At 39.3% G+C, this 276641-nt stretch overlaps 4 protein-coding genes across 14 annotated transcripts; 1 reads left to right on the top strand and 3 right to left on the bottom strand.

The window, feature by feature from the left end:
• Window positions 1-4532: 4532 nt before the first annotated feature.
• LOC131591596 (YY1-associated factor 2) lies at window positions 4533-35959 on the bottom strand. Its single transcript, XM_058862436.1, has 4 exons — window positions 35696-35959; window positions 35431-35556; window positions 16281-16433; window positions 4533-13748 (listed from the first exon to the last, which is right to left on the bottom strand). Exons 1-4 carry the CDS (start codon window positions 35719-35721, stop codon window positions 13511-13513), a joined length of 543 nt encoding a protein of 180 aa, XP_058718419.1. The 5' UTR covers window positions 35722-35959; the 3' UTR covers window positions 4533-13510.
• A 31320-nt stretch (window positions 35960-67279) lies between these two features.
• Window positions 67280-77620, bottom strand: LOC131592139 (zinc finger CCHC-type and RNA-binding motif-containing protein 1). Of its 2 annotated transcripts, XM_058863439.1 has the most exons (8): window positions 77487-77612; window positions 72789-72876; window positions 72611-72639; window positions 70473-70584; window positions 70283-70390; window positions 69429-69538; window positions 69253-69328; window positions 67280-67935 (listed from the first exon to the last, which is right to left on the bottom strand). In XM_058863439.1, the coding sequence occupies exons 2-8, from the start codon at window positions 72870-72872 to the stop codon at window positions 67804-67806; spliced, it is 651 nt and encodes a 216-aa protein (XP_058719422.1). In that variant the 5' UTR covers window positions 72873-72876; window positions 77487-77612; the 3' UTR covers window positions 67280-67803. The 2 variants fall into 2 exon arrangements, with proteins under 2 accessions (XP_058719422.1, XP_058719423.1); XM_058863440.1 differs by lacking the exon at window positions 72789-72876 and having other exon boundaries at window positions 77487-77620.
• A 99-nt stretch (window positions 77621-77719) lies between these two features.
• On the top strand, window positions 77720-142854 carry LOC131592206 (periphilin-1-like). 8 transcript variants are annotated; one of them, XR_009280535.1, is made up of 13 exons: window positions 77720-77780; window positions 80439-80486; window positions 81578-81669; window positions 84350-84529; window positions 84980-85035; window positions 101344-101594; window positions 105167-105246; window positions 108257-108376; window positions 110885-111025; window positions 136530-136644; window positions 139954-140052; window positions 141186-141501; window positions 142725-142813. XR_009280535.1 is itself a non-coding variant. In XM_058863569.1 (12 exons), coding segments are annotated over exons 2-11 (1125 nt in total). In that variant the 5' UTR covers window positions 77720-77780; window positions 80439-80485; the 3' UTR covers window positions 140043-140052; window positions 141186-141955. The 8 variants fall into 8 exon arrangements, 7 of the variants coding, with proteins under 7 accessions (XP_058719552.1, XP_058719554.1, XP_058719550.1 ...); XM_058863569.1 differs by lacking the exon at window positions 142725-142813 and having other exon boundaries at window positions 141186-141955; XM_058863571.1 differs by lacking the exons at window positions 139954-140052; window positions 141186-141501 and having other exon boundaries at window positions 142725-142854.
• Window positions 142855-144832: 1978 nt separating this feature from the next.
• On the bottom strand, window positions 144833-211768 carry LOC131592190 (prickle-like protein 1). 3 transcript variants are annotated; one of them, XM_058863527.1, is made up of 8 exons: window positions 211539-211768; window positions 152732-152910; window positions 150493-150606; window positions 149515-149652; window positions 148829-149032; window positions 148155-148341; window positions 147152-148015; window positions 144833-145809 (listed from the first exon to the last, which is right to left on the bottom strand). In XM_058863527.1, the coding sequence occupies exons 2-8, from the start codon at window positions 152861-152863 to the stop codon at window positions 144953-144955; spliced, it is 2496 nt and encodes an 831-aa protein (XP_058719510.1). In that variant the 5' UTR covers window positions 152864-152910; window positions 211539-211768; the 3' UTR covers window positions 144833-144952. The 3 variants fall into 3 exon arrangements, with proteins under 3 accessions (XP_058719510.1, XP_058719511.1, XP_058719512.1); XM_058863528.1 differs by lacking the exon at window positions 211539-211768 and adding an exon at window positions 158694-159146; XM_058863529.1 differs by lacking the exon at window positions 211539-211768 and adding an exon at window positions 158316-158656.
• Window positions 211769-276641: the final 64873 nt, after the last annotated feature.

Here is a 276641-nt window from a genome sequence, read left to right as displayed (position 1 = left end):
GAAGAAATTATATTCTTAGAGGAGCAAAGAATAAATAGGGAGTGCTAAAGAGAGGTGACATAGGGAGAATTTTTTTATTATTATTATCAAACATGTCATTACCCAAATATGAATTTAAGAAATTCTCTTCAGTGTTGTTCAATAATATGTGAATAATTAATGAATGAGAATGTATCCGCAGTGGTCTAAGAATATAACTAAGTCAAGGTCAAAGAGAAAGCATCTTTGTTAAGCTCTCTGTTGCTATTGGGGAGAAAAAACCAGCTAAACTTACACACACATAAGGCTTTTTTTCACACTGCAAAATCTGTCCATTTAATCTAACTACCAGTTGGTGTGATAGAAAGTAAAATGCTTCTTACTACAAACTTGGCCTTGTGAGTAAGGAAGATAAGCAAAAGTTACTGAAATACCATACCTAAATTGTATCACTGAAAAAAAAAAAACCAACATTATTCAGGTGGTATAAACCTTATCAGGTGGTATAACAACCCAATACAGTTTATAAACTCTTTAAACATTAATAATTATGTATCTTTATTACTAATCATGAATAGTTTATGAACAATATGTAACATTTTATGCTACAATGTCTGCTACTCTTTAATGTACTTAAAACATAAAGAGTTACAATTGGATGCAAGATTACCTCCTTTTATTAACTTTTATAAATCTTTAAATCATTTTCTTGACTAGAATTTAGTTATTTAGCCATGGTAACTTTTGTATCTTTAGAATTCAATTCTATTTACTATGCCCAGAGAATAGTTTAAATCCAGAAAAAAAGCTATCTTAATAAACTACAGGTGTTAAATAAATTGCCATGGACCTTGTGAGAGAGTCCAGAGGAGGGCTATGAAGTTGACCAGAGGTCCTATGAAGACTGGCTGAGAGAGCTGGGCTTGTTCACCCTGGAGAAGAGAAGGCTCTGGGGAGATCTAGCTGCAGCCTCCCAGTACCTAAAGGGCAACAAGAGAGCTGGAGAGGGACTTCTTACAAGGGCATGTTATTGGTAAAACAAGGGGGAATGGCCTAAATCTGAAAGAAGGTAGATTTAGGTTAGACATAAGAAAGAAAAAATTCACTATGAAGATGTAGAACACCAGAACAAGTTGCCCAGAAAAGCTGTGGACGTCCCATCCCTAGAAGTTTTCAAAGCCAGGTTGGATGGGGCTTTGAGCAACCTGGTCTAGTGGAAGGTGTCCCTGCCCATGGCAGGGGGGCTGGAACTAGATGAGCTTTAAGATCCTTTACAACCCAAACCATTCTGTGATTCTGTGACTTTTGTTTAAAGTACTTTTGGAAATAGTCAAAACAAACTTACTTATGTAAATATGTACCTTATACAAAAAATACAGAAATAAGGCAAGCAGGGCTGGTTTTTACTTGTTTGCTCAATTATACATAACTATACTGAAGTTTAAAAGTCCTTATTGTGTCCTGCTGTTGTTTGCTAGAGCAACAGGTGTTTTGAGTCCTGATACCCAGATCAGGGTTTTTTAATTTCTACAATATATTCTTTTATCTCTAATAGAAAAAATATTTACCAGCAGTAACTATGCGCAACGGTAACCCCAAATTCTGCTTTGAAAGTTGAATTTTTAAGATGAAATGTCTGAAAGTAGTTACCTATGGTATTTTTTACCTTTTCCATTTCACAGTAACAGTGAAGATTCCACACTGTGAATTTATACTACTTGTACTAAGTATGTTATCCCACTCACTTTTTTGAAGATCCTTAAAATTAATGCATTAGCCCAGGAAATATTCAGGCCATAAACAGAAAAAAACACTCCTTTTATTTTAGGTTTTGGTGGGTTTTTTCATATTTGATATAAAATTTCATGTATCTTATTATTTGCAATCAAAAAAAGGCTGTATGTCTTGGAAAGTGAAACTCTAAAACTCCATCTAGCAAACAGCTAAAATTAAAAAAAATATTACATGACAACTGCCAGCTGTTCTTATAAGTGGAAACAGAGGTATAGGAGAGCTGTCAAGTCTCTAAGAGCTATTCAGCAATGCAAGCCAGATGATACACTGGAGCCAGTAGCTCCTATTTCAAATGGAAAAGACAACAGATGGTCATTCAGTAAGGAGGTGTTTAGGAAAGTGGTCAGTCAGTCAAACCAGGTAAAGTGTTGACTGATTTTTTTACGTTTTTATTTTGTTCATCTGTACCCTGGTTTTACTCCCCCTTCAAGTAGAATTTTGCATGTAAACCGATGTAGAGACAATGTCAGAGATTGAGAAATAAAATCCTACTATTTGTCTCTCCACATCTTTTTCCCTAAGGGTTGCTCAATTTTGATAAATACAAATTCAAAATCATATCTACTTCAAATGCAGTTTAAAGCATTTAGTACTTGAATTATCAGGAAGAAGAGATGAGATGCTAATATTGCCCTTTTTACTGACTGCTTAACACTGAATACAACAGCCACATGACAGCCAAGTGCCTAAGGTACCCAGCACCCTCACACTTGGTGACAGCCTTGGTGATGCCCGAAGCTCACAGAAGTAAAGGCTGTGAGCAGTCAGCCTGCCCTGCGTTGCCCTGTGCACGCCCTAGAGTGTGCAGACATTACACTGCCTTATCTATGGTGTCAATTGGATTGTTCTCAGACGATTCTGCTGCACAAGTGGCAGCAGAGCCAGCGAGTAGTTGGGATATTGTGTAGCGTTGATCTTTGAGCCTGAAACACCCAAAATAATTTAAAGTTCTACTAACTCAGGATTGTACTTACGCATAACTTAGCCTTCCTCTGCCCATCTTTAATCTGAAACTTTACAAATTTAGTTTTTAGGGTTTTTTTGGGTTTTTTTCCTCAGGACAAGAAAGGGTAAAATAAAGTTGGACACTGTCCTAAACTATCTCCAGGCACCAGGCCCATATCTGCAGGGGAATGCTGTGATCTCCCATGGCTGCCAAAACATTTGTGTGGAATTTAAGAAATTTGTTTTGATCTTCAGACTCATAATTGTGTAGCAGTCTTGCCGAACAGTCAATAGCGGAAAGAAATGAATAAAAGGGTGATAGAAGGGCTTAACAATTTGCTCTCCTCTTTTGAATCCCTTCTGTTCTTGAAAAAATATATGAGTAAGACCAAATTAGACCCCTTTAATTAGTGACAATAGGCCTATTCTGGTATCTGATGCCAATTCAGTCAGTATTTCTGCTAGTACCAAATTTGGTAGTTACGTCAACAGTTTCCCAACACTTGCTGCCTGCACTTGGGGATCTATGCCCAATAATGACAGGGTGGCATTTAATGCATTCTGCATCCAAGGAGGTATCAGCCTCACATGCTGCCTCCTTGGAGCAGGGATGAAGTCCCATACTCATGGCTGACACTTCAGTTACCTGCTACACAAATAGGAAACTGATGGTCTTTACAAGAGAATCACCTTCTTTCAAGAATGCCTTGTAGGACCTTTGCCTCACACTGCAAAGCAACACAAATGACAATTCAGTGAGCAGAACAGAAGAACTGAAGATGAAGGAATCCACACAGACCACTGTTTTATAATCTGCTTCAGTAGCAAAGTACAGCTTTTATATACAGTGAGATGAAGCCTTAGACAAAGCCCCCTTCTCAAGTTTCTTACCTCATTTATTACTTTAATTTGCAAGCATGGATGCTTTCATAGTTTCTTGCTTCAGAAGCGGTACTCCCAGGAATATTGCAACTTCTATCATAACCAAAAGTGGTAATGAATAAATTAGCAGAGGCTTCTTGGTATTTTGAGATCAAATTCCCAAAGTCTGCTGTTTATCCCCAAATTGCCCACTTGTATTTCTTGCACTTTCTCCTAGACAGTACAAATAATACATTCAGAAAGGGGTTCTGAACAATTTAGTAATTTTATTTACCATTTTATCATAACAGACCCTGAACATCACCAATGCCAGCCAAGATTTTAGTCCACTTACATTAGTTTTCACCAAAAATACCTCCTTTTCAGATTGTTTAGGCAAGTATTAATTTATTCCTGGGAAAGGCATGTGCATCACTATTCTATTTAGCATCTATTTATGCTCATCTGAAATCAAGAGTATGTCATCAATATGAAATAACTATAGGGATGTAAATTTTTAAACAATTTTGTTATCATAAATTGTTTAATGTTTATCATAGGGAAAAAAAAAAAAGTCTTTGCACTGTGATTCCTTCTGTTTCTTTCTTTCCAGACACTTCCCCTCAGCTTTCCTGCCAAGCTTTCAGAATTTTAAATTGTTTAATATAGTCTTTGAACTGAGGTCAGGAAGAGGTCAGTTGGAGGCAGTATCCCAATGGGTTACTATACGCTTGTCTAAATGCAATTTATGGTCATTTTAAAGGAGCGCTAAGCTGGAATTGAACATAGTTTATCAGACAGAAAAATTGCAGCATCTCATGATGCAAATTGTACTTTCTGACTGCTACACAAAGACCTTTTACATAGATCAATATACTATCTTTTTCTTAGAGGACCTTTAGATTTTTTTAATTAAATTTGTGTACATTAAAAAATTACAACCACACAAGATCTTTCATTCACAGAGATGTTTATTTTTGTCTTCAATGTTTGTAGGGAATACGATTTCACTACAAAAGTGTCTCAGAGAAACTCCATTCAAAGTCTAGGCTTAAGAATGAAGGGAAAATATACTTTCAGCTGTACCAGTCCTGAGCAAAGTTTAAAAAAAAAAATTAAAAAAAAAATCCACTAGAGATAGGAAGCAGCACCAATTAAACCAGAGGGCCTCTTACTGATATCTGCTCATGCTTTCTTTTCTGCTTGAAAATCGGTAAAAACTTAGGTAGGAAAAATTACTTCATTAGAATTTGGACATAAGATTCACAGTCCCAATCTCTCAGCAAATACTACCCTTTTTTTAATAGTTAAGAGTACAGGGCCTCAGTTTTACTTTCCATTATGTAGTCAGGACTGCTAACAGCAAGACTGTTGCCCCCATGGTGTAACATTTTCTCTTACTCAAATTGGTAAATAAATATTTATTTAATATACTTCTTTTAATAAATATTTATTTCCTATACCAAGTTCCTGAAAAGTTACATTGTTCTTAGAAGTATACTACTCGTAGCAGTTATAAAACTTCCGATAACATCAGGTCTCAAAACAATTCAAGTGGCTTACAATCTGTCTCTTGTTGTTTCAGTGAAAGGATTTCAAGCCATTGGTAACACTTGGTACTTAACAGTTGGTTTATCCAGGACATTCAGTTTCAATCTGACAAAGTAAATACTTCTAAGAGTCAGAACAGAAAAGGCACTTACTCATTTTGGGGAAGACACCTGGCAGGTAAGATTTTTATTTTCAAAATAACAAGCCCTTTTTCTAATAATAAAACACTTAAAAAACTAGTTGGATAAACATAATCCTTATGAACAAAACCAACTTAGGTATCCCTTCCCAAGAAAGGTAATATTGTCCTTGACTGAGAAACTGAGAAATGTGAAAGCATCCAGAAATACAAGTTTTATTCACTTCCGTGATATTCCAGTAGACCATCACAATTGGCTAGAAGAAAACATCTCTTCCTAAGAATGGATGTTTTACAAATTGAAAGCCTCAAAATTTTCTGTACTGTTTTTTATTAGGTACTTATATCAGCAATAAAATGTAAGATTCTAATGTGTATAACCAGGAACATCACCTTGGTTACAACTGACAACCTGTGACTTCAACCAGAGGAGTAAATCTTTTATCAAACTTCCTTGCAATTGAATCATTGCCTCAGTGATGCTCCATGTAAGGCACTTAGTAAATTTTAAGAGCATCTGACAGTACAGTTGGTAGTTTAGATTTGTTTGTGAGGATGCTCTAACAATGCTTCAAGGTTAACAGGTTAAGGTGTGGAATAACCACTGAAAACAGCCATATGAATTACTGGCCACAAAACTCTTCAGAAGCCACATCCATTCTAGTCTCGGCTCATATCACCCTTGCAACATAAAGCTATCCTTTTCTTAGCAGTCCAGGAATTAGACCCTTTAAAAATGTGTTGTAGCTAATTGTAAGAGAGGAATTAATTTTGTTCCTAACTCTTTCATCAAAACTTCCGCCCTTTCAATAAATAACTTGTATGCAAGAGTGAAATATTCACGGTACTTACTATTTAATTCACAAAACCCTACATCTTTAGACCAAAGGTTACTCAACCAACAGCCATGAAGAATTATAAAGCAAGACACACACGTAAGAAGCCTGCGTGTTGCCTACTTCCAATACAGTACACAGAGAAGGGAACACTAAACAGACAAAAAAGACAAAGAAGCCATTATATGGCTCTTCTAGGGATTATTCTGAAAATACATTTTTTGTTCTTCCTTCCCCTCTCATTACTGTCTCTTTTTGTTAGACTGAGGCTTTTTGAAGGTGTTTTGACATTTTAGAAACAGAAGCTTCCTGCTTGGAATTTCTGTAGGAAAGCAGAGAATGCACTCAGTATCTGTGCATGCTCCTCAGCTCTCCTCCAGTAGGGACTAAAAGCATTTTACTTGGCAACATTTGCCTCCATCAGCTGGAAAGAAATTTGCTTATTTTGCCACATTTGGAAGCCTCACGCCATAGAATAATACTATTTACAGAGACACAGATAATTGGCATCCCAGAATACCAGGTACCTCAGAGTGCTTGAAAGGTACAGGATCAGTGTAACTAAGTTTGCTCAGCAAGAATCTGTTCAGGTAGTTAATTATATAGAAATAAAGACAACAGTGACAAAATTTATATTGACCTCTAAGCTCCCACATACTATTATTCTGTATGACCATGTTGATCTTAAAGGAACCAAAATACAGTTGAAGAATTGGGAACAACAGTCAAATTCCCCACTGAAAAAAGCAGGCCTAATAAATGATTTTAAACTCCCTGCATCCACTTATACTATAGATGTACCTAAGAGAAACTAAAGGAAAGGGAGAAGAAGGAATCGGGAATCAGAATGTGTTTCCTTCAGAGATGGGAGTAATGATAATACATGTAACCTGAAGAGATTTCCCTTGCCTAGATTAATTCATAGCTGAAGGCTGTTACAGAAAGAGATGATCAGTCAGATGCCAGATTTTCCTGCTCAGAGATCTGTGCCATCAGGAACTGGGCTTGACATTGAAGCATTTTTATTTATTCTGTACAAAGAAGAATCAGCTTGAAATAGATTATTCATGGATGACAGTTATATATTAGATGCATATAAATGGCAAATTAGATCTGTGTTCCCAAAGTGGGTATTCAGAAAGCAGAACTGGTCTGACCCTTCACTTGTCTTAACAGATGCAAAGGGATTGAATAACTCCATTCTTCTTTAGTGACAAATACCTGGGACTATCTTTGAACCAAACAGAATTTGCAGTTTGGAGACTCTAGTGATCTTGGGAAGAGGGTAAAGAGCCACATTTCATTAGCCTGGGTTACATTTCCTTTTTCGGCATCCTTTTGCTTCTTCATACAGAAGTGGAAAATTACATGCATGTGGTTAGCAGGTTATCAAAAAATACATTAACAGTCTCTGTTCCTCAGCTATCTTCTCAGTAACCCCACTGTAAATTAGAGCTCCATTGGTCTACAGCTACATGTCTTTAAAGCCTGAGGAAGCACATTCATTTTGCTTTGACCAAGATCAGTATTTATACACAGATGTGCTGGTTTTGGCTGGGATAGTTAATTTTCTTCACAGCAGCTGGCATGGGGCTGTGTTTTACATTTGTGCTGGAAACAGTGTTGATAACAGAGATGGTTCAGCTGTTGCTGAGCAGAGGTTACAGAGTCAAGGCCATTTCTGCTTCTTCTACTGTCTCACCAGTGAGGAGGCTGGGGGTGCACAAGGAGCTGTGAGGGGACACAGCCAGGACACCTGAGCCCAAGTGACCACAGGGATAGCCCAGAGCATGTGGTGCTGTGCCCTGCATACAGAGCTGGGGGAAGGAGGAGGGGGATGTTTGGAGGGATGGTGTTTGTCTTTCCCAGTCACAGTTACCCACGATGGGGCTCTGCTTCCCTGGGGATGGCTGAACACCTGCCTGCCCATGGGAAGTCATGGATGTTTTGCTCTGCTTGCATGTGCAGCTTTTGCTTTACCTGTTAAATTGTCTTCATCCCAATGCATGAGTTTTCTGACTCTTACTCTTTGATTTTCTTGCCCACCACTCAGAGGGAGAATGCACAAAGGACTGTGTGGTACTTACTTGCCAACTGGGGTTAAACCATGGCAGAAAACAATGTAATCAAAGACTATACTTTTCCAGGTGGCCTAGATCGTGAAAACAGTCCTGCTCAAATAGTCCTCCCTCTGCTGAGATATGCCATACTTTCTACAAAATAATTAACATTTTGGAACTACTTTTTAGAATATTGTTACTGAACAATATTTTTTCTGGTGGTAATTTTCTTTTTAAACATATGAGACAAAGAGCGATTCAGCAAGGTTACAATTTTGTCTTTTACAAAACGTCAAATGGGACAGCAATCTCTTGTAATCATTGTTAATAATAATCATTAAGAGCTATGGAAAATGCTTTTGCCGTTCATCATCCATGTTTAACTTCTTAAAAGTACACCTAAAACTTCTTGTGTCCATTAAACTGTCTGTTCTTAAAATCTGCCATCAGCAGACAGAGCAAGTTCATTCTGATGACTTTTATCTGTCTCCCATAATAAAAGGGGCAAGATTAGGATTTAATACATCAGAGTAATTCAGTGGTGGTTTGTTTTTAATAATTTTCACCAACCAAGTTAAACAGTGGCTGTAATCAGCTCCTGCATTACTAAGACACTAGGATCTGAAATTACTATGTTTTTTCACTCCATTTTCTTTCACTGAATTTAATGGTACAGTTTAGGTAGGGGGAGACAGACACACCTGGATTCCTAGGCCACGTCCACAGACATAACACAGTCTTTTAGCATAATGTCTTAAAGTCATACAAACATCACTTGCTGTTGGATAATAGTATTTTCCAGCAAGTATGCAGTTTTCCACTGCTGTTGTACCATTTACTCTATTCTAGACAGGAAGTTACAATAATTTCTATAGAGCACTGATTCGTAGTTAACTGACAAAGTACTTTTCCAAGTTTAATTAATGGTCAAATTCTGTTAATTCTTGTTAAAACGTGGGTTCTTTAGATGTCAAGCTAAGCTCAATACCTGATTGTTGTCTTAGTCAAGTCTTCTAAATCTCTTTTAATAGTTTCTCCTCTTTTTAAAAGTTTGACAGCACAAAAGAAAACTATCTGAGCTTCTACAGTTTGACTGATTTTACTGTACAGTTTTTGCTAGTTTGAAGTTATAACCTTTCAAGCTGAGACTGCTCTGACATAAGTTGGGGCTTAATTTCAGGTTAGGAAAACCTCTGAAAGCTCAAACTGTGTTTCCAGCACACCCAAATCTTAACATTGAGACAGAAGCATGCATTTGCAAAATGCCATATTAGACTGACTGGTCCACTAGCCAAAACCAGGACTAACTTTTTATCTTATCTATCTTATTCCTGAGTAAGCACAGGCTAAATTTATTACAGGTATAGCACTTGCTGTTGCCTTTGGAGAAATTAAATGTAAATGCCTTTCTATTTCCCTACAGTTTCTGATTTTAAATGAAGTATACCCAGACTCCCTAGCAGGGAGGAGAGCCAAATAAAGGCATGTCACAGAAAAAAAAACCCAAACAGATACAGTTAAAGAACCCTGGTTAAAAAGTACACAATAGACGGTTCCATGCCAAATCAATCCTGTTAACAAAGTAAAATCAATCAGCAAAATGTAGGAAACTGCCAGACTTTTGAGACAGGAGAAGAAAAAAGAATTTAAGATGCAAGATGTGAAGTTTAGAAGACCTGCCTAAACAGTACAGTGAACCAACACAAATTCCAGAAAGAACTGTCTCACATGGCTACTTGAAAATGTGCTGTTCATAATACTAAAAAAAGTAAAGTGCACAAATTATAAAATCAAACCATTTTTGAGATTTTACAATCTATGCCTCAAAACATCAAATATCTAGATAAACACATAATAGGTTAAAACTTCAGTCATATTCCTAATTAGTGACTCTTACTGTCAAGAATTTTAAATTTTTAACATTTATTACTACCGCCTTTGTTGGAATCAAGATTTTATATGGCATAATTCAACCTGCTACTGAGTAGAAAATTTTTTGTTTATCTCCAATATGTAGATTTAAATTAATGAAAAAAAGAGATCAGTCAACTGTATATTTGTTCTTTTTCTTATATCACCTATAATCAATGGCAAAGTTAGGAAGGTAAGAGACTGAATTACTGTACACTTTATCAATGAACTATTCATACTTAATTTTCCCCCATTTCTCTCCCCTTTTCCTTTCTGAAACCAGACAATCAACCAGCACATAAAGGAACTCATTTACATGGAACACTATCACACTTGTCTTTGTGGGGCCACCATTTCATGAACATCCCAGGGTGTATGGCTGTTGAAGACTGGTGCATATATAGATTTAACAAATAACAGTTCTTATGCAGAGAGCAATCACAGAGAAAAATTACCTAATCAGAACACATTACAACATTAAATTTTCACTTTTTATAAATGGGGTAAAGATGCTTTTAAATATATTTACAGTTAGAAAAAAATACTTAGGATTACTACAAGTCAAAATTATTTAGAAATTATGAAAGTGAAGTTCATTTAAATTATATTATGAACGGAGTCAAATGCAGTATTTTGCTTAGAATTTGTCTACTCTGCTGTCAGTATTGTCATATCCCTTTAATCACCAACAGACAAAAACTTAACTCTGCTTAATGCTAAAACAAGCGTCACTGCAATGAAACTCTGGCAACCTAATAACGCAGTTAAAACCACCACAGCTTTTAAAATCCTAGCTGACTTCCACAGCACCTGTAGTAGAAATTGCTCTTCAATGTCTTGTTTCATAGAGAACAGTAAGACTTTTTGCATTCCTTTTGATAACCAGACTTGTACCACATTTTGAGATTGTTCTCTAGAGACAGTTGAATCATAGTAAAATCTACTCCATCCTTCCTTTCAAACCAATTGGCTACTTAATTCTGAAGATAGAGTCCTTTTGTTTGCAGTGCTGGGTGGTTTATTCACACAAATAAAAATACATTTTCCATTTATTGAATTACTGGTAATAGATTATTATTTCTTTGCAAGGAATTCTGAAATGTGTTAGCATTCATTACATTTCAAATTAGAAACACATTTCATAAAACTTCTTGCAATGATATTTACTATCTTTAAACTGCTTACTTTAAAGAGTTTCAGCTCTTTTGTAATCCATTACATCAGTATATTCTGAAAATAGTCCCACCTAAAAATAAAATATAAAAAAATAAAGTTGAGAAGCATGTATTTTTCTTTTAAAAACTAGTGTATGTTATTCTGAACACTAGCCCAGCCCCAAAAACATTTAAGAACCTTAAAAAGCATTGTTTTACAGATACTAAATTTGGCCAGGTAACAGCAATGAACAGACATTCTATTTAGTAAGATAAAGCAGAATACATAATAAACAGGTCAGTAGTTATCCATCTGAAATAGCCTATAATTAACATTTGATGTCTAAAAATTTTAAACAGCAACACCAAGGAATGAGGTATGTATGTTCTCAGATATCACATCAGACTCTCATTTTATGCAACTAACTGTATTTAACAACTAGCATCTTACAAAATAGAACAGTACCATTGTGCCTGTAAAAGTACTGCATTAAAAACAGAAAAATACATTACTACAAGAAACCACCAAACATCACAATTGTCAGGGGCTACAAAAATCCATTGTTTTCAAGCCTTTAAGAAGACATATCATACGTGGGTAATAATTTGGGGCTGGATTCACTACCAAGAAGGTCCATCTTTTCACATAGGCTTAAAAATATATTTACTTTGAATGAAAAAGAAAAGGCTCACAGGAGTGTAAGTGCCCTGCCTCACTAAAAGGAGCTAAATGGACTTTTGTACTGAACCAGAGTATATAATTTAAAATCTATACATGAATTGTATGTATATATCAAAACACTTATTGGTTGTAAACAAAAATGCAAAATTTGTATTCACAAAAATATTTTATTGGTAATTTTACATAATACCGGATGGTATTGTAAATAGCTCTGCTCTTTATCAGTATATTGCTAAGTGCGTAAATGTTGTCAGTTTATGCCATAAAGTAGGATAGTGAGTCTTTTTCAAATTATTTATGACATAATATATTCTAATAGGCCAATTCAATATTAAAGAAACTGATTCAGGACCAAAAAAAATAATAGCATTGTTATTTCCTTATCTTTGTGCAACATCTGATATTCCTGTACTGAAATGATAAGTGACTATGTGACACTAGAAAAATCTGGGGCAAGGAAACAGCACTAAGCAGAAATGAGAACTGTAGTTCTGTTCTTTTTAAAGCTTTTCCAAACTTTCATATTTTCAAATAGTTTTTGCCAAATGCATCACCATCTGAGGTTCAGTATTCATTACACAACACAAAATACCAGTGTACAGCGACAAAGCAGTACTTTACCTGAATTGCAAGGTTAACTAATCAATGCTTAGAATGTGTTTTCTATTTTGCTTGTAAACATTACAATAAGTGTTTTAAGTGTCAAAAAATATTGGTAAAACCATCAACATAATTCAGTAACAGTAATCTAGTAAAATGTGTCAAACATTGGCAAAAATCCATACAAATGTTTCTTTAATAACATTTTTCCTATTTAACCACACCAAGTACCAGCAGGTGTTTTTAAGAAGATAATTATTATTATGAAAATTCTGTTGCAGCAATAATTGATTAAGTTGATCTCTGACTTGCATACATATAACTATGTTTCACAATTCTCAAATAATACATATTTAGGCAGCTTGAACTATGTTATAAAAATTTAAATTCAGTACATGCCAATAGTAGAGACTCCAAGAGTTGTGTTAGAATTCACTAAACTAAAAAGTGAAAACGGACATACCAATAACACTGCATAATGAACATTCAAACCACATTTTCATGGCACCCTTACACATGTAGATTAAAAAGCTGAAGATGCTTCATAAGCATTTGTAGATAGCATTTAAATTATTACAGAATCACACAATAAGCTGAGTTGGAAGGGACCCAAAAGGATCATCAATTCCAAATTCTGGCCCTGCACAAGAGAGCCCCAAGAGTCACACCACGAGCCTGAGAGCATTGTCCAAATACTTCCTGAACAGTCAGGCTGGTGCTGTGACCACTTACCTGGGGAGCCTCTGTTCCAGTGCCCAACTACCCTCTGGGTGAGAAACCTTTTGTGGTATTTAACCTAAACCTCCCCTGACTCAGCTTCATGCTGTTATTGTTTCTACCACTGCACTTTTTTTCTTTCTTTTTTTAAACTGCATTATATGTTCCAGTCAACAGATCAATTATGCATGACTAATCTGTCATGAAAATGTGGTAACAAGTGACAGAACTTATGTATTTGCATGTTTTGAAGAGACTAAAGAAACAGGAGGAAATAAACTTTAATGAGATTCCCCATTCAGTGATGACGCTTCTCCTCTGGGTGAAGATGACCTGGACATTCCCCTCTCTGTGTTGTCAGAGCTAGAACCACTCTGACTGTGTTGATCTGCAGAAGCAGCACTGGAAGCAGGTGGTGACTTAGTTTTCTCCTTAAAGTCTGTAATAATGACTGTCAGATCTCCAACGGTAACTTCCAAATGCTGAGCACTACTTCGATCCACATTTTTCAACCTTGGCCTAAATAAAGCAAATAATTATATTAAAAGCACACAAATCATCTTATTATCTTGTCTCCCTCCTACTTTTTAGGAGCTCTGGAGAACAAATGTGTATATATGACTTCTTTTTGCAACCTGTAATATGTAGGAAAACAATGTACCAGAAGTATTAATGGTGGAGTGTTTCCTAGTATGTTTTACATTGAAAGAGTTGAATATAACACATTACCATCTCCTAAAACTATTTAGAAGTTGACATTTTTTAATGTCACTGTGCAGCAGTATGTATGTGCTGCGCATGTGAAAGTTTTTACTTTCAAAACCCAAGTCTGCCTTTATTGTGACTATGCAAAGTTATAAATTTGATCCAGGGAAATGTCCATCTCTGCAACAGCCTGAAGCAACAATTCTAAGTAGAAAATTATGTTCTATAATGAAGATGTTGGTGTCTGTCTTTTGAATTCAACAGCACAGACGTGTTAACTTGCAGCAGGTGTCACCTAATTTCAGAACCTCGCTAGGACCACTCGTATACTATTTGAACTGGATTTTGTGTTTACAGTGTTGACAGATAAGTCTCTTCATTCAATCTTTTAATTGTTTGATTTTTCACAACAAAAAGAACTAAAGAACAATTTGACTTCTATTTTGCCTTCATATTTTTTCTAGTGACATGCATAAAGTACTTTCAATTTAGTCCTTTCCTATAATCACCATGAAAAACTGGTACCAGACCGTTGAATTCATACAAGCGTCATGAACAGCACAGTTTGTGCATTTAACTGTCTCCACAGCTACCACTGGCACAAACTGCGATAAAATAATGACATCACATGCTTGCAGGTGTGATAATAGCAAAGTTCTAAACTTTACCCTATCATCAACTTTGTTTGATGTAGAATTGGTTCCCATTCACTTCAGCTGAAATAAGTCATGCCTTTTCTCCGCTAGAACTGAGATAGGCTTTGACATCATGCTCCCCCTGAGGCTGAAGCAGCATGACTGAAGCACCTCAGAAAAAGAATGAGGATCTCCTGATCTGCATCATGGGAATAGAGAGAAAACTTGAGAATTATCAACTTGTGCAAGTGCTATGTACCTGGAGCTTATTAATTATGGTGAGTGTGCATGAAAATTTTTATAGTTGTTTCCAGCAGTAATATACATATTTTAAAGCAAAAAGAAGAGGATATCCTTTTCTCAAAGAATGCTGAAGAAGTATGTCTAAACTAATCAAGCATTCTTAACTTACCATCCCACCTAGTGAAATAATTTTTGGAAAAAAATTAACTTTGAATGTTTGAAGCATTTAAAAAAAAAAAAAAGAAGAGCAAGTCTTAATGGAAGGTAATACTGGTATTTCAGCCCAAGATTTTATTTTAGTTATTTTTCAAATTTTCTTACTCTTTCCCTATCTCGCTTTTTGCATTTTTACTGTATTATTGCAATTTATCCATTTATTTCAATTTATAATTTTAATTGGCATAACTAAAGCTCACTATGCTAACATCAAATGCTTCATAACTGAAGTACTTCAGCTGTATGAGGTAAGCTTGTAAATTTGACTATTTAAAAAACAAAAAAGGAAAAGAAATAACACTTCAGTGTCCTTAATCCTAACTATGACTTTCTTAATGACTGCTCTCTACTGACTCTCAGTCCCTCCCTTGTTCTGATCCTAATGATCCTATTTCAGGCACAACAGAAGCATATGCTACTTCTATGCATAACTAATCCCAAAGGATATTTCTTGGCTGGGCTATTTTGGCAGGCTTCCAAAAAAAAAAAGTTCCTCCCACATTTGCTTAGACTACATGTCTTGTACACTTTCAGCTTTTTTGACACAGCATTCTTGCCACAATAACTTTATGTTTAGATTATGATGAATTAGGGGTTAAACCTGCTGCTTTTGTTTAGCAATTTGCACCATCCCTCCTTACAACAAGACCAAGGATTTTACAACTGCTTGTCTGTACTGCAGTATTTCATGTCTTCAGTTTTAAGAGTCCTTCAGCATCCCAGATGCGGCAAAGAGATTTCTATCACTAGGTAATACACATACTTTATCCTGTCACATTAATTTATGTGCTAGCTCAGCCCTTCAAAGCTGAAGGGTTCTACAAGGCTATCAATAACCAAGTTATTTTCCCTCCTCATCTGCAGTCTGGTACTGGTTCTCTCTCCTCCCACTACTGTTTTGCATAGAAACTAATCACACCCATCCCCTCTTTTTCCCAGAGATTAATATCATCAATTTGCCTATCAACAGTTCTGTATGGTATGAAAAATACTTGTCTGAACCCTTAAAACAATATCCTAAATAACCCTTAAACAGTCTGTCTTTCTCTGTTCAGCTCATCTCCATCTTCTGGCCACAACTACACACTGCGGGTCTTCATATTTTATAGACAGCCTGAACCAATAAAACTTCACACCAATATATAACCTGTTTGCCACAGTACTTGGAAAGCAGTAAAATCAAAGAACATTTTCTTAGTTTTATTTGTAAATTACATTTTACCACTACTGAAAAAGTTTCTAAAGTTTTTACCTGGTTTTCTTATGACTGTTCTTTTTGCTTGTTGTTTCCTTTTCACTTTTTTCCTTTTCTACTTTGTCTTTTTTCTCTTTCTTTGATTGTGTAGGGGGCACAAATTGCTGAGGAACCTGTTGTGCAACCAGCTGAGAGACAGGTCGAGGTTTCCTGTGTGCACATATATATAGACATGCATAATGCTTAGACTTTGCAAGTCTCAAACTGTCTACACTTCAGTTATCAACATTAACCATCATTGTAAGAAGAAATATTGTTTAAACATATCTTGATGCTAATACTTCATTAAGATAGCATATAAAATTTAAACCCATTATAGCCTTGAGTTTCACTTACTTGCATTATCAACAAATGAGATTCCTTTTTTTTTATTTTACAGGGATTTAGAGACCACGTTTGCAATGTGCCCTCTTCTCGCAGTTGTCATATCCAGACAGAGACCTCAGAGTAAGCTCCAAATGACAATTTTTCCAGAAACAACTTTACCACCCACTCCCAGCCCCTTCAAATGCTGAAATGGTCTGATTTGACTCTAATATAGAAGCAGACAATCCATATCACAAAAAGGAAAAAGCTGACCTTTGAGATATCAGAGCTAGAACTATCATTTGGCTTATAGAATTGAACTTAAGCATTTTCAGCTCAAAAAATTTATTGGAGGCAATAATAAATCCTGCTGTGTATCATTTTTATCATGCTGTCCACTGGAAAAAAATACACTGCTAATTGATATTAGTATGATATAGCTGTCAGAACACATATACTTTGGAAGTTTTTGGAAGCAACAGAAACATAAAATGACATTCCATTAGTATATACACAGTGCAGGTTTCCAAGTTTTGATCCAAACTAAAAACCAGTGTGAGAAGAGCAACGGCAAGTGAAAGGATTTCAACAGTTTATTATTTTTACTTTTTCCAAAATATTATTTTGAAATTGATTAATTTTTTTATTCTGTTTTGCATTGGAATACAATGATCCTAGTCTGAAATGAAACATTTTACTCATTCCATTGCAAGTGTATTTACTTCTTCTGCAGTTCTGGAATTAAGAAATTTCAAGTCACAATATATAAACAAGTTTCTGTTATTAAGCCTTTGAAGATCTAAATTTCTTCTCCACAAGAATGCTTACCCTGCCAAGCTCTTGGGTTTTGTTAATTGGATTGTGATGTTAAGCTTTTTAAACTAGAAAAAGCACAAATTATATGCATTGTGATACTCCGAAAATACAAAACCATTATTAAAGCAACAGAAGCTATCAGTTCACACGCATACTTATTTATCCCAGCCCACAGGATCACACTACTGGCACTTCTTACTTGGGTGAGGAGATGAGAAAAATAACAAATGCAGAAAATCAAGGCAGCTACCATTAACAAGTTATATTTTCAGTAATGATTGCAACAGTTCAAGTTACAGAGTGGCAGCCAAATTAAAAGAATTCATAAAGTGTGGGAAAGACAGTTAATATAAATCAGCTGATATTTCATGAGTCTTCACAGTATGTCCTTAATGAATTAAAATAAATTAAAAGACAGACTATTAATAAATTGTCAACACAATAATAGTTTGGGATAAAAACCAGACTACCCCTTACCCACTCATGAACTGAGCCTACATTGACTCATGGAGGGACTAAGAACAGGAACAAATCACTTTAGTGAAAACTACCCAGCTTATAGCAATAGGACCTTGCAAAGCACACCCTGTATTAAGCCCACAGTGAACAACTCAAATGGACTGAATGGACTACAGACGTCTAGGTTAACACAGTACTTAAGACATTTTTAAGAAAACTTATCTCAGAATTTTTTCAACCTTTTGTCACCTATGTAGCTCATAACAGAGCAAGAACCACCAAGGTGCAATTGATGCACAAGCTTGTAATTTCAGGTGGAAAACAGCTGTGATGTATAAAGAAACCTGATGATCTGTCTTGAGTTGGAAGATTGCTCTGGGATAGGAGATACAGTTTGTCATGACAGTCAAGTGACAATCCCATCATTACTACACAGTGACCTGAGAGTATGATTGGACATGTTACTTATGAACTAGGACACTAGTGAACTTGACACACAATTGTTTCCCAGGAGTGTGGACAACACCATGATTATGGAAAATTGTTAAATAGGGTTAGTAGAGAGGGGAAAAAACAATCTTAGACAAGTAAATTCTCAATTTATAACAATTTCGGTTCCTGAGGGCAAACTAGATAATTTCTGTTAGAGTACAGCTGGGAAATTAAGCTTAATTCTAAATCCTGGGCTTAGAACTTTTTTCTTAATGCCATAAAACAAATGAAGCTGAAAAAATATCCTTGCAACAAGGAACAGAAGTCAGTAAAGAGAAAAAAACCACAGAAATCATGTTTTGGAAGATGCACTAAAAATTAATCAAGAGGTTCTATGTGGCTTTGCTGTGACAAGAGATTCCCTCTATTAAATCCATCTATTAGCCATCCTTTTTGTTGTCACTTTTTTCTATAGCTATCAGTTATATCTCCATTCTAAATTTTATTATCTGCTTTCTCATGTCCCAATTTATTAAATGAGGCATTCAAGGTTCCTATGTTAAAAACATCGAGAAAAAAAGTAATTCATCTCTCAACACTAGGAATGCCTATCAAGTGCTCATTTTTTTTCCCCATGTATTCAAAAGGGACTAATGAACTGCAACCAAGCACTTCACAAGCCATGCAGGTGTCAGGAGATAACTCTACTGTGTCCATGAAGCTTGAACCTGATAGAATTGTTCCTGATAAGTGGTAGCTGAATCATGTCATTCAAGCATGAATAAATTCATAGAGAAAAGGCTATTTCAGAGAAGATAAAAGTTAGAGAAACTATCCCTGTAACAGGAAATTGATTGTGATGATTTGCCAAAATACATTTTAAATTACTTGTTTTCAAAACTAGTTAAACATCTCTTGTAATACGCTGCTACAGATTAAGTAGACATGATGTTAACACTGCCGTTTGTTGATATTTATAGTAATTTAATCTTTAAGAATATTCAAGAGCACCTGAGTTAACTGATGTTTAGAAAGAAGCTCTATAATCTTCTGCATTAAGATTACAAGCATTTTTTTCTCTATCACTTGACCACTGTTGGACCACCACAACTGAACAATCCAGAACTACAAGCAGAAATGTTCGTAAAAACAAGACCTATTATTTAGCCAGCCCCTAAAAGCTTTGTATTTTTACCTTGTAATTCCACTTTAGTCATCTGAAGGAGAACACTAAGAAAGGCATACGCTATTACAGAAGAGCTAGCAATTCTTTCCAAAGGTGAACTTTACAGTTTAAGCACTCTAGCCATACTAAAAGACTGATTTACTGAGCTTCCAAGAGATCTCTATACATCACATCTCTGAATATTGCACGTCCCCTTCTCTACTACCTAGTTTTCCTTTTCAGAAGAAGTTACCTTTCTTCTAAGTTGATATCAGCCATACTTCTACCAACACTTCTATTCCAATCTCATTCATTACAGTTTTGTTTATTACCTAATTCCGATGTTGTTTACAAGGTCCTACTTGATATGCACTTCATAGACTCCTTTAAAAAATTAGGAAAACTAACGCTTTCAATCTTTAAACAGCCAACAGCCATTAAGACAAACATACATGGATAAAGTCTTTGTCTTCCCTAAAATTCACATAAATGCTCAAAAACAAGGATGCCATCATTTTAACACTAATCTTCTTGTTGGAGGATGTAACTACATTTTATCTTATCAGGTTTGATCTAGCTGCTGGCTTATGAAGCATATTTATAGAGGCTGCAGAAACTTGTCTTTGCTTTAGCAATTGTTGTGCAGACACTCATTCAGTACTGATACTCTCAAAGGAAGAAAGCACTTAATACTGCGAAGGATGGACTGGCTTTCATTGTTGACATCCTTTAAAGAAAAAAAAATTATAGCACAGCAATTTAAAAGCCTAGAGATAAAAAATACTCGAGACCACATGGTATCTGGAACTGTTGCCCTGAATTATTCCCATGACCCAGAGATCAACACAATACCTTCCTGCACATAAATAATTTTGGACATCTCACATGCTTCCTTGATTTCCCTCACCTACTATTCACCAATAACCTATGTTAACAGTATTTTGACTAATTTGATACAATAAATAACTTGGTCTCCTTACAGCAAAACAGATCCATTTTGAGAACCAAAATAAACAAAAAATATCTATACAATACTGATGAGCAACACATACACCAGAAGTACAGTAACTACATATGCACAGTGCTGCTTCTGCTTCATCACAAGTCCATAAAGCATCTAACGTCTTCTGCACTTCTCAGAGTATAAGCTCCAATGCTGACAGACCTGAACTTTAGGGTTCATCTGCTACAGTCTGGAAACAAGGAACATGACGGGGCCAACTGTGACAGTTTTTCCATAAACCAACCCCAAACATACCTATTTCTGAAGAGAGTCTACGTTAGCATGAGGTACCCTGCATGTAAAGTTAGGAGTAAGATTTGTCCATTGGTGCCACATATCCTGCATGGCCAGAGCCAGCAAATAAGACTGCCAAGTAGCACACAGTGCTGCCAAGCCAGTGAAACTGCTGAAAGCACAGTGCTTTTTCTAACCTGTTGAGGGAAGTGTATTGGCATCTATAATGTGCAGTTCAGAGGCTTCAGACATCCTGATGAATTGGCAACTTAAAGGCACATTCTTTCCTGAAGTTCTATCTCCTGTTTTGTCTATTTTAATACTGCAGAAGTACTAAAATTACAATTTCCCAATTGAAACACAATGGGTCTAGATTAAGGAAATGCTGTCTCCTCAGCATTCAATCAGAAAGATGCTCTTCAACAGAAAAGCTAGACCCAGAATATCAGTCAAGCAGAGCTTCCATTTTAATGCAGTCTTTTCCTTCCTGTTCCTCTTCTCAAGTCCAACCACCTCCTGGCTTCAATTCAGGCCAACAGCTCTTGCCAGAGACTTATCCTGTCTGAAGTCGTGAATTATCTGTTTCCTAAAGCTATGGACACACTCAACTTATCTAAAACTTTTAAAATAGCACATTAGGCCTCATACTTAGGTCTGCTACTGAGCTCTGGTCAACTTACCTGCCAAAGTTTTCCTCCAATAACTAGAGAATAATCTAGTCCAGTTCTACTTAGCTATCAAAAAGCTGATACAGAAGGGTATGTCCTAGCTGCCCAAGATGGTGTTGATTTATTTTGGGTTCATGGACTCAAGTTTCTACAGCAAATACTAATCACTACCTTTGGAATGACAGCAGGATTCAATGAGAGAAGTAATATCATGGAATCAAAGCATCATTTAGATTGGAAAAAACCTCTATGATCATGATGATACTATCAAACAGAAGAGGCAACTATTACATAGCTGGAATTGTCAATCAAACAGAACAGTTCAAGACTGATCAGCGACATCTTATTTCCTACCATGTTTTCCTTCCCAGAAAATAAAAAAAACAGCTCCCAAGAAAAACAAAGCCTGTGCTATTTCTTCATAATTTTTCACCTTTTTTAATGTAAAATCTCTACATGGTCTATCATACATTTAAAAATTTCAAGTTTTCAAATTAATTTCATCCTTTTTTCCACTTCTTAGGAAAAAAACCCCACTACTAAACCAAATCAGGCTTCAGAGATTTAAAGAGGTTTTATTCAAAGGTACCCCTAATCCTTAAGCAGTACCATCTATCTACACTTCACTTCCCTGAAGAGAGACATTGACTTTTTGTTCAAGACAGCAGATTTATTCCACAAGAAAAAGAAGAAATATCTGGAACAGAAACCTGACTGATTTCATCTTACCCTTGGTCATAGAATCCTTTCCTTAAAAAAGAAAAATCTTTATATTTGAAGTATTCTTCCCTTTCAGGTGATTCAGAAGGACAGAATAAATGCTTCCAAGCTAATGCAAGTTCCCACATCTTCTATCAACTTCTTGCTGCTTTTAGGCCCTCACTGCACAGGGCTTAGGCAATGAGTTCAGCATGTTTCTGAACATCAGCTTCTTTCTGTTCCACCAGCATGGCATGACAGGACTCATTCCTTGGAAACCCATAGCCTAATCAACTAGCACCCTGAATTTTATTCTCCAGGGTTTTACAGGAATTAGCAAAATTGCTATAGTCAAAAGGTCTCATGAGTAGTAAATCTATTTATATAAGTCACCTATAGTCAAACTTGTGAAGCTGGCTGCTATAGAATAGAATCAGTACAAAAAAGAAATGCTTTTGCCTTTACAGTTTCCACATGACTTTTTTTATGGTGTCTTCTTGGGAAAGTCTTGAAGATTATTCCAAAAGCTGCACTGTAAACAAAGGGTATGCTGATGTATTATGGATTAAATTTAGAACACGTGTTACAGTTCTGATTAATGTAACAAAGTCTAAAATCAAAGTGTCAGGCATTCCCAATTAGGCATCTTTGTGCAAAGCATAAAATAACAAGGTCAAACAGCTTGTAGGAAAAAATACCTAGAACTACTCACTGGGCTTCAGAGAAAGTCAATCAGGTCCTCCAACTAACCATTCAAGTTTTCCTGAATCCCACCTTCCTCTTCATTTACTGCCTATGAAGGACAGTTGCTTAAAAAGCAACCTTCTGTAAATAGAAGAGATGATCGTATCCCTCTCTCATTCATGCCCTGCAGACTTGTCTATCTCCTTTCCATCTGCTCCTGCATTTCTAACTGAGCTAACTCAGCTATAATTTTTTTCCAAATGGAATTCCAGCATCATTCATATACTAGTATTCCTCCTCCAGCAGCTTTTGCTACTCCCTCATCTAGTAATGATTTCAGAAATGCCTTGAAAACACTCCAAACCTTGATAAAAATCCTGATTTGTTGACGTTTGTTTCATACATGTCTTTCTAAAATTGAAACAGAATACAGTTAAAGGCATTAAAATCTTGTTGGGAATGAAGTTGAATCATTCAAATTCTACTCTGTTCTCTCATTACTACACTGGGTCATCTCACAGTACAAATGTACAGGCTTTAAATATCTTATAATTTATTTGAAGATCATTTTCCACTCACATCTATCCTAAATATTAATGTCTCAAGAAGCTAATAGAAATCTGATATCCACATTAATACTCTAATGTCCATTTTTCCAGTCATTACTGGAATCTCAAGAAATTATCTTCACATACTTTCTACTTCATAATGAATATGATGATATTCTAGCTAGTCTCTACTCAAATCTCCACCACGTCCTCATTTCTCCAAGGTCCACATTCTCAAGTATCTCTTAATACAGTAACTAGAGCAATTAATTTAAAAATAAAAGGTTGTTCCTAATCTTGAAAGCAAGCAGATATATACAGGGAGAAAAATAGAAAAAGGCATGATTTTACAATAAGCAGCTTTTTAAACAAATTGAAGGATGTGAAGAAGTGGTTTTAAGTAGATGATTTTCTAAGGAATGAATATGTGAATGAATAACACATTAATTAGAATACCTTCAAACAGATATGAATTGTTTGAGCAATTCTTACAGCATTTACTTCAGTAACTTTTACAAGGCACATCTGTAGTTGAGTATTGTAGCAATATTAGCGTATAAAAAGTAAACTTCCTGTGCATTTTCAAAAAGACATTAATTATGCAAAGATCTAACTAACTTCATAATAGAGCTTAGACAGCTTTTCACTCAGCAGATCACAGAACAGGCTGCAACCAGCAGCTTTGGAATGTGACTTTCCATGATGGATGGATGACGTAGATTTAGATGTCAGAACATCTAAATGTGGCTTCAGAATGAAAGAAAGATATTTCAAGTTTAGCTTCTGCAATAAGTAACACGTTACCTTGAAGTAAAACTTACTAAGCAGTCAATAAACTTTCCTCCCACCCTTTAGCCAGGTTTTTTTGAAGGTTACCTCCCTTCTCCCACCCCCACATACTGATAACAAGTTACTATATCAAGCAAGTAATTAACATTCCCAATTCCTCAGGCATGTTTTTATTTTTTCAGAATTCTTTCTGCAAAACAGTTAACACTGACACCAGTGATTTTTATATCTATGTCCCTTTCAGAGTCTCTTTTCCCTCCCAGCGTAGCTGGTTTTAAGGACAAAAAAAAATGTAAGCAATTTCACCTAAATATTCACCTAAAAATTAAGCACATCCATAGCTACCTGACTCTTCCTTCCTTTGAGCTAAGAAGAACTTAACTTCAAAAAGATTGTTTTTCAGGACTAGGAACTCACAAAAAATGTAGGAAGGTTGAGGCCTACATTTATATAATGTTGAAATAGTACTGACAGTGTTAAATAAAATAAATAGGACCAAATTAAATTTTGCATCATAATTTTATCAAGTCTTAAAATGCAAAACAATTTCCTACAAGTCAAGAAATTGTTACCTGAATTCTTTATAATACAGAAAGAAATAACTACAACCAAGACACACATACATGTATTAAGGCACTGCAGCAGCTGTCCTAATGTAATAATGCTGGCAGTCAACACCCAATTTGACATATAGAGAGTGGCAGAGTCTTATTAAACTTCCAAGTAAGAATGCAAAAGCTTAACTGTTACATTTTAGGCTGTTCATTCAAGTTCATGCTTAAATCTGTACTATTAAGGTGTAAGCATAGGCAATCTGGCTGCACAGAAACCAAGCAAAAAAATTCCCTACCTTTTTACTAATCTTTCTTTGTACTTCAAGGCAATGAAATTTTCAAGTGTTAGCTTGACAGTAAACACTTAAAAGCATGCAGTATTTTTAAAAATTCAATCGTAAAGACAATATTTTTGTCAAATATAAAACATTAATTCCCAAATAATTAGAGAATTGTTAAGCATTTATATGCACAAAATACACAACAGCTTTTAATATATCCTTGCATATATTTGCAGACTAGTAGCTACATTTTCAGATTTTATTTTCTTCTATCGGGCAATTTTTCAACTAGCTTAACACTTTCTTCTAGATTTGAAACATAAGAAAATTTGCTTTTTAAAATTACATTTAACTTTTCATTGACTATCATATCTACTCCACAATCCCTTTCTGCAGCACCTTATACAAGAGCTTTCAGGTTCTGCCAAGCGACATTCCGTAACAAAGGAAGTTGTTTTTTCAACTTCACTTTAAACCCAGCACAAACCTTTGTTCCATTATTATTGCTGGTTTTTGAGATCAAGTTCCAGTTAGCCACAGCTTACCTCCTACTAAAAAAAATAAAAAATAAAAAAAATGTTCACATCAGTGATTATTAAAATATCACATCAGTGATAATATTTAAAGTGAACAGGAAATAATCAGGGACACTGTGTATACTAAGTAGTATTGCAAATGGTGTGGCCAGTTAGATCTTGCAAACTTTCTCATACACAGAAGCAAGCAGCTCACCAAATGATGCCACTCCAGATTTTTAACAGTTTAAGTCCTATGAAAAGTAAAAAATATTTCTTACTGCCAGTTCTTGTAATGCAAGTATAAGTTGCTAGCAATTAAATTAAATCACTAGCAGCAGAAGCAGTCTTTGGGCTCTGACACAGATCAGCTTACTCTCCCTCAGTCATCAGCACTCTATTAAGCTATTCACCGAATAAAAACTATCAGATTAAACTATGTTTAGCTTTCCATGTCACATGAATATGCCCTCACTAATCACCACACAAAGCTATTTTGTGAAAAACTAGTTTATTGCTACATTGAAGCAGTTCATGATTATATGCATCTTCAACACTTTGCTATCCAAAACTATTTTTTCTCATTATCATTACTTCTGTCATAACCTAGAGTGTTTACCGGCCATTTCACTGTCTCTGCAAATAATGCAACTGAATAATTACCACAGTGCAAACAATGGAGCTAGTGGTCTGTATGAGAAAACATTATATAGATCCATCTGCATATAGCAGAGTAGCAATGCAATTTCTACACATCCTATTTATATTTGAATTCTAACTTTCAGACAGCTCTGATTTCTGCTTTCATATTTTTAGCTGTTTTACAGCATGAATCATTTACTTGGAATTCATCCATTCAGTGCATTTCTAGCAATTCTATCTTTCAATCAAAGCTGATTCAATTAGAATAGACTCATATGACCCATATGGTTTTATCAGTCAGTGTAAAAATGTGCAGAAAACTACCCCTTGAGGCAGTGTCCCTATTTAATCATTCCCTTAAAGGGAATGCCCTATTTTCCAGATGACATTTAACAGCTGAGGCCAGCAAGTCTCCTGAAGACAACTGGTACAGTGCACAACAGCCTGCTCTAAGAAATATCTGTATCAGGACTTTTAGAAAGACAAAGTTCATCTCCATGGATAGTTTTCAAAGCAGCCATCAAACATTACTTCTCCAACAACCAGTTAAAAAGCTCCAACTTCTTGCATAGTGTTGTTAGAATTCTTCCCCATATGCCACAGGCTGTGGTGCACCGATGCTCAGTGTGAAAGCTATATTGAAAATATTCATCTTGAGAAACATATTGCTATCAACTAATTTATGCTTCCTAGATGACGATGAGCTACATATGAGCAGGGGTCAGGAAGCTCAATTTCCTCTAAGGAGGCAGTGTTTGGGAAAGTATTTACAGAAAGAGGAGTGGTTAGTCTCCTAGACCCCTAGATCCTTAGGATTCATGGGGAAGTGACCTCTTCCAAATGCCAATCCCACAATCCTTCACACTGCTCCTCTGTCTCTTTCCTGCAGAAACTGAAACCCTCTTGCACCTGTGCAAAAAAACAGGTAAAATATGAGGATCACACTAATGCAGCAGCACAGTCATTGTTGCACTGCATACAGCCAACATTTGGTACAGCTGGTTTTGTGATCAAACTGTTTGCTGAAGGAGCTTGCTTCTGACCCATCTTATTTTCTCTGCACTGCAGGTACCATCTTCCCAAAAGCTGGCAGCAATCTAGAAACTTCTTCCATTCAGAGTCAGCCCCACAAAGATGTCCATCTTAAGTAGGAGAAAAGGCTACACACTTTCCCTAAAAAAATCAAATCTCCATAATGTCCTCCATTAAGATGTATATTAACCTAAAAAGATGCTACAGAATGAGTCCCCACATTCTCTTTTATCCTTCTTATTCAATTACAGAGTTTCTAGTGCATGACCCTAAACACAGATTTCAATGATAGCCATAAAAAATAACTTTCCTTTCACAGCATGTGCCAAACCAACATTCTTCAGCTTTTAGAGTTGGGAACTCCATTTCCATAGTGAATTTTCAAACCCCTACTGATTCACACATTTTGTTTTTTCTACTAGGCACAGTCATAAAAGCTATATAGTACAAAGAAAGTATGTTCAAACATTTTGGAAAAGTTTAAAGATAGGTTTCAAATCTTCAGTAAGTTAGAATGGGAAAACTTTCAATTGCTTGTTTCCTCCCCACCCCTCAACTCCTAAGAAAACAAGAAAAAACTTGTAGCAGATGTCAAGGTCATATCTTCTAGTCTTCAGTCTGACTTTTGATGGAAAGTTTGCCAGCCAAAAGCGTCCCAACAACATTCTGCAGCTGAACTCTCCAAGTTCAAGCCTGCTCTACATCAGTGTACCACATACCAGTGGAATGCACTTCAGAGAACAGACAATCCTCAGGATCTCTCTGTCCTACTTAAACCAGGATAAGCTACTGTGTAAAAGTATAAAAATTGAACACTTAGTTATTTTGTTCTAACTAGCCTACTTCAAAAGTATCTTGTAGCTAGACTGTATGAGGCAAGACGACATCATTTGATACTCAGAGGAAATGTTCTGCAAAGCATACTGTCCTAACCTGACTTTTCAAGATGAAATGTGCAGATATTTCTATCAAGTTTTAAACAGGAACAGGCATAGTGGGCTGTCACAGCAATCAAGGGAAAATTGGATAAAAAATTAGGGGCAGAAAATGCAAATTCTCATCACTTTACAAGTGATACAAGAGCTTTCTTTTTAGCAGCTAATCTTCTCTTAACATACTTCATCTTATTTTAGGTGTTTATTCACATCCTGGTAGATTTTAGTCTAGGACAGACAATTTTCCCTAGAAAAGATGCATAGAATAAGAATTTAGAACACTGGTGGCACTAAAAAAACAAAGATAGCATTTCCACCCAAAAAAAAAAAAACCAAAAAACTGCACAGAAAACCACAAAACAAAAAAACAAACAAAAACTCCCAAACAAACCCCAGAAAACAACCCCCACTACTTATGCCCCAAAGGAAAGTACTTAATCATGGAAAGAAAGCAAATACTGGACAGCATAAAGTCTCCTTTGCTTCAGTACCCACACAACAGTTTAATTCCATATAACCAAATTAAACAAGGGAGTATGAGATCAAGTTAGAATAAAAAAAAATAAAAACCAGACCACTGAATGTTATTTATGGCAGTCAACAGTCTCTAATGAAATTCATCCTCAGAAAAAAATGTTTAGAGAACTACAGGAAAGGTGAAAGAAGTCATCAAGTACTTCAGAAGAAAAAAAAAAGGAAAAAAATCATAAGATGGGCAAATAAAAATCTCAATCTAACTCAAATTTCAGAAAGATACTAGAATGAAATTATTTAAGAATGGGGAGCATTAAAGCATAAGTCCAATTGGCTTGACAGTCTTCTGTGTCAAGACAGTTTCTTCCTTTAATGAACTAGTAGCCCTGCTGACTAGGAGAAAAGAAATACATGTTGCCAGTCTTGACTTGCATGCAACACAGTCAAAAATATATTCTCCCACTTAAGTTAAACTATGATGAGGACAAAGTTGCGCAGAATGAAGTTCAAAATTCAGGTTTGCTTGTTTAATAGTTCCAACCAACCAGCTGTAGACATATTTACATGTATCTGTGAGACAGCCTTTACAGTGAGATTCCACAGGCATCCTATTTAATATTTTTATTTTTCCTTTGGACAAAGGTATAAGGAATAGAATAAGAATCAATCTGAGAGGTGGTGAGAACGATCTGACAAAACAATCCTGCATGAAGGTGACTCAGAATGAAAATTATGAATTCCAAAAAAGAGTACAAAGCACAGCAGGCCCCACAACTAGATGAAAAAAAGCCCTACTTAAGTACCAAGATATAAAAGGACACCAGACTGCAGTGGATCAAGTAGATTATAATTTTTTATGAACTTCTCAGAGTAACTAATTAAAATATCTGTCAGGTTCAAAATTATGAAGATTTAATGTGAGATTTAACCTTAAAAAAAAAAGTTAACAACACTCCCCCTACTCCTTTCTAAAATACAGACTTGATTTTTCTTTTGGTTGGCTGTCCATCGCATTCTCTCTTACCCATACAAGCTACACCCATGAGGAACATCTAACAGAGCCATCCAATCAATAAAAATTCATTCGTTGTTTTATAACAACATTGAAATTGATGTGTGCAGAACTCTCAAGTTTCACTATATTTTTCAGAGAAAACAATGCCTAAATAAATTCCTAAACAATTTCAAAGATTACTTTTACAAACTCTTTTTAAAAGTAAGACTGGAAGCACAGAATGAAACGTTACTCAATGGCCATCTACAGAGCAAGAGAACTATTTATTCTTGCTCTTCTTCATAATTTAATATGAACACTAAACCATAGAATTTGTAATATGTAACCCATCTTTTATGAAGCTCTATATGACTTTTCCACTCACTTCATTCCTGCAGATATTTTTTTCTCTAAACTACCACAAGTAACAAACAAAAGCTCTTGAGTCTGTTGAGCTTGAGTCAGTCACGTATTTGTAAAATCAGCATGACAGGCAGTTCTTCCTCTTTTTCTCCTTCCCAACCTTCCCCCTGACATGCACGCGCATGTGCACACACAGAGGCTGCATTCTGGAAGGCAGAAGAGTCCTTAACAAGCTGTTGTGAAACAGATATGCTAAACCAGATATACAAGAGAAGTACCAACTCTCTGTCCTCAGCAGTATGCATTTCAACAGAAATACAAATACCAGATTTGATTAAATGTAACTGATTTGTGCTTATAAACATCCAGATGGTACATGACTAAACACATTGCCCATGTTTTCTGAAGAAAAATGACCTTGATATCCAAGTTAAAAAATTAAACATTTTATTTATGAGTCTCAAGGCACAAAACAAACTCATGGCAGTTCCAAGTAGAGACCTGTATCTCATACTTAGGAGATGATCAGATATGCTTACAAAATACATTACACAGCCAAACTCTCAGGCAGAGTCAAGGAATATAGACCAAATACCAAGGAAATGTACAGATTCTATTCCAGTTCCTTGTATCTCACACTCTTAGGTATCTGGTGGGATTTAAATTGGGCTTTTCATACCTTAGCCTGTGACAAAAGGAATGATTCAGTGATGAAGATCAATAGATCATAGAATACAGAAGCCATGCCCTCATTTGGCTGGTTATATATTATCTCTACTTCAGCAGTAAAGGACATTAAGAGGTATATATCCCAAATCCACAAAAATTCATCCTGACTAAACATTACCTTCTTATTCTGGCTATAAATTTCAGGGGCTATTTTATAAATTATAGTGCATATAAGAGCTCACTCAACATGTGTATCAAATAGGAACCATTTAAAAAACCATCCTAAATCCAAGTTAAGAAAAAAAGAAAAATCCACAAAACTTCACAGAAGTAATTTGTACCTGTCTCATTTCTTCATTCTCCCTTTCCCCCAGCCAAAAAAAAAAAAAACAAAAAAAAAAACCCAAAAAACACACACACACAAAAAATTGAACAGCATCCACTAAGAATCAGATTCACTGGCAACATTAAGTTTTTATTGAATCCAAAGCAAGTAATGAAAATAGTTCTAAAAAATAAAATAAAGCAAAACCATAACAATCATAAAATATAACTTTGTATAACAAATCTTCCCTTATTACTAGCTAAGAGAATACTGTTAGTAAAAATATCCTTTGAAATTTGGTCCTTTTTTCTAATTTAAGAATAATGGAATGTTATCAAGTCTGAAAAGGGGAAATTGACTGCATGTCCCTGCATCCTTTTTTCACTTGTTTACACAGCAGAATATCATTCCAAGCACTTCAATGTTTACAAAGCCAGTATTTGCAGCTCCTCCTGTAGCTCTCACTACACTGCCCTGGATGCTCATCATTCACACTGAAAGAAGATGTGCTTTGTAACAATGTGGAAAAAAGAACAGGATCCTGCAACTAGAGATCAGACCACATGCATAAAATCCACATGAAGGAAAGCAAAGCAACAGGTAATTTTAAATCTAGATGCTACTGCTAACTGAATAAGAAGAGCATTAACAACACTCTGAGGAAGTTAAAGCAGAGAGGTGACAACAGGGCAGTAAACACAGCCTCCTAGAAGGCAGCAGAAAGTAGGAAACACACACTCCTTTAGAGGGAATGCCAAACCTCTTGTGTACTTCTTCCCAGAAACACAAACTCTTAATCTTCAGCTTTACAACACATCTAAATTACAGTGACTAATGGTGTTAGCTGGCACAGAAAGCAAAATCCAAACATCTATTGAAGGACAGACAAACTGGGAGCAAATACTCGCTCCAATAAGGTCTGTCCAAGGATCCAGCCCAATTCTTGAAGGTCAGCCAGTATTGGTATGCTCCTGATTCAGACAGTGCCATGAAGAACAGAAGGAAAGAAAGAAATTGCCAATGGAGACAACTTTCTTTTGACAAAGCAGTAATTGTGAGAATCAAACCAAATTTAACAAGCCCATTATAACCTCTCCAGGAGCCACAAAATTCTCTTCCATGTTTTCAGCATACCATCATTGCCTCTGTTGCTTTTACACAGTTCCAGTCTGGGCTTTTTCAATGTTCTAGCAAAGACTTTTCTGTACAGCATGAGTGACAGAGGGGAAATGAACATTTTCAAGTGATTTAGTCTCAGCAAAACTGAAACAATTTCATGGGGCAAGGAAATCAAACCACTAATTTAGCCCAAGAACTTATCCTCTTGCCAAACTACAATAGCTTTTGCAAACAAGAAACCTTCTCAAAAAGGTCATACAATTTCTTTATAATGGAAACTATTAGGCAACCTAAATATATAGGTCGCCACCAGTTCCCTCTATAACAGAGTACATTAGGGTTTTATTCAGTACTCCTTACTTGTGCTTCTAATTAACTTCAGCAGGGGATTTGTTCAAGAAAGGAGTAATTATTACAGTCCTATCTATGTTCCTTACATTTATATACATCTTTCATCTTAAAAATTTTCAAGACACCTTAGAGGTCACATGTAGAAAATTACTACACACAGTGCAGTCTCCTATGAAGAGGAACATATGAATTTCTCAGTACCCAAGGAACAAAAAAAAATAACTTAGGTTAGAGAGTAAATACTAAAGTCATGTGTACAGGGTCAGTGACATTACCAAGCTAACATCTGACAATAGCTGTAGAGTAAGAGGTAGAGGGATCTCCATCTAGCAGATAGGATCTTCGTTTCACATCTGACTTGTAGCACATGTAACTGGCACCATGCTGGGGCACTGCTTTAGTACTAAACCAAAGAGTGCCACCTTGGGAATCAGTTACACATTTCCTGAAGCATCCAGGATTTCCCTCGGGACATCACCCTCCAAGGACAGCCCAGTTTAACCACTCAATGCAATACTGCCATAGACAAAAAAGTTGACTTAACTCCATAATCTAACCTGCTTTGAAAATTCAGTCTAGAAATAAAATATAATAAAGAAATTGCAAAATTTATTTGCAGTAATCTTAACAATTCTATCAGTAACTAAAGAACAAAATCCACTTCTAGCCTCTAGCACAAAAGATAACTCTTTCAGAGAGAAGAAATTATTCAACAGTGAAAACAAACTCTACCTGTATCTGAAAATACTTCTGCAGAGGTAAATGTGAATAATTAAAAAAAAAAGTTTTAATCAACTTTGCACCTGATTTCCAGAGGCCTTCAAACCTACTTAGCTTCAATACAATTTCCTGTTTTCCCACCTGCAAATCTGGTCACATTTAGTGAAGTTTAACATGTGGAATCAGGTATTACACATTTCAACACAAAGAAAGAGATTTCTCTCAATTTAAAAAAAAAATACAATGTCTTATAGACAAAGGTCTAATCAGTAAAAAAAAAATAAATAAAAAAACCCAAAAAACAGAAAAAAAAATAAAGCTTTTAAGTAAGAACTATTGCACAGCAACAACCATGCTGATGCATCAACTTAATCTAACATCAAGCTCCAAAATGGAAGACTGAAATAAATAAAAAATGCATTTTCAGTGCCATCGAAACATGGTTGTATTGCTGTCCTGCCCCACGTTGATGAAAACCATTCTGTCCTATAGGAAACAACAACAAATTCTTTAACAACGTAATAATTTAGCCACTTGGACTCCAGGTCCTTGGGAAAAAAAAACAGAAAACAACCACCCAGCTGGCCTTTTGTGTTTCTTTGGCACCCTAATGATTCTCTTCATGGACACAAAGGTCTACTTGCTAGCTCAAATCGTATATCAAAACTGCAGACAAAAGCTGCCTGGCCTAAAACCTCAACTTTTATCTACCTCATGCCATGTGTAAAACATGGATTTTGCAATCATATGAAGATGCAATCCATCTAAACCTTAGGGGAAAAAAGAGTCCCCTAAACCTACTCAGGGATACACTGTTACAGAGTTTTAAGTAGAGAAACAAAAATCAACCAATCAACTACAGTTGGCATACCAGGTTACTGTCAGGGAGAAAGTGGAAACCGAAGAAAGAAAAAAGACATTTTGTTGCAAAATTATTTAAAATATTAAATATTCAAGTAGGGAGACTAGAAGACAATGAAAATATTTGTTTCTCAGAAGTTCAATTTTTTGTTTGTTTGTTAAGTTTCAAAGCCTTTATCCAGCTGAGTTTCCAATGCAGTAAAACATAATTTTAAATTGACTTTTCTTATCAAACTGACTGGATGTTAAGGAGACCTTTTTCATTAATTCAGCAGTCTTATTTTGCTGAACATTACCAATCTGTACACATCTCTCTGTGACATAAACATAATGCCATTGTTATAACTGGTAATCGTAATATATGTGACAGATAGAATTCCCTCTCGTCACATTTACCTTACTGATTTCCTTTGTTAAAAAAAAAAAAACCAACCAAACGAACCAAAACATTCAACTAATATTCACAACTGAAGTTATGAGAAGTCCTTCTAATATCCATTCTGTTTTTCAGAAGTCAGGGAAACCAATTCCAGAAATAAAGAATAATCATTTTTGTCAAGTAATTGGACCCAACCTTGCACTTAAAATTTCAAACATGTAACATTTATTGCAAGTCATACTCAGCACTGCTTTGACCAATATCTATAATTTACTTGCAGCTTTTGATAGGATTGCAACTTGACTGCCATTTAAACTTCTCTCGTTGATGGGATTAACCCACAGGTATGGTGGCGGTAAGAAAGGATTCTTGAGCGACATTCTCCTCCTTTAGCATGCACGGCTACAAGTGCACTCAAGCTCGTTTGTAAAAAGCCTCCATTCCCCAAGCACACGTTTAGGCCACCGGCAGGCACAGGAACCAGTTAATCCACAGCAAGCTTTGCGACTGGTGTACAGAGAAAAGGTCCTCCTGGGAAGTCACAGTTACACAGGGAGGCAATTCCATAAAGTGCAATTCAGCTAACAATTCCTCCCTAAACACTGAAGGGTTATAATCCACCCCCTCTAGCCCTCGGAAACCTGCACGGTGATGTTCTGTGATGAAAAGCGAATTAAAATAATACTAATACTAATCAAACAAAGGGGATATGTATGAGGCGAAGTTAAACTCATAGAAAAAAAATAATTTAAAATAAAAAAAAAAAAAAAGGTTAAGTGTCTTAGCAGGCACACCCTAGCTTCTCCGTGAGAGGGGCACAATCTCTCCAGGGTTAGGATGTGCAGGCAATTATGCCCTTCCTGGTATTTATTATTTCTGTTTCTACACACGCCAGCGCAGCGCTGGGTCAGGTTCACCGAGGAGCCCCGGGCCGGGGGAGGCTGTATGCTCCCGCCCCCACCCCTGATAAACGAGACCCGATTCCTGTCACGGCCGCCCCTCCCTCACACCCTGGGGATACACCCTGGGGATGCACCGTGGCTCCCCCGTGGCTCCCCCGGCCCCAATTCCTGTCACGGCCGCACAGCCGCTCCCCCGCCGCCCCCGCTCCCGCTCCGCCGGCGACCCACCGTGTGGAGGTGCCCTTCCTCACGTCGCACATCAAGCACTTGAAGGCCTCGGCGCTGTTGCGGAAGGTGCAGACGCTGCAGTCCCAGTACCCCTCGTCCGAGGAGGGTTTCGGCTGCCGCTTCGGCCTGCGGAGACACACGCGCGCCAGGGGCAGCACCGGCCGCGACGCCCCCGCCGCCCCCGGGGCGCCCCCGCCGCCATCGCCGCCGGCCCCGCGCTCCCGGAGGGCCCGGGGGAACGAGAAAGCGCCGCCGCTGCCCCTACCTGGTCGGGCTCTTCTTGTCTCCCATGCCGGCTCCAGACGCGTCCCGGCCCGGCCCCGGCGCGGCCCTTTGTGCGTTTGTCAATAAGGAGGAGCGCGGGGGGTCTCTGGGCTCTAGCGGGGACCCGGGGAGGAGGAGCCGCCGCCGCAACCTCCAGCTGTCGGGGAAACTCCCGCTGCCGCCGCTGCCGCCGCCTCCCCGCTCACGTGTCCCCCCGTCGCCAACCAGCGGCGCCCGCAGGCCGCGGCGCCCGGCGGGCCGCGCACGGCGGAACCTTCGCTCCGCCGGCGGCTTGGGCGCTGCGAGCGGCGGCGGCGGGGCCGGGGCAACGCGGGGGCTGCTGGGGGCGGCGGGCGGAGCGGGGGCGGTACCGGCGCCGGGGGGCGGCCCCGGCGGGGAGGCGGTGCTGGGCAGGACGGGCAGACCGGCAGTGAGAGGGACTGCAGCCGGCCTGCGCGGCTCCTGCCTTAAAGCCGCCCATCTGTTATCTCCCGGGGTTGCTCGCGCTAGCGTCTGGATTGTCTTGTGCTTCTTGCCACAGAAATTGCTCCAGGCCGTGGTTTACAGTAAGAAACAAACGGGAATAAACTGAATACGAACTTCTGCTTAGAAGTCTTGGTCTAAAGCATCCCGTTGGCCTGAGGCCAAGGGAGAGCACCGTGGGTACCAATACAAAACCAGGAGAGAGTGGTGTTACCTTGTACCCGCGTGCAGGGCGCTACTTTTGCACTTAAAAGCTTGCAAGTACAGCATGGTTCTTATGCATCATAGCAATCTCAGAAAGGACACGGCTGTTTATCACCTCAATTATCAGAGTGCACAAGATCCCAGTCACAGACTAGGATGCCATTTTGCAGGATGCTGTGCAAACAGAACAAAGAGCACATGTCCTAAGTACATAACAAAGACAGCAGCTAGACACAGGTAGAGAGCAGAATGCAAGCGGACAATTAAATGATACCGGTCAGCATCTCACTGGCCAAAGCTATTACTGATGCACTGCCAAGAAATGATGGGATTTCGAGAACAAAATACACCCAAGGGGAGTTTTACCGAAGTGTGTGAAGACGCAGATGCGTTTAAAAATTAAGCAACTAGAAAACAGAGAAACTTTCTGATTCTAAATGCATAGTTGTCAAGACAAATTTCAGCTAGAAATATTGGGATAGAGAGGGATTAATAATTAGGGAAGCAATTAAAGACCCTTTAATTGGAACGTAACATTTATGCAAAAGAACTAACACTTTTACAATATCCCCAGTTTTCTCTGTCTCTCTAGGAATGCTGTGTGTCAACAATTGGAATCCTGTGTAGGATTTACTTGTGGCTGGCCATTTATCCTGAATTCCTTCTGCATTCACATCCACCTTCCAGTATTGCCATTTTCTTCATGTTACAGTTCTCTTTCTGTATTTGCCTGACCTCTTCCTTTCTTCCTCTATTGCAATGTCTTACTTCCTTATCTCTTTATGGTTCTTATGCAGTCTTCTATAAATTATGAATAAAATGTATGGATTGCACGTCTGAGGGCGAGGCATGCCACACACAGACAGCTGGCCTGGGTTCATTTGCATTTAGTTAGACATCTACACGAACTAGGAGCCTGGACACAGCTCTCATCAGGAGAAACAAGCTCATCCCTTCGTGATATGAAGGTGGTTGATCTGATACTAAGACAGGAATACAATTTTCTCATTTATTTCTTTAAGTGGACTATTTCTTTACATTGACTATAAAGAGTGCTTTGCACCAGTAGTCCAGAAGTGGATGTTTAAAGTGACAGAATTAAATGAGGTGTCTCATCTGTGCTTGAACCTGACAATATGCAGAAATCTCTTGATGGTAAGCAGTGAAGAAACCTATCTCCTTATGCCCTTTTCCACAGCACACTCTTTCTACTGTATAAATAAACATTATTTCCCCACTTTTGGAAAGTAATTGTTTTGAAACAACTGCTTTCTCTTGACCTTTCCCCTGTCACAGCCTATTTTCTCCATACTGATTGTGGGAAACAGAACTTCCACTGATGGTTACAAAATGCGGAGATATGTTGTAATCCCTCGGGAACCATTCTTGGAGAGGACCATTTCTAATCAGGAGAAGGAAATGCAACTGCCAGCCATAAATGTTATCTCTAACAGAAGAGGAATCTTTCTGGCTGTTTCATTCCAGACCTTCTGCTTCAAGGTCGTCACCCAACCAACCATGCCTAAAAATCATCATGCTTTCCCAGCAGCATTGGGCCTGTTTCCCCTGAGCTCCAACTAACCCTCATTTTGGGAGCTGAAATGTGATTTGGATGGTACCTTCAAAAGTTCAGGTGTATGGGTCATGGTGCAACTCATAGTGGCCATGGGTTTGTGCAAGTGTGAGTCTTATTCTTGCATAATGCTGAAAAGGAAGGAAATACTATTTTCTTTGCATCCTTGTTCTGTTCTCAAATAGGAACACAAGAGGAGACCACCTAAAGCATCAAGGCATCCCATGTCATCTCTGCAGCTGAAACAGTGATGGAAGGCATTATGTAGCAGCAATGCTGAAGAGCACGTGTAAGAGGTGTGTGTAATAGTCAGATACTGAAGAGATTCAGTGGGACTTTGATAAACTAAAAAAGTCAGGAATTCCATAGTCAGATATTTTGTCCTCCAGCGCTATTCATGTGAACCCAGAAAATTCATCTGTCTTTGCTAAATATTCCTATGGCACATGATCTAGAAAGTTTGAATGACAAAATTAATGGCATCAGTATTAGCAGTCTTGTAAAAAATATTTCTGGGAAAGAAAAGGGACAAATGAACTATAATTTTGAACACCCTTAAATTCTGACTTTGTCTAGTACAGCTGTTCCACAGCAATTATTTGTCCCCTGCTTTCATTCAGCTGAGCTAAAGTAAACACATATTTAAGGCAGAAGGAATGGGCAATATAATTGTATCTTTTTACATCAGGTATCACTCTCTAGATAGTGTTTGGTTTCTTATTATCTTAAAATTAACCTTTTTTGTAGCATTGTACAAGGGAAATGCTCATAGTATGATTATGATATTGGAAATTGTGTATGCTGGTAGCTTTGTGGAAGTTATATATTTCAATATATGGTATAAATGTTCTGGCATTCATGACTTCTCAGCTAAAAGTCTATCATAATAAAGAGGATGTGAAAGAGTAGCAATTTTTAAATACCTTTTGTGTAAAAATTCCTACTATAGAGAAAATTACAGTTGTTCCCAAAAAAAGGTGTTCACATACGAGGTTATTAAGAGCAAGCTGGTGCTGTGTAAATCTATACAAAGACTTGCCATTTAGTCAATACTTGAACCATCCCTGTGCACATCAAACCTACACCAGTTCCTGCATTATCAGCATCTTGTGCTATTAAGTAATCACTTTGTCACTGTTTGAGCTTAAAAAACTCTCCATAAAGATGATTATCATGTTGTAGATAAACCACATTTTAATCCCTATTCATGAAAAGTAATACTACGTAAGTATAAAACTGTACTAGAACAAATGCATGTTATTCCACCACAGTGTATCTGTTTTGCTTGGGTTGCACTGATGTAATAAAATTAATACAATTAAATAAATTAATGGGAATTTGACTGGCAAGGGGTTTTTTGATATGTTAGGTATAGTAAGGTCTGGATCCTGGCTGGGTTTCTATGTGATACTGGGTGTGGGAATTAAAAATCAGAGATAGTGAAAAGTGAAAGCTGCTTGCAGACTTGATAATGAAGATAATAAGATTGATGACAGCAAGCACTTCCCCTCCAGCCTATGTTTGCTCAGGCTCGGGTGCAGCCCAAGCTATCAAAAGAGGTATCAGTGTGTCCTGACAACTCATGCTCCTCTTACTAGTGTGTGGAACCAGGAGAGTGAAATTCTGCTTTAGAAGGGGCCACAACAGAGAGGGATGACACCTAGAATACTTCATAATATCAGAGAGCCTAAAAGCTATTTTAAAAGAGTTTTCATTTCTTTGCATGTACAAGCCTGACCTAAATGTATGTTTTTTAGGGAACAATAGAACTTATGAGAGTTGATTCATCACCATATCCTTCAGGTTTCACACAGTTAGAGTCGCCCTGACATCAGCAGGGATATGCTGTCATGAACCTTGAGTAACATGGTGGTAATTAAGTCCAGGAGTCTTTCTAGGGTCATCATTTGACTGCATGTTTATGCAAATTAGCCTCCAAATTCACAAGACAGAGGATTGTACACAACACTTGCAGGTTACAGCACAGCAGTAGCGGCGTATGTAAGATCAATAAAAATCTGATCATAATGGTTATTTTTTATATTTGCCCTCTGTAAACTGGAATGAAATTTTCAAACCACTTACTTTCAGGTACTTAGTAATTATCAAGTAATTATTTCAGTAACTGCTTACTTGTCATTCACTCTCTTTGTTCAGGCCTAGCCTTTTTCCTTTCAGATTTTGTAGTGAATTTTAAAGTTATTCAGCTCTATAGTTTCTTTAAATCCTCTGCTTCATCAAAGAAAACTCTTAAAGTAGAAGTTTCCCTACTTTTTCTATTTAGCCTCTCCCTGAGGTAATTCAAGATGTGAAAGATCACAGGTAGGAATGAAAGAACATTCTCAACCTTCACTCAATATTTCTGGTCCTTCTACTGGGATTTGGTGGCACACATGACAGTCTTTTAGACTGAAAAGAAATTATTTTGGATAGGTCAGACTGTTAATAAATAATACTGATACTTAATTCTATCATACCTCATACAGAAGAGCTTTGCTAAATACTGCCTGTGAATGTTAAATTGACAGTATGCCAAGCAATTGCTTCAGACACGGGAACGGTGTTCACACCCTTTGTCTGGACTTGAGGAAGCAGTGGAAGTTTTCAACCCAAGAAATGGTGAAACAATGGCTCCTCCAGGGCAAATCGTTCAAAGTGCCAGATTTTGCTTTGAACCATTTATAAAGGAAGCAGAGGAAGACAAGGCTCACTAGAATCTGTGAATTTGGATCCCCAGGGTTAAAGAAACTGGAGTGAAACTGCCCTTATCAACTATTTAAATTTGGGGCTGAATCTTTCCCTATCTGCTCCCATCAAGGTGAATTGAGATAGTGTCCCGTACACCCTGTGCCAAAGCTGGATTTATTTGGGTAAAGCCAGTTTCCTGAGGAGTAAGTATATATTGCTGAGGCTCCTTTAAACAGAAAAAATCTCTTTCTGACATCAGCGTAAGATCTAGCTGGTTACAGGTGTGAACACATAGATACCTCAATTAGCAAGTCAAGCTGTCTTGGGCCTATAGAATAGAAAAGAAAAATATCCCACTCTCAGTGCTATCTGTTCATGTCTGCTCCTTGATTTCTTCATGTGCCTTGATTCCTCCTAATCTGCTCCCTCATTCCTTTTCTGCTATTAGTCAACTTCCTGGTTGTGTTTTTTTCATCTACTCTTTATGTATTTCTTCATTCTCCTTCCTGATTTCTTTTCCTCCTTGTCTTTATGCCTGAGATTTGTCTTTCTATCTGGTCTTCTGTATTACTAATTCTGCATGGTCCATCCTTCAAGTTCCTTTTCTGTCATGTCTCACTCTTCTCTTGCTTGACTTTCACTGATGCTCTCCCTTTTAGAAATTGTTTTAAAGTGTTAAAATTTGACAGGAGGTTGAGTTTCATATTTTTGTGTCACGCAGGTGTCAGGCTTCCCATGGAATTAGTGCCAAAGGAAGAACAGCAGCCCAAAGGAGATTACACAGTTTACAGCAATATTTAAAGCATTCTGAATCTGATTAGGGAATATGGCTAAAAGTCACAAAGCTTCTTGGTCCTACATAGCATTTTTTAAAGGCTGTCAGAGAAAAAAATGAAATACTGGAACTAAAGCCTCTAAGCCTGTTCCATGCTTAGTTCAGTGTTCCAACATCGTTTCAAGACAGCACTCAAACACCTACTGCAATGGCTGGATTTACAAGTGCCATAAGCTGTCTTTGGATCAAAAGTGCTGTTCAATTTTTCTCACCGTAAATCTCTTTTATGAATTCCTTCAGATTTACTCTGAGATCAGAATTTGACTTACAGGCATTATTTCTGACTAACAATGTGAATGTGAAAAGGGTGAATGTGTTTGCATTGTGGGATCAGTAGGAAAAAAATATATTGCAGATGTACTGATTTTTTCAGATGTAACAGAAGTAATGAATGAACAAGCCAACCTTCTGTCACAAAAAACCACACAAAGATGATTATTCCTTGAGAAGTGTACCTTTTCTGTGTGTAGTAAAAATCATATTTCACTGCTTATAATTATATATACACATATACAAACACAGAGACATGGGTACTTAAACATTCAAGAGAATTGCAAATTTTTCTTGAAAGGTATTCCATATCAGCTCACTACGTTTTCATTATGAAATATTGTGAAATATTCTAAGGTAAGAGATCTCCATCCTCACAAATCCCTTTTTTCCCAATTTCCATATTATTCTAGGTGAGGAAGATAATGATGAACGCTGTCAAAATGCAGCATGCAGGAGTGCTAGTTAGGATCTCACTTTTCTTTTTTGGCTTGGAATCAATTGCTTGGTCTCAGTTTGCCAAAGCTTACACGCTCCATGACATAATCTATATCAGTATCTTCTGCCTCCAGCTCCAGTGTTACCTTTCCATTTTTTGTTGGTTTGGCAATGCCAATACCCCTAAATAGCCATGCACTGTATCTTACCACCCTTTTGTCCTTCTTCCTGTCCTTTTGCTCGGACTTGTACTGTTGCCATGTGTAGGGCTGGACTGTGTAGACTCAATATTGCATAAAACTGATTTACAGAGATTATTTTTCAAAACAAATTTGAAATATTAATTTCAAAATTAGTATACAAATGAGAGAAAGAAAGAAACAAAGATAAATGAGGTTCTTTAATTAATGTGGAGTATACACTCAGGCTTTTCCTGTAGGTTTAGAGCACTGTTTACAGTGAGCCTACTGCACTGACAGGTGATCTAGGGCTGGAAGAAATCTCCCAGAGGAACCTGTCAGTTGACACAGATCAGTGTCGATTCCTCCTGTTAAGTAATTGCTCATGTAGAGGATTCTCCAAGTTGTTCAGAATTAAAAAAATGTATCAATATAAAATTGAACCTTGTAGTGCTGCTGTTTTTAAGATGACTCAAACCTTTAAAAATGCCATGGGAAAAAAATACTGCAGTTATCAAGATGATCATCACAGATCACCATCACTGGAAGTTGAACACTGAGAGGAGATGACTTCTTCACAAAGTAGCTACTCCACAGGGTTTGACTAAGGCTGTCAAGCCAGCAAATGACCGTGATGCTGCATGGCTAATGCTGCAAAGGCACACCACTGATGCAAAAGCTCTATTCCCAAGTTAAACTGCTGCCCTCTGGCTATTATTAAAAAAAAAAAAAAAAAAAAAAAGTACACATAATTAACATAATTACACAAAAGGGAGTTTGAAAAATGACAAATTTTATTGCAAGTTGAATATGAGTCAACAGTGTGCCCTGGCAGCCAGGAGGGCCAACCATGTAGCATGGTTGATGCAGCATCATCAGCCAGGACAAAGGAGAGGATTGTCGTTCTCTGCTCTCCACTGGGGTGGCCTCACCTTGAGTTCTGGGGGCAGTTTTGGGTGCCACAGCACAAAGAAAATATAAAGCTATCTGAGAGTGTCCAAAGGAGAGCAACAAAGATGGTGAAAGGCCTTGAGGCCTTTTTTGAAGAGCGACTGTGGTCACTTGGTCTGTTCAGCCTGCAGGAGAGGAGACTGAGGGGAGACTGAGACTCATTGCAGTCTGCTCACTACAATCACTACTTCTTCATGAGGGGAAAAGGAGGGGCAGGCACTGATCTCTTCACTCTTATGACCATTGATTGGACAAGAGGGAACGGCCTGAAGGTGAGTCAGGGTAGGTTTAGGTTGGATATCAGGAAAAGGTTTCTCACCCAGAGGGTGGTTGGGCACTGGAACACCCTTCCCAGGGAAGCGGTCACAGCACCAGTCTGACAGAGTGCAAGAAATGTTTGAGCAACATTCTCAGACACCTGCTGTGATTCTTGGGTGTCCTATGCAGGGACAGGAGTTGGACTCGATCATCCTGATGGATCCCTTACAAATCCTTGTATTCTATGATTAATTGTGTATTTAGGGTTAACATCAGAGTTATCATCTTACGTAGCTGTTACACACTCTTGACTAACCGTCAGAATGCTCTCTTACAGCCCTATAAAGAAATCTTCAAAGAAACCCTGAGATCAAGGCAGTGTAAGCACAAGCTTTAAGTCAGCTTTGAGTGACAGTTTGTGATTTGGTTTCAAACATACCCACCAGATCTCTGTCTCAGCTTGTTCATTACCACTTGCAAAATAAATAAGGACATTCATTGCCTTAATGTATCTCCTCCAGAATAAAGTCTTTATACATAATCTATTAAATTACATATTTCAGAGAAGAACTGTTCTTTCCTGAAGACTGGATTTATGAAAAGACTATCTAGAATCTTATATTTTTAATTAATTTAATATTCCGTAGCATTCCAGACAACTCTAATATCCAAATTTGTTCGCACCAAATCTATACAGTTACTACCATTTTAATATAAACCTTGATAAATATTGCTAAGAGTGAAGTGTTGAATGTCCTTTTTACCATATCAGTAGAATATATAGTAAAGGCATTTCCATTATCCTTGAGGAAGTACTTAAGCAGATAAAGTAATTAATAATGTGAGATACTAGCTCATATGTTAGCAACAGAATATTTGTTAGCTGCACATGTGTCTTGGCTTGAAAAGACAGGTGTCTGCTAAGGAAGGCAGAAACCTCCCTTGGAATGGAAAAATGTAAACCCCCGGAATTATTATAATCTTGAAATCAAGGGGCTCTCAAGCAAAAGATATTGGAATAGGAACAACAGTTCTTTACTAGGAGAATTAAAATAAAAATGCTGTAGTACAGAAAAACCAACCCAGTGACAGAGTCAGAACACAGCCTGGCACCCTGTTGGTCAGGATGTTGGTAGCAGACTGATTAAATGGTGGCTGCAGTCCTCCTGGAGTGACAGATGTGGTTCTGCTGAAGCAGTGATGCTGTAGAAGGGTGTAGTTTTTCTCTGAAGGTCCAGTGGTGGTGTAGAACAGTCTGGTCTCTCATCTGGGAATCCAGTGGAGAAAGGCTGACTGTGGTGTTCCAAATCTCAGATTATATCCAGGTAGGAATTCTTGGCTCCTCCTCCTGGGTGGAGCATCCCACAATGGGATGATGTGATTTTATCAGTCATGCAGTGAGACTCAATGGCCCATTAACAGAAGATATCCCCCTGGAGGGAGGATGATCATGGAAAAGATAAAGAGCACTGCCCCACCTGGTTTTAACAGCTCGCCCATTAACAGAAGATATCCCACTGGAGTTTTGAGGGATGGGTCATGGAAGAGATGAACACTGCCTCACCAGGTTTTAACAGATGGTAATAGAATACATACTTTTGGTTACATATTGCATTGCAACCCAAGACAACATATAAGAAGATTTTAAAGAAATTCAGGCATTTTAGATGTAGTGGAATTGTTTGAAAGAAAAAAAATCCTATAATCAGGTTTATTTGTTGAAAAAAAATCTGTAGTACAGTTAAGAAGAGAGACATGTATCTGAAACTCTTTAGTCATGTCTCTCATTAATGTGCAGAACACAGTAAATACTGTGCTTGGGTTAACCATCACACCCTTATGTGAGCCGTTCAAACTGTAGATAATTCCAGGTAAGACTCTGTCCCTGTGTAACTAGAAGGTAGCTAACTGTATAGCAGACATGGGAAAGAAGCAGTTCCACAGGAAAGTGTCAGGAAAAAATGGATTGACTTTGTCTTCATGTGGTAACTTCAGGAGGTCAAACACAAGAGAAGTCGTGAAGCTTCAAAGTCTAAAAAGTGTGTGTATTCTAAGAGCTGTTTGATCTGTCTTCTTAGGAGTCTGCCTGGGACACTAGCCAGAATAGCACTACAACAGCACCTGACAGATAAAATTAAAGCATGAATCATAATCTCTCTGGTCTGCCAAACTGAGTTTTATTCAGGTTGTAGCTTCAAGATGGATTACAATTTGATGGCATGTCCTTAAGCTAACTATCCCTTAATTTCAAATGGTGTTGTGAGAAGGTTGTGTATTGGCATTGGGGTACAAACGTGGGTTTGTGTGATGAGAATTGAGTGAAGGGAGCTCAAATTGTAATGGTTTCTGTTGTGTAAATTTAAATTAAATACCAGCTGGATATTTGCCAGGATGAGATATCCTGACAGAGCAGAGCACTTAAATGTATTGAGCAAGCACTTTGGACTAATGTAAAAGAATAAAGGGCGCTGTAACACTCAAGGCAGAGAAAATGTGGAATGCTTCAAAAACAAGCATTCAAAATAGCATTGATAATAAATAATTTAAATGGAATTTGGGATATGGAATTCTTGATGTTTGGAGCCTTTTTCTTAGGTATGAGGAAGAAGGACAGCAGAATAGACATGGAAGAAAGCCCATTATAAGGGAGAAGGGTATTATTTTAGTTAATGCTAACATTATTGATAAGCCAATCTTCCAAACAAATCTACATAATCCATAATCTTTGAAGCTATAGAATTGGTTGGGTTCCACAGTAAGTATCATCCTTAAAATTTTTATTTTGGACTTTGTAACAATCAAAGGGTGATATAGCTTCAAAGAGTAATATGACATAGGCTGAAGTTCAATTTAGCATGCTGGTAATGGGCAAAGCACTGGGATTTTTCAGTTGGCTTGACTGGGACAAGGGATGGACACACAGAAGTTTTCAATCATCAGATTGCCTTGTTATGCATGACTGAATGTAGGCTTAGTTAAAATAAGCAGTTTGTAATTGCCAACAAACTGCTTGTTTTATTAAGACCAATAAAAAAGAAAAATGCAATCTAAGAGATTTTTAGATTTGTGTATCTTAACAATATTTGTAATCCATTGATCAAAGGATAGTATAGAAACAAAACAGACTATTCAGTTTACAATTCAAAGCATTCTTACATTTGAGATATCAACTCACAAAAATAAAACACCTAGTAGACTTCAGTGCAAGAATATGGGTTTACTTCTAGTCTCATTGGTAGTGTTCATTAAGGACCTGACATTCAGTTTATTGGTTGCAGATACAACCAAATCTGGGAAAAAGTGGAGCCTGATTTTGATAAGAGTAGCCATCAGTGGCTGAAATTGGTATTTTTCCAGGATTACTTTCAGTTATATTAGTGATATATATTCTTAATACTGACTCCAATTTAACATTGATTTTTGTCTGAGAATTTCTTCACAAAGTTGCACTGGCTGTTTTGTGCTGCTATGTACCAAGGCAAAGGGAGATACAAGTTAGGCCAGGTCTGCTGATCAGCTGCTTTACATTACTGGTTGAACTAACACCAGTCAAAGAGACTGATCATCATTTGACCAGCAGGCAGGCACAGACATGCTCACAAGAGTGGCCTTGGGGACCAGGTGGTTACCATGCGTGTTGTCAGGGAGAACTATTAACAGATGAGGCCAGTGTCCCCAGCTGCTTTTGCCCAGACAAGCTGATCATTCAAGTGAGGAAGCATGACACTTGACTCTTATCTCCAGGTGTAGGTGTATAGATACATCTACAGAGATGCATATATACACTAAGGGATAGATCTGCACCTGCTTATTGCTTATAGCAGCTTCCATAGCAGTTGTTAATACCATACTATCAATGTATGTCCTCCATATGAAACCTACATGCGACAATTCAGTAGATTTAACACGAAGGAAAGTTTGCATGCTCCTGCATTTTCACATTATTGAACAAAATAATGAACAAAAAAGTTGCATCCTCTGCATGCACCAGAAAGGATGTGGCAACCCAGATAGAGCTCAATCAAAACTTGCAGCCAGGTCTTAGGCTGCAGATGTTGTCTACCTAAAGTTTTACTAAAACTTTGGACACCATTTTCCACAGTGTTCTCCTGCAGAAACTGGCTTCCCATGGTGTGGATAGGTGCTGGCTAAAAATTTTCAGAAAACCCATGTGGATACAGCTTTTGAGGACATGGGTTGCTGGTGAATTTGCTGTGGTGCTAGGTGATGGTCGGACTTGATGATCTTGGAGGTCTTTTCCGGCCTTAATGGTTGTACGATTCTAGCAGAGATGTGGGATAAAAGACTGGCAAATGACAAGTTTTTGAAGTGACTGGTTTAGGTTTTTATGCTTTCTATTTTAAGTTAAAAATTAGTTAAAACATTTAATCAGTAAATTGTCAGAAAAAGTGCTGTACTAGAAGGATAGGTAATGCAGCCTATGACACATCCTTGGTGATGCATCCTACAATCCATACAAAAGGATCTTGAACTTTGATATGTACAAAGCAAAGAAGTTTTGAATCATTCTCTCAGATCTCTATATGAAGACACATACTAGAATCACACCAGTACTCTATGTTCCTTACAGTACATTGAAAGTCTGAAACTGGGAGAAAAAAAAAATCACCTGTGGTGATGATTTTACAGATTATATAAGCATTCTCTGATGTTCAAAAGTTATAAGAAAGGGTTGTCATAGTAGGCATAGTTAGGATGATCTCTAACAGCATGCAGCCATGTCGGTATGAAGTCCTCAGTAAAGAGCTTGGAAGAATTATTTCTGGACAGTTGAATCACAGTGTCTTAGATGTGCTGATGAATGGTGTTGCTATACAAAACCTGAGTTCAGAAGCAACCTTAAAATGTCTGTTTCTAGTGTTATCAAAGATGGGAAGTATTGTAAAGCTAATGTTACCCCTATAAAGTGAATAGCAGGAAAATCAGTGATCATACGAGCATGCCACAGCTGTACCTGGACAGTGGGAAATCCAGGGAATTAAAAGCAAGAGACAATAAGTTCCACAAGACGGTCTGGGTGAAACTTTACTTTTGCTGTGTGGTATGTTTCTTTTTTAATTAACAAGGAAAAAGGTTCAGAGAGCCCCAGAGCCTACAGCTCCAGGGACACTGGGCCTGAAAAAGGCATGCCAAGGAGAACACAGCATTACAGCGATATTCCTTCTTCCTGAAGGAATCATTCTTACCAGGGGCCACTCATGGAACCTGGAACCTTCATCCTAAACTCCAAGGTTTAACCTAAACAATTAGGTTTTGGGTTGGGTTCAGACAACCAGGCATACAGCTCTACAGACACTGAAGCTTGGAAAGGGATACCATGGTGAGCAGGATGTTGCACCTACACTGCTCCTTCCACATTTTCTAGTCTGGGCCACTCAAAGTACCTGGTACATTGGCTTCAACCCCAAGCTGCCATTAGGGTCAAAGGGTAGGGTTAGGGTTCAGAGAACCACAAAGAGTCCCAGGGACTCCAGGTCTCAAAAAGGTGAGACAAGGAGAACATTCACTGCACCAACATTGCTCTCTCCACATCTTTCTGGTCTGGGCTAGCCATGGCACCTGAGATCTCAGTCTGAACCAAAAGCCACAATTAGACTTAGGATAAGGGTTCACAGAACCACAAAGCCTACCACAACAGGACACTGAGGCTTGAAAAGGCATGCCAGGGAGAGCACAGGACAGCACTGTCAAACACAAACATTGACACTTAGAAGTTTCTTAACTTAGTCATCCATGGTCTGTGGGGGTCTCAGCCTATATCAAAAACCACTGTTAGGGCCAAGGGGTAGGGTTTGGGTTCAGAGAACCACAGTGTTTACAGCTCTGTGGACACGGGGGCTGTAAAAGGCACAGCAAGGGGAGCACAGCAATGCACCAACGTTGGTCTCCCCACGTCTTTCTTATGTTTGCCACCCATGGTGCTGGGACCTCAGCTTCAACCCCAAGTCTCCTGTAGGTTTAGAGTTATGGGTTGGTGCCCCCTCCAGGGACAACGGGAGTGGAAAAGGCATATCAAGGAGAGCCCAGCACTGTGCCAACATTGCCAACTTCACGTTTATAATCTTGGCCTCCTATAGTACTGGAGACCTCAGTTTCAGACCTCCTACGCATTAAGGGATTGCATGAGTCTTCCATAATCCAAGATATTTTATGTACAAAGTGTATCCGTTCAGGTTTTTATTTTCTTGGAGAAAACTACCAGCTTCTAAGTTCCTTTAGTAGATACTTCTTTTTTTTTTTTTTAAAAAAAAAAGAGCATTATGCAGAGGGTAGCAACTGTATCTTTTTTCCTGTTGCACATGAAATATTTTATACAGACATGATTTCAGAGTCATTCTTTTTGTTTGAAATCAAATAGAGGCAGAAGAATACAGTAATACACTAGGTTGTTTGAATTTTTTGTTGTCTCTCCTCACAACTTGTAAATTCCCAGAATCACAACAACATTCTCCTTTACTCCAGCCTAGTTTGCCACTCAGCTAGGAGCTGATCACCAGACCTTAGTCTGCTATATTTCTTCAGTGAGCCAGATGAGAACCCTTCTTTTGGTAGTTGACAGGGCCAAATTTACTGCTTGAATTGATTCATAGACTGTATTTCAAGACAGCATTATGTGTTTATACTGAAATAAACAGTGGGCACAAGTTCATTCTTCTTCAAACTTGCTTTGAGATTGTTTACATGTGTCCCTAACTCAGCCCTGGAGTTCTCTGAGTTCTTGTCTGCCTGACACTGTAAATCTTCAGTGACTCTACTTAAAGCCAAGCATTCACTCTGGATTTTGAAGGGATTTAAATGGATGCAGATTTGTCAGTTTTACCTTCTTCGGGTTTCCTTTGCCACCTGAAATAAAATAAGCAGATGGAATCTCAAGTCTTCTGAGAATAAGCGCAGAGAAGTTGTTTTCCGTGGGTGTGCAAAAACAGGCCAGAGGATAATTTGGAATTTATTGCTGCTTAGTCTGGAGTAATTGTGTCACCTCTGAGAAGCCTGAGGAGGCTAGGGGAAAGCACACATTAACATGAAAACTTTGCTAGTAAAAAGAGCCATGTCAAACTGGTCAGTTTCCACAAAAATTGCTGATGTGGAAATAATAAACAAATTGTTATTTTTCTGATTATTTTAAACGATGTATGGATTAAGTTGTATCAAAACCCCCCAAATTGACATCTTCTCTATTTAGAAACCTGTGTTAATGGATATGAATACATACATTAAGAATGACTTGTTTATTGACATCCAAAGCATTCTGACATAATTATAGCACTCCACAGTCTTTCTTAATGGATAGTGTTAAATTTGGAGTCTGTGTTAGAAATCACTCTCTGTATTAATAGATGCCAGCTGTGAGATAAGCCTCTGACAGCTTCTTAAAAATACTGTTATTCATTCACACTGACTTCATGTGTAGCTAATCACTGCGTTTGTTGCCAAAAGCTAAAAAGAAAATCACCACTTCACTATTGTAAATATTTAACTGATGAAATATAAAATATTCTCTGGCTTGGTTTTGTTCTCTGCCAAATGAAATAGTATTTTTAAATAATCATTCTTTCCTGTTACCTTTGTTTGATGAAGAAGTTACGAGTGTCTTACCCGCTCTGCAGCTTCACAGGAAATTTCTCAGAGAATATTTTTATATGCAAAATCACCTGAAGAAAAATTTTAATGCAAGCACTTCTGAAGAGCAAATGGTAACTAATTGTGGGGTTTCACAATCCCTTTTTGCAAGCTAGTTGTGGGTTTCCACCCAAGGGAGTGTTCCCTTTCCCTGCCCAATGGTCTGCTCCTGTCTCCCTATGCATCGGATGCCTCAGGGACAGGGCAGCGCATGGGCAGCTGGATCACCTTGCCAGGCTGACTGTAACTCCTCTGCTGGGTTTGCTGCAGATCTCATTTTCTCTGTTCTGATCTGTGAGCTAGTCCAGCTCAGCCCACAGCTGTTTGATTGGAAACAGCAGGAGCTTGCAACTGGAGGCAAGGAGGAGAGAGAGCTGGCCTGTTCTTTCTAGGCTGCGGAGGCTCAGGCTTCATTGCACACGAGTCAGCAACATAAATATAGGCAACCTCAGCAATAGGATAGAATTGGAGGTTGCACTGAAAATCAGTCAAAAACCCAAATTGTTCTAACAAAAAAAAGGATGAATCTGAGCTATGATCAAACGACAGAAAAGCCTCCAAACAGGCAACTTACTGGGAAGTGAAAAGCTCTTTGTAGTTTATCACTTATTTAACAGCAGAGATATAAGTGGTACTTCACAGAGACATGACTTGATCCCTGGCACTCACAAGCTAAGCTCTCAGCCTGTACATTGCAAGACAGAGGCACAGAGACCAGCTTACATCACAGGGTTGCAGTCCTAAAGGATCAGATGCTGTATTAAATAATTAAACATGATAATGGGAGAACTGACCCAGACAGTGAGCAGACGCATCTACATTAACTTACAAGAATAACGTGTACTCTCTCACAGCTTGCTAATGCTAGAAGCTAAGGCCCTGCTTTCGCAGGGATTTTTCCTGGCTGGGTGGCCTCACCATTTCCCATTCTTTTTGCCTTTGTCACTGTCTGATCCATGGGTGAGCCAGGTCAGCTCGTGAGGTAGTTTTCTACCAGCTCAGCCGGCAGATCCCAAAAATTGTGGGACCATGTGAACAGTTGGAAGAGCCAGAGAGACTGACAGAGTGGAAACCATCCCTCTGTGAACAACTAGGCATCCTATTGTCTCAGATGTAATGGGAACCCTCTCCAAAGTTCCCCAAAGCACTAATTATTTGTATTCAATTGATAGCATTAGTGACAGCTATAGCCAACTACAGCTGGCTATTTTTTACTTAAAAAAAAAAAAAAATCACAGGATAATTTGAGTTAGAAGGATCTCAAGAGGACTCTGGTCCAATCTCCTGATCAAAGCAGAGAATTCAGACTGATTTGCTTTGGTTTTTGTTCTTTTTTCCCTCAAAATCATTCTCTTTATTTGGGAAGATGCACAATTTATATAAAGTTTATTGTATTTCCCAGGGAAAGGCCTTTACTCTGTCACAAGAGCATCTAATATAGCTTTAGGGAAAGAACAAAGTGTCCTTCTGTTTGGGCTGCTCAGGTGTTGGCAGAAGAGCACTCTGGAAATGCCACTGCAAACAGCACACTGGCACACTTTTATCCTCCTCTCTCAGGAGGAATCAGGACATGGGCAACATTTCTCTGGGTCTGATGAGAGAGTTATGAACCCCCTGGGAAGCTCTACTTTCCTCTGACCATTTCTACCTGAATGGAGCAGCTCACCCTGTCTAACCTGGAACTATTTCATTCTAACCTTGGAGGTGGACAGCAGGCTCAGCCAGTGGGTACCAGGGAGCAGGAACATTTCCTGAGGAAGGGGTGGGTGACTATGAGCTGCAGGGAGAATAACTCTTCACCCCAGCACAGCTGGATCTGGAAAAGGGCACCTGTCCACAATGTGGGACACACATACATGGTTGTATCTTCTTTAGAATGTTTTGTTTTGTTTTTTAAAGAAGCAAGAAACCTGTTTAGAAAGTCTGTTATGTGGGTAGTGAAGTCAGCCACCCAAAAATCATGAGATGCCAGCTGACTACATGACCTTGATTCAGTCCCCTGTGCAAAGTGTATTATGCAGCATCAGCATGTATTGCTCCTCCATGGAATCTCCATCTGATTCAGTGAAGAATATAGATGAACAAAGGCTAACAAGGGGATCTTAAACTTGCTACTTTCTAATATTCAAATGCTTCATCTTAGCCCTTATATCCTTATTAATATTCCTGTAATGCAGAGGGTAACATGCAGTACACACATGATGTGTGGACACGCGTGTGTACTTTGGAGAAAGTTCTTACCTGAAAGAAAAGTAAAAATGTCTTGAAAAAGAAAAAAAAATATTAATGATGAAATTTGACTTTTTTTCTTTCTATAATTCATGTTAACTCTAGACTTACAAGGTCATGTTAAACAATTTATATAGTAAATAGTAAATCAGCTTTTCATAGCAAATATAAAACAAACACAATCAAGCTTGGATGTGACTGTGTGAACAGTCACATGGGGAGAAAATGTAGGCAGCTGCCTTCAAATAGCCATTATTGTCCCAAAGGTGAACAAGTAAGAGAATGGCCTAAGGCCACTAAGAGCCAGACCCTCTGCACTTTAGAAGATGCAACATTGAGAAAGCTGAGATGATACAAAATGCTGAGAAGAGGCCTTGCATCTTTTGGTACTAGTTCTTCCCTTTTCCCAACTTTCTTAACTCCTTCAGGGTTATTTTTTGTTTGGTTTTTGTTGTTGTTTTCCCTGATTGCTTTTTAAATTTTCCTTTGATTTTTTTCCCCTTCTTCCAGAGTCTGAAGTAAATTCCAGAAGGCACCATGTGCATAATATCAGCTGTATTAAAATTTTTAATTGTTTAGGACTCAGAGCTATTTTCAGATAAAATTTCTTATCCTCTTGTGATTCTTGTGAAAGGCCAAGAAATCACTAGAATGGACTTGAAGGTGGGAAATCTCTGCCACATACTGAGTTCAGCAATGCTCCTTGTCTAGCCTTCTGTCTCTTTACTGTTTTGTGTTGCCTTTGTGAATGAGATACAAGGACTTGATATATTGGCCTTTCTGTAGTCCCCTAATTCCTATTAAGAAGATGAGGGAATTATAACTATTTGGGAGCAACAGACATTGAACAAAGAAGTACAGTGGGAAGGTGAACAGGACATTTTCCATTGATTTTATGCTATCAATATTTCGTGCTATCAAACACTACTGTTTTTAAAAAATACATAATTAATTTCTAAACGTCCCTACAATCAAAGGCCAAAAGGTGGCTGCATTTAATCAGAAAAACACACACAAAAGATAAACACTGTAAAATATGAAAGGACTTCTGACATAAATGTCTCTAAAAATACTATTTTAATTCAGATCAGGTGTTTGTCAATTAAGAGCATTAACTAGGGACACAGTCATCCTAACTGGCATATGCATTCATCCATAGAGGTAGCCTGGAGGGGTGGTGATCAATTATTCAGCATGGCATTTCACGCTGCCTCCACCTTTCATAGCACATCATCCACCAGATTGTGATCAGTAGCAAATATCTGAACAGAAGCAAAAAACCATATTTTTTGGTTGAACCTGAATGAGATTTTAATTTCTTCAGTAAAAGCTCTCATCAGTCACTAGATAATGGAAGATGCATGAGCTTGGTTCCTTCTGTTCTTCAAAAAGAACTGAGCTGGAGGTTTCCCATTCTCCAAATATCCCATATGCTTCAGCATTTAAACCTTTCAGAATTCTGCCTCTTCCATCACATTTATTGCCACCTCCTCCTCCCAAAATCTTTACTGCTGGTCCAGCAGCATATTGATAGAGAGCAGCATATTGATAGAGAACAACTCTCCCTGTGTGCTTTTCCAGTTTTGAAGCTGCCTGAGAGTGCAGCCAAAAATGCTGCTCCAGCTAAAGCTGGTGGAAGCAATGAGGTCACCCCCACACACCCACCAGTTTCTTCCCTGTCCTCTCCACCTACCTCCAGCTCAGATCTCTTGGGCAACCCCAAAGCTAACTACCCCACTAAAGATCTGTTTATTTTCTGTTGGATCAGGCAAGCTGATTCACCCTGAAGTTGCACAATCCCTTGACGTGAGGCAAGGAGAAGAACAGGGACACACATGGGAGTGGGGACTTGAAGACAGAAAGGCTGCCACCTTTGGTGGCAGCCCACATTTGTACAAGATGAAGAGCAGCATGAACCACTCCTGGAGAAGAATGTGTTGACCACAATTTCTCTACAGAAAGAAAATATATTTTTATAAGGTAACATAAGCTACTTCCTACTCTTTTTGGGTTCTTTAATTTGCTTTTCATTTCTCAGCTGGAGACACAGCCTGTGCACTTGAGAAATGAAGTACATGTGAGAATTCCTTCAAATTAAATGTGAATTGGTTTTGGTGGGATTTTTTAAAAATTTTTTTCTTAAACTCTCACAAGCACATTCCTGAATGAAACTATGGAGGACTCCTTTTGTACTTATTCTCTTACTAAGTTACTTATACTTCATGCCCTTGCCTTTTAGCACGAGGTATCCACAATATATATATTTATATATTTTTGGTAGCAAGTAGCTTTCTTTCCCCTTACGACAGGAAAAACATGCAGAGATCATTATAGAACAATCAAGATCATTAATCCTACTCTTCTCCTGGGGGACCTGCCTTGTGTTCCTATTGCTCCAAGGCATTCATCACTCAGAAGTGCAAATTCAGCATTTCCCCCTTTTATTTCTTGTTGTCTTGGGTAATATCAGGTATGGAGCAGGACACGTGGGTGAAACTGCAGTATGTTTTAATCTTTCTCACTCTCTCTGAGGAGACTAGGGATAAAAGCAACATTACTTGGGAGGCAGCATATTAGCTGGTCTTTTTTGTGGGTAATTGTTTTCTGCATTGTTAGGTGCATTTACCTATCATCTCGAAAAGGCCTGGCAGATTCAAAACTGAGTTCAACATTTGGGAAAGAAAATGTGTTCTACCGTGAAATTAAAATGAACTGCTACCTCTCGAAGGAGCTCAGTAGCTCTGTAAGGAGTAAACTGTACGGTTTTTTTACTCTTGAGTTAATAATAAGTAACCTAAATAAGTTTCTATCTATTATGTAACTAAACTATGCTCTAGGTCAAATTAAACAAAACTAAAAGAAGTAATTCACAAGAAAACATCTTGGCCATGAAGGTGCCTCAGTATGCAAAGTTTCTACTCCAAGAGTTACCTAATTTCTGCTATCACTTAAATGTAAGAGATATTTGAAAACTGGAAAAAATGAGCAGCTAGGCTGGTCTCATGGGACCCGTCAAGAAGCACTTCATCCTTTTTTGGAGCACTTCACCTTCTGGAGGGCCCCAGAGCCAGCAGGGTGGCGGAGCTGCAGCACCGGGGGCAGCAGGCGCTGCCCTTCTGCTCCATAAACCATTCCCATTTTCTTCAGCCATGAGCTGCAGAGCTCTGTGTTTCACACTTGTGGAAGACAGCTATTAAACAAATAAAAGCTGGCGGTGAGCAGCCTGCCTTTAAGCAGGGAACTGTGTGTCGTGGAGCTTCTCGCTTGTGTCGGGGAACAGAGGAGAGAGGGAGAGGTGCTAATGCCAGCGCTGCCAGCAGCGCGGAGGGGAGGCAGCGCTGAAGGGCTGGAGAGCTCAGACTGAGGCAATGGGAGAAAAGGGATACAGGGCAGTAAAATGATCAATGTGGAAATAAGTAAAGGACAAGTAAAAGAAGAATTTACTAGAAGTGAAACCGCTGGTACTTTCAGAGCTATAAAAATGAGGAAATGAGAAAAAGCATGAAGACGTTCTCATCCGAATTTCTAAAATAGTCACAAGTTAGTGACAGTAGTCACTTAGGGAGAAAATATAACAGGGATGCTTCGCTCTTGTCTGTCTCTTTCTCTAATCGAGACAGCAGTGTGTCCATGTTCCCATGCAACGTGACTATAATTATAAGCTGTGATCTATCAAAGCAGGACCTGGAAATTTTCATCTTCTCTGCAAACATACGTGGAGGGCTGCAAAATAGTTAAATCATTGGCTCTTCTCGTCTTACTTAGCACACTGTTATTTAGCACCATGATTCTGTATATAATGGCAGTGCCTGGGTTGCCAGTGAGTAGGGCTCGCTAGTATCACACAATTAGATAAGAAATGTAATGAACATGTCCAGCACTACACCCAGGTTTACTTTCTCGTGGTATCTAATAGAAATTGCTTGCAGTTGTTTCCTCTTTAAATGACCAAACTGTCTTTCCAACTAAACAAAAGTCTTGAAATGCAAGAACATAGTTAAAGAGCTCCTTTTTTTTTTTTTTTTCCAGTTTTGTCACTTATTTGTGCTCAAGAGTCTGTTTCTCATTTTTTTCTTTCCCCCACGTGCTGATAAACTTCATGTTGACAGACTGAAGGGGCTGAAGACAAGCCCTGAAAGTATGGATTTCAGCTTTGGCATTTACTACATTGGCAACAGATGTCTCCCCCAACCACTTCTGCAGACCACCAGTGGCCTGCTGTAAAGGAGTATAAACCCAGGCAAAGATAGGGTTGTCCTCAATCTAAAAACACTGAAGTGTTTTATAAATGTGGTATTTATAGTGATGGCAAGTTATTGATACTTAGAGGCACATCACAGCTAGAGGCATAATGGAACTTTTTTGGGGTTGTGGGAAATACAGTCTATGGCCTCAGGCTTTAATGTAGCCGTGAAAAATAGAGGACAGTTATGACCTTTGAAGATCTTATAACTTGCCTCAAGGAAAAGAGAGTCTTTTTTTGCTAGACAGGAACTTTGAAGATAAAGAAACCCTACAAACAAAACACTCCCCCCAGACAACCAGCCCCCCTCCACAAACCAAAGCAACTCACCCCACCCAGCTTATTAGGCTCACTTTCTGAAATGTTAAAGTGTTCATGAACCAAACATCAGTTTTACCATTCTCTGGGAAAAAGATATGGAATCTTCTGAACACTTAGATCACACAGGAAAAAAATGGTCAGGTGCATAAAACCTGATTTAGGCGTTCCAGTCCCACTTTTATCTGGAAAACCTCTATTAAAATATTCTGTCTAGCTATCAATCATCTTGTTATTGTCCCCATAGGACAAAGACACATAAGCCTTGAGCACAGACCAGTTCAGCTGGTGCAGCCTATGCCAGCACGGAAGAAGCACGGGCTGAGCAGAAGGTACTTGCAGAGGTCATCAGAGGTAACGGATTAGCTCAGGAACAACCAGAAAAGGAAGAGCTATTCTTATGCCCATTCAATATTCAGCAGTATCAGATGAAAAGCCAAGACAGCTGGTGTCCTATGATGCTCATTATTCACAAGTTTTCACAAGCATATTTTCCATTCCACCATCCAAGGTTTTAAAGAGACTATAAAACAGTATCTCATTCATTAAAGATCTCTGCAGAGCATCCCTCAGTACATCTCATCACTTTGTCTGTGAAGTGCTAAAAGCAGTTTTCCCCCAAAATTTTCACTTGGGTTGCAGTAGTAGCATATATATTGTTACTATGTCACAATAGCACAAATCTTAATGAAGTCAAGATAAATGACATCTACCACCTCTCTTTTACATGTAAGAGCTACAGCCTTGTACAGAAAGACATTAGATTGATTTGAGTCTACATTAATCCTGTTTTTTTTTTAATCTCACGTCTTTGGTAATTTTGCTGCTGGATTATTTTTTTTTTTAAATCACGGGTCTGAAATTCCTCAGCTCCCACTTTTTAAAACCAGAATCTGAGTGTATGCTTGTAAATGCAAATTCTCAAAGACAGCTCCTAAAATTGCCTAGGTTCTCTATGTACTATGCAAGGCCCAACCTCTTTAACAACAACAACCTAACCAACTGAAGCTTTCCCTACCCCTTTCTTTCCCAGCTATAGCTTTCATTCTGATGGGTTGTTACTAGCATTGCTGTTAGCTCTGATGGTGAGGGCCCATTCTGCCAAGGATGAAACACCTCAGCCTTTCCAGCTGCTGCACTGGAAGGAGGAAGAGTCCTCCCTGTTGAAAGGTGATCAATTTGCTCCCTTGTTTTACCTTATGGACCTTGTTTTTCAATCTTTATACAACACACCAGAAAGAAGAAACATCATTGTTTCTTGTTTGATTGGCTGATGTTTTGATTTTGCCTCTGTATTCTTGTACTAATTACACTCAGCAAATTGGTCAAGGTTCCATCCCTCTTTTTTTAAACATCATTGAAGATTTTGTAATTTGGGCTCTTAGCTCACTCCTAATTTAATTCCACTTTGTAGTAGTTGGCAATAGTGCCTTTATCACTGCTTTTTTTAAGAACTACCTGTTTTGTTCTTGACCATTTCCCAGGAGCTCCAACTTCTCATTTCTTGCTGCTTCAGTTCTGTTGTGACTATTTGAAAATTAATGGTATCAAAGACAACTTTGCTAAGTGAAACATGAGCTACTGTCTCTAGATGAGGCTGGGAAACCAGTATGAATGAATGACCAGTTATCTAGCATTTCTCCTCAGCAATGCTTTCCTGTTTCTTAACAAACTACTTATGCCCTGTAAACGATAAGAGCCTACTAAGGCTGCTCTTAGTCTCTCAGTTCCCTCCTGTAACTGCAATTTAAGTTGAAATGTGGTTTCCCTAAACCACTGGTCAGCAATAGCAGTGCTAGTAAGAAATATGAACATTTGGGAAACAGCCTTACTATAGCTCTATAGAAATATAAATCAAAATATGGAATAACTATCTGCTTGTTTTTACTAGAAGGGACATTGAGCTTTTTTTTGTTTCTATGTGAATTGCAGTACAATATGCATAAGCTTATGACAGTATCTTTGAAGTTATGTACAAATATTGCAGAAATTCCTCACCACACTCCTTTTATTTTAGAAATGAAGATATGATTCTAAAGTATTTTCTGCAACATCCACAGATTCTCACAATGAACTCTGAAACCCTTAAAAAGGAGGAGGGAAAAAGAAAGGAAAAAACAATGGAACATCTAATAAGCCTTTTAAGACAGCAACATAAAAAGTATTGCCTAGCATAATACTGTGGAACAAAATACATATTTTAAAATCAGTTATGAATGAATAATGCACTTATCACTTAGACTGGAAGCATGTATGAAACTCATACTTGAGTATTCTCTAAAGGAGTCTGTCTAGACATTTGAAATATTGTTTAGCCTCTCTCATCAGCTGAAGCCCAAGTATGATATATCTGTCAACAAATGTGGCAGCAAATATTAACCTGTGTGATTTATTGCTGATTTTGCTATAATTCATTTAATAATGACCATGTATATTTTAATAATCTCAGTGAATTCAATTTAACTCATTCATATTATGTGAAGGAACTATACCAAATACATTGCAGGAAGAAAGAGAAACAGAGATTTCAGGAAAGTTCCCAGTCAGCAGATTTTGGAATTAAATTCTTTTGCCTTATTCATTATTAATACAAGTAATTTTAGAACAAAACATAAGATGAGCTTTTTTTATTAGTTGTTCACTTCAGCTTGCTAGGGTTGTTTCCATTTTTAAACATTCTATATTTTTCTGATTAATTAAAAAATAGGTGAGCTAAGTAAGACAGAAGATAACAGAACCACATTACTAGCAGCTTACTGAAGAAAAAACATGAAGAAGTAAAGCCTCCTTCAGCTGGAAATTCAGGCCTTTATTTAAACACTAAATTTAGTTGATGACAATAAAAGTGGAAAAGTAATTGGACAGAATAACTAAATGAAGGGCATAGATGGAAAGCAATGTTGTTTTTTTAAAAAAGCATCTTGCAGGTAAAATATAGTTACAATGAAACATTATGAACCTGGCCTGCAGACTGGATATCACACATAAAAAAACACAGATCAGAAATTTGTGAGTCAGAAATCTAGGGAGGAAATGTTCATTATTGGCAGAAGAACCAATAGCATGTTATGAAAAAGGAAAAAAAAAACCCTCAGCACAAATCATATCAATGGTGAAGATAGACAGGAGGGACTTTGTCATCCCAACAGCTGGAAAAACTGGAGAAAGCTCTGAATAGCTTCCCCCATGGGGGAAGAAGGGACAGGACATCAGTGAAGTGAGTTTAGGAGACACCAGTTTTCAGATACATCATTAGATCTTTTAAGTTAGTTATTGCCTAAAGCACTCTTGAACACTAACTGATGACACAAAGGATAGACTCAGAAGTCATTTGTGACCTTATTTTTCTAAAAACTGCTGGTTGCATCCATGCTTACCATATTGCTGTGAAGTCTCGCACCTGAGAAAAAAAATCACATAACTAAGTTCAGAGTTGAATGTGAAAAACAAACCTTCATTGCAATATACAAAACCACTAATCTCCTATAAAAGCCTTCTTCAAATAAAGGAGAATTAATGCTACAGGCATGTGTGTTGGTGTGTGTGCTTATTTTTTCAACCTATTTTGCTCCCTTTTGTTCCTCATTTTGATGCTGAACTCTACTATATCAAAATTCTCAGTCTCGCCTGCCATTTTTCTTATTTGCTTTCTTCTCACATTTGAGAATTCATCTCATTCCTTTCCTACCCAGAATAGATTCCCCTAATTTCCACAAATCCACTGTACTCTCTACATTCAAGTCTCTCATGTCAGAATCTACCTATGCAGAAGGTAGTACAAGTGGTTCTTCTAACACACAGGTGCCATTGTCCCCCTGGAAAAGCCAGTAAAAGCATGAAGACAACATGGAGATGTAGTGAACATCATTTGCATTAATATAATCCACATTAGACTTCTGTGTGACTGAAATGAAACCTGTGCAGTTAGACATATTACATCTATGTACTCCAGACAACCACATACATTTAATCCACATAAATTCTGATCTAAAGTACAAAGAGGAGAATCTGTAGGAGGAAACCTGAAAATGTTTAGCATAACTGATATACTTATTCTGGATGGATATTTGGCTTACTCATCTTTGCCCTGCCTGCCTTCTTCTCTTCTCCACTGGCTCCCAGCCCCTGGAAGCAGTGAAATTGCATCCAGACAGTGCTGTTATAATAATTCCTCCTGGCCCCATCATGAAAGGTGCAAAGTAATCTGTGTGCAGTGCTCCTACCACATTCAGATCAAGAGAGCTGAATACCCTCCTGTCAACAAGTCTGCCATTTCAAAGGTGTGCAATACAGTACAAAATCCACCATCCTAGCACAAACAACGCAAGAGTGAAAAAAGGGTGCAAGTTTTTCAAGGACTACTTTGTCTTGAACTTACGTACTTAATCATGGGCTTGACCTAAATTTTGCAGCGAATGAAGAGAATTCTGGACATTCTCCAGTAGCATCAGCTAAATTAGATCTGAACATGAATAAGGCCCTGGGGCCCTGCATTCTTTGGGATGCCACAGGCATGGGATTTGCAGAGAATCCACCCTTGGTGCAGAGCTGTGTTCCAGATTTTAATTAACCAGGTTTCCTCAGTTCAGCTCTTCCTGTGAAAGCCTCCCACAGTAAAAAAACTCTTTAAAAATGTTATGCTGCAGCAGATGAAAATAAACATAGCTGACAAATTTTCAAAAACTTTCTTGGAAAGAGCATAATTTCGAGGACTACAGCCATGCATTCCAGATACATGGTTCATGAACCCAAAAGCATCACGTCCAAGTACTGCATGTTCTCATCTTTCCTAACTGCCATATGCTGCTCAGGCATTTCATTTTATATGCACCCTCATGGCTCCAGGCTTCAATGGCCAGATGGCTCTTTGCCACCTAATCAAATTCACACATCAAATACATCTCAAGTGAGGTCTTTTGTAGAACTGCATCCTCCTTTAGTTTCTCTTCCATTCTTGAGCATTTGAACATCAGTACAAACTTGTACTACCAAAAGGCTCATAATTTTCAGATATAAAACACTCATTCTTCAGTTAAGCAGACAAGGTACAAGCAGTTCTATCCCACCCTAAAAATACAATTCAGTGCCTTGGAATTTCACAGTTTACCCACAGAGTCCTTAATATGTCTTTTGGTTCTATTTTGGCTGTCTCCTTCTTCTGTAGCCACATCTGTTCTTTGAACAAATCACATCTACATCCTCTGCCTTCTAACATAAGCAGTTAAAATATTGCATCTTTTCTCCTGCAACCAAGTGACAGTTTTTGCTGTATTGTACTGAGCTTGATGCAGTATCTAAATTTAGGTTCCTTCTAATTCTCTTTAACTGGATATCGATAAAACTGAATTTTCATGGATCAGCTCATCTTCATGTAGGTTCATAGTCATTGCCTTTCATGAACTTAAAACCTCAGAGTTGCTTTTGATTCTCTGGAGCATCCTATTCATCAGACAGGAAACTTCTTATATTAGTAACTGTGGTATTTCTTCAAGCCACTGTGACCTACATTCCCTAACTGGGCTGGTTAAATGTTTCACACATTTTTATCACATTCTACTGCCACAATTTCTGCAACTCTTTACTTGCTGCATTACCTGTCACATCCATTAAATGCATGCATAAGCACACATCTTGTCTGAATGCACAGCAGGGTCAGGGTTAGCCTGACAATGATGGAATGTTGTTTCTCAAACCAGTATGATTCTTAAAAAATATTGCTTTCTTTACTCGAACAATCTCCTCAGCTTATTCCTTCTAGGATATGTTTTACAGATACCAGCATAGATAGAAGGAATAAGGTCATCTACATTAAAATGATTGAATCCTCCACTTTACACCTTTTTCTGTAAAGAAGGAGCAGTATAGTGATTTTTTAATACTGCCTTCAACAGCTATGGGAAAAACCTTCACCCTGTTAAGATCTGTAAGATAAACAAATCTGCTGAGGATGAGCATTTTAAGGACACCTAAAAATGGTTTTGTAATCTATAGTAAAAAGAAGCAATCAGCTCTCTAATACCAGTTATTTTAAGATAGTACATTTGGAAGAATATTATTTGAAATATTTTTATAGAAGAGCAATAGCAGAAGAGTGATGGAATACATCATCATATTGACACTGCAGAGGCAAAATAGAATAGAAAGACTTGTAGTAGCACTTACTAAATTGCTTAGAAAAACTAGATGTAAACTGGGATATTCTAAAATGGCATTTATTATTTTTTGTCTCAGAAGACTACAGCTAAATAGCCTGCACAGCTCACCTTCCCATGCTACAGTCAGGCATCTCTGCTATCCCAGAAATCACAGTGACCCAGAAGCCAAAGATAAAGTCTTTACAATTTCTTCCAGTGATCACCTACTTAGCTACATATAGTTCTTTATATTTACAGTCCTTTCTATTGCTCTGCTGAGAGTAGTATCCTGAATGTGCCAAAAACACAGTGGGAGCCTGCTAAACATGGACTAAAATTACTCCTGTGTCTCATAGCTGCAATGGTTTTAACAAGTGGTGCACAGGCACAGTGTGAGTAATACCAGTTATAATCAAGTAAGCTAATCATCCTTATCCCACTTCCATATCCCTTCTTCCCCAAGGACAGATAAAAGACATCTCCTAGTGATTCTGTAGACTGTCTTAGCCATTTCCATAGATGAGGGGTCCTATGACACAGACCATATTTTGACAATTTTCAAGCTGCTTTTAAAATATGAAAGACAAAAATCTAGTAAGAGGGTATTTGCAGAAAGATACGAGCTTTTGACATTATTTAAAAAAACCTCTCCCACTTAGTGTAATTTTCTCTATAATCAGAGCCATATTATTTATACTCTAAAACCAGAATTCAGCTTGCAAGTCCTAAGGTAGGGCCTCAAAGTATTAAAAATAACCCCAAACAAACATACAACTTGACCATGAACCTCTCAGAACAAAAATCTGTGCTTTTTCTAACAATAACAGGAAGGTGTTCTACAAGGCGTTTTCTATTCTTCTGATAACCAGGCTACAAAGTCTCAGCTGTCTAGACCAGAGACACCATTTCCTCCTTCCACAGTTGATGCTTTGTGATACCAGTTAAAAGCACCACTGCATTGCTTGAGCTTTGCACACTAATTGCACCCTCTTGCCCTGATCTAAATTAGCAGCCTTGTTAAGACTCTGTCTTTCTCCTCAGCACTGATAGGATTCAGGTGGAAATCTGAAGCCATGCTGATTACAATAGGCGAGGGTAGGCATGAACAGGAGCAAATCACTCCGCTCAAAGTCATAAGAAGACTTTATTGACAAATTTTGGCCTTATTTTATTTTTTTTCACAGTGAGGCAGCTGCAGAAAACAATTTTGTATTTAAGCAAGCAGAACAGGTACTCATGCTGTCTGACATAATAGTTATCTAATGCTAATGCTCTGAATTTCTTACCTAGAAATGCTTTGTTATTTTGCCAATAAACAACTGAAAATGATTCAGGAAGCCAAGTACAAAAATCCTATTCCTGAAAGTCCCTTTAGACTGTGTTTTAGACATTAGGTGCATTCTTCTAAGACAAAAACTACACACATTGCCGATGAACAGAAGTTCAGAATTAAGAAAACTGTTAGATTATTTAAGGCAAAAAATACTAAATGCCACTTCTGTACAGAAGCAGGTTCATTTTTTGTTTCTTTTCCAATGTCACCTACCTCAAGTGACTTTATGCTTGGAACAAGAGAGCATGGAGGAACAACACCGGGTCAGTTGTAATAGTCTGGACTGGGCTACTGCTTCATGCTGACAAAAGCAAATCCTGCAGGGAAAGCAGTGAGGCAGAAGCAGCAGACTAGAAAGATACATCCATGTGCTTCAGCTGCTGGAACTCTGGAAAAAGTACTGTATTAAGTCAGAACAATGGTCAGTTTTGTTTTTTATTTGAGGATAATTTTGAGCAGAGTTTAACATATTATGTTAAAATATCATGTTCCACTTGTAAGTCTAATCCTTTTGACCCTAAAAAAAGTCTCAGGGCAGTGAGTTCCACTACTAAATTACATAAACGTTTGAAGCTTGCTGTCTAATCACTTCATTGAAATCTTAATTCTTACAAGCTATCAAGTATTTCCAAACTAAAGTTATGGACAAAGTCGAACTGGTCCTCTGTCACATTCAAGTTTTATTTTTTTCAAACTAGCATTGAATATGGTATTTGAGAAGAAGACAAACTTTGATTTTTTTTCTCTGATAATCTTCTTGTTTTGCTGCCATTTTGGACTGTCATTGAGCCCTAACCTAACATTTGAAGAAGAGCATGCTGGCAGCATTACTTGCTTCCTTAGTAGAGTTTAAAACCCCACATGCTTCATTATTGCACACATACATGATGTAGAGTGATTTGCATTTATTAACAAGAAGTTATGCCTGGCAGTTTAGCTCAGCTATTAAGAGATCTTCCTGAAATTCAGTGAAGGAAGCTTCAGATTTAATATGGTTCTTTCAGCAAAAAAGTCAAAGTCAGTCTTAAACACACTCCTTGGATTACTGAGTCCAAGATTTTCCTACATCTAGAGCCCAATACTCCTTCCTACTCTGCTGACTTGAGGAGCCTGCACAGAAAAAACTATTACTTCACTCTTGTTTCTGAATTCTTGTGTTTAAGGAGTAACAGAAGGCACCAGAATGACGTTCTGAATGTCACTATTTTATATTAGCTTAGAGGGTGTGTGTGCACATTTCTTTTTTGCACCCAGTTACATATTTGAATGTAAATTGGTATTACTTAAGAATACATAATGGTATATTTGGATCTACATTGGTATATTTGGATCTACATTTTCTATATTTGGAAGAAAATGCTGATGAGCAAACAAGAAGAACTGAAAACAGAAAGAGGCCAGCTTGTCTCTTCTTCTCAGTGTGAAATTGTGAATGTATTTTATATAGTGCTTCCTAAAAGTGATGAGTTTAGACTACACACCAATATAAAATAGGTACCACCATCACCATGTGTCTGTGGTACTGGGAACAATCACAGCTACAGGAGAACATGCCTAGAACCCTAGAGAGATCAAAGGGCAAAAAAAGTCTGGAAAGCTTTACGTGCAAAATATGTGGCAACACACTTTGCTAAGAGATAATGACAGTTCCAAGTACACATGAAAGCTGTTTTTTATGCATGTAGGAAACGATCCCTTTTGGATTTTGCCAGCAGGTTCAGATGGTTGTGATGCAGATTAGATCCGAGTGTATTTAAAACCCTGTGGATAACCCTAATTACTGTTAGGCACTCAAACTGCAGTCAGGAGAAACAGCGTTGATGTGACAATAATTTATTAGAGCACTGCATGAAGAGTAAAAAGACAATGTTTAATGCGGAAATTCAACCCTATGCAGAGGAACTAATGCAAGTTTCATATTCTACTTAAGCACTACTAAAACACTGCTTCCAAGCAGACCAATACATAAAGCATGAGTCGTGTTAACAGTCATCCTAAGAAGAACACCTCTTAGGAAAAAAGCCTTGGGAAATTCTCATGAAACACTTCACTGCTAGAACTTGGTCTAGACACTAACTGCAGGATGCATTCTCACAGATACTTTTCTGGATTTAAGTGTATAACCACATCATTTTCTTAAAAAGTTGCCTTGAAAGGTAAGGTTTTGAGACAGAGATATAAAAAGATGGGAGAGTAAGGGGACAGAATAAAAAAACCCCATGATTTTCAGTGTCTTCAACATCAAAACAAACCTGTATTACAGATCACTTTATAGCACTTTACAAAATGTACACTATACATATCTTATATATGCATTTAGAACAGTATTATTTCAGTCACTAAGTTCTTCCTCATCACTGAAATAAGCACTTTTCTTAATCCGTGGACGTTTTGAATCATCTGAAATTGAAGATTCCCCTGCAGTCTGTGTCCATCTTTGTTGTTCTTCCTCAATTTTGGCTTGCTATAATGAAGAAAAGAGAAGTATTAGCTGGGATTATGAAAAATTCAGGTGCACTACAAATAATAATGCCAATTATTAACATGCATTGAATTATTAAATAAGTTAAAGAATTACAAAGGTTTATTTCCAGGTAAACTGTGTGATCAAAGCATTAGGAAACATTTCTGAAAGTAGTTCTCACGTATAAGCTACCCTCTACACCACAGCAGCTGCCTGGACCATCCTGTATTCTCAAAAAGAGGAACTTTGCCCATGGCAAACTTCCAAAAATACAGAGATCTAAAGCAAAAAATCTAAGCAGATCTCTTTAGCTGAGATCTAAAGCAAAAAATGCCTCATGTTTTAAACTGATGTTATTCAATCAGCTTTGTTCCACGAGTAAATCTTCTATCCATTGTCCTTTGCAGACATTCATTCACATAATGAGTGCCTTTGGGGATTATTACTGAAGGTTATTCAACTAATAGTTTAAATAGAAGCCTCCTATTTTTACAAGTTGAAATCTTTGGATGGTATAGAAATGAAAATGTTTCCTGGCTTTATAGGTTTTATTTCCAATCATGAAGCTTTTGGGGAAAGAGAGGAACATTGTGAATATTCGAAACACTTTTTTGGACTACATCATGTAAAAGTCCTGCACTCATTACAGTCATATTCAGGACAAAGTTATTAACTCTTGATGTTTTTTTTTGGGGGAACAGGCACACAGGCAATGATGTTGACATGAGATCTAAGAAATTTGAATATCAGGTCAGGCTTGTTTTGTTTCATGAAGCAAAAGGGTGTAGAGATCAAGAAGTAATAAAGACAGTAATACAGATGTCAGATAATCTAGCTACATATAAATATGCATTCAGTATGATTTGGAAGATGAGGTCTATTAGAGAATGTGATGGTCTCTATTAGGCAAACAAGGTAACCCAGTAATATATGTTCAAGGACATTCCAGTGAGGACAGAGGATGTGTCTGGTCTCTTACACATGACTGTTTTTCTGTCTCCTCAGTTAACAAAGTAAAGAGGGATTTGTGGGCAAAAACCTAGCAAACTGCAAAGGAGCTTGAAGGGCAAAAAAAGGCTGCAAAACACAAATACAGCAATAGTGAAAGAGCATGAAACCCAAAGAAAATTCCACTCAACATGCCTGCAGTGTAAAGAAGCCAACTATAGTCACCAACTACTGCTAACAAACCTAAGCCCACTAAGTGCTATAGAGCAGACAGACCTATGCATGTATATCAGAGCTTCAGAAAAGCAGCTAAAGAAGGGAGTTGAATTTAAAAAATAATAATAAATATGCCATGCTTCAGTTTTGTACCTGAAAAGCTATGGCTTGGCTGAGGCTATCTAGAGCAGGGTCTTCTCCTTCCTCTTCACTTTCTTCTTCCTCCTCACTTCATTGTGCAGAGAGAGAAAAAAAAATATAGATCCTTAAGTGTTTAGTATGAAAAAGCTTCCTAAAAAAAGTAGTAACATATAACTCAATATACATACACTTCTTCTGGCTCCACTACTTTCTTTCTCTTCTTCTTTTCCTTTTTCTTTGGTGGTTCCCGCTCTCCTAGCATATTTTTAGGGCAAGCATAACTTAAGTGTCCTGCTTCCTTGGAGAAAAAGAAATATTGCTTAACAGAAGCCATTACAAACATCTACATGTTAAAATGTATCATGAGGGATGTTCATGGGGGAAAAAATGGAGCAATTAGTAAGATAAAGGGGATGCTGAATTAGCACACAGAAGACAAACTCTTCTCTAGGCTTGCCATGGAAATGAAGAGATTGGTGGTGATATGCATGCTTAACTGCAAACTGAGAACAAGCTACAAGCACAGTAGATTTTTTTTCTGTTGCAATAATTGAATACAGTATACATGGTTTATATTCAAGAGAAGATAGAAACCTCAGAATTAACAATTTAAGACACAGGAGTGAAGCAACATTTTTGCTGTAAGAAGTGTTACGAATAGAAATCAGGTGTGTATTGGACATTAAATACTATCCAAATATCACTGTCCTACATTACTACTCAGGAAATGCCAGGAATTAATTAAAACTTAAAACTCACTTCTATATTAAACAGTTGTTTCCTGTATTTATTTTACTGCCAACTAAATAATGAACTTCCAAAGATACAGCAAAAGCAGATATTTTGAAGCAAAGAGTAGGAGGCTGTCATTGCAATAGTTTCCATGTGCATCACTTATCTTTCTTGGGTTTTATTTCTCTTTGTTACTTTCATTACCATCTACTAAATACTAGTACTATTTAGTATTATTTTCAATTATTAAGTTGTTCTTATCTCAACCCACGACTTTTGACCATTTCTCTACATTTTTGGCTTTACTCACCCCACATTCGTAACACTTCGACTTATCAAAGTAGTTACGCCTGCGAATGAATTCTGCTGCTCTTCCATTATCAATGGCAATACTTGCTTTTATTACTCTTCCAAACAACTACAGGAAATTGGAAAGAAAAGGTAAATGTTTTGTGACTGAAAGCCCAACCCCCCTGCCAAAAAAACTTTCCGCAAATTACCTGTTTGTTATTAAGTGCCCGAGAACAGTTTTGTGCAGATTCTTTATCCAAAAACAAAATAAAGGCAACTCCTTTGCTCTTTCTGGTGTCTTTGTCTTTCATAATGGTAACTCTGGAAACATACAACCACGTTATTGATTTTAGTGAGCCACACTAAAATTACTTCAGAGATATTTTTTCCTTAAAAATCTCAGTAGGATCCTACCTTTGTCATACAGCAAAAAGGTTAAAGTATATTTAACAATAAAAATACTCATTAACAGAAACTTAAAGGAGCAGCTAACTTGGCCATGTATTTAGAAGTAGAGTGGGGATTATTTTAAAACAGTATGTAGGATCTTTCTAGGACCAGTATCACTCTTAATTCCCTTGAGTGACTTGAAGAAGAGAGAACATAATCTTTAGATTTACATGCAACCTAACTGGAGGGAACTACATATACTGGAGGTGAAAGAAAAATTCATGGGTAATTTTACCATTGCTATTATTGATGAAAAGCACAGTGTGAACTGCCTCCACAATGAGAAATCTATGTTTGTGTAGAACTGAAATCCAAAGATCATGGATGCATGTGTTATTTCACATGACATACAAAGTTAAATCTTCAGTCTAACATTGAAATCAACAGCTTCAATAGCACATTGAGAAGTTCACGAGAATCTAGAAACAGTAAAATAAAACCTGAAGATAAAAATTACAAGACAGGGCCGGGGTGTGTCTATACAAGGCCTGAATTCTTTCAATCTTAATGTTCATTGTATTTAGTCCTGAAAAAAACTAAGAAAACAACAACAGCGAGAACCAGAATGTCAGGCTGCATGTACATAGAAATCAAAGTACATGTAAAAAAGTAGGGAATATGTTCCTCCTTATGTCCACCACAGGCAGAACAAGGTTTAGCCATAGGGCAAGCCAAAATTCTCAGAAGTAAAAAAAACCAAACCCCACTTCAATACAGAAGGCCTACCATACAACCTGTATAAGTAACAGATGACCTACATGGTAAAAAGTTTATAAAATAAAAACACAGTAAGGAAAACTCAAATTTCCCCAAATATATGCACAAAAAGGTTGAGCTTAACAGTTTTACTACCAGGTCCTCTTGGACAGGATACGTACAACTGCATGCATTAAGTTCAAGTGTCAATAAAACTGACTTTAAAACAATTATATTAATTTTTCTGCCAAGCTACTCTTTGAAGAATTCCAAAAAGCCTGGTATGACTGTCAGGGTTCTAATTAGGATATTGAACATACCAGTTTGTAACACAAGAATAGAAAGAATCAAGTGTGACAAATCTTTAAAAAGCCAGGAACTTCTCGGAGCCACAGAAAATCAAATTCCTTACTGAACAAACTCAGTTGAAGTCAGGATATACTTGCTTTTCCTGCTATTTGTCACCTGAGACACACTTATGAGACTTCAAAAACTTTCAAACTCTGTATCTCACAGTTTATTGCAACAGCTACTAGAAATTAGAGAAGATACTTGCTAGTTTAGGATTAAAAACTGAAGACTTGAGTCTCCTTATTCTGACCAATTAAAAAAAAATAAACCAGTTAGTTCCTTACTGCGGCACTTCTTTCTATGATTTGAACACAGAGGCAGATATTCACATATATTGTTCATGAATACCCCACATACTAAAAGCCATTAGTACAGCCTTACATCTAACTTTAAGTAAAATACTAAGTAGTCACAATAACAAGCCCCTCTAGAATTAGAGAACTGTATGCTGCAATTATGGGAACTGTGACATCCAGTTCACGTAAGGAGAAGCTCCCACTTTCACACTTACCCACCATGCCCTACAGTGTACAAGGAAAGGGGAATAATACTACAAGAACACTGTTTCAACTATTTCAGAGAAAAGACTGATGGTATGTAACATTCTACTTGCTCTTAAGAAATGGTTAGCAAAACCTGTCCCCAACACAAATATTCTTGCATTATGTACGTAACTGCAAGGACTTCCAGTTGTTAAATTAAATTTATACTTTAAAAATGAACAGAACTTCAATACAGTTCCATATTCATACTTTAATTATGAAAAGCTCAAGACTTTCAAATGAAGGAAAGACATAAAATATTTAAAATGAGAGGTACAAAAAATAGAAGGGCATATGAGGTCACTTACTTGACAACTTTCCCATACTTTGAAAATATCTGAAATATAAAACAAAATAAAAAGATTTAACAACAGACAATTGCATTTCACTAATAATAAATTTATCATGACAAACTTAAATATTGATTTTACAGTCAAAATTGTTATCAACAAATTTAATCTAAACAATGCATCTCTTAAAACTTACCCTGTACAGATCATTGTTAGTCAAAGCAAAGGGTAAATTGGACACATACACTGTGCTTTTGCTTGGTGCCAACCCACCACTCATTTTTCTGATGAAAGGAAAAAGAGAGAAGAGTTAAACTGTATTTGACAAAAAAAGCAATTACAAAAACAGCTTCAAGACTTTCAGTTTTATTTCAAACCTAGCCCAGACAGCCATGATAAAGTTGTAGGAGACCATAGCTTTTATTTTCCTTTCATTTTCCTTGCATCACGTTAAATGAAAATTAATGTCTGCCTTCATGGTCTACAGAAGACATACATTCCTTCCTCCTCTTCAGGAAACGTATTTTTGTTCCATGTGAGTCAAACTGCAGTCAAGAAAAAACTGGCAAATTAGTGTACTTACAATAATCCTCTGCTGACCTGTGCAATTAGAAAGATCGGTGGCCAAAAGAAACAAGCAATGTCCATTATGGCAAACATGTCAAATTACTGACCTTTGTACCAGTACCAGCATGATCTGATTCTTTATACATGTATCAGTTCAGCTGCATTCAACATACAGTAAAATACAACTGGTTAAGGGGAAACAAAAAATTGTCCTAAAGCAGAGTCCAAATTATTGTGGGGAGGGAGATAAATACATTTTAAAGTCAACGTAGTAGGATGGTAAAGCGTACTCATTTCCTCTCTTAACTATTGCTCAAGTCTCTGCATTCCTCTAGAACTGCATATGTCCAGACCTAAACATAAAGCATCATTCCTTAAGGAAGCACTCCCCTTCCTCCTTCTGATTAGGCAGATTTCTCCTGGCAGGAAGCAGGAAAATTTCCAGTCTTCCATTTTAATTTCCAATCTTTTCTATGCTCTTGAACCTGAGTATGTCTGAAAACAATGAATCAATTAAAAATACTGTTATAACCACATACACACAATCTAATACTAGGTGAAGAGTAACCAAACTAACTTGAGAATGATGAGCTAATGTTTTTCTTCTCATTTGGACATTTCCCAAAAATTTTAGTGGTGTAAAGTCTGTGCAAAACACTCTCTTTGATCCATTCTGTAGCCATGATTGAGACCAAGAGCTAAGTGAGTAAAATTTAAGATCAAAAAGTACCCCTTATGAAAGGGCACACCAAATACTACAGCAAACCTGTTCCCTACACAGTACAATTTCTACCTCCTTGTCCATTTTCCTACAGCCTTATTACTGCTTCCTGGCACCTCTAGCCAATTTCCTGAGGATCAAGCCACTTCTTCAGCAAGACTAACTCATTTTACAAATGCAGACAAGAGCTGATCAAGGGATAAAAAACTAGAAGTATTAGAATCAGCATCTGCCATATTACAGTTTCTTAGGGGACTTCTTGGTAGCCAGTCTGAACAGATTGCTTGGCCAAGTGCCAACAAAGTAACTAATATCACACTCTAATCCTGCTGATACTTTCTGGCATTTCATGATTCAGTTATCTGAAGGCTTGATATTCCCAGTAGACACTGATTATCCAAGTGCTTTGCTTCTCTTTCCTGACATGCTTGCTGTATGACAATTCATTTGAGTGGCAGTTTCCAAGTGACTGAATTTCGAGGTTTTCCATGTTCAGAGACTGTTTTTTGGCATGAGCAAAAACGGCAACACAAAGGTTAAGCAAATGAAAACAGAATAAATTTGCAATAAAGGCCACACATTGCATCTGGTGTTAGGCAGACTGGGTTCATTATCCCAAATTCCTTTCTGCTTGGCATTCGTATCCATGACAAGCCCAACCAGACTGACTTGGCAATATGCCATGTGAAGAGATGGCCTGAAGTGCACTTATCCAGATGAACAGTGGATAGAAGGATTCAGCAAGAGCAGTCTCAACACTGCACTATGGTATATTGCCAGTGCTAATATATTGCAGCAGTGGATGAGAAAACACTGGAGGTGAACCCCAAGTGTCTGAATACAACAATTTCACTATGCCTAAAAGGCAAGAGAAGCTGGAGCACCTTGTAACAGACCAAGCAGTCCCCATTATAATGTGCAGGCACCAGGGAGAACAGCATGACCAGAGCAGTCAGCCTGCATATTCCACAATGCCGCTGTGCAAACCTCCACAGAGAAGGTGAGACGCCATGGGGAGATTACTACTGGCCTAACAGCTCAGTTGTTAGGAAATTATTAATGAAAGCAGCCTACAGAATCACTATTTTCAGCTGCACACTGCTTTTTCCAGAAGAAGCTAAAAGAGTTGCACACTCATAGCACTGGCTGCCAGACAGCTGAGACTGAATGTTGTTTATATTCCTCATGACAAATTTAAGCTTAAAAGTTTTGCTGCCCCAACTGCCCAAACATTCTTAGCAATTTTTATTGTTTAGGACTGTTGCGCAAGTACTTCTTATTTTTAATGTCTGACTCACTATACACACACAACTTTAATACAAGAGGGAGTACAGCAACTGTATGGTTATCATCTTTTATTATAACAATGTTTTGTTATAATTCCAGTTTTAAGATAACTCTCCAGACAAGACATGTCATCTGGAGGCTCATCATTACAAGGTTGAGAATCCTGCTACTTCTGGAATTTTCTAACTTCATAGAACTGTCCAATATAGGTTTAATATTTTCATCGTATTCTTCCTCCATGATTACCCGTCTCTGCTCATCCAGTAAGAAAAAAAAAAAAAATCCCCTTCCCTCACAAAAATCTCCGAATGAACAATAATGAAACAACATCTGAACTTTCTTCTTCCTGCAGCAGACTCACCTGAAAGTCAGGTACAGCCTAACTTCAAGGCTATATACTGCTAGAGCTTTTCAACAAGTCAAAATATTTCAATTTTATCCTGGATGCTTTTCTGGGCCTTTCTTGATCTTCAAGGTATTACCGTCATTATTTAACTTTGAAGTATTGGCTAAAAGCCTTTACAATACCTCCACAGAATTGCACACAATTCCCATTAATGTAATGGTCTCTCTGCAATATTAATGCCTTCTTCATTTATCACTTTCACATATTAACTCTGACAATAGAGTTATGTCTTATTACAATGACTCCTTGAATTCAATCTTTTTTGTATTTTCTAAGAACTCTAACTAAAAGAAGCCATTTTTTGACAAGAGCCATCTGTCAGCAATGACTAAGTCTCTTGAAGAATAGATCAAGTACACGAATATGTTTTGCTTCAGCATCTGTCATTAGCATTGGGGATAACACAAAAAGACAATGATTAATTTCAGTAATTGGCTTTTCTATTCTATCCCAGAACACATGAGGACAACACCAAAACAGTTCAGATGCCTCTGAGTCATCAAATGGAGCCTAAATTTACTGATACTTTCATGACTCAACTTTGGTATTTCAACTTAAAACCAGAAACTTGTATATTTGTTTTTAACTGCAGCGCAGCAAGGTCAGATTTATGATTTAATCAACTGAAGTGTGTACAAATGATTTGGGAGCAAGTTTCTCAAGACACTCCCACTCAAGCCAAGTAATTTGAGTTTTTCTATCTTGATCCTTAAAACACATTATTTTCTTCCTGATTTAATAGTGTCAACAGAGTTTAGACCCAAGTCAACAAACCATTAGTTGTGGCAGAAGCTTGGCTCAGGCTAATAATCAAGTGCCTGTAGTAAAGGACGAAACCAAACCCATGTTCTCCTTGGTCCCTGACAAGGATATCAATCACTCGCTACAATTCTGTCCTGCACAAGGGGATATGGAACAAGCTGTAGGAGAATAACCTGTTTTATCTCCTAGTCACTTAAATAGTACCAAGAAAATCTTAAACAGGATCAAGAGTTGGTAAATAAGGTCAGTGCTATCAGCAAAGAATACAATCTGCTCAGCCCAAAGAGGAACATAAAAAGGACATGAGGTTGGAATCAAACCACTTTTATGTATTGATCTAACTACGAAAGCTTAGGGACAGTAAGACTGGGCAACCAGACCATCAGCCAGGACTATTTATCAAATACATATAATTTATATGTATGTTCCTTTTCCAGATTACATACAGATGTCCCATCGAGCTTGACCAAAATCAGTAGAATTTTGTCCCAGACAGATATAATGATATGATTCAATTTTCATCCCTAGTACTATTCAGCATTCACTGAGACTTTATTGTGAGTGAAGATGATATAGCAGTAAGTGATTTACTCGACAACAAACGTACAATACCTACAGAAGTATGGAGTCCTCTGGAGGTCAGGGCCTGGGCTGTCTTCTTCTGCCTCCACTTGGAGAGACCCAGGGCCCTCAGAATTTCATAATTTCTATGCTACCATTTTCCCACACTCTAAAGGGAAAACCCACAAAAGCTTTTTCAACAGTGTCTTTTTAAAGGGATTCTCAGCACAGCCAAGATGGAGAAGAGCTGCTTGGTTCCATCGCACCTGGTCTCACACCCAGAACTTCACCCAGGAGGGGCAGCCCTGGTTAACTCACTTGGTGACGGCCCTTCCTCCTCGGATCACGAGACGCGTGACCTATTTCAGAGCTCAGCGCGAGCAAAGCGACATTAAAGCGACAGAACCACAGACTGCTCGGGAGCTTCCACACGCTCTATTAACACTTTCGGCTCTAACCCGACCCTGCGGCTCCTTTACCACGGCTCCGACCAGCCGCTTATTTCGTCCCTTCCTATTCCGCACAGGCCCGAAGCGAGCGAGCAGGGAACGAGCGCTCGCGCCCCCCGCGCTGCCCCCGTCCCGGCGTACCCGTCACGGCGGGGCTCAGCCCGCGCGGGCGCCCATCGTGCGGCCCGGCCCGGCCCGGAGAGGCGCAGCTGCGGTCCCGGCGGGGCGGGACAGCCCGGGACGCACGGCCCCTGCCCTCTCGCCGCCGCACCAGCCCGTCGCGCTTCCGCCGACGTGCAGTTCCCTGCCGCCAATGGGCGGCGGCCCGGGGATGGCGGGCGGGCGCTTCCGCCGACGGCTCGGGCGCGCCGGAAGCGGCGGAGGTGCGGGGCGGCCGCGGAGCTGCGACGCCGCGGGAGTGAGAGGCGAAGGCGGGTGAGTGGCGGGGCCGAGCCGAGCCGGGGGCAGGCCGCCTTCCTCCGCGGAACCGGCGGGGCCTGGGCCGCGGCCGGAGCCGATCTTCTGGCCCGCGGCGGGGCGCGCTGGGCTCTTTGCGGGGCTCCCCGGACCGCCTTCCTGCCCCCTGTGCGACCACGTGCTCGGGGGTCGCGGAGCGCCCGGCCTGGGAAGCGGCACCCTCGAGGATTGGCTTGGGGAGCGCGTCCTTCCCTGCGGAGGGGCAGCCCGAGGCGAGCCGGGAGCCCTGGGGAGCCCACGAGGTGGGTGAATTTCACTGGCGGGACAGGATCGGAGGGAAGGACGGCCTCCTCTGGCAGGGGGCTGCTGGATTAGCACCCGAGATGGCTTGTAAGCCTTATCGTTTAATCCTCTGCAAAACCCATATGGGACAGAAGACTCTCATACTCAGTTTAATTTGTATATTTGTCGTGAAGGGGAAGATCGTCCTGCTTGTGCATACATCTGAGAGTAACTTTAAACAATAATTTGTAATGGATATTTGAAAGCTATATAAATCCAGTTGTGCAGTCAGTTGACTTTTGTGATAGTGCATCTCTACCTTTTTCCAGTCAAAATACTGGTCTTAATTCTTTCTCATTTCATTGACGTCCAATACTGATAAAAAAAAGGGACTGTTTTTATCAGCCTTGCTACCTGATGATACAATGGGGTGTGTATATGAGTGTTGGCGCCTACTGCCAGTGATGTGTGTTGGGATCTTGGAGGTGGTTTGACTGATAAAGCAGCATGAGGTGTAAGTTTGTCCTCAGCTTCAGTAGCACTTATCTGAGATGGGTTGTTTTTTGAACATTGTGTTAACAGTTTCAATAACTTCTGCAGGCAAAAGGACAGAGTCACTACTGTATTTGTGAAAATAGAAAAGAAAGCAGCCCCCTTGAAAACCTTATCTGAATACAGCTGGTATTTTGCTATTTGTCTAAAAAACTGAGGGTTGCCATCAAGTATCTAAATCTCTGTTTGTGTGAGAGGTAGGTGGGCTGTGGATGAGCAGGGGAGTAGTGGGGGCTGTGGCAGTTCACGGGTGCTTCCCAGCTCTGGGCAAGTATGGACAGAAGGAATGGTCCACCTTGGGGCAAGGGCTGGCCATGAGGGACCAGCATTGAAGTGTTTCCAAGCAGAGCACGTGATGCCTTTTCAGCACAATGATTTTGTCTTGCCTAGCTAATTCTGTTCCTCCCGATACATAAAAACACAGAAATGTTCAAGTACTGTTCTGGGCACAAAGAAAAGAGAATGGAGAGGACAGTGTAAGAGCGGATAGAGCATCCTCCTGGTAACGAGGGAAGGAGGGCTTGGCCTAAGAGCTGTTGTCCTGGTTTAGGGCAAATTTGGGAGAAAACCTCTGAATGGGGTACCTTCAGAAAGCACATTCAAGCTGCCCCTCCCCCAGCTCATTCGGCAAAGATTTCCATGGAGAAAAGTGGAAAAAACTGTTCATGTAACAGAAATTGAATAATATTAAGCAATAAAATCTTTCACTGTTTGAAAAGATGGCAAATCCAGTAAAATCCTTTTGGTGGGGTGTAGCTTGGCTCACTTGGTCTCTTACCAGTCCCTCCAGCGCTGGAAAGTGCTGAGGCCCAGGCCCTGGTGGGCCATAGGTGTGAGCTCCCAGCGTTTTTCTGGGTTTTCAGTCCAGAGCGGGTTTGAACAGATCCAAGAAAAAAGGAAAAAAAAAACAGTCTGGCAGACTTCTCTGCCTCAGCTAGCTAAATAACTAAAAGGAGAGCTCTCTCTTGCTGTCTGTCTGTACTGCAGACAGCACAGTCCAGAGCAGCACGCAGGGGAGTGAATGCTGTTTCTGAACACAAACTGCGGCTTCTTCTTTCCCCCCCTTCTTTCTCGGAACCAGTCCTAAAGGTGCTAAAGGTGCAGAAATTAATATGTAACATAAATAGAACAGGTGATTTGGGATTTAAGCACCATAAAGTCACCCCAGGACAGCTGTTCATGCACATATAGCCCTGGTGTGCATTTTTAAGGCTCCAGAAAAAGTCAGTGAAGTACAAAATAAAGAGAAGTTGAGGCAGTTACTGTGAAAGTGCTAGGCAGGTGCTTCTGATGATGCACCTGACCATCCAATGCAGCAATATGAGCAGTGGTTTCAGAAATAATAACTCTTACATGGAGCTAACTGGAGATGGCCGGGGCAGTGGACACTCACTTTTGTCCTTACCAAAACTAGGATCAGCTGGTTGGTTTAGTCAGCTTTTGATTTATAATCTGTAGCTACATCAGACTAGTTCTGTGTCTTGGTTGTAGAACAAACTTAAGGTCAAGTCTGTTATAAAATGGGACTATATTTTAGGAAGATAATCTGGTTCATTTGAAGTCAAAGTCTCTGAACATAGACGTATCCTGTAGTGGATGGATGAAAGAGCTTCTTTATCAGGACTCACTCTCTTTTTCCAAAAGACAAGCCTTTGTTAAATTAAGCTTTTCATTAACCTTTATCAAGTGCAACTGAATCTTACTTTCTTTACAAAGACAGATTATAGGGTACAGGTGGTTAAAACATGTAGATTTTACTTGTCTGGTTTACTTAACAGAAAAAAAATGTACTAATGATAAATATATTTGTATTTTTTAATAACCTCGGGGTTTTTTTTGTAGATAAGTGAATGGAACTTCAGAAGGGGAGCTGCTAAAAGTGACAGAAAAGTAAGTATGTGTTTGTTATGTTTTGCAAAAGTGTATATCAGAATTAGTTCTACCTCTGTTTACAATTAGTAAACCCTCTCATTATGTTGATTCTTAACATCTGTATTAATAAATAATTTTATATAGCTTCAAAAGTCTATAGGTGTTTTTCCTTTGTGCAAGTAGGTAACATTACATCTTACTCCTTCTGAATACAGCCTGCTGTTACTTTTCCATATTAACTGTCTTTAACAGATAGAGTTACTGTTTGAGGGGAAGGTTTGAAAAATATAATTCTGGCAGTTGCATACCTATTTTCAGTGTTGTATAGTAGATGATTTGTCACCTTTATAATCAACAGAAAGGTTTGAACTCCTCAAGTCTGTGTTGTCTAGCACAGCATGACTAGAATCTCTTAGGGTGATAGTTTTTTCCACCTGTCTTTAATGACTAACTCAGCTTTGAAAGTCACTTTCCTCTGGAAAGAGGTATTTCTTCTTTGTGCTGGCTCCCTATTTAAAACAGGAAGTAACTGCATGTGAAGAATGTATTGTATCCATATAATCAAAATGTGGGGCTTTGTACTAAGAAATGATGGTCTGCATTTAGATCTCTTTCTAGATGGTTAAATTGATGAAATAATTCAAAGTTATTATATGTTATTAAAAAGTAGAAATTATTTAATCTTATAAATAGACATTGAATTACTTCTTCTAAAGTTCCAGTGTTTTTAGCAGAACAGTATTAAAATTGCTGTAAGGCATGTGTGTATGCACTTGTATGTACATCAAGTATTTGCAATATGTGTATATTTCAATAGAGCTGTTTATAATATGTCTAAGTCCTGTAATTTTCCTGATTACACTGAACTAATTTCCAGTTCCATGTTCTTGCTCATGCTGTGAGTGATTTTTGCTCCAGGTACATTACATACTTTCCATAACTAGAAAGACTTATTTTAAAGGGCTAATAATAAAAAGTGTATGTACAGGGTTTGTGCATAATACATTATATTGGGAGAAATCCTGGAACCTTTATTTTTCTGCACACTCTCCTTTTTCATAATTCATAATGAGTCTGGTTTTCACTAATGGTGTTTTTGTTGTCTTTAGTGGCATATCGAAGAGATGAAATGTGGTCTGAAGGGCGATATGACTATGAAAGAGTTCCAAGAGAACGTCTCCCTCCAAGGATTCATGGTGATGTAAGTGTGCAGTAAGCCTTGTATCTGTAGCATTATAACATTATACCTTTATACAATAACCTGTACCATAGGGGCTGGATTTATGTACCTGAGCAAGTTCCTAGTATACCCCAAGTTCTTTTTTTCATCCCATTCTTTCAAGTCAGCAACTTAGCACATGCAGATGCATAGGTATAATAGTCTGCCTAAGAATTAAGTCTTGGTTTCTTTTTCTTTAATTTTCAAATCTTTTGGAACTGTTTTAGAACATTTTTATTTTGGTAAACTGATTTTTTGGTGTAATTAAACGCAGGATTTTTAATGACTTCTGGGGAACAAAAGGCCATACTACGTTATATTTTTCCATAGTTTTATGTTAATATTTCTTTTAAGTAACTTGAGGTGGTAAAGGAACTTCTTTCATGATTGTTCTTGTCACCAACACAATTTTTTTATGAAGGTTAAAGTATAGGAGAAGATGTTTTTAACAGGTGTTGAAAGTACATCTTTGCTAAAGTTGTGCTTTGGAGTCCTGTAAGGGAAACACTTTACAAGAAGAGTGTCAACAGAAATCTACTTTGTAGGTACAGAGTCTTCTGTGGTGTGTCATGTATGTATGTTATGCTTGTAAAAGCAAATGCAGAAGCTCTGCTTGCTGTGCTATAGAGTAATTTCAGACTGTTTTTAGGAATTCTCCTTTCCACAGAGTTGGGTAATTTTTTTTCTCCCTTGTCTGAAGTCTCTAACAAAGAAATAAAACAGGTTGTAACTTTGTCTTTGGAGGTATTACACCGTAAATAGAATTTTAAGAACACATTTTGATATTTCTATTTACATCCTGTGTAATGTGATTTTGTCAAAATAAGATTTTATGTACCAGAGCCTCTTATCTGACTTCTCTTTTACTTACAGTGAATGTTGAAGTAGTAGTGTGGCTGATTTAGTGTATCTTCTGGATTCCCTTAGTTAGGTTTTGATCTTGTCTCTTTGGAAGCTTACCAATGGTAGTAACTTGGTAACTAGTTACATAGACTTCTCTATTGAGTAGTTTATTAGTGTTTGGCTTATCTGTCACATTTTTAACTCTCTTTAAAGGCACTGGCAACATTTCTGCATTTTCAGCAAGCTGGAAATCAGATTGGTTTTTCACAGGGTGTTTGGCTACCTCCTTCTCCAAAATATTTATCAAGATAGGACAGGACGAAAGCCAGAACATATTTTCACAGATTTTTTTTTAAGTCGTTTGACTAACACGTTTCCAATTTAATTTAACCATTGTGTCATTGACATTTCTAAATTCCTGTAGTCCTTCAGGCTGTTCAGGGAACAATGTGTGATTAGGCATTATGAAAGTTTACAGTCTAAAAGGTGTATGCACTCATTTTGATGCAAGAGTTAGCTAGATAGTTCAATGCTAGCTTTATATTACGTGTGTTTGGAGCTGGGATTGAAGGGAGTAGCAGAGTACACTCATCACAATTAGTATTATCCATCTGTACCAAAACAACACCCCCAATAGCTGGGCAAATCAAGATATAGTGTCTCTCTGCCACCCTGGAGTTCCTTCTCATACAACTCCACAGATTTAAGGTAATTGGAAGGTACTTTCTGTCCTTCTAAGCCTGTGCCATTGTATTTGTGTCCACATGTAGAAGTCTGACTTAATTTTGATTAGACAAATGAAATTTAATTGATTTGTTCAATCTGTTAATATGCTTAGCGTTTGCTGATAGGTTAGTATGTTGGAAATGAGATGTGGCAATGATACAGAATTAAGTTTTGTTTTTTTTAAGAGGGCAAAAGATGTGTCCTCATCTAAACTGGGTCCTAATTGTATATCAAGTATAGACTGTAGTAGAAACCAAGATACTGGTAAAGAACAATTATTAAATAAAATTGCAAGCACTTGACACAATTATGCAAGTAGGTACTTGTCAAGCTTTCATGCAACTGTTCTTCTGTGTGTCTGTATAGTTATTTGGTGGGGATTTCTGGGTGAGCTTAAAGCATGGAGCAGTTTTATTGAAACTGCACAGCACATCTTTGTAAGACACCAAACTAAAAAAAAAAAAATAATTACATGTGAAGGATGTTCAATGAGATAAGAGTAGATCAAGCAGTGTGACTGTGTATGTAGTCTCCACTTTGCACCAATCTGGCTGTAGTCTGGCTTTGGATTGCCCTCCAGTCTGTTTGTTGGGTGGTCTCTGAAATCAGAACTAACAGGTTTTTTTGCATGACAATATTTAGCAATTTGTGAATGCAGTGTATTTTTCTGCAGAAAGTAGTGCATTAGATCATGAGTTCTTACTGTTAAAAACATAGCTTGAGTGTCTTTCCCCTCCCCACCCTGCCAAACTGCACATACTAACACCAGTCTGCATTTGTAGCTTTTAAGGCCTATTAAAAATGTTTTCCTAAAGAAAGATATAAAATACAAGATCTTTTTGTATTCCTATTTTCATTTGCTTTTTATTTACAGTTGACTTATATAAAGCTTAGTTCTAGTAAAACTGAATTTGTATCTTTTGCAGCTGTGCAATTTGTACTTAATAAACAAAGAATTTCTTTAGTTGACAAATGGTATATGACATGTTATTTAAAGGAAATAAATTAATTTTGTGTTCTAGCAAAAAGCTGTTGTTTATTCATTACAGATTTTCAGCTGTTAAAAGCAATATTTGTTTGTTTTGTGGTTTAGGGTGATTACCATAGAATAGTAAACATTGTGCCCAAGAAACCTCCACTGCTTGAGAGACCTGGGGACGGGAATTACAGTCGCTATGACGATTACGGTCACGCTGAGTACAGAGACTATGAGGAGGGTCGTAGTTTTTCCCATGCCCGAAGAAGCGGCCCTCCACACCGAGGTGTACGTAAGGTGATTATTCTCACATGTTTATGATGTCTATTTTCCCATTAAGGCTTGAATGCTAGGTAATTAAAATACTGGAAAGGTCATTATTGTTGCCCCCAGCAACCCAGCTGTTTAGAAATCAGTAATTTCAAGGTGTTGACGGTAATTTGTATTTTGAAGAGGAAATTCTTCTTTAAGTCAGAGTACGTATATGTACTTTGGAAACTTCTGTAGTTTTTTTGTTTTGTATGGCATTGCAAAGTTGCTCTCTTTAATACTGACAGAGGAAGAAAATAAAAAGTAAAGGGATACAGGGAATAAATTGAGAAGGTACTTGCTGTGGGGGTTAATATTTTTTTAGCTCATTAAATGCTTTGGTTTTGCCGTAATTAAATACGATTTGGCGACTAACTGTACTTGACATCTGACACTGAGATACATGTCATGCAGTCGTTTTGCATGTATGTTTTGCAGGATGAATCAGGATACAGATGGGCAAGGGATGATCATCCTACAAGACCTGAATACAGGTATTTTTTGATTCTAGTAGTGCCATGCATAAGCTGTGAATATTTAGGGCATTTTACTTGGTTATCAAAACAACTTGTAGAGCAGGCCAGTGAAATAACAGGGAGAAGACATCTATTAAATAAATGACAATAGTGGAAAAATAGGTCTTAGTTGTATTGAAAGAGAAATAAAAGAAATTATATGACATGAAAGTCTCTATTTTAGTATTTGTTTAGTAAGGATAGGAGGCATAATGCTAACATCTTTAGGATGGTAACCTGCAAGTGTAAGTAATTTAATGCATTAGTCACACTAATGATCAGTCACTCTTCTTACATGATTTAAGAGAGTTCTTTGGTCTGTTATTTGATTCTGTGGCTGCAGTACATTGGGGCTACACTATAATGATGCCTGTGCCATTTTAAAGGTTGGTGGGATAGATAATGGGATTATGAAGTTCACCACAGACTTCTGAGCTCCCTATTTTCTCGGATGAACTGATGAATATATATTTCCATCATACATTACATTAATTTCTATGAATCCTTTTTGGTCTGTACTTCAGGTTCCCGTTTATGAAATTTAAGGACCAGTAGTAAATCATAGGGCTGTAATATACATATGCCTGCAATGATGTTTGATATGGATTGTTTGAGTTAGAAAATAAAGTGCACAGGATAGTGTTACATTCAAAAATTTACGGACAAGGATGAAAATCACCATAAATATTTAGACAAGAATTGATTGTTACTATAGGTGCAATATTAGCAGTCTGATCTAAGAATGTCATTTGATGGTTGTGCCACATCCTGCATTTCCACTTCTCAAAATGTCTGTTATACCAGACCTGTATCTGTAGATACTGCATCGTGGTGTTAGTCATAATATCATAGAATAACTCCTTGTTACTGCTATGCATTTAAAACTGTGGTTGTACCATACAAAGATCAACAGAAATAAACCAAATTAGCTATAGATGACTGGCCAGTTGGAAAAATTGCTGTTAAATTAGCAGCAAGTTAAAAAAAAAAGATTGCAAGCAGCTCAGAAAAAGCTCAGACAGGGCAAACCTGACAGTCTTACGGCGGTGCAAACTCAATATGAAGCTGTTAGTAGTAATATCCATATAGGGCCACACAGTTGCAGCAGATATCTATTCCATTAAATGGAATGATTTAGACATAGCATGGATGGGTTATTCTATAACCTCACCATAAAGGAAGTTCTTCATATATCATAGGGTCTGTGTGCAATAGACTTCTTTCAGAATTGCCTTCTTGGGGCTAGAGGCAGTAATAAAGGATTTTGAAAAGGAGTGCTTAATAAAAACTTGTGTAAAAGCTTTTCCGTCTTTTCCTCTCAATTTAGAAGAATCAGAGCTGTTTAATGCTGAGGAAAAAACTAAAAAGGCTGAGAAGACTAAGTTAGTGTCAGGCAGCTTATTGTACACGGGACAAGAGTGGCACCCAGTGGTCAAAAAGATTGTCTTAAATGCATCCTGATTTCTTCCTTTCAAAATGTAGGGTTAAAATGTCAGCTCGTTCCGTTGAAAGCTTTATAAGAGTGTTGTGTGGTATATGATAGTCTCATCTGAGTATTTATTATGTACTTCAGACTATATAACTGTTACACAACTACAATAATTCTATGGAAGAACTTCATAAAGATCTGTGGTTCAAATATATTTACAATTGAATGAAATCCTACTGATTCATTATATAAATATAGTAAATTATCTTGAAATTAAAGTCCTTTCATCAGACTGCTAAACATTTGTAGAGTTGCATTTTTGTAATAAGCTTAATTGCGATTTTTTGCATATTGCTCACTGTTGAGCAATGTAGTAGATCTCAAGGAGGCAATCAAGGTGCATTTCATGGTATATGTTGTCTCCTGTGGTGAAAATGCTAATTACTTTCTATTTCAAAGACATTTACTCCACAAAACATGGTATTAAGAAGTTATTTTATGCAAAATGCCTTCTCTTTGGATATGCTTAAAATTGTTTTAGGTAAGTTCTTTGGAGTACATACAGCTTTTTTTCTTTGAGGAAGTAGGAGGGGGTTTAAGATTATTTTAACCAAAAGGATTTTTTAAAAAAATTTCATGGAACATGGCTAAAGTATAGTGAGAAGCTAGACAATCAGGAGACTTGTATGGTTGATGGGTTTTCATAGTTAGTACAGTGAGTATAAATTCTTAAAAATAATAACTCATTTATTGACAGAAATAATGGCTTTCTTGACTTTTTTTAAAAATCATAATCAGCAGCTAAAAATGTGCTGTAAGAAGTTGTCAATATGATGTCAGCATTTCCTTTTGGGTGTTCATCATTTACATTTTCCAGTTTTGGTTTTCAAGAACTTACCACTCAGAAAGTACTTTCTGATCTCTTACTCTTTGCATTTTTCTTCCCCCTATTTGGATTTAAAGTGCTCAAAAACATTACTTGAGATTCTTCTGAAGTAAAATGCTGCTTATCTGCAATATCAAATGTCCTTAAGTGAGTCCTGTGTGCAGATTTGGGCACCACAATATGAGAAAAATATTAATCTATTATGAAGTGCTCAAAGGAGGGCAACAAAGATGGTGAAGGGCCTTGCAAAGAAGCAATATGTGGAGCAGCTGAGGTCACTTGGTCTGTTCAGCCTGAATGCAGGGGGGCCTCATTGTAGTCTGCAACTTCCTTGTGAGAGGAAGAGGAGGGGCAGGCACTGATCTCTGCTCTGTGGTTACCAGTGGCAGGACCTGAAGCTGATTCAGGGTAGGTTTAGGTTGGATATCAGGAAAAGGTTTCTCACCCAGAGGGTGGTTGGGCACTGGAACAGGCTCCCTGGGGAAGTGGTCACACCATCAGCCTGACAGAGCTCAGGAAGTGCTTGGACAATGCTCTCAGGCACTGGTGTGACTCTTGGGGATGTCCTGTGCAGGGCCAGGAGCTGGACTTCAGTGATCCTTGTGGGTCCCTTCCAACTCCTTATCTTCTGTCATTCTGTAATTGTCTTAAACTTTGCTGTTGAAGAAACCAGCAGTTAGGGATATTTTGTATTTTTTTTCCTATTGTTTCTTTGGTGGTATTTTGTTGGGTTTTTTTTTAAGCTTCTTGCCTTTTTCTTAAAAATAGGACATGCTTGCGTAGCATTTGTAGAGCTGTGGCTTCAGCTGTGATGTGTCTGATGACCAGCAGCAGCTCTCCATGAGTTACAAGAGGATTGCTTATGTTCTAGCACTTGGATTACAATCTTTTTGGGGTTTTTTTTTGCCTTCCTCCATATAGGGTTATGCTCCAGTTTCCAAGCAGCTGTCGTTTACATGGTAGACATTCTCATGTCTAGTGCTGGGTGGAGCATTACTATTCCTTCTGCTATTTTCTGGACCACATGCTTTTTGAGAGTTGTTAGGCCTGTTTTATATTATGTTTAGTGAACAGCTGGCATCCTGACCATGACTTTTTTATGGCAAAGATATATATTTTATGTATAAAAATAAAGTATATCAGAGGATGTGCATGGCATAGATTTCAAAATTAATTCTTTCTCTCCTGTTGTCACCTAAGTAATTCTGAACTCTAGAAACCAATGTGAATATTGTTTTAACTTGATTTGAGGTGCCTTTTGGTTCATGTGTAGTTGGCAGATGTGAAGAATTGTACATCATAGTTCGGAGAAAATTTTCTGAAAATTAAGGCAGTTTTAATGTCTTAAAATGGTTGCTGATGCTATGAGAATTGTGAGACTTAGCAATTGAAAAGAGTAGATATCAAGAGTAGACAAGATGTGACTTCTTTGTATATTTATCTTGTACTGATGTTGATTGTTTCTGGAGCTGTGTTACTACTTGTCTTCAGTAATATATTATTATATTATTAATATATTATTATTTATGCAAAGCATTCATGCGTGTCAGATTTTTAAAAAAAATTCAGGGAACTATGCTATTATATGTTGAAGGATTCTAGTTTTGCAGTACTTCCCTATGGGCCTCATAGCAATGGATTTTGCATCCAAGTTCATTTTTATAAGGTCAGATGAACTTTCCAGTGTGAAATGCTTTAGAAGATTGTTAGCTGCTGTTCACTTTAGTCATGCCAAATTTTAATCCTTTTGAGTGCACAGAGCATTACTTCATTCCTTTTTTTTTACCAACCAAACTGAGTTCACAAGATGTGAAATATACGAAACTTGGCAACTTAAGATGGGTAAGACTCATCTTCAAAGAGAAATTACAAAATGACGCACTTGTAAATCCCAGCTACATATGCATTAAATTTGATCCTTAGAATTCTCTGAGGCCCAGATTTTTGTAAAACAAGGATTGCCATATTTGTAGAATTAGTAAAACATAGACTCCTGAGAAGTGCCTTACATAAGACATTTTTAATATCTCTTCTTCAACTGTATATATGAATATTTTTTCCTTGTTAATGAAGGAAATATGTTGCTACTATGTGTGTTGTTTTGTTTGTTGGTAGGGATTTTCTCCTATGATCTAAGTGAAATTAGGAGGTAGTCTTAGTAGTCCAGTCTTTAATACTAATGCATTTGTCCATAAAAACCAGATCTGCTTATTTCCTGGAGTGCTTACGAAGTACTTGGTAATAAATGGAAATACTGAAGTAATTTTGGTGCTAGAAATGAAAGAAGACTGTCTGGCAAAATATAGAAACTTAATTGTAAACAATTGTGATCAGTGAACAACTGATATTCATCAGTCAGTTCTATGTTTTGTTCTGGAAGTATTTTAAATCAATGGCTTATTGTCTTTCCTCTGAAAAATTTATATGGATGTCTGAACATTAAACTTGCAGTTACCACTTAAGTATTGTAAAGCATAATAGATTTTGAGTTTTCTAGATGCATGCAGCTTCACAGTGAGACTGTATTTACATAAGGCCATTGAGTAAATTGTTTGCAAAGTGGGGGTAGAAATCCAACAATCCTGGCTTTTTGATTTCTGCTTGAATTACCCTTCCATTTAGTGATTAACCCCTTGTAAGTGCACAAAGTGTTGACAGGATGTTGTAGAGTTGTGGTCTGAAGACTGTACATTGAGAAGAACATTCTTCTTTGGTAAGAATAGTTATTTTAAATGAAAACCTTTGATGAGTGAGTCTCCAGGTGGAAGTAAGAGGCACTGACTCTTCTCTCAATAAAGCCACATTTAATATTGAGAGTCCAGATGTGTCATAGGCCAAGGCAGTTACCTTTACATTGCCACCATGCAATCACCTTTGAATTACAGGGAGTAGGTTGTTTCTTGGGTTTTTTTTTTCCTCCTCCCCATATGTATTCTTCAATTACTGAAATAGTGAAGATGTTTAAATAGTATAATATTCTGAAGCAGTGTATTATATTGTGGGAGGCCATAAGGCTTTGGATTTAAACTTCCTTGTAATGTAAACTGATCTGTGTCTTCCTTATAGAAGATAAACTTAGCCAAAGGGATTTATGAGATGGTGCTGTAAATGCACATAAGTCTGCTGGTTTTTTGCAATATTTGACAGCTCTTAAGGGACGCCATACAAGAACCTAATTCTTTATTAAAAAATATGTGTGGATGAAAATAAATATGGCAGTCACCCAAAGAAAATGGTCTTGCTTTTGACAGAGATTGATAAGCAGAGTTGTAATCATACTCATTAACACATGCCTTTTTCTTTTAATAAATAAATAGAATCTCTGTCAGAACATTGAACCTCTCATGTATTCATATGGCTGAGTAGCTTGTTTATTCATACACAAAATTACAGTTTCCTTATAATAGATCATTGTGGTAGATTCGTTATACCTGTCTACAACTCCAGGCAAGGACTTGTCTGTTGAAATCTTTTGCTCAGAAAACCCATTGTGTTAAGCTGCTAGCTAAATTAGTTTATCTTGGCTTGTGATATTTTGGATGGTGGAGGGGGAAAATTAGAACCTTTTGGAACAAGATAATAGGTAGTACACAACTTAAAAGTTGATTCTGGTTTACACTAAATATTTAATGACTTCATATTCAGTTTGTGTTTTATGTAGCAGTCTTACTGATTCAGTAGTTGCTATGTTTTCTTGAAGAACTGTTTTCTGCTCTGCTGGCTGTAGCTCTTTTGTGCTTAGGACAACCAATTTGTTTGCAAACTGAGATTTATGTTCCACAATTTGACTGTCATTACTCAGTTACAGTTAAATATGTCTGACTGTATGCTAGCACTTTGGGTTCTGTAGTTCTGTAAGTTTTTTTTAAAATGGATTTTAAGAACTCAAATTTTCTCGTGCAGATACCATGTAGCATTTTAAAAATGCCCCGTAGTGAAGACTTAGTGTAATCAAGAGCAGTTCAGAAATGTCCACTGCTACAGGTCAACTGAAAGTAAAAAAATTTCAATTTGGACGAGTCTGGTTTTATTGCTGTGGTGAATCTTTCATCTATTTAACTTAAAACCAAGAGACTATGTGAACACTGCCTGTTTTCTTACTGAGAATTTTATGTCAAACTGAGTTTCTGCTGCATATGGGTCCTGTGTGCATATGTCTAGAATTATGCTGGAAACCTCATTCAAAGCAAGACTGCTGTCATTCTGCCTTTGAAATGTTTGTTACTTGAGAATGGGGAGTAAAGGAGCCCTTAGACAGGGTTTCAACTGTAGAATTTTTTTGCCCAATCCTATGATGCAAAAATATGGGGAGGATGTAGAAATCACTCTTATTTTTTCCTCTAATTTTTCCTTTTTTTTTTTTTTTTTTTAAGTTTTTTAGCTAATCATGTGGCTAAATTGGAAGGTCAATGTTACTTTCACTGGCAGCTAGTTTTAGTTACTGAGAGATTAATATTTTAAACATTTTCTTTGCATAACAACTGACTGTGATGTTTATTGAAGACTGTTTTATTTTCTTTGCAAAAATTATCCATCCAATGCTAAAAAAAAAGTTTGCTTTCAGGAAATGCTTACTGATAGTTTTGTTCCTTTTAGAGGAACTTGCAGAATTCTAATTGGTTATGTAGTTTCCATCTCAGGGTGAGAGAAAAGAGTTTAAACTATCAAATTAGCAGGATTTCCTAGTACCTGATTTTTATTTTTTTTTTCTGCTGAGCTTGTAAATAAACAGCCTCATGCAATAGAGCTGGCCTGTTATATGAAATGTGGAACAATTCTAATTCTCGGGTGTAACTTCTCTAAAAGCCCTAAGAGAAAATTGGGTGGGCTTGTTTTGGAAAGCATAATTACAGTACGTATCGCTGTTGGATTCTGTGTGTATGGTATTTCTTATACTTTGGTCCTTTTAAATGTATCAGTTACTCTGAGGCATTGGGAAAGGATAAAGACGGATATTTATAAACTTTGCAAAGAACATTTTTATATTCTTAAAAATTGTTGTTAAATAAGGAATGGCCAGGTAGTAAATTGACTTTTAAGTATTTATTTGACAAAATTACAGCAAATGCACCAAATTTGGTTAAAAAAACAAACCTCAGAAGTTTTCATCATGGCAGTTTTCAACTGCTATCATGTTTAGTTGACTTGCTTTTGATCCAAAGCTGTGTTGTGTTTTAAGGATTTGTGGCTTTTTGTGTTCCCACTGTGGTTTTTGTAAGGTTTTAAATTGTCATATAAAATTGATGTCATCATTATATTTTTTAATGGGGGCTATTGCATGAGAACTGTTTACTATAGGTGTTGTGATATATGTTATACATACCCATACACCTATAAGGAAAAATTCAGTAGTCTGTGCAAACTCAGTTAAATTTTGTAGTAACATTGATTCATTGTTTACAGCTAAGTCACATCTTGGGAGAATGATGATTTCCTTCTAATAAATGTTGTTTACATAATGGTAATAAGCTGTAAAGAGCTCCTCTGTTTACAGTGTATGATAGGGTAATGTGCCTAAAGGTAAGATTATGCACTTTACATATAAAGTTTTATATTTACAAAGTTTTTTATAAAGTTTTATATTTACATTATACCTTTAACACTGTAAGATCTTGGTTAACATATCTCTTAAAGGAAGTATTTGAAAAGTGAGCTCGCTTGATCTAGTTCTATAGCTAGCACTATAGATGGTATCAAAACTAGCAGGTTAATGCTGGATTGGGAAATAATGAGACAAACTCCCATGGGTAGCACTTGATTATTCTGGAAAAGTTTCCTAACTACTTCATTGAAAAACAGCTAGCTACTGAGACAGTGGGGGAGGGAAAGAGGAGGGAGTCTCCCTTCGAGTCCAGACATCTTCTGTTAAGATGGCATCTAACTAAGTCATCTCAATGAAAGTCAATGAATTGGGCTGATGAATGTAGTCATGGCTTTCTCATGTTGAGGTGTATTGTCACAGAGGACTTTGACAGGACTTCCCTTAGGAAGGTAAATTCTTTGTCATCTGTTAGGTTCCAAGGACTTGTTTGTTGTATTTTGAATATACTGAACATTCTAGATCCAATTCCCATTGGGAGAGGGTGGGGATATTAGGATACAGGAGAGGATAAGAAAAAATTTAATGTTGCTGATAGTTTAGGCATCCTTTTGTTAAGCGTTTTGCTTTAAAGAGAAAATGTTTCATGTGCTATTTCCATCTGCTCTTGGATTTAGAGTGTTATGATCTACATCTGAGGAAAAGTTCATCAATAAAACAATTCCATGGTCTCATGCTATTGGTATTATTTTTAAAAGATAGTACTATTTTTGCATGGTAACAAATTATTCCCAGTGTTAGTGTTGACATTAGTTCATGATAAGTACTTGCATAACCTGAAAGGTTCTTTCCTTTGTATATGAAGCTCTGTAGAACTTGTTTATGAGCTGATAGTAAATGCTTTTGTCTAAGTGAAACTGAATATTGGTGTCATTACACACAACAGGGTTGGGTCAGCCAGCTGTGGGAATGTCTTTCTCTTCTGAAGGCTGACTTTCAACAGTTGAATATATTAAATTGTATCTTATTTAGCCTAGTATGCCTAATTATTTTTGAAAGTGATGCTTGAGAGTGTGATTATTCATTTTGGAAGTAAAATGGAAAAAGTTTTAATGTGTTAACTTAAGGAATAATAGAATGATTTGAGTTGGAAGGTACCTTCAAAGGTCATCTAGCCAGCACCCTGCGGTTAGCAGGGACATCTTCAAGTAGATCAAGTAGCTCAGAGCCCCATCCAGCCTGACCCTGAATGTTTCTCCAGGGACAGGTTATTTACCACCTCTCTGGGCAACCTGTTTCAGCATACTCATCATAAACATTTTCTGGCAGAGCCTTTTCTTTTCCAGGCTGAACACCACTCTTACAACCTTTCCTCATAGATATGCTCCATCCCACTTGATAATTTTTGTTGCCCATGGTCCAGCTATCCATCCATGTATTTCTGGGACTTTAGAGCTAGGTGCAGCATACCAGGTGGGATCTCATCAGGGTAGAGTAGATGGGGAAACTAATTGAGGTTTGATGAGTTCCTAGACTCAGTATGTGTTCTACAATTTTTTTGTTGTTAGATGCAGTTTTTGAAGCATTTTGTACAAGGATCTAAGTAAGGCAAAAGATTATGTTAACAGAGGAGACTGAAGTATAAAGCAATGAATTACCTTCTTTAAAACCTCTTTTCAGCTACTGCTGATTTATTAATACTTACTACAACTTGTGCCTGGTAAGCAGTATTCTGGTTTAAAATTTATCTTTGAATTTACATTTATTACTCACAGCCAGTCAGTGTTTCTAAATATGTATGTCTGTTATTTTTAGGGGAAAAAAAGGAGTATTACTTCCTTGAGGCTTACTGAATCTAACTTCAACTGCTCTAGAATTCTGTCAAGGAACCTGTTTTATTTATGGTAATTAATTAAAAGTCATGAATGAGGTAAAGAGACTGATTTTCCTACAGTAAGAGTGCATTTCCACAGCAGTTTTAACTATCTAAGCAGGTGCCATTGCAGTCCTTCCCCTCTCCCTGGTTCTGGTTCAGATGTTTGTGTATAGTTGGTTTAGTGTGCTAACCCGCCACAATGAATTAAATATTTGTTTGCCAGTTCTGTTGTCTGAGAGAAAAATATCCATACCAGCTTAGGCACAGAATGGAAATCTGGATCCAAGGAAGGTTGCAGAGTTCAGGATTGCAGCAGCACCAGTTTCAATCAGTATGAGCTGTCATGGAGCTCCAAAGTTAACTGTTACTAAATCACTGAAATAACTGAAGGCATACAAGAGTTGAAAAATTATTTTTAATAAGGAATTTACCCAGGCAGCATAGCTGCTGTTAAATATGTTCAAACAAGTGATACTTATAATACATAGGAAATCACCTGCAAAAAGAGGCAAGAGATATTAATGTTTATTATGGAAACAGTAAATTATAATTAAACCGAAGGGAAAAAGCAAATTGGAAAATAAAGAAGATAAAGCTACCTGGCTGAATAATTTTTAAGGGGAAATGTCTCCCATAACATTTTGATTTTGAGCAAACTCCTTTTGCCTTCATGCAGACAGGAAGGATTGAGATCACATAAAGTAAAATCTGATTATGTGCAATGGATTTTTTTCTTCATATATGTATAATGTCTTATATTGAGAAATCCAGAAGCAAAGGTAGTAGTGTGCTAACTTTACTGAAATTTGATATGCAGAAGTCCATACCACTATTACAACACTTTAAGGGACGTAAGCAAGTGAAACCTATTTGACCTAATTGTTTCAAATCTCACTTTAATTTGAGAATAAAAACATAGAGATCTGTAATGCATTTTTCCCATATAGAGAAAAATTGAGTGTTTTTTGATTTATAGATCTCACTAAGGGATTTGGAAATAGGAAATAAGTAAATATAGTAAGGGTATTGTCTGTCAGTATTACTGACATAAGGTATTACTGCTTACAAACCTGTTCCACAACTTGCTCTTTCATTTTGCAGTTTTTGGAGTGTTAGAAAGTCAAACCCAAGAGTTGATCAAATCAACATATCCTAGCACTACTTGTTGCATTCTTTTGTCAATGAACTAATTGCATTCTGCAGCACAAAGATGAAAAGATTAAGTGCTCTTCCAGCAGCTATTTCATGGTTTCTGGGGTTTTTTTTATGGAAGGATTTTAAAGATAGCTTTTGGGGAAAGAAAAGGCTTGCTGAACATAAAAGTCTAAATTCCTAAAATAAAGTGCAAAAATATTTCTTTCTGGGGCTTAGCATGTGCTTGTCAACATTAAATTGTTTGGCATGTACTAAGAGTGAAGTAAAAAACAAAGTAAATTCAAAGCCCTCAAAGAGAAGACACTTTTGAAGCGTACCAATGTGATTTGATACCTCAGGGAAATGTTTTTAAAATGTTTCCTGTGTGCTGGTCTCTGCCTGAGGCAGGATGATGGTAAAAGTGCAAGCACCTACTTAGGAATCTCTGTCCATTAGAACTTTGTCTAGAAGCTAAAACATTGACCAGTTTCTCTGGTCTGTTAGGGCATTAAGGGAAAAAAAGAAATATGTAAAGTACTGTGTTGTGCTTCCTGGCTTTTTTCCACTTTTTAAGCTTATATTGAGATAGAAGATTTCAGTTGTTTCTATTTTGAATTAAGTCTGTTTAGGAATTTATTTAGTTGCTACTTGATTTAGTTGCATAGAGTCCTGAAATGGAAGAGGTTTATTCCCTGACCTAGCTGTCTGAACTGCTTTACTCTTCTGGGGTGATAGGCTGCTCAAAGTGCAGATGTAAATGTTGTTGCTGTTCATAGAAATCATGATTTGGTCCATCGCTTTAGGCAAGTACTCCCTCTGGATCTTCAAGACCTGTGGTTTGTTTTCTATTTTGGAGAAACTGGAGGGTCTTACTAAGCCCTTGTTTTTAAAAGAAGAAAAAACAAACTCACATGCATTTGAATGCAGTTATTTTGTCTAATTTGATCTTAATTTGTCTAAATAACATATTTTGTCTTTATTCTGTAGAGTTGTCTAAAGCTGTCTGTTCTTAATTCTTTGGTACTTCAACCTGTGTTTTTCTGGATTCTCTGTTACTTCGTTCTCTGTTCTTATCTGTGATTGAACATAATTTTTCTGTGTGAGATAATAGAGAGTTTTAGTTTAAATATACTTTTATTATGTGGGCTTATCTTTCAGCAAATCTAATGGTGTGTTACCAATGACAGTAAGAAGGAGGAGGGTACTAATGAGAAAGCAATGTAGGGGGATTTCCAATGCCATTGAAGTGCATAGGTTTACTATTCAATTAAAGGACATAGCATTTCTCGCTAATATTGCTATAATATTCATATTGTCTTATTTTTAATTCTCTGACCTGTCATGACATCCCAAGGTAGTGGCAGGGAAAGAGGAGTTGAGTAGCTCTCATACTGAGTGAGGTGGACAAATGGCATCAGTGTGGAGATTTGGTGTTTGCTTATGATAACTTCAGAAATACTGCATGCAGATAAAAATGATGAAACATTTATATATTTTCAAATATTTTTGTACATTTGGTATTTCTGGATATCCTTTTCTGCTTGAAACAGTGTTTCACAATGCCTGTTTCCTTTTGCCTTCATGCAGAAAGCTGTTAATAAGATTGCTGGCTGGTCCTAATTATGTTAATTCATTTAGAGCAAAATGCAGATATCGTAAGTGCTCCAGTTACTTGCTTAGTCATAAAATGTTGAAAACCAGTTGTCAATAAGAAATCTTGTCATCATTTCAAATGTTCAGATGAAAGCCGTTGGAACCAGGTGCAATGTCTTCTGTGTATGATGGTGCAATTCACTGTATTGCTTGAATTCAGGATAAATTTGCATAAGGACCTTTGGACAATAATAGGAGATTATAGCAAATCTCCAAAGCAGAACCTGAGTAAGTTGTTGGTTTGTTGCACAACCATGTACTGTGTACTTTGGAAAGGAATTGAATGAGTTCTGGGAGAGGGGTGGCTGGAATCTTGCACCACCTACATTTACTTTGAAGATGTTAAAAGTGGAGGTGTTCTTGCCTATTCTAGAGGCTGGGGGCGTTGTATATTTTATTAAATATTTTCTACATCGTGTGATTCATATTGTTAGCTCTTGCAATGTCCTGAAAAGGCAGGCAAAAGGAATTTTAGTTTAACTTTACCTCCCCCTTGCATCTGCATTATGAGACAGAAAAAGTATATTCAGTTAAGGATTCAGTTCAGATCTTGACTGTTTCCTCTCTTAGCACTGAAGTCTGGTGTTGTGAAAGCTATTTATAGCTTCTTCTTCAATTTATTTATAAAAGTGTGAGAGTTATTTCTAGGCAAGGTTAGTAATTAAGCACAAGGCTGTAAATGGAGTGTTTAATCCCTTTGGCAATAGCAGTAATCTTTCTCAGGTGGAAGGGATCACAAAAACATCTCTGTTGACTTTTTTATCTAGGTTATACACAGCACTCACCTGTGAATTCCTGGAAGACCCTCCTGTTTCTGTTCCACAATAATATGCTGTTTTGTTGCCAGTCTTCAGCTCAGTGTCAAAAGTGAGAGTCATGATTGCTATGGCTGGACCATAATGTAGATTAATGTTCTAGCTGAAAAGTTGAATGTAATGGGATATAGAAGTCCCAGAGAACAGTGAGCACAAAGTATTGTTGGCTTTTGCCCAGTAGCACAAATTCAATAAGAGTGATTTAAAAGTCCTCTTTCAGTAAAGCCGTTTCCTTTATTGCATGTGATGTGCTTCATATACCCAAGTACCTCTCTATTCCAGGGCATTTCACATCCAGGAAGTGATTTAATTTTACCTCTGAGTACTCTGAAGAGATAAATCTGACACATTGGTTTGTGTTCATCTTTGTTTCACAGAGCTTAAGCTATACCGCTGTGTTGTTCTGTAGGCAGCTGAAAATCTCCCTGGTGTTGTATTCCCTTGGTTTTCTGCTGTGCAGAAAGTCATACCTTCTTCTGTTGTGTAGTTGTGTTTTACCCTTGAGGAAACCAGTACTTAGGGTGAACTGAAATAATTGTCAGGGTGGAGCTCTTCCCCAGCTGCCCTTGGTGAATGGTATATCACAGTGTGGCTGTTTTTGTAACATTTCAGAAGCTCCTCCAAGACTTTCAGCTTTAGTGAGAGTTTAATGGTCAAGTTTCATCAAAGCTAACACTGATACTGCTTCCTGTTGCAACACTGCTGAGAGAACAAAATTGTGCTTTCAGAATTAAGTATGAATTATGAACACAAAATACGAAGATTTAAGGGGTGCTATATAAAAGAGATTAATTCTGTATTTGTTGTTAAGTTGTTAAGTAGCTCTATTTTAAAGTCTATCTTGCATCTCTACTAAATATTGTCCCTGCTCAGTAAACCTTTTGAGTATGTGTTAGAATCTGAAGCATGTGCTTAACTACTTTGCTGAATTGGGGCCTTCATTACCAAATTGCAGGTGTATGTTAGCTTAAGTGTTTAAGGAAAAAATAACTGCAAAACAATACTATCTTTGTTCTGTTCAGTGCATTACATTAATGGAAAACATCAGAAGTGCTGTCCTGTTGCTCTGCTCTCCCAAACAGATTTAATATAGTTAATGGCTTGAATGTTCTGTATGAGATGTGGTTCAATTAAGAATTAACACAGAGTGATGAAATAAAAATGCAAAAATTGAAAGTGAGATTCTATTTTAGGGTGCATAATATTATTGCAAAATGTGGCTTTCAAATGTTTTCCTGTTTGAAAATGCATTTAAATTATATTTTTTTTAAATTCTTACATGGATATTAGAGCATTTATTATACATGTGCAGTAGCTGGGGCTCTGTAAACACTACCATAATAAACTGCTCTGTATATGAGGGTTTAATAACATGGACATAAAAGTGTATTTTACACATAAAAGTGGTTTGCTAGTCTGCCACAAAGCTTCTGCTTTAAAAATAAATAACATTTAAAGAGAGAGATTAAGAAGGAAATGGAAGAAAAAGTGGGCTGTGCCTAACTCATTCCTGATAAATATTTAATCATTATGTTCTTTAATAAATAACCCCCTACTTAGTTAGAAAAATAGTTCAGTGCTGAGTTAATCTAGTATTCTTCAAGCCTGAATTTACACTTCATATCTGTAGCTACATAAAATGTTCATACATATAATGGAGATGTGCTTTCCATGCAACAAGTAAACCTGCACTGTGTAAAAACACGTCAGTTTCACAGGGTTTTTGTTTTGTGGTGCTACTTGTGAAGCTTCCATCGCCCAAGACGCCTTTGGCACACGGAAATCCTTTTTTATCAGTCACAAATATGGGCCTGTGCCATGCTGTAGTAGTTGTACATCTTTTCTTCTTCTCCACCAACATAAAACTAGCTATAGCTACATTGTGCTAAATGTGACCACCAGATTTTTGTGAGACATTCCCCTATTTTAAAATACTGGACTCTGATGAGAAATAGGAGAGAAGATACATTCTGATTTACTAGAAATGCTGTGAAATCTTGGAGATTTCTATGGAGAAGCAGAGAAATACTTGCTATTCTTACCAATGCATCTTCTGACCAAGGCAAAAGTGACGAGTCTAGATTCAGTTGCTTCGTATATCTTTTAGCTCTGAGTTAGGACAAGTTTGAAATTATACTAAGGGTTATTTTTTTCACCTTTGCACTTATGTGTACATTAATATGATTTACAAATAACTAACACATTTGTGCTGTGGTCTGGAGTAACAATATTTAAACTCAGTAGAAAGTTTTATGGTTTGGTAAATTACAGTTTTAATTCAATTGATTTTGTGACATTTTACATTAAAGTTCAAAATTAATATTGTGTGTTGTGAGAAACACATTTACGAGATGTAAGTCTTCATATTTTCATTCAAGAGTTGACCTTGGGTGGATTCATGGTGAGAGAATAGATATTCTGCAGATTTCTTTTTGTCTTTGCTGGTTATAAGCTGAAATTTCTGAGTGATATTTGTGTAGCAAGGTGTTTGAAATCAAATGAGGAGTATACTCCCTTGAAAATAAGAGAAAAACTTAGGTGAAAAATGCCAAATAGTGTAAGCAATATTTGGATATGCATTTCTAGCTATTGTAAATTAAGGCTTAATTTCCAGGGTAAGTGTAGTGAATATGAAAAAAATTGTGAGAGTTCTCATTTTGTCATTGTCATTTTCTTATGTTTTAGCTGTATTATCAAGAAATAGAAAGGAATTAGCTTCTAGCAATGAGGTATCATAATGTAATCTTAAAAAATTACCCTTTTTTTCACTTTATTTGCTTGTTTTTCATTCTTTGCCTAGTACTCTTACAAACACTGAAGATTTCGTATGTGTTCTACAGATGATAGTTAACCTGTTTGTATTTATCAGGCATGAACTGTTGCCATTATATATGTGCTGTACCATAAACATTGGAAGGATAACCAAGTTTCTTGTATTTTTTGTTGTCTTCCAAGGGATGTCAGAGATGGCTTCAGAAGAAAAAGCTTTTATTCTTCTCATTATGTGAGAGATCGATCCCCTCACAAGCGGGACTCTCCTTTCTTCAGGGAATCGCCAGGGAGCCGGAGGGATTCTCCGCACAGCAGATCTGGCTCTAGTGTCAGCAGCAGGAGCTACTCTCCTGAAAGAAGCAAAGCCTATCCTTTCCACCATCATAGCAGAAGTATGTCATCTTTACATAAAAGAAATATTTCTTCTCAGCAAGGTAATGCTGGATTAATGATGTGAACTGGTTAGTGAGGTGAAACTGCAAGTCACTGCATAAGCCTTTCTTCCTTATATACTCTTTTTAAAATGGGAAAAGCTGACATTTTGTGCTATCTATGAGATGTCTGCTCTGGTTGTTTCATTGTACTCTCTGTTCCCTTATGTATTTCATGTGGGAGATTGTAGGTGTTATTTTGGTGTCAGGTCTAGACTGACTGTAGGAGTTTCAGCTGCACAGCTTTTTCTAGTATTTTATGTTCTTTTTAGCATCAGCTCCATTTACTTCTTTATGTGCTTCATTCCCTGAGAGGAACCTTTGCTCCATCTACAGCAGATAAACACATTTCTTCCTGCAACCAGGATAAAACATGGATTAAAAAAAATGGATAAGTGAAAGTACATACTTCTACTGGTTGCATTTTCTCCAGTTTTTCCTAGGCTTTTGAAACTGATTGTTTTTTAGCAATTACATTTCAACATCAAAACCTCTCAGATCTTGCTCTCCTCAAAGAAATGTGAAGCATATCTCAGTTTAGTCTATTCTGACTTTTAGAAGCTTGATTCTTAATATTTCCCAGAAGTCTAATGAATCGTCTGTTTTGAAAATATTTGAGCTTTCATATTTATATTATTTTTTGGGGAAAAAAAAGGAATTGCTTTTTTTAGTATACTGCAATCTTAGCCACTCTATTTGTACAGCTTATGTAAATTAATCCAATTTGATTTCTCTTTCTGCAAATGCTTTCTAGTGAACTATGCAAACTACTGTTCATTTTGGCAGCTTTTAAAAAATTAATTAGATTTTTTTTTGCTTACTGAGAAGGCACATTGTGTTTCCAGAGTGACACTGAACCATTATGCAGCACTTCTTGTCAAAAGAGATCTTTGTGATTTAGTTAACATTGTTTAAATATTGAGGAATAATTTCACTCCTTGCAGAGTAGAGATGGGTCTTTCTATTTGAGCGTTCCAGTGCTTCTAACATTTTGTAGCAATACTTAGTGAACATAAATTCCTCCAAGTGTAGGAGAGGAAGAAAAAAATAAGATAGTTACCTAATTTTCCAGAAGTCTTGTAGGTGTGCAGCTTGTAATTACTAGGGACAGGAAAACAATGTTGTGAGAAACCATACAAAATTTTGGAATGTTTCTTTTTTTTTTTTAATTTTGAGCTGAGTTTGATCATATATGTACATACTATATTGTTAGAATTACTCAGACAATAGTGGAGGTAGTGATATAGAAGCAGTTATGTTCACAAACCAGAAAAGGTGCTGATCAAGAGAGGAGCTTACATCTAGGTCTATGTTTTTTGATATTTTCTCCCATTTGCATGGTTGAAAACCTTTCTCAATCATCTCTGGGTAAGTTTTAAGAGACCAGCTAAGTTATACACTGGAATATTTCTTTGTCCTTTCCCTGGAAAGGAGGACTACTAAAATGTCTCTCTAAATGACTGAATTAAAATACCTATTTGCAAGGTAAAAATGGTTTAAAGAATACTTTTAGAATATTTTTTTATTGTGATTTGCCTTAGGTAAGCTCATGTACCGCATATTTAAAAGGAACATCTAGTGGAACATCTCGTATGTCAGTAGTACATTTAAATGGATTTACAACATGCAAAGCATATCCTGTTTCATGTGGAATCTGCAATTTGGCATCTTTCTAAAATACTATAATGCTGTTTAATATCATGCTATCTGAATTGGTTTGGCCACATGACTTGCACTGAAGAAGGAATATCGTATGCTCCACCACACTTCATACATCAGGATAAATACTGAATTTAATCAAAGAAAACTGGAGGGACATGAAGTAGCTTGGTAAAGGGAGGGAAAGGGCAAGCATTTATCTGTGATGGGAGAGCTTGAAGAGAAGCAGAATGGTATTCCTTCAGGGGCCCAGGCACTAAGGGGTCAGTAGAGTGGTGTGCTGAGGAAATGCAAGAAGGCGAATACTGGTGCTTGAAGAGTGTCATGTTTAATTTTACAGGTAGGGCTTTGGTGCTCAAAAGAGCCACACACATTCTGAAAAAAAATGGCCTAATTATGTCTTCTAAGTAAATGGCATTTTTTCAACTTCGCTTAACTTTTAATAATTTTCTGCCATTTGTATAAATTAATTTCATCTGTTCAGGTGCAAACATATAACCCATTTAACTGAGATAATCTTTAAATAATCCAGTCTGACAAAGGAGGCATGTGGGAAGCAGAGTAGTCCATGAATTTAAAAGGAGGTGGCTTGTCTATGAGGCTGAAAAGCACATATCACAGGAGAAAAACTTGTGTTACTTAGTGGTGACAAAAATTTTGTGTGCTTTCTTGCTTTGACTCATTAAATTAAAGCCATATTTAAAGCCATAATGAACAATCACATTTATATTTATACAAAAATAATTTCTCTCCCAATTTTCATAAGTCTTTGATAGATTTTTAAATTTATCCCGTTATTAATTGTATTTATAAAAATTTAATGGAAGCCAAGGTAAGTTTACATTACCTTGGCTTATTTGTGATCAGTCAACTGTTTCCCCAGTGAGTGTGAATAGTCTGGTTAATTTAGACCGACTTGCAACATGTTTGCTTTTTGTACTTAGCTTTTTCAGATCTTTTAGATTTAATCTATGGACCACAACTTGAAAACTAGTACTGTACACTGCAACCAGTTCTGTTGCTGTGGGCTGTCTGTAACTGGTCGGTGGCAAGACTGTACACAGATTGTGATTAGCACTGTGATTAGCACTGTGAATTTGATTTGACATTTTGCCAATTTTAACTCTCATAAGAAAGACAGTGATCTTACAAGAAGCATCTACTCTGTGGCTGATACAATACAGGACTGTTTCCCATGGCAGGTCTTTTCAACATACTGTGGCCTGCTAAACTGGTTCATACACTACCTGATTACCTTGAGTGAGTGACTGGTGTCTAATATTTCATGTTTATATTATTGCAAGAATATTAAAAAGTGAAATCACATCATCTTACGGAATCCTACTGATAACAACCTTACAGTTAATGATGGAAAAAAGGACTGGGTTTTCTTAAAAGCATTAAATGACACAGCTGTATCTTTTCTCTACTTAGGAAGAGAAAAAAAGTGTTACCAATATTTGTCAGATGGTGGAATATGTAGATTTTATAGAATTGTAGAAACATTAAGGTTGGAAAAGAACTCCAAGATCAAGTCCAACCTTTGGCCAAATGCTACCCTGTTGACATGGCACTAAATGTCATGTCTTGTCATTTCTTGAACACCTCCAGGGATAGTGGCTCCACCACCTCCCTGAGCAGCTGTTCCAAAGCTTAACCACTCTTTCAGTGAAAAGATTCTTCCTGAAAGCCTGAGCCTTTCCTGGCACAGCTTGAGGCCATTTCCTCTTGTCAGTAGTTGCCTGGGAGAAGAGTCCAACTCCCATCTTGCTACAACCTCCTGTCAGGTAGTTGTTGAGGGTGATAAGGTTCATGTCTTACAGCATAAAATTATACTGCAATTTTTCTAAGCCAGTAAGCATATTTGCAATATATATCTTTAATTTCTCAGTCATTAATTTTTTTCTTAATTGTAGGTAAAGAGAGGACAGGTCAGTCACTGAAAACATCAAGAGATGCATCACCTTCAGGGTCCACATCAGTACCTTCATCAAAGGTGAATTTTCTTTTTGACTACTTCACACGATAGTTTTAGATTGCTCATTCTTGGATTTTTTCCTCAGTTGGAAGGAGATTGTGCATTCACCTGTTAAAGTACATATTCCTTACAATATTACTTCCTATTCCTTACAATAGAAGTAGGACTTGGTCTTAGAATTCTGTGTTGTTGTGAATATGTTAGTATTGCCACTTATTTTGACACAGATACACCTGCCATGTTATTCAATGGGGAAAAAACCCAGGCTTTGGTTGTGCTATGTCATTCTAACTACTTACCTCTTACACATCTCTTTTAGAACTGCTCTGCCAGCTGATTGCCATTGTCCTTAAGGGGGGAGGCAAGCAATGTATTTTTCAGTGATGTAAAATAAGGGAAAATAAGATAAAAGCTGTTATGCACAAGTTATGCTGATTTGGTTCATAAAATACACTTTATAATTAGTTCACCTATTGTGCTTATACACTCAGCACACTGCAGCTTAATATCAAATCCTTATTTAATACACGCCTTTGAGAACAAAGAGGCATTGCAAAATCTCTTGCTTTTGTGTTAATATGTAGTGTGAGCTTGAACTCTGTATTCTGTAAGTGTTCTGCTTTCTTCTCAGTCAGTTGTATTGGTTTTTTGCCATCAGTTTGCAAGCATCTGCTGGCAGTGGATATCCACTTGATACAGGCCACGCAAAATGAAACTTTCTTTGGTGGAAGTAATTTCCCCAGACGGCATAAATATTTATTGGGTGTGCATCAGCTGCAGAAGTGGAAGTACTTCCATGACTGTTTATTGATTTTTCTCTTGAGTCCCCAAATCTGCTTATAATGTAACTGCCCTGTGTGAGTGGAGCCTTTTGGAGTGAGCCTTTTGGCTGGAGTTGCACTGAGTGGTTAAGTTACCTAAGTGCTTCACTGACTCAGAAGTATTCTTGGCAAAACATGAACATCTCCAGAGCCAGAGTCTTACAATTTATCAAGGCTTGAGAAATCAGTTATATACTATATATTAGCAATTAAAGGATATGATTTTCAATGCTCTAAGTTATAATTTAGCTTTGAAATTTTTACAAAGGTATATGTTTCCATAGCAATACCTCTTTTCACTGTAGTATCTATTTGGAAATCTGAAAAGGTATTTTTATCTATAATTATTTTTTGCATATTCATGCATGTGAATTAATACATGTTGATGTTACCTGATCTTAGCCACCTGTTTGACTATGGCATGAAATCTTTTGTTTTTGTTTATTACCCTTATAGACTGGAAGCCTTGGAGGCTGTATCCAACATAAGGCAAAAGGATGTGTGAGACAGGAACAGCTGCGGAGCAAAGTGTCAGGCTTTTGCTTTTCCATGTTACTGATGCGATTAAAAAATACAAAAAAAAAAAAAAAAAAGAGACTTCTGTTTTCAGGTGGGAGGATGGGATGCAGCAGTTTAGTTTTTTTTTGGTTTTTTTGAGATCTATTAGGTTGGTTGTTTCTTGCAAGTTTGCAGCCTAAATATCTGCTGCTATTTTCAGCTAAGAAATACGCTCCTGTCTCTTCATCTGAGGTGTACCTGTGCAAATACCATTACTTTATTCCATAAAATTCATGCAGGATTCAATATGTATTTATCAGCATTCAACCTATAGAATTAAATTCAGTGAGATTAAATTAAACAGATTTTTTTTTTCTGTATTCCAGTAGATATTAATAGTTAATTTCTTTTATGGCTTGTGGAAATATAGCAGGTCATTTGAGATTTTCTATGAAATATATTACTCTGTTCTTTTAAGAGCCTTTTTCATATCTCTGCATATTGAACTTTGTCGCCTCCTGACTTCACTGGTTGCAATTCTGTAATTTGCAGTTATAAAAAACAGGGATTCCTATTGGAACATTGTGTTGCTCTTCTCTTCTGGATTCAGATTAACGTGGTGTCTTTATGACACAGAATCCTGGAGGGGCTCTGTGAATTGTGTATTTTTGTATTACCACTTTGCTTGAGGTAAGCACAAAAGATGTGAAGACAAAGGGATTTTGATACTGGCCATTTATGCAACTTAGAATGAGCTAATGGTAAGAGGTGGAGTGTTGGTTTCTTTCATTTGGGTTTTTGTTTATTTGCGCTTTTTTGTCTACCTGTTTGCTAAGATGGAACAGGCATTGGGCAGAAGTTGTTGTGGCCTTTTTCAGGTACACATCTTAGTGTTGCAATTTTTAATGCTAGATACAGATTCTTTGGGTGTTTCTATACATACAGTTGATTTAAGTTAAATATCCGCAAACTGGCAGCAAGATTTATAAAGCTAGCTAAACTAATATTTGTCATTGTCTGTTTGCTGCTCTGATAGTAAAGGCCAAATAGTATTATTAGAGAGAAATCAATTCTTAAACATTGTTTATGTGAGGATTTCCATTTGAATAGGTAGATTTAAAAGAATATAATGCCATGACTGACTCTATTATAAATGATTAGCTTTTCCCCAAATAAAAAATAATGGGTTTTAATGGAAGCAGCTCTGATCACTTAAAGTTTGTATAAAATATTTTTTTGTCCTTAATTAGCTCAGGTTTTATACCCTACCTAGTATTTATCAGTTGGTTTTAATTTTTTTATAACCTTTTATGACTGAAAATCACACTGAATTATTAGTTCACTCCACTCTTGTATCTGAATTCTTTCATTTCCTACACAGGTCTCAAAAATATTTTTTCTGTTATCTCTGACCTGTGAGTTTAATAAACCTTATTCAGAAAGTATAATGGTTTTGTAGTAGTTCACTGACCTTCATAGATTTATCTTTGTTTTTCTCCTCTCTTGTTTCTTTACTATCTACTTTACTTGTTCCCCCCCCCCCCCTTTTTTTTTAAAGAAATTGGACAGCAAATGAAATAATCTCAACTTTCTTATTTCCTATTTTAAAATATTTTAGGGATCAGAATAACTGTTTATTTTAATTTTGAAGATTTTTCCATGTATAAGTGTATTTCATGTTAAACCTTGACTATAATGTTTTTGTACAGGCCTTGGAGAAGAGCAACAGACTGTCAGAAAAGGAACTTGCAGAAGCTGCAAGCAAGTGGGCAGCTGAAAAGTCAGAGAAGGCCGAGGAAAGCAATATACCTGAGATAACAGAGTATGATGTAAGATAGGATTATTAATCTTCTTAATTCAAAGCGTTACAATAGGCTCTTGTTTTTCTGTATTGTTCATAAAGGCAGATTTTGTAACTTAATCTTGAATTTTTCTGCTTATGCTATTAAATATTTTTGAAGGGGAATGAGAGGGAGACTAGAACCTGGTGACTATTTATTTTGAAAAAATGCACAAAGCCACAGTACATTTTGTTAGTATTTGATTTGATGTTGAGCTACAACTGACACAATAAAGTTCCAGCTCTCCCAAGCATTCTTCTAGGAGTACTCTTGTAGTAGCGTAGGTCTGTATGCCTACCGAACTTAAAATTAGGAGGGGACTTCTGAGTCAAAACATGAGTGTACATGTAAAACCCAAGACTTAGGGAGAGAAACTCTGGTTTGTTGAGTTCTGTTTCAAGCTGTGCCAGCCTACCATGTCATGTATTCTTTTTCAGAAAGCAAGCCTCCATTATACTAAAAATAAAGCGTACCTTGTTACTGCAGTGGGTATATTTTTTGTTTTCCCCAGAATCCTTATTTCATTATTAATCAACATTAATTATTTGATAGTTTATTCCCTTTTATTTTCACCTCTCCTTGTCTTCTGCTCCTGGCTATATTGAAGTGTGATTATAGCCCTTCTCAGTCATTTGTTACACTGCTCTTGGATAGGATGTCTTTTTTGGGTTCTGTTATGTTAGTGGAAAATATATTTGTCATTTAAAACAACCTGAATACTATGTAATCTAAACTAATCTCTTTTAATTCTGTGATAATTTTCTCTTTCACTTTGTTTCAACTTTAGAGGCATTCTTAAAAAAAGCAAAATAGTACCTACTTCACAAAGTCATGTTGTAACCTTTCCAAATAGTGGGCTTGATTTTTATTTTTTTTTTCTTAAATTTGTTTGAAAATAATTAATTTCAAACAAATTAATGTGTCTTGGGAAGCATCACATTTCCACTTGTAGAATGTAAGGTCTAGGTTAGAGAAATGAACTCCCTGAATTCATGTTTATCTGAACTTTCAAGTTCTGTCCATTGATGTAATCATGAATGCATGATCAGCTCCTCAATAGTGGTCAGGAAGATCTAGTTAGGTACATAAAGCAATTAAAAGCTTTTAAAGCAATTTAAAAAAAGCAATTAAAAAAAGAAAAAGAGGGAGGAAGTGTTAGAGTGAAGAAAAAGCAGCAGCTGATCCAAGGACAAATACCATATGAAGGAGAACAAATGCATGGGCATTTCTGAGAGGTTCAGCAGAGAACAATCACTGTGGTTCTTGATGAGGGGAGAGTAATGCAGGGGAGGAAAGAACAGAGTGGGCCACATGGAGAAAAGTTCTTTAAAGCATCCTCCACGCCTCAGAGAAAGTTGCAGTGTGGAATCTAAGTGATTGTGGTACAGTCTAAGATGATTTATTGACTAAGAAAAGTGGGCTGTAGAAATGCTAATGAAGGAGGTGAGGCATCTCATTTTGAGTCTTAGAAGAAAGGTCTTCTCACCTGTCACATTCGTGGGCAAGAATTCTTAACTTTTTCCTGTTTATCTTACGAAGTGCTTAGTAGTTGAACTTTGTGTTTCACTGAGCATTTTTAGTAGCCTTCACTCACTCTCAGGCATTTCGTTCTTTACTGGGATAGCAAGATTTGGTTTGTGTTGCTGCTAAGGTTTGAGCATATGTTCACAGGACTACTTAAGCTTTTTGCTTACTTTTTCTGTCTAATGCTTTTCTCTCTCATGTTAGTTAAGTGTTAAGATTATTCACCTTTAGTTTTGAATAATAGAAACTAGTTTTCATCATCTTCAATTTTCAAATCCTATTTAAAAAAAAAAAATTGTAAGTTCCATAGTACCAAATTTAAGTAATGCCGTGAAACAAAATGGCATCTGCTTTCTTTGGAGTAGGAGTACAGTCTTAATTTCTGTTTTAGAGGGAAGTTTACACAATTCCTGAACTTCAGTTGATTTTTTAATGTTACTAGAAATCTTCAACTCACAGGTTTGCTTTTGCTATGCAATAGTCATTGCAGTTCCTTTAATAATAGACCTGTGGCCCTGAATGCTTTTGGAGTTCTCTCTGACTGCGTTTTTATTTTGTTGATGCCTATGTACCTTTGATTTTGTTACTTTTATCTTTTCCCAGAAGGCTAATCACATTTTCATTGTGGATTTTTCTTGCTTTCTGGTGTTACAAATACCACATACACAAATTTTTTCTCAGTGGATGTGCAAGTAGAGGTTATCTGACAACATTGCCTTCACGCAGTTAAGGCTGTGTCACAGGGGGTTTTATTGTGTCATGTTTTCTACATGTTTAAAGCACATATTTCTGTATCTGTTAGAATTGTAGCAGTTGTAGCAAAATTGCTGCAATAGTCTAATTGTCACTAATAGTCTTGATGAGCAAACTTGTATCTCTGGTGACTGTGCTGGGGCTTTTTGGGTTTTTTCCTTACACTGTGGTTTTTATTTTTCTCTGAAAACTGAATTTATTGTTTATTTTTTTTGGAAGGCTGGTTCTTCAGCTCCATTATACATTGAGCAAGCAGAGGAAACAGAAGCAAATCTAACAGATAGTACAGAATTACATGAGGACAGCCAGCTTCTTAGTCGTTCAAAAGCAATTGCAGCTAAGACAAAGGAGATTGAACAGGTGAGTCTTCTTGGCATTTTGTCACTAATTCAGTAATGTTTTGCTCTGCTAAAATTACCTTGATTTATTTTTTCCTCCTCCTTGGAGTGTAATATGCGTGTAATTTGATTTTTCAAGATGATGTGGTAACATTTCCAACTGTTTAATTCTGAGGAACCATGGCATTTATTTGCACATGGAAATTAATGGTAGTTCTCTGCAACTTAGATGCAACAACTGCTGTTTCGCAAGCTAAGACAATGACTGCCTCTTAATTCTAGTGGCCTTTGTTCAGTTGCCTGTGAGGCCATTTCCTGAGCTGCAGCACTGTTCCTTTTTACTGACACTTGAAAACCAGCTTTCTACTCAATTGGTTTTGTTTTTTGGTGTTTTGTTTTTTTTTGAATTCTATTAATATTGACTTTACGTAATCATGTTCATGGTGGGCACAGCTTTCCATGTGTGCAGGGTCTGGCTGGGATGGAGTTTACCAGAGTGTGCTGTAACTATGAGAGTCAAGATGCAGTTGGTTTATCCCCTTGTGTCTGATCACAGAGTCACAGATGGCTTAAAAGAGCTAGGACCAAATGCATAAACTAAGGACTCTTAAAAATGACAAACTGAAAAAATATACTCAGGCTAGGAAGAGATTTTTTAAAAATAGCTGTTATGATTAGTTAGCCCTATGCTGGTGAATCTATGGTTAAATTTCCCTAGGCCCTAAGGACACGGTTATAGTGAAAACAGATGAAAGTTTGGATTTAAAACCCAAGTATTGCTTTCCATATGGTCTAATGCTACTGTGTTTGGTAGAGTTTGCACTTAATTCTAGGGAAATCTAGATTATGTTCTGTAAAATGGAATACATTTAGGAACTTAGTTCAGAAAAGCCTGAGGAATAACTTAGATTTGGATTTTGCACAACCAGTTTCTCCTGTTGTTCATTTGAATATTGAAGCTGTCAGCTTCTGCAGAATTTAAATAAGATTCTAGAATGATGCTGGAAGTATTACTGAAGTGAACAAGGTGTTTGTTTTCTTTTAAACCAGGTACTGTGAATTTCTTAAGTGTTAGACAAGATAATTATTTAATCATTAAAAATTATGACTGGAAAATTATCTACATATTTTTTACATAAATATTTAAAATTAACTTCTAGATCTGCAGTTAAATTTTGTGGATTTTTAAAAAAAATTGTGATAGACCTGGTGATTTTTCATAACCAGCAAGAATATCATAATGAGTCATAATAGTAAAATAATGTGAATTTTCCTACTATATATGGAATCAGTCTGCAGAAATTTGTACACTATTCTGTTTACAAAAGTTTTCAAGAGGCTGTTTTTCGGTATTCACTGGACAGCTATTAAGGTATTTGAAATAAGTACAAAATGAAGTCAGACAAGACATGTGCCACTAGCTACTTGTTAAAGGATTGGTGAGGGCGCAGCTGATGTTTGAGGAAGTGAGGTTTGACCCATTGAACCTCCTCTACTTCTGTCTCCTAAATGTTTTTTGGAGCACCAGATCTAATGATGTTTGCTTTTTGGTTCATAATTATTCTCAACCCAACTGCCAAGTATGTCTTAGCTCTTCCAGATTCCTGATAAAGCCACCTTTGCTTTGCCCTCTCCATATCCATTTGTCTCCAAACCTCTAACCTGGAAAAGGAGCAAAATTTTCCAAATATGTACTTTTACTTCATAGGATGGTACTGTTTCAGGAAAACCCAGAGGCAAAAAAACTGTGCTGACAGAACATGCATGGTGTTGCAATGAGCAAATCCACTGCTGTGCACCAGAGAAACAGAGGCAGTCTGATGCCCTGGGCAGGAGGGAGGTGGCAGCTTGTGATGTAGTCTGTTTTTTCTCTTAGGAAAAACGAGCAAAAATATCCCTTGAGCAATTGAATGAAATATTCATACAGGTGTTCTGTTTTAAATTAGTCCATCTCAGTTTCTTGTGTATCGCTCATATCACTCTTTTGTAAAGTTGCCTCTGCTTTTTCTCTAAGCTATAATAACACAATTGCCAGTTTCAGAATTTTAAATGAAGCGTGATTGTAAATGATCACTGTGGCTCATCAAGAAAATGGCTGTATATTACTTATTTGATGGGGGACTTACTGTGAACATTCGTGTAAAATCATGTCATTTGAAGAAAAAGTAAGTTCTTTGTGTGCTGATGATGACAGGGGAAAATGTGTCAAACCAAGAGCTAGTTGCTATGCTATATAGTGACTATCTTTTAGGAGTCTGCAGTTGCTTTGCAAATATTAACTGAAGCTGACACAAAGAGAGGAAACTAGAAGTTGTGCTCGTGGATAAAGGCTTGGAAAAATCCAGACACTGTTTAAACAGAGCCAAGAATTATCTGTGTCACTCCCAAACTAGAAAAACTTTGAAGTATATATTTCACTTGAATTGTGCCAATATTACTTAGAAAGGAAGGATATGGTTGCAGATGCACAGATGCTTGAAAACATTTCTGAACTGGGAGTGCAGATCCTGGACATTTTTAGTCTCATCTTTGAAACAACAGGCATAGTGATGTTACTGTGGAAACACCTAGGTTGTGTAGGACTTACCCCAGCCAATGTCCTTGAAACAGAGATCAGGTCATTCGGGGCTCTGTCAAACTGAGCCCCGTGTATTTGCAATGAAGGAAGCTCTGCTGTTTCCCTGGGCAGCCTCTCTTCCAGTGTCTTGAGTTCAGCTGCCATTGCATTCCAGAACATGGTTTCTTTCCACCAGGGATGCGATGTCTGCTCACGGCTTCTCTTGACGGCTTTCTGTCTGCATTCTTGAGCTGTAGAATCCCAGCTCCTTGGTATGGTCCCCTGCTCTTGGGACCTGCTTCACTGGGAGTGGGCTCTGCTGCTCTCAGGGAAGGAAGGGTTCATTTCCTAGAACCCTCTGGCTCTGACACTTGATGATTGGAAGAATAGTTTCTTTCTGGCGCTTTTGCGTGGCAGGTACTGTGGAAACTGTTCCCTTCAATCCAGGTGCGGTGTTTTCAATCTTTGTGTTTCTGCATAGAGTGGAAATTCTGCAGCATTAATGTGTGTCTCATATTTTAATATATCCCATGATGTGGGGATATATATTTTTAGTGTTCTGCCTATAATAAAAAGCTTTGGAGAGATTTTTTTAAAAAACAGAATACTGAGATAATTAGCTTTCTGGGTTGGGATGTTTTTTCATTGGTTCGGGTTTTTTTTGAAGTTAGGTGTTTCCTTAGATTTTTGAACATGCATTTCCCTCTTTGCTTTTACAATTTTGAAATAAGGTGTTAAATTTTGTCTGAGCATTTCTCTTAGCATGGTGAGGTAGAACCCCATTAAACGGATGCTTAAAAGATTGGTCTGGTTACTAGAAAACAGCATAGTAGTGAATTCTGCTTCTGCATGTCAGGATCAATGAATGTCTATCGTTTGCTAATGTAACCATTTCATGCACTTTTAAAATATCTTTGCATTTAATAGTATGCATGATGCATTAAGGTAATATTTAGGAGTTGTTTAGTTTCTGGTTTTATATAGTTAAGGATCAGCTTATGCTTTTAGTATGTAATGTGCTGAAGTGTGGTATTTTTTTTTCAGAAGTGATGACAAATATGTCCCTGGTGTTAAATTAATGATTGGAGCTATTCAGCATCAGTGTTACACAAAAGGCTATCTCTTTGTTCTTCCTTCTTGAGCATGGGTAGCAGGGATTCTTGAAATGTCTTATCTTGTCTAGACATCAAGTCTGTAACACTGTGTTAATTAGTCCATTATTATGTGTCCACTTTTCTTACATGTTGCACATTCAAGTTGGAGTGACATGTATTACCTTGGAAAATTATTCTTTTCTGAAGACAAGTTTTGTTAAACTACAATTTTGCCAAGTACCCTCCTTGATTCTGACAAAAAAAAAAATCAAACTTGTGAGTTTCTGTCTCAGTTTGGTTAGTACCACAGAGTTCTGGCATCTAAGGAATTAATTAAGTACAGGAATTAACACATTCATGAATGCTTTTTTATTCTTAATGGAATCACTGGCTGACTATATGCTTTCAGTTCACCAGTGTTTTTAAATGTTCAGCAGAACAGTATTTTTTATTATTTAAACATTTAGTTTCATTGCTTCTTTAGTTGACATTCTAAATTACTATTGCTTGTTAAGAGTCCTCCATAGTATTAATGAACTGTTACCTTAATGAGACAGCCTTCCTGCTGGAAGATTCTGAAAATCAGAGATCTTTCTAAAGCTTGTGTTTGAAACTTCATAGCTATCATGCATAGAAAGAATGAAAAATAGGGGTGTGGCTAGATCCAGGCTGCTGTCTAGCTCCTTTTCTTTTTAAGGTAAAGTACTGACATCTCTGACCTAGAAGTTACAATTAAGTAAGAAAAGCAGGTTTTAGCAGTTACAGTGTATGTGTGTAGTTTGAGAAGAACTGTTTCTTGTTTCCCTTCCTTATCATGGATCTTGTTCTGGTAAGATCTATATAGCAATAGCTGAATTGTCCTTGTGTGTACTTAACACTTGCTAATGGGACTCTGTTCTCTGGAGATGCTGATCTGAGAGAAGACTGACCTCTCACAAAGTGATGCGTTACATTGAAAGGACTTTTAAGACAAATGTTGGTTTTAATACCAACAAATCATGAATAAAATTATACAGGCATTTCTGTAATAATAAAATAGCTACAGTTTGTATAGTATATGGGAGTTTACTGTATGCCTTCCTCCCTGGCCTCAACCCCTCCTGTGTCCTTTGCTAGTTTTGCTTCAAGCAAAACTATTTTACTGTTCTTCAACACTATAAAGGTGAAAGAGGATGTAGGCATGAAGTAGCTTCTGCATCTTGGCTAGGGATAAGCTCATGGTAAATGCATTGGAAAAGTTTTGTAAGGCTTGGATGTGACACGTTTAGGTGTCTTAAGTTCTAGCAGTTTTAGTAAAATAAGTAAATTAATAAATTGGAGTAATGGGAATCCAAAAAGGAATGAAGGAAGATGTCAGAGCTGGCCTTGGATGTACCTTTTCTTTTGTAAAGCTCACTTCAGCTGAGCCAGGGAAACTGGTTACCATTTCCTTAGATTAGCTTGTTGGTCTGCTTGTGCTGTTGCTCATTTCAGGCTAAATTATCTAGGTTAGAAAAAAAATCCCCTAATTAAAATATAAGTTAAGAAGTAGGTGAGTTAAGTGAAGCTGAAGGAACTGGAACAGTAGCTAAAAACACATTAAAGGATTATTTCTGGTTGTGGATGAGGTCAGACATGCTTTGTTTCTGACAGGAATAAACCAGACAAGAGTAACAGGCCAAATGAGAGTAAAAGATGGGGAAGTAGATTTTCACTCCTTCCTGGCTTTGCTGTTGTCCTTCAAACCTTTTGTACTTAATACACTGTGACAAGGCCTTAATGGTGGACTCATCACTCTAATTTGGTTGGTAGTGTAGTGTGTATTATGCCTCTTCTGAGCTTACGTTTATTTTACTTAAATGTAAGTTGTAATTAAGTGTGTTAATTTATTTTTTCCTAATCAGGAAAACATTTGTGTCAGGTTTTGTCATTTTGCCTTAAGGCTCTCAGAAAAATTGATGATGACTCTTTTACTTAATTATATCATCTGCCTATGTGGTTTATTAGTTTCCTTGTATCAGTATCCCTGCCTTATGTATAAAAGTGATTTCTTTCTTTCTACATATTCTTAGACATATTTTCTTTCATATTAATTCTGACTTCCTAATTTTCTACTATCTATTAGTATTTATTCTAGACTTCCTTTTTACAATCCAATCAGTCACACTGTAATGCTTATTTGATATCTATATTTCACGCTTGCCTTAAGTTTAGGGTGGTTTTTTTTGCGTTTTTTTTTTGTTTGTTTGTCTGTTTTGTTGTTGTTTTGTCTTTCAATTTTGCAAATGTGACCTATTTGTTAGAAATTTGTGTTTTCATGTTTGTGAAACTACAAGGTGGAAAATATAGACACTTGTGGTAAGTTTCTTCATTGTATCTTTTATTCTCCTTACAAATACATTTATTTAAAGCAGTATACTTGTAGAAGAACACGAAAACTTCAGCTAATTTCCTTTTCTTGTGTTTGGGCCACCATGCTTTAGAAGTTGTAATCCTGCACTTTCCATTTTTTCAGCTGTGTTCTATTCCCTTGCTATGGACATTAATGGGTTATTTGGTGTGCACTGCTTCATAATTACAAACTGCTGCATATGCAAAAGCAGTGCAACTCATTTTACTCAGCACCTGAAGGTATGGTTTAATAAGGAAATATATTACCACATTTCATATTTTTGCCTGCAGCTTTTTTCATTGGAAAGCTGATAATAAATGTTATTTAATATGCAGCACTCATAGGGAAATACTTTTAAGAGAATTTAATACCAGAAATGTATGCCTTTATCCAGTAAGAGTGGGATATTTCTTAGAGACGTTTGAATTAAATGTAACTCACCTTTACCCTTCACCACTATATTGAAGATCATGTTTGCATTGTGTTTTTTCATGTAAACAGTTTTAGGACTGTGCTGATCACATTATTTTGAAGTTGCCAAATGCTGGCTATTCAACCCATTGACAAATGTGGAGTTTTTGATGTAGTGGCACTTCATTATGTGAACAAGGAGCACAGCAGCTGCAAGAGGACTGTTTGCTTACAGACATTTTTAAAGGGTATTGTTTACAGGTGTTACGATTTGGTGGCAGATCTCTGGAAGACTTAAATGGGAGAGGGCTGTTACTTAGGTACTTGGTGAAATAGCTGAATTTAATTGAAACCAAAAGAAATGTGCAAAAAGGTTGTTCAGATCTGAAAGACAAGATCAGCTTCTTGGTCAGATAAAGTGAAAATATAAGGAGTTATTCATTAAATAGCATTTTTTAAATCAAAAGCTGGTAGTGATTGTTTGACTTAAAATTTCTGGTTCTGTTGTGAGAAACCCAAAGAGCAAAAACAGAATGAAAGACTATGAAACTATAATAGTGAGTGGGCTGAAAAGAAGAAAGCTTAGTTTCAAGAGATGAGTGTCAACAGGATTGGAAAAGGTGTTAAGAAGAGAAGAAACTCACTAAAAATGTGTGGGCCTTGATATATAATTAGGAATTAATTTTGAGAGATTGCCTACTGAAAAAACTGTCAAAAGTTGAGATGCTTGGAAGGATAAGGAGAATTGACACTGGCAAACCTCCTGGGAATGATGAAGGATAAAACCAGAAATTAATTGTCTGAGCCTTGATAAGGCAATAGTTTCTGTGGGAGTGAGGGTTATTGTTTTTGTGGTGTTTTTTGTTTATTTGCTTGGGTTTGTTTCTTGGTTGGTTTGTTGGTTTTTGTTGGGTTTTTTTGGTTTTTTTGGGTTTTTTTTGATGGTGGGCTTTTGTTGGTGGTATTAATAACTTGGATTTAATTCAGAGGATGGATCATTCTCTCCAACTTGGTCTCAAGTTTATTCTTGCTTTAACAGAAGCACATTGGTGGATTTAAGAAGTAGGTTAGCAGTGGTGTTTTTTATTTTTGAACTGTTTTAAGGGTTCAAGATAAAATTATCTCTTAGTAGTCTCAATGCACTGAGGATTAAAGTTTTATGTATTTTTTATTCTTACAACCTACTGTCTCTTCAGCACTGTAACTAGGGAAACTTGCTGCTTCCTGGATTGAAACAGAATAAGAACAGAATCAGTCCCATATACCTAGTAATTAGAACCAGAAATTTAAATTCCCCCAGAAAAAGCCATAGCTCAAAGAACTACTGTCTAGCATCTCTACCCTCCAAACACTGATTATATATTAGCTCTATCAGTGTTCCTGATACAGTCTGAGCACTGATCTTCTGAAAGACTTAGGATACAGGAGTCCAAGGGGTGCTTGAAACAAGATACATATAGGGCAAACAGAGAACGGTGTCATGAGGAAAAGTTTTATAAAACCATATGATGGGACAGTGGTAACTGAGAAAACATGTTAAAACCCACGAAAAGTGGCAAATGAAAGATAGTGGCAGGAGTGTAGGTGACAGGAAGGACTTGATGTTTGACATGGAAGTTGGTTTCCATCTCTCCTGCACTGATAAGTATTTTCAGTCCTTAGGAGGTTGAAATGGACAGCAACAGAAGTGTCACACACAAAACCTGTAGGTAGGGAAAATCTACTGAAGGGTGAGTCTACAGTTTTGTGGGGCTTTGTGTGTCTTTTACACATGGTTCTTTATACAACAGAAGCTTGTTTTGTAGATGACAGCTTTCCTGGTACTTGTAGTTTAATCCTCTAATCCGTTTATAATCTGATATATATACAACACTGGCTCATGTATAAATATAGGATCACCTGTGACCAAAGACACTTTGGTTACAAGTTGTGTTTGTCACCTGGTTCTTAAATTTATGTGCTGTATCTCAGTGTCTCACCTAGCCTGATGTCTTCTTTTTTTTGGCAGTGTTGAGTAGGTTAAACTGTATGATTTAAAGATGGGTAAATTATGCCTATTCCTTTTCTCTGACCTTTAAAATACAGGGTAATATTATAGTTCTAAAAGGCATCAGAATTGGGAACTTTTCTAACGTTTAATTTCCTAAATTATATAGGGAAGAAATCTATAGTTGCATAAGTTGTTTATGCATGTGCTGCTTCTTTAAGTTATGAAAACATTAGATTTTTATCTTGGGTATAAATGACTAATGTACATCACCATTTATTGCTGACCCACAAAAGATCACTTTCCTGTTTTGTTTGACTCTTATTTGCATTGGTGTGGTGACTTGAGTTGTCAGTGGTTGTCTGGATGTACACTTGTATGGCTATCACAATGGCGTGCTTCACAAAATATGGCAGAAAAACCAGGGCCAAGATGCCCCACAGAATAAAGTTTATGGTGTACCTGTTTTACCTTGCTGCTTTGACTTGGAGAGTCAGCCTCACTTGAAAAAAACACAGAAAGTGAATACTGACAAAATTGAGCAGGTCATGGGTTGTTCCTGGTTCTTCACCTTCTCACACTTCTTGAGAAGAAGTGTTCATACATTAATTTTCTGAACTACTGAACTTCAGGTGCTACTCTGAATGACACAAATAACCTGTAATAGATGGATTTGATACTGTTTCTCCGAGGTTTAATTTGTTTGTTAGCAATCTTTCCCCTTCTCCTTATCCCAGATAGTTTAAATGCTTGGTTTCATTAAAACATGAAATGATCTATTTACTTGGGTACTGTGTGTGGTTACTTGACTGTAATTACACACCTCACAAGCAGTTCACCACCTTAGTATAATAAAAAAATTATATATTAACTTTTTTGGTCACGTGCTACCTAAATAAATAAAAAAAATGCACATAAGCATTTTTAAGCACAAAAGCATAAATAGATTAGGATATGCTGACACAAGCTTTTCAATGCTCATCTCCAGCTGGAAATTTGCCCATTTTGTTATGTTACTTCTTCACTTGGCTTCCTGGAGAAACTATCTTGTGCAATCTCAGTATCTGTGCTGTGTATCTTTCGACTCTATTGTCTGATTTCAACTAAATTCAATTTAGGCATAAACCACGATGATTAGTTGTTACAAGCTTTATGAAAATAGGCAGTAACAGAAACTGTACGAGTTCCAGTGGAGACTATGATTGCATCCCATTATACATCAAGAAGTCCCCTTAAGCAAGTGCTTCAGTCCAAACCAACCTGTAGCACTGCAGACTTCAGCTGCACATTACAAAGAGTTTGGTGGCAACTATAGTTTGAGGAATTTCATCCCTATATTGTACTGCTCCCTTTGGTGGCACAGTACTCTGTGGGGCCTGACCATGAATCAGATCAAGAAAACAAAGAAGAATTTGCAGACACTTAGTTGACTAGTTCTCTTAAGCACAGTGTGCTTCCTTAAGTGTGCCTGCTGCTATGAGGGTGTAGAAACCCTGTGTTGTGTGTCGAGTCACCACTGTCTCTGAACATTCAATATCCTGAAAGCACTGCTTTAGACACAGTGATTTAATCATCAGGCAGACATCTATAGAAAGCTGTAGCCTTTGCTGGTATTAGCACAGTAACTGTGTATTCTTATCATAGGGAATATAAAAGTTAAAAAATATTTTCTTCAGTTTCTAAAGCTGCCATAACCAGAACTGTCAACTTCCTTCCTTCCTCACCATCTTCTAACACTGACAGGATTGGTTCTACATATTTTTTGAGAATTAATTCACTTGGAAGCCCTAGTGCATCACTAGACACCCTCTGAACAGCCCCTTTCACCTGGCCTGTTGGAGCCAGACTTCGGTTTATTGTGAAAGAAGCTGGCCCCTAAGTTCTTGGAACTACTTCTAGCAGAGGAATGAGGTGACCTTGGAATTGGAGGGTGGAGGATATCTGGAAAAGATGAAAGGATTTATGGTGACAGGAGAGGTAGAGTTAGTAACTGAGTGTGGGAAGCAATGAACAAGGGTGGGACTGGACTTGCAGTTGAAAAAAAAAAAAACCAAGAGATTTTTGCCAAGATCAGGAACTGCAGCCAAGAGGGTGGGGGAAGGAATGAGATGGGGAACATGGGTGGAGATGGGAATTCATTCCACAGAAGCTCTAAAGCCCATGGGCAAACGCAGTGGAGTTTCTCCCTGGCTGCAGAGTGGAGACTCTACATAATGCAAGAAAACCTGCTGCTATTTCTGGTGCCAGAAACAAGTGGGGAGAAGTCAGGTGCTTCCAGCTTGGTGTCTTCCTCTCTGAATGCCCTCGAGGCACCTGCAGGAAGCTACAATTGTAAGGCAGGAAATGCAGCGTTCCTGCATCAAGTACCTGAAATTGCTTACTAAAAAATTTAATAAGTGTGCCATTCACTGCTGTTGCTGTCTGTTTGGTTCGGTTTACTGTATTTGTCATCAACTAGGATGTAAATGTAATGTAACTTAATGTAAAAATGAGTTTTTCATGAAATTATTAATCTGCTTACCCAAAGGTAGGTCTAGCCGTAACTCAAAAATGCCTTGACAGATTTTTTTTATGCTTTTCATAGTTTTTGTCAAATTTACTCTTAGGCATCGCTACAGCTCACTGTACAGTTTTTCTTATGCTGATATGGAAGGAGATTTCTTGCATCTATGTTTTTGCTAAAATCAGAAGCAAACATAGGCAAGTAATTATCTGGTGTCTCATGACCCAGATAAGTTACTAAAAACCCCTGTACTTTAGGAGTGTTCCTTTCTACTTTAAGCAGGATGGACTTTCTGCTACCCAAAAAAGCATATATCATTATAGTGAGCTGGCTCTGAAGCTTTTTAATGTGTGTAGGTGTTACTCGTGTCACAGTAAGCAGCCAGAGCAGTGATCCCAAAGAGAAGTATCTCACTTACTGTAAAGGTTATTCTAAGTATTCCTGACAAAACATATGTGCATATTGCTGAGGAGTTATATTGAGATCTGCAGAGGTCTGTTTGGGATAAAGTGCTGAGCTTGGTTTTGTCTGTTTTGAATCAACTAAAATTTTGAAAGAGGCAAGGATATTGAGCATGTTACCTGAGCATGAATACTCAGTGTCTGGTGTCAGGTAAGGTTTTATGGGTGTAGGGATAGAAGCTTCCACTGGTATGTTTGCAATTAATTTCACCATGTTACCACTCAGCAAGTAGGTATAGCTAGTAACCTAGTAGTTTTTTACTGTATTCTTTAAAGCTGCTTTATTACATGCTACATTAAAGCTCTGAAAGAACATGTGTGTATATATGTACATAATATATGCAGTGGGTAGAGTTTCCATTCTTTAGATAATGTTTCCATGCAGTTATGGAATGTACGTTTCATTTATATTTTCCTGCTTGGTAGAAATGCAGGAAATGTAAATGCATTTCTGTCATGAGGTGATACAAAAATGTTCACGTAATTCAATTGACTTAAAATATTATTCAATAAACTTTTGATTTTTTGGGGTGCTAGGGTTATATGAGAGCTTGTATAAATACTTGCTAAGAGGATGGGGAAAACTCAGATAAAATATAGGAGAAGTGAAGGTAGTCAGAGATAGTAGTGCTTCCTTTGTTAGGTATTTATTGGCCAACTGCAGGATCTTTGGAGCAGGAAGAGTGATTTGGCTTTGTCCACAGCGCAGTTTGCTGAGCATAGATGAAGTAAGGAGAACAAAGAAAAGATGTAAACAAGTAAAAAAGATTAATACTAAGTTAAAGTAATATACAGAGAGTAAATTGAGTATGTTAAAACTAAGCAATAGTTCTAAAATCAGGTTTAGGTGCATTACAGCGAACAAATGGAAAGTGTTAGTTGTGTTTTCTTCATCAAGAGTATCAACTGTTGACTTATCCTAGAGAAGGCAACTTTTTTCCCTTGAACAGTTGCTGTTATTATTTGACACAGTCCATGGTAGTACTCTTAAATACATACAGAAATTAAATAATTCTTTGTTTAAGTATGTAAGTCAATTCTTTGTGTACACTTACCCTTGAAATAGCAAAATTCCTTACCAGCTGATTTAAAAAGTTTGCAATGTTTATAGCTGTATGTGATTTTAAGGAACAACAAGCCCACTGGGCTTTCTAATTTAAATGAGAAAATGTCATTCATTTTCATTGTTGCTTTTTATTTATTTTGGCTTGCTCTGTTATAAATAATTAAATATTTTTTCCTAATTTAATTCTGATTCCAGACAGTATAGTTCAGTCTTTATTAGCATGAGCTGTTCAAGTTTCTTTGGAATTTTTGTTTGTTTGTTTGTTTGTGTTTAGTTGGGGTTTTTTAGTTGTTTGTGGGGGTTTATGGGTGTTATTGGACGGGGGGGGGGGTGTTTGTTTTGATTTGGTGGTGGTGGTTGGTTTTTTTGTGTGTTTTTTGGTTGGTTTTGGTAGGTTTTTTTCAAGTTCCAGAAGGCTGTGTGGAGGAAGGAATGCCTTATTTTTCAGGATATGTTTATATGAATAACCTCTGTGTATTCTGTATCTTTGAGAACACGTGGTAATTTTGTGTGAAGTAAGGTTAAAAGGTAAATGGTATGGTACTGTTTCTTTTGGCTATTGCATTAAAGTGTTTGACCTTTAGCAACCTGTCTTTATCTTAGGCAATAAACTGTTTAGTTCTGCTTATCAAAAGAGACTTCAGTGCTCTCTTTCCATGCTATTCTCATCCAAAACACACTGTATCAATCCAGCATCAGTAGACTTTATCAGCAGTAGCTATTATTCTGTTTAGAGATTAGGCATAAAAAGTTTATGTTGTAACAGTACATTTTATTCAGTAAATATTTTCATTTGTAGTTCAGTGGTTTCAAGTTTCATTATCTATATTAGATCTTTTTTGTATTACCTCCTTATTACTTTACTCTTTCCCCCAGTTTTAGCTATTTGACTTGAAATTACTTAGTTTGGTGTCACTGTAAAGTGAGTTATCTCAGCTAGTCACACTATATCCTATGTCTGTCTCAAGGTAAGGTTAAAATGGCAAAGTATCAATGTAGATTTTTGACAGATTTTCTGATTATTTGGGGATACCTTCAAATCATCAACATGGTGGTGATAATTTGAAATTAAATGAAGTGTTTAGTTAAACAGGTCCCCCATACCTTCAGTTGTCTGTGTGATTTACCAAAGCGAAATTCTACACATTGGAGTATTGGCCAGAGGCAGAATTTGCTGTATCTCCAAAGTGACCATAATTCATAATGCTGGTGATGATACTCAACAAATCTGTAACCTGCAGGAAGCTGACAGAATTTGAGGGCAGCTGCTAGTTTGTTCTAGCTATTTTTTTTTCATTGACTTGTTAATTTACATGATGCTTTACTGTTGCTAGTAAACAAATACTGGTACCATAATCAGCCTCCCTGTTTATAGTTGGAGTAAATAGGATATGTCATGAAGTAAATCCAAGAGGACTGAGTCTAGACTGCTTGTATCCTTGTGTCAGCATTTGTGTCTGGCAGGACCAGGGCAGTGATTTCCTCCTGTACTGGGCACTGCTGAGGCGAATCCAGGGTCCAGTTCTGAGCCCCTCACTACAACAAGGACATTGAGGTGCTGGAGTTCAGAGAAGGGCAGCAGGGCTGAAACTCAGTTCTTATGAGGAGCAGCTGAGGGAGCTGAAGGTGTTTATCCTGGGGGAAAGGAGGCTCAGGAGGGACCTTTTTACTCTCTACAACTGCCTGAAAGGAGGTTGTAGTCAGGTGGGGGTCTGTCTCTTCTCACAGGTAGCAAGTGACAGGACAAGAGGAAATGGCTCCAAGTTGCACCAGAGGAGGTTTGGATTTGATATTAGGAAAAATTCACCAAAGCACTTGTCAAACATTGGAACAGGGTGCCCAGTAGAGTGGTGGAATCACTATCCATGGTGGTATTTGAAAGATGTGTAGATGTGGCACTTAGGAACAAGGTTTGGTGGTGCACTTGGCAGTGTTATGTTTACAGCTGGACTCAATCTCAAAGGTCAGTCTTAATGGTTCTGTGATTCTGAGTTTTATCTCTTGAGTACTGGAAGTATCTCTGCTACTTTTTGACTTGGTGGGTTTGTTGCATCATGCTGCTACAATATTTGTAGGTGTCAGGGATCACAGAAAGCTGCTCTAAGCTGTCTGAAGAATACAGAGCTAAAGCTCTCAAAAAGAAACCCCAGCACAGAACAGTATTTGATGATCCCAGTTTCTTCTCTCTTATTATACAGACTGAAGCCAGGCTCGAAAAGAATCAAAGCTTTTCAGTGTATGCCAGAATCTGAAGACAAGCAAACACTTCAAAAAGTCATGAGTGTGTTCACATATTTTGCCAAGTTTGCTCCCAGTCTGTCTTCTTTCAATTCACCCACCCCATCAGACAACTTCTGGGAAATGTTCAGTGACACTGGATTGAATAGGGCAGACATTCCTTTAAAGAGTTTGATAGGTAACAGTTCTTGTGCTGAAATGCTGCAGCCTTGCGTAACTGTCTCATTAAGAAGAGCTTGACAAGAAGCTGTAGAAAGCCAGTGTTCTTAGATGTTTTTAAGAGCAAGATGGACTTGTTTTTCACAATGAAAAAGACCAGTGATTTCCAAGCTCTTTTGAACCAGCTGATCGCTGTGATTCTTCAATATAACTTATGACTGTAGCCCAAACTTATGTAATAATTAATTCCAAGTACCATGGGGGATACAGTCAATGGTACATCCATTTTGTAAACGCAGAACTTGTACTACCTTCCCTTGGAACCACAGTTGGTAATCGCTGCCCTAAGACATATGATTTGCTAACCATAAAAGACAATCTCTACTCCTTGTGGCTTTCTCTTTAGGGAGAGACATGCTTTCTGTTTTCACCGATTTTTGGATCAGATTTCTGCTTCCAAATTGATGTGGAAATAACTAGAATTGTGGGAGCAGATTTAGGAGGAGAGGTAGTGTGTGTGTTGAATGCTAAAAACAGAAGGAATGAACATATTTGCAATAAGAAATGAGATTTCATCATACAGGTTCTCTGACCTGCTCCAAGCCCAGCCATTGTGCCAGCTTTATGTTCTGTTTTTGACTGAAGTTACATACTAAGATATGCAAACATTTAAACACAGATCCTGTGTGCTTTGTCTGTGTTAGGTGGAAGTTCTGTGAGTGTTTCCAGATGAGCTCAAGGTGGACACACTAGTGTAAAGCTGTAGATAAACTTCCTCTTTGATGTCATCCATACTGCTCATCACTTTCTCACCCAGGGTAGGTGATCCCTCCCTGCAGCCCAACTGATGTCCCAGCATGTGGCCTAATCAGCCTGATTTTGTCTAAGATGTCATTTTAGGAGTAGTCCTGTGTATTACTGGCTCACACAAACAAGTGGCATAGGGATGCTGACAGCTGGGAAGGGGGAATATCCTTTTCAGCCATCACAGCTGCATGTAGAAAAAGACACCTATCCACAAGCTAAGGAAAGATTAGAGAAGTCTTCCAAAATAATTTACTTTTTTGTTTATTTGGTTTTAGATTTGAAATGAGTACTTAAAGTAAATGATGAGTGACTATTTCATGGGTAAAGGCAGGACAGTGACCTGGACTTGAAAAAAATTTGATTCATTATTGAGGCACTAATAAAACTGATTTGTGAGGCTAATATAATGTGTGAAGTAATTCTAAACCTTCAGAAGCAGTTAGGTTTAACATAAACTAAGCCATAAAATGTTGGTAATCGAAGTAATTGTTTTTCTTCTTGCAGCTGTTGCTTTTCTTTTCTGAAATGTCCATTACATACAGTAGTTTACTTGTTTTCTGTGGTATTATCTTTATGGCAGCATAAATATATGATAAAAAAACCTACCCTTTGGCATGCAATTTGAAATTAGCTATAGCATATTTTTAACCATTAAAGAAAAAAATTAAGTTGCTCTTTATATAGTGATGGCAAGGAAATCTTCTCTTGGAAAGACTAGTTCTTAAACTCATAGATCCACCAGCTTTGAATTTGTATTACCAATGCTGCTGCCCATTAATTGTGCTAGTAATCTGCTCAGAGTTGCTCTTAATTGGAAAGAAAAGGGTTTTTTGTTGCTGTTGTTTGGTTTTTTGGTTTTGTTTTTTTCTATTACTGCTTATTTTCATTGTGCAGTTGGAGAAAATGCAGGCAAATCCACACCTCAGGATAAAATGCTGTCTTTCCCATTAACAAAAATGAGCTCACTTAATGCAGAATGTTGTTGAATCTGAGAATATTTGTAGCTGAGGATATTTGGTGAAACAAAGTGGGATGACTTCTGTTGTGTGAAAACTAAGTCATCACAAGTCAGTTTTGGGTAAAATCAAATGCAGAATTTTTGATCTTGACTTCAACATAGTCGATCTATGTGGATTTTGAACTACTGTACATTTCATACAAAATACTTGTCTGGTTTTATGACAAGAAAGATTGATTTGTCATTTTATTGTTGCTGCTAATATACAGCCCATTCTGCTGAAGCTTAAATGAATATCACTTTCCTTTATGGTCAGTGGATATAACTGAAAATTATTTAAAGCATTTTTAACAAAACAATTAACACAGAGTCTTTTGCAGATAAACTTCACCCTTCCTGTTTTGGATGGAGCAATAACTTTACTGTGGATCAGATTTAGGAAGTGGCTTTCCATCAATTCAATATTTTATAAATAAAAAGTTGTAGGGTGAGGCCCTTCCTTTGGCATAAAGCTGATTATTTCCTGTTTAATCTTGAACTGGTGTATTTCAACGAATGGGAGTTTTCTAGCATCTGTTGGAGAGCTTTTAGGATTTTGTTTTCATTTACACTACTACAAAAATACAATTTCAATGTTTGCATATTATTATAGAACAAAGAGAAATTATTAGGTATATAAATAATCACCCTCTTACAATTTTTGGACTTGGCCGCACAGTTGTTTGTGCCTTGGCATTCTAAAACATACAGCTGGGTATTCTTAAACATGAGTTGAAAAGGTGTCATTAACACATCTTCAAGACATCATCAGTACTTCCAGTGAGATTTAGAAAGTGATCAATTGTAATTGCAGTAGGTTTTTTGATTTCATGTTTATCATCTCCTTGCACAAGGCACACATTTTCTAAAAGAAGAATATGTAAGAGGCAGAATTTAAACTCGTACTGCTGCTTTACCTAAGGAACACACAAGTTAATATATGAAGTAACTCTACCCTGATCCAACACATCTGTTGTAAAGAAGCCTATGAAATCTGGGCCACACACAAACTGGTCTCCAAGGGCCTGTAGTTGGTGTTAAAATGCTGTTATTATGTGGTCTGGTTGGTTTAGTAAAGAATTATCTCCAGTAGAACCATGTAACATAATAGTCGTTGCTCTCCCACATGGGAGCTACTTCTGCTTGACTAAGCAAGACATTTCTTGAAGAAGTAATAATACACTTGTTCCTACCAAAATGTACCATTAAATGAAGTGTATCATCATGCACATTTGCTGTGTACCAGTTCTTGTTCATTTAAACATTTGTGTCAAGTCCTCCACCATAGTATTAAAAAAACAGTGAAGTAAACACATGGATTTTCTAGCAATATATTTAAAATAAATTGATGCTTGTTGAAAACTTGTGTATAGTAATTTTAAAGCAATGACTAACTATTTGGAATTTGTAAGTTTTCATAAATGAAAACTTTATTTTCTAAATAGTACCAACTCTTGCTGTAATTGTTTTGAATTATACAGCCTTGCTCTACAGATCTGTCCTTGGGTAACTGCAGCTGTAAACAGGTACTGGACTTGCTGAGGGACTTCACTTTTCATTGCTTTTTAATTGTATTATTCAACAGTGTCATAGAAAAGCTATATGTTCATTTTTAGATTGCTCTATAAGCATTGAGCAAATGCACAGAAACGTGTTTTTTGGATAATGAAGGGAAGAAGAAGGGAGTTGAGGCAGTGTGCAGCTCTCTGCTGAGATGATTAGAGGTCTGATCAGGGGCTGAGCCCTGCCCAGCAGAACCCATGGGCAGCCATGGAATGCTGGAGCCAGCCATGGGCTTTCCCAAGCAGAGGTGGGCTCCACTTCATGCAAACCCCATGGATTTGCTGTAATTGTGCAGGTGTCAAGAGGGGCATGGTATAATGCAGAGCAGTATCTAGATGATTCTTGAGCTTAAACTGGAGGTAATGGATTCACACAGGTAAATAATTCTGCCTACGTGTTTTCTGCCCAGTGCGTGTAGAAGACCAAGGCTGTGTCTCAGGACCCAAGCCAGCTCTTCAGGCTTTTCAGCCTTGAAAGTGTATTTGTAAACTCAGCAGAGTTGGTCGTTGTTGACACACACACTCAACCCTTAGTTTTACAGAATACTTTTCATATTAGAATTCTGCTTTTAAATGAAGGGGGTGAGGAAGTCTTGTGGTGGCTTTGTTTTAAGCTTCACATCCTTTATCAGATTAGTTTAGTCAAAGGGATGAATGATGCTGTGACCTAGAAGCGAAGTGCTGTAAACCAGCTGTGGCTCACAGCACCCTCCCCTGCTGTGCTTTGCTCACCTACTGCCCCCACATGTTGCCACACTGGTCCTTGAGGACAAAGAGGAGTACAAATCTGAATTCCTATCCCTTTTTTAGTGAGGGTTCTATCGACATCTCTTCCACACTGGGGAACTTCCCCAAGACTTTTCAGTCAGGTATTTAGAACCCAAAAAAGGTGGGCTTTCGTTCTGAAAGTTGATTAAATCTATTGAAGTTCCTAAAAAGGAACTTGAAAATTTCATTGGAAAGGGAGGCAGAATTGCATTTAAGTGTAAGTAACTTCAATATTTTGCATATCTTCAGTAAGAAGCAAAGTAACATGAAATTGTTCATTATTACATAATAGATTAAATAACTTGTTTCTCCCAATTCACATTCCAATGAGTATTTAATTGGTCTATAAACACATTGAATAATGGATGCAGAAAATATTACATAGACACAGGGCAAAATAATTGGTGTGTTTTTAAGAAAGGAATAGAGTACAATTGTTGATACTTTATAATTAAAAATTATATGCTGTTGTAAACTGCATACTATAGTAATCAAGCTTTGAATTTATTCTATGTTAATTTAGCTTTTTGTAACCGTAAAAAATAGTTCATCTTAGGTGAAAATCAGTTTTAAGTGTCTTGTTCATGAAAATTGTCTGCAAGTGGTTTAATGACAGTTCTGAGCTTTCTTTACACTGTGGAGCTATAAACCTATATTTTGTCCTTATAAACATAAGAGTAAAATTACATTGCCACTGCAGTGATGAAAATTTCTGTGTACTCCTTTAGTAGAGGATTAACTTATTGTAATTTGGAAGAGTAAATTTTGGGTAAGTTAATGAAATCTAATTTACATGGTTGAAAAAAAATTCCAAGATAACATAGAAATAAATTAGAAGAGATTTGGGGAGAGGTAATAATAGCTTTTAAAAGATGCCATTGACAAATAAAAAGCAGTGATAGTGACAATTCAATGTTTCCCAATTTGTAGTTTCCCAGTTGCTTAAGCTTACATTAAAATGCACAATTAGAATGCAAATTTGACTGCATATGCAGTCAGCTTAGAGTTAGGTCTACATTACAAAAAAAAAAATCAGTATTTTTTAGTTAGACGTAGAAGAAAAATATACCTCATACTCTATCTCACCCATGCTGGGAAGACCTGGCAGAGATGTGGCTTGGTTAATACAGGAGTGGTTTGTCAGACTTATTTTAGGTCTGCTCAGGAGGGGGAAATAAGAAGCTGGTTTATACCACCAGAGGGCTATACCAAACCAGCTATCATAGGTTAGGGGAGGGAACAAAAGCTGTTATCTCAGTCCAGTGTAGGGGGGCCCTGGGGCATCACTGGAGTGAGGGAAATTTCCAGCAGCTTGCTCATGGAGTGTCTGGAATGGACACGGTATGGCTTTCAGACTGGTGCTGTACTTGTGCTCTACATGTTGATGCTCTGCCTTTCAGTGAGAAATCAAACTACCAGTGAGCATGTTGCTTCTTTCCTCCTTGCATGGAGTATTTGATACTTGTGGGAAATGTGCCCTTAGTAACTGAAAAGCTTCTGTCTTCTGAAAGATAATATATTAAATGAGAACTTGCATGAATCACAGATGCAAAGTTGTGATTGCTGGGCGTGTTGGGTCTTCTCAAAGTGAGTTAGTATCTAAAGGTTGCAGGCTATTTAACGTGGTTTCTGAGGCACAACCCTAGCTCCTTCCCCCATGTTAACTGAGCCTTGGGGGTCTTTGGCCTTTGGATGAGGAGCTGAGAACAGGCATCTCTGAAGATGAAGTACTGACTCACAGGCACTGATGGTGGGCTGTGTACATATGGTGCAGAGCTGCTCAGAGAGTCTAGACTTGCGTCGTGTTGCTCTGAAAGAGTTCTGGTGGAGGCGAGAGAGTGTTACATGAATCTTGAAATGTATGGAATGCTGAAAACACTGAAAAAAAATCCAGGAAAGGCTGTGAGGAAAAAGAGCAAGGTGTTGGAAATTACAGATTAAATCATGGGTATCAATTTCACATGCTAAATCATCATATCCACATAATAGATGTGGTCTTTATCGTGTTTGCTGGTCCGGCTTGTCTTTGTGAGCAGAAGTACCCCTTTCTGCACTGGAGTTTGCCCATCTCCTGCATATAACTGCTCAAGCCTGGCATATGCAATTCTCTGGATGAATTCTATTGAAGAGGCTTTCATGTGTCCATGAAGCCAAGAGCATTCCAAAAAAATGCCACCAGGTCATATTAATTCAAAATCGTATTTGGAGATGAAAATGTTTTAATATCTGCATATGAAATAAAGTATGTCTATTAGAACAGCCCTCCCAGGAATGAGAAGTGGAGATTCATTTGAGCTCTTTCTAAGACAGGAGAAATTTGCATCTCCCATTTGCTACTCAATTCTACTTTCTACAAGCTGTGGACATGAGAGATACAGAGGCTAACTTTTGTATCCTGGTGGGACTAGTCTTCCAGAGAGTCATTCCAATTATCAGAGAACTTCTCTCTTGTTTTCCTTTTCCTCAAAGCCTGTTTAGAATAGATACTGTGGTTTTAGCTGTTCTGAGTCACTGTGAGAGGTTAAAAAAAACCTTTCTTTGCACAGACTGTAGAGCTGAGCTGGGGAAACTTGGTGCATGGGATGAAATAAGGATGAAATAAGGATGTCCTCATCCTCTTTGAATATCGTTATTTGCTCTTGCTGTTGAAATAAAGCTGGGTTTTGGCCAGGTATGTAAGATTTTGAGATCAAAATTGCTATTGTGATTCTTCTGCAGCCTGTATTTGCAGGAGGACATCTTAAGTTCTAGTTTGCAGTGTCATTACTGTTTATATTGTCCAACAGCTTTTTTGCACAAAGTGTACATGCGGCTCTGGAACATTTTGAAGAAAGGCATTCTGTGCCAGTCAGAAAATTATATGGACTTATTTTGAGTAGTAGGCATGTTATCAAGGTATTCCCTAGCCATGTGTAATTTCACCCATCAGCAAAGCCATTCAGTGTTTTTTTTCAGTTTAAGCCAAGACCATTTTTAAGTGATCACTGAAAGAGGGATGTAGCAGTCAAAGATATGAGCAGTCCCCACATGCTTGCTTCTGCCCCTCTTTCTTCCTGTTCAGAGGTTAACATTCCACACCTGAGCTGGAAGAGGAGAATGTGTAGTATGCATAATTTTTTCCATGTCAGTGTCATACATTCAAGACATTGTTGATGGCACTTTGAAGTTCACTGAGAAAACTTGGCATAGATGTAGATGAGGGAGTTCTCAAAAGTTTCATTCTGCCTGGGGAGTTCTAGGGCTTGATTACCTCCAACCTGGGTGACGGACATCTCCATTTCTCTAACTAGGTCTGGACGTAAATGCCTTTTAGCTATGTTTAAACAGTTTTAAGTGAAAATTTTGGTTTAGCTTCCTCAAATAAATGAGTTGTGTTCGCTAGCATATTGCAGGTGCATCACAACTTCATATTTGCATCAAGTACTTGCATGGAAAATGGATCATGCCAAAGGGCTGATCTCAGCCAGAGCCTCTATGCCCTTGTTATCTAACGTTCTGAAATTCCATGAAAATAATACAAAGGTGTGCATATTTGTGATCCTATGACCTCACAGATGCCAGATGTGCTGATTTTGGAAAATGCTTCCAAGAGCTTGAATTCAGCTTAAATACTTGCCATGCATAGAAGAAGCAAGAGAGTGTGTGTGTGTATGTGTATATATATATATATATATATACATACCTACAGTGTGTGTATATAAAATTATATTTATGTATTTGGAAGCAGAACAGCTGTTACTACTTCTTCATCTACTTACTAAAGTTTTACATGCTCTTTCCATTATGGTGGTGCTGTAGCTTAGGTCAGAGAATGAATGTACACTAGGGCCTTGGTAAATGATCACCCTGTGGCTCTAGCTGTTTTCAGGATTATCTGATTTATATGTCAGACAGAATAATCGTGTCATTGGTATCATTTCCTTTCTTGTTTTTGATTTTAAAAATGTTATTTCTTCTTTCTCCACACATGGAATCATTTTCAAGTTTTAGTTCCAGATGTTTACAGATGAGCTTTCCATGGTCTGAGCTCAAAATCAGTATCAGCTGGAATTTTAAAGATAGGGTTATTTCCATATGTTGTTGGGTCACAAGTTCTTCCAGTATTTTTCCCTAATAGAGAGCTCTTCTTGCATTGTTAGAATCTTTTCTGCCGTTTTCTTTCTTCCTCAAGCATCACATTCTCATCTTATTTTTCAGAAATAGCCTCCTTCCATTCTGTGTAAAAATAGATATTAATGTCATGCCACCATTCTTCTTTCAAGAGCTTTCAGTGCTTTTCAATTTTTTCAAATAGTTGATTGTACATTAAACTGTAATTAATCAACATATTGGTATTCTTTTAATTAATAGTCTCCATTTCCTTCTGTAAAGCATAGTAATATCTCTGAAAGTTGGTAGTTGTGCCTTGGCTTCAGATATAAACTGGTTTGTGAAGTTTTCACTTTTAGACCATGGCTCACAGTTCTTTGTGCTGATGCATCTGGTTTTAGAATTGAATCACTGAATCACATTAATTGAGGGGGGGAAGTAATTTTAGAAGGGAGCGCCTCAGTGATGCAGTTTACATTGCAGCTATACAAATAGATTTATCAGCACAATTGTGAAGGAGGCAGATTATACCAGGAGGATCAGAATTAGCAGCTGGGGCAACAAGCTTGTTGAGAGAAAATTGCTCAATTATTGTTAGAGGAGCTGAGCTGTTTCCTTTGTTTTTTGTTGTTAAAAGTGCCTTCCTGCTCCACCTTTGCCCTCTTCCCCTAATTTAGGTAAATTCTATTTTTTTTAAATCTTTTGCCACAAAGTATTGAAAATGTTCATCTCTTGGATGAAAGTATTTAGTTTCCAGATTGTTGTGACAGCAGAGTGACTTCTGACTTCAGATTCAGCAATGACAAGGGCTCTCTTGATTCTCTTCCAAGTCTTCTTTTGTGAAAGTTTGGAAGAAAAATGTGCTTAGATCAAGCTAGTATTTATATGTTAAGAGTCAGAGAATTTCATCTGGGTTAGTTCTTTGTGGTATAGTGGGAGAAGTAGCAGGTAGCACTGTTTGCCATTAGTTTGCAGACCCATGAAAAGTAGAGCATTTCCTTCAGGTGTAGCCTTGGTACCTCCCCATGAAGCTCTTTCTGAGCCTTTTCTTTGGGAAGAGAGAAAAAAGCAATGCAGATTTTCTCTGTTTGAAGTTCTTTTACCAAGTACCGTGTTTTACTTACTGTGGAGCATGAGCTCTGAGAGTTGGGGTTTTGTGCTGTTATTTTACTACCAAAGAACTACAAAGTGGGAAACAAACCTCTCTGAAAAAATGCCATGTGCATTTCCACACTTAAAAATGTTGAGCTCAAGTTTGGTTTGGGCTACACTCTTCTTTTTGACTTGTTACTCTCTCACTGAAGATTATTTCCTTCCAGAAGGTTCTCTTATTTGCCAACCAGTGTTTGAAAAGTGTGTCTGATCTTAAACTGTTTTCCTAGACTATGGTATTAAGCATTTGAGAATTGTCTTCATTACAGGTATCATTATAATCATTGTATTTCTAAAAATAGTTTAGTTTTGTACAGAATGGTTTTTTGTACAGAAGGTTTTTTGCTGTTTTTCTGACATGAAGATGCTTGAGCTGACCTCAGACTGGTTCTTATGAATGGGTTCTTAGGGTGGATTTTCATTGGGGGAGGGATGGGTGTGTTTTGCTTCGTTTTTTCTTTCATTTTTAGTAAAGGGGAATTGCTTGCATACAGTTGTATCATTTCTGTCCATAATACAGATAAATGTGAAAGGAAAAGGTTGCACAGCTCTATGAAACACAAGTTCAAAGACAAGCAGACAATACCAAAAGATAATTATACTTGGAAAAATATCAACATTTTAGCTTTTTTTCCTCAAAAAAAGATGTATGAAGATAGAAAACTTACTTACCTTTGGTCAAAAATCTAATGTATTTTCTAAATGGGAATTGGCCTAAGAGTTTTGAAAATGAGCTGCATCTGGCATCTTTAATCTTTGTGATTGACTCATTGGTGATTGAATCATGAATGCATCCGAACTAATTATAGTCATCTTCGTCAAGGACTTCTACAAGAAACAGATATCCAACAAACAAACAAAATTTCGTGAAATTATTTAAACACAACTGGCATTTAAAGCATTAGGAAAGATTACAAACTAAATTATTGGTGCTGTGTATGAAGATTGAGATTGCTAGACATTTCACAGTTTAATTTTAAATATATTGAAATGAGAAGAAAATCTGGTTTAGCATTTGTTCTTTGCTCTACTGTTACTTATTAAATATTGCTGCAAGGGGAACTTCATTTTTCTATTATGGTATTTCATCCCATAAAAGTTATTTTTGGTATCCAGATAGTGCTGAGCTAGTTTAATTTTTATTAGCACAGGTTAGAAGAGAGGAAATGGCCAGTAGGTTTTACAGCTGAAACTCATGTTAAATCCAATATCCTTTGTTACATTTGGATCTAACTCAGTAAGGGCTGTTGTGCTAATGTAAAGAGTTTTGCATTTAATAATTTTCTAAAATGTGTTGTTTCTAGGTCTACAGACAAGACTGTGAAACCTTTGGCATGGTAGTGAAGATGCTAATTGATAAAGATCCGTCATTAGAGAAGTCCATTCAGTTTGCCCTGAGGCAGAATTTGCATGAAATAGGTGAGCGATGCGTTGAAGAACTCAAACATTTCATTGCTCAGTATGATGCTGCCAACCAAGATGTATCAGAGTCCTTCAAAGAGGGCTCATACTAAGGACAAAAATTTGCTTTTATCCTCTGCATTGTGTCTGCCACAGTACATAAATCTGCTTTTTGTGGGGAAAGGGGAGCTCTTGTTTGAGGTTTGAACCCAAGGCCTGCGCTCCTTTGTAACAGCTCAGGTGTCTGTTCCCGTGTCTCCACAATTGTAATCATCTTACCTGTTCTTGTTGAAAGGATGTTCTTTTCAAAAATGCTGTAAAGCAACAAACTGTTTTTGAAACCTTACACAGTTACCTTGAAAAAAATGATCTGTTTTCTGTACACTTATGTTTTGATGCTTATAAGTGTAACTTGAAACACTATGTTTTCAATTAAAATACATGAAGCTGCTCTCATTCCTCAAGTTATGCACAAATGTATCTTGTTCACATACATACTATAAGAAGGGAAAACTTGCAAAATTGGTCACAATTACGATTTAAATTATTTATTCTGGTTTAATTTAAAAATTCAGATACATTCCACAAAATTACACTATGGGTTATCTCTAGTCCCTAATTGCCAGAGCAATTAACTTCTTGATGTAAGAAGTGCTGTATTCATGTTCTAATTGCAGGTTCTACGAATGCCTGTTAAATTTTGGTGTTTTCCATATCATGACTCATTTCTAGTAAGCAGTATTATGTAGGATGGATTCCATTTTTTGTTACTGTTTGCTCTATTTTGAATACACTGTACAGAATGTAGCTGTAGCAGCCACTGAGCAGGGAAAGGTCACTTTTCCTACTCTGTCGCTCTCCCCACTTAAAACTTCTCAAGCCTTTTCATCTTCAGTTTTAACAATAAGGATGCTGTGAGTAATCTTTATTTCCAGCTTCAAAAAGGAGCAGGAATTGGGGTGTTGAGGATGGGCAAGGAAAATGAGCAGGACCACCTCTCCAGTAAACCCAGGTTGCTTTGGATTAGGTGTAATACAAAGTTCATCCCTAAGTCCTCAAATTCACTCATTTCAAACCTAGGTGATTCTGGTTAGTGTCTGGCACCACTTTTGACCTGATAGAACAACTTGCAGTTTTGGGAACAATGGTTGAGGAAACCCAAAATAAATTTATATAATAAATAACAAATAAATTTATTAAGATACTGGATTTTTATGAACGTTTTAGGAAAGAGATAATCTGAGTTACAGTCGCAAAGATGTAATGATTGTTTTGTATACATGCACATTTAGAACATATGAAACTCTGTAAAAGGACTAATAACCAAACTCAGTATTTCCAGATTTCATCAGAATGGTGTGCAGAAACACAAAGTGGCAATGATTTTGCATGTACAAGGTACTGTATGTATCACAGTGTATTACACATGCAAATCTTGATATGGTATATTAAATATGTGTTGCATCAGATTCCTGAGATACCTGGTTAGTTCTCATGTCAGTAAGGGGAAGTTTTGCAGTTGGCTTTTCTTAAGAGTTCACAATGCTCCAAGGAGATGACCTGCAACTACCCTTGTTAGCACCTGGAATTGTGTGGGCTGCACAGTGAGTGGGAATCAGCTCATAGATCCTACAGGATGCTAATCTGGGGAGGGAGAAAGGGGAAAAGAGGCAAACTGTTGTGATGTAGTAGCGAGACCTGACCTGCCCCTTCTGGCAACTACCTGGTTTTACTGAGATCAGTAGAAGTGTTCTCTGATGCAGAAGCATAACTACAGCACTTCACTACTTGCTTACAGGACAGAGAGCCTTCAGGATGTTACATATGAGTTTCTACTTTGGGTTAGAAATGCTAATGGAAAAATTAATAAAATCGTGTGTAATATATTTTTTATTAAAAATCTCCATTGTTACTGTACACTTTGTTAGGAGTTTCCTTTGTTAGAAGCCTGGTTAAGTTTACCATTATAAAAATATCCAAGTTTTCAAGTGCTTTTCCATAAAGTAAGACCTAAATTCACAGTCACAGAATCATAGAATATCTCAAGTTGGGAGGGACCTGTAGTGTTGGTTGAGTCCAACTCCCTCCTCCTCAGTGAACCACTAGGAGCATTGTCCAGAAAGTATGAACTTCCCCTGATGCAGCCTTGTTCCATTTCCTGGAATCCTGTCACTGCTCACCAGAGAGAATTCATTTTGCCTGCCCCTCTGCTGCCCACCTTGAGGAACCTGTAGCATGCAGTGGAGTCACCCTTCAGACTCATCCAGGCTCCTCCTTTTATCACCCTGATCACCCTACTCTGGGCACACAAATAGATTTCTGTCCTTACATTGTTGCTCCCAAAGCTTCTCCCAGCACTCAAGGAGAGGCTGCCCCAGCTCAGAGCAGAGCAGGACAATCCTCTCCCTTGCCCAACTAGCCATGCTGTGCCTGATGCCCCCCAGGACAGGGTTGGCCCTCCTGGCTGCCAGGGCACTGCTGATTTGTGTATAATTTGCCATCAGCTGGGACCCTCAAATCTCTTTGTGCAAGGCTGCTATCCAACTCCTCATTCCCCAAGTTTTAAGAATAATCAGGACTATCCTGTCCCAGGTGGAGAATCTGGCATTTGCCCTTGTTAAACTTCATGCAGTTGGTCATTGCCCCCCAGCTTGTTAGTCTGTTCAGTTCTCTCTGCAGGACTTCTCTACTCTTGAGGGAGTCTGCAGCTCTTCTCAATTTAGTATCACCAGCAAATGCACTCAGTGTATATTTGACTTATCTATCTCCATTAAAGAGCACTGGCTTTAAAATTGAGCCTTGTAGAGTTCCACTGGTGACAAGCTGCCAGCCTGAGGTAACCCATTCACTGTGCCTAATCATTTGCTTAATTTTTTTTTTTTTCAATTGATTAAATTTTACCTGTGAACTAGGGAGTTTTTTGAGTTTTTTAAAGTGCTATTTCTGTGAAAGGTTTAATTCACATTTCTAAGTGATAGGTAACTGATTTTCCATCTAATACTTGGGATTGTGTTGAATGTTTGCATTTAACCTTTTGTGATGTATACACTTCAGTTGATGTAAGTAAAATATACTATGGCAGTCCCTTAACTTAAGGAAGAAACATGACTTTTAGTCTTGCTTGCTTTACAAGTGTGTATTTTGGATTAGTTTCATGTCATGTAAAAAAAAAATCGTCCCTGGTCTAGTGGTCAGCCTTAATGGGGCTCTGAAAAGATGTAGGAAGAACACTGGGGGAAAGAAACATACTGTGACAGAGGAATTTAATTTGTCACCTTCAGAGCTTCTGTAAACAGAAATTATTCCTAGCACTTGTTAATGTTGCAGATACCCTTAAAAAATTAAAAAGAAGGTGGAAATTGAAGGAGTATGGAAATTCAGAGTGTCTGCCGAGACTGAAGTGGTTACCTCTGTAACCTCACTGGGGTGAGTTGGCAGCTTTGAGTGACAATGTAAGCAGTAAAGATGGAAATCAGCAACACAACCACTATTGATATGAAAGGAGGTAATGCCAGGTATCAGAGAAAGACCAAATCCTTGTCACCTTGTCTGCAAGATTTTCAATTTTGACAAGGGTAAAGTTTTGCCTTCATTTTTCACTGTCATGAATAGTGGCTGGTACACTTCAAGTTTTTCCTGGAAACATGGTAATAACAATGGGATGTTTTAGCTATTGCTGAGCAGAGCTTAGCCAGAGTCAAGGCCTTTTCTGCCCCTCCACCAGTGAGGAGGCTGGGAGTGCATGAGCTGTTGGGAGGGAACACAGCCAGGACAGCTGACTCCCAGTGATGGGACATCATGCTTGGCATATAAACGAGGGATGGGGGCAAGGAGTTTGCCAGGGCTGCTGCTGTTCAAGGACAGGCTGGGTATTAGTTGGATAGTGCTGAGCTAGTGGGTTTTTTGGTATCACTTCAGGGTTCTCTGTTTGGAATTTTTTGCTTGTTTGTTTTTATCTATTAAATAGTCTTTAACTCAGCCCATGAGTTTCCTTATTTTTCTTACTTTTGTCTCCCCCAGCCCACTGAGGGGCAGTGAGTAAGCAGCTGTGTCATGCTTAGGTGCCTACCAGAGTATGTGCTTCACTAGGAGTATAGGTGCTACCTCCAATAACACCAGCCACGCTTTAGAGCTTTTGTGACTGTATCTGAGTCTTGTGCTGGTCACAGACACTACGTCCCTGTCCTGCTCCGACAGCTGGGCTGAGATTTCTGCCCTCTGAGGGGTGAAGAGCAGGCTGCCGAGCCCCTCACTGGAGAGCCTGATGGACCCTGTCCCAGTGGGGCAGCTGGGGCCCCTTCCTGGTGGGGCTGGGCCCCTTCCCAGGGGTGGCAGAGCTCCTGCCCCCAGCCCCCCTGGTCCTTTTTCTGGTGCTGCCACTGGGAGCCAGTGCTGAGAGCAACCATACAGCCTGGAGTGCCCTATGGTTGGCATATGGTAAGGGTGGGAGTGGCCGCGTGGCCAGGACTGCGCGGCTGAAATTGCCATTGCACACCGGGGCAGTGCCATGCAGCTGCAGCTATCTTGATGAAAGTTCATGATGAACTTTGTTTGCTTAGCTGCTTTCAGCCAGCCATGCAGTGGGCAGGACAAAAGCAGCAGCAGCAGCTTTTCTTGTTTCTGGTGCCCCACATGAAGGAAAGGTGCAGGGATGGCTCCAGCAGCCAGCGCGACTCACACGGTGCCGGCAGCAAAAGACAGCAATTCCTCGATTGCAGAGCCTGGATGAGATCAACTTTTCAGCGCTGCAGAACTCTACAGAAACTGTTTCAATTCATAAAGCTTGAGAACAAATGAATCTAAGAACAACAATTCTCTCCTGAATCAGGAGGAGGAAAGGATGAAGACATAGAGAAAACAACATGGGACACTGAGGTCAGTGAAGAAGGAGCCAAATTCTAGATGGGAGGGGAGTGAAGAGACACCTTAGTTTTGGGCTGAAATTCTTTTGTAAGGCTATGGTTGAAGATACATTTTGGTGTATCAGACTTTGTTTTTTCCCTGTAATTCATGAAATGCATTAGGGGGTTGTAGCAGTCTAACCACAGTCCTGAGCAGAAGCACCAGTGTTGAAATAAGCAGATGTTGTAGTAGCTGTAATCCAATGAGAAGCTTGAACAGAGAGAGATGAGAAACTTCACCCCAGGAATAGAAGAAAACCATGGGTGGATGAAAAGAAGTTTGGTTTTTATGCTAGAACATCTTATCCTTAAAGTAGCACCCCAATAAGTTGACATGACCCATGAACGCAGCTGTAAGAAGGCTGCAAAAGATGGGAAGGACTTCACAATTGCAGATTTCTAGGCTACTCGTGGAATTTAAAAGCCATGAGAGAACTGTTTCTTGTGGAGAAGTCTCCATGGTATGGCAAGAGAGACTCCTCTCCCTAAGAGAACTAAAGAAAGACTATTTTAGAGGTGGTAAACTGACTGAAAGTACCAGGTTTTGTCTCTTTACGTTATCAGTGGGAAAGAAAAGGTGGGGGGAGAGGAGAATTGTTCTGAAAGTTTATTCTGATTATTTATTTATTTATTCCTATTATTTTTTTTTCCTTTTCCTTTTAATTCCTTCCTTCCTTAAAAGTTAAAGTTTTCTTTATACCCTTTAAAGTTTTAGCCTGTTTTGCACTCCTCCTAATTCATATCTCACAGCAGAAAAATGAGTAAATATACTCTAGTGGGTGCACTGGCATTTGGCCAACATCAGACGCACTACATAAATTGGTGCATTGGCCAGGAAACTCCGATTGGTGAACCCAAACCACCACAGTCCGATACCATTCTCTTCAAGGTGGAGGAATCAATTAGAAGTATTTCTCATAAGAAGTTGTCAAAAATAGTAAGATATTGTGTATGTCAAGTTGAAAAAATGAAGTTTTAAAAAGGAAAGTATTAAGAAGCAGTTAACAATCTAGGAGAACTCTAATATTCCGTAAGGTAATGCAGTTTGGGAGAGGACATCTGCTGCATCTCAGGAGATGGTGTGGCATCAGAAGAACTACTTGTGGAGACATTTCTCCATGAGACAGTTACTTGGTCCAACACTGGTAGTGGCACCACAGCATTTTGTTTCTGAGGGTCCTGGTTTCCCATTTTTAGAAACACAGGTGAGAATGGAAGGCCCTAATCATTGTTGGAGCATCCTGGAGAAGGTTATGAACACGTCAGCATCTTCAGCGTCGTAAGTCGTGCCAGTGTGGTGGCTGTAACCTACCTGAGCCCAGCAGGCACATAGCTGCTAGGAAAGCTGCCTGAGCCCCTCAGTAGCCAGGTGGAAGCACCCCACAAAGCACCCCTTGGTGCCCATGCAAGGGACCAGGCATGGCTGTGATCAGCTGTCACCTCCACAAAGCTTAGGAAAGCCACTAGGAAAGTGACTTGCGTGGTGAGCACCATCTCTGGGAGGAAAGGATCTGCTGCTCATTTTACCCTGAAAAATACAAGCAAGTAACTGCTAGTCTGATTACCCTTAGCTGTAGCCTAATTTTCTTTGGTGTAAACCAGTGCTTCTCTTCATTCTGTCCCTTACTTTGTTTCCATACTTCTCTATCCTCAAGAAGGGCAAGCTTAGTTCCAATTGACAGGTTTTTTTTGGTAAGAAGCATCTATTATTTCATTAGTTTCCTTTCTTCAGGTGATCAGAAAGCCAATGGCTTTAGCATCTACTATCTTCATTGGTAGATATGCACTGTTAACAAATTCCCACTCTTTATTTAAAACAGTGGAAGAAGTTTATTAGAACTTAAAATAGCTCCTGCTCCATATCTGAGTTCAGGGCAACTACTGTGATTACCTCCTACGTTATAGTTTTTGCCAGCTTGCCTTCTAGAACCACTCAGTATCTCTCTTCCTTTAGGTAAGCAAAGTTCAGAAATTATTTTTGAGGAAGAAGGGGGAACAATAATAAAAAAATCCACATCCACAGAAGTTGCATACTGGTTGTAATGATATATTCCAAGCTTGTGTGGTTTTTACATTTATATAGTTTACATTTTGCTTGACCCATAAATAATACTTGCAAGATTAAGAGGGCCATAGAGAGTATTTACATAGCCCCACCATGCATACAGAGCTTTTAATACCTAGTAGACAAAATTAAGCTGTTTTGCACTGAACATTTTTCAACTTAAACCCCCTGACTAAAGTACAAGCAATATTTCAACCATAACACTGCTGTTAAACCCCTAACAAATCTAGTCTGATATTGTAACAAACTTCTTCAAATCCAGGGATATAAAAATATTCAGATTTTAAAATTTTAACTGTACAATATGTACATTAGTATTTGCACTGTTAAATTATGAATACATTTAAGCCTATGAAATACTACATTATAAATATCAATGTTTTTTTTACTTAGAATTGCAGCTAATACATTTTAAAACCTGGATAATGCATGTGAAAAGACACAATTCTGGAGCCTAATCCTTTAAGCCCATATGAAAATATTTGTTACATAAGTAGATCCATTGACTTAAATGGGGTTACATGCCTGAGCAAAGGACTCCAGCAGTTGTACCTCTCTCACTGCTGAGGGGTGGGGGACATGGCAGAAAAATCATCACCACTCCTTGGCAGCTAAGTCCAATTCCAGAAGCTGAATTAATATCTTCCTTTGAACAGGCATGAAGAAAACCCCAAACCAAAACCAACCATCTCAGACTTTCTCAAAAAATTGTAGAGGAAAAACCATGAAAATTAAATGTACAGAACATACACTGCTGCTTTGGGATACATCACAGCTCCAAACATTTTGGCTCCCACATTATGATTTTTGCTTTCTTAAGGAGCATTTTCCCAAATAAAAAGAATCCAGTTTTTGTATGGAAACTTGAATGAGGGAAGAGTAAGCTTTATCCATGAAGAAAGGGCACGGTATAGAGCCTTCCTGGCAGCAAGAGGAAGAAATCAAAGATCACCCTGTGTGTCTATAGCTACAGCACAGGACTGACATTTTTATTTATTCATCTTTGTTGAATCCTCTCAGATAATTCAACGTAGGTGAATAGTGAGCGTAAAATAAAATGTCAACAAAAAGTCTGTATTAAGAACGACAGTAACAGTATTTTGACAGCTGAAACACAGTGTGTAAACCTAGCAGTATCTAAGCAGATCATTTGGCGTGGTGACATTTCTGAATGTTACTTTTACAATGTAAACTCTGGCACAGTTATCATTTACATGGTTATCACAGTTATCATTACAGTGGCAAAGCATTATGAACTTTAGCAACTTGCCTAAGTACAATTATTAATAAAAAAAGATGTGGTTCAGACTGTAGCTACAGAATTGACTGGTCCTCCCAATTAAGAAATATTAGTAATTAATTACGATATAATACAATTCTTTCCTTTGTGTCCCCTCTTCTTCTTTGATTTGGTTGTCCTTTGTCCAAACTGAGAACTAGATAACGCAGTAGTTGGACCAGAAAGATCATCTGTATAGTACGGATATCTCAATGACCGTGGCTGTGGAATTGGCTGTCCTAGAAAATATCCTTCCTCTTCAGAATCTGATGATGAGGATGAAGTTGAACACCAGGAGTCATCTTCCTCACCATACAATCCAAAAAACTTATCAACCACCTGATTCCGCAGTGCATAGTCAGACCTGCTATGGGCATATTGTCCGTACAGCTCCGCATTTTGAATATAGGCCCGAAGCTCACGTGAGCTTCTATTCTGAATAAATTTTTCATGATCCTGAGGGGAGTAATAACGAAATCTCTCTCTTGGAGAGCATCTTCTCTCTGTGGCCAAATTAAGTGCATTATCTGAACGAGACTTCCTACTTCTTCTGCGATGGTGGGAAGGCCGATTTCCACGCTCTTCAAAATGGTAAACACGCCTACGAGTCCTTTCACTCATTGGAGGCTGACGGATTTCAAGATTCTCATAACTTCCATTGTCAATAACATCATCTGAAAACTTCACTTGTTGTGGTCTAGACTGGGATTTAGATCGTCTCAGTACAGGCACATGCACTGGCTTTTCCTCTGGCAACACTTTTTCCTGACACAACTCTGAGCTCAGACTCTTCAAGGACTCAGTACTCCGATGGAGCATTGAAGAATTCAGTGTTCCCATGTTGCTCATCTTCTCACAGTCCTCCACCTCCAGTTCTTGGAAAGTTTGCAGAGAGTAGAGAGATGGCCGTGGCTTGCCTTCTCCATCCATTGAAGCCCCTATGGTGGGAATGGAGAAAGGAGGAAAAAGAAAATGAGAGGAGTACCAAAGAGACAAGTATAACAAAATAGGAAATATTTCTTGTCACCAAGTGTTTGTTTGAACTATTACTAAAAAAACTCCCTTCATAGTAGAATAAGCTTTGTTTTGACTTAAAACATCTAAGTATTAGCTCTGATGACCAAAGAATTAGCTATTATAAGCAGAAGTTCAATGGGCTGAAAATTTTGAAGCATACATACAGGTATGCCTTTTAAGAAAAAAGGATTACTTAAAATTATTCTGCAGTCTATGCTTGCCATTCTTGAGGCTAAAATATTTCACATTTCTAGTACTGTCAAATTCATATTCCAGCTGTTGAAACAGGGAAGCCAAGCTTACTGCCTTGCAAAGTAGGATCCTTACTCTCAGAAAATCATCAAAAGGAAGCTTGCCTGCTGTCCTCTACCTTTGTGTCCACTGACCCTTTATTCCCACAATGACAGCATCAGGTGCCCTGTGATGGTCCCAGGTGAAACACCTCCAGGGCCTCCTCCTCCTCCTGTGCCCCCGAACCAAGCTCCCCTCCTCAGTTCCTTCATTGCTGCTTGGCAAATGCAGCCAGCCTATGGTTGGGCCTCAGCTAGACAAGGTGCTGCAGTAATTTGGGGGAAAGGAAAGGGAAAGGGAAAATGGGTCTTAACTGCCAGGTTTGGGCTTTTTGTACAGAAATAGGAAAGGAAGGCTAGCACACACTTTATCCCTTTGGGTAACTTCAATCACCTTTGACAAGGAGGTTCACAAAAGTGGATTATCAGTTTCCCTTTAGTCAGTGGGGAAAAATAATCTCATAAATCTAGCTGCCTGAGGCTAAGAAGTTTACCATGCTTTCAGATTTTCTATATATTTTTACAAGCAAATCAGGAAGTTATCTGAAGTGTTTTGTAGATTATCTTTAATATCATCCTAATATATAAAATTATTATACATAAGGTATGGAAAAACAGTAATTTGCAGTGGTTTGTACATAAAAGTGGTTGTTTGTACATAATAAATGTGTATTTGAAGACTGTTCTTATTCTGTTTAACATCAATGTTTTTTGTTTTGTTTTTTTTTTTGCTTAAAGCTGAAAAAAAGAGAATTCAAAAGGAAAGGAGAAGAATCTAACAGGATTTAAGTAGCGAAAACATATCCTGTGAAAGATTATGTGCTTGGTAAAAGCTGCTGTCTACTTTACATGCATCACTTGATATGAAAGCTTTTTAAAAATCACTGAAATGAAAAATTTTTATTCAAAATACTCCAACACACATGCTTTTGTTGACCTCTCCATCAAAACCATTCATTTATTTCCCCATTACCTGTTATGTTAGACAGAGCCAAGGAATCCATTGAGTCTCGAACACTTTGTTCTTGCTGTTTCAGGTCAGACAAACATTCGAGTGAACCTCCATACCATGCTGTTTGGTCGTGTTTGTATCCTGAGGCCCCATGTTCCATGTCGAGCTCCTGGATTTTCCTGCTGCTGGCAGGGCCTGGGTGGCTGCCATATGCAGAGTCTCCCAAACCATCTTGTGACTGGGCCCAGTACATGTCTGACTGATACTTCTTACTTGCTAGGCTTGGATTATTTTTTTCCAAGTCAAACTTGCTCTTGACCATGCTATCAGAAATCCAGTGTTCACTTGATCTAATGTCTGCTTCAGTGGGTTGCTGGAAGAGGGTTTTATCACCAAACTTCAGAAGAAGCTGAGTCATGTAGTCTTCATGTTCAGCCCATTCTTCAGGGTCTTCAGGCATTTCTTGCTCTACTCTTCCTTTCCAGAAATCTTCATTAACAAAGCCTGCCTCTTCCCTTGAAAGGCTTAAATCATCCAGCTTACGAGAAAGAGTATCATCAGCGTTGTCTGAAAGGCCAGGAAATTTGTAATTGAGGGCTGGTGACAGGAGGAGAGACTGGCGACACTGGTCGGCTGACCGGCTGCTTTTTCCCATGCGGACACTCCTCCTGGAATCTCTGGATCGAGCAGACTGGAACGCAGAATCAGAAGAGTCGGAGGCATGAACATCCTCTCCCAGGCTGCAGGTTTTTGAACAGTAAATCTGCCCTTGCTTTGGAAGGAAAGGACAGCCAAGCAAAGAGGTCTTGCACTGAGCACAAGAAAAGCAAGTTTCTGTGGCATGCCAGTGCTGTCCATCATAGGTCATCTGAGCATGGTCAACACCTGGAAAGAGAGAAAAAGCAGTGCTCTGGGTCTCTCTAAAAAATTACTCGCAGAATTCATACTTCTGGAATGTGAAATCATTTCATAAATTGGCTTTCCCCTAAATTTTAAGTTTAATGCTTAAAAAGGACACACTTACCAATGTGTTCCCCACAGGTCTCACAGTATTCTGCATAGAGAGATTCAAAGCAGTTACAGCAGAATGGCCGCCCATCCTTCATGATGTACCTCTGTCCACCCAGGATTGTTTCACACTCGAGGCAGCAGAAGTGTTTCATGTGCCAGTGGCGACCTTCAGCCTCTGTACACTCATCAGCAAAAATTATCTTTTCAAAGATAAAAAGGATACTTTTAATTAAGTGGCAAAAATCTCACATTGGGAATTAGAGCATCCTAACTCTGCAGTTCACACACAAAGTTTATTTTTATTTTGCTCCCTTTTGAATACAAGGATAGAAACAACAATCTCCCACAAAAATAAAGAAAAACAGTACAGTCTAAAGAAAAAAAAAAAAAAGAAAGGAACCTAGGAACTCAACCATCAAAGAAGCTTCTATAAAAGGATCATATTTTGTAATATTTTACAATGTTCAATTCTAAACACAAACAGGTGTTTGCTTTCTAAATACCATCTTATTGCTTGTAACATTACCATTTTGACAAGAAATTAAAGATTCCTCAGCTTTCAAACACATCTACGCAGCAGACTTGTGACTTAAGTGACTGCATCTGAAGTGAGGAATTTCCAAAGCGATGCAGTTTGTCAACCGAACAACAGGAGTGTAGCTTGGCTGCAAAATGTGAATTATTTACCTCATCGCAGGCTGAACATCGAGGCTTGAGAAGTTCAGCGTGGTGCCTGCCACAGTGAATTTTTCCATCTTGGTAGAAGTAGATAAGGTCAACAAGAAGCTCATTGCATGTAAAGCACACAAAACAGGAGGGATGCCAGCACACACCAGGACCAGCTCTTGAGGCAAAAACTGCAACTTCACCGCCGTTTACTTTTGTACCACACTAGGAACAAACCCAGAATGTGAACACACTTCCCATCCAAAACTACTAGCTTTTTGCATTTAAACAAGTTAAAACACCAAACCAAATATGAGATTTTGTTCCAAAATTCTGAAGAGGAAAAAACATTATCAGTTTTAGTCTAGATGAACTGCATCTCAATGAATCTTCTGTGAATATAAGTTTATTTTATACTAAATGGCATTTTAAAGTGTATGTCTGCTTTTTATTTGTCATTGCTTTAGTATGAGTCAGCATTAGGGATTTTTTTGAGTAGGAAAATATATCAAAGACTTAGTTCATTCTCAGTAGTATCAAAGGTAACATTTTGCTTAAGCAAGCACTACCTTCTTCCATGCAGTTTCAAAAATAATCTTTTTTTTGTTGTTGTTTTCAGACATAGAGGTAAGTTTAAATTTTAATACTGAGTACTGTAGTTTTACATTATTTAGCCCTGTAGCTGGCCTATGGCACCAGTGTGTTACCTGCTCACAAACGGCGTGCATCACTGCTCTGGAGAGCAGTTTAATAGTGCCTCGTCCCAGTGCCTCCTTTTTGCGCTGGGAACTGAACATCTGCAGCTCCTTCTTTTCCTCTTCACTTAACGACTGGCAGTATCTCACCTTCCAGTGAAAAAGCAGGAGAACTTACATTAGAGACTGAGCTTTTAATGTAACAGATGAGTAAGTAAGTGCATATATGCAAGGAATTCATCAGGCATGCTGCCAATCATCATTAGACTTTTCCTGCTTGCCTTCTCGACCATCTTAATATTTAGGTAATATGGCATAACACAAAAACAGTGTGGAGAGAGATTATTTTCCATTACAGGAAAAAACCCACCATGCTAAACTCAGGAGTTGTTTAGGCAAGAAAAAGATTTTTAGACACTAACCCAAAATCTGCTGCTAACCTAAAATAATGGAATGAACCTAAATCAGCCATAACACTGTCCTTTAGATTTATGGTTAAGTGCCCACGACTAAGTGTTGCAGTATACACAAGACTCTAAGTACTGACACCCCCGCCCCTTTCCTTACAAAGAGCTTGTTTGTTATTTCCACTTCTACTCCAAATTACACTGCATAACTGAGATGCAAACCTTTTACTATCACAAAGCATCCTTTTTGTGCGCCACAATGCAATTCCAGGAATTTGGAGGTTCCTGGTAATTGGTGGGTGGCTGCAAACACTATAAAACCAACTTGTGTTAAGTTTATTGCAGTGACACCAGCCTCCCTAACAAGCAAAGGCAGTGTCCTTCCAGACAGCTCTTATCTGCACACAAGCCAAGTGGACAGCTGAACAATGGACTCAGTGTACACACTCTGCTGCTTTATGGCTCAGATGCCACTGCAGGCCATGGTTTAGGCTTGTAATAAATACACAGGCAGGTAATTCTCCACAGAAAAGCTGCCAGGGAGACCCAAGCCCTGATGGTTCATCCTCAACTCTGTATTTACCTCGTTATCATGGGGTGGCAGCTGATAGAGAAGTTGTTTAATCCGATGTTTCTCTCCAGGGCTGTTAACATAAGGAACCTTCTCCTCTGGCAAGCAGGCAAAATACAGCTGGACCTGACCAGGAGAAATGCAGAGTTCAGACCCAGGGACACACAGGCCCCCAGCACTGCCAGTGTCCTTCGGCTACTGTTTTATCTCAGGTCTCATTTACGAAGGAAGAAGAGGTCAGGCTACATTAAACTGTGACAGGGTTTGTGCTGAAAATACAAGACCCAGATGAACCAGCTCAGCAAACCTGAATTCTCTGATAAAACTCACACCCAGCTGCTGAATGGCTTTTCTGGAATGCAATTTGCAGCGACAATTAGGGGGGGTATCATAAATTATGCACATTTAATGTTCTCATTATTCCCACCCCCTTCAGGGCTGGTCAACAACTGCATGGAAATTCTAAGTTTCCCTCTGCAATTTACCACACAAGACATGAAGCTTTCCAGAAAACAGTCACTGTATAAACAAATTTAATTTGCTCTCTGCATTTTACACATTGTTGAGACAAAAGCTATTTTGTAGTCTCCTGCTGATCAGGTTCACCCAAAGCATCAGCTTTCATTGCTTCCATGTGGGCTTTGGTAAGAAGGTGGAAACATCCTTCCCTTGGGAGGAGGCTGGATCCAGCCACATTTCAATCAGATGCAAATTAACCAGGAAATTTTCACGGGATGAATGTTTTTGTATCAGTCTTCACTCCTTTTTTTTTTTTTTTTCAGAAGAATATTATGACAGGAAAGCTGTAATGAACACTACGACAAAGCCCAATGGCAAAAAATATTTTTGTGGAACAGCTACAGATTTATTGTTTTTCCTATGCAGTTTCCAGCTTGTCACGAGGCCTGGGGCTGTAAGAGCTGACTATTGGCAAAAATATTACTTGCCATACAGACTTAAATAATGCTCAGCAGCTTATTACTGTGCAAGACAAATGAAAAAAAAAAAAAAAAGGCATTAATCAGTCACTTAAGTCAGGAAGCAATTGAAATTATGAGAGACAGGTTGTACAAAACATGACTTGATCTTCATTTAACCGAAATTTAAACAACTGAAGTCTACTGTGAGCCCACTTGCTCCTGACTATATTTCAGGATGCTCCAGAAAAAGATAACGTGCAGCAAGAAGTGAAGATTTAAAAATAGTTAATGCCCTTTTCTCAAGTTTATTGCACTGGTCTCAAAATAAGTAATCCTTCTGGGGGAAAAACCCTCCTGCCTTTAGTGGGTTTGGGCTAACTGGGATTATGAGGATATTTTAGGGCATTTAATTGTTCTGGCAGAATGTTAGCTCACTGTTTGCCTTAAGGTCTGATTCATCATGATTCTTATAGATGCTTAAGTAAGTGATAAAAAGAGTCTCCCTAAAAATAGCCTGTTATTTGGCATTCCTGCTGACTTGTTACTTTACTCATGATTAGGAAAATCTCTGCATTGCAAAAAAGAGACATCTTCTGCACTTTTTAAAACTATGGACTTGCCAGGATTGCTCTACCTCCTTTAGCAGATGTTGCAAAGCCACCCTGGTTATTTAACACTGAAGTCTTGAGTAATTTCACTTTCATTCCCATTGCCATGTGATGTTACATAAAGAAAGAGAACTGAAGAGAGGGGAAAGGACAGCCCAAACAAACCACAAGTGTCAGCTCCAGACACCATGCAAGAGAAATCCTGGCATGAACAAATGGCAGCCATACAACGATTTAACAAGTGTAAAATACATTATTACCTGTCACAGTGACTGAACACTTTCATTTATATGCACTGCTGTACCATCCATGTTCTAGATGTCAAACGCCTAATTATTTAGAGTCATACAAGTGCAGTGAAATACTTGGCCAGGGAGCACAATGTCATGAGGCATGCCATGAGCTTTAATTTAACCTAATAACTTCTTTCAAAAAGAAAGCAAACTTCTATGCTGCTTTTACTTGGCAATACATACCTCTGCAGAATATACTTTTTGAAAAACGTTGACTGGGAACTTTTTTGGAACATAAAACTCCTCAGGGCTGAGAACTTTAAGCTCCCTACACACAGCCTCATTGGACAGGAAATAGAAGTGAAAAGTTCTACGTGAATTAAAATTTTATACATTATAAGAATTTAATTAGACTTATAGAGGCAGCATGTCACTTCCTCAGACAGTCCTTACGAGGCTTATTTTTAAAATGCAGAAACATGGTTGGTACCTGCTCTGGTCTGAGGCCTGGGGGGACCCAGGCATATTCCTCCAAGGCACAGCCAGAATCATCATCAGAGGTTGAGCTTCGCTGACACCCAAAAACGAGGTTATTGGCTTTGGGCTCCATCTCCAATGGCATAAGTGTGAAGTGTCAAATATTTCAGCTGCAGCTCATCAAGCAGTGATCTGGAGAAAAAGATTAATAGAGCTTTAATGGATTTGAACATGAACAACTAATTATCAGTGTAAATGATCTTACAACAGTTTAGTATTCCTTGTGTTGCCCAGAACAATAAATTAGTGAAGCTTCATTACAACTTGCTACAAGCAATTCAAAAGTGCTCAAAAAAGTGACAAAAATAAAACTATTGAAAAAAAAAAACAACAAAACAGAGACCTAGGCACAGATGACCACTTTTGGCAACCACAATGTATTTCAGTATTAACACTTGTCACCTTTTACAGTTCTACTTCCTTCACATCACAGGAGATATATATATATTAAGGTAAATCTAGGAAAGACTCATTGAGCAGATACTAACAACAGGAATGACACAAGCTCTTCCTGAAGTCATTACTACCACTAACCTAGTAAAACAAAAGACATGACAAACACTTGTCAAAAACTCAAGAAATTAAGGGGGAAAGACAATTGTGCAAGTAGCATCCTGCTGGATGGCAGGCACAGAGCACCAAGCATCTGCTGGATTCCTCTGAGAACTTTGGTTTGTATGGGAGCGGAAGGGCGTTGGCCCTGTTAAATATCTGAAATCCAATTATGCCAGATTAGTCCCTTCAAAATACATCATGATTGTTCTGTCAATTTAAAACCTTACAGGGAGATGGTTTTGTTGATTCATGAAGCCTGCAAAGCTTAATATCAGTGGGGTTGTTTTGAGTCACAACTGGCAAAGAAGGCTCTTACCAAGATCCATAGCAGTCTGCAGTAAAAAGCTTAGCAAGATATATTTTTTGTATTAATTCTAGCAGAAGTTCTTAGGAAATTCAGATGAGACATTTCAATGAAATACAGTTAACCAAAATCACAGTAGATTTGTTTTAACATGACGGATATCCTGACCACTTGGGGTAGGACAAGCTTGCTCTTACAGTACCACATTACGCCTGAGCTGTGCCTTCCCTGTTTTAGGACATTCTTTCACCTGTCTATCTAAACACAGATGCAATTTTGTCTACAAAGTTTTCTATATCCAATCTGTAGAAAATTTTATTCTCCTTGACGTAAACCTTGCTGGTGGGTCTAACGAGAGGAGCAATCTAAAAACTTCTAGTGGGTCCTACATTACGTTTCCAGTCTCACCACCCTGTTTGAGAGAAAATAAGTTGCTCCTAGATCACAGGTGGAAGATTTAAGACTGCGTACCCAAATATTCTGCTGGTTACTCAACTGGAGTTTCTCCTTCAACCTGGTTAATGCCAGGTTCTGAAAATTCAGCACATAAACCCAAACCTGCTCCATAAAAAGTTGCCATATGCATCCAAAAGCTACAAACTCAGAGAAATTATAATATCCAGTATATAGTCTTATCTAGCCCTATTTTCAATATGTCTGTACATTCCCGCAGCCCATAAAAAGAGATGGGATTACTTAACTCTTTCACTGGGCTAGTGCTCAAAAAAATTAGGTTGTTTAACTTCAAAAACTTCTGGTTCAAAAACACACACACTATTTTTGGTGCGCTGCTAAGATGCCAACACACTTCATAGCTGCACTGTAACAGAAGATTAATTTAATATTTGATGGGGCAAGCAAACCTGCCAACTTCCCCGCTGAGAACAGGCTATTTCTGGAAAGCTGGTGAGCTGTCAGGCACATGTCTGAAATCATACTCAAGCTGAACAACTAAAGGTTAGCACAAGAGCTTCCGAGATTAACATCGCCATATTACAATCTTCCTCAAGGAAGTTAAGTATAATCAAACCCAATCGTAAAAAGCTCAGTCCTATATATGTAAAATAGAAAGACAGGCTTCCTGGTACATACTGTATCCCTTGAATTAGCTGCTCTCAGAAACAAATGATAAGACAAAGAATCCAGAACTGTTTCCTCTTCCCACTTACTGGTGGAAGTAAAGTCATGCATCAGGTATATTTTTGTTATTGTTTGCATAAAACTGGGGTGTGAGGATTGAGGGACAAAGGAATAATGTGATGCAGTTAGGAAATCACTCTAGGAAAAAAAGGCAACAATGTTCACTGTTGCTGATGGACAGGGATGCTCACTTTGGCAACTTGTGTCACACATCACCCATATCCAAGTAATTCTTAAATTATCAAACTCTAGTGACTGTATTCTGAATAGAGTCACTAGGAATACTGTCGAGAAGCTGAATTTCTTCCAAGATGACCTTAGCAGCAGATGAACTATTTTTACATTTCCTTTCAGAAAGGGGCAGATGCCTGGTTTGCAATAATGTGCCACTCACTGACACCTAAGCTGGTATTTCCCATTCTTAGGGCATTGAAAGAACTTGTATTGGTCAAATGGTTCCATTTCAAGAACTGACTCCTGCCCAAAATCCCAGGAATAAAAGGAGTCAGTAGGTTAAATATCTTTGACAGTATTTCATTAGGCAACACGACCTCAACCACATCCCACAGGAAGAAGATTTGATAATTTAGGCAGAGACAGGTTCAGCTCTGGTAGTGCCTGGGCACTTGAGCAGAGTGTACTCCTGCCTTGTTCTCACAACACCCAACACTCACAAGCACACCGAGTAACAGAGTAATAATTCATATTGATTGTTCAAAACACTCTCTCCACAAGATCAAAGATCAACTTCTCCAATTTCTCTTGAAAGACAAGGAGGCAACCCAAAATCTGAATGCATGATGACTTACTAACTTTTCTGAGTATTTTGAACACTAAGGCTACATACTACTCTCACAGTGAACAAAGCAGCACTGGGAAACTTCAGGATCTTAAGCACAGCAAAGGTACATAAGTGTAGGAGTGTTGCCTAATTCCTAAGGAAGACAAGGCACTGTTATGAGAGACAAAGCTGCTTTTCTGCAGACTGGTCCTGTCTGCACCTCCTCTGACACATCCATTTCAGAAAGCACACACACCAGCTCCAACAAGAGGAAACCACAGACCCACAGGTCCAGTTTCCAGTCATACAGTGCAGTTTGGAAGTTTGGCTGATAGAGAATAAATGAAAAATACATCTTGCCTCCAAATGTAATTTACAATCAGGGTTCTCCTTCTCAGATAAGGTGATTAGAAATGTTCAAAGCAAAGTCCACAAAGCTCAACGAACTGAGCTTAGGACAGCTCAAAGGACATCATTCACTTTAAAGGAAAAATGGTCCCATAGGGCGAATGTGAAGCTGGCTAAAAAATGATCAACAATACACCAGATATAAATAAAGCCACATCACAAATACTGTGTGGTTGCTGAGAACAAGGTTTCTAATACAGCCTATCTTAACAGCAGGCTATCTGAAGAACTATTTTAGCAATTGCTTGTTTAGGAGTTCTCCTTCCTCTCCCGTTAAAGTGTAATTTGGTTTGCATTTTAAAACTACAGGGTTCTTCCTCCCTGCCCCCCAGCTTCACTCATCCTTCAAAGTGATCTGTTTAAAATGATTACATCCTAAGGAGGATTCAAATGAATATAAACAACAGCTGAAAAAATAAGTGCTTTCCAAGGGATGACTAGAAAGGTGGTCTTTACTCCTGCCATGACACCTACAAAACACAGCAAGGATGTGTTGTTTTGATTTGCCTTCCTTAAAGTCCATGGAACATTTTGAGGTTTCAGCTCTGTTTAAATACTGCCTCTCAAAAAAGGCTTTATAGCCTACAAGGAGGTTTTTCACTGGCAGGTTGACAACTATGAATAACATAATTGAGTTACACAGCTAAATTTGATTTGAAAAGAAAAGCAATTACTTTGGTTTTTTCCACCGATGAATGAAAACAGTCATATGACAAATTCCTTAGAGGCAAAGACAAACTACGCTCCTAATTACAAAGCTATGGGTACACAAAATACTGGGATATCAAACTTAGAACAAAGTTGTTGCTGAAGCCCATATGAAGGTTATCCCCATGCTAGGATTTCCAGCTCATTGATTATGTTCCCCCTGACCAGATAGAAGAGGTCATGATTTGTAAGCAAAGTTAGACAAACATCTCCTTGCCCACCCCCTGCTGTTTTACTCCGTCCTGCAGGGCAAATTGTTTTAACAACTTTTTTGTTAGAAGGCTTGTTAACAAGGCTATAGGGGATACAAGATGCATATCACATGCATCCATTCACAATGAAGGCTCAACGACTTAAGATTAGCATGGTCAGCCCATTCACTTGCTTATTTAATCTCTGGTGCAAGATAACTACATTAGAAGAGGAAGGGCCCAATATAACAGCAATAAACCCCCATAAAGTAACTATTATTAATTAAAAGCCTATTTCCAATATGCATTACGCTCATGATCAGGAAGTCCCATTCTCTAGCTACAGTACAAATAACATATTTTCAGGGAGCTCCATAGCTTTCTGTGTGGGAAATCTGGATTCAGACCTGATATGGTACATCAGCACCAGCACACAGCTGCTGGCCCCTTTTGAGAAATGAACTACCCAGAGCAGTCAGGAAGGAACAGAGCCAGTCTACTTGTTCATTCAAAAGACCTCTAGATGGACCCTAGAAGAACTGTTATCCTTTTTTGTTAGCCAGTATATAAGGACCAACAGAGGAGCTAACTGCTTTCCTCCTCTAGCATCCTAGCGCAAAGATCACTCTTCCAACTGGAAGTCAGACCCCCCTTCTCAGGGTATCTATCTTCTTTTGACCAGCTGTACTGCAAAGGCAGGCTACGTGCGTTTAGCGAAAGGAGGAAGCCCCGTGACAAAGCATCGTCCCATGCCAACACATCTGATTTGGCCGTGTTATCCTTGGCTCTGCACATCGCTGATGGAAACTCAAGCACACACTGCAGTGAGGCAAGACCCAAACCTCCAGCCGAAAAAGAGGTATTCTCACGGATACTCCCCCCACCCCTTTAGGAGGGTGTACAGATTTAGAAAGAAGGAAATCTTGCCTTTTACAGTCTCCCATTGATTTTTTAAATTCTATTTTAAACAGCAGCCAGACTTTACTCCAATGTACACATATACTCAGGTTTCACCCCATCACCTGTTGGCTGTCGAACAACACCCTTCTTTGTTAGGGCTCACAGCCCTCATTTGAGACAAGTTTCCAGAGAAAACACTTGAAGAAAGTGTTCAATAAGTCACAAGACAGGAACTGTAAAAAAAAAAAACAGTAAAGTAAAAAAATTCTGCGCCCAGCCCCGTGCACCCTGACAGCCCCGCGCCTTCATCTCTGAAGAGCCGGGACGGTGCCTTCCTCATCAGGCAGAGATCGATCCCTGAAGGGCAGCTGAGGGGTTTTCCATCCTGACCAAGTTTCAGAGAAGTTAAGGTGGCTCAGAGGCAGCCCCAGTCCCCCGGGTTCCCCCGCTCTGGAGCCGGATGCGCAAAGGCACCGGTACCCACCCGTCTACCCTGCCCCTCCGGCGGAGCTGCCGCGAGGGAGAGCGGATACAAGTTACCGCAAATTACCTCTGTGCGGCACCGGAACAGCGGCCAGGCTGCTGGCAGAGCCGGGGAGGCGGCAGGAGAGGCGATGCCGGCCGCAGACCGGACCCGCGTCCCGCCGCGGCAGCCTCACAGCGAGCCCGGGGCCGCACAGAGCCGCACACCCGGACCGGCTCCGGCAGCTCCCTCCCGTCCCGGGCAGGCCCGCAGCAGCGGCCAGCTCCAGGCACGGCGGGGGCTCCTCCAGCCGGGCGCCACCGCTTCCTTTCCCCGTCCCGGCTGCTGGCAGCGCAGCGGGAGCGATACCTGCGCCGCCCCCCGTCCCCTCCCGCGGGGCGGCAAAGCCGGGGCTCCCCAGCGCTCCTCCCCGCACCGGCACCGGCGAGCCCCAGCGCCCCTCACCGCTCCTCCGTCAGGCGGCGGGAGGAATCTCTCCCACCGGCGATCTTCGTTCAAAGTGCTGCCCAAGGCGGGGGAAGGAGCGTGGGAAGGGGGAACGTCTCCTGCCACCGCCCCCGAGGCAGGAAGGGTCGCCGTCCCGGCCGCCTGCCCACCCAGGGGACCGAGCGCCTGTAGAAGCAATAAATTCCGCGCTCGGGACACGACGGACGCGCGGTTCGACGACCGTGCTTTTGTTGGTGTTTACGCCCGAAATAGATTTCCCACCCCACCCTGGACGCGCAGCCCCGGGCTGACCCGGCCCGGCCACCGCCGCCCCGCGCACCCGGACGGGAAGGACTCGGTTCAGGACGGGAAAACATTTGTTCTAGGTCTCTGCACGTGAATGATAAAAATATAATAAAAATAATAAACCCTATCTGAAGCCGAGGATCTCAGCGAACAGCCGTCCATCACTGCTTCCCTTGGCACATTCCAAGTGGGAAAGAGGTGTCCGAGCCCCAGCTTAGGCACAGAGAAGTAGCACCGGGGCATTTTCTAAGAGGCTGCCAGCCCCCGCTTTAACACTTCCCCCACCCCCGCAGGCATAAAAAGCCCCGAGAGGCGGGAGGTTCGGCTTCAAAGGCAGCCGGACGGCTTCCCCCCGGCACCGCCAATGTAACCGTGAACACCGCGGTCAAATTTCCTCTTCCCTCCCGCTCTTTGTCTCCCTGGGGAAGTCATTATCAAAGGGAATTTATTCGCGCTGCATCTCGGGCTCAGAGCGGCAGCACTCACAGCCCCGACACGGCTGCGAGGGACACGGCCACCCAGCCCCCTCGCACCCCGTCCCTCGCTCCCCGCCGAGGGCCCGCGGCCCAGGGCGGCTTATCTGCCCGGGCCCGGCGACGGGGCGCTTCTCAGACACTTATCGCTTCCCCCAGGAACCGAATTTACATGGTTTTAAATTCACTTCTGCAGATTTGAATGGCTTCGGCCGCAGGGCGCTGAAGGAAGCCGGCCCTGTCGGGCAGGGCGCGGGCTGAGGTGCTCAGAGCAGCGTCCTTGTCCTCAGCCTGGCACCCGCTCCCCAGGGGCTGCCCTCGGCACGGGCTCACAGCGAGCCGGGAGAAGCCTCCACAACTCCTCCCGTGGGCTGGTTCCCCACCGCCAGGAGCAGGCAGCCAGTCCGGCCCAGGGACCAGGAGCAGCGCCGGGCTAGCTGATCCCGAGAGGCACAGCCCATCCTGGGCCAAGGACACTACTACAGCCGATCCCCACACCAAGGCAGGAGATGTGCCCAGAGACACGACCATTACACCTGGAACCGCGGCGGAATGCAGAAGGGAATCAAAGCTGCAGTCTGTGGCTCCTGCGGCAGGAAAAAACCTGTTAAACTCCAGCAAACTAACCAGCTCTCATCCCTCCACACCCCATCTCACTTCCACAAGCAGTTTCTCTGGTTGTACTGCCTCCATTCTTAAACAGCTTGGTCGTTTTGAGGTCAGAATTGGAGTATCGCTTGGATAAACCGGAGATTTTGTCAGAGCTTTTCTGAGTGCAGGCTTTTTCAGACCCAGACTGTTCCTATGCGGGTTGTTGGACTGAGCAGACCCCATCTGGCGGCCAGCTGAACATCTGCCAGCTCCATTCATCATTAATCAAAAATGGAAATGTCAGGAATAATGTTTATTCTCCCCCACTACATGATTGAATAAATACCAACAATTTGCATATATTGTCTACTCCTTTTCCAGAAGTGCCTGACATTTTCTCAGCAGCTTCCCCACACTGAGGGCTCAACCCCTCTGCACAGCAAATTGCAAAAATGAGGATCTCCTTTGGGAACTTCTGCAGCACAACCAGCTCATAGGCTGCAGATAAGTTTGCTAAGTTTTGTGACCAAGAGTCTACTGAAGCCAAAGAAGATATGTTCACTTACTTTGCTGGAAAATCAAGATGTCCCCCATTTTGCTAATGCTTTCCTTGACACTGAAGTGTCAGAGGGTGTACAGAGATGGTTGGATACACGGCTCTTATTTTTTTCCTGGACTTTTGTGACTTGAGCACAGAAACCACTATATTGTTCTGGACAATGCATTTATATATTATCAGGCCAAAACCAACTATTGTGATCTTCTAGTCTGAACTAATGTGGTCATAAGATCTTCCTACATTCCCTGTCTGCATAAACAAAACATTTTATCGTGATTTAGAAGCACCAGTAATGAAAAACCCACTACAACTTCTGTTAAATTCATCTAATCCATCTACAGCCCTTGGTAAATTATTTCAGGTAGTCAGTTATCTTAACATTGTTTTTTTTTCTTTTTTTTTTTCCAGTTCAGATTGCTGTGTTTCAGAGCTCAAACACTCGATTCTAGGTACCCTTGAATGTTAGGCTAAAGAAACAGCTATCATAACTCCCCTTAGGCATTTGCAAATTGTGAAAGTCATTCCTGAACTACCTCCTTTGATTTCATCTGCTTCCACAAGAACAAAATGGTATGATTTCTTCTTTATTTTCACACAACAAATATGACAGCATACATACTCGTTATGTGAAGCACAAACTATGCCACAGAAGTTGCCTTAAAAAAAAAAACAAACAACGCGCTAAAAAGGCACAAAGTGACTCGCCCTTTACAGAATGTACATCATCCTTGACTGTGTCTGGGTAGAGCGAATCCTTCAAATAACCAAATGCTTCAAGGGACCTGTAATGGATATGGAACCTTTTGCCCTAAGGTATTAGCACAAATTCAGTCTAGGCAACAACTTTCTTGTACTACTGACCAGGCCAAGGATATTCTCTGGCCGGTAAGAAATTTGCTGAGTTGTCAGTGTGGTTTCCCCATTCCAAATTAGCCAGATCAGGGTGGATCTGGCTAATTTGGATTATCCCCTGAGATAACACTGGTAATTGCTACCTTTGTTGGCAGTCACAGAAGAGAGACCAAGCAGCAGAAAACAAATTAACCTCTTGTGCTTCAGAGGCAGCTTCTCTAGGTAGGACAGTGGCACAACACCCACTTCTCAAGTTCTGTGGATAAACAGAGGAGTTCACCATCTACATCATCACCCTTTAATGATCAACACCTCCATCCTAAGACTTTTAATTAAGTATCATCTCATGTGTTAATTTAAAATAAAAAGTTACAATTCATCCATGAAAGGCGAAAGCATGCAGAAAGGTGAACAGAAACTAGAACAAAAACAACAAAAAAATTCAGTAATGATTCTTTCAGATAAATCAATGAAAAAACTCCCCCAAATAACCCAGGCTTTGTATTTTTAAATAAAGCAGGAAAGGTTTTCCATGTATCTGACAGCACAGGAGGAGTCCATGGAGCAGGAGTTAGAACTGCTCCCCAAGCAGTGGTTATGCACAAATCAAAGCAATGTCTGATGAAGGCAGGTATGCCCTTCAGGAATTTTAGGGACGATGACTCGACCATGTATGGTCCTGCCTGAAGGCTACAGCATAGGGAACTCTAGGATGCATTTACAGCACCAAGGTCTCTTCCACCCCCTGTGGCCCTGGGCCTATGCCCCAAGGGAACACAAAGACCAGAATAAGGAAAGCAATTTCATCATGATCTGAAATGATCTACTGGAAAACCCAACCCACAGAAGAATATTGATCTAATTCCCTAGATCTGCCAGTGTTGGCACAAGGAAAAACCATGCCTGATTCCTGTGAGGCTGGAAAAACTAGCTGTTTGCACACACTTTCTTAGCTGGTGTATAATAATGGCCTGACTTCCAAGAGCACTTTAAGAATGTTTGCCTTTGTGTATTCAGAAACCCCCATGGACATCCACCTGCACCTCTAGATACTGAAATGTCTTGCCAAACCCAGCCCTAGGTTTCCTCTCACAGGTTATGTGTGTGGAAGTATGCCTTCATGGATGGGAACAGTTTGCACAATTTTATCACTATTGACAGTCACCAGGAGACACCTGACACATGGGATGTCCTTGAAGTGAAGCACAAACCTGGAAGGACCTCAGTGAGCCACCAGGCAAAGCCCACCCCACACTTAGAGCCACAGGTGAAACTTCTCCCTGTTCAACCCTGCTTCCTCCTGCCCCCCCAAATCAGGGAGTGTTGCAGCGGCCTCAGGGAGACAAAGAGTTACATTGTCCCACCCCAAACCCCTTGTGAAGGGCGGCCCAGGAGTTCTGATTGGGTTTGAGTCCCTGGGGGGTTCTCCCTTGGTGTGTTTCTAATGGTCCCTGACCCTGAACTCCACCCTCAAAGGTGTAAACCCTCGGTTCTGTCCCTCAAAAACCCCTGCTGTGCCTCTGTTCGGGGCTCTCTGTTCTGGACCTGAGTTTGTTCTCATGCTGAATGAATAAATGGTTTCATGAACGGGAGCCCGTCTCGTTGGTGTTTCATGCTGGTCCCCAGAACCCTGCTGCTTCTCCGGACGAGATCCTGAGGTTGCAGGCTGCAACAAATGGTGAGAGAATGCGGGCATCCAGTGAAGCACCAGGAGAACAGCAGGACCCGGCTCCATGGACACCTCGTAAGTCCCCGGCTGATGGCTTGAGAGCCAGCGAGACCCCCGCCTTGGAAAGGAGGACTCGAGAGTACCTGGCAGGGAAGCTGGGTTGGGAGTGCCTCGGGCATGGGGGAAGAAAAGGGATTACGGAGGTGGGGGAGCCGAGACCAGACGCTGGGACAAGCACCTAACATCACCCAACGAGACGTATTATGGACGATATCAAAATTATGGACGATTCTATTAACACTATGGACGATTATGGACGATATCAACATTATGGACGATTATATCAACATTATGGACGATTATGGACGGTATGGATCTTCCGGTGGACTGTTTCTGTCTTCTGTGAAGTTCCTTTTTTTTTTTTTTTGGTGTATACCTCCCTGTACCTTCCCCTTTCCTCTGTTCCTAAGGGCAGGACAAAGGGTGAAAAAAGCTAAGATGGCTCGGGGTTGCTGCCGTCTGCCCGCCGTTCCGTGTCCTCCTTCACCCCTGTCTTTCCATATTCCCCGTTCCCTGTCCGGGAAAGTCCGTCCCGGACCCCCCCCATCCCAAGATGGCGCCGGCCACGCGGTCTGGGATCCCTTGTTTCCCGCCTTGCTCCTTCTTTTCCGGCCCCAAACCTTCCCTTCCCGAACCTCCCAGTAACTCCTGCTTCACTCCCACCCCTTTGTTCGGTGCTCCACCCCTGGGGGCTGTGCCTTCTCCATCGTGGGCAACACCTCCTCTGGGGAAATCGAAACTGTAACCGAGCTCCGAAAGCCAGTGTTACACCCAGATCATCTAAAGGGGTGACGCCCACATGGGAGCCGGAGCCGAAGCTGGAGATCGAAGAATTCTGCCCCTCGTGAGAGGAGATCTAAGAGCTGCACCCTTCCTAACAAAGAATCCTAAACTGGAAGAGACTGAACAAAAAAAAAAAATTATGTTTGCATTAAGTACCATCACCGTTTAATTTGCCCGGCGTAGTCCGAGATTTAAGTGTTTGTTTTCAATTTTGTTTTTTCTGTTTGCTTAATGTGTTTTGTTATTGAGCTATTGGTGTCCCACAAAGCAAAGTGGGTGCTCTGTGGAAGAGGTGAGATTTTAAGGTGTATGTTTGGAAACGTTTTAAGCTCCTAATTAAAATTTGAAAAAAAAAAAAAAAAAAAAAAATAAAAAAGGAGCAGATGTTGCAGCGGCCTCAGGGAGACAAAGAGTTACATTGTCCCACCCCAAACCCCTTGTGAAGGGCGGCCCAGGAGTTCTGATTGGGTTTGAGTCCCTGGGGGGTTCTCCCTTGGTGTGTTTCTAATGGTCCCTGACCCTGAACTCCACCCTCAAAGGTGTAAACCCTCGGTTCTGTCCCTCAACAACCCCTGCTGTGCCTCTGTTCGGGGCTCTCTGTTCTGGACCTGAGTTTGTTCTCATGCTGAATAAATGGTTTCATGAACGGGAGCCCGTCTCGTTGGTGTTTCATGCTGGTCCCCAGAACCCTGCTGCTTCTCCGGACGAGATCCTGAGGTTGCAGGCTGCAACAAGGGAGTTTGGCACCTACAGTGGATCACCATGTGCTGCTGGGAGCAGAGGCAAAACAGGGGTGTTACCAATGTATTGAGGCCTCTGAGCTGTGCCACTGACTGGCGTCTTCCTTATTTTCTTTTTTGAGGTTGCAGATAAAGGGCGTGGAGGCAGCATCTCACGACTTCTCAAGGCTCCAAGGTCTGACTCTTTGCCAATCTTTAAATAATGTTTAAAAATAACATTTAGATAACATTTAAAATCCAGAGAAAAGCACCTCTGTGGGAGACATACATGTAAAACACAAGAGATGACATGCAGTAAAGAGATACAGGGATTAAATGGAACCTTGTGTGTGAAATGCAACAAGTTAAAAATACAAGAATAAGATGACTTTTGGCCAGCAAGGCTTTGTGATTCCCAGTCATCCTAACAGCCTGTCCTCTCTCTGCCTGCCTCAGTCAATACACCCAATGGAAATACTGACATCAGGTAACACATCAGGAAACAATCAAGTAGCACTAAACTTATAATAAAAATAATAATAATTGCTCATTTTTATTTTCACCTGTCAATGGTACATAGACCTGCTGAGGCATCAAGCAATCAGGCATCAAGGTGGGAAACAATGACTACTTTGGAGAGCTACACCAGCTACAAATGGCCTGAGGATTGGCTGGCATAAGCTGCTGTGTGTTGGGAATGCTTGACTAAGAGGTTTCTTTTACTTCCTTTCCTTAATGCTCTCGGAGTTGAAGACCAACACACTTTCTAAAACCACAATCCTACTTTGCTTCAGCAGCAAAGAATTAAAATTTCATTAAAATGCCCTTCCTTGTCAGATCGGGCTAGGACTTGCTCCTGAACCAACAGGTCTGTTGCTGTATCTGGAAACTCTTAACCCCACAGGCTCCTCTGAAGACAGCAATCTTGATTTTATCGTAATTGGCTCGGTGCAGCCCACATTCATACAGAGCACAAGAAAACACCCAGCTGTCCACTGCAACCAGCAGCTGTGGGGTGTGAGCGGGGCTCCCCTAGCACACCAGCACCCTTGGATAGAGTCAGTGCCCCGTTCCCAGGCTGCACGAGGCACAGCAAAGCGCACAGCAACAAGGGGCGCCTGCAGTGCTTTGCCAGTGGCAGAGGCTGGCACAGGTGGAATCGCTGCCTGGGTTTTTAATAACACCCCAGCACAAACACCATTGTGCAGTGGGGAAGGTGTCACAGAGCTCGTGATAGTGTGCTGTGTGCTTACTGAGGGAATTTCAGTCAAGTACTGTGCCAAATATAGCACTGTGCCTGTGCGGATGGTGAATGTCATCTTCTCTGTGTCAAGCTCTGCTCCCAGGCCTTGCCTTCGAAGAACTCCTCACCATTTATCTAAATTGGTTTAGATTAAAAAAGGTAATCGTATGAACTCGGTGGGTCTTCTGCTGTGGTCAACATTCATACATGGAGACAAAGGGACATTTAGCCCAAGAGCTGGCACCCATGTAAAGAAACTAATACTATAATAATAATAACAAAAATAATACAGTTCTACACTGCTGTTTTCCACAAGCTATATGTACAGCACACTACAAATACAAGGAAGAGGACAATACTTACATTAACTATTATTTTATTTTACCAAATTAATGTCACAGGTCAACCTCAAGGCAGACAGTGATGCAAGAAGGATGCAAAAATGTCAGGTGCATAATGAGATACATTACACCTTTATTAGCTTTCCTTATTACAGCAGCTGCAAGGGACACTAACTGATTGATGAGCTGCCAAGACTGAAGACCATGAAACTCTAGCAAAAGGCATCACCAAAATATGATAAGTATTTCAGTATTTTGCATAGAAAGATCAATGGCTAAATAATTCTCTGAGCCAGGTGTGCCTGAGAACAGTCTTCTCACTTCTTGCTCAGCAAACAAAGGTGAGCAGGCTTCTACCTCACCAAAGGTTTGCTACTCTTCTATCCAGTCTGCCACTACTGTTACTGTAGTTTGATTTGTGTAAGGTTTCTTTTTCCTCACACTTAAGAAGGCTTGGAGCGGTCTAGGCAGCATCCAAATTACACCCTGACTTGAGAACACTTAGTTTTGCAATGTGCTGCCTTAAAACAGAAATGATACTTGTATTCCTCTTATGCTCTGACACTGAAATTTTTTAAAAAAGGGAAGAAACAAAGTCACCCACGTAAATGAAGTTCCTTCAATGAGAGTCACAAAGGTTTTACTCCCATGTCTTTTTTAAATGTACTGTGAAACTCCATATGCTGGCATTTTGGTAAAAAAAACCCTCTTGTTTCCCAATGGAAGCACTGCAGTGTACCCCACTACTCCAAAATGGGCAGCAAACCATCCCACATTTACATACCTGGGCAAATAAAAATCAGTGTTAAGGGGCTTTTACCCTTAGTACAAACTTTACCTCATAACATGAATGTAACTCTGTATGACAAAATAAGGTGTGGGGTAAAGATGGATCGTTTTTCCTGGGGGTGGGGGGCAATGGGACAACTGAGCACATTTTTTGGGAGACCCAAAGAGGCTTTCTGCTTAACAGAGTGAAGAATGCTGATCTAAGGGTTACATACTTTTCCCCCCCTCCTTTTTTTTTGTTGTTGTTTTTCTCTCCTGTAAGCATGATTAGTTTTTCCTCAGCTGGTTTAGCTCCCAGAACTGGTTTAATCCAGGATGAGCGGAGCCCAGTTGTCAGCGTTAGGAATGGAACAAGAGGAACATCGAGAGGGATGGTCCCACTCCTGGTCAGTAGTTAGCTATCATAACTACACTGACACATCCAAGCCACATCAAAAGATGGTCAGGAAGATGGCTTCAAGAGCACTTTTCCCAGGTGCATGCCAAATACCCTTGTGATTATGGATACTCAAGTATAAACTGAGCAGAAAGATTAAGCAAGAAGTGCTAGATCAATAAAAACCTCAGACCTAGCAGAGTCACCACCCACAGGCATCTGAAAGGATAAGAAATTGGCCGGACAGTGGCACAAAAAGAGCTGCAATGGCTTGATACACCCCATCCTCGGGAGTGTTGAAGGCCAGGCTGGATGGGGCTTTCAGCAGCCTGGTCCAGTGGAAGGTGTCCCTTCCCATGGCAGGGGGGTTGGAACTAGATGATCTTTAAGGTTCCTTCCAACCCAAACCATTCTGTGGTGCTATGATGATACCATGAAATAGTATTCCCTTCTCCATAGATGCTTAGGATTGGGTGGTTGGAAATATAAAAGTGCTTCCTTCCCTCTCTTCATCTCCACTGCACTGGAATTTTAAGGCCAAGTGGGCAGGCAGTGTCTGTTCAAGATGCAATATATCTATTTGTTCAGTAGGATAATATTGAAGATCGTAGTTAAACAAATATTCAAATAGAAATCCAGTTAATTATATTTCTTAGCTAGCAGTCATTATCCTGTCCACACCAACTGGCAAGATAATTAATTGTACCTACAACAGGGAAAATCAGTTTAAATCCCCTAAATAGCAAGCTTAATCTCATCAACATGACACTACTACAGGAAATTCTGGAGCCTCCAACACATGTACACAACTCCAACACAACCTGTGTTTACAGAAATATTTGTAGACTCTTCATATATAAGGATATTTTATGATCAAAGTATTTTTTATTATTTATGGTACTGAAAATCCTTACGTAAGAAGCAAACAGTACAAAGGAAATTGTTTTAAGACACTCAATTGGTACCCTTGACATGAGTGACCTTTGTGCAGCATCCATTGATCTCTAAGCCCTCACAGCACTGTCAGCTGCTGAAATAGCAACAGCTTGACAATACCTGACACCTGATACTCAGATACTGTCTGAGTACAAGGGGTGAGCTCAAGCTACACCCACCTGAGCTTGCCAGCACATCTTGGCTTTTCTTAGCAGCTAGCCCAGGAGGATGAATTCCTTCAGGTGCACAGCCTTGACATAGTAACGCCTAGCTTTGAAAAAAAAGTACCAGAATTTAATGGAAGTGAATAAGTGCTAATGCAATCTATGGCCATATGCAATGCATGCTTCTAGAATTGGCAACTTTCACCCCTATTTTTTAAAATATATTTATATTCAGCCACTATAAAGTGAACCATTTTACCATTGCTACCAGTTCCAATAACAGAGGCTGAGATAATCTACTCAAGTGTCAGGTCACTTGCACAAAGATAGTTCAAGATCAATTTCTGAAATTCTGCAGTTTCTAAAAAAAGATCAACCACTTTCAGCAGGAGACAGGAGAAAAGCATCCAATCCTCCACTACATAATATTTCATTGTTTTTAAAATATGTTTTGAAAGCATATATTTGAGGTAGCAATACAAACTCAAATTTCAACAAACCAGGTTTTTGTTAAGTAAAACCTGTGAATATCGGAGCTGCTTGATATGACTTCAGATATGTATGCCAGGTGATTTGTCAAGACACGGTGTTTTTACAGGTCTGAAAAATGGCACTCATCACATGTAGAGTCTATTTAAAAAGTCCTGAGAATATTAATGTATGTTTAGTATTATTTTATGTTTTCAATAATTTAGTCCCTTTATACTTGCATATTTTCCCAAGCTGCTTTCTTGTCTACAAAAATTATTGCTAGGACAAGATCAACTCTCAGACAATCAGTAAGCAGAGGAAAAACAAGAATCAATGTTTCACAATGGCCATATACACATGACTCTCCATCTTAATGTAATCTTTGAATTTTTATGTTACACACACAACCCTCCCTCCTCAGTCAGCAGCTGCTTTCTCTGCAGCGGTACCCCTTCATAATGCTTCTCTGATATGCAGAACTAGTGAGTCAGTGATAATAATATTGTTTTTGTAAAAGCAATTGACAACTGGTCTGGACTGCACTTCCACCTGATAACAAGAACCCACATCTTCTGAAGGTACACTGAATCTCCCACTGAGTTTTAAAGCAAGAACCACTTTTTCCAACAAAGAGGAGGGTGGGGATTTGGGCAAGAATCACTTTTTAGGTTTGGACGATTTGCCTTTATCAGCAGATATCCCACACACACCTTCAGACTGCGTAAGCTCCATGCACAGAAAGAGGAACTTAATAGATGTGCCTAATGGGCACATCAAAGAAAAGAGAACAAGAAAAAAGAGAAAAGGTTTGAAAAGACCATCTAGCTAAGTTGGCTACAGTTTCCATCTTAAGAAATGGATGAATCGAGAATGGAGAACGCTGACAACCAACATGGTGCCATTATACAGTTGGATTTAAAATGTCCTTCCTCAATCAATTCTTGGTGTACCGGTCAGATAAAAAAAAAAATAACTAAAATTTCTCAAGTCTTAGTTGCTATGCAAAGGTCCAGAGAGGGGCCTGCTTAGCAGGAGTGAAACCCATTCTTATGGAATTTTATGTAGCTAGTTCACACATCATTAGGCTACAGAAAATAAGGAATACCCACATAAACCCAGACTGGCACTGGGACCACAGAGCCTCAAGTGTTGATCAGCTTCCTCCTTTAAATTGGATTAAAGCTGGATTTACTTCTTCCCTGCACATCACACAGGTAAGATTACTCTTGGAGAAATCTGCACAGTCAAAACCAGTGTGTAGAGCAGGGTGAGAAGCATGCACTCAGCACTTCTTAGCAAACCCAACTAGATGATGACTTAGTAAAATTTTAGGAAGATCAACTTCTGCTTGATACCATTAGACTATGTCACAATGTGACTGATTGATCCTTCGAGACATGTATGATACAACACACCTGTGAGGGGAATGTCAGACTTCCTAAATGATGAAAATGAACAACGCTGGAGAAATGGAAGAGGGCAGTTAGTACTCTACAGCTTAGATGCCAAAATAAGACTTTTGTACCTAATTGTGACCTTATTACTCAGCTGCCATCACTGCAATGGACAAGTTGCCTCCTCTTGATTTCTGTAATCCACAGAAGCCAGTGGAGCTAATGGAAAAAGGTCAAAAACCTGAAGCAATATGCTGATCCTGCCAGCAGTGGCTTTACAGTAGAGATCCATTACCATGCTGAAAATGACTGAGGTAAGTTTACAAGACGCAATTATCTGTAGCTTTTTGCCATTAAGTCTTGTTACTCTCTCAATGAGAATTTAAGACCATACATATTTCAAGTCCTGTGTGAAGTTAATAACTTCACAAGAGAGAAACAGTGGAACAAGTCATTCACATTTTGTATTATCAACAAATAAATGCTGGAGAGCAAGTTTTTTGAGACAGCTATTACCTCTAATTACATGTATCTCTATGAATAAATGAAAACTAGTTTGCATTTTTTCCCTGATCATTAGTCTCATTTACACAAGTGTTAGGAGGCCAGTTTTTTATCCATTAGCACGAATTAAGTGATACCCTGCTGAGTGCAGGACTGTTCAGACATGCTGACTGTGGAGCAGCTGCTCTCCTCCTTTGGTATTGAATGTTGATTAGCATCACAGCACATGACACACTGCAGGGCGTACCGTGTGTCACACTACAGCATACAGCATTTAATGAGAACCCAAAGCAAACCCCACAGTTTAGAAAGCCAGTCTCTGCTCCGAACACCAAGGCAATAATTAAGCACATGGGCTGTCCTGGGAATGACTGAATCCCTTGAACAGTCGGCTTTCATTCTGGGACAATGCTGACTACCTGAAGCAGAGCTGTACATTTTCTTAGCTACCCTAAGCAGCAGCAACTGTACCCACTGCCAAATAGTAGTATCTTGTCAAATTTTCCAGGAAGATACTTATGTATTACCCTTGCAGTTCTAATCAATGAGAAAGAATGAAGTTTCTGTATCATCAGACCTGTACAGAACATTTAAAGAAAGGCATAACAACTATGAGAACAGAGTGCCCTATATAAACCAAACTCCTCAAACATAGATCAAGGTAAGTATTGAATTCCTGTGACTCCTAATACATCACTGGAATTCTTCATCAGCTTTCCTCATCTGAAAGATGGGCTGATACCACCCTTTCCTCGTACAGATTCATTACTTATTTGAAAGCTGCTTTGGCAATACTGTAAAATAGTGCATCACTGTATCATCAACATTTTGCTACTTTGATGTAGTTAAATGAAGGCAAAGAAAAGCTTTTCACAACAATAGAGAAATTAATGTCACACTGTTCAAACTCTGGTTATGTTACTAGAAAACATGTTTCACCATAAGGAGTAACAATACAAGAATGTTGAAAGCGCTGCTGCCTCAACTCACCTGCAAAGGAGCATACATGAAATACTGGCAACAATTAGCTTGGTTTGTTCTGAACGACTGGAACTTTGATTAGTAAAGGTTTCATCATGCACATCTTTTATCTAGAAGACCAGTGCAGCAGTAGAATCCGCTAAATAACATGTTTTGATCTACATGGAGCTCTGTCACTTATGCACCCTGAGGAGAAACCCTCTGGGAGGAGCACACCAAGTTCAGTCCCTGAAGTTTATCTAATTGCTGTCATAGGTGTGTGTCTGCTTCAAAGAGCAGAGATAAAACCCTTGTGTGAGAGGTGTTAGAAGAAATCAGACATCATTAATCAGAATTATGAAGAAATATAAAATAATCCACCGTGCTGTTCACAATACAGCAAAACTGTAGAACATCACAGCATACATAACAAGGGTTTAAAAAAAATTTACATCTGCAGCTCAGTCCACGGAAACAGCTAAGAAGGGATAGATCACTTCTTTATTTCAAAAGATAAAGTAGAGAAAAAAAAATCACAGGATGACCCCAAATAGCATGTTCTCTTCTTTTTTCCTCCCACAACTCAAGGGCACAAAGACATTTTTCAGATTTGGCAGAGAGAAGGCACTTCAGAGGCTGGGCTTTATATTAAAAGAGGTGTTATCTTACAAACTGAGAACAGACTTAGGTTATGCCAGAGATCTTTATAAACTAGTTCCTATTTTTGATGGCACCTGTCTCCCTCCCAATAAACTCAACAAGGCTTGCTGCTATACGCTTCAGTAAATAGTTAGAGATGATGCTACCTCTGCAACACTACTGCATGGGAGCCCTGCCAAACTTCTTTTCTGGGCAGACCACTGATCACAGTTCAGTCTCAGGCAGGGTACCCATCACAGCATTTCTTTAACCTAGCTCCTATTTTTACACCTTAAATTCACTTTTCGTGTACTTCATATGCAGAGTAAATGAGCTGCACCTGTATCTTGTAGGTGCAGAGTGATGTTCTGGGGACTCCTGGCCCACTGTCTCCCTGGAGACAGGCAGCCACCAAAAAGGAAGCCCCCAGGGGCAGCCTGGGTGAGCAGGTCAGGCTGTGCACCTCTGCTGGAAGCCTTCAGCCCCCAGCCCAGGAGGCACTGGAGAACACTCATGTCAGAGCACGGTCTGGGAGGACCAGTGAGACACAGGCCATGAGCTTTTGGTGCAGCTGCAGCCTGCACAGTGTCAAATACCCCCAGCACCCCAAATATCAGCACTTAGAGTACCCTGTCCCTCCTTTAAAGGAAAGGACACTCCAACCATCTCTGCACTAGCAACTTAAACAGGAACAGGGCCTAAGTGCGAGCCCCAGCCTGCAGCCACTCTCACCCTTCCACTGGTGTTATGCTTCACGGGTTAGTTTTGAGTAACTACTGGGCACAGTGAGTGGGATGCAGGAAAGGCCATGGGCTGTTCCTACCATGTGGGCCAGGAAAGGTTTGGGCTTGGGTTTCTCCACCCTCCCTCCACAATCCTCCAGTGCCACCTCAGTATCTTTGAGCCCATGTTTCCATATAGCACCCCAACACATGCAACAACACCCACTCAGCTCCCCAGTGAGTATTTCAGACATGCTGAATGTGAAAAAAGACAATGCACTACAGAGCAATGTCTGTGGAAAGGGCACATGTGTGGTGCAGGGAAACAATGGGCAAGGGCAATGGATTTGGACATTCTAGCATCTGGTCTCAGGATCAGAGGATCAGTTACTGCTAAATGAAACACTGCCCTGATAGGAAATAGTGCTGGCTTTTGAGAAGTCTTCCACTGACTTTAATAAACATGGATAAAATGTGGAATAGCAGTGTAACCACTGCCTTCCCACAATTTTTAGGCTTACATAAGTTTCCTTATAATAACAGAATCATTTAGATTGGAAAATACCTTTAAAATCATCATGTCCAGCCATCAATGTAACACTGCCAAGTCCACCACTAAACCATGTCCCTCAAGTGCTGCATCTACACGTCTTTTAAACACGTCCGTATAAAAATAAATTTTGGAACTATGATTTACTCCAGCCTGAGTGCTGGAAGTAATTATAAATTTCAATGCAAAACATCTACGTTATAAAATACTTTCAGAAACTCTTCTATCCTTTGGAAACTTTTTGATAGAATCCAATTTTTAATAAAAATAGCTTTTAGTTATATACATTTGAGAAGAAATGCAGAGAGACCATTGTTACTAGATTGAAAACAAAATCAGAGAAATTTGAAACTCGTTTTTTGAGTTTGGATGATTTTTTAATGTATATTACACTTACAAAAGAACCCTAGAGTTAATGCAAAAAAGCAAAGGGACTTTCAATGTCATTCACACAGATATTAATTTCAGAAGATAATGCTGTTTTCAATCAAGTTTAACACTGTTAATTTTTTCTCATTATCAGCAAAACAAAAAAAAGTACATGCTGAGGATAAGGAAACAGCTTTGTTTATCTTCAAAATCATGTGCTTACCAGAACTAAAGCATGTATTTGCCATATGCCAGCCCCTGCCCCCGCTTCTTTAAATTACAAATTCATTAATATAGCACAGCAGTGCTACATCATTAGCAAGGAATAAAGCACATTTTAAAGAGCAATTAAGTGGAATAAAACTACTTGGAGAGAAAGGTTTTCCACTGCAGCAGTGTCTTAGGGAGACCAAAGGGGAAACCTGACACGAAGGAATGTCAGCCTGAACTTGATTAATTTGTACTCAGAGCAACACATCCCGTCCCCCACTGCAATGGCAGCAGCTTCCCACATCGCTTTGCTGTGTTCTCCCTTAGAGCCGCCTTCTGATCTGTAGGTCATCCACGAGATGGATTTGTTCAAATTGACATCTTTAATAGAGTCATCTCTTCTCTGCTATTGTCTCAAACTTCACAACTCAAACCATCTGTATTGGAAGTGCAGGCTCCCAGAAATGGCTGCTTTGCTGAACAGATTGCGCAGGCTGAATATGCAACATCCCAGTCCAGAACGTGCAAAGCTGACTCAACACTCCCACAGACAACAGCAGCCCTTCCAAAGACCCACACTGCTTTCCTGGGATGGTCACACTGGAAAGATCAACAGCTCAGGACAGGGACACAACACAATTCAAAACCAGGTCAAGTCTGAATTTTAGTTTCCTTCTCATTGCTTTTTTGTTACTGGGATTTGAGACAAGCAGTCTAATGGTTCAGTTTTTATGGCTTAGAAAGAAAAGACTTGAAAAGCTCAATCCTTACTTTAAATGAAAGCAGATTCTCACCCTCACAGAAAAAGCCCAGCGTTTAACAGTGCTTTGCTTTCAAGTACTGTTATGTTGTAGAAACAAATGTTTCTATGAGGTTTAAGGCAGAGGAATTTATTTAATTTAGTTTATTTCAGTTTATTTCTATGCAAAATTAAAACGGAAGCTTATCAAATATATTTCCTGGCTTGAAAAAAAAAAAAAAAAAAAAAAAGGAAACAGTGAAAAAACTTTACATCTGTCCTATGAAGATTCTAAGAGTATTCTCAAAACACTTCTCCCTTGGGAGGTTAGGTAGCTCAGCAAGTTTGGCACTTAAATCAACATATGTTTGTTATTTAAGTTATACTGTCATTGTTTCTTTTCTGTTCTGTGAGACCATGGCATGGCTATCCCTTCCAAAACTGGAAGCAGCATCTTTAGCTTGTGAATATTACATTGTCCCCTCACCTACTAGACTAGGGAGAAAACACTTTTGCTACATAGAAAGCCTGACAACCCTAAACAAGCTACAATAAAAAGCAAGACCTGATAAAAATTCCATTACTTGCTTATCTGCAGAGATTCTTCCCAGTTCAAAGGGTCAATTTCCCAGCAGGGCACCAGTGCTTATCAGCTAGCTCTGCTGAGCCTTTCAATTGCAAAGAGAAGTGTTGCCTCCAACTGGCATGACAATGGCACTATTAAACAGGCACTTCAAAGATACAGATGTTGTAAATGCTTTCATTTTGCCAAGTTCTCTACGCCATCACTATCCAACAGACTTTTTCATGTAGAGTTCAGAGTCCTTACTGAGCAAATGAAAAACAGGTAATAAAATAAGTCATCTGAAATGCAGCAAATCCATCACATGCTTCTACACCCAAAGCAGGTCCCCTTGTTTTCCTAGGTACAGAGAAGCCCATACCTGGCCAAGAAACAGGGCTTCCACAAGATAAGGTTCAATGAATCTGCTGCAGCAGGTCCAGTAGGACTTGTGTATAACCCACAAACCTGCAACTTTCCTTCCCCCAGGAGTAAACACGCAGACTGAGGAGGACTTAGAGGAGTGGACACATGCAAGAGCAGATCTGTTGATTAGCTGATGTCAGACATACCAACCTGGATTTATTTTAAGCAGGCTCTATAGGCAGGACAGCCAGCGCTCCCTTGGATGATTAAAGAGACAAAAAAGGGCTTGGTTTGTTTTTTAGCTTGCTGTAAGGTGAGGAGACTGGGCACAGTCAGCATGGTCACTCTCTAATTATCACAGGATCATGTGATATAGGTCATGCTTGTTAAGGTGCGTATGTGGTCATCCCACATCTGCCAGTTTGCATCAGCACTGGATGCACATACCTTTATCTAGATCTTGGATGACTTGTTTCAGACCTTTCTCTGTATTTGATCTGCCTTCAGTGTGACCTTCCTTCACACATAAACCATATGTTTTAACTATAGGTCTGCTGCCCTGAGCACAAGAAGTGTTCCTCTTTTAAAAATTCCTTTCACTTAAGTCTCTCACCACTTTCTTTGGAGCAACAGCCCAGAGTCCCAACCTTGTTTTTTCAGGCCAACCATCTGCCTGGATGGAGCAGCATCCTTTACAAAGAGAGCTGCAGTCTCTCAAATGTCTGCAGCGCAGTTCCTTCAACCTGTTGGCTTGTAAGCCTTGGGACACAGGTAAGAAGATGTGCCAGAAAGGATTGTAACAGCAAGCAGCTTCATTTTCACATGAATGAGGACATGACAGGAAGCTTTCAACACAAAAGCTTCCTGTCTGATCAGCAGGCCACAATTTACACATAGGAGTAAACATTGTGACCCACAGCAAACCAAGGTCATCTCCTCTAAAATATGCCTGTTGATAGCACATACAAATCCTGACTAAATGAAGTTTTAATTCTCAAAAGCAGTTTAAACTCAGATATGGGTTAGATTCAACCTTCACTGAAGGAATTATCCCTTTTCCAATTACTGTACTCCCCTTCTAATGGGAAAAAGCCCTTTCACTTGGATGTCCCGTATCAGCTTCTGCAAGCATGATTACAAAGAATACATGCAAACAAAAGCTATTATATTATCACATCCCACAAAGACACACTACACCAGCAGAGACACACATACTTTCCACCTGTCCCAGCAGCAGAGCTACAAAAGCAGTTTATGACAACACATGACACCCGGCAGGGCACAACCACAACACAGGGCAACATTGTAGTTTTAGTAAAACTGAGCAAGGCAAAATGAAACCCTAACCTCCACGGCTGACAGGCTGAGGTGTGATAACACACGAGTTATAACAGTTTTGTCTCAAGGCTTTATTCCATCTCAGCTAATGTACATTGATGTGTCCTCTCCTTCCATGCCCGCGGCAGCAAAGCAGTACAGCTTGTGGTTTTGACTTGCACACTAAGAGAAAGTCTTCCTCTTCCTTTCTCTTGTCCTCTGCCTCCCACTTCCCTACTAATTCATTACCTTTCAATTAGTCACAGAAGTACAGCAAAACACAGTTCTCTGATCCCTTACATGGTAAAGGTCTGTATCTCTTTTATCTATAAACACTTAATGCTTGCCTTCTCTCTAGGAGGAGCAATCTTGTCAATAAGAACCCGTTTTCAGAGAAGGTGACAAAATTGGAGAAATTTAGTAGATGTTTTATTTATGCTAGCAACCTCTATGCTTGTTTCTATCAAATACATTCAGAAAAGATTCTCTCAAAAGTTAAAACCAAGCAGTTGTGCCTGAGTGTTCCAGGTGTGTACCGGATTGCTTACACAAACAGCATGTACACCAGTAGTGCTTTCCCTGGAGCTGCCCACTTCCTTTGGACCTCAAAACTTGAGCATCTGTACAAATAAGTCTTTGTGCCTCTGTAAACACATTGCTTTAGGTGTACATGCTGAAATAGAAAGTATTTCAACATTAAGTCATGTACAGCACTCTGAGAGAGGATGCTCTAAACCTGTGCTCAGGGAAGAATTTTATTACTCCAGTGGTTGCCAGGGACCATCCAGACATTTTACTCTGTTAGCAGTTAGATGCAGCATATTAATTTCTCCCTTTAGAAGAAATCTGAAGCCAGTATTACTGAAAAACAATCCATGATCCTCAGGTACCTAACAACATTTAGTAGGCTTTACAGGAAGAAAAAAGCTAGAGTTAAGATTTCAAGTTTAGCAATGAGATATGAATTTCTAATATCTCTATGGCAAACATTTATTTAAAACAAGTAATTTACAGTGGATTTAATCATCATGCCATTCTGCATTGATATTTGCAAATTTTATAGTACAAAACTATGGGACAGCAGGCTAAAATACCTATGTAAGTTTTAACTCAAGGAGACCAGTTAATTTAATGCCACTCTTCAAATGCATGCATAAGCAGGGACCTGACAAAACAGCTCTATGATGAAAAACTTAGTTAAAATTTCATCAGTTAATATCTAGATGGTTTCCTTTGACAACCCTGCTTTAGCTGCTGTGCAACCTGTCATTTTGTAACACGATTTGAGGAAAAATAAACACTGAAATAAGGTTTTGCAATGTTCAGCTTATCCTGAAACATCTCTTCATTAGACCGAGATACAGAAATAAGCATTTATTAAAAATACCACATGCCTAACTTTATAGTGTAACATATAAGCAACCCAGGATAGCCCTGGGAGCCAAAGGAAGTAAGATTCAATATGTAAAGTTTTATCGGAAACTGGTGGACTAGGATTTCTGAAATAGTTACTACTGATTTAGAAGATCTAATCTCTTCATTAATGCTATTATGTCTTAAGTCACTCCTTCATTACCCTTTTGGGTTTGCTCATGTTGCTTATCACATTCTAAGCACACCTCCCTAAGAAAAGTCCTGCTGGAGAGTTTATTTCATGGGGTTGGTAAGAAGAAAGCTTAAAATCATCCCTTGTAGTTTAAGGATCACAGCTGCTCACTCGTTTCCGGTGAGAGTGCTTCAAAGCACTTGGAAGAACAGGCTAGTCCATCCAAAACTTTGGAGTGTTCAAAACTTAGATATGACTCTAAATGGAGTCAGTGAAGAGAATTCAGCATTGGGCAATATGCCCTTCACCACATGGCTGCTGGCTCCCTGCCAATCACAGTTCAAGAGCCAGTGCTTCAAATGGCAAGATAAAGAATTACAACCGTCTCGGCCAGGACCCCTGAGCTCACACATCTGCAAAGACGTGTGTGCCGACACCAAGAAACAGATCAGAAACAGAGACTCATGAGCTGGTGGAGACACAGGCTCATAAAGCCACATGATGCAGTGCAGCTGGATATCCAGCTTGGCCCAGCAATGGTATAGCTGCATTTACATAGCTCTTGTGCTGCTAAAATTGGAAGTCTCTTGCATTCCCCTACAGCTTCTGCTTCCAAGGAAGTAGAGCCAATCTGGGAATGCTGAGAACACGCATCTGGAATCTAGAAATGCTCCAAGTGAAAGCTGACGGGATGAATCACCATCTTCCTGCCAGCTGAAGGACAGGAAGAGCTTTAACGACTGATCTCCTTCCCCATCCTCATCCCCCACTCTAACAAGGAGCTGTGAGACACAAGAGCAGAAGGGGTGATTCAGGTGAACAGGAGAGCTAACACCAGCAGTATGAATATGGAAACAGATGCTCATCAAGGGAAAAAAACCAAAACATTCCAAAGAGAAATGTTCAAAGTGCAAAGCTAAGGGCAGGTTTCAGGTAGGACTTCAATACTAGACAGAACATAGAAAGGACTGTTACCTTCCTTTAACTCTCCAAATATCAGCGAAACTATGACAGCTTAGGTAAAAACAGCACTCATCTACCAAATAGCCTAAAAATTACACTGAAGTTTTATTTTAACAATGTCCAGTGGGATAAATAAGTGGCACAGTCAGCACTAGCAATGCTGGGAAACGGCCAACACCAATGCAGCAGATTGAGCCAGGACTCAGAAATCGGGAGGAAAGCTGCATAGGGAGGCTCATAGCCTTGGGCCAAAACACAAGGCACTGCTGTGCAGAGCATGGAGGGGAAGGGAAAGGTAACAGAGGACAACTTCCACTAAGCCACATAAATCACTGGAACTGCTTATAGGGACGGAAAAGTACTGGGATGAGAGGACTGACCATGCACTGGAGGCAGTTTGAGGCTGGATCTTGGTCCACCAGGCTACAGCAGTGCCAGGAGATCTCAGGGAGGGGGAAAGGGACAGCAGGAGCAGGCTCAGTAACAGCATCTGCATTTCCAGAGGCTGCCCTTGCAGCAAAGACACAGTTGGTGCAGAGCCGCCTTTCCTGAAAAGGCAGAGTTTTCCAACGAGCAAGCCAGAAAGCCATAGTAAAACCATGGTTAGAGAGGATGATCTGCTCAGTGCAGAATGCAGTCTGCTTTGCACTCAGCCCAGCATCTCCTGCTCACCCCTCCACCCAGGAATAACAGATTCTCAGCACTACAACTAGATTTTGTATCAGAATTTTTTCTGCTTAAGGTCTTAATGGAGCTTCAGGTTTCAACTATTTTCTGATATATCCATGGTAGTCTGCTTGGCAAAAAGGAGGACCTGCCACATCATCTGTCTTACCATAAGTGACACAATACATGCGTTGGGATTTCTCTCCCCAGGGCCACCTCAATTTCGACAACTCCACTGCAGTACTCATCCAGATACTCCCTCCCTCTCTCAGCAGTTTGGTTGCTATTCTCAGGACAGGACTCTGAAGGGCAGGGAGGGAAAGATCTTGAACCAAGACAACAGGGAAGCAGAGCACAGAGACTGTGAGCTGCAATGAAGACAAGCTGGGCTGCAGGCTCTAGCTCTGCTTCCAAACAGGAGACACACCACACGTGTGTATATCTATGTATACACACACAGGTAAGGCTATGAGCAAGCAACATAATTCCAGAGCACTTAAGGACACAACAGTAGACAGGTTGATACAAGCAAGTAATAGCACAATTTAAAGAGCACGCTGACAGCTAAAAGATGCAAAGTAGTTTATTCTAAGAAGTACCTCCATCTAACTTATGGTGCAATGATTCATTTTGTATTCAGTAAAATTTGTTTCCAGAGTAATTAATGCAACTGACTTCAGAACTTTCTTAATTATTTGTGTGGGTACAGAAGGCATTTGCTGCGAAATACGTTAACTTGAAATCCCCAACAAGCTTAACAAGCCTGAAATTGCTGGGGATTTTTTCCTTCATTTCATTCTATGGCTAGAGCCTGAATAGCTGTGCTATAGTTTGTGTAAAGCCGTGGCTGCTTTTCCTAAAGCACTAGCCTAACAGCCAGGTGACACGTCTCTTCCATCCACCTGATTTGCTGCACTCCAGGGCCCTGAGACATGGTCTGCTGAAGGAGAAAAAAATCCACTGGGAACAAGAACCATCCACAGAACATACACTTCATAAAGCTTCACCAACAGAGAAGAAGTAGGTTAACTTCTCTCACTTGCCAGTCCCAAAAGAGGCTCACCCTTGCTCTGGGAAGTGGTATGAAAATCTGGTTTGTTTCCACCACAACTCTTCCAGTCACTGGAAAGCCTGAATGCAAGCACATATCTGTGACCACATTTCACTTTGCTAAAGTAAACAAATCACAGATATTCTTCTCCCCATCAGATTGATTTCTGGAGCTCATCTTTGGAGCCTTGTCTGTGCTGTATTTCCAGAGCACAGCATTAAGCACATATGAATTAAATTGTCAGGAAGGACTATCTCCCCTACCTCTCAACAAATCCCCTCAAGAAATTCGGCATCTCAAACCACATCCTTATTAAAAAAAATTAATAAGTACTTAGTCAGAAGGGTGTGTGTAAGCCACTAAACCAAAATTCCTAAACTCTAATCCTTTCCAACAATAAAACGTTCTGCTTCTGTCAAACCACTTGGTCCATCTGTTTCACTTTCTTCCCTGTAAAAAGGAGAATGTGGCCTCCTCTACAAAAGCAGTTCATGGACTTGATCTTTATAGTGTCCTTTTCTAACTAAGCTTTTCTTACTTGCAAATCATTCTTACATTAAAGCTTCAGGTCTCAGCTAACAGAAAACTCAGGTGATTGTACAAGCATTAGTTCTTGAGCCATTGCCACATAGGATTATCTGCTTTTTGTTGGTTTTGTTGAAAAAACAACTGGAAAAATATAGGTTTTGGCTTGCATGTTCTTGATAGTTGAGGGATAGAGAAGAGAGTATCTTCTCACATAAAATGCCGTCTTGAAAAGAATAAAATCTGAAGAACCAAATAAGAATTCAGCCAATCTGCTTCCAGGTTTCAACATTTAATTCAAAAGATCAACATTTTTGAGACTCCTGGACTTAGAGAAAGTCTAACTAGGTGTTTTCTCTAATATCTTCCCATCACAAAGAAAAATCTGATGTATTAAATGGAGAATTCCTTTTTAGTCATTAAAGAACTAATTAACACCTTCTAATACTTCAGGGATGTAAATTTTGAAGAAATTCCATTTGTTGGCCTGTACCTTGCAAACCTCCAAAAACACATATTGTGGAGAACTTGAGCACCAGTCCATCAAGATGTAGGTAACTGATCCAACACACATACATGAAACAATTATTTAAAGAACATATACCACTTCACTGCAACTATTTCTAGGCCTCCTACTTTGAGGTACAAAGCAAAGGTGGCTTGAGAGCACCTTCAAATATGTCTTCTGCAGGCTACCTTTAGAGGAATTGCTCCTGTGGGTGGATATATGTAAACAAGTGTTCCCACTCCTTCAGGTTTCATATGGAAACATTTACTAAGTTACACCAGCATAAATGGCTGTAAAATCTCAGAACAAACTTTCTCCTTCAACATTAGATACTTCACCTCATATTTTATTTGTAATTAAAATATTCCACAGGAAATAATAACCATAGCCTTAATTAGGTAATTAAACCTGTTCTTGAAGACTTATGTAATGCAAAAGAACAATCATGCAGATGGAAAATTTAAACCTACTAATTACATGCATGCCCAAGTTACAAGCAAAAGCTTCTTTCTTAAATCACTTATTTTAACTTCTGCAAAATTACATGTTCAACAAACAGCTGTTGTGCATCAGAAGTGAAGAACCTACTAATACAAACCTTCTATTTCACAGTGCTGCACTAAAAGCCCCACATTAATTCTCATAGATTTAGAAGACTCAGAAGAAGTAAATCAAAGAATCACAAAAAGCTCAAGTCTGCGTTCTAGATCCTCTTCATCTTAGATGTGGCAAGATTTTGGAATAACTTCTCTACATGATTGTAGTAAATATTCCTTCCCCACCTGCCTATCCCACCCTTCTCCAAGATGAATGGTAATAAAGATGTCTCAGCTGCTCATGAGGCAGCTGTCAAGTCATCCTACTTTAGAGCTATAAAAAGTACAAGAATTAAAGAGCATGGGGGAAAAAAATCAAGTACAATTACTTTTCTTAGTGGTAAGTGTTTGTACAGTTGTAAGTCAGCTCTGAATAATTAAGACAAAGATGTTCCCTGTACTGAGGAGTCTCACAGATACTCAAGGGTTTGAAATAAATCAGTGCTTTTCTTTCTCTTTTGCAACTTGTTGCTCAAAATATGTACAGGCCAAGTTGGGATCTGCACCTCAAAATTAACATTCCTATGATCAGCCTCTGGCTTCATGAACATCTGAAAAAGGATAATTGCAGTTATACTTATTTGTATAGAAATGCATTTAGAGCAGTTTACACCAGTGCCTCAAGTAAACAGCCAATGGTTTTTTACAGAAAATCAGCCAGTTCTCCAAACCTTTTTGAACAGTCTTGTTATGCCTTACAGAACTTGGACCCCAAAAAGTAAAAAAAATATTGATCTTCCACACAGCTCCCTCTACTGATTAGCTCTTCATATGTTGTCACACTGCAAAACATTTATACAAGACCATTCAGCCATACAGATTTTATAACTGGTCAGAAATACTTGAGTATTATTATAGAAATATTTAAATATCAAGTAAAGAAACCCCAACAACAACACATCCAAACAAGTCAGCCTTGTATGCCCAAAAGCTACCGAGTCCCAGAAAACTGGGGAAAAAGAAAAACAAATATATTCACAGCTGAAACAAACCAACCACAGTGAGAACTCACAGCGAAGTCCGGCTGTCTAGAATTTGGGACAATCATAATGTCAAACTTTCTAATATTTACTAGCTGGAAATTGAAATTTCCTCCTTTTTCTGTAATGTTTGCTTATGTAAAGTCTTAGCAACATTTGTTACCAGTAGAGAGTACAATTAGATTAAAATCTTTTACTTTAAGAGACCCATGCTTGATGAACACTCTATAGATTTATAAAGTTGTATCTAAATTCAGCGAGTCATATGCATTGCAACAGACACCACAAGAACAATAAAGAGCTTTATACTACCCAAGTACCCAGTTTTAATTTGACTTTAGGAAAAAAGCAACTGTTAATAACCTACTGCCCATGAGAAAAACACTCCTGTTTTCTTTGACCTGAGAAGATACATCAATAGACAAAATACTCAGTAGTTACTTCACATGACCTAATCATCAAGGATTCACTTGTGCACATTTAGATGATACAAAAGTGTTAATTATGATCCTCACCACCTGTGTTAATAAGTCAAAAATACAACTCATGTTCAAACTGCATCTGCTCTTTTAGCTGAGTTCCTAAACTGTAAAATCTACATACACAGAGCACTTCCTTCATACGGTTATTTCCCTCAGTCCAGCACATAACTCTCAACCTGCGCATCCCTCACTTTTTGCAGCAGACAGAGCACAACTGCTCTTGATGGGTGTTCCCAAGTATCTGTCTTGGTGTTTCAATTTAGTAAAATAGTCTGTGTTTATTCACACCTCTTGCGTCCTTCAACCTAGTACTAGACCACTAAGTACCAAAGACTGTGTCAGTAGCCCTCCCATTTCTTCCTGTGACACGGGCCGAATTATCAGTGGCTTAACAGCATGAGGCCACTCAGCATGTACCATTATTATTTTTAATTTTAAGATCAGTGGAAACAGCTACTACGTGTAACAACATTTGCAAAGAAATAAGAAAACCACGCTTTACAGCTGCTCATGCTTCAGGCCAAAGGCTTTGTTTGCAGCAGCCAGATGATACTGTGACTGCTTGCCAGGCTTTTTTAGCCAGGTTCTGGTTATTGTAAGGCCTTCATCTTCTACAAACAGATTTCCAATTACAGGCAAGCATGTCAGTATACATCTACTTTTCTTACTGTAATTCTGTTCAGAATTCCTCCCCATTCAAGGTTTTCCATACAGTTATCCTGCAACTCGTGAAACAGATGCATAAAATGCTAATTTTAAATACTCTTCTCCCAAGGAATGCCAATTATCTCTAGCTTCAGAAATCTTGATGTGCTTAGGGAATGGCTAGACAGAGCCATCTCCTGGCTAGACAGGAAACAGAACTTCTGTAAACATACACCTTAACGTGTGTGAACAAGTTATTCATCCACTGCCAAAGGAGACCTGTGTGCAGATTCAAGGGTTGGTTTCAGAGGATACCTCTTCATATCTGCATACCATAGTTCCTCCAATCAGCCAGTAAATAAATACATATATGATGGAGAACAACCCATCCTGTTCGCTACTAGGTTTTTGGAGACTACAGACGTAAAGTCAACAGCAAGCCCAAAACCTCTCCTGCTGGCTTGAGAAATACTGACACAGCAGCAAAGCTTAATTTATTCGTGCATAACAGAAGTCCCAAAGAACGTCCAGGAGATAAATGACACACAAACTTTGTCAGAACTGTGAGGCATCCTAACCTGCAACCCTGTCTGATTTACTTAGGCATACCTAAACTCAGTTACCTTAACTTTTCACCATCAATTGATACAAACAAGTAAAAGTTACACTTTGGGGATCTTGTTCAGGATTAAGTTAACATGACCTGAACTATAAGGTATTTTAATTACACACAACTCAACAGGAACTGAGATAAAAAGATTTAAAAACTCCTTACTTGGTGTTGATGAGGTTTAATTGAGTTTCTAAGTATCTTGTGGTGTGGATTTGCTTTTAAAAAAAACCATAGAACATCCTGTGCTGGTAGTGGCCCACAACAATCATCAGGTCCAGCTCAAAATAACAGCAGTCTCAGACAGCATTCAGCCATTTGCTTCAGTAGGTTTCAAAGCTGTAATTATTGCTCCTTAGGCTGAATTCATTATTAGAACTCTTTCTAAAACCTCTTCTCTGCAAAACATACTACACCTTATGAGAGTAATTTTCCTCTTCCTACCAACCAAGAAGAAAGACATGAGCATGGCAAACAAGCCTTCTTCTGTATTTCAGCATATCTCTAGATTCCTTGCTAAATCCACACTCAGGACTCCTAACAGATGTCAGAGGTTACTGATAAGTGGATTTTTTTTCAGTTAACTGTCCCTGTTAGTTTTCTTCCCTCCTAAAAATGGTATTTCTATCTCTTCTGAATGGTTGCAAACACTAACCTGCCTATAAGCATAAACAGTACAAACACTACACACACTTCAGGGCAGGTAAGGAAAAATGCCATGATCACTAGGCTGAAGCCTAACAGCATCATGAAATATAGTAGGATAAAACGTGCCATGGCAGTGAGAGCAATCTATCATCAGTGTCTTCTCTAGGCTTTAAGTGCAAGCAGCTAGCAACTGCAGCCCCTTGAATCAGACTTTATTTTATACTGTAATAGGTACAATCTGCACCGCAGAGGACCTAGAGCCTTTTAGATGATAGTTTTAATTACAGTTGAGCAATATCCTTCTGTTCCCTTCTTAGAGGCAGATGAAGCTCAGAAGTCTCTGAGTATATATTAATTTTATAGTTATATTTTATAAATATTTATATTTATAAATATGAATATGTTACATTTAGTATTTATTATTATATATTATAATATATACAGTATATTATATATTATAGTTTTAAGAGTATATCTTAAAATATACTCTTCAGCCACCACCAGATCTACTGCTCATATTATCACCTTCAAAAGATTTGTGTTTTGACCCTTGAAGTGAAAATTCAGCTTTCTCTGCAAAATCCTCATAAGTCAAGCTCAGTACATAAGCTCTTTCAGAAATGTTCTGAAGAAGTGTCAGAACACAGGGTTTCTGAAGTCCTACTTTTCCTTTGTACTACCACTTGTACAACAGCAGAGGAGGGCACAGCCATCAGCAACAGGAGTGGCATGTGGCCGCGCTCCAGCCTTGGTGCCATTTTAAAGTGGATCACATACACCAGGATTTGGGATCTCAGGCTAGAGCAGTGCATGACCTAGGTCAAGAGAGTGAAGCAGAGCACTCTGGTCGTGCACTAAGGCTGCTGTCCCCTCATGGGTGCATGAGCAGCAGTGGGATCATTGGAGGCATTTCACGTAGGCAGTCTGGCAAGTCACAGATGTCACTTCTAAGTAACACAGACATTATTCATAGCCAGTCACTGCTTGCTATCTACAGATAACTGATTGCATTCAGACCAGATTGGAAACAAGGTTGGCTAAAAAAAAAAAGAAAGAAAGAGCCAGACAATCTGTTCTCTCAGGGCTCTAGTCATTCCTGGACACAGAAAGTGGGAAAGACTTTGACAGCCAGGACCCACAGTTTAGCACAATAGCTGCTCAAAGTCAAGAATACAGAAAGATAATGCATTATTAGCCAAGTGCTGTAAAACCTCAGCAACTAGCATTTGAGTTTGCTTTTTACTGCAGCTGGAGAGTCTAACAACTTTATTTTCCACTCCTTTTCTGCTCTCTTTTTTTTAAGATTCAGACTTTCTGCACATAGCATAACAGTAGAAGAGATCATGTAGCAGCTCAGTGGGGCTGTGTGAACATGCATGGCCTGTTCGGTATTCTTTTTAATTGCATTAATTGTTCTGATGCCTTTTTTTTTTTTCTTCAAAGACCTACATTTACAAGAATACAGAAGAAAATTTAGCTACAGTAAGAACAGCACAGATTGCTGGCAATGTAGAGTTTTAACATCAATTTATCACTTAACTATAGGTATCACCTCAAATGAACTTATTTCTGTACATTATATTCTTGGCTTCTTTGCTAAAGCATAATGTAGCCTATTTAGAACACATCTGCATACAGGATCCCCCTTCCCTAGGACTAGAATATAATGAACCAACAATTTTGGGCAACTATTTCATAGGCACAACTTGCATGGATCAAGCTTAATCACTCTTTAGTTTAAACATTTGTGAAGTTTATCATCACCAATTTTTGAGACTCACAATAATGTACTACAATCCAAAGTTTGCTTTCTGCAACAACATACTAATATTTAAAAGATTTAGTGCTGATCACAATTTAAAAACATTTTGAAGTTACTGTATGATTATTTTTGATAACTTAACCATTAGATCACAAAGCCGATCTACCAAGAAAATATTTTATGCAGATATCTATAAAAAACATACACTCATGTCAGAGTACCATCTCTTAAATAACAGTCAATTAACTTTAATAATCTAAAATATTTCTCTTCCTCAAGGAACTCTTCTCTGACAACACCAAAATCCATTTACTGATGTAAAATTTAATGAGGAAGCATCACACAGCACTCCTCTACACGCCCTTAAATGTGGGATCTCTGAAGTCCTCCTTAAATGAGAGAGCACACAGTAGGAATGCATTAAGAATGTTTAGTGTTTTTCTTTGGTTGGTGGTGTTTTTTGTTGTTTTTTTTGTTTGTTTGTTTTTTTCTGTTAAGCCTTTTCCTTTTTCTGCTTTGTACACCTGATAGATACAAGCAGCTGTTTATAAGCACCAGACCTGAGTTTGCATTCATGGGTGCAATGGACACCAAACAATCAACCTAAGAACAGAAAATCAGGAGATGTTTACAAAAGCATACAGCATAATTACATTGCAGAATAAAATTAGCATTCAAGATCTGGCCAAGTTTCAGAAGTTGACAATTACCTTGCAAGTAAGGTAATGAATGCAAAGCATTTTTAAATCTCTTACCACTCCTCTCCTTATCAGCATGAAGATCACTATGACAAAAGTGCGACACACGAACCCCTTCCTTTGAAAAATGTGAACTCAAGTTTTGGAATCTTTTTCCTGGCACTTAAAAACCAAACCAAACCAAAAATCCCACACCAAAACACCAAATACCTACAAACCAAAATAAGTACAGTAACCTAGAGAAAGACTCAGAAGACTGGATGGTAAACTAAGACTCAAGCACAATTAGTTACATACATATTTTTGTTTGTTTGTTTTTAATTGAATTAATTCTATCTCACAGTCTATCACAAAATAAAAAGGTAGTAAGGACAAGTCTTCTCAGATTTTATACACAGGAAAACTGTTTTTTAAAAGTCTCTCATATAGGAGATCTCAGGTTTTTTAATCACTTCCCTCATCCTGGTCCAAACAATTCACCTTTTTTCCCCCATAGCATGTACTCTTTACCTACCATTTGGATTTAGACCTACGATTCTATTCCTGGTTTAGACCGAAACCTCCTCAACCCACCCTACACTCCACCACTGCTATTGGGGAGGAGCAATAATTTCTGGCAAAGAGGCCAGGGGTGACGAAGAAGTGACAGGCAAAGGGTTCCAATCCCTAATAATCCTTGCACCACCAAGAGCAGTAAGCATGGGTAGTAACATTCCCAACTATTTTAGCACATGCCAACATTTCTCAAGAACATTCCACTGTTAGTGAAGTCATAAAAGTGAGCCATATAAGCAAGGCTGAAGGAGAGAAGTACGCTCAAGTGAAGAACAAGGCAAAGCAAGATGCACAAGAAATGCATAACTGGGGACCCCTAACACAGAACTGGACTGCATTTATGTTTGGGATGCTGCATGGACTCTGCCTTCTTTCTTACTGACCACAGGCACTGTATTAGCACTGGCACTCAGCTGATTGCATGATGGAACTGTGCAGACATTTAAACAAGCAGAAAGATAATGCTGCCAAAAAAAAAAAAAAAAAAAAAAGAAGAAAAAAAGTGAAACTTCCTGTTGATTTGATTTTTTAAATCAGTTCACCATGAGGTTAGACAACCAGGAATGCCATTACAAGGGGAGAGGCAGACCACTGCAGCACTTATCTAAATAGTGCTCTAAGACAGTGGAACCAGGCCCTCTGTGACCACTTTTCACTCTGCTGTTCTCAAACCATTATTGCTGTATCCATGTTGAGTGATTCCACTTTCACATTCAGTGGGACACCCTGAACTTTTCTCTTCTCTTGCAGTTGCACTCTGGGGTAGGCAAGGAAGAACACAAGACAGATTTCTGTTGGGTAGGAATTAGCTGTTTATATTAGCAAAGACAACTGGAGGTTTAGAGTATAACATATGAACATCTATGGCTGAAGTATCTGAATACTTTATACAAACAGAATTAAGAATGGTTAACAGCTTACAGAAAGAATAAAGAAGTTTTACTTACTTACATAGAACACTGCAGACTGACTGAACAGTAACAGACTGACATGCTAGACAGTAACACAAAAATCCCTGAAAACACAACCGTCCCTTTAGAGTGTGAATCAGCATCAGTGCAGAGCAGTGGAATTCCTTAGAAGGACATGCTTTTCCTGCACGGTCAACTCACCTACCAGTGCCACCAGTACCCACTGGCAATAGGCTTGGTATACTCAGATACCTCAAACAGTTCCCTCAACAGCTTCAGATGCCCAGAAAACCAACCGGAATCAAATTACAGCCTCCACAATAATCTCCAACCCAAATCAAATTTCCACTAAACCATTAAAAATATCTTTGGGCACCCAAAAATTCAGTATTGTTTTTTTAGGTATAACTGTGACTTATCAAACTTTCCCTTTGCTGTCAAATTACCTGGAAGGAATCCACACTCATAAAAATTTTGCCTGATAGGGTACAAACACATGCAACTACTTTGGCTACTTACATGGGAGCATGATGCAAACATACTGAATATGGAAATGAAACAAACTCAGAGGTCCAAGTTCAGCTACAAGATTGCTACTGATCCAGAATAACCAGTTTCTCAATCTTAGCCGATATCATGTAGACTTAAAAGATGAAAATCTTAATTGCATTTTATTTATGTATTCCTCTGGAAGTACCCTGGACTGGTACTCACAACCAGTTGTTTCTGAAGAGTTTCCTGAAGGTCTTGCAAATATTTCAAGAACAAATCCCTGACCATTCACGGGCCACGAATGAGTAGGGTCTGCTGTCCCACATAACGAGCGAGATGCTTTAACATCACATCTCTAAACAGTAACACAAAGCCTATATTTCATGAATATAGATTCAAAATTAATATTTCAGAAGGCATTTTCAAAAGAAAAGCAACTTAATGGTTACTTGAATCTTAATCCCATCTAACAGCACTGGAGGATATAGCAAGTCAAGTGCCACTAGGTCAGCCTAAAGCTAGCTACTTCAGCAACCAGGCATCCAAGAACAAATGAAGCCAGTCAAACAGGTCAACATACTCTGCAACTGATCATGATACAGTACTGCAGCTTCAAAGAATAACTATACACAAAGGGAAAAACCTGCATTTTTCTATTATCCCCATTCTTCCAGTTAGAACATGTGATTTGCTAAAGGCATTCTAATTTATGAAGACACAATTCATAGAAATATTGGATTATTTATTAAGAGACCCACTGCATCCCGCAGAAATCGAAACGCTGCACTGATACAGTGAGGTCTGAATTCACCTGACCCTGCTTTGAGAGGAGATTAAATCAACTGAGGTTGTTGTTTAAATCAACTTCAGAGGTTGTTTCCAAACAGAATGATTTTAGACCTGTACAACCTGTATTTTCTCTTACATGGGTAACACAGTAATTACACCAGTTCTCTCACAGGACTTGCATTCATTTGACCTGGCACAAATACATGTGAGTGATAAAGTAAATCTAAGTGCCCAATCCTGAGTTTTCCAGTGGTCTATGGGTGTGAAGGCTGATGTTTTACAGCTGTGATTAAACTCTCCCAACCTAACGTGGTGGCCACTTCAGTTTGGTGAGAACATACGTGAAGCACTACAGCACTGTCGTTCACCATTAAAATGAATTTTTAACGTTTTTTAGCATAATGTCTTTGCATTTGTTTTTCCAAGCAAACTAGTAGGTGGTAGAAATGTCCATGCACTGTTCATACAATAACTTTGTCTCCTGTTGAGTAGTACACCCTACTTAAGTCATCCTTTGAAGTGAAGAACTCCCATCCAGGTCAGAGTTATACTGCCATTTCATTACCAGCTGTAGTGGGTCACTATAAGCTTCTCACTATTGAAAGGAGAAGAGGAACTGTTTGAAAGAGATATGATAATTACTTTCTTTTTTCTGTATCTCCAGATTCTTTACCTCTTGCATTCTTCCTGTGTTCCCCTGAGCACCATTTTCATTCCCTATTCACCACTCTAATCATCAAGGACTCAAGACATTGAGTGGGAGAAGAGTAGACCCACGCATGGACCAAGTTAACCAGTAGTAGGAAAGAACACATGCAACACTTTAAAACGAAATGAGACTTGTTATACAAGAAGTTTAATTTTCTACATGTCCTCCTGACAGACTTTACCACTAAGAACAAATAACTTGACATTCTCCATTTTTTTTAAAGTTTAAAGTGTAGATGAAAATATGTGCTTTTGATGGAACAAACAGCCTTGTGTAAATCTGCCAAAATAATCAGTACTTGCCAGATGTCACTCTATTCCAACAATTTAAGGTATTCCATAGCAATACTGCAGTAGCATTTTATTGAACAAGCCAAAAAAAAGTCAGATGAACAGATACAGCTTAAGCATTAACTCCAAATTGAGTATGAACACTTCAGGAGAAACAGTGGGTTTTTTTAAAGTGACGTTTTTTGCCTTGTTTGTGTACAGACGGTTGATTAAACATTGTTTTGGTCTGAAGGGAGAAGCTTCCAAAGATCTGGCAGCAGCAGTACAGAACTGTTAACTGATTATTTTTATACAGCTTGAATTTGCCCAAGAGTTGCCCTCATGGAACACCAGTTTAGAAGAGTTAAGAAACTGTGAGCTGGACATCCTACAGAGGATGGTCTTTTTCAGTGTTTTAGATCTTCATTTTGCGTTATGAGCTAGGTTCCCCAGTGATACTACATATTTCTGTGAAGCGTTTTGTTCAGATGCTGCCCTGATGCACCACATGGTGGCTTTACAAGAGAAATTCACAAACTAGATCCATCAAATTAATTCAGTCCTATTAAAACCAAAAACCACAAAAAAACCCCAAACCCCCCCAGCTATTGGCACCAGAGCTATACATTTTACAGTAAAGGATAGGAGATATTTCAGGTTTTGATTAAAATAATGGTTTTATGATGCAAAGAGGTGCTGTGTGGAGACAGCAACCAGCAGTAGTCACTGATGAAATATCAGCCCTTCAGTGAACTTCCAGAAAAAAAAAACAGAAACACCCTGCATTTTTTGTTCAGTGCATTTAGTCTTATTTCAAGGAATTTCTTTGATATTTAGTTCAGGCTTCAGTGAAGGGCAAGAGCTGTCTACCTTCTAGAGGGATTTTTAAGACTGAAGCAACACTGAGAATTTTATTTACTTCACTAGGCTTTCCTTGAGCTAACAATCCTGCTGAATCTTAGCTTGCTCAGGTCACAGCACAAACATTGAACCACGGAATATCAGCTTCAGACTGTTGCCTGTGATGTCCATGTTTTATACTCCTGTACTAGTCTTCACAAGCCAGGGTACAGACAGCATGCTATCCACAAGTTGAAAGTGTTACCTAGTCAATAGAAGCTTCCTAAAATTTATGCTAGAAGACAAACAACAATCCCACCGGACCACAGCCTGTCATCCCCTGAAGGCATGTGTCATGATGCCAGACCTGATTAGAATGTGATAAGAAAAGAATTTAAAAAACACTAAGGATCATGTACAGGAAGCAGCTTCAGGGTTATGCTTTATCAACCCAATCTACTTCTAGCTTTGTAATTAATAAGAAACGGACAGTCAGACAAAACATACAGGTAGTACTTGCAGTAAGACCTACATATTCCAAGTTCCAAATAAAAGTATCTCTACTTTTAAATGCAAAGCATAGTTATTAACCATAGTAATTATAAGAAGAAAAAGCTGTTAAAAAAAGAGCTCGTTCAATTTTTCCCTTGTTCTGAAGGTCTTTATTGACAAATAAATACTTGCTGATGGGTAAATTGCTAGCTAGTTGTTATTCATAATCTTTTGGTGTAAAATATGGCTAAATTTGATCCTTGAAGTAAGTTTCTGGCATAGGTTTCTGAAGACCAGGAGGATTAGAAGCATGACACATCAAATCCTGAAGTGCTTCAATTGCAGCTGATATTCAAAGGACTGGCATCTCAGATGCTACCCCCATTGTTTCTATTACTTCAATTCATTTTAAAAAAGTTCTTCTTTGTAAACACATTATTCAGGCTGTGCATTGTCTGATGAAAACTGGAAGCTAATGCAACAATATTCACAAATGTGGGGCTTGGTTCTTTTTCAAGGCAGTACTGCAGCACAGAGAACTTTTCTATGGCAATTTTCATGTCTCATCATCACACAAAACCAGCACCAGGGCTGATCAATACTTCACTCAAAGAAAGTTGTTGTTTAGGACACCTTGCATTTCGTAGAAGCACATAAGAGTCAACCACTTCTACTGTTCATCTGGGGTTGTTTTTACTTATTTACCCTTCACCACTGGCTAAGAAGTAGTTCCCAGACTTTCTCATTTGTATGTATTCCATATCAGTGAGTCCTGTGATTCAGAAATGTACTTCTAAGAGTATTTCATTATATGTTGATTTTCAATCCATTTTAACAACTTGTAAGAGGTTAATCACCAGAGGTCTAATTCCATGTCACCCAATGGCCAAGCTACATAGTGGGTAATGTACATTTCATAGTAATTCTTGCTTCCACGTACTGTGCTTTTGGCCAGTCAAGAGGCAACTAGCATCATAATCTGTAATTCAAACCCAAGAGGAGGACAGCAATAAAAGGAACCTCACAGAATGCCAAGGAACCATTTAATTTTTTTTTCAGTATAAGAGAGAGGAACATCATCTTCCTATCAGGAGCTTACTCCTATAACAAACTGAAAAGCAGGTGTGAACATTAGAGGACTACTAGAGATAGGCAATTAAAACCTGTCTTTTTTTGTGCAATTAAAGCTCTTAGGACAGAGAAGACAGCAGCATCACATATAAACAGCTGTATTGAGAGTCTGCATATAAATTGAATATATCAGTAACACGGGAGGAAAGATCATGGAAGCAAAAGGCAGAAGGAGGACAGGAAGACTCCTTCAGGAGGTTAAACTGCTGCCACACACAAATATCCTGTTAAATACTGATCAAGTATTTGTGTGCCATGTGGGAGAATACTAACTGTTTACAGGTATCAGAGCTGAAGGACTTGGATGAATACCAGGTAGCAGTGCTGAGAAAGTCCATTGTATAATTAAGTAATGAATAGCTGAACAAGGCACTTTCATTTAAGCCAATCCTGCTAGTTCCTAACACAATTATTTACCACCAAGGGTTTCCTTTAACAAGATTGGAATCAAGGAATCAAAAAAAGAAAAAACCACCAAAACCCCAAACCCACCACTCCTGAAAGAATGTTTTCTTTCTCCTGTGGGAAGATGGGTACAAGAGGAGACCGGTCGTGTTTGTTGTAGCACTAATCAGTATTTGTACAAGATTAGGGGAAAAAAAAAGATAAAAAAAGCCTTCTGGTCTATTTGAGAATGGCTTCACCACCTGCCATTCAGGTGATTCACTATTAACACCTCTGTCTCACAGCCTCATCAGAAAGTCTATAAAGCTATGAGCACTTCATGACAACAGGATAATGTTTACAAGAATTTAGCTGAAAACTCTCAAACCATATGCCTAAAATTCTGAAAAACCACCATCTTATTTTTAAAGAATACTTTGGTCAAGTTGGCCAGATGCCCAAGTTCTGCAGTGCCAGCAATTCCTCCCCATTTCTTTTCAGTAGAAAATTTTCCCAATACTGAATATTTCATCCATTCTTCTGCTGTTAGACTAGCTTAATAGAGGTGGAGGAGTTCACCCATTACACACAGCTCAGGGTGCTTGACAGCTTTGATCCACAAATCTGGTTGCAGGCTACACAGGCTGTCAACCTCTCTTGTTTGCCAGGTGAGTCACATCCCTTCCTTATTTGATGGTCACCCTGCATCCAAAGAAAGACATGGACACCACTGTTTGAAGGCCCAGTCCATCTGAAGTCTCAGTGACCTCCTTAGGTGCCCTTTTTTCCTTCTAAGGCCATTAATGGGATGTGGTGGCAGTCATAGCCTGCATCCCAAGCAGGATTACACTGCAGACTTGAATTTAGCACCTCCCTTCAAAAGGAGAGCCAACAGTTATTGACCCCGGATGCCCTCCTGTCAATTAATAAGAAAATGCATTTCTCCTTCAGTCTCAGGCAGGCCTATATCACTCCTGTACCTTCAGAACAGGCTCACTTCAGCGCAAAAGCTCCCTAGGAATGAGGCTGATAAGGAAGCACTCCTTTGGCTATTCAGCAGAGACCATTTCTTCCTTCCTCTTCTGCCTCTGGGCCTGGTTAAACTAGTTTGGGCAGCTTACCAGGGGCCTGGAGAACCACATCAAAGTGCTTGGATTTCTTCTGTTGTCTCTGCTGTTTGTGGAGTGCCTGTGAGAAAGCTCCTGTCTCCTCCTACGTGCTCAGACCACTTGCACACTCATGGAGCTGCACCACAACAACAGGCACACATCCTCACCCTGCCAGAGCATCTTCTGGGGAGCAAAAGCCTGCTGAGGAAGAGCTCACTCTCCAAACATAGAGCACCACAGCCGGACAAGCTCCTGCCGTACAACCCCTCCAGCCAGTTGGGGAAACCAGAGGGGCTATGTCCCTGTTCTTCAGCTCCACCTAGAAAGTCATGTCCATCTCCACCTGACAGAAAACATGAAGCAAGATGTCATGGTGAAAGATGAGTATCTGTGCAGATCTTTTTGCATATAGGCTAGGACCTTCAGGCTTGTTCCCTTCTCCTTTAGGTTTTGGTATAATTTTGAACACTGGTAAATTAACAGAGACAAAGCAAGTAGAGGAACAGAAAAAAACAGCCAGTTCTCTGCGTATTTTCTGCATGGACAGGCTGCTCTCTGTCCTTCAAAACCATTTTAACATCACTCATACAAAGCAAATTGAGATAAATGAAAATGCTTCGCTTTTGGTGGCACTGTGAGCCAGCCCTTGAAATATCTTCAGCCTCGAAAACACAGCTAGGCAGATACGCTGCCAGTGCCACGAGCACAGGGAGAAAAGCACGAGCGATCGCCTTTACTCGCACCCGGCAATGCTTCTTAACATCATCTCCCGGGATCAGCACCGGGACCGGGACACGGACACCGCACCGGGACCGGCGCACGGACACCGCACCGGGACCGGGACCGGCGCACGGACACCGCACCGGGACCGGAGCACGGACACCGCACCGGGACCGGGACCGGAGCACGGACACCGCACCGGGACCGGGACCGGAGCACGGACACCGCACCGGGACCGGGACCGGAGCACGGACACCGCACCGGGACCGGGACCGGAGCACGGACACCGCACCGGGACCGGGACCGGAGCACGGACACCGCACCGGGACCGGAGCACGGACACCGCACCGGGACCGGGACCGGAGCACGGACACCGCACCGGGACCGGGACCGGAGCACGGACACCGCACCGGGACCGGGGCACGGACACCGCACCGGGACCGGGACCGGAGCACGGACACCGCACCGGGACCGGGACCGGAGCACGGACACCGCACCGGGACCGGGACCGGAGCACGGACACCGCACCGGGACCGGGACCGGAGCACGGACACCGCACCGGGACCGGGACCGGAGCACGGACACCGCACCGGGACCGGAGCACGGACACCGCACCGGGACCGGGACCGGAGCACGGACACCGCACCGGGACCGGGACCGGAGCACGGACACCGCACCGGGACCGGGACCGGAGCACGGACACCGCACCGGGACCGGGACCGGGGCACGGACACCGCACCGGGACCGGGACCGGGGCACGGACACCGCACCGGGACCGGGACCGGGGCACGGACACCGCACCGGGACCGGGACCGGGGCACGGACACCGCACCGGGACCGGGGCACGGACACCGCACCGGGACCGGCGCGCGGGCGCCATCTGGCGGGCGCAGGCGGGGCACAGCCGACCCCGGTGCCGCCCCCGCGCAGGGAAGGGCCGGGGCGGACCGAACCGGACCGGGCTCCAGCCAGCCCTGCTCAGGGGTCAGCAGTGGGACCGGCGCTGTGCCACACCTCTGTCAGTGACACTGCCATGGAGCGCACCTCAGCAGGTTTGCTGATGACACCAAGCTGTGTGGTGTGGTCACCATGCTGGAGGGAAGGGATGACACCCACAGGGACCCTCAGCCTTAAAGGGTCAGTCTGTGCAAACCTCGTGAAGTTCAACAAGGCCAAGTGCAAGGTCCTGGGCCAGGGCAATCCCAAGCACAATACAGGCTGGGCAAAGAATGGACTGAGAGCAGGCCTGAAGAGAAGGTCTTGGGCGTGTTGAGAAGCTCAGAGTGACCTGGCAATGGGCACCTGCAGCCCAGAAAGGCAAAAGTGTCCTGGGCTGCATGAAAGCAGCGTGGGCAGCGGAGCAAGGGAAATGATTCCCCCCCATTACTCTGCCCTCATGAGACCCCACCTGGAGTGGGGGTCCTCTGGGGTCCTCTACACTGGAAGGACATGGACCTATTGGAGAGAGTCCAGAGGAAGGGCAGGAAGAGAAGGGGACTGAAGCACCTCTTCTATAAAGACAAGGCTGAGAGCGCTGGGGTTCAGCCTGGAACAGAGAAGCCTTGAAGGAAACCTTATAGCCACCTTCCAGTGCTTACAAGAAAGCTGGAAGGGACTTTCTACAAGGGCGTGCAGTGACAGGACAAGGGATATTTGATTTGTAATGAACGAGGAGGATAGCTTTAGACTAAGTATTAGGAGGAAAGCCATTATTGGGAAGTCAGTGAGACACCAGAAAAAGTTGTCCAGAAAAGCTGTGGATGCCTCATCCCCAGAAGTGTTCCAGGCCTGGTTGGAGGGGCCTCTGACCAACCAGTCTAGTGGGGGAGGTCCCTGCCCCATGGCAAGGGGCTGGAAATAGATGATTTTTAAGGTCCCTCCCAACCCAAACCATTCTATGACAATCCATCAACTTTTTGTTCGGCTCTACATTAGGCCACCATCACAAGTCACATCAACTCCACTGCACCTCCCCTTGGCAAGGAGATAACAGCACATGGCCTTTTTTCCACCAGAACTGTGAGGCCCACACTGGACATTAATAGCAGCCAGAGCCCTAAAACCAAAGGCTGAGGCTTCTGTACCCCACCAGTTAAGTAATACATCTTCTGCCGTCTTTGAGTCTGCACTTGGTGTTTGCCTGACCAGCCTTGGCTGCTACCCTCCCAGTTGCAACACCCTACTTTTCCCTGGAGTCACCAGCTGCAAGACAGGCGAGGCAGGCACTATCACACCACTCTGATTTTCTTTGGGGAGTCAGAAGTGTAGTTAGAATCCAAGCCCCATATTTTAGCATTTAAGTGAAAATGTACATGACTGTACATTAATTCTGCATATGTTTCATCTGTACATTTTCAAGGTGACTTTTCTCAAGCATTTCTGCTGCAGAAAGCTGTCACAGCACTGACTTGATGACCATGTAGACCTCACATTGGTACGCTCTGCCCTCCAAGCACCCTTCATTGTTGACCTAACAGTTACAGAAACATTTCAGCTTTGGAGGTGTGGATCTCAGGCTTCCTTATATAGGTGTGCCTGGTGTACATCTACGGTGATACAGGTGCAGCACGTGCACACAGGATCAGGTGGTCTCCAAAATGTTTCTTAAGGACAAAATTCATAGCTGTACCAAGCTGTGTGCATACTGGAGTCAAATTTAGACGTAAGTGTTACAGCGTGTCCTCCTGATATTTACTTTCTTTCATAAAGTATCACACAACAGGCTAATTTGAAAGTGAGAGCTGGAACTGTTCCAGGGGAAAGAAAACGGAGGCTAACAGAATGCTGCTAAGACACCAATGTTATAAAACTGTCTTTAAATAGTACTTTTGGAAGGATGTCAAGAAATATGTATTTTCTATGCACCCTTCCACAGCATACCAATTTTTTGTCATTTTTACTTTCCTTAAACAGGACAGATAAAAACTTAGAGCTTGCTGGCATTATGTAAACTATTGCTTTACTTCCCCACCACACACACTTTTGTCCTTAACACATGAATATTCTAGAAGACGTTTAAACACTTTCTTATAGTGTTTACCATGATATGGACCTGTAACTGAACAGAAGGATTAATCTACTCAGACTTCTGATCCCATACATTTTTACTTTCTGACACAGAAGACACAGGTACCAAACATCCATCTGAGGCCTCTTGTCAGAAAGCTGCTCTGTGAAAAAAAATATAGCTTTTAAAGATGGCTGGAATAGGTAGTGAACTATACAGTAGTCATAGTTTTTAGCATACTTACATAGAAATTAAGACTGCAAGCAAATGGCTCTGGAATTATTTACAAGAATATTTCTATTCAATGATTTCTAATATTTACGGTGGGCATATTGCTGCTTCCAGAACAGATTTCTGTGTTGCTGAAGCATTTGCACCATCAGCTCTGTATTCTTTGGTGACAACTCTTCAAAAGTATCTATAAACAGATTCAAGATCTGGATCCCCAAAACCATCTCCATTTCCTGAGGTCAAGTCTTAGCAGTTTCACAACAGGCAGAAAGTCTTAAGTTTCTTCAGAATCAACTTGATTATATACACTATCATCTTTGATTTGTTGTTAACTACTACAGCTAATGACAGGGCTAGAAGCAGGCTCTTCTATTCCCATATCTTTTCCAATAGAAGCCACTTTATCCATAAACCTGATAAGGTGCTTCCTAAGATTTCAGTTTTTCTGCAAGCTTGCTGTACATACCAATCTGTATTAAAGACTAATTGCCCTACAGAATCTCATATTCTAACCACATCACCTTTTGCTTCCCTTATACTTTTAACAAAAATTATACTTCCCTTATACCCAAAAATTACTTTTGCACACCAGACCTCATGCTTTGAAAATACCACCAAAATTAGTTTCTGTTCCAGACATCCATTGGAGCCTCCACAATCATAACTTTCAGAAGTGCTTAAAAATACCCCCAAAATGGTATAACAGAATGAGTCTTAAAATCATAAGAATAAATATGAGTAAAGCCTGCCACCAGGAAAATCACCTGCACATCTCTGCACTTGGAAGGCTGTCAGTTCTCTACTCCACAAAGACAGATCTAACAAAGTGGAGAAGTATCCACTTCCAGCTAGGAAAAGCATCTTGAATTGACAAGCACACGCATCCCTACCAAACACCTTTCTCTGCTCCCCACCACTCTTCCCATCAGTTGTAGACAAGCACCACTGCTTATGACCACAGCAGTTCACAGCAGCAGTTTAACACCATTTCTCAGTCTCCACCATGCCACCTCACTGTCTGACAGCTGTACTTCAAAAAGCCACAGTTAATGCTACAATGAACTTACTATGATAAACCATTTTCCCTGTGGTAAGTCATGCAAAACCTATCAGGGACAAGGAAGAATTCACTACTGGAATTAATAACTGTAGTCGAGGGCTCAGAAGCCAGTTCCACATCAGCTGGAAGCCACGCTGAATGTTGAGATCTGCATCGTTCCCACTCTGCAGCACAGCAAACTTCTGTGACATCTGCTGTCCCTGATCCATAAGGCCACCACATAACTAGCTAGGCAACCTCTTGGCTTCTGAGGGGGCTGCTGGACTAAAATGGAAGAGGAAAGCTCAATGACTAAACAGGTAAATACCATAGGGTTTTTACCCTCATCATAATAAAATTGGAGATACAATTTAAGGGATATATTAAGTCTATTCCATATTTAAAGAGATTCTCTTGTGGACACCTGTGATTTGCTATTCATGCAGAAAACAAAAATTCAAAAACACCAATAAATTTGCTCCAAGTCCAAATACATTACAAGAGCCAACTATTTCATGGGCATTTTTTAAACTATAGAAAGAGGCAGTCAAAGCAATGTTTCAGTTAGGTAGAGAAGGTTGCATTAATTTCAAAAACTAAATAGAGGTAAAGTTGGAGTCTGTTGCACTGGTTGATGAATGAGGTGACTGTTCTCAAAGATATCCACACATATACAGATCACAGCTACCATGAACAGTTTTTACAGCACTGCTGCATAATCTCTTTCAGTTATTTGACTACTGATGGTAATTAAGGACCATAATCCATTGCCAAAAAATAAACAAACATTGAACAACCACCAAAACATAGGCAATAGAAAAAACCCATGTGTGGATATTCCAGGTTTCTTGCAAAGTACTTCACTGTTCAGAGAAAATTTGAAGTTACAAAATTTCTTAAGCATTTAAAAAAAATGTAAGAATGGAGCTGAGCACTTCACAAGCACAGAAAAAAAACAACAGTTAATGAGAAAGTATTGTTTATATCTAATTAGTATTTGGCACCTGGATAATGAGGAAAAAGATTCACAGATTAGAACTACTGAAGCAAGAGAAAACCACAAAGGAAGTTTAAATTGTAGAGATAGAGCCAATCCAGCCTTCTTTCCTTTGAGGCCTGCACAGGAATACAGCTCTAACCCAGACTTTTTGCAAGATCTGACTCTAGTACAGCAAGTACTTTACCATACATATTTCTTATTATGTACCAAAATTGGTGTAGTAGTACCATGATATTAAATTAAATACATATGCATCCTGATTAGTGGTACTAGCTATGATGTATTATATATGAAAATGAAACATTAGGTACAAAAAGTAACAAGCATAGTAACTGATATCTACAAACTAAAGTCACAGTGGCACATTGAACAATTTTAGGTTAACCAGACTCACTTAAAAATAGAAACCAGAGGCTGGGCTCTTCTCTCACCCCATTTTACATGTCTTTACTTCCATTGATTTCAAGTGGAGTTCTTCACAATTTATGCCATTGTGAGAGGAGAATCAAGCCTTGTGTGCTTGAAAGGAAACAGCAGACATGCTTCCCACCAGAGTGCAGGGGGAGATTTTAAAAAAACACAAGTATATGAACTGTGAAACCTATAGAGTACACAAGCAAAGGCAGGCAAGGAGGCTCTAGCTGGGGGTGGGGAAGAAGAGAACTTGCAGCTTACCCAGGGGTTTGGGGTTTTTTCTTTTTTAAGTCTTCAGACAGATATTAGTAAGTCAGAAGCCCAGTCAGTAAACAGGCTTCTAAAAAACCAAAAAAAGTTTAGAGGTAACTATTGCATTTTTTTCAGACAGACTTCATTGATTTATATTTTCCTACAGTTATTCCATAAAATGAGGAGCATGCCATTTTGTTTGTGGAAGACACAGACTTTCCATTCCTAGAAAGTGGAAATCTATTTGTATAACCAGAAACAGTGCCTAATGATCATTTCTACCCAAGTCCAAGCAGATGATCTTCAAAACACTTCAGGACCATCTGGACAACTAATACTACAATGGTTAGAAAGAGTAACAGTTGAGACTGGAATTCAAGTCTGACAAAGTCCTATATGTGACATAGGTGACAAAATCACTTCATGGTTTGGAGGTATAGCAGAACAGAAGCTACGTCTTTATAGCGTATGTTCTTTTAGGCTTTTCTTTTTTTCTTGGTACCAGCATGTGGTTAGGAAGCTCCTCTTCCATCACACCACTGTGCACAAACAATCCTTGTACTGTTCTGTACTAATTGGGCTGATTTGGGAAGCTCACATAAAACAAAAAAGTTTGGAAATATTTGGTGGTTTTCTTGCTATCTCTGTATCTCCTCTTGAGGTATGCCTGCACAACTACGTCACAGTGCAAGAGAAACAGCTTGAGTATTTTCCAGATGGAATACAGACTTAATTCACTGTTTTATATACCACAGAAATGCAAGACTGAAGTAATTAATATTTATTCAGAGTCCAACACTGACAGACTATTACTGTAATTTTTTGGAAATGTTTTTTCCCCCTCTTTCACTCAGGTACACAATCCCTGTCGCAGCTCACACAGCAGATTTTAAGTCACCCCTCTGCACTGCAGCAGGACAATGTGCCAACAGTTTCCTTTTAAAAACAAGCCTAGATTATCTACTCAAAATTGCATTAGATATCAGCTGATTTAGTATGCAACAAAGCAGGATGAAGGCACATGCAGAGAATTGCACAAAGAAGGATGACTTCTACCTGCAGAAAAAAATGTTGCATAATTGAAGGTGTACCTGCTGATATCTTCATGAGACATACTCTTTCAAAGTGTAAGTCTCCTTCCAGAAGCCCTCAGAAGGTAGAAAGAGGCCCAAGAACAAATATACGTCCTGGAACATCCAACTTTGTTTTGCACTTAGCATTTAGATGTTAAACACTGACTAATGCATGTAAGGTAAAAAAAAAAAAAAAACAAAAAAACAAAACAAGCAAAAAAAACCCCAAAAACAAAGAAAAAACCAAACCCCAAAAACACAAGCAAACAAAAAGGCACAAAAAAAAATACCTAACAAAAAAAAAAAAAGCCTTAAATGAACAGGAGCCTGGTGATAACCCCAGTTCCTAGAATAAAGCCACTAAGTATACCTTTGTGAAACAGCCATCATAATACCAGTACCTCTTGACTGCATCAGCTCCAGGCTAATAAGACATCCCCCTGACAGGTCAGAAATGTTTATGAACAGTCACAGCACAATACAAGACAGACAGGGAGACATTAAAAAAGCAATCTTCGAAAATTACAGCCTAAAAGGTGGCAGACTGAGAACTAGACAATAGAGCTCCAAGTGTAGGGGGACATTTTGCAAAGAAATCTGAAAAGCAATAAATCTGCAGCAATGAAACAGGTGACTGTTTGCCACTGTGGTCACTGCAGTTCAACCAAATACATATATGCATTGTTCAATTTCAGTCTATTAACCGCAACTCTAAAAACATGCAAGCTTCTCTTGCATGAAAACAACACTTTTATATGACTGGAAAATCATATATTGATAACAAAATGGGCTATTAACCGGGACCACTGAACTTCAGCTTCACACCACCTAAAACCCCCTGCAAATACTGCCCAAGCAGATGGGCTGTATGAAAGGTCGGGTGTAAAGCTTGACATTTACTGGATTCACAAGCAGCTAAAGAAATCATTGAGCTCAGTAATCTACTCTGCAGCATCCTTTGCTGAGAGCGCTTCTACAGCTTTTTGGCAGCTCATGGTTGAGCACAACAGCAACTTATAGGCCTCCCTCTTACCCTGCAGATGTTGTCTCCAGACTTCGGTACACTGCTTCCTTCCCTAGAGCCTCCCAAGGAGAGGCCAGCACCCTGTAAAAAGGGACTCGCACTCTGGGGTCTGTCTGTGGAGAGCTGCTGTAACACAACTTGTTCTTTCAGGCAGTCACATTTCTCCTGAATAGTAGTGGTACCTCCTAGAAGACACCTGCTGAAATCCAGACCTACACCGAGCTGCTGAGCAAACAGAAGAAAGCTGCATCCTGGGTAAACAACATCCTCATGAGGCTGGAAGTTTTTTGGTACCTCATAACAGATGAGAGCCTGGTCTGCTTTCTACATGTTTGGCAGTACTCTAAGACATTCGCTGGCTATTGGCCTGCCAAGCTGTTTAGGCTTGCAAGTTTCTTTGCACTTGCTTTATACTATTAATTTTATTAAATATAAACATATCCTTTGTATATATTTTTCTCATATTCCATATGCACAGAATGAGCTCATTTCAGCCAGAGGACAAATGAAAACTCAATATTTACCACACAGATCCACTATGCTTTGCAAACAAGACTGGAAAAATGCCCTCTCAGAATGAAGATATCCATACCATCTTTCTGATGAGCAAAGCACGAGGAAACAGTTCAAAGCTCTCAGAAAGCCATATGTATACTTTTACAAAAGACATCTGCAATTCACCAGTGAGGTTCTAGACCTAGCATAATTTATTTAGCAGTCTGTATATAGAGATGCAAATATGCAAGGTTCAGACATTTCTTTAGCGCCTCCATAAAATTCATTTTAAAGTATATAAATATTCATACTTTGAATAGTCATCTCAGCATGTGAAGCTTTTATTTTTATATGAAAATACCAATTCCTGCAAAGAGTCTGAAATACAGTAAAAATGTATTAAAGCTAAAGTATGCATACAAACACATGCAATTTCTTTACATAAACACTTCTGAACTTCTGGGTGATTAACGCTTGATTACAAAAAGAGATCCTTAAAAAATAATCTTCACTAATCATGTGCTAATTTTTAATGTACTTGAAAACAAGTCAGGTTTTATTGCTGTTAGACAAGTTGATCCACACCTGAAAGCACAAGGTGGCTTTCAATTTGTGCCGTGGTTATTGTGCGTCTCTGCTGCTACCGAAATGGGCCATGGGTGAGGGCAGTGTCCGACAAGCCCAAGTGCTCAACAGGTTGAGCAAGAGTGGCTGGGCAGAGCCTGCTGCTGAGCCAGCACTACCACTGTCACAGGATTGCTTTGCTAACGATGGGATCAGGGGACAGCAAAACGGGTAAAGCTGAACAACTACAGCGCCTGTGTCAGAGGTGGCGTACACAGCTCCAGCAGGGATCACAGGAATAGCACAAGGAATGTGAGCTTTGAGGAATGGCATAGAAGAATTTATCTAGATATGCTTAAAGATTCAGAGACAAGTCTTTTTAAGACTAGTGAGAGAAGATGCAGCTTTCCTACAGAACAAGAGGGTGCAGTCGTACCGCGCAGCACGATCCAATTATTATATTCGTAACTCCATACATATTCTTATTTTCTTTTTTAAACACATTCAGAAATGAAGATGTTTGGAAAACGAAGACTCTCAAAGCAAATTTAAGGGACTAACATCACCCTGCTTAAAAAAAACCTCCAAGTTTTATTATAAGCATCATGACACTGACATGCTGATTTTTAATCATGCTGGTTGCAATTATACAAATCAGTGCTCCAATCCACAGAGAAGTCAGTTTTCATATACACCACATTAACACAGACATTAGACAGGATTTGGCATGCTGCCGATAGAGAAGCCTAATTCTGGAATCATGTAATATTAAGTCTTAGATTACTTGATGCAAGATTAGAAGGCAACAAGCTCAAAAAGGTGGTTACAAAAACATCACAGAAAACAAAATTATTTTAAATAAAAGCAAGCAATTATATTTCAGTATTTGGGTGGCAGTTGAAAATGCTTTTCTGGCATGCAACCACTCCACAAAGCTAACACTGTGTGAAACGGGAAACATTTAAAAAAATATTCTGACTGAAGTTAAAAACGGTAATTGCGAACTGTGGGATCAGTCCTTAGATAAATGGGGGGGGCAACTGAATAAAATTTGTTATATCTGTTGTAGATACAAACCAACAAGAACACTCCACAGTACTCTTACACCTTAAGGAGGGGACAGAGAGGAAGAGAGAAAATGAAGGAGGGAAGCACACAAGACAGAACAGCAAGAGCTATCAGGTGCTATAAATCAGCATCTCAAACACAGACCTTAGACAGGAGTACATGACTTCGGTACAGAACAACTGAAATAAAACAGCTCCAGCATTTGTTGATGGGTAATCTACTGGAATGGAAAGGCCTACCTGAGAGACTGTGCACCCCAGGTTTACTAGCTAGCAAAACAGTGGGCTTAATAGGTTCATAATGATCTTGAAAAGCAACTCACCAACCTTATGGCTATATGTAAGAACTTTTAAGAAGCCTTCCAGGCAGTGTTCCAAGAAAAGGTAAACTAGCAAAATGCTGTCATTTACAGACATTTTAAAAATACTAAAAATGTTTGTGTTGGCTCTTACCTCTTGTATATGAGCACTTCACTCATTTTGTACATTTAAAAAAACCTCTTTGCACAGGAACATGCTTGAGGAGTATTGTCAGTTTCTGCTGAGAAGTCAAATGCTCTTTTAGTTCTGCTAAAAATATGTAATGTATTTTGTGAATATTATAAATAAGTAAAATGCAAAAAAGAAGAGCTGTAACAGACAACCTGGGAAATTTTCTTCAGTAGCTGGAAATATCCTTTGTCAATGAACCAGCAGCTAAAGAGCTGTTTCTGAAAAAAGCATGTAATTTTGGCAAACTGATCTGATAGTCTATCTGGGAATTTCTGCCAGAAATGCCACGACTTCAGTGTGCTATTACTTGCAAAACATGTTTCTTCCCATCATTCTTCAGCCATAAGGTGGGAGGAGGAAAAGATGAGCAATAGCTGGGCTGTATCCTTCCAAGCTGGTTCTTGCCATTATACAACTCCTAATCCAAACAATTTAAGCACACAAGTAAAAGTTACTCATTTCTGTAAACATTTCCAGGAGCAGGACCTAAGCTTGCATGATTTACACCAAGCATATACTAATGGCTAGAGCTAACCTCAAGTTTACTTCTGTTTAAACAGCATAAGCAAAAACCAGTGCTGGCCAAACTGAAGCTTAAGCCTTAATACAAGGGGGGTAAACTGAATATTGATATAAGCCACTTGGTCATTAGGGACCCATCTCAATCCAGCCTTCTTTGTGCAATATTGTATCATGCAACAGTTTTCCCAGAAATACAAATGATACTTCTCAACTGTTAAAAAATAAAAAAAGTAATGTTTCAGAGCATGCTTTTATACTCCAGCACTAGGGATCTCTTTGCTTTAGGATAAAGTAGTCACAGAAAACAGAAACACAACCCAGCTAGTTTGTTTGTTTTAAATTAAATTCATCATTGCACATCCAATTAACTCTGGAATGCATAAGGCATAGCACCCAAGCAAATAGAGGCTTTAAATTTAAGAGCAACTTTCAGTCTGCTCTGTTAGAAGCTGTGTATAGCAGTAATTGACAATGTATTTATTACACAAGATTCATAGGACAAAGAAGAAGGATTTTCAGGCCACGATACAAAGGCTTTCAGCATTACGAAGGGTCAAACCAATCTACAAAAGCGTAATATGGAGCAAAGACATTTAAATTACTCTGTAAATGTAGACATTCATTAGCATAGAAAAGTTTCACAGGAAAACAATGACAAAGTAGAAGTCATCTTATTTTCATATGCTAATTAATTAAATATGCCAAATGCATTTAATCTCTTATTATAACCATAGGGGGAGACAGACCAAACTCTTGAAGTTCCAAAAAGCCAGGTCATTAGTGCGCCAAGTCATTCTTCAGATCTTCTCCTTATATACTAATTTACATTCCCAACTTATAACATATGTAAGTAAAATTTGACTCCCCCTCCCACCCCCTCCATTTCTCCTTCTTTGGAAGGCACTTGCTATCTCTTACTTCTGTATTTTAAAGTCTTATTAAGTGCTAGGAATAACTCATTTGCTAGGGGAAAAAAAAACAACCTAAAAGCACAGAAGCCATTTTGCCAAAGGCCTGGGCTAAACACCCCAGTCCCCCAAGACATAGAATAAGCTAGCTGAAAATGAGATTAGTAACATTCTTGCACATATGTATGAAAGTCCACACATAGTTTGTAGCCTTTAAGTTCAGATGAGATTTCTAGCTATTTCTTGCCTTTCCAAACAAGAAAGGGATTCTTATGTTTACGTAAGTTTCTCCTTGCTTAATAAATCTTAAATCGAAACAGATTTTTTTTTTTTAAACAATTACCTTTTTCAGAGTTATCATACTACAGGATATTAGGAAAAACCAGACTCTCCTGTTGCTTTTACCCACATCTGACTCCAATCTTAATAGTTTAGCTATTAACCCTGTAAGGTCCTTACACACACCTTGCCCAGTTGATGTTAAATTTTTTATATGACTGATCTGGGCTTACTCATTACAAAACCTTTTGTTGTACAGAAAGAGAGCAGCTCCGTGGACCTTGATTTACAGGACACAATTAACTGTGCTGTTGGCAGAACTGCACCAGCCCAGCTCATCCGGGGCTCTGCAGGGAGAAATGAAAGGATCTGTCACTGCATCAGAGTAACGGCTCTCTCCATCTCCTTTCCTTTCCACTCCCTATCCAAACTCATTCTGATCTACTCACACCATGGGATGAAAACCTGGCCACTGTGACATACCAGTCTTGCACACAAATAATACAAATTACTTTAATTCCCCCTAGAAATAGTAAGAACTACAGCTGAAGGGGAGAAAACCCCATCATACTAGAAATATCTCAGTACTTACTCCAGAGTTTGCCGTGCAAAACATGTAGGACCTCAGTTAGCAGCTAAACAATGATCACAGGGAATTTCGCCACAATAACGCTAGCAAGCTATTTATGCCATTTTTTATGTTTCAGCGTGTTGGGAATATGCATTGTTAACCATTAAATTTCTCTGTATAAACATTTCTCAGCGAGCTTGTAAAACACCCCCCGCTGCGTTTCCTCGCCCTCCAGCTGATAGCATTTAGAACACTGGTACTGGTGAGCGCTTTCTTTCGCCTTCCTGGGCCACCCCCGCTGGGCTACGGTGAGAGATTCCTGTCAAAGGCCAGACCCAGCCGCCCCGGGCTCGGACCACAGCGAAGGCGTCTGGACGCAGCCCAGCCCGGCCGATTGATAAATGGTGGAGATGGAAATCCCGCGGTGGGCATAAATATTCTGTGAGAAGGGACTCGCGGACGGTCCATCGCCCTTCCAGAGCTCTCTTGGTTAAGAAAGGGAAGCACACACACATACTTCAGGGAGGTCCATGGCTGCAGGGCTGGGTGTGGGGATTACCCCCCAGTTACAGCGGAGACCACGGAAGATGCCGCCGGGACGGCAGACCGGGGTTCCCACCCCGCCGGGGTCCCCGCTCGGGGCAGGAGGACGCTCAGAGGCGGACGCTTCGCTCAGGCTAAGGCAGAGGGAGGAGAATGCCTGCAAAGGGCCAGTTGTCACGCACTGACAGGCAACAGCTGAGCTCCCGCATCTGGACCCTCACTCAGGCCGGCAACTGCGGCGCGCCGCTCGTTCCGCCGGGCGCACCGAGCCGGCACGGCGGCGGCGCCGCGGCACCTTCCCCTGACAGCGGCCGCGGGGCTCGGCGGGACGCCCTGCGCTCCGCACCGCCTTCCCCTCTCTCCCAATCCCGCAGCCCCGTCCGACAACTCGGCACAGGACGGCGTAGCGCCAGCGGCGCTGACGAGCGCCGGCTCCGGGCTCGGGCGGCTCCTCAACGGCGCGCCCTGGCAATGCAAGCCCCGGGCAGGGCGCAGGACCCCCGGCGCACCGCGGGAAGCGCTCCGCCGCCAGCGGCACGGTGCCGGCTGCGGTCGGCGCTCCGCCAAAGCCGCCGGGCGTTGCGCCGCGCCGCGGCAAGCTGCCCGTCAGTCGTCACCCCGGGGAGCCTCCACTTACCCTCCCCGCAGCGCGGCCGGACCACGGCGACGTATTCCTGGGAGGCGGTGTGGTCCGTCACACAGACGACGGGGGAGGCGGATACCCGGCTCTGTCCCACGGAGTCAGCGCCGGCGGGAGACGCGCATCTCCGGCAGCGCCGCGAAGGGACCGCCCGGAGCCTCCTCGGCCGCCCCGCCGCGACTGCCCGAGCCCCGGAGCGCTCCCCGCCCTAATGGGGCTCGGCCGCCCCGCGCCCGGGACGGCGCCGGCCGCGCTCCGCCGCGCCCATTGGCTGCCGCCCGCCGCGCCCGCCAATCGCCGTGCGGCCGGGGCGGCCGGCGGCGCGCGGGGCCCGGCGGGGCGGGGCGAGGGGCGGGGCCCGGCTGCGGCGCTCGGGGGACGCGGCCGGGAGGAGCTCGGGGGGCGCGGGAGGAGCTCGGGGGGCGCGGGAGGGCTTGAGGGGAGAGTGGCGTGACCCCACCTGGGGAGGCCGGGGAGCGGGACCGACGCTCCCTTTGCCTCGGCCGGACGGAACTCTGAAGCCGACAGCTTTCACCGAGGGAGCGGGACGGCGAAAGTTAACTAAAAACTTCTCGCGCTGATGTGTGCAGAGGGGTGCGATGGAGCCCGTCGCGGCTGGGTTTGCGGCCCACGCTGTTCCCGGTGGGCCGAGCACAGCCGTGCTGGCACCCGGGCACTGCTGGAGAGAGGGCGGCGCGGGGCCCTCGCCCTCCCGGCTGTGCGGAGCCCGCAGCCACCCGAGGGGGTTGCCGGGGGTGGGCGCGCCCCAAAGCAAAGCAGCCCCGGTCTCCACACTAAAGAGACGGCAAAACGAGTGCGATCGGCATTAAAGGGACACTGAAGTAGCCAGGCACACGTATAAATCCCTTTCCTTTTGTCGTCAGCGACACTTCTGGTATCTGTTAAGCTGCTGGAGTCTGCAGCCCTTGATCCTGTTGCACCTCACACTCTTCAAGCACCGTGGATTGAGTTGGTTCTCTAGTGCCAGTGTTTAAACCCTCGATGGAAACATCAAAGGATGAGTAACATGGCATTTAGCTCCATGTTCTGTTTCTTCTATAGGTGCAGATTGGAAGGTGACAATAATTTTGCCAGAGTGATTTCTAGGCAGTCACAAACCCTCCCCACCTGGCGAAACAAGTGTGCTCGGAGCCTCAAAAGCTGTTTTATATAAAACTGTGTCTCTGGCAGTGTCTCTCTTGATTCTCTAAACAAGGAATTACATGAGGAAATGAAAATGAGAATTTTCCCTTAGTGTTTTGAAGCACATTTGGTTTTCCTCTGTTAGCAGAATAAGTTTATCTGTATTCCAATCTGGTCAAAATCATCTTTTTCCATCTGAAAAAATAAAAACTTAAACTCACAGGAAACAACTTCAGACTACAACCGTAGGCTACAGCTTTGCTACAGTCAGGAGTGTTAAAACTACTTATCACCTTATGAGTTTCAACTGCAACTCAAACCCTGGGTGCTCTTTTAATCTTAATTCTTCAATTTTTAAATGCTGGTTTTTCAATTCCTTTTAAATATTAACTAGGTCTGAAAAGAAATATTTTCACATTTCATCATTGAAGTTTTCAGAAAAGAAGAAGAGATGCTTGTGCAGACATGAGAAACCTCAGAGGAGCCAGCCTCTCTCACTCTTTCCATCAGAATGAGTTTGTATTTCTCCTCTAATTTAAGAAAAAACACAGAGAATGAAGCAGGTGTCTGAAAAAAAATTAAAGATATTGTAAAATATATACTATAATATCATTATATAATAATGTTGTAAAATTAATTGTAAAGGGAATGAGAAGAAAAGGGTAGCAAAGGAGCCATCTTCTGCCTTAGACCTGTTTTTCCCCTGTGTTGTGTTCTTCCTGCCACCTATTCAAGCATTTCTGTATCACTTATCACAAAGATCTAAATATGTTTAGGCTCTGCTGGCAGCACTGCATGATTTCTGTCATTTACTTCTTCCCAGTTCATGTTCCAAAGACATAGGAAATAAGATTGCTTAGCTTTTAAATAACCATGTCAAAGGTGTTTGAAGTCATATATTAGCAGATCTGAATCTGGAATGAAAGAATTTATGGCCAATGCCCTCTTTTAAGTTGTATATCTGTTTATCTGATCCTCACTTACAAGTGCCTCTAATTAAGCTATAAACTCCTAGTTTCTACTGAACCATATGGGTAGCCTGGGAAGTTTGCTACAGTAATGTAATTTAGCCATTCTACAGCCATGTCTGCGATGCAAATCCAGCATGGCTGTTTAAAAAGTGTTATAACCTGCTCTGTTTTTCACAGCATGGACAGAAATAAAGCATGTCCAAAGTACCAACTGTAATCCTGAAACAGTACAGTTTTCTCTTTGGACCTACAGAACTTTGGGTGTGTCCAAGAGAAAAGACACCTACTGCAAACAGCAGGAAAGATAAAAAATTACAACTTGCAAATGCAATTAGTGAGAAAGGGACAATAATATTTCCATCAATTTTTTTCACTTTCTGTGGGAACCACTTAGCTGTTTTGTGCTTTTGTTGCATTCTCTCCTCAGGTACTATTCGCAGGTTTTAATTGCATGCACTTTTCATCCATTTGAAATGTGGATAATTTGAGGATGGGGTCTTGTCTGCTGCTGGAGTCAGTTGCAAGAGGGTATAAGAAAAGTTTGCACATAAAAAAGGCTCAGAATTATAATATCTATTTGTATGTCTTAAACTTCTGTTAAATATTTCAAAAATATCTATGCAAGGAAAAACTCCAAAAAACTGCTGATGAGCAAGTTTAAAAGGGGCTTGATTCCCACCTTTGGTATCATAACATAATAAAAACCCCTAATTCCATGAGACTGTTGCCCATTTTATGAAAAATGTTTTCTAAAATATGTTCTATATTTAGAATTTTTCTGTAGAAAGTATTGCTGACAGTTATCATTAATTTCATGTGAGGAATGCAGTTTTTTGGTCCACCTTGCAGAAGGTTAAAATTTAAAAATGTGAAGTATGGGATGTTTTTCTGTGATTTTGAAGTAGGAGGAAAGTCTCTGTACAGATTCATACAGGTACACTGGACGGAAATGCCCAGAGCAATCAATCAGACCTTCTTTTCCAATCCTACCTCTTCCAGTGAATACTTTAAATATTTCTTATTATCTTTAAAGTATCCCATGTTTACATATGGAAACCATACATACACAGTTCCAGTTGCAACTGCAGGTAAGCAAACACGAGTAGTTCCTTGAGTAACAAACGTGTAATCTAGCACTGATGCAGCTTTGAGGCTGGCCTGGAAGAGGTGGCTGGACCAGCCGGCCCTCAGATGTGCCTTCCAACCCTGATCCTGTGATCTGGAGCTGTTGGATTCAGCCAATACGGGTCTGGCTGTGTTGTCTGATTACTAAAGCCATTTAAGTTTGGGGAATAGAAAAAGGCCATGCCTGGAGATGGAGAATTTTGAGTGAAACATAGCAATTTTTACACTGACTTTCAGCCACCCCACAGATGTCTGTGATGGGTTTGTGATTCCGTATTACAACAAAATTTTTGTTAAATGGGCGACAAGATTGGAATTTCGTGCAAGGTCCAATTGTACTGTTGTTTTAGTTTAGCTTTTTTTCTAAGTTGTGAAGCATAGATCAGCTTCATTTGGGGATTTTGGGAGAGAAACAGTGCTTTAATTTCTGCTGCTTGCTTTCTATAGCACTGTACAATGGATTTTTACTTTCTCTTTTTATTACTTAGTCTTTCTTCAGGAAAGGATGTCATAATGGATACAATGGTCCTTCCTTTCCTATATGTGCCTCTAAGCAGCTGTAGGAATGCCTCAGTTTCCCTGTTGGCATGCAGAGAATAAAACTGTCTTACACCACATGGGTCATATAAGGGTCAGTTAATCTTTATGCAGAGTTTTTCAGACAAAATGCTGTATGGAAGCACATCAATTATTAATATTAACAAGAGCAGCTTCTTAAAACTCTATGTTAGGTGTTTTGGTGTCTTTGGGACATTTTCACTGGAATCAAGTAATGAGGACTAGCCAAAGCAATTAGGTAAAAGTTTTCAAATGCTGATTCTTATAAACCCAACTCTTTTCTTCAGCTTGTTCTTTATCAGTTGTATAGAATTGGGTTAAAAAAAATCCCAGTCTTAATAATGAGTTTTAACCTTGGTAGGTGTACCACTTTTATCTTCGGTATCAGCATGAACCTAAAAATTTACACCAAAACTCTGAGTGCTGAATGGTTTTGCAGGGTAGTTGAAAACCTGGTCATGGGTGAGTCAAAGCAGGGATAGACTGAGGAGTACTATGAGTCCCGTTACAGTGTCCAGGTTTGATTTCTTTTCCCATCTAAACCTGGGTGAAGCATGCAAGGAGGGAGGGAATTGCATCCTGCATCAGGGTCAGGACAAAGCTGGAGTGCATGCTTGCATTTTGGAGAAGGAAAAACTTCTCAGGTTTTCCAGTTCAAGTATTGTTCCACTTTACTGTATCTCCTTTTTTGTTTTATTTTTGCAATAGTCCTTCATTTTTGTATAAGATCCCTCCTGGTGATTTTTGTCTGTTTTGTTTGTTTTGGCCTTATCCTATGGCTCCATAACTTTTTCAGCTGTATAGTCCTGCCTAATCTCTGTTTAAAAGTCAGCTGAATGCTTGCATGGCCAGCCAAAAAAACATTTCTTATGGATTGCTTTCACAGGCACCTTCCCTACATGTTTAACTCTTTATATCCTTCCTCAGCCAAACTGTTACCCTTACACAAAAGATTCAAACCCTGTCTTTGATCACACACTGTTCCATTGGTTCTCCTAGCCTAGTTATTTACTGTGGACTAGGAAAAAACAGGCAATTTGACTGAGATGAAAAAAGCAACATTTAATTTACAATACATAAAAGTAATGTCAGTCCTGTTTCCAAGATCTGCTGCAGTGCCTTACTCCCTCTGCCAGAGCTGGAGTCAGTCCTGTGAGCTGCAGTGACGTTTGGAGCAGCTCTTGGAAAACATCCCAATATTTCTGTAACTATTCCAGCCATGGATGATTTTACTCTGCTTTCTGAGTGGTCTCAGATGAATCTGGTTGCATTCAAGAAACAATGGCAGAATTCCCCTACATTTCTCTAGTTCCAAGAGAATACTCAGAAACCCAATGGTTCTTTGCATATCTATTTCCCCGTTCCACCAGTCTCCTGCCTGTATGAGACTACAGGATTTTGCACAGCATTTTCCCCAAGAGTTTGTGGCCGTTTCATAGCATGGAGGTGTTTCTGTTTGAACAGGAGACACCAACAACCTTTTGTTGTCCCCCCTTTAAGAAAGATCTTTGAGAGCAAGTCTGATCCCCCATGCAGTAAGACACTTGATGATTAACTCTTTTTCAGGACTGATCCAGTTATCTAAGTGCTACACAGAAAAAAATCCCAAAATTGTTTCACAGAAGGCAATAAATATTATTTTAGATAAATAATGATGAATATTTTAAGTATCTTTTGTTCTTAGTAAATCAAATTTGCTTTAAAAAGGCACTTTAGGAAGCCAGGGTGTTAGAAGTTAGGGATAATGTGACACACAATTTGTCCTTTTCCTTCTCTAAAATGACAAAAGTGTAAATCTCAACCCTAACTTGATTAACTTTTGTTTCACTGTGTTACATTTTAACATTCTTTAAACATATTTTGTTATTTAACTATGCAGAGATCTTAATCTTTTACTTAAATGTAAATTACAAAGTACAATCGCTAAACAAATTGATTGAACACCATTGATTTTTCATCAAATAATTGTGGCAAATCTTGTAATCAATTATTCATCATTCTTAGAGAAGAATAGATGACACGAAGAATAAGCTGTAATTAAGATAAAACACTACTGGATTCTATACTGATAATTTCTTTTGAAATTACAATTCTTGCAATTAAATCAAATTGAAATTAAAATGTGAGTAGCCTGATTGAGGCACTGAGTGATGACTGTACAAAAGTGCAATCGGAACGAGGCTATTCATGTATGGGGACAGAGATAACATTTGATGCCTGAAATATTTGCTACTTTTTCCCATGCATTACTTCTGTCTAATGCCAGCATGATGTTATTATTATAGATTTTAATTTCCTCCATTATATGTGACCAATCCAACAGTAACAAAACATAAAGCACATTCTTGAAAACCAATTAAACATTTAATTCCTGTGCTAAATTTATCTTTAGCCTAATTTATGTTTTTCATCCAAAGTGCCAAAAAATTAACATGGATTTGCATTGCTGTAAGGATTCAGTTTTACAAGTCTTATGGATTTTTAAATTTACTAATTGATTTGTTATTTCCAGGAATAAAGGACCTGACTTGCTGGACATTCAAATCAATGGGAAGTACCCTTTTGTCTTCAGTCACATAACATACCTAGAAAATGATTCTCCAAGAAGCAATAAAAACCTCAACATTAGTCTTAATGAAATAATGTTAATGAAATAACTTGTCAGTCAGCTGGACTCAGGTAAAGTGAAGTCTGACCTTGGCAGCAGTCCCCAGCAGATGTCAAAAACTTTCTACGAGTATTCAGGATTTTTTGACCATCATGCTAAAAATGAAAGGAATTAAATTGTCTTCCAGCCAAAGAAGTAAACTGGAAGGTCACTAATGTACCAGATTATGTTTCTTTTTCAAATTAAAAGATAAATACTTCAGAAGGATTGATAAAGTTAAGGGATATTTTAATACCAGAGATGAACTGGTCTTGGGATGTAATCATTATTCAGGCTATGTAACCGAATGCAGCTATTAGTTGCAAATAATAACCTCACATGACATTGTTTTGATGCTCATAGGATGAATGCAGTAATACACAGAGCACAAATATTTAGGTAGATTTGAAATTCATGTACTGCGAATACACTTTCTATTATGATTAGGACTATGATTTAGATATGAGCTGTCTCACAGTTTATCAGGTCTTTCTGCCTTAACGACATGCATTATAACAACCAGTTCAGATCCATAAATGCAGTGTTTGCAGGTAACATATGTGCACATGGGCAAATGTATTCCATTGCCTAAATGGCCACTGATTTGGAAAATGAGAAGGATAAACAGAATTCAATCACATTTAAATAGCATTTTAGCTAGACCTATGCAGTGAGGCAGAAATGGTAATGTCATCAGAACTGTTTATTTCCTCTCTTCTTTCTTTTAGACAAAATACATTTTACTGTGTCTTTAAGTATCAACAAATCAGTTATTTTCAAAATTTGTTGAAAGTTGCTTTGAAAAATAAGTGTGAAAAAAATAGACCTCAAACAAAAGAAAAAAATCCTCAGATTTTTATTATTGAAACCACACAACAAATCTGCTTTTTTTGATTTAAATGCATATCTTTTTTTCAGAATATGATGTTCTTTATTCAAATTATTTATATTCCCATATATCAGCCAATATTACATTATTTTTATTTACTTACTGGCTGAAGACACCATGCTGCTAGTGTGTATATTGACAAATTTAGGATTCTGCTTCTTTTAGCAATTTGAAATTATTTTGAAGTGCATTTTCAGAAAATGTTTGAGTTCTAAAACTTGGTAACATGGGAATTCACAGAAACATAAAAGCCATGAGTAAATTACTCAAAGGATGCACTTTGGAGATGGGTAAGAGCCAGAAATCCAACAGAAGGGAAAGAGAATAATGAGTGGCAGCATTTCTGAAAATCAGAAATGTTTACAGAATTTGAATGCTTTTTTCCCCCCTGGTTTTTGATAATTAAGCACTGATCTGTGTTTCAGTTTTCTTCTCTTCCATGGAGTGTCACAACACAATTTGCTATCTCCATGACAGCTCCCTTTAGCACTAAGTCTCTCTCTAGATCCAGTCAGAAGGGAGTGTTGCCAAATTTTTGTACTTTTTAATTTTCCATCCTGTAAGGTTCATTGTATATTAGTTGCCTTTCTGAGATGTCAACAATTAAGTAAGCTGAGGTACTGGATAAAAAAAGGCATCCTTGTTCATATGGAGATGTAATTTTCTCAGGCTCTGCCTATCTAGCTGTCAAAGCTGACGTGAAAATATGTCAAGCCACCTGATCTATCAGTTAAATATGCCTTAGATTACTTTGCTCAGCTTTTACATAGTTAAATGTGATATAATGGAAACTCCAGAAAGTTAAAACAAAGGAGTCAGCAAAGCAGGATTTGGCAAACTTACACTGAATTACTTGGCCAGTTTGATGTTAATTGGGAAGAAAATTTCTCAGGACTGACTGTACTCTTTAATATTTTGGGTTGGGAGGAACCTCAAAGGTATCCAGTTCCAATCCCCCTACCATGGGACACGTCCCACTAGACCAGGTTGCTCAATGCCCCATCTAACCTGGACTGGAACGCTTACAGGGATGGGCAACCTGTGCCTCACCAGCCTCACTGTAAAGAAGTTCTTGCATATACTAACCTAAATTTCCCCTCTTTCAGATTGAACCCAAAAGATTGCTTTGAGATCCTCTGTAATACAGCATTATTTTATTCTGTACATTGTTTATTTACATCAAAGGAAAGCATTTGAGCCAATTGTGCCTAAAATTGGGTACAAAAAATATTGAATCAAAACCTTTTGTAAAATCTTTCAGTACATTTCCTTTATACTAAGAAAACAGTATTTTCTTGCTCCTGTTAGCTCAGATCCCTTTCGTTCTTCTCACTGTACTAATCTGAGAAATTTGCTCACTCACAAAGACACCTTACAAAGTCTCTATTCTTTGATTCAGTGGCAAAACTTGAAATGCAATCAGTGGGAAATCTGTCAGGATTAGTCAGTACTTGTCAAAGCTTTGCCATGGCAAAATCTTGCTGACCCCTAGCTCATGATTTATCAAATGTAGCTAATACACACAAAAAATGAAAACAGATTTTAAGAGGGGGAGAGAAGAAATTAATTAAGTGAAAGTGTTTTCTTTTCTAATGAATATACTTTTGAAGTTAAGACTTGGTCAAGACTGCAGACAAGGCCATGACAGTGAGGAGAGCACTCCCCTTTGAAAATTTGTACCTGTATTGGTACTTCCTAAAAGGTGTCCCTGGCTTGGAAAATCAAGAGGCTGCATGCCAACTGTGAGAAGTTCAGGCTCAGATTCACATAATAGATGGTTGAGAGTCTGATTCCCATCTTTCATACATCAGTCTGGTCACCAGAACAGTAACTCAAGGCTTGACTGTCTTGTTACTCTTCCATTCACAGCTTAAGGGCGGAAATGAATGTCTCCTACCTTGCAGAAGAATGTCTTGAAAACTATACTGGAAGCATAGGACACAGGGTTCTTGGGTGGTGATACAGCTTTGACAGCTGCAGTGAAGGGCTTTTCCCTCCTTTATTCCCTTTTTGGGGGCCAGGGTGCTTGTTTAACAGGTTCCTCTTCAGGAAGAGAGCATTCAAAAATTAGGGGTGCAGCACTGTGTCCACAAAAGGTTTTATAAGCCACTAAGGTTTTTATCAATCTGACTCCTATAAGCAAAATTTATGACCTCTTTAGAGTCTGATTTGTTATTCACTGAAATTTTTTGCAAGAGAAACATCCTCCTTTTTTGTTATGTTTTGTTTTGTTTCACAGACAAAAGTGAAATACAAGGTGCACAGGCTACTGTACTATACATTTTATATGTATAAAATGTATGTGAAGTAGTGGGTATGTTTGGTGCAGTAGTTGGACCTGGAAATCCTGGAACAACTAGTTTCTCGCTCCTTGATTCACAAAAATGTCAAGGGGACAAACTCCACCCTCAGGTACTTACCCATGACTTCTGCTGAGGTCCGTGAACAGTGTTTTGCTCTGAAAGCAGAATTTTGCTCTGGAAATGGAATCTAGTAGAGACTACACTACTTTCTTCACTGCTGGAAATTTGCTGACATTTTTTTTTTAATCTGCCTCCCCTCCCGATTCAAATGGAAAAAGTTGACTTTGTGCCTTTGAGCGGATGAGTTACTATCAGTGTGCAAAATTATACTTCTTCAATGCAGCAGTGTCCTGGGGTGACTTTATGATACTGGTATCCCCAATCGTCTGGTTTATGTTATATATTAAGTTCTGCACCTTTAAGACTGGCTCTGAGAGCAAGAGAGGGGGAAGAAGAAGCTGCAGTTTGTGTTAAAGAAGAACATCACTCCCACACATCCCGCTCCTGGACTGTGGTGTCTGCAGCACGGACAGACAGCGGGACAGAGCTTCTCTCTGGCTTTTAGTTAGTTTTAGCTAGCTGAGGCAGAGGAGTTCCCTGGACCTTTGTTTTTTTTCCAATTTTCTTGGATCTGTGCAAGCCTGCTCTGGACTGAACACCCAGCCAAACCCCGGGAGCTCACGCCTGTGGCCCACCGGGGCCTGGGCCTCGGCACTTTCCAGCGCCAGAGGGACTGATAAGAAACTGAGCGAGCTGAGCTACACCACATGAAAAGGACTTTTCTTCCTAGACTTGCTACCCCATCGAGCAGCAAGAGGTTTTATTATTTAATATTATTCAATTTCTGTTAAATAAACAGCTTTTTCCACTTCTCTCCAAGGAATTTTTTTCCTTTCTCGGACCAGTTGGTGGGGAGGGGTCATTTCCCTGGGGAAACCCCCATTTGGAATTTTCCTCCCTAATTTGCCCTAAACTAGGACAAGCAGGCTTGCAGAAGGTGTAGTGAAAGGTGAGAGAGTGTGCTAGTAAATGCATTCAAGAAGGGAAATATCAAACAGTGAAGATAAATCTTGACACAATCATCAGAATTAGCCGCATTGTGGATATTGTTGAGGTGTTACACTTCACTCGATTCCTTTGACTGATTTTCTGTTATATATCAATATGGCAGAGAGCTCTGCTCTCCATGACTGTCTCCCTGAAACTCTGAGATGCATGCAAGTCTTCATGTCCTGCATGCAAAATCCAAGTCACAGAGGGATCCTTTAAGAGGAGTTCCAAAGATAAAAATATGTAAATAACTTAAGTACAATTCCTTCGACAAGTATAGTAATAATGAAAGATGTAAGGCTGCTAATCCAGTCCCTAGGGCCACATGATTGAAGGAAAATATATAAATAATAACCTCCAACATAAAAAGAGTAACCAGACCCTACTGAGTTTCTCAACAGCATCCTATCTTGTCCTATTGCACTCAATTCAGCAGTAGCAAACCTTTTAATAACTACTCATATTTCATAAAAAACCTTCTTCACTATTTTCTCTCCCTACCATTTTCCAGATAGCTGCCTCTCGATTGCTAGGCTTCTTAATTCTGCTGAGTGTTTCAATTTGATTTCATATTTTCCATATTCTTTGCTCTAAATCTTATGGGAACCTCCCCTGCCTACATGTTTTTCATAGCTTCCCAGATACTAAAGTATAAGGATTTGGGCTGCAACAGCACTCTTCCCCAGGTATTTCCTCTTCAGTCTCACTTGGCAGGCTGAACCTATTTTTAAAGATACTGTTGTGTGGAAGTGTTCATGGTGCTTCATCACATTGACTGGGTAGAATTTATACCCATAAACAGCTAACCATTCTTCTTTCTTACCTGTGCAGTGCTGTAGTTCCAGAAAGCAAATAGATCACCATAAAATAGATGTAGAGGAGGAGGGTGCATTGGAAAATGTGAAAAGTCTAACCCCATGTTTACTCCAAACCCAAACCCAACATTCACTTCAAACCTGAATTCCCATGAAACTCATGATCTTTCATATGGACCCTGTGGTTTGTCTCAATTCGTAACACCCATGTCATTCTGTACAATTTCCATTCAAGGAATTTAATGAATGCTCTATGCCTATATGCAGGGTGAAAAACCATTGTTTTGCATTATGATTTCCTCATTTTCTCACTAGTACTGTGGTAACTCCAATATCTGGTTATAACTGAATACTGTAATGACAATTTATACTAAGAACTGCAAAAATCTGCCTCAGAAACTGAGGCCAAACCTGAAGCTTGCCTCTCACGTGAGTGATTGATTAGCCAATTTTCCTACTGGAGTATGAACTGTGAGTGTAACGGGTAGCTGCATGTTTAAGTACAGCTTGGTCACTAAAAGTAATAAGAAATGTGATTAACTGGATATTTTATGAAATGGAGTCCCAGGAAATTTCCAGCTGAAGAAATTAAAGAAGTCACTGCAAAGCAGCTTTAGACACAACATCTCATCTCTCCTGCAAGTGTGGTTGAATATAACCAGCCTGACTGGGACTCTCAAGGGACAGGAGGAAAGAAATAGCAGTGTCCCGTTTTAGGAGTCGGTATTAAGAGCATGTGCAGCAAACACTGAGGTCCCAGGAGGGTGAGTGACAGCTTGCAGTCCTTGCATGCTTTGCAGTCCTCGCTTTGCTGCCTCTGCCACGTTCCCAGCAGCCACAGGGAAGACAGCAGGGCTGCTGGAGACAGCCAACAGAATTCCTTCCCACTTGTGCATGAGCAGGCAACATTTTCTTAGGAATGTAGAAGAAGGATAACCCCAAATTAACCCCACAGGAGAGAAGAAAAAGAGGGTGTCAGGGAAATACCAAGCAGTTCAGAAAGACTTCGGGCTTTTCTGACCACTCCCTCCTCATCTTACTATCTTAGAAGAAGGCGTCTCCCTCTTCAGGCCAAAAAGGATGGGAAGGGACAAAACTCTCCCTAGACTGACCCCATGAGATGTGGAGCCTCCAGTGTTGCAAAAGGAGCAGGGGTGATGCCAGGTCAAGAAACAGATGTGAGTCTATGGGCTGAACTGACCTATAACTGGAGAGTGTGTGCCTGCTTTTGCTCTCTGGGTAGAGCTGCGTGGAAAGTTAAGTTGTAGATGTGGGAATGAATGTCCCTGAATTTGTGTGGAAGTGAGGGAGACATAATGCCTGAACAAAACCATGGTGAGCTGACTACAGATGTGGCTCCCAAGTGGGAGTCTTGTAAAGAACTTCCAAAAGTGCTTCTCAATATTTTGAATCTGGTAGTGCTGTAAACATTATGTGGGTATCTGGCAAGGAAAGGTATGATCTAAAAATAAGATCTGAACTTTCTAATGAAAAATGGAAGAGTCAGGAAAAAGCATCCACGTATTTGGGAGATCATCATACATTGGCCTAGGGTAGGAGTCACGACATTTAAGTACTTGAGGCTGACAGGAGTTGGCAAATACTGATTCAAAGCTCCAGGGTATAATGTGAGAGGGAACTGCTCCTTTGAGGTCACTAATATATGTCCTGGGGAAAGAAGTACATGCTATAGTGTTTGGAGAGCCAGTGAGAACATCCACTAACCGTGCTTTCCTTCAGGTTCCTGTAGTAACAGGGTTTTGTTTTTTTTTTTCCCCAGCTGGTTTCTATAGACAGGCCAGGCATTTAAAAATCTCTATACAATCACAATGCAGATGTAGTTCTGTGAGATATCACTGAACACACTTTTTTCCCCTGGTGTTTGGTTAGGCTGGAAACATTATTTTCTTGAACTGTAAAACCTCCCACATTTAAATGCTTGTATATAAGATATATCATGCACCATCTTCAAAATCACAAAATTTGGGAGAGGAAGCTCAGTTGGAAGACATTCAGCTGGGAAAGGTCTGCAATAAATTTTATTCTTATTTTTTTTCACAGTTTCTCCCTCTCTTCCAACACACAGCTTTGATAAGAAAGGATAGGAAATACAATTGCCCATTTTCTCTCCTCCCCTACATTTATACTTATAAGAGCAGCACATTTTGGAAAGCCTGAAGTGTGGGAAAATAATAAAACATTACATCTGTTTAGCCAGAAAAGGACAATATTAAAAATCTCTGAATGCTCAGATGTATTCTCAGCCTGATCTAAAACAGAACAGAGTAGGGAAAAAAATCACCAGAGTTTCATAAATTCTAGGTACAGCTTTGACAGGAAATGTAGTACAGGAGCCAGGTCATGTGCTTGCATCACAGAGTCAGCAATTTCTGGCTATGGTATGGACATATCTCTTCCTAGAGAGAAAGAGGTGTGCCTGGGCTACTCTTCATAGAATCCCAGAATGGTTTGGGTTGGAAAGGACCTTAAAGATTGCCTACTTCCACCCCCCCTGCCATGGGCAGAAACACCATCCACTAGGCCAGGTTTCTAAAACCCCCATCCAACCTGACCTTGAATACTATTCTGGGGAGCTGATGCCCTGCCAGCCATTCTGATCTCTTGTGGCTTGAATAAACCTGGAAGAACATTTTCACAATTAAAAGCTATGCAGTTAAAAATCCAGGAGCACTCACCTCCTGGTTTCTGAGCAGCTCGAGCTGTAACTAGCAGATGTAAGGCTAAGCCTGCTGGTGTGTGGTCTGTGAACGCAGCCAAGGGTCTGGCCTGGCGTGTCTGACTGCTCTGAGTTACACCGGTGCACGCAGAGCCGACCAAATCTGCTAGCAGAGCTGCAGTAAAGCTGGATCAGGCTGCTCTGTGCCAGAGATTCCAACAGCAGGAGGTTAGAGCAACACGAAGAAATAGCTTCCTCTGAGTGTGTGTCCCCACCCATAATACGACCAGGAGTCAGTGTAGGTCCCTGAGCAGAGCTGCCCTGAGCTCTGGCTCCTGAGATGTGGACACAGCCGCCTTTGTCGGTGTGTCGTGGTGCTGCAGTTACAAGAGCATCCTCTGTTAAAAGGAGTAATTTCCTCTCTGTTTTGGCTCCTGGGGCTCTTAAGAGTTAATGTCCTGGAATAAGATCAGTTCAAAAAAGAACTTGATTGATGAGGGGCTTTCACCTTTACGACCCAAAACCAAACCAGGATTTGGTCCTTGGTCAAATGTTACATTTGTAACGGGAGATATTTTGTTCTCAGGTTTAACCTAACTCTACTCTCCTCAGCTAACACAGCAGTTCTAAAGCACAGAAGTGTATCAGCAAGTTCTCAATTCCAAGAGAATTTCCAAACTGAAAATACTCTATTGTACTGTATTGAAAATACTGGTATTGCAGTAAAATATCAGCATGAAATGTTCTTTTTTAAAATACAGAGTCCAAGTCTTTTGTGTTCAGAGGAAGATATATCATACTTGTAGGTGCAAAGTGTAAACCCTAACAGATTCATATTAGCTAGAAAGTAGACAAACCCCACCTCCCCCAAACCAAAACCAAAACCCCACAAAAAGCAAGAAACAAAGCAGTACACCATGTCCATTGAGTTCAATGCAAAATCCTCACAATAAATCAATCTCCAGATTTCTTCTTTACTGCTGTTAAGAATAAGTGATCTAAAAGACCAAACTCCCCAAAATCCAGTTGAGAAAAAGCCTATTAAACTAAGGTGGGGAGAACTGAAATCAATCTCCTCAATTAATCCTCTGTTTGGACTCCTTTTAAAGCTTTAGCACATGTTATTTTTCTTTAAAGGGGGATTTAGTACTTGGACAAATGTTCTCACATATCAACAAAATATAAAGTCACTTCTTTACTTTTTCCATTGCCTTTCCTAATTAATGAGAAAAGATATTTTTATTTTGAATAAAGGTCTATAACTTCCTGGTGATTTTCATGCTTGAACTTGATCTCTGGTAAACTAATATAAATCAGGAGCAACTTGGTTGAGACCAATGAAGTGAGATTAGCAAAGGAGTAGAGCTGTACTCACAACAGTTGTACAAGAGATCTCTCTCTGAAATTCCTGTAAAAGTATGCAAGCCAAAAGCATGAATCAAGTATAATTAAGAGCAGAATTTAACCTGAAAGGTTGCATGTAAGATGACACGCATTGCTGTGGCAGCAGATTGTTGTCACACATGCAGAAGATTTACTTTCTTCCTCCACCAATGAGAAGATCCTTGAGTTGTGAAAAAGAAAAATATTATTCAGGAGTAAACATTGAAACCAGTGATGGAGCAGTTTGGTGAATACACAGTATTAATTACTGAGCAAGTAAATTTTGGTTTATACTGCTGTTGCTTTTTGAACCTTTTCTTCAATACTAAACTCTTTCTTCAAGAAAAATAACATGAATGACAAAGCTGCAGCAAAGAAAATACATTAACTTTTGCAATGGCTTCATGTGCTTTCTTGCTACTTAAATGTAATGTTTATCTAATAAACTGTGTTTCAGTGTTAAACAGTAAACTCTCTGTCCCATATTGAATGTCAGAGTGTCCTTCAGGAGTTGCTATGATGCCTTTGAAAGCAGTTTTTCTCTAATGAAAAGACATACTATGTCACTGGAACAGGGTCCCAAGGAAGGCTGCCCACCACTTTCTGCCTCTGGGTAATCTGGCCTCAAGCACAACCCCGTGTCAATCTTTCTTGCTTGCTCACTTTCTCCCTGGTCCAGAGTAAACTAAGCAGTATCTTGGAAAGGACGTTTATCATGACAGTGGCACAGTCCAAAGTCAAGCCATTAGTTACTCCATGAATAGGTTTAAAAAAAAAATAAACGTTTTTCTATTGCTTTTCCTGTGGGGATGAAAATAGAAATTACTTTTTTCAGACTTTCAGGTCTTGACTACTGAAGAATGGTGTAATATTAAATTCTTTACTTCAGTAGAGCTAATGCTTGCTTGCTTAAAACTCTGTGTGCTTAAGCATGTTTTCAAATTAATGCTGTACATGGTACCAACCACCCCACCTCACAGAGAACAAGCCTGAAATAAAATGAAATTACTGTTTTGCAACTGGGAAATTTAAAAACAAGCTTCTCTCCTAATTCTTTAACAGAGGAAATTAAATTCATACTTTCCAGTACACTTAATCCTGAGCTGTTTGGCATATTTGAACATTAGCCATTTACACTCATGTATAAAATGAGTGTGGCTTTCAGAAATGCACTATTCCTGTAGACTGTTGATCCAAATTGACTGTCAAAAGCTATCTGAAGAATTTCAGCAGCTGACCTGCTTTATCATGGCCACCAGCTGCTAAAAGCTGTAGATGGTGATGAGAGCTTAGGTGAGAGAGAAGAATACAGGGAGAAGTTAAAAGAAGGGAGGGCAGAGAAGCTCTGTGAGCTCAAGCCTTTGGCACTTGTTTCTTACTCATTAAAGAGACATTGTAGTTCAGTGGTACCTCATGAGTACTCAACCCTTAGGGTTGAGTCATTGACAGACAACAGAGAAATGATAAGCTACAATATTTATTTCAAACAGATGAAATAAATGGGTATACAGTTCTGCCTTGTGTTAAACTGTTCATCATCCAGAAACAATAAGGATGAAGCTGATGAAACTGTGGTGACTCAATCTGGGATTATGTCTCATAGGACTTTAGTACAGATAGCCGTGTTTAAGGTGGCCAACGAACTTCCCACATAACTACTGAAGAAAAAGAAATAGAGTAAGGTTTACCTGGCCTTCCTTAGCTGAGTTGTCTGTTTCTTTCTGTTTGCAGTACAGGAAACATGGATAACTCACTCAGATACAGTGAGATATGTTTAATTAGGTGAGCCCTGCTCTGTTGTGTTTGATTTATCCTGGTTTAGGCAAGAGGAGAATAAAGGAGTTAACTTCTCTAGATTCCTCAGCAGATTTAGATTTGAGTTACCCAAGTCCCTGTAGTTTGCAAAATTTGTATAAAAGGTCACCTTCCCTGCTCATAACATGATTTTTATTACTAGAAAAAAATCATAAATTAGGGCAATAAAAGAATTTTTAAAAAGCAGCTGTTCCTTTCTTGCCCTGCCTCACTGTTTTCCCAAGTTGCATGTTTTTTGGTCTTGGAAAGGGCAAAAAAGAACTTGAGAGTGAATTAAGACAATAAACAAGCACTTTGCTGAGAACACTGGAGATAAGGCTGAATATTAACATCTATCTTCTATCACCATTGTTTCTCTTACTCCTCCATGCTCACTCCAGGCAAGGGGAATGCCGTTGGCTTATTATCACAGTACTGAAATAAGTCTCCTAATTTATATGATTGCAGCACTACTCTTTTGCATCATAAAATTCCTATAGAAATGAAGCCAAAATGGATAAATATTTTTCTGGCAGCAGTGATGGTGTTCTTGTGTCTATTGTATGAAATCAAATAGTCCTGGAGATAAAGGTGGCCTGAATTTTATTTTTATTTTTATTTGGCACAGAGGAGGCAACAGAGCATGGGAATGGGACAGAGGAATTCCTGAGATCTGAATTCCAGTTGGATGCTGAGTCTGTGGCCTTGGGCTAGTCTGGCATTTCAGTACTTCAGTGACTGACACCCTATAAATACACAAATAATAGATAGGAACAACCTAGGTCTGGATTTCATCCTGGCCTCAGAAGGCATGAGCCCAGGAGCTGCAGACAGTAGTCTCCCAACAATCTGTCTTACAGCCCATGAGCCACAGTACTGAGTGCTGCAATCACTTTCTGTCTTATTTCTAAAATACCCATAAAGCAAGGCTTAGATGTGGTGCATCATCCCTCTGTGCACCTTTTCTAATCTATAAAATGGGGCTAATAGAAATATTTTTCTTTTACCTGTGCTTATTTACAAGACTGTCAAGATGTAAATCAATGACAGAATAAGTCACTATCTTTTTGAAAATTGGCTGAACTCAGAAGAAAGCAGCACATGTCAGATTGTGAAGCTCTTCCACTGGTGGACAGATACTCACACAAGAGGTTACACTGGAGTCAGTAGAGGTTCACACAACTTTTGGCTATTGTGAGTAAGGAGACCAGAGTCTGGTCCTGCATTACTGCTGTTAAATCAGTGTTAGCAATGAAATATGGATAATCATAACCAAAGAACTGTTATATTAAAAAAGAAAAAGAGAAAGAATTATTAATGACAGCTAAAATTTTGAAAGAAATGAAACCAGTGATACAGAAAAAAAGGGACAACTTTACATACCTAACAAACAACTGCAAGAGCTATAATTATATAGGAGGTTTAATAATATAAAAATCTCTGATGTTGCATTGGAATTAATTGATGTAAAGCATCAGTATGGTTTTTCCCTCCCTCTCTTGCTGATGTTTGTAATTCAGATGAATGAAAGGAGCCTGATTGCTAATTAGGAGAAGTTCAATAGGTTCCATTTTCTGGAGAGCTGTGCTTCCATAAATTCTTTGCAGCGAGTTCCTCTTATCGCAGCTCTGACAAAATTCCCAAAAAACTCAGTATTAACATGCTCAAGGTTAGGTCTTGTCTTTGTTACCTGTCTCTGCCTTTGGGGTCACTTAAGGTTGCCTGTAGCTGCAAATGAATGAATTACTTTTAAAGAAGTTTATTTCTTTGAAGCTGCAGTGAGAAGGGGGATATATAATGAATTACAATACATTACACATAGAATAAAATCACCCAGCACATACTAAAAGAACTGTCTGTAAACTGCAACATTTAGCCCGAGACTTTGCCCAGTCTGGGTAGTGTCAGAGCTGAGAGGGCTGATTTGGTGTTATGTTGCTGTTGAGGGTTGTGCAGGAGGCTCAGCCTGGGGAAAAGTCAGGAACAGCTAATCTCAGCTCCTCCTTCCATGAGTGAAATGCCTGGTACACAGGGGAGGCTCATGGGATGACATGTCTGCATTTTCTTGTGCAGGTTTCCAGGACAGTGGCATGCAGCTGTCCCAGCACAGGGCTGCACACCGGCTGGTGTTCTCCCTGTTCTGAGAGGTCTTCTCATCATCCACCCTGCAGAGGTATTGATTAATCCCCACACTCCCTGCTCCACAGGAAAAAAACAAGCAAGACATGATACCATTTTTTCATTCTGGACTCTTCTCAAGCATATGTCTCTGTCTATTTTGTATATGTATTAAAGAGCAAGGCTGGCTGATCTTTGCAGATGCATGCCCATAGTGATTATTGCTATCACAAATTTGCCCCTAATCTTGGAGTTGCATTAGAAGGTTACTGAAAGGTTACCTCACATAACATTCATAAAGTAATCATATTGTGGACTTAGGTCTACTCTAGATTGCTCTTAAGGACCACTTGTAGTCAAGCAGATCTCTGGAGTTTATAGATGTAAGTAGTTTTCTTCTGTAAGAAGTAGATGCTGGAGGATGAAGCTCTGATCCCTGGGAAGAAAATTGAGGACATTTGTTTGCTGAAAGGAGAGCTTCTGGTTTGCCATGTTTGATTTTTGGTGTCCTGCTGAGGCAATAAATGTTCAGGACTCCTGGCATCATTATGTGCTGCAGTGGCTTGAGGTTACTGTGTCGGTAGCCACACAAGGCATCTGAAAAGGATAACACAAAAGAGCTTTGCTTCCAGCAGGGAAAAGGATAAAAAGTAGAAAGAATTAAAATCTGCCATCCTGTTCTCAAGTTTTCCAGAAACTGGTGAGGCAAAATACAGTGGCAAAATATACACCAGCTGCTAGCTCTGGGTGTGAGCAGGAGCTGAATCTGAGCACAGACCTTCGTGTTGCTCAGCCGTGTGCGAGGTGGTTCTACTTCATCTGCACAAGGCAGGGGGACTTGATGATGCTCCTGCATCTCTGACTGACACTGCAGCTGCTTCCTCAGGCATCAGGGGTAGCTTGTGACTTCTTTCACAAGGTCAGAGATGGTTTTTAAATGAATTTTGCCCTGCATGGTTCAGGAAATGTACGATCACCTAAATATTGTCCAGTATATGGTGAAGTAGAGGTTGTAGTCTGTAAGATACACTAACCTAAGCCGCTCACATCCCATCAGCAATATGTTTACTTTGCAGGTCTCACTTCAGGTAGTTCAAGGGCAAGAAATACTGTTTATACAAATGGGCTTTATAGGAAAAGAAGGGGAAGGTCTGTCACTGTCCAAGCATGCACACTTGAATAATCCATGTTGTCCATGGTTCATCTTTAGCTGTGAATGCTGCTAGCTAAAGACCATTATTTGGATATTATTTGGATTTATACATACATTTCATGGATGCTTGTCTGTGTGGGAATGACAGGTGTAAAAGCTTGTGCTGTACTTGTTGCACTGCCTTGCAGCTCACCTGGAATCTGCTGAGACCTTTGTGTAATATCCTGAGTCATTGAAATAGAAGCAGTTTTGGGTATAGATTCCCACTGTGTTGTTCAGGCCCTCTTCCCACCCTCAAGGCTGCTAGAAGGAATAGCACATCAGCTAACCTGTACATCACTTGTCTAGAATTGGAGTAATGCTTCCCTTGTTAAGTATACAGGAACTGCTAAGCTTAGAATAAAGAGAGAAATGCAGTTGTAACTGACATGACCTACACTAAAAAATTGTTCTTGAGACTTTCCCTCACTAAAAATTGTAAAAATCCCTCAGGCCCTTGAGACAAACGCTTAGATGTAGCTTGGAAAATAACAGAGAAAGTGCTCTGAGTGCTGGGCAACCCACCAAAAGTTCATAAGTTAATAAGACTCAAGAAAGCATTACTATAAGCAGCATTTCAGTTTTGGGCCTTAAATTAAGCATATATTTTCCATAATGAAAGAAATGCATGCCTGGGATTTGAAGAAAATATGAAGAAGGTTGTGGGAATAGGGCATAGTAGGAAAATTTTCCTTATTATGCCTTGTGCTTCCCTGCATACTAACAGCACCACAAATAACAACAACATACGACATGCTGAATTTGTCTTTCAGCAGCTGTAGAAGGTGTTTAGTCTGGGGTTGTGATTTATGGTTATTCTGAATTATATGAATAATATGGCCCATGGCCTGAGGGCATTGAGTAGTGAGTGGTCCTTGGCACACTGAGTGCAAACAATGCCTATACAGCTCAAGCCATGTATTTTTCCCCTCAAAACCAGGGTGTTTTCCCTTCTGTTTTAAATTAATAGCAATCTTTCCTTAAGAACTTTTTCCTTCTCATGGAAGAATGGAGTTCATAGGCTTCATCTTCTTTTTTGTTGTTTATTTTAGGATTTTGGATTACTGTACTATGGAATCAATCACACTGTTTAATGTGGACAGCTTTATAACATCCTATGCAATGAGGTAAACTATTTTATGAATAGGGAATCAGATGCAGGACAGGAATTTGTGGTTAGATTGTTAGAAAAGAGTATCTGGAGCATCCTATTTTGAAATTGGATCACTTTTCCTTGCATTGTTTCATCCTGCTTAGTTATGGAGAAGATAACAATCATTAACTGTGGAGATCTTGCCAGAATTTCTAAAGATCTGTAGGGCATACTTCAGTATGTTCCTGATGATTTAATCTCTGCCTCAGCCAGACAAGCTTGTCCTATATTTTCAACTAATTTACAAGAGAACTGAATTTGAGATGAAATATTTTTAACTGAATTGCCACTAAATCTGTGTTTTTCAGGATAAGAACTTTTTACTGAACTCAATGAGTGAGTAGGTAATCATATCAAAGAGTGGAGATTAAATGTTTTTACTGGCATGACAAGAGACCTCTGTCTGAGCAGTGAAGGCACAAGATAACATTTATACTGAAAGTAAGTTTAGGTTCACCATCAAAGTATCATAACATACTCTAGAAATCCATTTGCTTTTTCAAAATCAAGACTTGAGAGAATTTGTCTGTCTGAGAAAATGCTTGTGAATGCATATTTTAATGTGTGTTGTTTAAAAATTAGTGTCTTAACCCTGAAAAACAGCAATGAATGATCCCTCTGTGTGTAAATAAATCCTAGATCTACACAGTTTTGGGATAGAACACTCCTATGATATTGCAAGCTGCTTTATTACTTTTTAATTATTTTTTTTTCTCAGATACTTAATCAAATACTATTTCTAGCCTTGAAACAGGATAGGGGCTGGTGGAGGTTCACATTTATTTGACAGGTCTAGCTTTTGTAGCTTTCTAGGTGACAAATTAGTCTGACTTCGGCAGTGCTCTAGCAACTGTAGTGATCCAAATATAGTTTCCTGAATTCACAGGACCTTGTTTTTCTTAATGCTCTTTTCTTTTTGAGTCTTTGAAGACATCTGTCCATAATCTTTCCTACAGGTGTTCAGCTGCAGCCCCATCTGTGGAAAGACCACAGAAGGATTTGCCTTGAGCTGGTCTACATCTTACCCTTTCACAGTGTGCAAGAGAGCATCTTTAAGAAGTACACTGACTGATAGCTACACCTGATTTTTGAATTAGTGTAAATGAGCTTTCAATGGCCTCAGCAATGCTTTAAGATCCCAGCACTCAGGATGTTATTCTGCCTTTTTATACCACCAGGGACATCTCTAACATGAAAATGAAAAAGTATTCATGTTATGCAGCCACTCGAAAGGAGTGGTGTGAAAAACAAGGGCGTGATGCACATCTGCTTTTGTTTGATATTGGTCAATGTTTTGTCTTGCATCCCAGCCTTCTGACACGTGTCTCTATTCATGTGTGCATAGCACTATGGCTAGGGCAGAACTGCCTCCATCATTAAATTAATCCTGATGTTTATATCTGACAAAGCTGAAAACCTCTTCCAAATTATATTGCATCACATATTTTTGAGACTTTTCTTTCTTCACATTGTTCCAACATTATTTGCATAGTTCAATATCTGAGCTGCAGATGCAAGTAGAAGCTTGGTCTCCACAGATGTCTCAGTGCCTGCTGTCTGCAGCCCCGACAGGTGAGTAAAGCAAAGAGGGTTCTATAGGAAATCTTTCAAGGAAGTTTATGATTTTCATATTTTTTATATATGACAAAATCTTGGTTATTAAAGAGATACATTTTATTTTAATATTTCTAAAACTAAGAATCCTGTTAAGTTTAAATGCTTTGGAGGTGAAACGTGTCTGTTAATGTAACTATTATGAGCTACTTTAGGTAAATTTTTTTATCAAGCAGTTTCCAGTATTTGATTCCAGTAAAGGAATTTTTGTAAAGAAACCAGCATTTTAAAGCTCATCTGAAAATCTATGTGGTGTACTCACTAAAAAAATAAATCTCCTTGAAAATATTGATATGTGAAATCTGTTGCTTAGATATATTTTTTTATTCAAGATTTGCTAGGAATGGAAATGAAATATTCAAAAAATGGTAATTAAAACAAATATTTTGTCAGAAGTATGAATTTGTTCTGTTCACACAATAATAACACATTTAAACTCTGTTCTTCAATGGCTTTACCCCTTGGGGACAAGGAAACATTTAGCCTGTGGTCTATTGTGTGTCAAGGACAAACAGTTGAAAATGGTTGTCTTGGTCTGCTTGAGCCCGTTTCAGAATAAGAGTGTGAAATCTATGGCTCAGCGACTGGTTCCTTGAACAAAAGAGTAGAGAAAATATGCTTAAACTGAAGTGCTCAGCAGTTGTTATGGTGACACATTAAACTAGTCAGTTCTGGCTTGGATCCAAAAAGAGTTAAAGATGTAAGGATGGTGAACTCCCATTTTGGAGCACTTCAAGCTTTCTGTGATCTGTAGTGGAAAAATATCCTTACAATGAGGATGGGAATTTTCACAGTAAAACACAATACAAAATCTACATTGAGGTCACTGTTAGGGTAGGAAATGCCAAATTTAAGATGCTTGTGCAAACATAGTTCCCTTCCTTTGCTGTGCTCTTTGTATGTTTTCCTTTACAGGATCACACTCACTTCATGTAGCAGTTATGCAAAAATTGTTAAATGAGTGATTGAAGTGCTCCAAGGAAAGATGTCTCTTCCAATACAGCAAGAATAATGCAGGATGGGACCAAGCAGTACCCAAACAGTACAGACAGAGCTGTACTGCTCCCTTTTGAGGAAGTTTTTGAGGAAGCTCAAACTTGCTCCCTTTTGAGGAAGTTTCTCTATAGCAGGGCACCAGTAGCATTTCTGTGACCATAAGACATGTATGTGTGTGTGCAGGTGTGTACACATAAATGCCTATTTTTGCTAGTAATTTTTCAGTGTAAGGTGCTTGAAACATGAGGTAATGTTGCAAACTGGTGTTTTTATGAGTACTGATGCTATCATTTGCATGCCTGTGTGTGAGCATGTACCACATGGCTTGCTGGGAACCAAGCTTGCCACAGTGAGCAGTAGTTCATGGAGCAAATTGTCTCGGAAACTGCACCTGTCTTTTGGCTTGGGGAGCATAATTTTTGTACTTGAAAAGTAAACCAGTGTCGCCCTGAAAACTCAGCTTCTGAGCTTGCTGACATGGTTTTCTAAAGACTTTCCCAGGACAGTAACTATAAACATAGATATGTGTACATTCTTTCTGTTACACGTCCTGTGAAAGTTTTTAGAAAACCATGTCAGCAAGCTCAGAAGCTGAGTTTTCAGGGCGACAAACCAGGACATGAGCACCATGGATAATCATGACTGTAAGTGATTTGAGGAACCCTCTGCAATCCTGTGAGACCAAATCTTATTTCTCATTTCAGATGATCAATCTGAATGACTGCCCTGGATGACAATGCACGTATCTCCTTTGACTGGAAAAAAATCTGTTATCTTAGCAAATAGACTTTTACACATCTGAAATCACATCTAAAAATGTGGTTGTTAAGAAAAATGGTAAAATAACTGAGGAATACTCACACCAAAACCTGTAAGCTGCTCAAGAGCAGCAAGAATCCTGTAAGTTGCTCCATGTGCTATGTATGCAATAAACCTTGCGACCATGTTAGTGTCTGATCCCATAGCATGGCTTCACTAAGCATCATCCTATTAAATTGCCATAGAAATAAGTTGATAGGGACTCAGGAGGTACCTGTAGAGTGTCTTCTGCCATTACTTGTGCTGAAACCCCTGTGTGGATGAGCAGGGGATTTAAACACTTTTATAGGGTGTCCTCATGGTAAAAGCACTTCCATGCAGCAAGTCACACAAGTTAAAAAGTGCTAGAAAGTGAAGTAGAATGCAAAGGGAATCCTTGCAGCTCCCAAGTACAGCACTGTCTACATGGGGAGAAAATGTATTAGGACTTTAGATCCCAAGGGAGTCAGTTCTGGTAATGCAAACCACGTGTGGCTTTGGTTTTGTAATTCAGCCAGTTATAATTTAAATCCTATAATATACTGGACATAATTTCTGTCTAAAATAGAATATTTTGGGGCAAAAAAGAGTGTGTTTACAGGGTATGTCTGAAAGTTGAACTGCTGTCAAAGAAACAGGGAGACTGAAAAAGCAGACACCCCTGCAGCCGCATCCTTGACTTTGACGAATCACAGAATCACAGAATGAGCTGAGTTGGAAGGGACCCACAAGGATCATCGAGTCCAACTCCTGGCCCTTCTCAAAAATCCCACCATGTGCATCAGAGTGTTGTCCCAATGCTTCTTGGACTCTGTCAGGTTTGGTGTTTGACTGCTTCCCTGGGGACCCAGGGCACTCCTGACCCATATCCAACTTTTCCTCGAGCAGGACTCCCAGGTCTCTTTTCATGGCATTGTTTCTCAGCCTCTCATTCCCCAGTCTGTCCCCAGTGCAGAATCTGGCACTTTCCCTTGTTGAATTTCATATGTTTGGTGATTGCCCTGCCCTCTCATTTGTTGAGGTCTCTCTTAACCCTTTGTGCCCAACCTGTGAGCCAGTTGCTCTCCCATTACATGATGTGTTTATTCAGCCATGTGCTACACATTTTGTTCAGAAGGATCTTGTGAGAGACACTATCAAAAACTGCACTGAAATCCAAGAAGATTACATCAGCTGGTTTCCCTTGATGAATTAAGTGGGTCACCTTGTCATAAAAGGAAATCAGGTTTGATAAGCAGGACTTTCCCCTCATGAAGCCATGGTGGTTCAAAAGTGATAACACTCCAGCCCAAACACACGTGATTTCTTCAGCTAGCTTCACCAAACCCTCTCCTTTGAGAGGATTCATATTAAAACACTGGAGAATGTGTGCCCATGGCTGAGCAGGAATCAGTGCTCTCCTCTGTTCACACAGGGCAGGAGAGGAAGAGGATGAACAAAGAACCTGACTGTTGCTGTCTGCTGCAGCTCTCTGAGACCGAAGGAAAGGGACAGCACATGGGAAGGGTCGCAGTAAAGCAAAAGACTCAGCCTAAGATCCAGTATCTGGCAGAAAGCCCAAGTTTCAGATTTGTGAGAAACTGTCTGGGGGAGAGAAATATCTTTGCACTAGATGTGAAACAGGAGGGCTGGAGGGAGGTTTGGAGAGCAGCCCAAGAATGAGCACAGCCTGCTGCAGTCAACGGCTCTGGTCAGGGCCTCCCTTTTTCCACATGAAACTATTTCTATTGTCATTAAGTCTTAAAAAGTCATTGTGTATCTGGATGTGTATATGTGTCTGTGCATGTGTTTGCAAAAGTGACATGTTTAGCTTCATATGTGACAACATGCCTTTGGCACATTCAGTGTAAAAAAATAACTCGTTCTGTGCTTTTCTTTTTTTTTTTTTTTTAAGGAAGAATAAAACAAAACCAGATTGAGCTTTTACACTTAAAGCCCTAAGAAAATCATAAAAGTGAATTATGGGGTGAGAATTACTCTTTAAAGGAAAGCTTTACACTGGAGTAAACTTGGAACATTTATACATAAAATATTACATATAATATTTATGTGTATAAAATCTGCTGAACTGGCCATTTTCTGACTATTATATAAACTTCATGCATTTGAGAAAGCAGACTTCCTTTCACAAAAAACAATTTGTTCTAGATTCTAGCTTCTATTATAAAGTAATAATCCCTGAGTAGCAACACTTGATGTTATTGTCATAAGCTGTCTCCTCTGTGTGCTGTTTGGTTGAGTAATTTGATTTTTGTAGATTGAGCTTAAAGTGCATTGATGCATGATGTAAATGAGGAGAAGGAAAAAGATGGGGCTGGGAAAGGAGCACATACTCCAAGCAAAGGACACAATTTTGGGATGCAGAACTCTTCAAAACTGCTCTATGTCCAGGTTTAGCTTGGTGAAGGAGTCTGGGTGTGGGCAGATATAGTGAGTTCCAAAATTTAGTCTTCTTGACAAAAGGCAAAACCCAGTGTTTAGCGTTAGCCTTCGAGATACCTCAAAAAAGGAAGTGTTTGAGGGTCCCCAGGGAAGGCAGCAAGCAGCAGCACAGAGCTGGTGGCCAGGCAAGCACAGGAAAACCTCCCACAGGAGAGGTCCTGGGGCTGCCACCTGTGCCCCACCCTCCCTGGCGCTCTCCATCAGCAGAGGGGTGACACCTCCAGGGATGTGCCAGAGCAGTGGTGAGTGGCAGCCACACACCTCAGTATGACCTTGAGGAGCAGAGGAACCTCCTTGGAGACAGTGGATTGACTTTCCAAAGTGACTGGGCTCATACAAGCACTGGACGTATTAAGTGAATGGACTTAAACAGATAAATGTCCTCTACTGTCCCTACAAGGAAGAAATGACAGAGAATGGAAGAAAATGCAACAGTTATTAATGCTTTCACCCAATAATGCCTAGATGTGCTCAGATAGCATCATGACAAGGTCTTATGAAAGTCAGTGCAATGCAGAATAGACTGCAAATGTATTAATCTGTGACAAGTATGCATTTCTTATCCTATCTGTAGAAATGTTTGCTATTTTTGCAGGTTGTCTAGTATTGATCTAGTAATCTCGCCACAGTAATCCATGTGAGTTCTCTTCCTGCAAATCCCCCATTTGAAAGCTTGACTTGTTCTTGCAGAAATTGCAAAATTATCTAAAAAGCAGGTGAATAACAAAGACTGTTCACAGAATTTTAATCTGTAGAGCTGTTAATTCTTTTCTTGATTGAAGCTGGAACAGAAACTAAGCATTTCAGGGCCCTCAGAGAAATTCAGCATATATGATCTTCTCTAATTGCCTGCCAGGGAAAAACTGTGGTTATGAAGCAATCACTGATCTGGTCCCACAGTAGCTTTTCCTACATCAAAATACTCTTTTCTTCTCATTTGTTAAGTATTGCATTGTTTTAAATGTCCTTTCCACAACAAGCATCAACACTGGATTAACAGAATCAAGGTCTATACCCTAGAATGACAGGAAGAAAATAGATGGAACATTTAATTGAATTGCAGATGTTATGTCTGGAAGAGAAAAATACTCTGAAAGTAATTGAGTAGTTTGCCATCTACACTAAGCAGAGATTTTAAAAACAGAATACGTATGGATTCATTACGCAGAATGCAAACATCTGTGTTGAATGTTTCCTGTGGTATTGAGGAAAACACCTTTTTCTTAGATTTTAGAACTTAGTGGTATCAGTGAAATTAAAATAAAATATCTAATTATATCGCTGAAGTCATCAGAAGAATGCAGAAGAAGCTCATTCTTCTTCCTGAGAGACACCTATAATAAATCATTAGTGGTATACTAAAAAATAGATTATAGCCATGGGAATAAGTGCTTTTTCTATTCAACAAAGGAATAAAAAAGGAAGATAGTGAATTATGATCTATATCAATCCAATTGTGTGCTTATTTAGTCAAAATAGTAAAACATCAAAATAGTCTGTATGATGTTGTTCAGTTCCTTGAACTCCACAGAATTTTAAACATTTGTTGAAAAAAAGAAGATAATTTTATTTTGAGTATTTGTAATATAGAAACTAAAAATATATTTTATAGTTTTCTAACACAAGCAGTAACTCTGAACACTGAGAAATGATGATGGTGTGGAGTTTGAAATACATTATCAAATTTTAACTTCTCAGGTAGGAAGAAATATGGAGTTGTAGATGTTATATTAAACCATTCATCTTATCATTCATTTACATTTCAGCTTGCAGCACAGAAGTCTGAATAACTAAGAAGATTTTAATTAAATCAAAGGACAAAGCATGACAATTTAATGACCTGATATAAAACCTCATGTGTTTCCATTGGCCCCAGGAATTTTCTTGAAGGAAAACAGTGTGAGTTAGATTTTCCAGTCCATGTGGGCTTGGGCAGCCTGTTCCCAAGAGACAAGAGTAGGAATCAGGCTTTGTTCCCTATTGACCCTCAAACCCTACCCAAATTGCCTTAGCTCTGGATCAAATAGATTAGATACTGCAATTATATTAATTAGGCAAACATCCCAAACTGATTTTTAAAGTTATCTTCTTTGATCAACAGTGGTAGAGCCTTGCTTAGGCAATCACATTTTCATTGAAAATCAGTGTGGCAAGTCTTGGTTTTCCCTGGTTTTGAAAACAAAGCAAATGATTATTTATCCCCTCTTTCCTGTTCATAGAGAAACCATCTCTGTGATTTAATTCTAGCTTGGGCTGATAGCACACCAATCTTCTTGACACACTAAGAGGAAAAGGTATTTGGATCACTGCTATGGCTTGGCAGGAGCTATTGATGTGATGCCTGCACTTTGTCAGATGGCTTGGGAAATTCCACAGCCGATACTCAAAGCTCTAGGTCAGGCAGGGATTTCCAATCCCTGATAAGTGTGAAGTTCACGAGAAGTCAGCCACCCTACATTTTCTGCATCTGGTGGCTGTGTCAAGGCTTTCATGACATATTCTGGTGGTCAGAGCTCCACTTAAATCCAGACATCATTATGACAGTGCGAGCAGTGAACTGGCGGGACAATTCGACTACCTTTCTCTCATTGAAAAGGAGGTTGAGGGCCCTTACTAAATGTGTTGTAGTAGCTGAAGCTGATGTAGAAAATGTTACTCGAGTACTTGAATATATGGTTATGTATTGAAATTAATAATATGAAGATGATTCAAAAATCATTGCATAATATTTTTTGATTTTCTCTTCTCTTCAAAAAGTTAAAAAATGCAGAAAACACAGGTAGTTGGGAAACTCTTAAAGAAATGTTATATTTACTTAAGAAAGATTAATTACAAGTGAAGACCTTGTGAAGTTTTACTATATTCGAAATACACCTGGAACTGCTAAAATTATGGATTATCCTCTAAGAGAATGGATGATCATCTAGACTTTTGCTTAAACTAATTATCTGAGGTTTCATCAGGAGGATGTAGCTTATGTTGTAGAAAAATATTTTCAATTATCAGCACATCCTAATAGTAAAGAAATAACTATCTGGGTAGGTTTTAGACTCTCCTCTAATAAAAAACTCAAGAAATATGTTTCACAAATTTTTCTCAGATGTCTTTTCTTTTTATTAGCTCTTCAGCATAGGAGAAAGCTGGATTCAGAACTTACTTTCCTATGGCTTCAGGATTCTAAAGGAAAAGGCTAATATTATCCAGGAGCCTATACTGGATTGACATAAACATCCTTTCTACTATTTAAATCTGTTTATACTTTATGAGTTTATCTCAGACATAAAGACAAGGGTTCAGATCCAATGATGTTGATTTGAAGAATATTGCTTTATTCTGTTATTTTATTGGCTTATTTAGACTCCCCCGTGCATTACTCCATTATTTTATTGGGTTATTCAGACTCTCACAATGAATCATTTTCTTAGCTTAAATAAGTCAATCCCATCTGGAGCTGGTCAGAATATTTTCAGTGAAATGAAATATGTCACTTCATCAAAGCCAAAATGTTGTATCAACATATCAGTTTTGACAAACATTTCTTGAGAAAGTTTTTGCCTGGGGTTCCCTTGTCACTTACAGTCAGAGGAGAAAGAACTTGAGCCGAAAAGATCAGGTTTTATATCCATAAGCAGACATTTCATAACAATTTCCATTTGCAAAACTGTTTGGGGGGGTTCTTTTCATTCCTCCAAATAGTGAAAACAAATTCTGAAACCTTGAAATTTAGAGCAAAATGGAATCTGTGTCCTCTGAACAGCTTTAATTACATCTGAGCATACAAAATGCTGATTCAGTAGCTCATATTTAGAGGATTTAGGTATACCAAAAGGCAGAAAATCAGGAAACCATAAGAAATGTGGCAGTATATTGGTAGCTGGCTTCTTTTTCCTTGGAATAGCATTTATTTGCCAAGCATCATGTAAACATCACTGAATCTGACTCTTGGCACAAAGATCTCCACAAAGCGTTCATGATAACACACTCTATCTTCTTTCACTCCAAAGTTTAGTAAAGTGCATAGAAAATCCTTCCTAAATTACATTGGATACAGACTGGATCCTAAGTCTTTAGAGGAACACTCTAAATATGTTTTCTTTAGCTGATTAAAATTTGTGGAAACTTCAGTTATTCCATCATGGTTAAAAGGTTTTGATTGCTCCAAGGGAAAAAGCCCAAAATTGCTTGTACCAGCTGGAACAGGAGGCTCCAGTGCACTGATGAAGCTCTGCAGCTGCTCGATTGCATGCCGGAAGAAATGGACATTGTACATTCCCTGCAGGAACAGGGCAGGTACAGCTGTGACATAACTGCCCTTGTCTTCCCTGACTGATATTTTATAGACATATTTCTGTAATCCCTTCTTAGCCATTAGAAAGTGATCTTGCAGTACATATATTTTAATTAGTTATTATGAAACAGGGCAACACCTGTAGCTGGAACACATATGGTGGTATTTTCAAAACGAAGACAAAATATTGTAACAAAAAGAGATGCTGAAGTTATGCCATATGAAGCTAAGCTTGTAAAAAAGAGAGGGTTAAAAAAGGCTTCCTGAACTGAACCTGGAGAAAGATAATTTCCTTCAGACATGGGGGAGCCACACATTAGTGGAGAAGGCTGAAGTCTGTCTTCCATTCCTCACAAGAATGTTCATAGCAGCACTGATGGTCACGTGTACAGCAGTGTCTGTGTCCTCTCCACATGCACAGACTGGTGTTACCAGGACTAGGAGCTGCTCCAGGGAGGGCAGTGCTGAGGCTGAGACTCCTTGGCGAGGAGGAGCCTGACCAGAATAACACAATCACTGCACCTGCCCTGTCTTCTTCTCCTCGGGTGGGTTATACAAGAAACTGCTGAGAGGCAGCAGAACCAACATGTGAAAAGAGGCTGTTAAGGAAAAAATATTCAACAGAGATTGATTTCAGGAAGGGGAGTACTAATGCTGCACAAAGCCAGATGTGTGACCACATGTACACATGTGAGATTGTTCCTCTTATTCTCTAAGAGTGGAGTAATCCTGTGTATCAGTAGAGCTCATACTGTAATACAGCAGTATTTTTTCTGTAGGGAATTGGTTTAATCAGTTTACAGAAATATTAAAGCATAAACTGTTTATTTTTCAGTAACCATTTTTTTCATGAAACATATTACTCAATGAATTCTCTGCAAAGAAAGGAAAAAAAATCCATAACTCTGATTTTTGTCCCCCTGCAGTTCACCTTTAACTCAGAAGGTCCATTTTTCTTAAGCTGTTTTTACAGCAGAATTTCAGATTTTAAGCAGTCTGGAAGACCCCATTTTATCTGTAGAGCTAATGGCACTATACTGCGATAAGACTTGAAAGTGAAAGCTGAAAAACAGAAAGGAGATGAGATTAAGGATTTTATTTCAGTTGGTACATGGATTAGTTTCAATGGATTTATGGCTGTTGCTTGCAATTATGGAGCCAACTGCACTGACGCCTATGACGGTGATTTAGTGGTACCTATTGCCAAACCACATCACTGAGAGCTCTGCTACGGCTTCAGAAGCCTTAACAGAGAGTGTATGCACTGCTGGCAGCCTCAGCCTAAAAGCCAGAGATAAACAGAATAGAAACCAATATTGAGCTTCACCTTCTGGCTCTGTAGAAACCGAGAACCTTACACTGTGTTTTTGGCCCATCTTAATAAGTAGAAATAAAACCACAGCTGTTATTTTGTCTGAGACTTATAGATCTAATGCTGAGAGGGAGGATAATTCTTGTTTCTTACAAATGGCACTACATTTCTTCTGATTGCTTCTTTTTAAACTAAGTTGCTAAAAATACATTTATTTTCTGATTCAAAGCAACAGTGAACAATGTTCATGAAACACTCCCAAAGAGGAAAAGACATAAAATCATGATGCAGCTGGCAGAATATACAAGATAAAGTGTTTTTTAAAAGGAATAATTAAGGAAAAGATCCTATTTGATAGAATAATTAAATAAAACCTTTTAATACTGATAGTAAACGACTCAGTGAAAAAGGAAACCTGAATTTTAAATATTAAGGATAACATCTATCTTTGCCTAGATCTGGACATTATTGTATCCTCCATAAATCATCCTCTTTTTAATTTAATATAAGCATCTGTAAGGTCCAGAGATAAATTAATTGCTGCCAGATTTAAATAATACGCTTGGTTTCAGGCATTTCCTGGGGATTAATGACAGGTTAGGGGAAGCCAAGGGCCTAAAGTTCAGCTAGGAACCATTGACCTCAGGTTATCATTAACCTCAGGAAACACCCTATGTCTCAGCCATGTCTGTTCCTACAGAATGGAAATGAAAAGCGCAATGCCGTGTATTTCTTGTAGGGGTTAACGCCACTCCAGCTGCTACATACAGAGAATTTTAACAGCCCATGTTCTACCTGGTTAAATGACATGAAACAAATGTGTGCATACATTTGGCTCATCATGGCTCCTCCAAAAGGAGGTATTTCATGCTCTAAATGATATATTGCACAAATGACTTTTTTGGGGGAGCCAAAACACAAAAACCTGTAAGTCCATGGAAGCTGAGGTGTTAGCATGGGGCTGGTTGACACTTTGAGGCCAACATTTGGCTCTTCATTGCTGTCCTCAGCTGTTGTACAGCACAATTTGGGTACAGGGAAGCGAGCTTCATGTTTCTTAATTTAAGCAGTTCAAAACTGTGTCTGGAGGAAAATTTCTGAGTTCCCAATTCAACTTATTAAGAGCCAAGTTTTGACCTACTTTCAGATTCCAGAGACCTCGGGAGACATAGTATCTGGATACAGAAAATAAGAACATATTTCTAAGAAAGTTTTTTTTTTCATTTTTCATCCTGAAGGTTTCCAGGAATTTTATGAGCATTTATTAATTAACACCCACAACATTCCTGTGAGATATGTGTTAGCCCCACTCTGTGCTGGTAATGACATCAGAGATGACACCAGAGGAAATCTGGGGAGGGAGGAACAAGATTGCACTACAAACTCTGAGAGGGCTCTGAGAATTCCCACTTCTCCCTTGTCTGTGCTGTGAACATGGGGCAGACTATGGGCTCTGTATACACAGACAGGGGAATTGGGAGCGGTTGCTAATGCTGTATGTAAGGGCTTGTAAAGGTATCACTATGAGTTACTGTTCTTATTTGAAAGAATGGAGCGAGTTAATTGCAGCTCATTCAAACCACAGCCAGTGTGTGCCGAAGAGAAAGAAGAAACCTCTGGTGTTTTTCAGGTGTTGGTCTAATGAGTATTCAGGCTATGGACTGGTTCAGGTGGACTGTAGCAGCTACTTGTATGTGCAGTGGGCTTTAGATACATCTTCCTAAGCACCCCATTAACTCACTTAATGTTAACCATGCACAGGTGGGTGTCTACCCTGAGCTAGACACTTAGGCTTCCTCCACAGTAAATATGACACCTTTCATAGTTTTAAACTAAGTGTCTAAATACTTTCTGACTTTAGAAGTGTCCAGCTTTTCACACCAATTTCAGTGTGGGACTCTGAAAGACCAATTTTTTTAAAAGCACAGCATAGTTGAGGTGAAGGTGAGAACAGGAGAAAGCCTGGATATTCTCAGTAAGGGGACAGAAAAATCTCCTACTGACTAACAACTGTTGCTGCCGGGCACAAAATAGGTCACACGAACACAGCTCGGGGTGTGGTGAAAGGAAGAGAGACCTTTATTTCTTCTCCCAGGATTTATAGGTTTCTGACCACATCCAGGGATTGGATAGTCAGGTTTATACCTTCCCAACCACACTGGCCGTGAGAGATGTTCATCAAACGATGTGTATCAGAAAGAATGTACACATATCTATGTTTACGGTTACTGTCCTGGGAAAGTTTTTAGAAACTATGCCAGCAAGCTCAGAAAACTGAGTTTTCAGGGCACCAAACAACTGTGTGAGCACTGTTGGTTTGGGGACTGGACAAATAATCTATATTTACTCCCAAGTACAAGGTTGCCTTAGGCAGCAAAAAGGCCACAAGCTTATGCTGGCTTCATGGAGGGAGATGATGGATGAGTGCAGAGAGATACATTGGGAACAACACTTGCAGCGCATATTAATCTTACTGCAACTTGGTATGCTGACAGGGCTGCTCTTTGTTTTCTGGTCTGTTCATCTGGGTTTATTTCAATGTTCATTTTATTGATAGTTTTACATGCACAAATCTGTAGTATTGTATATAGCTGGACAGTTTTGTATCTGTTTTTCATTATTATTCAACTTCTCTAAACATTACTAAAGTATGTTTTAATATATAAATCTTTATCTAGTTAGTGGTTTTGTAGCCTACATGTAACTTCTTATTTTTGCTTTTTGTCTCCATATCTCCTTATTAGCATATTTTATATGCTTCTGTTACCAGGCTTCTTTAATTCTGCTAGTGGCAAAACCTACTCTTCTAAACCTGTGACAATTCTACAGATAACTGTATCACTTCTATATGGATTTCAAATGTTTAAGAGAAATGATACAGCTGTCCCTGAAAGAACATCAGGTCAAAATTGTGGCCAAACAGCAGCAGCGTGACAGGGAAAAAGTTTTCCCTGGAAGCTGGTTACAGAGGAATTTTCTAAAGAAAGAAAATTCCAAATATAGAGCACACAACATGTTTCCGGAAGCTGGCAGGAAAAAATGGATTAAACTTTACCAATTCTCTCACCTGCTTCTAGTCCACAGTTGGCTGCAAAGAAATATCACTAGGCCAGCTGTACAATGCAATCTAATTCCACACAAAATACAATAGAGGGCTATGGAGAGTTTGAGTCTGACTTTCTTGTGGGCTGGCAGGATAAGATATCTCAGGTTTACTAAAGCTTGTAAATCATACACCCTATTGTTTTGATTTTAGTAAATCTTGCTCTACCTGAGCTTCACTGAATGGAAGAAGAAGAAATTCACACTGCCTTCTGCTTGTATACAAGGAAGGAATGTGAAAACTCCTAATGATATCAAATACCATCTCCTCCTCCTGACCTTTAGTGCTATTGGAACGGCTTGCTTTTGCAGTCAATCCTGTTTTGCACACTGTTCAAGCAAGTCTTACAGGTGCAGGTGTTACTGACCCAAGACAAATGTCTTCTCCTGTATTTCCAGGAGTGGATAATGCAGTGCTGGACTCTGAAGGCACAAGGCTTCTTCCCAACTTTTGGAATACAGACAGAAGTTCTACTGTGCAAGCAAGGTAGGGAGAATAATCAAGAAGGCACAGGAGCAGTCAAGAAGGCACAGGAGGAGATGGTTAATGTTTTAATAGTCTTTGATCACTTTTTTTCCCCAAGCCTCACATCTGGAAATAGAGTAATAGCTGTGCAGTGATGCCATCCCTCAGATGAAGTCCCCAGCCCAGTCTGGTCCTGTACTTCTCCCTCTTAATTCTTCCTCTTACAGAAGAATGCTCTGTTTGACCTTCCAAAAACCCATACTCCTGTGGATCAAACAGCCTTTGGGCTGGAGGAGGGTCATGCCTGTGTGGATGGTGTGTCATGGAAAGAGTTGGAGGTCCTTTGTTCCCAGAGTCATGGGAAAATAAATCCCCTTTTGAGAAAATGGAGAGCAGATCTACATCTGAAGTAATATTTATACAGAAAATATAAACCTTTCATTGAAGAGAGACACTTCCAAATCCAGCATCCGATTTCTAAATCAAAAAGTGGTTACAACTTTTTGGGGGGTTTTTTAGATGGTGACTTGGGAATAATTTTATAATTTCTTTCTTATTTTATATCTACTTTGTATATATGCACATATATTATATATCTGCAATATGCATTCCCTCTAAAATAATGCTCCCAATCATTCTCAGTTCCTATGATAGCAATGGCATACGGACATTCAGCTAAATTAACGTATTAGTGAAACTCAGAGATAGAGATTCTCAAAAAGGGAAGATATATTGTCACTCATTTCTACCCAGGTAAAACAAGTTATATAAAATACCAAATATAGTTTATGAAATGAACCAGATACAAGTAGTCTAGTATTCCAGGTTCATGCATCCTTATTTCAATTGTCTAGAACTAAAAGCAAAAGTATACACTATATCATTAAAAATAAATGGAGGTTATAATTGCTTAAAAGATTATAGCATAAAATTTGCATCACTGATGTGCTGCAAAATACAAGAGGGATTTGCTATACAGAATTTAATGTTGCTTTGCTTGAAGGTGCAGCTTGAATTTAGGCATATCAAGAAACAAGATCATTTAATGGTTTATTCATTCTATTTAACAGAATATATCCACGGCCCATCATCCACACATTCACCTGCTGTCAGCTGCTGTTGAGCTCTGTAATGAACAGCTGTGGAAAGGGCAAAAAAACGTACAACCTCTGGCTATTTGCATTTAAGGTATTTAGTTCTGTGTGAGAAGAATGACATGTAATCAGCTAGACACATGGGTAAAAATAGAAGACTCCAATTTTGCCTACTGTTTTCCTCTTCCCTTAAACATGGTTACAGAATTAATGAATAATTTGCATTTTGACTTTCAGAACAACATGCAATTTTTATAGGGCAAGAGGTTAGATTCTGTCTGTCCTGTTTCCAAGGGGTAATTGGAGAAGGAAAGCTCTTCTCAGTGTGCGCCATGGGAACAGGTCCTGATCTGTACTGTCAGTACGCAGAGTCTCATTAACAGGTCGGTAACAGCGAGTGATGCCTGCATGGCAGGGGAAGCACCCTGATAAAGAAGCAGATTGAAATAGCAGTGTAGTAACCACTGGAGTTGCACTGTGGTGGTAACTGTCTCTCTTGAAGGAGTTGGGACACTTATTAAAGTCTGCAGGAGGCATTGTGCAGTTGCTGTCAGAGCATCCCTGCTTGAAATGGGATTGTAGCTCTCTTACCTCTGTGCGCGTTCAGATTGTCTAAGCCATCCATGAAAATGGGGGACTCATTCCCCTGAAGGCCTTGAGTGACTTCTCAGAGGCTGAAAGTGCTCCAGGCTCCCCTGGATGCCATGGAAGCCAAACCAGGCCCCCCAGAAAGCAGGAAAACAGGAGGGGCAGGATCACATCTGTGAGTCCTGCCATTGGAAGCTGAACAATAAGTAAGTCTGTTCTCAGATAATACTCTCATAGAAGTTGCCAGGCATCCATCAATTGGAAAAATATGAGGGCTCATTTGATACTAATACTAGCTTTGTTTTCTACTTTATCCACAAGTCAGAAAATTGTATTTTAAAGCTTACTTACTGGAAATAACAGGAACATTTAGTCCTTCAGTCATAGTCAGTAATATCTGGCCAAGGGAAATACATCCAAGCTTTTCCAAATAATAAACAAAGATTCTTTAGTTGTGTGCTTTTACAGTTTCTTCTCGGCTTGAGAGTAGTATATAATAGATGGAAATAATGAAAAAGATGCAAAAGAAGTGGTGCTCCATTAGCTAATTTGCAGACCATATGACTTTGATGGTTGGAAAAATAAAAATATTACGCCAGAAGCTTGTAAATATTAGGTGTAGCTTCTCAAATGCATTTGAACCAGTCAAAACAGTGACTAAATAATTTTGAGAATCTGCAATAAAGGTATCAGCTATGACAGAGCATTTATGGCTTTGCTAAGTAAGAAAAGAACCAATCTGATCTGGGAGTTAAAAGCACCATTAAAAAAAATGGAACAGTCATCTTTCTGCAGTCACACCAAAATGTCTTCATTTATAAAAATTAAATTTTTATACAGATGTGGAGTACAGAGAGAAAATCAACTAATTTGAAAAACAATTGAATTATTGAAATAATTCTCTCATTATAGTTGTTAAACCAGGTTACTCTGAGCATTCTGGTAAAGAGACTCTGCAAGCATGAGCAGAACTGCATGGATGAGAAAGGTGATTTTCTGAATGAGTTGTCATACTTTTCCCAGCCTGTGATCTGTAAAGAGAAAAGTCAGAAAGCTTTTTTGACATAGAATCACAACAGAAATGTCTGTTTTCATCTGTGGTGTGATGCTTAGTGGAACTGAGTCATTGAGAGTATCTGGCAGTACCAGTGAGGCTGAGGAAAAAGTGCCAAGAGGGAAGGGGACTGAAAGACATCTCGTGCAAAACATGATTTCCTTCCTTTGGAGGCTCCAAGCACAGCATGAGAGTCCTGCAGAGTGTTCTGGTCCCTGCATTCCCTGCCAATGCACTAACAATTGCACCCTGCTGGTTTCTGAAGCATGGTGACAACCTGAAGTATTTCTTCTGTCAGTGGCTGTCCTGAGGTACAGCAGTCACTAGGTTGTGGGAACTTGTGTCCCCTGCCTCATTGCCCCATGACCAAAGCACATGGCTCCAAACTGAAGTTTTAACATCTGGACATCCTCCTCCTGTCACAGGACACCTCCTCCTGGCTGACAGACCGGACACATCCTCCACTATGTGAGAGAATAAGATGCTGCCTGGTATGTTAGAATAAAAATCTATAGAAGGTTGTGTAACATGGGAGGATAACCAGGAGGAAGAATGTAAGAATATTTGCCTGATACTTTGGCAAATTACAGAGCCTGAGAATATCTCAGTCTGTCTGGGTAAGAGAAAAAAATAAAGCACAGGCTAGACATGAACTGTCTTATATGCAGGAAATGACCACAATGAAATCAAAAGGTCTTTTTTAGTCTGAGTAAGGTAACATGAGAGGATATGGATATAGAAGTGACTCACTCAGTAGCCCCATCAGATCAAACAATTTAAACTTCAGCTATTCCATAAGATTAGCCTGTGATCAGACTATTTCTGGCTACAGAGATGTAGAAGCTAGAGAAATGGCTAAAACTGTTAAAATGTTATCTTCTATAAACAGTTTGATATCCAAGTTAACAAAAAATGCCTGCTAGCTTTGTTCCCAAACACAATGGCAACCCAGAGCAGAGCTGGGATTTAGGGGTTTTTGCACCACTCTTCTGTCCCCAGCACAGCCCCCAGGACCCAGGCCCACATTCACAGCCTTGGGCTCCGAGATGGATGGAGGTAGGAACTGAATAGTGTTCAGCAACATGAACATTTGCAAACTAAACCAGAAAACAACCTGGCCTCATACTTGTCTCTCAGGCTGAGAAACCCACAAAAGCAAAGAAAGAAACTCACATGGAAACTGGAACCATATTCCAGCCTCAGTGGTTCCTTTGGATAATTTTCCTTTTATGAGCACAAAGGTCAGGAAATCAGCCTGGATTCCAGCTGCTGCTCAAATCCATGCTCCTGTTTCTTCAGCTCAGACAGTTAATGCTGCTTCAATATTCCTCTTTGAGAGTGCTCTTGGTTACTTGTCTGGGCTAGAAATTGGACGTCAGCTGTGTGCCTCACCTCCACCAAAGCCATTCTTCTCTCCTTCACCCTTATGCCAGGGCCTGGGGAATTATCAATCGACTGCTAGTGGAGAAACATCCATGCATTCTGGCCTGCTCCATCATGCACAGTGCTTCCCTGTTATACCCTGTCACACCTGCCTTTGTTTAAACATTTGTAGACTGAAACATTCTGTCGAGCCCTGTTCTGTGGGAGAACATATTTGTGAGACAAAGCAATGCTGTGGTCTACCAGGAGGTCTATGACTCTCTCGGTGAATTATTCACTACTTTGCTGTGGTCTACATGCCAGGTCACCCATGTTCACAGTGGAGAATGAAGCATTATTCATTATCAGCCTTTGGTTTTTCTCTTCTAGGAGGTTGTTCCCCCACCCCTGTTGCCCTTTCAGGTTTTAACAAGACATTGCATTCTTTCAGACTTCCCCTGGGCAGCAGTTTTTTGCACTTGCAGAAGTACGGCAATAAGAGAGGGAAAGCCAGAGCAGTTGTAAATTGTAGCAGTTAATGTCAAATTGATGGGGCAGTGATCAAATGAAGTTCATAACCACAGAATGCAACCTGGGGGTGGAATGCTGTTTCAAAGATTGCTAATGACAGGGTTATAAAATCATAAAATAGAAAATTTTTTCCACTGTGAAAGTTTGAAAGAATTTATTTGGCTGACCGTAGGTATTAGCAGTGTTAGGGTCAGGCTTTTATATGACATTTAGCACAATTGCTAATCAATGAGGGACTGACCAGTACATTTTGAACTGAGAAAAAAACACCTGCATTGTGTTGCTTTTCTTGGACACCCTGAGTGCACCTTTAATAACCTTTAGGTCTTCTAGGATGGTACTGTTTAATTAGAAACTGCTGATACAAAGGGAGAGCAACTGTTGGCTAAAAAGAGCAGTTTTGGGGTTTTCAAATCTGCCTTTTAAGCATCAGCATTCAAGAAACCAAAGCAGTAGGGAATGTCACAGCGTTAGCATAAGGGAAAACATTTATAGCTCATCAAAGCTGGACAGTACACAGCTGTATCCCAGCTGCACTCTCCAACCACAGTGCTAGAAAAGTCTCAGGGAGGAAAAAAGAGGCAAGAACAGTAAAATATCATAAGATAAATGGGCATGGAAAATACTGAAGACATCCCAATGCAATTTACATATGGAAGTGAAAAATGAAAAATGCAAAAGAGGCATACACTTTTATAGATGGATCCTTCTGCATTTTCAGATTTATTTATTTACCTACTTATTTTTCTGATTTCTGCTTCAGTTATTGAGGCTAATCTGTCATGTGATTTATTATGCTTTCTTTATTCATTTGTGCTTAGCTTGGTCAAGAAAGAGCAAAGCCAGAAAAAATGCCTAGCTTGAAACTGGCCTGTTTTCTCCTCATGGCAGAATATGGAAAAGGGGAGAAGCTCACTTGTAAAAACTACATTTGGTTAGAGAGGGCTTAACATCCTCAGATTCATACAGAACTTCCAGCCTTGGCTTCTCTGCAAGACTTGCCAGCCTTGCTCATTAAGATTACCCAAGTCCCTCTAAGTCCACACCTCACAGAAACGGGGATGGTCTCTGCACAGTCACAGTGTTTGGCAAAGATGCAGGCTCAAAGCAATTTCTGGCATCCTTCATTACTTTTAGCTGTCCAATTTCTGATGTAATGGAGGACCTTGCCAAACACTAGTTCTTTTTTCTCACTTCCATTTTTCCTGCTGCTTCCCTATTTCCCACTGAGAGACCCTTCGCAGCTGGGTTTCTGAAGCTGGAGGACACCTAGCAACTAGAAGATGGTAAGGTGCTGCTTCACCCTCCATCTCCCTAATCACTTTCTTTCCTGTTCCCAAAGGCATCAAAAACCTTCATCTTCTGTAGTTTGTGGCCCTTAGAACTGGACAACAGTCATGTCACAAATTGCACCTGTCAGAAATGTAGCTTCCAGTGTTAAGATTCAGGTCTTTAAAGGTATTCAAGTCTTGAAATATTTTCAAGTCCTTAAAGCATTTTAGGCAAGTTCAGATGCTGCAGACATACCCTTGGGGGCCTTGCATTGCCTCAGCAGTACTCCTGATAGCCTGTCATCTCCAGAAGGTTCCTGTGCAAATTCCATCAGATATTTGGGTTTTTAAGCTAGGTCTCCACATAAGGGAAGTAAAACCACAACCCCACTTTTCTCCATTAGTATGTGGTGTTGGACATCTGGCTTCTGTGTAGAGAACATTATACAGACATTCTGCTGTGGAGGTCTGCTTTGGTTGCTAACAATTTTTTACAATGCTTATTAAGAAACAGACCATTGTGAGTCAGCAAATAATCCAGGGCCAGGTGGAAGCAGCTGGATGGGAGTGAGCTATGTACCATCAATTGAAACAATACAATCAAAGCTAAATTAGTTATGGGTCATATGGCAAATTTTGTACTGTGGATGCACTGTGGAAGTGGACTTGGGAGAACTACTGTGTTGAGAGACACAGAGATATGTTACCTGGTTGTGATTTTTAGAAATACAAGGCAAGTGCAGATTCCTTTAGTGCAGAATCTGGAGAATACTCTCCTTCTGGTGAGTAATTTATACCTTGGCAAAAAAATGCTTGAGACTTACAGCATGAATGACAATAGCAAGCAGCCTGTTGTACTTTTCCATAACAACTGCTACTGCTGGTGATGTTCCCACAATAGTGACCCCTAAAATAGATTAAAATGTTGATGTAAGAAGTAGCCTTCTGCTTGTAATTAATATTCTATTGTTAATATTGCACTGAGATGAGTGAGTGTAGGTCACATAACAAAGCTGTTTTTTTCACAGTGTTTGCAACATCAGAGAACTTATATTGGCTACCTGGCATTTTCTTTTAATGTTAATTATGCTAATGATTTTAATATGCTCAAAATGAAAGCTTAGATTTCTGGAGCAAGAATAAGGTGCTGATTTGGAAAGGAGAACAATTATGTTGAAGGGTATGAAATAATAGTGTGGCATTATGAGCAACCCTGATAGAAATCCTAAGCAAAGCAATTTCAAATGGAACAAGCAGACCCTGGCTTACTGCAAAGTGACATACTAGATAAAAAGTGTCCAAATTTTTGTATGTTTGTTTTTCAAGAAAAGTCTTCAGTTTAGTGTCAGCAGCAGACCTGTTACTTCTTAAATGCTGTGTTTTGTGAATTATCTGGTAAGAATTTTATCAAGTCATCCATCTCATGCTTTGTGGGCACAGAAACCTGGAGTCTTGCAATTTATGAGTGAAAACCACTTCCTAGAGAACATCCTACTTATTGCTTGTTGCCTGGTGACAGGACCAGAGGCAATGGACACAAACTGAAACATGGGAGGTTTCCTCTGAACATCAGAAAACACTTTTTTCACTGGGAGGGTGGGTGAACACTGGCACAGGTTGCCCAGGGGTGTTTTGGAGTCTCCATCCTTAGACATATTAAGAAGCTGTCTGGACATGATCCTGAGCAATCTGCTTTAGGTGTCCCTGCCTGTGAGTGGGGGATTGGACCAGATGACCCCCGAGATCCCCTTCAGCCCCAGCCATTCCATGATAACAGGGTTCTGCCTTGACCTTTAGGTTGGTTTTCAAGAGCCCTTATTACCACAATGTCCATGTCAAAGTGCCAGCTGATGGGAGGTGCTTACTGATGTTACTGGGATCTCTTGTTTCTCCTCTTAAAAGAGTGTGTGCCCAAGTTGCAGTAAGCCAAACCATCCTGTCGTGTGACCTTCCTTTTTCCCTGACCTCTTTCCCTTCCAAGACCTCTTTGCTTGTACCAGCTTGTCACATTTTATTTTAAGATCCTAAAATATTCTGGAAAGGACCTATTTCTCAGATTATGTTTGTATAGCAGGTAGAGCTGGATGCCTCTACTCTGAGCAGCTACTCTTAGAAGAGACAGTGCTGTTACTAAATGCCATCCTGCTGGGCATTGTACTGGAACCAAACATCTTTGCTGATTAAATGTAGATCTTCAACTTTTTCTCTTTTCCTCTTTTGCCAAAAAAAAGCAAAAATAAAAATGCACCTAGTCTTTTTGTGAAGTCATGTGGCTCAGCCGTGCTAAATTAAGGTAGGTTTGTGCCTCCTGGTCATGTTACATCAGGAATCACAGGGACAAACACTGTTTTTTCAGGGCTTAGAGGCTACTGGAGCACTCATGGAGTATAGCATGAGTAATGAAAATAAAGCCATGCTAAAAAGCTCCTTCATGTTATTACTTGGCAGTTCATTAAGATATACCTTGTTTACCTGCTGCAGCCTGTGCACCAGATTTAGCTCTCTGCAGGAATCTGAAGGCATTTAGTGTGCAGAAGCTGTGAATTGCAATGAAAAACAAAACAAAACACTTCTGTTCACGATTTTGTGAAAAGCGAGGTAATTAAACAGTGACTGAGAGCCTGCTCATCCCTTCCAGATTTTTCCCCAGGCAGATAAAAATATGGAACAGAAAAGCAGAAAAACAGATCTGATGATCTTTACTTATTGACACTGTACATTTCCTCTTCAGCTCTTTGGGCTTTCTGTGAATTCTTATAATTTTCTTTGGCTTGTTAACCACTGCTGAAGCAGGCTAGAACTCATTTGCATTCTTGTGTTGCTCAGTGACCCTCCAGTGATGTCAGGTAAGAACACTGATTTTTAATTAAAATCTCAATTTTCAAGTACATTTCACAGTTAATACATGGTGAGAAGTTCTGACCAACTACATTGTTTTGCTAAGCCACATGGGTTCAGCTGTCTTCTTAATCACCTCTAAAGCAAAAAGTCACAATTCCTGTAAAATGTGACTTCACAGGGCAATGAATATGTGATTGGCTGATCTGCCATATGCACCAGAAGTTCCTCATTTGAAGGAAGCATCGAGTGTGTGAGAGCAGGAAAACATCCTGTGTTTAAAGATTTAAAGCCCACGATCGCAGCCTGAAATTGTACACAGCAAGTTGCTGTGTATCATACAATAAATTGCTGGTTAATGTTATTTGTTTTACTCATTCTGGTTTTTTAGGCTGTTATGAGCCCATCACAATAAGCACACATGAGACCCATTAGTGACTTTATTATTAGTCTCAGGTCTCAAGATCTAGGAAAGCATTATTCACCTTATTATACCAAGGGCCATGAGGTGCCTGTGTGAGATCTCCAGCTGGCATAACCAGTGCACTAGAGCGGAGAAACCTACAGAGCTACAAGAATTACATTTGCACATCCAGGGAGTAAACAACTCACCTGAGGTTGTGTGGAAATTCTGTAGCTCAGCTGGGAACTGAATTCACGTCTGAGTCTCCGGCTCAGGATCGGCTTCCTCACCTGCCTGCAGTGCCTGCAAGTGCTATTAAATATTTATTTTGCCCATTCACAAGCCATCACACTTTCAGTAAGGATGGCTGGCTGCACATGCCAGCTCCAGCTGGCCCTTCAGGAGTAGGCACAATGAATGAGGATGTTCCCTGCTCAACAACCATTCTTCCATCCTTTTTGACTGTTGTAGTTGACTGCTCCCCCAGACAAGGCTTTTCAACATTTTCATTGAATCCAAAAAAAAGCAGTTCTGGACTGCTTGCAACATTTAATTCACCTTGAATCATTTGGTTTCACTTTGGGACTTCGTAAAAATAACCCAAGGGCCAGATTCACAAGAGGAATGAGGTAATCCAGAGAAGCTGGTATTAAAGCTGTTCCTTCCTCCCATGCCCTAGTTCCCAGTCCAGGCTGGACATTCACATCATATGTGGGAAACCTTGGATCCAGTTCCCTTTTTGTCTGGTCAACAGCAGGAATTTTAACCCCAGGCTGACCCGCTCAGAAAATATCACAAGTGCTAGGCTGCAGTGTGTGCTGAGGCAGGGGTCTCATGGCTCTTCTGTTATACCTAGACCACTTAACAATGAAAACTTAAATACTTACTGGATAAAAAAATAATATACATATCTAATCTTTAGGTCATTTGACAAGGGGAACTTCAGGTTTTTGGTTTCTGCTTCAGTGCATGTTTATTCAGGAATACGAGTGGAAGCATTTTAACAAGAGAGAACAAATGACCCACATCACCCACCACCCAGCCCCCAGTGCCAAGGAGCTCTCCTGGGAAGCGGCACACTTAGTTATGTCTCTGACCTGGTGTTCTCCTACCTGCTGGGAAATACGGTTTGGAGTGAGACTGGGGAAAAGGACCACTGGCTCATCTCTGAAATTTATGCTCTAGGAATTCAAATCAGAATTCACAAATAAGTTTTTCATATGGACAAACTATTCAGCAACAAAATCCATCATTCACCTCCACCTATACCACTGCTTATAAAGTAGAAGCCTGACAGAAATGTCCTCCAGAATGTAACACTCTGAGCTATCTCTTGCCCAGTGTCCACCCAGGGGGAAAAAACCTAAGGAAACATCACACAGACTTGCAAGATATGGGTGACTGGGAAGGCAATTGTCAAATGTTGAAGGCTATATTTTCAATTTCAGCCCCCCACCTGCCCTTCTTTGCCAGGGGACTCTTAAAAATGAGGTTTCTAGATCATAATCTGCAGAGAATTCCTTATAAACCCCTTGGATAGGTTTCAGTTTTTAACATTTTATTGAACCAACTGTTATTCTTATGAACAAAGAAGCAAAAAAAATCAAAAGCTTTCAACTAGGTCATGCTAGTATTATCATGAGTGAGTGTGAGTGGTATCATTTCACACATACTGCATCTCTCAATTAAGGAAAATGCCAGACTTCTGTTAGCAAGACAGCTGGTGGTACTCAGTGACTAAATATAGTACTGTCATCACCTAGGAGCACAGCCAGGACATTTTAATGGTTGGGACAACTGATATTTCAGTTTAGCCTAAACAATTTTTAATCATGCACTATTATTTTTAATAACCGGTGGACAAAATCAGTGAATGAATGTATTTGTAATATATTTTGACCATTTTATTTATTAGGTAATTTTTTAACCAATATTCGGCTGATCTTAAAAGAAATTCCACATATTGTGTATATTTGAGATAGAAAAAACAGCTAAGTAAATACAGCTGGCATTCAGCTGATTCTGTGATTGTACATTAGATAGACTAAACTCCCTTAGACAGTCTTTTTATTGTGTGTACAGTCCCTTGATCAGTGGGGCTTGGATCCTCTAGAGAGTGATTATTAGGGATGATTCCATTGTGAAGGAGAGGAAAAGCCCAAATAAATATCTGTAGCTCATCTTAAATGAAGCCTGATCCAGTTCACCTCATATTTGATGAAAAAAAAATAAATTAATCTGCAATTACAGCTGTAATAGGTCCTAAATTATGTCAGTTCTCAGAGAATTTACTTTCCTGAAAAAAATCTTCCAGGCTGAGGGAAAAGGTCTTCTGGGTTCTCACCTCTCCATTAATATCCCAGGCATTTTGCATTTTTGTGTTAGCATTTTTTTGTGCATAGTTTGGAAAAAGCCAAAAGAAGACACACAATTAGGTATTGCTAAGGGTGAATGGAAACAGCTTTCTGCACATCATGCTATTATAACTTTAAGGTCCATAAGCCTCAGCCTGCCAGGTTTACAAACAAGGGCTGTGCTCATGTGTAGCTGAGGCACAGAAATGAAGTGTCTGTTTCTTTCCTGTTTCCAAAAAATACTGAGTTTAGGTCTGGTTTAGCTGTGACTGAGTAGGGATTTCAAAATGTTTATTAACAGTTTTATTGCTTTTTTTCTGCTGCCAGCTCTAAACAATAGGGGCCAGGAACACCAGCTTTTTTTGTTCTGTTTTTTGCTGCCTGTGGACATAAACGCAGAGGTATCCTCTGCAGCCAGTGGATTAGAGGATGACTTGTTAGTCCTGCTACATGTTGAGTGTGAGCTGGAAAATGACAGTGCTAGAGAGCTATCTCAAAATGAAGGTAGTCAGGAGCAGGTTTTCCCATGTGAAAACCTCACTGATTGCATCTGTGCTGCCAGTGGTGTTGCCTGAAACAGTTTTTTTCAGCACTTATCCTCTTTTAGTACCTTGCTTAGCCAGAGCAATGAAAAGCATTTTGAGTTGAATTTTTTTTTTTTATTTTATTTTTTTGGTGATAATGTCCTGGTTTAGGCTGAAATAGAATTAATTTCCTTTTTAGCAGCTGGTAAAATGCTTTGTTTTGGATTCATTATGAGATTTATGTTGATAACACAGTGATGTTTAATTGTTGTGAAGCAGTGCTTACCCTGAGTCAAGGAGTTTGCAGTTTCCCATACACTGCTAGGGAGTAGCTGCACAAGAAGCTGGGAAGGAGCATGGCCAGGACAGCTGATCTGATCTGGCCAAAGGGGTATTTCATGCCATAGAATGGCATTTCCAGTTTATAAACTGGGGAGAGCTGGCTAGAAGGGGCCAGTTGCTACTTGGTGACATGCCAGACCTCAGTCAATGGGTAGTGAGTAATTGGATTGTGCATCATTTGTTTTCTTGGGGTTTAGCTCTCTCCCCCTTTTATTACAATTATCATTACTATTTCCATTATTATATTATTTTACTTTTTTTCAATTATTAAACTGTTCCTATTTCAACACTTGTGTTATATTTTTCCTCCTATGATTTTCCTCCCTATTTCACCAGGAGTGCAGGAGGGTTGAACAAGCGGCTGTGTTTAACTGAGTTGCCATCTGGGGTCAAACCATGACAGATAAAAGACAATGGGACTGAACCTAGAGAGACATAAAAAAAAATAAAGAGCTTTAATGCTCTTATTTGTTAGTGCAAGCTTTTTATCCATGCAGTCAAGTCAATATGGGCATCAGCAGTGCAAATTTCTGGCTTGGTCTCTTGGCCAATTTTTCCTCCAGTTTCCCTGCAGCCTTGGCCCTCACAGGGCTGTTTTGCATTGGACCCACACCTGGGTGAAGAATCACTCTGGCAGGACCACCAACAGGCATGCCAGAGCTGATGTCTTGCTTCAGTCACTCCTTCCTTCAGATGTTAACTGGGAGCTGGTGCCTATCTGTCCACAGACTGCAGCAAACAGGTGTGTGCATGCTTTGTTCTGCCACTGCCTCTCACCATCTGCATCCAGCCAAGAGGGCTCAGCTGATCGGGGAATAAACTCGTGCTTTCCCCAAGGTGACAAGAACTTCTGCTGGTAGCAATCAGCACATGTCCCCTTCCTTGGGCTCTGAGGGAAACCACAGCTGTATCAAACATTGTGAGGGACACAGTTCTTCTCACTGGTCTCTACCCAGAGTTTTTCTCTGACCTGACACTTTATAAGGCTGTGCAGTGATAGGGGAGGAGGAAAGAGCTTTGAGCTGAAGGATAGAAGATTTAGGTCAGACACTAGGAAAAAATTATTTACTCAGAGGGTAGTGAGTCACTGGAATGGGCTTCCCAGAGAAGTTGTGGATGCCCCACTGTCATGGTTCTAAACCAGTAACTAAAAAAATTACTTATTTCTTGTTGTGACATATGGATTAGAACAAGAGCAAAACAGGAATAAAACTTAAAAGGAATAAAGAAAGTTTATTAACAAACTACAATAATAAGAACACCAGAATAAACTTCCAGAAAAAAACCTTTTTTATCCCCCACTATCCACCATTTTCTTGTTCACATGACAACAGAGACAAAAACTTTGGAACTTTAGTGGTTAAAACAGTCCCAATTCCTGTTACAGTCTTTTTATCAGTCTTTGTAGAGAAACAGAAGTCTCTTTCTGTTAATCTATGGAGTTTCTCACAAGAAAACTATTTCTGCTATAGTTTTCTATTGCCCTGATGTCAGCTGCCCAGAAATGCTGTCATCAGAGCTCACTCCTCCCATCTCACATCACCCTGAGGTGTGTATGGGCCATGAGTCTAGGGATGGCATTTTAAGGATGAGTTATTCAAAGGCAAAAGTCTTCTTCATCTGTCTCTGTGAGCTTCAATAGAAAACAGTTTTTCTCATTGCCTCCCAAGACTTCAAATTTTCGCTTCACTGTTTCCAGCACTTCACTGTATCACAATCACTTTACTTTTTACTCAAAATTTACACTTTGAACACTCTATTCCTCCCTACATACTGTCATGAATTAAAGGAGTTTTTTCAAGACTTTATTGTCCACCTCTATAGCTTTAACAGAAAAATATTTCAGCTCATAAGAGCATCTTCTTGTTCTCTACCTTTTCTGAAACTCAATTCTTTTCTGTCACTGGTAGTTTATAAAGTCTCTTTTCATGTTGATCACTCTCTTTTTTCCTCTCTGGATAAAAAGATTCATCTGCAAGTCTCATCTGGGTAATGAAAGAGTTAAAATCTTGCCCAGGCTTTTGTAGATGGTTCTGTGACTTCTGCCGGTGCAGGAGCTGGAGCTGTCTTCGATAGAAGATTCCTCATAGCTGCTCTGGAGAGTGTGGTCACTGTCTCTGCTTGCCGCAGGTCAAGAGCTTTTTCTTTTCTTTACTCGGCAGTCTCTGGTGAATTCAGTCACAGCAAAAACTGCAGCTGAGCCAGGGACCGGCCTGGCCCGGCCAGGGCCCAGAGCAAGCCCCCGCACGCAGGCCCCATCTCCCGGCCAGGAGCCGCTGGGCCCAGCCCAGCCCCTGCCTGGGCCACATGGGCTGGGCAGGGAACGGGAGGCCAGCCGGAGCTCTGGTACCTTTCACAGCCAGGAAACAGAGAGAACTAAAGTGCCCTGACTTTACATCTTAAGGTAGGGTTCACAAGTTGATCTCCCTTTTCAATGGTTAAAATTGCTGTCAATTCCCAGTAATGACCAATAATTGGTCAGGAGAAAAGACTCCCGTCAGTTTCCAGCAACTTCAACTTCCTTAGCTCCCAAAACCACGTTAAAGGTAAAGTCACCCCATGACACTCATCCTTAGAAATATTCAAGACTAGGTTGGATGGGGCTTTGAGCAAGCCAATCTAGGGAAAGATGTCCCTGCCCATGGCAGGAGGTTAGGAGCTAGATGATCTTTAAGGTCTGTTCAAATCCAAACCATTCTATTACTCTGTGATTCTATGATCACTGGAAAATTAATAATAATGTGGGGGAAATTGTGTTTTCTGCCATCCCAGTGCTGTTGTGCTGGTATGAGGGAGATGCTGGCATGCTGAACTGTATATGCAGCGTATGACACTTGGGAAGTACACCAAACAGAGAACCAAAGACCCTGCCTTCTTCTTATTTCCTCTCTTGCCATTACAGCTGAAGAAGATCCTGGAAGATTTAATATCAGTGGCAAGCAAGTTTGGATTTTGAATTATTCTCCTACTTGAATAGAAGACCTCTATGGATAGGCAAACATTTATAACAAGTACAATTAACATATCCTTCTATAGAAAATCATTTTTCTCCACTCATTCATTCATTCTTCATGGACAGTTTTGGTTTTTTTAAATTTTATTATTGCTTTAATAGCTCCATGTCTGTAGCAAAACCAGTACTGTCTGTGACTGATGATCATAACCAATAAATCTATCCTTTGAAAGATGCTTCTAGCTCTATTACTTTGTTTTTTACCTTACTTTACTTTTAACCTGATAACATCACAGTTTTAGTCAGCAAATTATGATAGCCTTTCTCTTTTAATAGAAATGTTTTCTTTTCTGCTATGCTAAATTTATTGTTTTAAAAAACTTTTTCCAAACACCACAGGAAAGCATAATTGGGAAGCATTAATTTGTGCTTGAAAAGTACATTTAAATTTTTTTTTCTTTGAAATGAATACACAGTGTGACCTAGTTTTCATAAACAGAGAAAGAAATAAATGCCAGATCTGAAAAAAGTAGATTTAGCTAGATAGTGTTCTACCTTTTTAATTATTTTTCAAATATAAGAGGTGATTTCACCTATTTACATATTGCTAGAGGCTAAAGAGAGAAAAAAGCATTCGTCCTATTTGAGTTCAGAGAGTCTGCTTTGCCAAAAATGAAGCCAAACACATTAATAGACAAGCTTTCTCAAAGTCTCAGAAGCATCAGGAATCCATTTGAAAGAAGAGGAGCTGGTTTGTCAGTCTGGCAACTACCAGTGGAAAAATCCATCATCTACCAACAAATAAATGCTTGCAGAGTCAGTCCTGCAGCGGTGAAGGGTCTGCAGAGCAGTTCCACTCCCAGGAGCTGAACCCCTGTTAGTGCCTGAGGCCATGTTGGCTCTGCTAGGGAGAAAGGCAGACACAGGAATGCAGAGGTGAAATATCCTGCAAAGATGATTTTTCTACATAATATTAAATTTGCTTAGTATAAAATTTTACAAGCATATCCTGGACCACCCAACAGTTATAGTGATTAATCCAGAGGTCTACCCTGTCCTTTCCATTATTACTTTTAAATGTTCATTCATTACGATATACTTTAGATTGTTAAACACAGCCACATGGAGCGTGTTTGTAAAGAACACATGTTGTCTACAATGTACATGCAATTTAAAAGTTCTCTTGTTACCATACAGCTCCAGACATAAATTCCTTTTTTTTTTCATTAATTCAACAGTTAGATTAAGAAACCTCTCCAAAGCTGGAAAGAAAGAATGATTAATTAAAGAACCTGAGACTTAAATGCAGACTTGTTCTTAGTTTACCAGACTGTAAAACTCTTACCTTAGTGGGTACCCAGACAGGCATATGTTTGCAACTGATTTTTTGGCAGATAATTGAATAACTTTTGTAGCAATGGCCTTTTTTTGAATACCAGAGAAAGCACTTCATCAAATGGACATAATTTATTTCACAGGGAGGGGGAAAAGCTTTGGTGAATTTTCCAAGAAAAATTCCAAGGCTTACGTGAATATGTTCACCTAGCAGCCACACTGACGTGAATCAATATATGAACCCACATGTGTAAGACAGCTATGAGCAGTAAAAGTAACAACTCTGAGCTATTAAGACATCTAAGTATATCTTTACATAAAAGCCTTAAAGGGCTGCACAGGGAGTCATTATAGTGTATTATGTCAGGACCTTACTTATTCAACATGTAGAAGTTGACACTGACACTGTCAGCTGTGATGTAAAATGCTTGGAGGCTCGTTTCACAGGACAGGCGTTTCCAAAGAGTTCAGCACCCACCAGTTCCCATGTAGGCAGCTAAATGAGGTGATGAAACTTTAAATGCTCTCAGCTTTCATGGGAGCTGAAGTCTTTTGAAAAATCCAGCTTTTCCTGGGGTAGCTGTACCATCTGCTTTGAGCTCCTGAAGGGGTGATGAGAGGGACCAAGTCAAATACTGCTGTCCTGTGAAGGTGGCTGCTAAGAGAGGATCTTCTGAACCCCCATGGAATGTCTAAAGAGCATGTTGAGGGAACATCTCTGCTTCATCTCTAACATCCATGCCATAGCTAAGAGTTAAGGAGATTAATAGAAAAAACCCAGAGTATTGTCTGCTCTGGAAATGTCCTCTCTCTGATCATAAGATAACACTATATTAACTGTGTGACCATGGTATCTAACAAAGCAGACTATTATTCTGAATTTTCTTATTCAAACACCATATTCCAGTGCACATGAAAGCCAACATAACTCACAGAATGCCTTTATAACTTAGTAAATTCATTTTAAAAAAATGCAAACAAAACAATGTGTTAGATTGCATTCTGAAACTGTTGTTCAGATGTTTTATGCTATTGCTTCAGCAATAAAAGGAACATTGAAGTCCGGAGGCCAGACTGAGTCTAGCTTTTTTCAGCACCTCTGTCAGGCTGGAGTAGAGCCGAGGCACCTGGAGCCCTTCAGAAAGCCTGTCCCACTCTGCTGCTGGCTGGCCCCTCGCTCTGGACCTGCTGCTCCTTTAGGCACGCAAATACCCCTGGAGACTGGCTTTGTTCATGATGTAAGGAGGGGAGGCCACAGAAGGAAAAGCCATCAAGGGCCATCAGACACAAAGACAGCAGCAATTACATCACAAGGTGGGGCAGGAACAGAGCAAGCATGGCTGTACAGCATCCTCCCCAGGCATCAGCTGATGGCCACTGCCTTGCTGCTGGAGGCAGGACAGCAGGTTGGACAGGCCAAGTGCCTCTCCATGAGTGAACTGTCTGGTTTCTCACACCTTGACCCAGACAAATGAGTGGAGAGGTTCCCTAAATGTCACCCAGCTCCCTGGAGGGGCCACGCCTGCCTGAAGCCGCTTCTCACTAGACTTTTTGGTGGCATGGTACTTCCATGCTCAGAGTGCAGTGGGCTTTCCAAACACAAGGGTGTAACTTTCCCCTTCCATCTCCAGCTGAACCTCCCAGAGGTCAGCAGAGTCTCCTGGTCACCTGTTTCAGAGTTAAGTAAGCTTGTATTTCCTCCTGGTCATGTACTTCACCTATTCACTTGTTTTCTCATCATAAGTTATGGTGATGAGAGTTCCTTCCCCACTGTGCACGGGTAGCTACCTACTGTCTAGAGTAAACTCTGAATTTTAAGTCCCAAGTGCATCCCAAAAAAAAAAAAAAAAGAAAATTATGTGTAGTCTTGACTTGATTGCATAAGCTACAGAGGAAACATTGCTATGTCTTGGTTTCCTGTTGCCTGCATCCAGGTAGTTCTGCTCACAGCATGGGAATTTTAAATTGCTCTTTGGATCTGATGTGTAACAAAGTCCCAGTGGTGTCCTTAATTTGGGGACTTTTTAGCATCTCTGTTTTGTACTTTGCAACCCCAGTGGTCTTTTCCTGCAGTTACAGAGGTATTTGTAGTAGAATGATACTCTGATTGATTTGAGTAATAGATGTGTGATGTGACGCATCTTTCTCCTGTCTAATAGGAGATAAAGATGGTGTGATAGGTTAGGATAAAAATCCATTCCAAAATTATTCCATATTCCATGCAAAAAGCTGTGGAAAGGTTTAATCGCCTGCAATTTATCTGTTACAAAGTTACATTGAGAGAAATGGATTTTCTGTATGCAAAATAAAGAGAAACACAGGAATGATGACTAGGAAAAAGAATAATTAAAAAAGACCAAGTATTTTATTCTTTCTCAGGCTCTTTCATCTTAACTGACATTCTAAAAAATGGCTAATCTTAAGATTATGATGTAGTACCTTAAAAATTTTAAGACTTGCCTTTTTGTTTTTAAGCTTTGTCAGATTTTAAACTTCCATGAGATTCTGCTTTGAGTCCTTTGAGAATTAATAAGCAAAAGGTTGCAGTTGCAGACAGAGACACATTTTTCACGCTTCCCTCCCTCCCAGTGACTTGTTTTCCATGTTTAGCCTCTGCAGAATGAAAGGAGAAAAAAATTGCAGCCAGCAATGTCAGTTCATGTTATTGTTCTGTATAGAGAAATGCCTTAGCCAGCATTTATATGAAGCTTTGTAGAGTGTAATAAAAACCCCGATTGAATCTCTTATGACTTCCTTACTTTACTTGGTTATTTTCCCAAGTTCAGACAAAAGGCTGAGATTCATCTGACTTATGTTGAAGTGCATGAAACTCAAGTTTCTCACTAAGCTATTTGCCTAAGTTGCCCCCACAGTCCCATCTCCCCATAGATGGAGATAAATAATCCAGATAGTGTTTTGTCCCTTTCTGGGACTGCTGGGCTGACTTGCATTGTGGAAGGGCCATTCTGCTTGGGTGCAAAGGACCATCCAGCTGACCAGCCTAACTGGTGCCTAAATTTTGAATGGCTAAAGTTTGGTCTGATTCATTCTCCTGTAAGTTCAGCTTTCCATTTAGGAAAGCTCAGGGGGAAGAGTACCTGGAAAGACTGCAATGTTGGTCAGAAAAGCATCATCTCCCTTATAAATTTCTAAGGACACGACCATTATGGTATTTCCTATCCATGACATGATTTTTCCTAGTCCTATTTATTTACATAGAAATGTATTTCTCATGTTCTCATGTATACACATACACACACACACACACACACACATATATAGGTCTCATCAAATACAAAAAATAAACAATGGAGGAAAAGATTTTTACAAAAAAATTCTGAAAGAATTGAGCTGGTCACTGGTCTGTGATTCACTAAGTCTGTCTCTATAAAAATGAGTTGAAACAAGTTTCCTGGTATGAATAAATCCCCAAAGTCTCATGAATTTTAGTATGAATGTTTCTGAATGCCTTAAAATTCATATGGGAAATGAATTAATCATTTTTCCTTATTTTCTTGTTGACAAAGTCTTCCTTCTCATCCAATCAAAGCGAAGGCTACACACTGGGTTACTAGCTGTGCTCAGTGAATTCTGAGTAGCACCCATCAGCTGAGAGTTTGTCACAGAAAATATTTGCTGGAACGTTCAGTATGCAGAATGCATTAGAATGAAATCAGAATTTATTTGCAAGTGATTCAGTGGCTGCAGAAATGTCTGCATTTATGAGTGGTTTAACAGTCTCCACACACATTCATGGTTTATACTGGGCACATCTGTCATTTAATTAAAAAAAGGAAATATGAATTGACTGTATAGATTTGAGCAAGCCATGTGGATTTTGCTAAGGTAGTAGCAGACATGACAGCCCTCTGCACATTGTTCGAGCATGTAACTTATCTGAAGAATGTGGACAAACTCTGACATTATTATTACTATTTCTAATATGACAAGATTCTGCAGCTCTTACAAATGCACACTCTGAACTAAAGCCCAAGAAAACTGCACATATGTTTTTGTTTGTATGGGACAGGGTAAAGTACAGAAGAAGAGACTCATGTGTGTCCTTTTCTGGTCATGCATATTAATGAACATATATGCATATTCATCTTTGTTGTAATATGTATTGTATTCCAGTACAGTACAGTATGTGTATTATTTTATGTTAATACATATTCCCTGACTGCACAGCATTTTTCTTCTCTACTGTATGAGACACATTTTCTTCAAGAGAAATCTGGTGTTCACATAATCTGAATGTATCTTGAGGAGATTTTGTCCTATCTACAGTGGAATCTGAAATCAAGTCTTTCACAAATAAGCTAGGTAGGAAGGAATGAAAGAAATGTCTTCATTCTCTTCCTCTCTTTTATAATATTTGCTCATCATTTGGATATTGTGAAGTATTGTGACTATGCAGATTTTACATGATGCTTTCAATTCTTTTTCTGCAGTTACTAATGATATCTAATAATGATATCATTGCTACTGACATTATTGATAAATTTGTATAAACTGAATCTTGATCTGATAATGCAGGACTCTCCTATCTGGTGATCCAGTTCCTGCTGACTACCCCTTCTTTATGCATGAATGCCAGAGTGTGCAAGTGCCTTCCATATGTGCTCCAACATTTATAGGTCAGGGCTGACCTTTGGATAGTCTGGGAAGGCACCTGGTATCTGACAACATGATCAGGGCTCAGAGCACAACTGAACTGCTGTGAGATTAGCATTAGTTCTGCAGTTAGACTGTAATTACATGGCTGGTTTGTGATGGAAATTACTGGCTACACTGCGGGGTCCTGCAGCCGCTTGGGACCACATTCATAGGGTTAACATACACTTTAGTTTCCTTATTCATCCTTTCTGTGTGTATCCAGCCTCCCAAAGTAATTTTTCTGAGGTGGATTATTTGAAGGACATTACATGTCCACAGCATGTGCATGTTCCATATGATCAAATAATGAACATCCTGTGAGCAGTTTTTTGGAAGGCCAAAATCCCTGTTGGCACAGCTGCATGGAGTCATTAGCATTGCACCAGCAGGAGAGTCAGCCCCCAGTCCCTGTTTAGTGATTTGACAGGCCACCTCACCATGAGGACATTCTATCTTCTCCAGGGACATGAATTCGGAACAGACAGTTTTTTCAGTGGCACGAGGTTGACAATTTGGTTTTTAAAGAGTTACCACATAATGTTAAACTAGAATCTTGCCTTAATGTGAAATCTTGATGCAGTGTATCTTATGATCTATTAATCTGGGGAAAAATGTAAACCAAAAGATAATAAACATAAACAGTGATTAAACCACAAACATTCCTCAGAGTAAATGATCATATAATTAAACTTTAACTTCACAATGCAGATTCTTTTAGTGCATAATTGAAATTGTGTAAGATGCTTTGACAATATGTTTGACATTAACTGAAAGCAAGTAATTTTAGCAACAAGGATCTGATCTTTCTCTTATTGACATCATTTGCACAGCTTCCACAGCTGTGTCTATACTGCAGCTTCTTTGTGGTGTGCTTCACAGACACTCCTGGAAAGTCCCGCTCTGTGTCCTGGCACCATGCTGGAAGGACATGGGCGGGTGTGCCATGCCTCTCCAAAGCTGAGATCCTTTCAAATGAAACCCAAGCAGACAGGGAACACAAGGATCTACAGGATGATGGGCTGCAGAAGACAGGGACATGGAGCACCAGAGGGCTGCCCAGCAGGTCTTCCCACAGCTGGCATCCCCTCCTGGGGGAGTGAGTGGCCATACTGGGTTCAGCCAGAGGCCCATGTAGGCTATTTGTCTGCTGAAAGTGTATGCTTGGGAAAAGTCTAAAAGAAGGGCAAGCAGCTAGTGTTGGTCCCTCAAACATCCTCCTATATGTCTGCAGACTTCTCTCAAATTTACTGAGACTGGATGACAGTTTGCATCTTCCTTCACCTTGCTCCCTGCACAAGGCTTTCTACACATCTTAGTCACAGGAAGCAGTTTCATAGTCCACGTTTCATATGCCCATGTTGCCAGCTCTGGGGCACTACCATCGCAGCAATGGTGGTCCCACACCCTCCTCACGGCAGCGGCGATCAGGCAGGAGCCTCCTCACAGGGGTGCTGCTGCCCACCTGAGACCCAGCTGGGAAGACATCTCTGATTTGTCTCCCTGGTCCTAGTCCCAGATGATGGCCTGAGCCCTTATGGACAGTCTTAGAACCAACAAAGGCCCTCCTGGCAGAACTGTACCTGCTGTGACTACACTGCAGGTAGGCTTGTGCTTGGCTCTCTATTTAAGAGTAAAATAAAGTAGAATACACATTGATGATAAGTGAAGACAGAGAAAACAGGAGACAGGCCCTCACTGAAGAACTCTAGGGACTGACTCCTTGACCGCATTAATTAAGAACCATCAGCAGCCATAGCCAGCATGAGCTAAACAACATTGGTTCCATAGTACTGCATGACTGCATAAACAAAAATAATAACAAAATATGGAAATACCCATAAATACAAAAATTAAAAAAAAATTCTCATAGCTCTTTGCTGTGCTCTGGAATTAGGCTCTTTGAGAAAACTGGGAATTTGGGATTTATTGGAGGTTACAGGGTTGCCAAGCTGTGTTTCCCAGAGCATTTGACAATAGCCTCTGGAGAGCTGGCTGGTCACATGCTAATGACTCCATCCTTTCCAGCCATGAAATTACAGCCACAGGAATCAAGAGTTACATTCAGTACATTCTTAGCATAGTAGCTCCTCATACTCTTTCCACAGTGAGGAGAGGCAATTTCTACGAAGACTCTGTGACAGAGAGTAGCATCCAGAAGATCTCTGTCCATGAGGACATCCTGAGTTTAAAGTTACGGACCAACCTGAGAAAAATTCTGGAATCTTGCTTAATGTCGGTAGAAGTTCACCTGACTGGCACTTAGGAAATAGGGGTTTCCCAGAAACAGGAACTGGTGGACTTGTGAAGATAGCTCCTTCTGAATCAAACTAAGAAAGACTTTTTTTTATGATAAGAAAAAAATGTACAAAGATTTTTATTGACATTCTTCTACTTTCTATGCAAACCTGATTTTAAGTACTGCTGAACTCCTTATAGCATGAGACACAGGAACAAAGGACACTTAGTCTGCAGTTCAAAATCCAGAATTTGTCCACAAATGAACTTTTGATAGTTGATATTCAATGTGACTGGCCAGCATAAACGACAAACAACTGCCAGAGAGTGACAGCAAGCTGAATTTGTTTCACTCCCTTGCTATTGTCAGTCATTGGAGAAACACCTCATTTTTGGAAATTATCTTATGTTTAAAAAGAACAATTGACAATCAGCCAGAGAACAAGAAAAGTCCAACTTTTTCCATTAGTGTTTTTCATAATCAAAGTAAAAGCCAGGTAAAACTCTCTTTCAAATTTATCTGATTCCATTAAAAAAACCCTTGGATTATATATCTTTATGGCCCGGGTTTAAATCAAATTACCAATGCCATTGGTCACAAAGGTAGAGTTTTGGAGTTCTAATTAAACCCAAAGTAAAAAACTTGTAAAAAATTCCTTAAGTAATTCACATACTCCTGATTTTCAGCCACAGATAGATGATAATCCCTGATTCTAGTGACTCTGATGCCACATGGCATAGTCCAATGTTCAAACAGGTTAAAATCTTGTTGGTACAATCTAGACAGATGAGTAGTGGACTCTCAGAAAAAAAAAAAATTTGGAAAATACCCATTTATCAGATGCTTTTCTCCGTGTGAGTGAAGATATTTGGGAATATTCTGTGGGAACCCTGAATTGCTGTCAGTACTCTGAGAGCCTGGAAATGGCTGTTTCAGAGGCTTGGCCCAGGGTTCTGCAGAGCACTGCAGAGCCTTTTCTCTTCTTCAGGGGAGAAGCTGAATTTCTTTCTGCTGCACTGCTGAACTGTTTTCTGGCTAACATATGCATACAAAGGACTAGTCACTGTTGGGAAAGTGGACCTGGAGGAAAGTTTAGAGACATCTCTTCTTGAAGAGAAATTGCAGCAGCACTGGGGGCACCTCAGAACTGCAGTCAGCTCTTTGTGCTTCTGGGCAGCTCTTGGTGCTGCAAAATGTCTTGTCCTGTATTGAACTCTGCAAGGAGACAGCAGGGAATGTGTCTACTGTGTATGAAAGGCTGACTGCACCAGGCAAGGTAGCTAGGACACTTCATGAAAGGTAATAAGAAGTTTAGAGCTGAGAAGAGGCTGTGCTTTTTCATATGACAGGGAGTGAATTTGTGGATACAGCTGCACCACAGTCTTACCACTCAGGTGCTAAAAGGACACTAAAAGGACAGAAATGGGACTAGAAATATTTAATAGTGGGGAAATCTGAAGAGAATCTTAAAGTACCAATCTTTCAGAGAAAAAGAAAACATCCTGGTGAAATAGAAAGTTCTTGCACTTTTCTCCCTCATTTTTTTGGTATTTTCCCTCTTCAGAGACTGGATCCCATATTAGCAGGTGCAAGGGTAGCATGTCTTATTTCCTCACAGCAATCTTTCTTAAAATTCAGAGTAAGTTAATGACATTTCGCTAAACCGAACATGTGGTAAAAAAGGGCAAAAATGGTGCATCAGTCTGATTGAATACTTACTGATACTATGAGTCTGAAAAACACATGCATTGCTCCAGCCACAGCTTGAGCTGTGATCAGTTTATCTTTCCATTTATAGGAAAGGTCAAGAAAAGTTTGAGACACCTTTTCAAGAGGCAGCTTTTCTTCTACTTCCCAGCCACAACATTTGTCTGGATGTCCAAGTGTAGGGGTTGCTGAAAGGAAGCTCCCCTGTCAGTCCATCACGTCTGGGATGTGCTGTGTCCCAGAACCCATATTTGCAATCCGGGCACACTGCAAAGTATTTCCCTGGGCTTTGGTGTGGGGGAAGAAGGAGGATGTAGAAGCATGGGATGTTTGTAACCCAGACTTGGGGACAGACAGGTTTCCTTGGACACTGATGATGGATGGATGTGGGCTGCATATGATGTTTTTTTTTGGGGGGGGGTGTTCATTAAGCACTATCCAGAGGGTGGAATAAAATTATCTGTTAAATAGTCTCAAAATCCTCCTAGGAAAATAAAGTAATATTTCTATCTTGCACTGTCAGTGCCAGAATACTGCAAAGCAGGCATCATTTCACACTCCTGCTGGGCATTTCAGGGCTTTCTAAGCACATATGCCCCATTTGGAGCAGTGTATCACTATGCTGCTGTTTAAGAAGCATAAAAATGGGAGACATCCCAGCCCAATCGAGTCCTTGCAATGAGGGAAACTGACAGCGACTGTTCAAATGAAAAGAACTAAATAGTTCAGCTGATCTCTTCCATTTGTATGAGGTTTAGGTACCAGTTGCTATGGCAGTAAACGATGTCAAATTGTGTCCTTTTTAAATCTGCAGAATTCTTTTGTATTTAAGCAACACAGAGTGACAGAGTGCGTTTGTAGTTAGTGCCAGGCATACATTTAGTTTATTTTGTTTTGTAGCTGAGCAGTGTCCTATTTAAGCTTTGTTTTAGATTGGCTGAAGATTTCAGCAGGTATTTAATTTCTAAGTTGTTTTTGCCTTTAAAATGGCCAAGTTTTAAAATATAAGTTTTTAACATGTAAAGCATTTTAGCTAGTTTCATTTTTACTCATTCAAAATATCCATGGAATAAGATCTGACTTTATAAAAGCTTCCAGAATCCAAACTTTTCCAGTAGCTATTTTAACTACTAGAAGAGCTGAATAAATAAATTCAGCCATATGCATTTTTAAGCACAGTTTCTTCAGTTTTTGCTAAAATGCTGTTCCCACAAAGTTCATTCTAAATGCTTGTCAAGATAATCTTATCTTTGGGAATTTGCAGGAATCAGTCCAACATGTATGTATGTTTTTAATGATTTTTAAATAAAATTTTTAATATGTTAGTCATTCACCCTTTGCTGCCTCACACTTCACAGAATAGTTATTAGGCTCTCACTGAGAACTGGTCTCTAAGAAACATCACAAAGAAAATAAGGAAGGAGGGCCAGCAGCAGAATGCTTGGAGATAACCGTGCTGAGGATGCTGAAAAAGAAATCAGCAAGATAGGAAACAAGGGGATTTGGAGGTCAGCAGAGCGGGAGTGAGCAGGAAATGGAGGGAGGAACTGAGTGTCAGAAGCAGCTGATAGATTCATTGCCCTGCATTTTCTTAGGATAGTACTTCCTCAATGGGTATCAACAGCTGAGGTTGCGTTGCCTTGCATCTTAAATCTCCTGTCCTTGTTCCTGACAAACCCTGCCCAATGACTCTCACACACATTCCTTCTGCACATCTTAAACAGTCCAAAATCCTCATTATTCTGTAATATGGATGTAAAAACATCGAGGGACAAAAGGAGGAGAAATACTTGCTTCACTAGTGACATTTAGAAAATGCAAGTACTTGCTAAAAAAAGACCTGCTTTATTGCAGCAGACTTTTATAAGACTGGCCACCTGAAATTTAATTTTCCTTCTTTCATATATAATTATGTCATAAAGAATATGAATCTTTCTGAAAGAAAGGAAACGGTGAAGGTTTATCCATGGGTTACTTCACTACAAATATGAAAGGCTTTTCACATTTTAGAGAAATAAATTTATTTTATTTTATTAATTTTATTTAATAATTTTATTTTAAAACCAGACTTAAAAGACTGTATTTTATTAGAAAACTAATGTTGAACAAGGGTTTGAATAAATACAGCAAATGAATGTTTTAGAACGTATTAAGTGAATGATTTGCTAAAACTGGTCATCTGCTAGTGGGTAGAAAATGAAAGGCAAGTTTTCAATTTTACAACATAAACACAGTTTATTCACATTTCATGCACACAGTGTAAAAAATGGTATATATATTTATTTGGCACTGTAATTGCTAAATTAATTTTTAAGAAAATGCTTAGACTTGATCTCATTAAATAGCGTTCCTTGCTGTTCACTGTGGCATACACAAACTAACATTTTCTTGCAGCTGGTTAAAAGGAGACTTTGTAGGTTTAATCAGTATCTGTTAACCATGTGCAAATATCAGCTGTGTGTGCTGAACTAAAAGGAGCAAAAACCTTAGAGCAACTGATACCATATTTGCAAATACTGTCTTAATATTGATTTCCCTCAATACCCTTCACTAAGTTGAATTGAGGACCATGCCCAGCTTGGGATAGACACATGGGGACCTGGTACTATGCTAGACAGACCTTTCCTCTGCCTCAGACTCTAATGGTTTGCTTTATTAATGATCCTTAAGCAGCTTTTTTAGGCCACTGACACATCCCTGTGACTGACAGAACAGGGTTTGAGGAGCCCCTTGTCCCTCTGCATGTTGCTCCCGGTCCCTGCTCCCACAGTGTGTTCCTCCAGTGTGCACAGTTTTCCCCAGGAGAGGCCGTGTCCTCATGCTGTCTGTCTCAGGTGCTGATATTAAGCAACCTATGAATGTGTAAAATGTGACCCAAATGTGTAATCCTGTGAAAATGTTTCCAGGTTAACTTGGCAAAATGTATTTTTCATAAATGGATGTTGATTGGCATTTCTTTTATTACCATTTAAAACTGTTATTAATAGAAACCAGGAGTAGCTGCTCCACTGCCTTT

Source organism: Poecile atricapillus, chromosome W, assembly GCF_030490865.1.
Source record: "Poecile atricapillus isolate bPoeAtr1 chromosome W, bPoeAtr1.hap1, whole genome shotgun sequence".
NCBI classification, from domain to species: Eukaryota; Metazoa; Chordata; class Aves; order Passeriformes; family Paridae; genus Poecile; species Poecile atricapillus.
Note: the sequence above shows the minus strand (reverse complement) of the source record. Positions and strands in the feature narration are given on the sequence as shown.

Coding starts and splice junctions, on each gene's coding strand:
- LOC131591596 (XM_058862436.1), bottom strand. CDS start 35,721: ATGGGAGACAAGAAGAGCCCGACCAG. Junction 35,557..35,695: donor GACAAGAAGAGCCCGACCAG/GTAGGGGCAGCG, acceptor GTGTCTCCGCAG/GCCGAAGCGGCAGCCGAAAC. Junction 16,434..35,430: donor AGGAAGGGCACCTCCACACG/GTGGGTCGCCGG, acceptor ATGTGCACACAG/GAAACCTCGACCTGTCTCTC.
- LOC131592190 (XM_058863527.1), bottom strand. CDS start 152,863: ATGCCATTGGAGATGGAGCCCAAAGCCAATAACCTCGTTTTTGGGTGT. Junction 148,016..148,154: donor GACCTGTGGGGAACACATTG/GTAAGTGTGTCC, acceptor CTCTCTTTCCAG/GTGTTGACCATGCTCAGATG. Junction 145,810..147,151: donor GGCTCTGTCTAACATAACAG/GTAATGGGGAAA, acceptor TTCCCACCATAG/GGGCTTCAATGGATGGAGAA.
- LOC131592206 (XM_058863566.1), top strand. Junction 101,595..105,166: donor AAATATTTCTTCTCAGCAAG/GTAATGCTGGAT, acceptor TCTTAATTGTAG/GTAAAGAGAGGACAGGTCAG. Junction 108,377..110,884: donor CTGAGATAACAGAGTATGAT/GTAAGATAGGAT, acceptor TTTTTTTGGAAG/GCTGGTTCTTCAGCTCCATT.
- LOC131592139 (XM_058863439.1), bottom strand. CDS start 72,872: ATGAGTGGTGGGTTGGCACCAAGCAAAAGCACAGTGTATGTGTCCAAT. Junction 69,539..70,282: donor CGAAGTGTTACGAATGTGGG/GTGAGTAAAGCC, acceptor TTTTTCTCCAAG/GAAGCAGGACACTTAAGTTA. Junction 69,329..69,428: donor GTAGTGGAGCCAGAAGAAGT/GTATGTATATTG, acceptor TGCACAATGAAG/TGAGGAGGAAGAAGAAAGTG.